The 288,358-nt window shown below is 42.7% G+C and overlaps 3 protein-coding genes and 1 long non-coding RNA gene across 5 annotated transcripts; 3 read left to right on the top strand and 1 right to left on the bottom strand.

Moving 5' to 3' along the window:
- Nucleotides 1-54,954: 54,954 nt before the first annotated feature.
- LOC127583498 (uncharacterized) lies at nucleotides 54,955-69,904 on the bottom strand. Its single transcript, XR_007958265.1, has 3 exons — nucleotides 69,757-69,904; nucleotides 67,017-67,078; nucleotides 54,955-55,559 (listed from the first exon to the last, which is right to left on the bottom strand). It is a non-coding gene; the product is annotated as an uncharacterized LOC127583498 (long non-coding RNA).
- Nucleotides 69,905-76,478: 6,574 nt separating this feature from the next.
- Nucleotides 76,479-108,261, top strand: LOC127583239 (netrin-4-like). The gene is made up of 2 exons (XM_052039008.1): nucleotides 76,479-77,583; nucleotides 108,029-108,261. Exons 1-2 carry the CDS (start codon nucleotides 76,539-76,541, stop codon nucleotides 108,259-108,261), a joined length of 1,278 nt encoding a protein of 425 aa, XP_051894968.1. The 5' UTR covers nucleotides 76,479-76,538.
- A 54-nt stretch (nucleotides 108,262-108,315) lies between these two features.
- Nucleotides 108,316-129,510, top strand: slc25a33 (solute carrier family 25 member 33). The gene is made up of 7 exons (XM_052039235.1): nucleotides 108,316-108,494; nucleotides 118,074-118,253; nucleotides 122,783-122,860; nucleotides 123,669-123,769; nucleotides 124,539-124,605; nucleotides 125,281-125,555; nucleotides 127,792-129,510. The coding sequence occupies exons 1-7, from the start codon at nucleotides 108,454-108,456 to the stop codon at nucleotides 127,980-127,982; spliced, it is 933 nt and encodes a 310-aa protein (XP_051895195.1). The 5' UTR covers nucleotides 108,316-108,453; the 3' UTR covers nucleotides 127,983-129,510.
- A 2,581-nt stretch (nucleotides 129,511-132,091) lies between these two features.
- On the top strand, nucleotides 132,092-276,991 carry tmem201 (transmembrane protein 201). Of its 2 annotated transcripts, XM_052039419.1 has the most exons (11): nucleotides 132,095-132,238; nucleotides 146,044-146,164; nucleotides 148,989-149,183; nucleotides 162,984-163,160; nucleotides 166,428-166,807; nucleotides 170,741-170,944; nucleotides 199,309-199,526; nucleotides 246,312-246,383; nucleotides 252,758-253,060; nucleotides 263,263-263,409; nucleotides 273,975-276,991. In XM_052039419.1, the coding sequence occupies exons 1-11, from the start codon at nucleotides 132,129-132,131 to the stop codon at nucleotides 274,070-274,072; spliced, it is 2,025 nt and encodes a 674-aa protein (XP_051895379.1). In that variant the 5' UTR covers nucleotides 132,095-132,128; the 3' UTR covers nucleotides 274,073-276,991. The 2 variants fall into 2 exon arrangements, with proteins under 2 accessions (XP_051895380.1, XP_051895379.1); XM_052039420.1 differs by lacking the exons at nucleotides 199,309-199,526; nucleotides 246,312-246,383; nucleotides 252,758-253,060; nucleotides 263,263-263,409; nucleotides 273,975-276,991 and having other exon boundaries at nucleotides 132,092-132,238; nucleotides 170,741-173,959.
- The last annotated feature ends 11,367 nt before the right edge of the window (nucleotides 276,992-288,358 follow it).

Raw genomic sequence — 288,358 nt, 5'->3', positions numbered from 1 at the left:
AGACAAGTTTTCCACTGTACCTCGGTACGTGTGGCAATAATAAACCAATCCTAATTTTCTTTATTTAATTTCCTAGTGGTTCAGAGCCAATTCTTGTTTGATAATGGTCCTCTCCCATGAAGTATCTTGGGATATATTTAGTGTGTTAAATATGGTACGTAGAAGCACCAGCAATTTACTGTTTTGCTGATTTTTAGCGTGTATAATTTAATTTAAATGTCATAGAGTCGTAGAGAAATACCTCACAGAAACAGACCCTGTTGCCCATCACGTCCATTCCAACCATCCACTACCCAATGGCACTAATCCCATTTTCCAGCACTTGGCCGGTAGCCTTCTATGCCTTGGTAATGCAACTGTTCGTCTAGATAAATGTTGTGACAGTCCCCATCTCCATCACACAGCAAAGCAGCAGGTTCCAGAGTCCAACCACCCTCGAGGTGAAAAAATTCTTCCTCAGGATCCTTCTAAACCTCTTGCTCTTCCCTCTAAACCTGTGACCTCTAGTTTTTGACACCTTTGTTATGGGGAAGAGTTTTCTTCTGTCTCCTCTGTCTATATTCCTCATAATTTTGTACACCTCTATCAGGTCAACCCCAGTCTCCTTGGCTCCAAGGAAAACAAGTGCAGCTGAGCCAGTCTCTCCTCAGAGCTGAAATGCTCCATCCCAGGCAGCAACCTTCTCTGCACTGCAATCACATCCTCCCTATAGCCCGGTGACCAGAAATGCACACAGTTCTTCAGTCTACCATTTACTCTTGAAGTTTGACTTGGTTGGTTACATGTCACTATTTCAACTGATTTTGTTCAGTAGAATCTATTCCCCTGAGGCTGAGGACAATGGAGAGCTGGGGAACCAAGAGACTGTAGATGCTGGGATCTGAAGCAATAAATAATCTGCTGGAGGAACTCAGCGGGTCAAGCAGCATCTGTGAGGGGAAAGGAATTGTCGACGTTTCAGGTCAAAACTCTGACGATGGACTGCCTGAGTGCCCAAATCCAGCTCTTACACTGAATCACCTGTGGGCACAGGGATAACTGTAACCACCTTCCAACACTGCCCTTATAAAAACTATTTCTTTATCTGTGAAACATTCCCAGCCAGCATTTCAGTGCAAATTTATTATCAGGACACATAGCGTGAATGGTTGGGAAGAGACTGGAGTCACAGGTTGAACAGGAAGTGACATCGTGCAGAAAAGGTACGTCAGGTGTTCAAGGGCAGGTAACGGAGCCCCTATGAATGGAAAATACCAGCAAATGTGCATCAATCAAATTCAAAGGACGTGTCCGTTCCGCCTTGGCAGGTGAAGCTGTGAAATTGCCTAACTTGTCCAAGTGCACAGTCTCAGAGGGGTGTTTCACAATAAGGTACAATCTACCCTAACTGGTTACTTCAAGATCATTCCTCACTAACCCAATAACTCAGGGTGGTTGTAGTCATTAGCAGAGGGCTTTGGCGATCTAGAAGCTTTGTAGCGCAGATTGGAAGCACAGTTGAAGGATATTTGTTCAGATTTCCTGACTCAGCTTTCCCAATCGATTAAAACCAGGCAGCACAGTGACATGGTTCATAGACCTGCTGCCTCACAGCTCTAGTGACCCATATTTGATCCTGACCACTTGTGCTGTCTGTGTGGAGTTTGCACGTTCTCCCCGTGACCATGTGGGTTTCCTCTGGGTGCTCTGGTTTCCTCCCACTTCCTAAAGACTTGGGAGGTTAATTGGCCACTGTAAATTTCCCTTAGCGTGTTAGTAAGGGGAAGAATCTGGGGGCAATTGATGGGACTGTGGAGAGAATGAGTCATGGTCATGGGGTTATACAGCACGGAAACAGGCCCTTCAGCCCAACTCATCCATGCCGACCAAGGTGTCTTCCTGAGCTCGTCCCATTTCCCTGCATTTGGCCCATATCCTTCTAAATCTCTCCTATCCATGTACCTGTCTAAATGTCTTTTACACATTGTAATTTTACCTGCCTCTACCACTTCCTCTGGCAGCTCATTCAACATACCCACCACCCTCTATGTAAAATATTTGCCCCTCAAGTCCCCTTTAAATCTTTCCCTTTTCACCTTAAACCTGTGCACACCCTTACCCTGGGCAAAAAGACGGTGACCATCCACCGTATGATTGTATAAACCTCTATAAGGTCACCCCTCAGCCTCCTTCGCTCCAAGGAAAACAGTCCCAACCTATCCAGTCTCTCCTTATAACTGAACCCCTCCAGTCCCATAAAATGGGATCAGTGTAATTGGGTGGGTTTGGTCAGCACAGACTTGGTGGGCGGAAGGGCCTGTTTCGGTACTGTACGACTCTGTGTCACAGACGAAGATACTCAAGCATTGATATTTTGTTGAGCAAAGCTCGGTCTACCTGGACTGGTAACCAAACTACTATTGTGTTTCAGTGGAGACACAGTAGAGACTGCAGATGCTGGAAATCTGGAGCAACACACAAGATGCTGGAGGAACTCAGCAGGTCAGGCAGCGTCTGTGGAGGGAAATGGACAGTCAATGTTTCGGATCAAGACACTTCTTCAGGACTGGAACAAAAGAGGGGAGATAGCCAGTATAAAATGGCGGGGGGGGGGGGAAGGGGTGGAGCAAGAGCTGGTAGGCGATAGGTGAATCCAGGTGAGGGGGAGGTTGTTAGGAGGTGGGCAAGGGGGAGACCGGGAATGAAGCTTCAGCGAGAGGTATCGGCTTGTAGACTAAACTGCTCACAGCTGAGGACACCTTGTCATGAAAGCTTGCAAAGCTTTTTCTTGCAAAGCTGTTGCAATAATTTTTATTGCAAAGCTCTTGCAAAGCAACAGGCACGGTAGTGTAGCGGTTAGCGTGACGCTATTACAGCACCAGCGACCCGGGTTCAATACCCGCTGCTGTCTGTAAGGAGTTTGTACCTTCTCCCCGTGACTGCATGGGTTTCCTCCGGGTGCTCCGGTTTCCTCCCACATTCCAAACACGTACGGGTTAGGAAGTTGCGGGGGTGCTGTGTTGGCGCCGGAAGCGTGGCGACACTTGCGGGCTGCCCCCAGAACACTCTACGCAAAAGATGCATTTCGCTGTGTGTTTCAATGTACATGTGACTAATAAAGATATCTTATCTTATTAGGACTTGAATTCATTTTTTGCTGATAAAACCATAAAATACCTTCTATAGACTTAATTAAGGATAATTTTTTTTTACTTTTTTTACCTGCTAAAACTCCACAGTGGCAGGGTATTTTATAATGTCAGCCATGTCAGCCACTTTAAGAACGTGACTTTCAAAATGCTTATCTTGTGCTTGGAACACAGATGGATGTGTATGTGGACGTGTGCCAGATTATACCAGGCAGTGGATAACTTCCAAATATGATTTTTTTGTAAATGCTAATTTATTACAGAAAATAAAAATTGATGCATCTACCTAAATACTTTTTTTTTAGTAACTGGAAACACACAGTTTTGCCAAGCAATAGTACAGTGAAACTCCATTCAGGACTTTGGTGGTGCCGGACTGGCAGGTTTTCTGGACTGCTGGTTGTTATTCCCTGTCAATGCCCTAACACACCTTTAATTCACTTTATTTAAGATGTTACACAGTAACATAATCACTTTTCCAGCAAAGCCAGTAAGTTTAAAAGGAGCACAGAAAATAAGACCCAGTAAGCTTGAAGGGAGTCACACAGTAATACAGCACAGAAACAGGCCCTTCGGCCCAACTCGTCCATGCCGACCGAGATGCCATCTAAGCTGGTCCCATTTGCCTCCATTTAGCCCGTATCCCTCTAAACCTTTCCTTTCCATCTACTTGTCCAAATGTCTTTTAAATGTTGTTATTGTACCTGCCTCAGCTGAGTGTTTTAAAGAGAGTGTGGCAACCGGGGCCCCAGTGTTTTAAAGGGAGTGTGGGAACCGGGATCGCAGTGTACTAAAGTGAGTGTGGGAACCAGGGCCCCAGTGTATTAAATGGAGTGTGGGAACAGTATCTGGTGAGACAAGTGCCAAACCATTGGACGTATGAACAATCAGATAGTGAATTATCAGAGCTTTACTGTAATAAGTAAACACCTCTAAACTAGTTAACTTACCCAACTGGAGTTCTGGGCCATTGATCCAGAACACACAGTTCAAATCCAACCATTGTAACAAAGGAAATTAAATTCAAGTAACTCTATAGATCTGAAATAAAAAATGAGCGGCTCAATCATGATGACCATGAAACTACTGGATTGTTATAAACATCTGTCTGTTTAGGGAAGGAAATCTTACCAGCCTCCAGAGCCACGAACCTTGCCACAGGGGGGACAATGATAGGGGTTCTCTCAGAGAGAGCAGGATATGAGTGGTCTGTAAATGTCCCGGGAGTTGTGACGTGGGTTCCTCTGCTGTGGCCCCTCCTTGCCCAGCTGAATGAGTCCAGACCCACAACAACATGGCTGACCCTTAAGCAATGGACAAGGCGCTGGAGGAACTCAGCGGGTCAGGCAGCATCTGTGGAGGGAAATGGGTTTTGGGTCAAGACCCTTCATCTGCACTGAAAGATAGCCTGCACAAAAAGATGAAGGGAAGGGTGGAGCAAGAGCTGGCTGGTGATACGTGGATCCAGGCCAGAGGGAGGTGATAGGCAGATTGCGGTGGGGGTTGGAAATGATGTCAGAAGCTGGGAGATAGGTGGAAGTGACAAAGGGGCTGAAGACGATGGAATCTGATAGGAGGGGAAGGTGGATCCTGGAATCAAGGGAGGGGGGGGGGTGGGGAGGGGAACCGGAGGAGGAGTGTGTGGGTGATGGCAGGTGGCGAGAGGGTGGGGGGAGGGCGAAGAGAGAGGATGATGGGAGTAATTCAGGAGGAGAGAGAAAAGCGAGAGAGGGGGACTCTTAACTTGCCTCTGAAATAATCCAGAGGGCAATTACTGACGGGTAATGATGTTGACACCAGTGCAGTGAATGAATTAAAAAAAGGGTGAGTTTCCACAAATACATTCCCTTAGAGAATCGGGGTTTAAATGTATGTTGTTTATGACTGTAATCTTATTCACAGTCAATTGAAGCAGCCCTCAAAAACAACTGTACATTAAGCCCCAATAGCTTAAGGAATATATGGTTTTTGACAGCTTCAAACCTTACTTTTCACAAGATTAATAAGGTAAAGAATAATCGTGTGTGATCAGTCCTTCCTTTGGACCACTGCTGTCCTCTCATTTTACGCTGGACTTTGTGTCACAATGTACTGGTGCCTACTGGGTCTCAGGAAATTTCAGTGCAAGTTGCCAGAAACCAATGCCAACCTTAGATTGAGGAAGTTATTTATTTTAGCATCTTTTTTTCTGTTTTGGTTGCATCAGAGTAAAGAATAGTCCCACCAGGAAATGGAACACTTTCCTATCCCAAGCACTCACTATTGGGATTGGACACTCCTGGTCAGATAGATCTGGAATAAAGCTCTACCTTCTGGCATTGTGTTTTGGCAGTGCCCTCAGAGGGTATCCCATCCTGTACCAGGCTGACAGAAGATTCCCACGCTGTACCAGGCTGACAGAAGCTCACCATCCATGCTTCGGGGTAGATCACTCATTCACAGCCAACCAACACAGAAGACAAAGACAAAAATTCTTCCCCTCACTTCCCATCCCAATTTTGATCTTGAACCCTTTGCCTTTTGTTATTTAATCTCTGCTGCCTACCATCAATCAAGACAAAGTCAAAGTTGAGTTTATTGTCACGTGCACAGGTGCAATGAAAAACTTACTTGCAGCAGCATCACAGGCACAGAGCGTCAGATGCACAATATTCACAGGAAAAGCATAAATTAAACAAATTAGACACAATTTTTACCAGAAAGAACACAACTAGAACAAAAAAGAAGTTCATTATAGTGCAAAGTGATCAAAGTGTGGTCCTAGTGTTGCTAAACTTTAGTAATTGGGGTTTTGCCATTTTGTTCAAGAACTGAACAGTTGAAGGGAAGTCACTGTTCCTGAACCTGGCAGTGCGGGACTTCAGGCTTCTGTACCTCCTGCCCGATGGGAGCTGCAAGAAGATGGCATGGACCAGATGGTGGGGATCTTTGATGACAGATATTGCCTCCTTGAGGCAACGCCTCTTGTAGATGCTTTCGATGGTGGGAAGGGATGTGCCCGTGATGTTTTAGGCTGAGTCCACCACTCAGTCATAATTATTCTTATTGCCCCTTGCCCATGTCTCTGCATCTTCACACTAGTTTTATGTAAAACCTTTCCCAGTTCTAATGAAAGGTCACCAACAAGTGCTGCTCCCTCTGGTTCCAACTCTATAGGTGCTGCCTGACCTGCTCAGGAATTCATAGAAAATAGAGCACAGAACATTACAGCACAGTACAGGCTCTTCGGCCCACAATGTTGTGCCGGCATTTTATCCTGCTCTAAGATCGATCTAACCCTTCCCTCCCCCATATCCCCCTATATTTCCAGCATCTTCTGTTTCAGTTTAAGCAGTTGTTCATTTTAAATATGGATCTTGTTAGCTCTGCAACTGAATAAAATTGTTGGAGGATACCTTGTACCTTTGCATGAATCCCAGCAAAACGTTTCATCAGGAGCCAACTAAAAACGAGATGAAAATATCTAAGTAAATGTTCCAGGGTTTCGATCCAAGTGAAAGTGCATGGAAGTAGAATGATAAAATCAGCAGAGAATGTTGTGCCATTTTGTCTCAACTTGTATTTTCCCCATTGTTGCAATTTTGAGTCATAGAATCATAGAGAGATACAGCGCGGAAACAGGCCCTTCAGCCCTTCGAGTCCGTGCTGACCGTCAATCACCCATTTACACTAAACCTACATTGTTCCATTTCTTATTCCCCCCACATTCCCACCATCTCCCCCCAGATTCTACCACTCACCAACACACCCGGGGCAATTTACAGTAGCCAATTACCCTACCCACCTGCACATTATTGGGATGCGGAAACAAGCTGAAAATGCAGGTGTGACATCAACCAGGTTCAGGAACAGCTACTTCCCTTCAACCATTCGGTTCTTAAACCAACCTGCACAACCCTAATCACTAGAGTTTAGCAAATCTATGACCATTTTGATCACTTTGCACTGAAATGGGCTTTGTGTCTTTGTGTTCTAATTGTGTTCTTTCTTGTAAACGTTGTGTTTAATTTATGATTCTCTTGTGAATGCTGCTTATCTGATGCTATGTGCCTGTGATGCTGCTGCAAGTAAGTTTTTCACAGTGCGTATGACAATAAACTCCACTTTGACTTTGACCATTCAATACCAAATCAGAAAATCCACAAACTTTCAAGTAGATTCTGAAATTTTTAGTTTTTAATTTTGATTCTGTTTTTACTAAATTTGCTCACAGTCTGTGGATGTCATTGGCGATGCCAGCATTAATTGTCCATCCCTAATTACACCTGGATTGCAGAGGCATTTAGGGGTCAACTACTGTGGTGGGCCTGGAGTCACATATAGGCCATGCTGGGTGGAGTTGGCAGATTTCCTTCCCTGAAGGATGTGAACCAGAATCAGATTTATTATCACTGACACAGTGTAGTGGTTAGCGTAACGCTGTTACAACGCCAGCGACCCGGGTTCAATTCTGGCCGCTGTCTGTGAGGAGTTTGTACCTTCTCCCCGTGTCTGCGTGGGTTTCCTCTGGGTGCTCCGGTTTCCTCCCACATTCCAAAGACGTACGGGTTAGGAAGTTGTGGGCGTGCTATGTTGGTGCCAGAAGCATGGCGACACTTGCGGGCTGCCCCCAAAACACTCTATGCAAAAGAAGTATTTCACTGTGTGTTTCGATGTACATGTGACTAATAAAGATATCTTATCTTATCCTTGCTGAAGTGCATCCAGAAGGATGAACAAGTGGTGCGAAGTTACCAATGGTGATTTCCACTGGTGCTCCTGACGTTGTGGTGTCTGCAGGTGGGACCTTCAGGAATCAATCTCCATTCTCTCTCCTCTATTCTCCCTCTGTTTACACATTCTGCAGGCAAATTAGAGGTCATTAATCAGCTGCCCCCACCCTCTCTCAGTCAACACCAGGCTGTGTCACCTAGTTTCTCTTGATCTCCACCTTATCTCTCCCCTCCTATCCCCCCTTCCTATCTGGATGCATCACGGCTTGGTATGGTAAATGCTCTGCCTGGGACCGCAAGAAACTGCAGAGAGTTGTGGACACAGCTCAGCACATCATGGAAACCAGCCTCCCCTTCATGGACTCTGTCTATACCTCTCCCTGCCTCGGTAAAGCAGTCAGCATAATCAAACACCTCTCCCACCCCAGACATTCTCTCTTCTTCCCCATCCTATCGGACAGAAGATACAAAAGCTTGAAAGCACATACACCACGCTCAAGGACAGCTTCTATCCCATTGTTATAGGACTTTTGAATGCATCTCTTGTATGATAAAGATGAACTCTTGACCTCACAATTTACTTCATAATGGCTTATTGTCTACCTGCACTGCACGTTCTCTGTAGCTGTAACACAAGATTCTGCATTCTGCTATTGCTTTTCCCTTGTACTACCTCGATGTACTTATGTTTTGAAATGATCTGTATGGATGGCATGTAAAATGAAGTTTTTCACTGTATCTCGGTTCATGTGACAATAATAAACCAATTACCAATCACAAGCCTCTTTTCCAAATTCCCTAGTTCTGACATAAGTTTATTGACCTGAAGCATTAATTCTGCTTCTCTCTCCACAGATGCTGCCTGACCTGCTGAGTATTTCCAGCATTTTCCATTTTTATTCCATTTTCCTTCAAACGTTGGCTTCAGAAGCAGACGTTGTTCAACCAGAGTTATTAACCTGGGACTGTGAGCACAGATAGAGAGGCTTTCAGCTCAAGACTTAACAAATCTTGTCAAGTTGAAGAATAGAATGAAGCTTTGCCCCAAGTCAGTGATACACGAGACAGCTTCCAACAAAAGCAGAGACACAAGAGACTGTAGATTCTGGAATCTGGAGCAAGACAAAAGGTGCTGGAGAAATTCAGCAGGTCAGTCAGCATCCATGGAGGGAAATGGAAGGTCGACATTTCGGGTCCAGATGGAGGGTCTCAACCCAAAACGTCGACTGTCCATTTCCTTCCAAAGATGCTGCCTGACCCACTGAGTTCCTCCAATGCCTTTTGTGTTGTTTCAACAAAAGCACCTAGCATTGTGTCAGTTGAATATTGATAGGGCCGGAAGGCATTTCGTTGAAAAAATGATTCTCGTATATAGGGGATTAGTGTCAGAGTACGGCCTCACTTCAAAAGCTTACTTCTGTCGGCATACCCCCACATCCCAGAACCCAAAGTGCATTCCCCACGCAAATGTTAAAGGATTGTGAAGTATATTGCACTGCAGTCTGTCACACAGCTCTGTTCACCTAAATGTGTTCCCTTGTACAGCGAGAACCTTACAAATTCCAAATGCAGCTTTACGAAAATCAAATGAAAATCAAAAACACTGCAGATGCTGGAAATTTGAAGTAAAAACAGAAGTTGCTGAAAATACTCAGCAGATCAGGCAGCACCTGTGGAGAGAGAAACGTTTCAGATCTGACATCCTTCGTCAGAACTGGGAAAGAGCAATCCAACAGAAGCAAGAGCAAAACAATGTTGAGTCCTGTGAGGAATACATCATTCTTTATCCACTTTGTCAAAAGAGTTAAGCCCATGAATATTAGTTATATTCATAATTATATCATTAAGGGGACATTAATATTGAAAGGCCAAATATTGAAAGGCCTGGGTAGAGTGGACGTGGAGACGATGCTTCCAGTAGTGGGAGAGTCAAGGAGCAGAGGGCACAGCCTTAGAATAAAAGGACATTCCTTTACAACTGAGATGAGGATGAATTTCTTCAGCCAGAGGGTCGTGAATCTGTGGAATTCATTGCCACAGACGGCTGTGGAGGCCAAGTCATTGGGTATATTTGAAGCAGAGGTTGGTAGGTTCTTGATCAGTAAGGGCGTTAAAGTTTACGGGGAGAAGGCAGGAGAATGGGGTTGAGAGGGAAAAATAAATCAGCCAGGATTGAATGGCGGAGCAGACTTGATGGGCTGAATGGCCTAATTCTGCTCCTATGTCTTATGGTCTTATGGTCGAATAAACTGGTTTAGTTTCTGTGGGATCGTGGCCCAATAATCCAGCTACCAAAGTAATTGGTAGATAAATCAGAGGGGAAATGATGTGAAATTATTTCACCCTGATGGTGGGAGGGGTTTGGAAGTCAGGGCTTGAAAGGGTGACGGGAGTTGAATCCAACACTGCACTTCCAAAGGTACTTGGAGGAGGTCTTCCTGTATTGTCACCTAACAGGCTACAGACCGAGACTGGGATTAAAGTTGCAGAGTCATAGAGAAGTACAGCATAGAAAAAGGCCCTTCGGCCCACGGATCCATGTTGACCATCGACCACCCATTTACACTAATCCTACACTAATCCCTGTCTGGTTAGATGATGTTTTGCAGCCAGCACATCTACAATGCATGAGGGCTGAATGGCCTTTTGCTCTGCTATAGGTTTCTATGAGTTGATGGCTTGGGTGGCCCTGTTGTGCTCTGGGGAGATGGTCATTTAAATTTATTTGGGCTCTTTAATAAGCCTTGTGTGTGGGCTTCCTGTTTCCTCTGCCATTTCCAAAAATGTTGATTTCTGGGTTTTTCAGTACAGGACTGTACGTCCTAAAACCCCCAGTGAGTTAGTTCCTCTAGCTGTTGGCTGGAATCCGCGCTCAGTGAGGAAGATGTTGGGTTCATTACCGGTTACCGTGAGATCACAGCACAACCATTCTCGGCTCCAGGGGAAGCCTAGTTGCACTCTGACCTTTACTCTCATGGGTCAGTGCAAAACCTACAGTCCAGCCTGGCTGGAACTCCAAATTCACAAGTATAGTTGACACTTAACTGTCCACTGAAATAACCAGCAAGACTTTTGGTTCAAGATCAACTGGAGACGTTTATTCAATGCCGACTCTTCCAGCAACATCCTGTGAATGAATAATTATACAAGAAACTCCTCTTTGTAATTCACAGTTACAGGGAGACAATTTTGAACTATCTGGAAATGAGTGAGACAGTAAGAGGATGTTTGTATCAGAGACTCTGTCTAGCTACAGTGTTGTAACGAGGCCATTAAATATTCCAAATAAAACATCAGCCAATAGAAGTACTGTTCCAAATATCTGGCTGTAAATTTGATAACTGTCACATAAGCATCCAGTAGAATTTATTGCCATAAATTGAGTAGAATTTATTCTTTTATTTGGATATTGAAGTAGGCCTCCTACCGGCAAGACACAATATTTTAACCTCTGCTTGATAAGTGATGCCTTTTACATGGGCACTTGTGCCTGGGTTGTGGCTCAAGTATTGGTACTTCACCCTCTGTATACAAAGAAACACAAGAGACTGCAGATGCTGGAATCTGGAGCATAAAGCAAGATGCTGGAGGCACTCAGCAGGTCAGGCAGCATCTGTGGAGGGAAATGGACTCTATCTCCACCTGCCAATCACTCTGCTTCACCTGGATCCACCTATCACCTGCCAGCTCTTGTTCCACCCCTTCCCTCCGGCTTTTTATACCGGCTACCTCCTCTATCTTTCAGTCCAGACGAAGGGTCTCGACCCAACACATCGACTGTCCATTTCCCTCCACAGATGCTGCCTGACCCGCTGAGGTTCACCAGCATCTTGTTTTTTTTTGCTCTGTATACAAAGGTCCTACCCCAGAGGTCTGAGCACAACAAAAGCTGACACTCCAGTTCCGTCCCGTCAGAAGTGTTGGCTTTTGGGTGAGATGTTGAAACCAAGGCCCCTGTCAGCTCTCTCTGGTGGATGTGGAAGATCCTGGAACACTCCTTCAAAGATCAGGAGAACTTCCCCGCCCCACATCCATCTCTCAATCACCCAAAGAGATTGTTTGGTTAGTTATTCCACTTCTGCTCATGGGAGCTTGCTCTGTACAAAATATCTGCTCTGTTTCCTATATTGCAAGAGCAACAACACTTCTAAACTTCCTGGTAAAACGGAAACCTCTCTGAATAAAAAGACTGAAATAAGAAAGGGCAGGTTTCACACATAAACAATTGCAATCTAAGCCATAAATATTCTAATTGCTTGCCTCCCAAATAAGCTAGTTATACTGCCATTTTTTGGGGGGAGTGCCATTTTCTAATGTTTATTGGTAACTAGGCCCATTTAACTTGGTGTTTGGTTCTGATCCATGACTCAGACTCAAGAAGTTGTCCTTCTACCTCTCCGTTCCTGCCACCCGCAGGGCAACACACACTCATGCATCTCCTAGGCATGTTGTACACTTAATTTACAAGGGCTTAAATATGGAATGAAAATTGTCACTCCCAATTAAACATGATCCACCCTGGGAAAGTGCACAAGCTCCTTTGTTAGTGAGTGACAGGAATGTGCAATCAGCAGAATAACTCTGGCCTTGCATTCCACAATAATCAATCCGTGACCTGGAGTTACTGATGTGTTGGCCTCACTGGTGGATGTGAGTACTGTATTAAATTGGTTTATTAGTGAATCTCTATTCTTAGAAGCCACAAACCAATGGGCTGGATCATGCTAACACTAGCCAATGGGAAATCCCAGGTCATTGTAGTGTACGTAGCAATGTGTCCCAGCACAAATGTTGGGAACACACCAGAGATCAGCTGCGAGAACAACTCACCCTCACTCCTCCTCTGGGTACAATGCTGGGCCAAGAACCTTCTATAAGTTGCTAAGCTAAGAGATATCCTTCACATCGACCCTTAGATCTTTACAGCCTGTCTTTCTTATTAAGCTCAGACCCATTCATTTGAGCAGGATCACCAAACCTCATCAGAAATTGCTTTATTTGTTCTTTTTCTAATTTCAATGTTTACATTTTTAATTAATTATATTTTTATGTGTTTTACATAATTTTATCATTTATTTTACAATTTTTCTAATAGTTTAATTTTTTAAAGAGATTTCACTTTGTTTCAACTACTTCCAAATGTCTTTGATCATCGGGGACATTTGGAAAAGGTGAAAAAATCTTCAGAGCTGTGAGGAGGCCAACGCGCGGTCAATGGATCTTCCTCTCCACCAAATGAGGTCTAGTCACTGCTCATGGTACTCTCTGCCCCAAGCAATGACCAAGGCAGCAATACCAGAGGAGGCTCAATGGATGCAAACATTTAGTGTGACCGGGGGCAGTTGTGAGGGGCAGTCTGTGATTGGCTCAAGGTTGCTTCTCAAGTCAAGTTGAGTTTATTGTCATGTGTACAAGTACAGTGAAGTGCAGGTAAAATGAAAAATCTGCTTGCAGCAGCATCACAGGCACGTAACACACAGAACATAAATTATACAAGACAGTGCAGAAAAAGGCTGTGCTATAATGTAGCCCACAGTAATTATTTGATTTCATTTCATAAAAGAGTAAAATGACTTAGTCCACGTGGAATATAAATGGATGATATATCCTTGCAGTAAAAATAATATTCAATCACATTTATTGCATTTGCTAAAAGTTGAGTCTAAAAATACCCAGTATGTGCAAGTTCAAGGCAACTATCGGCTTTGGAGAATCTTTCAGACAGATATTTCAGGATGAGCAGTACAGGTGATTCTTTGTACTTTCACTTCCCTTGCCAATGAATGCAACAGTAGCTTCCCGAGTCCTCCGAGCAAGAAGCAACTTCAAAGCACATCATGTAAAGATGAACTCCTTCCTTTGGACTAGACTTGATCATTTCTTCTCCAGCCTAGCACAGATGTGAGTGAACCCCAGCTGTCTGGTATTTTGGGAAAGTGAGATCTAAAACTATCAATTCAGCCAAACATTGGCATGGATTCAAGAGGTTTTAGCATGTATGATTCCAAATGTTGCTGCTTTTCTTTGATGGTCTGACCGGCAGAATAGTACAGCTCCAGTCACCCAGGTTCAATCCTGACCTCCGGTGCTGTCTGTGTAGAGTTTGCACATTCTCCCTGTGGGTTTCCTGAGGCTGATTCAGTTCAAGTCCAGTCGAGTTTATTGCCATGTGCACAGGTGCGGTGAGGTACGGGTGCAATGGATAAACTTGCAGCAGTATCACAGGCACGTAGGTATAGACCATTTGGCAGGGGGATGGGAATCTGAGTGATAGGCTAGAGGTTGGTGCATTTAGTGTACAAGTAGATGCAGCGTGTAGAACATCACCAATAGCTTGTCCTGGTCCAACCACGTAGACACTGCAGCCAAGGAAGTTCACCAGCGCCTCTACTTCCTCAGGAGGCTAAAGAAATTTGGCATGTCCCCTTTGACACTCACCAATTTTTATTGATGCACCAATAGAAAACATCCTAACCAGATGCATCACGGCTTGGTATGGCAATTGCTCTGCCCGTGACCGAAAGAAACTGCAGAAAGTTGTGGACATAGCCCAGCACATCACGGAAACCAGCCTCCCCTCCGTGAACTCTGTCTACACTTCCCGCTGCCTCGGTAAAGCAGCCAGCAAAATCAAAGACCCTACCCACCCCGGACATTCTCTTCTCTATCCCCTCCCATTGGGCAGAAGATACAAAAGCCTGAAAGCAGATACCACCAGGTTCAAGGACAGCTTTTATCCCACTGTTATAAGACTATTGAACGGTCTCCTAGTACAATAAGATGGATTCTTGACCTCACAATCTACCTTGTTACGGCTTTGCACCTTATTGTCTGCTTGAACTGCAGTTTCTCTGTAACTGTAACACTTTATTCTATATTCTGTTATTGTTTTTCCCTTGTACTACCTCAATGTACCGATGTGATGAAATGATCTGTATGGATGGCATGCAGAACAAAGTTTTCCACTGTACTTTGTGACAACAATAAACCAATTTACCACTGCATCTGCATGTCAGCTTTCAATGGCTTGTGTACAAGGAAACGTCCCATTGAATATCAACACTTTCCAGTCTCTCACTACTTAAAAGAAAATCATTCCTTATTCCAACAGACAACACAGACCATAGACAGTCCACCAAAAATCAGTTTGTGGTTTTCTCAGTCAGCACTTTGGTTAAAGAAAACCGATTTACACATAAAATATTTGATTTTAGGGAGTTTGAGTATTTTCAGTGCTGATCTGCTGAAAAAGAAAGGAAGCAGATTCTTGCCGAACATCTGGAGCAGGGATGTGAAGCCCAACAATTATCTCCCTTGTCATCATACTGTAAGGCAGGCAACAACAGCAATGGCCACAACGACAACTTTCATTGATAAAGTGCCTTTAAGCCAGCAGAAACATCCTTAGGGACCTCAGAGGAAGGATTCGAGAGTAAGAATTTTGTCACTGAGCTACATATTAAGGCAGGTGAGCAGAATATTTGTCAGAGAAGTAGGTTTTAAGGAGCATCTTAAAGCAGGAAATGGATGTGGAGGTGTTTAGGGAGAGCATTCCAGGACTTAGGGCATTGGCAGCTGAACGCTCGGCTGCTAACTGTGGAGAAAATAAATTCAGTGTTGCGTAAGAGGCAGGAGAACATATATCAAGGGAGGATTATAGTGCTGGAGGAAATTGCAGGGATATGAAGCAGTGGGAACATTGAGAGGTTGGAAAGCAAATGTAAGATTTATTTTAAAATTAAGATAAGGCCTTGCTCTGTCCAGCAGCATTGTCAAGTTGACCAATATCATGACCAATATTTGGACATCATCAGAACAAATTATATGGTCTGTGCCATATTGATGATTGTGGGAGCTTGCTGTGCACAAATTCAGAATCAGACTTATTATCTCTGACTTATATGATGTGAAATTTGTTGTTTTGTGGCGGTAGTACAGTACAAAACCATAAAAATACTATAACTTACAAAAATAAATAAATAGTGCAAGAAAAAAGGAATAGCAAGGTAGGGTACATGGGTTCATGGACCGTTCAGAAATCTGATGGCGGAGGGGAAGAAACTGTTCCTGAATCGTTGAGTGTGGGTCTTCAGGCTCCCGTACCTCCTCCCCGATGGTAGTAACAAGAAGAGGGATGCCTTGGATGGTGAGGGTCCTTAATGATGGATGCCTTCTTGAGGCAGCGCCTCTTGAAGATATCCTCAATGGTGGGGAGGGTTGTGCCCGAGATGGAGCTGGCTGAGTCTACAACCCTCTGCAGCCTCTTGTGATCCTGCACATTGCAGCCTCCATACCAGGCTGTTTATTAGACCAGGTTTCCAGAATTACTTCATTCGCGGTGAAGCCCTTGGGATGCCTTCAACGGGATATATAACATGCCAAGAGTTTAATCTTCTTGAGAATTTCTGATCAGTCTCATTAATTCTGAACATGGGCTCACAACCAAGTTCAAATTCAAGTTCAAGTTTATTGCCAAGTTTGCTTTTGCAGCAGCCGCACAGTGCATTACAAACAAGACAAATATAACTCACATAAATCAACATAAATTATATATAAACAAAAGTAAACATGAGTGCAAGTTGAGAGAAATATAACTCAAGGTAGAATTGGGGTTTCACAGATTGGTTCAAGAACCTGACGGCAGTGAGGGAGAAGCTGTTGTTGAGCTTTGAGGTGTGGGTCTTCAGGCTCCTGTACCTCCTGCCTGATGGCAACACCAAGAAGAAGGCACAGCCCGGATGGTGGGGGTCCCTGATGATGGGTGTCGCCCTCCTGAGACATCGCCTCTTGTCGATGTCCTCGATGGTGGGGAGAGCTGTACCCGTGATGGAACCGGCTAAGTCCCACCACTCTCTGTAGCCTCTTGCGTTCCTGTGCACTGGTGTTTCCACACCAGGCTGTGATGCAACCAGTCAGAGACCAGCGAAGAAGTTTGTCAGATATTGCTTCTGAGGCTAATCAAACTTAATCTGTTACAGAGATGGTTTCACCTCACAAAACAGACAGAAACTCTGCAGGGATAACTTGCATTTCACCACCTTACACTACTTTTGTATGTTTAGAAATATTATGTAAAAAGCTCGCGACAGTCCACAATCACACTTCTGTCTTTAATAATCCCAAACACTGTCTCCTTTATCTTAAATATAATTGTGAATTTGGCACATTTTGTTTTGCATAAAACATTTCAGTGTTGGACTGCATTAAAACATGCATCTTGACACAAAGTTTGAAAATAAAATCTCAGAAGTTCTCCACACAGCGGAGATCCCACAAAGGGGCTTTCCACATCCAGCTCTTTCTTTCATATGTTCTGTGCCATTTCTGGTGGGTAGCCTTAGACCACAGTTCTGATGCTTACTTGCTAGCCAGGGTCACTGCCCTTAAACTGTAGATTCAGGAAGGCATGGCCAGTGAGGACATTGATAGCTGTCAATCAGCTGTGGGGCAGTGCATAGGACTTACAGTGGAGTTTTTGGGTTCAAGTCACACTCCCGTGATTTAAGATTGTTTTGTTCATCCCCTTTGAACTGACTTTTCAGTGCATTACCCAGTGAGTTCAGTGCTGTTGAGTACATGGTCTTCCAAGTAACAAAGTGCCTTCCCTCCCTGCAGGACAGAAAAGATCTCAAGCATGAATCTTGAAGAAGAATTCCTCAAACAATAACCTCAGAAACAGATCATTTAATATTTAACACATTACATTTGGTGACAGATTACTCTCTCTGAATTGTCTGACACATGTAACAACCCTTCATTGGTTTCAGTTTGCTTTGGGACTGTATAGGAAATGCTGGGAAATTAATAAAACATCAACCAAACTCCTGTGGGGTGTTTTGAAATGGCATTCCAAGAAATGGACAATGGAATTAGAAGAAAGAATAGATGACTGTGGTTAGATCACATATAATAAACTCCCTAGTCTGTTATAGAAAGCCTTTGTGTTATGAAAAATCTACATCAGCTCAACTCAAGTGATCTCTCTCAAAGCAGCAGTCAAGCCTTTATTGTCATGTGCACAAGTGAGATACAGGTACAATGAAAAACTTGCTTGCAGCAGCAACACAGGCACATGGCTTCAGACAGCAACTCACAACAACAGCGCGATTCCCAACATTTTAGCCTGTCCAGTCTATGCAATTCCCCATAGCTGGATGCCATTTGAAACTGGGAGAGTAGTTCATGCTGTCCTTGGGGAATTAACTGCGGTTTCTCAAGACCGCTGCCTGCCTTTGCAGAGTTTATCACATTTTCTTTGATGATCGAAATCACAGATAGCAAGCAGCAATGTGGAGCACAAACCCTTTCTCTTAAGTGTGGGCTGGGAGCTCAGGAACTGCCGGAATGTGAGACAAAGGGTGGATGGCGGATTTTAAAAGTCTATCAGCGGAGACATTTTTCAACGTTGACTCCCTTTGTTCTACATGAAGATCCAAAGTCAATAAAAAGTGACCTCGGCCTGCATTCATGTGAAGCTTGGCTCACAGCTCAGAAATTAGTTGTCACAGGAATTTGGTTGTAAACCCACTAGTGCACGTACCATAGCAACGTGTTGGTAATGTGTTGTGGCTCCAATATCCCGGCGGATTTGGAAGGTGAATCTCCAGGGAAGTGGGTGGTAGTGGGGGATGTGGATGGGTTGGTGAAGGAATCTGGTCCAGGAGGTGAAAGCTGTACGAAAGAGAGTGACGAGGGATGTCCCAGGTGAGGCACAGCCAGTGTAGGTCGCACACTGTAGTGGGGCAAAACTCCTTGGCAGCTGACACTTTCACAGATGTACAAGTACACCACATACACAAAACAATGAGAATAATCACTACAGCTGTGACTTTGCACGGTTGGCACTTGTAAATAACACAGTTCAGACCGAGAGCAGTGTCACAGGTAAGTGTGTGGAGTGGGTGCCAGGTGCACAGTCGATCCCAGCCAGACCCATTGGCTATGCATCCATCTTCCATCATCAGACCCCTGCCATGAACTTCTATCCTCTTCCTCCAAATCCCTTAGCCCCACTTACTCCAATCTCCCGATGCCTTCCCTCTGAGCTCTTGCCCCCATCCCCTCAATCCATTTATCCCCCCTTCCAATCCCTTTGTCTTCTCTGGCCCCTCCCCACTCTCCACTTACGTCTCCTGTCCCCTCCCCCAGACCTCCCCTCTTCACCTCCACACGCCTAACATCACGTCTATCACCAAAGATCCCCACTATCCAGACCATGCCGTCTTCTCACAGCTCCCATCGGGCAGGAGGTACAGAAGCCTGAAGTCCCGCACCACCGGGTTCAGGAACAGCTACTTCCCTTTAACCATTCAATCTTGAACTAACCTGCACAACCCCAATCACTACCTCAGCGGAGCAACACTATGACCACTTTGCACTACAATGGATTTTGGTTTTTTGTTCAAATCATTTTCTTGCTTGTAAAAATTATGTGTAATTTATGTTAAATTTACTTTTTTCTTTTGAACGTTGTGTATCTGATGCTATGTTCCTGTGATGCTGCTGTAAGCAAGTTTTTCATTGTACCTGTGCACGCATGCACTTGTGCATATGACAATAAACTTAGCTTTGACTTTGAAATATTCTCCCAAGTCTGATTCTCCCTCCTCTCCCCTTCTAATCCCATGGTCTTTTTCCCCTGCAACCCTCCTCTCCTCTTCCCTGCCGATGCCCTGACCTCTCACCCTCTCCGATCCTGTCCCACCTCCCACCCCCTCTCCTCTCAGAAGTGACAAAAGCAAAGAGCGTCACACCTTCAGTGCGTCCACTGACTTTTGCATATTACCTCTCCGAGTGAAAATATTAACTTTTCCACAGCTTTACCTTCCCTGTCCACCAATCACGTTGCAGCCGGAAATCGCGGAGGATGATCAGTCAAAGGTGGGGGCTGGTGGGGTGGAAGAGAAGGACGAGGGGAGCTCTGTCCTCGCTCTGCCCAGGAGGACGGGCAGGGAAGAGTGGGGGGGGGGGGGGCGGAGAGCAGAGGTGCGGGAAATGGATGAGATGCTCCGTCCACTACAGAAGTGGGGCAAAGTTCAAAGTCAAAGTCGAGTTTATTGTCACATACACAAGTCCATGTGTGCACAGGTGCAATGAAAAACTTACTTGCAGCAGCATCACAGGCACAGAGCATCAGATAAGCAGCATTCACAAGAAAAACCTAAATTAAACATAAATGATACACAATTTTTTCAAGAAGGGTAGCAATTAGAACAAATAAAAACAAAGTCCATTTTAGTGTAAAGTGATCAAAGTGGTCGTAGTGTTGCTAAACCATAGTGATTAGGGTTGTGCCGGTTGGTTCAAGAACCGAATGGTTGAAGGGAAGTAGCTGTTCCTGAGCCTGGTGGTGTGGGACTTCAGGCTTCTGTACCTCCTGCCCGATGGTAGCTGTGAGAAGATGGCACGGCCCGGATGGTGGGAATCTTTGATGATGGATGTTGCCTCCTTGAGGCAGCACCTCCTGTGGATACTCCCGATGGTGGGGAGGGATGTGCCTGTGATGTATTGGGCTGAGATATTTCAGGAGGAAGCAAGGCATTTCAGACGAACTTGTGTGGAACGTCTCATCATTAGATAAATGCAACAGGAAGTGGGGAGTTGGGACTCTTTTTATATAGATTTGTTTTATTGCTGTGATTATTTATTCATTGTTTTCCTTGCTCTTTGTTGTAAATTGCAACCTTCTCACCTCAAAAGCTCACACTCCACCCCTGACTGCTGATAGATTACAAAGATAAATCATTTTAGATTCCCTTTCATTTTATTTATTTGGCAAAGAGCCCAGAGTTTAGCGGGGAACAGATCTGCCAGTATGGCCATTGACAGGCTTCACAAAACTTTGTTAAATCTGTCTAATTTCATTAAACCAGCCGTGGGACTGATGAATGCCACAATGGGTCACAGGAGCCATTTCTTAGCTTCCAATAAAGCTGTGGTCAACAAAGTCCAAACAGAGCCCTAAATTGCCAAAAACACATCTGAAAGTTGCAATTACTTCAAGGGAAATTGTCATAAACTAAGAGTTAGCGTAGCCATTGATAATTCAAAATATCGGCCTCCAGCTTACAAATGAATCCACCTCCTGAATTTTAATCATGCCATTTTACACCAGCAGTTTACATATCGATGTAAAGAGGAATCTTTCAATAAGAGAATTTATCCTTTAACGATAGCCACAACACTGCAAGAATAACCAAATCATATTATGGCTGGTGTTAGGGTTGAGGTTAATAGACAAGTGAATAGAAAGTCAAATGGGAAATGATTGTATTAAAATCTTCCGTTCCTGCTATTTGGATCAGAGACCAGACATATAGTTGGCCAGATGACTGCACAGATAATCCCAGGAAAATGCGTGATTAATATCCTTGTGCTGAGAGGTAATGGAGCATTATTTTCACATCAGGAAACAGCAGAGAATTCACAGATGTTGTTATAAGAAAACAAGAATGAAAATAGACAGGTTGCAAGAATTGTTGACAGCTCTCGTGGCTGCAAACCTGGAGGCTCGATCAAGTGACATTTGGTCATGTGAAGAGTGTCCCAGAGAGAGTCAGTGCCAGGGGAATGTATCCCAGAGAGAGTCAGTGTCAGGGGAATGTATCCCAGAAAGAGTCAGTGTCAGGGGAATGTATCCCAGAGAGAGTCGTGCCAGGGGAATGTATCCCAGAGAGAGTCAGTCAGTCTTTTTCCCCAGGTTAGGGGAGTCTAAAACTAGAGAGAGTTTTAAGGTGAGAGTGGAAAGATTTAATGGGGACATGAGGGAAAATTTTTCACACAGAGGGTGGTGGGTATATGGAACGAGCTGGCAAAGGAAGTGGTAGAGGCAGGTACAATGACAACATTTAAAAGACGTTTGGATAGGTTCATGGAGAGGAAACATTCAGAGGGCTATGCATCAAACACAGGTAAATAGGACTAGGAATAGGACAGCTAAGTAGGACACAGGAAGGCACCTTGACTGGTATGAATGAGTTGGGCCAAAGGGCCTGTTTTCATGCTGTCTATGATTCTATGAGTGAGATTTGAACTCAGAACATTCAGACGAAGAGCCATGGCTGATTCTGAATAGAGAAAATAAAGCCATCAGCACCCAAAACCCTGGCAGCAATAATCACAGTGCCCTGATAACAGGAGATCTGCATTGACCCTGGATGATGGTGACATCCAGCTCCAAATTAAATTAGACTATCTCACTCAGAGAAACAAACTCAGGTGTTGCAATACACTGCCAGTCAGCCGTGCGGTGAATGAGGGTGGGGGATATGTCGGATCCGGTTATCTTTGAATCCACAGGTTCTTTCAGGAGTCCAGGAATGAGTTGAAAACAACCTGGTGCTTCACAAAGTTTTACTGGAAAAGATTAAAACAAAGAAACAGTCACAGAGCGCGTGGCACTAGCTTTACTACTGGGAGATGAGCCGAGACAAAAAGAACTAAAGATGAGCTAGGGCTGGGGGAGGGGTGGGTGGGAGGGGTGGGGGGGGGGGGGGAGAGAGCACGAGAGAGATTAACAAAAACCAACACTTTTCATACCTGAGATAAGAGGTACTCCCTTAGCTAACAATAGTCCAATCAGGAAACCTATTAGATACCTGTGGCCAAACCAACCAATGGAAAAACATATATTCACCTGATGGACGAACCAATAAGCTAGGAAGCGGCCATCCCTTGTGCAGCCACTTGAGGTGTATTAAACACTATACATGCTAAAAAACTAATTAAAACAGTCGAATCCAACAGATACCAATGAAGGCGATGTCCGTAGTGGGCTTTGGTACATCTCAGGAGAGGGGTTAATTGTCTGGGCTTCTCAGTGTGACATCCATTCAAGGGATGAGTCCTGACTTCCAACATGGCTCAGGTAGTCCGTAGCAACCTGTCCCAGTGAACAGAATGTAAAATAAATGGAGCAACAAAACGGTCTGCTGGAGGAACTCAGCGGGTCGGGCAGCATCTGTGGGGGGGAGAGGAATCGTGGACGTTTCGGGTCGAAACCCTGCATCAGGACTGAGAGTGGAGAGAGGAGGTGGCCGGTATAAAGAGGAGAGGGGGAGAGGTGAGACAGGAGCTCAAGGTGATCGGACTGATGAGGGGGGTGAGATGACAGGCGGGTTGCGCCAGGTAGGGGAGGGGAGGGGTGGAGTTGGGGGACGGTGGCAGGTGGATGATAGAACAAAGGGGAAAAATGGAGCGGCACTTGGAGCGAGGTGAGGGGAGGGAGGCTGAAGGTTGGAGACAGCTGCTGAAGGAAAACAAAGGGCTCCCAGTGCTGGCCCTGACCCCAGACCCTTGAAGGCACATCTAATGGGAACAGACAGCCTGAAGGTCCAGATATCCGGGTTCAATCCTGACCTCTGCTTCTGCCTGCTTGGAGTTTGCACATTCTCCCTGTGACCGCTTGGGTTTCCTCCAGGTGTGGATCGGGAGGTTAACTGGCCGTTTGAAGTTGCCCCTCATGTGTAGGTGAGGGGTAGAATCTGGGGGGTGTTGGTGTGAATGTGGGGAGAACAAAAAATGGAATTAGTGTAGGATTAGAGTAAATGGGAGGGGGGTCGATGGTCGGCACGGACTTGTAGGGCCGAAGGGTCGTGCTGTATCTCTCTACAATATTATAACCAATGTTCTGGGTCAGTGGGTTGGACTACCAGCTGTCAATCAAGAGGTTCATGGTGCAAGTCCCACCCCACACTCTGGAGCATGGTGCTCACATTGCCAACTGCTGCACCGGAGGTTTGGACCTCTGTGCAGGGTGCTATGTAAATGAAATTCTACTTTGTCCAATCCCAGCCCAAATCTCTGCCTTCCCGTAGACCTATTGATCTTTCTGGTGTAGCAGGGTCTTCGAATGGCCAAGCATAGTGTCACCCAGGGTGCTCCTGAATATACACTTGGGTACTTTAGGGCATTCTATAGGACTTGGGGGTTCTTGATCACTGCCTGTGACCCTTCCCAATATGGTGGACACACGATGGTCTGATTGTCCCAGGTGCTAACACTGGAATCAAAGGGTCTGACCTGTGACAGACTGGAGAATATAGCTCACAAAGGAATTCTTGATATTTGTGGACCACAGGGGAGATGTTGATATTGAGTGTTTAGCTGCCCCATTTCTTTGTAGATGCCCTCCCTCCTCACAACCTCAGCAGGGCCTCTGAGGCATGGACTCCACCCAATCACTGTCATCCTGATGAAGGGTCTCAACCCGAAATGTCGACTGTCCATTTCTCTCCACAGATGCTGCCTGACCTGCTGAGTTCCTCCAGCATTTTGTGTGTGTGTGTTGCTTGAGTTTCCAGCATCTGCAGAATCTCTTGGGTCATGGTCATCCTGAATCCTCCTTCTCCACTTTGAGTGGTCGGATTCTAAGGAATTAGTGAGGATGTTGCATGTGTTTCTGAGCAGATGCTGAATCTTTTCTTCTGTCCACCTGGTAACCTTTCCTCTGATCTGAAACCTTAACTCTTGTCCTCACTCCACAGATGCTGCCTGACCTGCCGAGTGTTTCTAGTGTTTTCTGTTTTTATTTAAAAAGATCTTTGTTATGTAAGAGCCTCGCAGTCATTAGTCTGACCTCAGAGCAGCTGAGAACACTCACCTTCCCCTGCCTTGACGACCTGCCCATCGTGTAGCAGTTAACGTAACGTTATTACAGAGCCAGCGAACTGGGTTCAATTCCCACCGCTGTCTGTAAGGAGTTTGTACGTTCTCCCCGCGTCTGCGTGGGTTTCCTCTGGGTGCTCCGGTTTCCTCCCACATTCCAAAGACGTACGGATTAGAAAGTTGTGGGCGTGCTATGTTGGCGCCGGAAGCGTGGCGACACTTGCGGGCTGCCCCCAGAACATTCTACGCAAAAGATGCATTTCACTGTGTGTTTCAATATACATGTGACTAATAAAGAAATCTTATCTTATCTTATCCCCTCTCCTCCCTTCCTCCATCCCTTATGCTGTGGTCCACCGTCCTCTCCTACCTGATTCCTTCTCTTTCAGCCTTCAGCCTCTTCTACCTATCACCTCTCAGCTTATTACATCTTCTCCCCCTCCCCCACCCACCACCTTCCCCCTCTCACCTGGACTCACCTGTCACCTGAAATCACCTCTCCCCTGCCTGCGTGTGCTCTTGCCCCTGCCCCCACCTTCTTATTCTGGCTTCTGCCCTCTTCCTTTCCAGTCCTGATGAAGGGTCTTGGCCCGAAACGTCGACTGTTTATTTCCCTCCATGGACGCTGCCTGACCTGCTGAGTTCCCTTTCGTGTGAAGCTCCAGATTCCAGCATCTGCAGAATTTTTTGTGACCCTGAGAGCACCGGGAGTAAGTTTGGTTTCGAGTGCAGGAACAGGATGAACGAACTGCATTCACCAGGTTAACATACACCCCTGACTATCAGTCCCCTGGACCTGAAATGGAATGAAGTTGGAGCTTTATTTAAAAAAAAACTTAGTCTGAATAATATAGCCCTGGAACAAATGGATATTGAAAAAACCTGTCTGGTTCACCAATGTCCTTCAGGAAAGCCAATCTGCCGTCCTCACCCAGTCTGACCCACGCGTGACTCCAGACCCTCGAGCCCGGTTGACTCTTAACTGTCCCTTCATTCTGGGGCATTTGGAGATGGGCAATAATTTAGTCGTAGAGTCATACAGCACAGAAACAGGCCCTTCGGCCCACAATGTCCATGCTGACCATCTCTATTAATCCCATTCACTGGCACTTGGTCCTACCACAGCTTGGCACTTCAGGTGCTTGTGCAGATACTTCTTCACGGAGTAAATTGGTGGCAACATCCAACCCCTGTTTAAGACGATTGAGTCCATTCAAGCTCATCCTGCCCCAGAGGAAGGCACTGCAGGTTACCCAGAAGGGAAGATTGAAATATGGGATGCTAAAAATATCTCAAACAAAACCAGGTGGACGAAAATCTGAAGAGTGACTTCCCTCAACTGGCTGCAAGTTTTCTGTTGGTCACCTTAGAATCTGCTCGATCAGGGGTCCAACCTGTGGAGGAAAGGTCAGTGACCTGAAACGTTGAAGTGCCACGCACTTCTCCCCTGATGGTTCCCATTCTCACGTCCTTTACTTGTCCAGAACTTGGTAGCCCTTTGTGTTCCTGCTTATCTCCCTCCAGCAGCCATCTCCAACCTTCGCCCTCCCCTTCCCCAACCTCGCTCCATGTTTCTTTTCCCCTTTTCCCTCTCTCTCTCTGTCTGCCTGCCTCTATCATTCACCTGCCGCTGTCTCCCAGCTCCACCCCCGCTCACCTCCCCTACCTGGCACAACCTGCCTGTCATCTTACGACCCTCCTCAGTCCACCAATCTCCTCGGACTCCTTTCTCGCCAGTCCCCCTCTCCTCTTTATACTGGCCACCTCCTCTCTCCACACTCAGTCCTGACGCAGGGTTTCGACCCGAGGCGTCAACAATTCCTTTCCCCCCCACGGATGCTGCTTGACCTGCTGAGTTCCTCCAGCAGGTTGCTTGTTGCGACCTGAAACATTAGCTGTGTTCCTGCCTCCACAGACGCTGCCCGACCAGAGAACACCAGAAACACCCAACAGGTCAGGCAGCGTCTGTGGAACGAGAAACAAGAGTCACTGCTTCAGCTTGAAGACCCTTCACATTACGGACTTCCAGCATCCGCAGTCTTTTTGTTTTCAAACGGGAACCATAACAAAACTATGGCAGTACAAATCCACAGCTGTTGTACCGACCAAGAATAAAGCCCACAGCACTTTGTTGTCCTGTGTGATTCACTGATTCTGAATGAACTCACTCAGTCATTCGGGATTCTGCCCCTTCTCCGTAAGAAGTAAAATATTTAACGGTCAATTTACAGCAAAAAGGAAACCCACCCAGTGTAAACCCCTTCTGTATAAGTGTTGCCAGAATGCCACACCGAATCACAGGGTAATGTATACTCTGTGCAAGGGGTACAAGTAGCAGCAAGATAGATATGGTAAAAGGCCCTATTGAATCAACAGGATGTGGCTTGGAGCAATAAAAGCAAATGTGGAAGGGTAATACCAGATCACAGGAATACAGTCACAAGGTCATGTGGCAGATTAATCAGCAAATGACTCATGGTGGGACTACCATTGACCTCACAGGTGCCTTTTAGATTCAAACACCCGATACTTCGAGCCATAGTCACAGATCACAGATACAGGTTCTTCAGCTCACTGAGCCCAAGCCGACCCTCTACATTCATCCTACATTAATCCCACTTTTTCTTATTCTTCCCACATTCCCATCGACTCACCCCGGATTCGACCACATGTGGTAATCTTGGGAAAATTAGAGGGACGACACCTCGTATTCCACCTGGGCAGTCTCCAACATGGACGTCGGATTCTCAAACCTCCGGTAACCGCTCCCCCTCTGTCCCTTTTCTCCTTTTTTTTCTCTCTCCTCCTGATCCACCAACTCCCATCGCCCTCTCCCTTCCCCGTCCCCCACCCTTGCCACCTGCCATCACCCACACACTCCTCCCTCCGGTTCCCCTCCCCACCTCCCTCCCTTGATTCCAGGCTCTCCTAACAGATCCCATCATATTCAGCCCTTTGTCACTTTCACCTATCCTCCCAGCTTCTGACACCATTCCCGCCATCATCTGCCCATCACCCCTCCTCACCTGGATCCGCCTATCACCTCACAGCTCTTGCTCCACCCCTCCCCTCCACCCTTTTACACCGGCTACCTCCCCTCTTTCTTTCCAGTCCAGATGAAGGGTCCCGACCCGAAACGTCGACTGTCCATTTCCCTCCACAGTTGCTGCCTGACCCGCTGAGATCCCCCTGCGCTTTTTGAGGTGCCAGGGTGCAATTTACAGCGGCCAATTAACCTACCAACCTGCCTTTGGGATGTGGGAAGAAACTGGAGCACCCGGAGGAAACCCAAAGAAAGTCACAGAGCAGACATGCAAGCTTCACACAGACAGCACCCAAAGTCAGGATTGAACTCGGGTCTCTGGCGCTGTGAGGCAGCAGCTCTGCCAGCTGCGCCAGTGTGCTGCCCCTTGCCCTCATTGTCTGTGTACTGAGCACTCTAGCAAGGCAAATTACTGGAAAGTCATCAAAGCAGCACAGATTATCCAGGAATGGGGGTCGATAATTTTCGAAGACAGACTTGAGAAGTTTTACCCTGCCGTGGGATGGTGCAGCCAGAGTTCTTGTAGACTGTAAAGGATTATTAGGAAGACATTATTGTCACAACAAATTAAAAACCATCACAGCAAGATTGAAAGGCAGGGCAGAGGGATCTCTTCATGCAGAAGGAGTGATTAATCCTCTGCCATAAACCATTACCAACAAGTTATTTTAAGTGGGAATTAGACACTTGCTTAAACAATCATATTAGCAAAGCACCATACCAAGTGACCAATGTGTGAGATAGTTTAGATGCTGCCTGATGTGTTGAGCATTGTTATCAATTTTTGCTTTTATTTCAAACTTCCCAGTGATAATTGGCTAATGTCGTAGAGTCATAGAGTAATACAGCATGGAATCAGGTCCTTCGGCCCAACTCGTCCATGCCGACCAAGATGCCCATCTAAGCTACTCCCATTTGCCTGCATTTGGCCCACTTCCCTCTAAACCTTTCCTATCCGTGTACCTGTCCAACTGTCAAACGTTGTTATTGTACCTGCCTTAACCACTTCCTCTGGCAGCTCATTCCATATACGCACCACCCTCTGTGTGAAGAAGTTGCCCCTCAGGTCCCTTTTAATTCTTCCCCCTCTCACCTTAAACCGATGCCCTCTAGTTTTTGATTCCCTTTCTCTGGGAAAAAAGACTGTGTGTGCATTCACCCTGTCTGTGCCCCTCATGACTTTACACACCTCTGTAAGGTCACTCCTCAATCTCCTACGTTCCAAGGAATAAAGTCCAACCCTGCCCAATCTCTCCCCATAACTCGGGCAACATTCTCATAAATCTTCTTTGCACTCCTTTCAGCTTGATGACATCTTTGCTATCACAGGGTGAACAAAATTGTACACAATACTCCAGGTGTGGTCACATCAACGTCCTGTACAACTGCAACAGAACGTCCTAACTCCTGTACTCAGTGCCCTGACTGATGAAGGCCAGCATGCCGAACACCTTCTTCACCACCTTGTCTATCTGTGACTCTGCTTTCAGTGTCTGGGGGAAGGAAGATCTCAATGCAGCAGCGGTCTCTGATTCCCACAGTACAAGGGTGCATGAAGTTACAGTCGTAGAGTCATAGAAACATACAGCACAGAAACAGCCCCTTCGGCCCACTGAGTCCGTGCTGACCATCAACAACCCATCTGCACTAATCTTGTATTAACCCCATTAATCCGAAGGGCAGGCACAGTAGTGTAGCGATTACGATAAGATATCTTTATTAGTCGCATGTTCATCAAAACACGCAGTGAAATGCATCTTTTGTGTAGAATGTTCTGGGGGCAGCCGGCAACTGTTGCCACGCTTCCGGCGCCAACATTGCATGCCCACAACTTCCTAACCCGTACGTCTTTTTGGAATGTGGGAAGAAACTGGAGCACCCGAAGGAAACCCACGCAGACACGGGGAGCGGATCGCTTTACAGCGCCAGCGACCTGGGTTCAATTCCGGCTGCTGTCTGTAAGGAGTTTCTCCCCGTGTCTGCATGGGTTTCCTCCGGGTGCTCCGGTTTCCTCCCACATTCCAAAAAGATGTATGGGTTAGGAAGTTGTGGGCACGCTATGTTGGCGCCGGAAGTGTGGCGACACTTGGGGGCTGCCCCCCAGAACACTCTATGCAAAAGATGTATTTCACCATGTGTTTCGATGTACATGTGACTAATAAAGATATCTTATCATCTTTTTATACTCCCCACATTCCCGTCAACTCCTCCCAGATCCTACCCCTCACCCACACACTAGGGACAATTTACAGCGGCCAATTAGCCTGCCAACTAGCTCGACTCTGGGACGTGGGAGAAAACTGGAGCACCCGGTGGTTACAGAGAGAACCTGCAGACTCCACACTGGAGCTGTGAGGCAGTGGCTCCACTTCAATGTTATTCCACCTTCAAGGGAAGATGGAAAATGATGCCCACCCAGACTGCTTTACATGTAAAACAATACCCTGGGTCACTAAACAAAGTGGATCACTGGATGGATTATTGATCCCAAGGGTTCAATGAGTGAATACACCACAGGCACAGTGACATCACAGAAGTCACATCTCAAAGGTGCAAGCCTGCTTGTTGTCACAGTCTGATCTCAGCTGCAGCAGTGTTAGAGATCACACTGCCACCTTTCTGCTCCTGGTCACCTCTTCTGTTCGTATGTGGGCATCACAGGCATTTACTGTTCACCTTTAATTGCCCCTTTAACTGAGTGATTTGCTAAACCATTGAAGAATTAACTACATTGTTGTTGGAACAAATGCTGGAAGAACTCAGCCAGTCAGGCAGCATCTGTGGAAGGAGAAACCAGTCAACATTTTGAACAGGGATTCTCCTTCAGAATAAACAAAAGGTCTTCAACCTCAAACATTAACTCTGTTTCCCTTCCCACAGATGCTGTCTGACCTCCTGAGTATTTCCAGCGTTTTCTGGTTTCATTTTAGATTTCCAGCATTTGCAGTTTTTTTTCTCTCTGTATGTTGTTGTTCTAGAGTCCCCTAAAACTGCAGTCACTCGCCCAGGCCACTCTGACATCACCTCCCAAACCCACAACCTCTACCACCAGGAAGGACTGGGTAGCGGGTGTGTAGGAACGACACCACCTACAGGTTCCCATCCAAGTCACATACCATCCTGACATGGAACTATATCGCTGGCTATTCATTGTCACTTGATCCAGATCCTGGATCTCTCTCCCAGCAGAAGTGTGGGTGTATCTTCACCAGAACGTGGCTCACCACCACCTTCTCAAGGGCAGTTAAGGATGACAATAAATCCTGGCCTTGCCAGTGAAGTGTGAAGTGATACACTTCGGGAGATCAAATTTGAAGGTAGAATACAAGGTTAATGGCAGGACTCTTAGCAGTGTGGAGGAACAGAGGGATCTTGGGGTCCACGTCCATAGATCCCTCAAGGTTGCCACGCAGGTCGATAGGGTTGTTAAGAAGGTGTATGGAGTGTTGGCCTTCATCAGCCGGGGTATTGAGTTCAAGAGCCACCAGGTGATGTTGCAGCTCGATGGAACTCTGATTAGACCACATTGGAGAATTGTGTTCAGATCTGGTCACCTCATTATAGGAAGGATGTGGAAGCTTTAGAGTGGTCGCAGAGGAGATTTACCAGGATATTGCCTGGATTGGAGAGCATGTCTTATGAGGATAGGTTGAGTGAGCTGGGGCTTTTCTCTTTGGAGAGAAGAAGGATGAGAGGTGACTTGATAGAGGTGTACAAGATGATAAGAGGCATAGATCGAGTGGAGAGTCAGAGACTTTTTCCCAGGGTGACAATGGCTAACACAAGGGGACATAATTTTAAGGTGATTTGAGGAAGGTATAAGGGGGATGTCAGGGGTAAGTTTTTGACACAGAGAGCGGTGGGTGCGTGGAACGCACTGCCTGCAGAGGTTGTGGGGGCAGATACATTAGGGACGTTTAAGAGACTCTTAGATAGACACATGAATGATAGAGAAATGGGGGGCTATGTGGGAGGGAAGGGTTAGATAGATCTTAGAGCAGGATACAATGTCGGCACAACATTGTGGGCCGAAGGGCCTGTACAGTGCTGCAATGTTCTATGTTCTATATTCACATGCACTGCAAATAAATTTACATTTGAATGATAAGCAAGGCCAGGATAATTCCTTTCCTAAAAGCAATTAGTGAATCAGGTGGGTTTTACAACAATAATTACCATTTTATTGTACGTGGTAGTGCAGCAGTTAGCGTAACGCTATTACAGCGCCAGCGACTTGGTTCAATTCTGGCTGCTGTCTGTAAGGAGTTTATTCGTCCTCCCCATGTCTGCGTGGGTTTCCTCCAGGTGCTCCAGTTTCCTCCCACATTCCAAAAGGACGTACAGGTTAGGAAGTTGTGGGCGTTCTATGTTGGCGCCAGAAGCGTGGCGACACTTGTGGACTGCCCCCAGAACACTACGCAAGAAGATGCATTTCACTGTGTGTTTCAATGTACATGTGACTAATAAAGAAATCTTATCTTATTCCAGAATTTTGTTTTACTTACTGTGTTTAATCTGGCTATGGTGAGATTTGAACTCATGACCTTTAGTGCAAGGTTCTGTGTTACTGGCCCGACCAAATGAATCTGTCTCAGTTTACTGTGTCGTTTTCCTCTACCTTCCATGGCAACCGATCTATCAGAGTTACCTCATGAAGAAGAATGTCCATTGCCTCAGGTATCAAGATCTCCCAACACTTTGGGGACTGTACCAAAGCCCAGGTCACCATCTTTGGAAGAGATCAGGAGACCAGCCACAGCAGAAGTGGTAAACATGCACACACACATGTTAAATATGGTTACTATGGAGATCATCTAACAGCAGTAAACCATCCAAAGTTTCTGATGTCATCTGTATCCCTCAATTGATTTTACTGCCTTGTAACACCCTGCAAGACAATTATTATTCTTCCTGTTCGCTCTGCTTCTTGCCAGAACATGTGTTGGTGCCCACAGTATTCCAAAAGGCCATGCAAATGTCCAACTTGGCAGCTGAAGGCTCGGCCTCAATCAGTCACATCTCAGCGTCTGCAAAGCCTATCATCTAAGGGAAAACTGCAGCGCAGCAAGCAAATTAACTTCATCTGCCTCCAACTCTAGAAGAGCAGGCTGAAGAAAAATGCTGTAATTGGAGGTGCATTGGGAATTATTCTTGGAAACAGCTGGAGTCAAATCCAAGGAATGCGCAAAAAAGGTAAAAATCCTCAATTGTCTGGAACAAAGCAGGGTTTCCAAGGAAACAGTTGCCACAGGAGTAAAAGCAAACAGCGTCAGCTTCCAAAACAGAGACCTTCCTGATTTCTGTCCATTGGCAGTGTGTGTACATTTGCTGGATTTCCTCATGTTGTGTAGGTCTTGGCAAAGATATCTGGATTAACATTATAAGGAATGGCATGGCAGAGTTTCTGTGCATGATTACTTGGAGTTTGAATTCTTCCCAGGGATACCATGGTGTGTGAAAGAAAACACATTCTTAACTCCCAGACATCAGGCTCAGAGACAAAACAGCTCCTCTCTCTTACTGGGAGTGGCCCTTGCATTCGGTTGTAGACCGTTGAAGACTGCATTCAGACAGAAATCATCAAGGTGCTGTTGAAGGGTTGCATGGTGCCTGAGGTTTGAGAGTTCTGCAGGCACCTTTTCTTTTACTTGATCACGTTATGGCCACAGAGTGTTGCAAAAGTCTCACTGAGGTGCAGGGGGTCTCGATATGCCAGAATCACACCACTCCAATGCTTTCCATGGTAATTGTATTGTTGAGTGCACACAATCACTTTAAGCATTATGGCAACAAATACAATGGACTCATTCACAACCTACTAACTGCCCTAGATCTATTTTCTAATGGTTTTGAGTTGTTTGCATATCCTCTAAGTTCAAGAAAGTAAAAAACAGTAAAGTGAAAATGACTGGGGCACATCTGCTGGGGCACGCCTAATAGGCCACACCTGTTAGGTTACACCTGCTGGCTCACACCTGGTGGGACACACCTGTTAGGTCACACCTGCTGGGTCACACCTGGTGGGACACACCTGTTAGGTCACAACTGCTGGGTCACACCTGGTGGGACACACCTGTTAGGTCACACCTGCTGGGTCACACCTGGTGGGACACACCTGTTAGGTCACACCTGCTGGGTCACACCTGGTGGGACACACCTGTTAGGTCACAACTGCTGGGTCACACCTGGTGGGACACACCTGTTAGGTCACACCTGCTGGGTCACACCTGGTGGGACACACCTGTTAGGTCACACCTGCTGGCTCACACCTGGTGGGACACACCTGTTAGGTCACACCTGCTGGGTCACACCTGGTGGGACACACCTGTTAGGTCACACCTGCTGGGTCACACCTGGTGGGACACACCTGTTAGGTCACACCTGTTAGGTCACACCTGCTGGGTCACACCTGGTGGGACACACCTGTTAGGTCACACCTGCTAGGTCACACCTGCTGGGACACACCTGTTAAGTTACACCTGCTGGCGCACATCTGCTGGGGCACTCCTGTTAAATTACGCCTGCTGGGACACACCTGTTAGGTTACACCTGCTGGGTCACACCTGCTGGCACACACTTGTTAGGTTACATCTGCTGGGTCACGCCTGCTGGGACGCACCTGTTAGCTTACACCTGCTGGCTCACACCTGCTGGGACACACCTGTTAGGTTACGCTTGCTAGGGACACCTGCTGTCTCAGAGCTGCTGGGTCACACTTGGTGGGTCACTCTTGTTGGGCCACACTTGCAGCTTTACTCCCACTGTCTCACACCTGTGGGCCACACCGGAGAGGAGTAAGCAGCCCCGCTGAGCCCTTCACTTCCCGATGAGTGATATTCTGGCCCATGTCAGACAACAACAGGACGGCAAACCCCAGCACCCTGCCTAGAATTCACACTTCAATCAACTTTGATGACCTACCGGCTATGAAAGTGGACTGGTTCATTTGACAGATTAGAAAGCAGATTCCTGGATCCTTGATCCAGACACTGAAGTTCACATAACTTTCCCAGCTGTGGTGGGCTTATTCCATGGGGAAAGGTTTAGCAAGCGGGGACTCTTTGGAGCTCGGAAGAATGGAAAGCATGGAGTCTGCATGTTCTCCTGTGATGTCGTGGGGGTCTGCCGGGTGCTCCGGTTCCCCCTACATCCCAATGAAGCACAGGTTGTCCGCTGCAAATTGCCCCTAGTGTGTAGGTGAGTGGGGGGAATGGATGGGAATGTAGCGAGAATAATGAAATGGATTTAACGTGGGATTAGTGCAAATGGGTGGTTGATGGTCAGCACAGACTCGATGAGCTGAATGGCCTGTTTCCGTGCTTTATGACTCTACATACATTATCATACTCTTAATTTCCCACCCACAACCCAAAACCACTGCCAAAATTGCTTTGTAATCTCTTATACTCAGTATGACATGTCTCCCACCTCCAAACAAGCCCTGCACAGCTCCCCCTTAAAGAAATAAAGAGTTAACTTTTATTCCTTTTATGTTGTAAACAAAAAGCTAATGGTTTGCGAAGCTCTTTGGCAACCACTCAGCCTCCAATGAGTGGACACATAAATGATGTACAAATACCAAACGTAACTTGAACTTTACAGAAAAGGCTGCGTTTACACAAAACTCTGTGACTTACAAAGACTATTTACTCCTGACTTTGGATTTGAAATACAAAAAGCATCCAGAAGAATGAGCCAAAGAAACAAATAACTGTGAGAACAGCATGTTCCAGAAGTTTCTAAAGCACTTGGACATGAGGTTACTCCTTTCCCCTCTGAATGGGCATTCTTCCATTCTGCTTCTCACACTGAACTCTGCCAATGAATGTACTTCTCTGGGAAATAAGTAAGGAACAAGAGAATATAACGTTTAACTTGATGTTGGAGCTCTGAATGAGTGAGGAAAGGGGAAAGATTGTGCTTGGCTTCGTCAGAGCTGTAAACAGCAGAACCTCATCTGGAAAATAAATCTATTCAAATGGGAAAGGGGTTTTGGAAAGCACATTTTCAGCAGCGCTTCGCTCCTTAAGCTTATTGAAGAGGGCCATATTTAAATATTTAAATAGGTTTAAATATTGAATAGTTCGTGAAATCCATGTGAGCTACTTTGTGTTGTTACCGAAGGTTAGCATCTTATCACATTCGTAGGGATATCCCGATACATTGATAGGGTGATAGGGGCATAGACAGGGTGAATGTATACCGTCTTTTTCCCAGGGAATCAAGAACTAGAGGGCAGAGGTTTTTGGGTGAGAGGGGAGAGATTTAATAGGAATCTGAAGGGCAACTTTTTCACACGGGGGTGTTACATATAGTATATGGAATGAGCTACCTGAGGAAGTGGTTGAGGCAGCTATAATAGAACATAGAACATTGCAGCACAGTACAGGCCCTTTGTCCCACAATTTATTCTACCCTAATATCTATCTAACCCTTCCTTCCCACATAGCCCTCTATTTCTCTATCATTCATGTGGCTATCTAAGAGTCTCTTAAATGTCCCTAATGCATTGGTTGTGCATTCCACGAACCCACCACTCTCTGTGTAAAAAGACATTTAGACAGGCATATGATTAGAGAGGCAAGAGACTGGAAATCTGGAGCAGCACACAAATATTCTGAAGGACCTCAGCGGGTCAGACAGCATCTATTGAGGGAAATGGACAGTTAACATTTTGGGGTTGAGACCCCTCATTCGGACTGGGATCAGGCCCCAGGTTAGGTACACAGATACGAGCAGTTTTGGTACACAAACATTCAGACCCATCTTGAAGCTACCATTTAAAATATCATTATAGTGAGGTTTTCCTGCATCCTCGATGCGCGTTTGTGGTGATGGAGTTATGCAGAGTGCCATAGTTTTGCAACATTGGAACAGAAGGGATAAAACATAGGGGGATAAAAACACAAACTGCTGGAGGAACTCAGCGGGTCAGGCAGCGTCAGTGGAGGGAAATGGACAGTCAGCATTTCAGGTCAAGACTCTTTATCTGGACTGAAAGATAGAGGGGAGTTTGTAGTTTGCTCCAGATTCCAGTATCTGCAGCCTCTTGTGTCTCCATTAAATATAAGGTGTATCTGTACGCCTCTGGATGAGCGTGTCTATATTCTAGGTACAGTTTTAATGGAGGTATTATGAGTTGCACGGTGGCTCAGCTAGAAAAGCCGCTGCCTCATAGCTCCAGTGCCCTGGGTTCAATCCCAGCCTCTGGTGCTGTCTGTGTGGAGTTTGCACATTCTCCCTGTGCCCACGTAAGGTCCCAAAGACGCGCAGGTTGGAAGGTTAATTATCCACTATAAATTGCCCCTGGTGGTAGAATCAGCAGGGAGTTGATGGGAATGTGGGGAAAATAAAGGCCCAAGAGACTGCAGATGCTGGAATCTGGAGCAACACACAATCTGCTGGAAGAATTCAAGAGGTCAGACTGCATCTGCGGGGGTGGGGGGGAAGGAACTGTTGATGTTTCGTCAGGACTGGGGAGAATAAATTGGGATTGGTGTAAATGTGTGCTCGATGGTCAGCGTAATTTCAGTGGACAGGTCAAATACAATCTGGCTTAAGTTCCTCAAACATGAATATTACTCAAGTAGAGGTAACCAGCAGTCAATCTATTTCCCTGAGTAGACTCGACAATTTTCAAAGGGTCACCATTGGCCGAGTGAGGTGAAATCTACTCCTTGGATTTCTGGTGCAATTTCAAGGAAAGGGCCAAGGGTATCCCTGTGGCCCAGTGGCAAACAGCTGGAGCACTGTTTACTCTTGTGTAAAACAGCTTCGACAATCCATGACTCGACCTGCAAACTCCCTCCCCTTCACAGAGAAATCAAACAGGAAAAGAGGCAAAAGAACAAAACTGGGTAGAACTTTTACCAAATAAAACCGCACCCCCGTGGCTCAGTTTATTGATTCACTGGCAATTCCCTCATTTATTTTCCAACCCTAATTGCCCTTGAATTGAAGCAGCAGTGTTGCTCTTCGAGCTGCAGTCACAGCAGCAGATTTCCTTTGAAGGGTGTTGGTGAACCAGACTTTTTTTTTAACAAACAATGGTTAGTGTTATTAACTTTCTTCTTAAGATTCCAGATTTTACTTGAAGTGAAATTTCCCAGCTGGTTGGCTGGGATTCGAACCCTGGATACCAGTCCGATAACTTAACCGCTCCACTTCAGAATCAGAATCAGGTTTATTATCACTGACAGATGTCATGAAATGTGTTGTTTTGCGGCAGCAGTACAGTGCAAGACATAAAATTACTATTGGTATTGATATTGGTATTAGTATATTATTGTCACTTGTACTGAGGTACAGTGAAAAACTTGTCTTGCATACCAATCGTACAGGTCAATTCATTACACAGTGCAGTTACATTAGGTTAGTACTGAGTGCATTGATGTAGTACAGGTAAAAACAATAACAGTACAGAGTAAAGTGTCACAGCTGCAGAGAGAGTGCAGTGCAATAAGACGCAAGGTCACAGCAAGATAGATCGTGAGGTCATAGTCTATCTCATTGTATAAGGGAACCGTTCAATAGTCTTATCACAGTGGGGTAGAAGCTGTCCCTAAGTCTGGTGGTATGTGCTCTCAGGCTCCTGTATCTTCTACCCGTTGGAAGAGGAGAGAAGAGAGAATGTCCTGGGTGGGTGGGGTCTTTGATTATGCTATAAGGTCTGTGTCATTCTCATGTAACTCATGTATCACGTAGCTGGCCATTATCACATAAGTGCCGGTGGCAGTTGGTTGTGTGACTGATACTATAAGTTACATTAATAAATACATCATGCAAAAGAGGAATAATGAGGTTGTGTTCATGGGTTCATGGACCGTTCAGAAATCTGATGGTGGAGGGGAAGAAGCTGTTCCTAAAGCATCGAGTGTGGGTCTTCAGGCTCCTGTATCTCCTCCCCAATGATAGTAACAAAAAGAGGGCAAGGCCCAGGTGGTGATGGTCCTTAGTGATGGATGAAGCATTCTTGAGGCACCGCCTCTTCAAGATGTCCTCGATGGTGGGGAGGGTTGTGTCTGTGATGGAGCTGGCTGAGTCTACAACCCTCTGCAGCCTCTTGCGACCTTGTGCATTGGAGCCTCCACACCAGGCGGTGATGCAACCAGTCAGAATGCTCTCCACCGTAGGTGGGCCCAGGATAGATCCTCTGAGACTTTGATGCCCAGGAACTTGAAGCTGCTCATCCTTTCCACTGCTGACCCCTTAGTGAGGACTTCTGCACTGTGCAGTGGAGACTGATGCATGACATCTGTTGAAGTTCCATAGCCATACTGAGAGGGTGCTACATGGTCAGAAGTCCTGCTTTTCAGATGTGATGTTAAACTGAGACCCTGCCTGCTCTTTCAAGTGGAAGTAAAAGATCCCTTGGAACTACCTTAAAGAGGAATGTGGCAGCTCTCCCCAGTGCTCTGCCCAGTATTTATGGCTCTGTTGTTGAATTGTGGTGTGGTGACGGAAACTGTGTCAATGTCAAAGTCAAAGTCAAAGTCGAGTTTATTGTCACATGCACAAGTCCATGTGTGCACAGGTGCAATGAAAAACTTACTTACAGCAGCATCACAGGCATATAACATCAGATAAGCAGCATTCACAAGAAAAACATAAATTAAATATAAATAGTTTTTACAAGAAAGACCACAATTACAAGAGCACAATTAGAACACATTGGAACAACTAGTGCATTTTAGTGCAAAGTGATCAAAGTGGTCATGGTGTTGCTAAACATAGTAATCAGGGTTGTGCCGGTTGGTTCAGGAACCAAATGGTTGAAGGGAAGTCACTGTTCTTGAACCTGGTGGTGTGGGACTTCAGGCTTCTGTACCTCCTGCCCGATGGTAGCTTCTAGAAGATGGCATGGCCCAGATGATGGGGATCTTTGATGATGGATGTTGCCTTTTCGAGGCAGCACCTCCTGTAGATACTCCCAATGGTGGGGAGAAATATGCCCGTGATGTATTGGGTTGACCATTATTTAAATAGGGAGAAAATTCAAAATTCAGAGATGCAAAGGGACTTGGGAGCAGAATGGCGGAGCAGACTTGATGGGCCAAATGGCCGACTTCTGGTCCCTTGTCTTATTGTCTTATGGAATCCACTACTCTCTGTATCTTTGTGCGTTCCTGCGCATTCGAATTACCATACCAGAAGGTATGGCAGTTGCTAAGGATCTTATCCTTGCCCAACCTCTACACCGACATGTTCCACCACAGAGTCCTGGGTAGGAATCGTGGCTGATGGAGTCATAGACTCATACAGCAGAGTGATAGGCCCTTCAGCCCATCATGTCCATATTGACCACCAAGTACCTCTCTAGATTAATCCCATTTCCAGCACTTGGTCCATAACCTTCCATGCCTTGCTGATGTCATAGATACTTGCCTCGATACTTCTTAAATGTGAGAGTATCTGTGTCCACCATCTCCTCAGGTAGTTGTTCCAGATTCTAACCACACGCTGGGTGAAACAATTCATCCTCAGATCCTCTCTAAACCCATTACCCCTGATATTTCTTTGCTTCTCTTGCCACAGGGGCTGAATTAATACCTAAATTCCTTTCCCCTCCTGAAAGAACAGAGGTATGCTCTCTGGGTAAGTCACTCAGAGGCAGTTGAACCTGTCTCCCTTTATGCCAGGAAGTCCATTATTGTGTTTTACAATTGGTGCGATTTATGGTCAAAGCTTCTTTCATCCTGAGGAGGATTGAATAGTTAGATAAGACAAGACAAGACAAGATAAGATATCTTTATCAGTTGCATGTACATCGAAACACACAGTGAAATGCGTCTTTTGCGTAGAGTGTTCTGGGGGCAGCCCGCAAGTGTTGCCACACTTCCGGCGCCAACGTAGCACGCCCACAACTTCCTAACCCATATGTCTTTTGGAATGTGGGAGGAAACTGGAGCACCCAGAGGAAACCCACGCAGACACACGGGGAGAACCCTGTGTTATACTCACGAACTGAAGCAGCTTGAAGAACAGAAGGCTTGCCACTGTTCTCTTCCCACTGATCCTGTTGACCGGGTCTTCAGACAACAAAAGAGATATCAAAGTTCGTAAACAGAGGATGACTGCCGTTTATTCAGACCACCTCAAGTCATCCCAAAGCACTTCAGTGAAGGGCTTGTGAAGTATAGGAAAGAGAGCAGCCAATTTGCAAGTCCCAAACAGCACTGTGGTAATGACTAGAGTGTCTATTTTAGTGAGGTTGAATTAGAGATAGCTGTTGGCCAATTGACCAGGGAAAATCCACCTGCTCTTGTTATATTTACACAACTACCTGAGAGTGCATGGGGACTCATTTTAAAGAAGGCATCTTTGGCAGTGCAGAACTCCCTCGGTGCCATCCCTGGATCAGTGTGCTCAAGTCGCCACCACCTGCTAACTCGGAGGCCAGTGCTACCCACTGAGCCACAGCTGACACCAAGCACTAAACGTAGAGGCACCGGAAAGAACATAATTATTTTCTCAAAGACCAAAATAGAAACCTACTGGAAACACTCAGCAGGTCAGGCAGCATCTGTAGAGAGGGAAGCAGTTGAGATTTTTGGTCCGGGATGCTTCATCAGAACTGGGAAAGAGAGAAAACAAGTTTAGTCTAGGTAGCAGGGAATGTGAGGGAGGGGGTTTTGGGTGACCAAAGGGAATTTTTCAAGACAGGATGCCCTAATGAGGCATATATGGGGCATTTTGGATCAGATGAAGCTTCTTTGCCTGTCTAATGTGTTGCCAATGGTAAGTCTATGGGACATCACGCAAAGTGCAGGAGGAACTCAGGGAATCGGGCAGCATCTATGGAGAGAAATGGACAGTTGACGTTTTGGGTCGAGACCCTTCATCTGGACTGAAAGAAAGAGGGGAGTATAAAGAGGTGGAGGGAAGGGGTGGAGCTAGAGCTGGCAGGTGATAGGTGGATCCAGGAGACAGGGGCGTGACAGGCAGATGAAGGCGGAAATAGCGTCAGAGGCTGGGCAGTGACAAAGGGCTGAAGATGGACTCTGATAGGAGAGGAAGGTGGAACATAATATAAAGGGAGGGAGGTGGGGAGGGGAACCAGTGGGAGGGGCGTGTGGGTGACGGGCAGGTGCAGAGGGTGGGGGAGGGGGAAGAGATTGGGTGTTGGGGGTCAGGTGGATCGGGAGGAGTAAGCTTTCATCTTTCTTTCGGTCCTGAAGAAGGGTCTCGACCCGAAGAGTCGATTGTCCGTTTCCCTCCATAGATGCTACCTGACCTGCTGAGTTCATCCAGCGCTTTGTGTGTTGCTCCAGATTCCAGCGTCTGCAATCTCTTGTGTCTCGAGTCTGTGGGATGTGCCCAGCAGGTGCAGACTATTGAACAAAAAAGGAAAAACTGGGCCAAAATGATGTTAGGCAAAAATGGCCGTTTCTCATTCAAACATAATTATTTTCCTTTCACGTTTCCTTACGACATTGAAGGAGACCATTCAGCCCATTGGGTCTATCCAGGCTCACAGATCAGCACCATTCCCCACTGGTTTTCCCTGTAACCTATTCCCATCAGCTCCCCCCAGATTCTACCTCCCCCCTACACCAGCTGCGATTTACAGCGGCCAATTAACCAACCAAGCTGCACGTCTTTGGGATTTGGGAGGAAACCCATGCTTTCACCGGGAGAACGTGCAAACTCCACGCAGACAGCACCGGAGGTCAGGATCGAACCTGGGCCACTAGAGCTATGAGGCAGCGGTTCTATTATCTGTGCCACTGTGACACACCTTTCTCCAAATTTAGATGATTATACACACTAGATTTTGGAAATAGAAAGCATCCTATCTGGATGCCTGACGGCTTGGTACGGCAACTGTGCTGCCCAGGACGGCAAGAAACTGCAGAGAGTTGTGGACACAGCCCAGTGCGTCACGGAAACCAGCCTCCCCTCCTTGGACTCTGTTTTCATCTCTCGCTGCCTTGGTGAAGCTGCCAGCATAATCAAAGACCCCACCCACCCGGGTCATTCTCTCTTCTCTCCTCTTCCATCGGGTAGAAGATACAGGAGCCTAAGGGCACGTACCACCAGACTTAAGGACAGCTTCTATCCCACGGTGATAAGACTATTGAATGGTTCCCTTATACAATGAGATGGATTCTAACCTCATGATCTACATTGTTATGACCTTGCACCTTATTGCACTGCACTTTCTCTGTAGCTGTGACATTTTACTCTACTGTTATTGTTTTACCTCAAGGCACTCTGTACTACCTCAGTGTAACTGCACTGAGTAATGAATTAACCTGTACAATCGGTATGCAAGACAAGTTTTTCACTGTACCTTGGTACAAGTGACAATAATAAACCAATACCAATACGAAAAAAAAGTAGGAACTGATCTTATTGAGATAAAGATTCCGAGGAGAATTGTTTGGGGAAATGTTGAGGGTCAGTTTCCTCCTGTTGCAGTCTAATCAGTGGAGGGTTTAGTTCCAGGCTTAAAGGTCCCCTTTAGGATTAGAGAACTTTCTTCACTCAGGCTTTGCAATTGTCTACGCAGAGAGCTGCAGATGATCAGACACTGTATATATAGTCCATGTGTAGTCAGTGTACTGAATGCAGATTCAAAACTAAGATCAAAAATTGTTGAATGCCAAGGGATGTGGGGATTGAACAGGAGAGTGAAAATCTGCATCAATTTTAATCTCACTTTAAGTAAATTCAGGAACCAACCTGGGGCAGCACGGTGCAGAGCTTCACGGTTCCGGAGATCCGGGTTCAGATAAAATAAGATATCTTTATTAGTCACATATACATCGAAACACACAGTGAAATACACCTTTTGGGTAGAGTGTTCTGGGGGCAGCCCGCAAGTGTCGCCACGCTTCCGGCGCCAACGTAGCACGCCCACAACTTCCTAACCCATACGTCTTTGGAATGTGGGAGGAAACCGGAGCACCCGGAGGAAACCCACGCAGACACACGGGGAGAACGTACAAACTCCGTACAGACAGCGGCCAGAATTGAACCTGAGTCGCTGGCGCTGTAATAGCGTTACGCTAACCGCTACACTACCATGCCTGCCCATAATTCTGCCTGTGGGTGCTGTCTATGTGGAATTTGCACATTCTCCATGTGGGTTTCCTCCGGGTGCTCTGGTTTCCTCCCACATTCCAGAGACATGCAGGTCTGTAGATTAATTGGCTGCTGTAAATTGTCCCTTTGTGCAAGTGAATGGTGGAATCTAGAGAGAAGAATAAAATGGGATTAGCGTAGGATTAGTGTGAATGGGTGCTCGATGGTCAGCATGGTGTTGTTGGGCTGAAGGGCCTGTTTCTGTGATGTATAACTCTACGACTCTGTGACTCTAGCTTGCCTTTCCAATTGTCACCTGTGCAACCCATCTACGGGTTAAAACGGGTGCCCATGTTTTTCTCAAACAAGCCCAGGACAATAAAATCCAACTCCACACTATTAATCATTCATTTCTTGATGATATTAAAACTAAAGGTCTTATTCCTCTACGTCATATAAAAACAGCCATTTGAATGGTGGTAACAGGCTAGAGAGACCGTGTGACCAACTCGTGCTTCTGTTCCTTATGTTCTCCTTAAGTAAGTGTCGGTTTAAGTACTCACAGCTTACCAAATGCTGCAAAAATGGGCTCTCTGTTAAATAGCCTCGTGAGTTTTACCCAAACACAAACTGTTTGCTGGTTGCTGGGTAAGTGTTTACCCATAACAACCATCAACAGAGAATCACAAGAGAAAAGGAAAGAGGGGGTTATAAATCAAGAAGAAATAATGGACAAAAACACAAAAGATGGGGTGTCAAATTTACAAGGTGACATAATGTAGCAATAATCGAAACCATGTGTGGTGGGAGTGAACACTCAGCTTTTCAGAGCTATATAAAGCCACCTGCTATGAAGGAAGTGCTTAACCAGACTGGGATTTTTCAGAAGTTGTTAAATTACTTGAATTTCAGTTCTCTTTAATCCAAAAGTGCTGGAGAAAAGCTTAAAGGAATCCTTTTTTAATTCATCTTTTCCATTTAAAAAATTGAAATAATTCTAGAAAATATATCAGATCACAGAAGTTAACGATGGTGACTTTAAAGGGCAAATTCTGGTACGGGATTCTGCATTAAGATAGAAGGCCAAGGAAAGTAGAACGTAGAACAAAGAACATAGAACAGTACAGGCCCTTCGGCCCACAATGTTGTGCCAAACTAATTAAGCTAATGACACCTAACCCCTTCTGCCTGCACAAGGTCCGTATCCCTCCATTCTCTGCACATTCATGTGCCTTTCTATGAGCCTCTTAAACACCTCTGTCGTATCTGTCTCTAACGCCACCCCCGGCAGCGCATTCCAGGCACCCACAACTCTCTGTGTAAAAAACCTGCCCTGCACATCTCCTTTGAACTTACACCCTCTCAACTTAAATGCATGCCCTCTAGTATCAGACATTTCAACCTTGGGAAGAAGATACTGGCTGTCTACTCTATCTATGCCCTTCATAATTTTATAAACATCTATTAGGTCTCCCCCCAGCCTCTGTCGCTCCAGAGAAAACAACCCATGTTTATCCAACCTTTTCTTATAACCTCCAATCCAGGCAGCATCCTGGTAAACCTCTTCTGCACCCTCTCTATAGCCTCCACATCCTTGATATAGTGGGATGACCAGAATTACTTCAATAGTTTAGGATTTTGATGAGAAGAGATTCAACGAGATGAAGGTGACTCTCAACATCCAGGTTTAGTTCAAAGACGCTGACATTACAGTAAGTGAGATGCTGGGGCTGCTGCTTCCGCATGGACTGCAAACAATTGGCAGTTTATTAGCATTTGCTAATTGCATAATAACTCAGCTCACAGAACAGGAAAGATCTTTGACTATGTTCTGATATTGAGCACAGGATATTGCACAGGTACTTTAAGAACAACATTGATTATTTAGAAGTTATCAAATAAAGGCTACGTTGCCTTTTCTCAAGAAGTATTAGAAGACATCTCACTTTAAAAAGGCAAAACTTGCATTCCTATAGCACCCTTTCAGCGTTTTCTGGCTTTATCCAACACTGTGAGTGGTTCCAGATGCATCAGCAGAGCCTTTGAGGCCAGAATTTATAAATTCATTGCTAAATTCTTCTCTCTCTTCATTTACAAAGCATCTACAGATAGGATAATTACAGCAGAGGTCAGAAGGTATTACATAGCAATTATAGCATATCAACAAGCCATTATTCCCCAAAACAGTCAGGGCCAATGTTATTATGTTGCATCAAGGCACAGAAATAGGCCAGTGAGTCCAACCAGTTCTTGCTCCCGTTTATGCTTTGTGGTAATTGGAAATTCATAATTAGTCTGTAATTGTTACATGTACCGAGGGACAGTGAAAATCTTTGTTTTGCATGCCGTCCACGCAGATCATTTCATCACATCAGTGTATCGAGGTAGTACAAGGGAAAGGCAACAACAGAATGCAGAATATTGTGTTACAGTTACAGAGAAAGTGCAGTGCAGGTGCAAGGGCCATGTCGAGGTAGATTGTGCCTCATCTAAGTTTGTCAGTGAAATCCTCCCACTCCCTTTTCCCTCACATGCTTGTCCAGCCCCCACCTAAATCTATCCGTAGTGTTTACCATCGCCTGTGGGACTGACTCCCACATTCTCACCACAATCTGGGCAAAGAATTTTCTTCTGAATTCCTATTGATTTCTTGGAGACATCTGATAAAGACAGCCTCTTCCTTACAAATGGAAACCTTCCCTCTGCATCCACTGCATCATTTTAAAACCTGGATTAAATCAACCCTGAGCCTTCTGTCCTCAAGAGAAAAGAGCTCCAGTCTCCGCATCTTTCCTTAGCGTTAATGTAGAGAAGTCCTAATGTCACATGTCTTCCCTTCTTTTCCCTTATCAGGCACGGTAGTGTAGCGGTTAGCGTAACGCTATTACAGCGCCAGCGACCCAGGTTCAATTCCGGCCGCTGTCTGTAAGGAATTTGTACGTTCTCCCCGGGTTTCCTCCTGATGCTCCGGTTTCCTCCCACATTCCAAAGACGTACGGGTTGGGAAGTTGTGGGCATGCTATGTTGGCACCGGAAGCGTGGCGACACTTGTGGGATGCCCCCCGAAACGCTCTACGCAAAAGATGCATTTTACTGTGTGTTTTGATGTACATGTGACTAATAAAGATCTTGTCTTGTCTTATCCACCTGAGTAATTCTTAAATGCAGTCACACACAGTTGTTTACCTTTAACTTGCTGAGTTTGGTAAATTGTTGGATCAGAAAGGATTTTGTATGCGGAACTGGAACTCTCAATTGAATCACAGGGGATTAAACCCTGATCAGTTATTGGCTGGGTCAGTATTGTTTCATGGAGGTAATCTCCCTATTGATTCAAGCAAACTGAACTAATCTCAAGACCTTCAAAGCGAGGGGTTTTGAACTAATGTGTTAATCATGAGACACAACAGTTTGCAACATAAAAACAATGTATATACATTGTGCTCCTGATACGCTGGTATTTTCCACATCTAACCTGCAATAGGAAGCAGACTGCAAGGTTACTGCTGTCAGTTTATCTCGAAGAACACAAGCGTAATGCTTTGCAGCGCCAGCGACCCAGGTTCAATTCCGGCCACCGTCTGTAAGGAGTTTGTACATTCTCCCCGTGTCTGCGTGGGTTTCCTCCGGGCACTCCGGTTTCCTCCCACATTCCAAAGACGTACGAGTTAGGAAGTTGTGGGCGTGCTATGTTGGCGCCGGAAGCGTGGCAACGCTTGCGGGCTGCCCCCAGAATGCTCTACGCAAAAGATGCATTTCACTGTGTTTCAATGTATATGTGACTAATAAGGAAATCTCATCTTATCTTAGAACATGTGGGCATCGCCGGCGAAGTCAGAGTTTATTTTCGAGCGCTAATGCCACTGGAACTGTGCAGTCATTCCAGAGGCAACCACGTTGTCTTGGGCAACACAGGAGGTACTGGAGGAACTCAACACGTCAGGCAGCATCTATGGAGGGAAACGGACAGTCGATGTTTTGGGTCGAGACCCTTATCTGCATTCTCTTGTGTCTCCACATTGTCTTGGGTGTGGACTCACATTTGGGGCAGGTTGGACAAGGACACTGAATTTCTTCTCTGATGGATGTTCATGAACCAGATGGAGGTTTTGAAAACAATACCCCAATTGCCATCACTGACACGGCACTTATTTAAATGTATTAATATTTCCAGGGACTCTAGATCAACAACCCAGGCTTCAGAATCCTAGAACTACTATAAACCATACCCACAACACTGGACTCAGAGTCCCACTGATGATAATAGAATCGACATCTATGGGACTCTCAGCAGGACATCACTCAGCATCATTGTCTCCCAATAACTTTCATGGAAGAAAAATAACCTCCCAAGTCCTTGTTTTGTCTGAAGATGGCCCAGAATTTGTTCCCTGCAATAATTAAATTTGTGTGTTGCTTCAACTGCACTTAACCTTGCAAGGGAGCAGAAGAAAGGCCATTATGTAACATGACTTTGTTTGGATGGCATTTCTATCCTGTACACTAAACCCCAGAGAAAGAGCCAGCCTGGGTCAAGCTGCCAGAGAATAAAGCAGTTCAACCTCCCTTGCTGAGTACATCAATGCACCAAACAAACCCAATATCCTTTTACTGACTTTTCCATACATTTCCAATGCCAGATTACAGCACAGGATGATCACAGCTGTGACTGGAAAGAATCACACCACAATGGTTGATTGCACCAGTAGTGTTTATCTCCTTGGTCCAGCCTGAAGCCCAGTCCTTGCAAATCTCACTTCAGTGTTAAAAAGCAGTTCCAAAATAGTGAGGCTTCTTCAATTCTTTGGCCTTCGTACTAATAAACTTCTTGATCCAACATTCTAACTAAACATGTCAGGCAACGCCAAGTATCTGAGCCATTCTTTTGGAATGCAGCTTGCACAGTTAATACAGCCATCGCTGTGAACAAATGCTCCCAGTGGGGGCTGCAAAACCATTCTCTCTCTAACCTTTCAGTCAAACATCATTATCCTATTCACAAATCTCTTTGTTGTCACGTTTTGTGAGGCGCTCCGTCGTATAGATAGAGAAAGGAATAAAGCTCTTTGTGCTTCAGAGCACGAAGATTCAAAAACAAAATCAAGCAGTCTCTGCTTCCAAAAAAAATGTTCAGTCAGTGACTACATTCCTGGTCAGACTCTGAGCCAGCTCTTCAGATGCTCAGCTGTGAATCCTGTGCGCTTTACAATTGCGACCATGTGCTTTGCATTAGGGCTGCTCACCAGCGAGAGGCTTTTTATCAAGGAAGGAAATGTTTTGTCGGCAGTTCCTGGACTGAGTTCCATGTTTTCCAAAGACATAAAACAGAATTGGTGCCTCATGATCCATTGCTGTCTTGATATTGGACTCTGCTGCACATTAATGATCACCCAAAACCTGAAACTTTAACATTAAGACACCCCAATAATGGAGAAAGAACAGAGTTTCTTCCACTTATGCCCAGGGTATTTTCATGGGGATTCTATAGACCACAGTTGTAGTGGGCATGGTTTTACATGATGTATGCATCAGATTTCATTCCATAAACTGTGAGTATTGAAGACATCCAGTGCAATCTCTGCAAGAATATAAAACTCACCATAGAAAACAGGGAGTCATCTACGGACTGGTAATCATTAACTTGTGGGGTGCCACAGGGATTAGTGCTGGGCCTTCAACTGCTTATGATCTACTTTAATGACTAGGATGAAGGGACTGGGTGTACTGCAACCAAATATGCTGATGACACAAAGACAAGCAGGTTGTGGGGAGGACCCCAAGAGCCTACAAAGGGATGTAGGTAGGTCATTGTAGGGGGCACACAGGAGAAGATGATGAAACATAATGTGGTAAAATATGAAGTTTTTTTGCACCTCCCACCCCCTCCACATGCCCCTCCTCATTCAGGCTGGCTTCTACTGTAACAAGGCAACCCTATTCAAATAACACCACTGGCAAAGGATAATCAGAATCAGATTTATTATCACTGATTTAGATAGCGTGAAATTTGTCATTTTATGCCAGCAGTACAGTACAAAGTTATAAAATTATTGAAAACTACAAAAATAAATAGTTTAAAAAAAGGAATAATGAAGTAGTGTTCATGGACTGTTCAGAAATCTGATGGCGGAGGGGAAGAAGTTGTTTTGAATCACTGAGTGTGGGTCTTCAGGCTCCTGTACCTCCTCCCTAATGGTAGGAATGAGAAGAGGGCATGTCCCGGATGGTGAGGGTTCTTAATGATGGATGCTGCCTTCTTGAGGCAACGCCTCTTGAAGATGTCCTCAGTGGTGGGGAGGGTTGTGCCCATGATTTTTATTTTTTTATTTTTATTTTTTTTATTTACAGCGTGGTAACAGGCCCTTCCGGCCCAACGAGTCCGCGCCGCCCATTTTAAACCCCAAATTAACCTACCTGTACGTCTTTAGAATGTGGGAGGAAACCGGAGCACCCGGCGGAAACCAACGCAGACACGGGAGAATATACAAACTCCTTACAGACAGCGACGGGAATCGAACCCCGATCGCTGGCGCTGTAATAGCATCGCACTAACTGCTACGCTACGATGGAGCTGGCTGAGTCTACAACCCTCTGCAGCCTCTTGCGATCCTGTGCATTGGAGCCTCCATACCAGGCGGTGATGCAAGCAGTCAGAACGCTCTCCACCATACATCTTAGAAATCTCAGAGGCACACACTCTCTGGGTAAGGTCAAAGAATGTTCCCAAATTAACACTGATTGGTGTCAAAATGAATAGGATTAACATTGGCTGATATAAATCACAGGGATACAGTCAACATAGCACTCCATGGAGTTCTGGCCGCACTATGTGTTCTCTTTTCATTTCCTCTCTGCATCATCTGGCATGGTAGATCATAGGATTCTCCATTGTACCTGGTCCAGATGGTGTCCTGGGCTGCATGCTCAGATCTTGTGCTGATCAGCTGGCAGAAGTATTTGCGGACATATTCAACCTCTCCTTGCTTCAATCTCAGGTTCCCTCCTGTTTTAAGAAGACCACTATCATCCTGGTACCAAAGAAAAGCAAGGTAACATGCCTCAGTGACTACCGGCCAGTGGCTCTGACATCCACCATCATGAAGTGCTTCGAGAGGTTGGTCATGGCTCGCATCAACTCCAGCCTCCCAGACAACCTGGACCCATTGCAATTCACCTATCAGTGAAACAGGTCTGCAGCGGATGCCATCTCCCTGGCCCTACACTCAGCTCTGCAGCATCTGGACAGTAAAGACACATACGTTAGACTATTGTTTATTGACTGCAGCTCTGCCTTCAATACAATAATTCCAAGCAAGCTCGTCACTAAACTCCGAGACCGAGGACTCAACACCTCCCTCTGTAACTGGATTCTTGACTTTCTAACAAACAGACCGCAATCAGTGAGGATAGGCAGCAATACCTCTGGCACGATTATTCTCAACACTGGTGCCCCACAAGGCTGCGTCCTCAGCCCTCTACTCTACTCCCTATACACTCATGACTGTGTGGCCAGATTCTGCTCTAACTCCATCTACAAGTTTGCAGATGGTACCACCGTTGTAGGCCGTATCTCAAACAGCAATGAGTCGGAGTACAGGAAGGAGATAGAGAGCTTAGTGGAATGGTGTCATGACAACAACCTTTCCCTCAATGTCAACAAAACAAAACAGCTGGTCATTGACTTCAGGAAAGGAGGCAGTGTACATGCACCTGTCTACATCAATGGTGCTGAGATCGAGAGGGTTGAGAGCTTCAAGTTCCTGGGAATGAACATCACCAACAGCCTGTCCTGGTCAAATCATGTAGATGCCACAGACAAGAAAGCTCACCAGCGCCTCTACTTCCCCAGGAGGCTAAAGAAATTTGGTTTGTCCCCTTTGACTCTCACCAACTTTTACCGATGCACCACAGAAAGCATCCTATCTGGATGTATCACGGCTTGGTACGGCAACTGCTCTGCCCTGGACCACAAGAAACTGCAGAGAGTTGTGGACACAGCCCAGCGCATCACGGACACCAGCCTCCCCTCCTGGGACTCTTTACCTCTCGTTGCCTTGGTGAAGCAGCCGGCATAATCAAAGACCCCACCCACCCGGGACATTCTCTCTTCTCTCCTCTTCCATCGGGTGGAAGATACAGGAGCCTGAGGGCACGTACCACCAGACTTAAGGACAGCTTCTACCCCACTGTGATAAGACTATTGAACGGTTCCTTTATACAATGAGATGGACTCTGACCTCACGATCTACCTTGTTGTGACCTTGCACCTTATTGCACTGCACTTTCTCTGTAGCTGTGACACTTTACTCTGTACTGTTATTGTTTTTACCTGTACTACTTCAATGCACTCTGTACTAACTCAATGTAACTGCACTGTGTAATGAATTGACCTGTACAATCGGTTTGTAAGACAAGCTTTTCACTGTACCTCGGTACAAGTGACAATAATAAACCAATACCAATACCATTACCATTGGCTCTCGTTCCCAATATTGCGCTCGTAAGGGTCCTTTCTTCACCGTCTTATCGCACTTATCCTGCGATTGCTTTTCCTCCAATTTACGGTGCTCCCTCATGATAACCTTCATTGTTCCTTCCAATTGTTGACCTACTCTCAGCAGTATTATCCCTTAACTAGGGAGCAGCTCTATTAGCCTCCAGGAAGAGAGCTTTAATTGAGGTCCCATCTGCTTTGTTGGATTTTAAAGACCGCACGACACCACAGGAAGGAAGATTAGAGGAGTTGTCCCCTGGTTCCTCACTAATATATATTCCTCAAGCATCCGCAGCAGAAGAGTTTAGTCATTATCTCAGTGCATGCGGGATGGAAATTGGCTACAGGTCAGTCTCATTACAACAGTGACAAAGAAGGTAAATAATATGCTGGCTGTCATAGCAAGAGGGTTCAAGTACAGGAGCAGGGATGTCTTGCTGCAATTGTACAGGGCCTTGGTGGGACTGCATGTTGTACAGTTTTGGTCTCCTTATCTGAGGAAAGATGTTTTTACCTTGGAGTGAAGGTTCACCAGATTGATTCGTGAGATGGCAGGAGTGACATATGAAGTGAGATTGAGTCAATTAGGCTTATATTCACTGGAGTTTAGAAAAACGAGAGGGGATCTCGTAGAAACATACAAAATTCTTGACAGATCAGATGCAGGATGGATGGACAGATTAGATAGTGGGAGGGTGCTCCTGATGGCCAGGACTAGGGCCACAGTCTAAGAACAGAGGGGAAGCCATTTAAAACTGAGAGAAAGAGAAATTTCTTCTTGAGAATGGTGAATCTTTGAAACTCTCCACCAAAGAAAGCAGTTGAAGTCAAATCATTAAATATATTGAAGAAAGAGCTGGATGTTTTTCTTAGAACTAGAGGGATCGAGGGATGTGGGAGGAAAGCTGGAGCCCAACTGGTCCATGCTGACCAAGATTCCTGTCTAAGCAGGTCCCATTTGCCCACATTTGGCGCAGTAGTGCAGTGGTTAGCGTAACGCTCTACAGCGCCAGCGACCCAGGTTCAATTCTGGCCACTGTCTTTAAGGAGTTTGTACATTCTCCCATGTTTGCGTGGGTTTCTTCCGGGTGCTCCGGTTTCCTCCCACATTCCAAAAGACATACAGGTTAGGAAGTTGTGGGCACGCTATGTTGGCGCCGGAAGCGTGGCGACACATATGGGCTGCCCCCAGAACACTCGACGCAAAAGATGCATTTCACTGTGTGTTTCAATGTACATGTGACTAATAAAGAAATCTTATCTTCTAAACCTTTCCCATCCATGTCCCTGTCCAACTGCCTTTTAAATGTTGTTAATGTACCTGCCTCAACCACTTCCTCTGGCAGCTCATTCTGTATACTGAACACCCTCTGGGTGAAAAAGTTGCCCCTCAGGTTCCTGTTAAATCTCTTCCCTCTCACTTCAAACCTGTGCCTTCTAGTTTTGATTCCCCAACCCTAAGGAAAACCTGGTCAAAATTTCTTGTTCAAAATATTTAATTAGTTAGATAAAAGTTATATAATTTGCTTTCTGGTTTGTTGCTGGTGAGAATTTTTGATTGGTTTCTCAGCTAGCTTAAAGATGTGACTATTGATGGATACCAGATCCATACTATCGATGGACATTCCCCTGGAGCCAGCACCCAACATCAACATTGGCATTGGAGGGGGAGGTGTCAACAGTTACTGTTGGTACTGGGAGGGGCCTTGCTTCCATTGAATGCAAAACCCAAGGCAAGCTGTTGGTTCTCCAACCCTGTGGCAAACCAGCCACCCATTTAGCCACGGGGCTTGCAAACTACAAGAAATAAGGTCTCACATCTCTGATGTCGATGACTGATGATGAATTGTATTCAATGGAAAAGTAATAAAAAGTTTGGGGTTAAATTTTTACTGCGTGATGCATTTAATGAACATCTGGTCAATGCACTTGCTACATAACGATAGTGACTGCACTTCCAAAATAATTCATTATCTGTGAAGTACTTGAGGATTTGGTATTGGTATTGGTATTGGTATTGGTTTACTATTATCACTCGTACCAAAGTACAGTGAAAAACTTGTCTTGCATACTGTTCATACAGATCAATTCATTACACAGCGCATTGAGGTAGTACAAGGTAAAAACTATAACAGAATACAGAGTAAAGTGTCACAGCTAGAGAAGAAGTGCAGTGCAGGTAGACAATTAGATGCAAGGTAACAACAAGATAGATTGTGAGGTCAAGAGTCCATCTCATTGTAAAAGGGAACCATTCAATAGTCTTATCACAGTGAGGTAGAAACTGTCCTTGAGCCTGGTGGTATGTGCCCTCAGGCTCCTGTTTCTCTGCCTGATGGGAGAGGAGAGAGAATGACCCGGGTGGGTGGGGTCTTTGATTATGCTGGCTACTTCACCAAGGCAGTGAGAGGTAAAGACAGAGTCCACGGAGGGGAGGCTGGTTTCCGTGATGTGCTGGGCTGTGTCCACAACTCTCTGCAGTTTCTTGCAGTCCCGGGCAGAGCAGTTGCCATACCAAGCCGTGATGCATCGAGATAGGATGCTTTCTATGGTGCATCGGTAAAAGTTGGTGAGTGTCAAAGGGGACATGCCAAATTTCTTTAGCCTCCTGAGGAAGTAGAGGCAGTGGTGAGCTTTCTTGACTGTGGCATCTACATGGTTGGACCAGGACAGACTGTTGGTGATGTTCCCTCCTAGGAATTTAGAGCTCTCAACCCTCTCAACCTCAGCACTATTGAATATACATCAATAAGTATATTATTTAGACATCTGTGTGAAGTATCTCTAGTTGATGTTTAACGCAGCCACTTTAAAACTAGTTCACAGCTTCTTCAAAATGCAGAAATGTCAGGAAGCTTAACTGAATAAACCAGCAGAATTTCAAAACACTTTATTTGTGGAAAAAAAACACAGGACAATGAGGATTTCTGTTGAATCAGGGTTTTACTCATCAGGTGAACAACACACTGAATGTTTTCCTTTTGTTCTTCCAGCACTTAATCTCTAACTATTGTGTCTTTGTCACGAAGTGGGAATAGGAGAGCTCCCACCAGTTAAATCAAAACAAATTATTTATTGTAAAAGTAATGCTAATTGACTGTGATAAAAAGGTCAGGATGTGGATTTGTCTCCACTTTATAATTACCGGATAATCCAGGCCCATTGAATGCTCTCAAGCATGTAATTTGCATGTGCACATTACAACAAAAATTTCCATTTATATAGCGTCCTCAACAGAACAAAAAAATCCCAAAGGTGCTTCAATGGCAAATTACCAAATTAAAATAAAAGTGGCAGCACATAGTGAGATATCGGGACAGATGCCCAAAGGTGAATCAAAGGAGTAGGTTTTTAAGGAGAGTTTTAAAGGAAGACCCAAGGGGTGGGAAGTTTTAGGAGGGAAATACAGCAGTTGGGACCCTCGCAGCTGAAGGCAAGGCTGCCAGTTGTGGAGTGACTGAAGAAAAACAGGAGAAACAAAGGACCGCAGATGCTGGAGCCGAGATGAAAAACACGATGATGCTGGAGGAACTCAGCAGGCCAGGCGACATCTGTGGAGAAAAGCAGGCGTATTGGTATTGGTTTATTATTGTCACTTGTACCGAGGTACAGTGAAAAACTTGTCTTGCATACCGATCGTACAGGTCAATTCATTACACAGTGCAGTTACATTGAGTTAGTACAGAGTGCATTGATGTAGTACAGGTAAAAACAATAACAGTACAAAGTAAAGTGTCACAGCTACAGAGAAAGTACTGTGCAGGTAGACAATAAGATGCAAGGTTACAAGGTAGATCGTGAGGTCAGAGTCCATCTCATCATATAAGGGAACTGTTCAATAGTCTTATCACAGTGGGGTAGAAGCTGTCCTTGAGCCTGGTGGTACGTGCCCTCAGGCTCCTGTATCTTCTGCCTGATGGAAGAGGAGAGAAGAGAGAATGACCCGGGTGGGTGGGGTCTTTGATTATGCTGGCTGCTTCACTAAGGCAGCGAGAGATAAAGACAGAGTCCATGGAGGGGAGGCTGGTTTCCGTGATGCGCTGGGCTGTGTCCACAACTCTCTGCAGTTTCTTGCCGTCCTGGGCAGGGCAGTTGCTGTACCAAGCCGTCATGCATCCAGATAGGCGGTCAACATTTCAGGTCAGGACCCTTCTTCAGGTCCTGTTTGAAGGCCGCCTGCTTTTCTGCACGGACGCTGTCTGGCCTGCTGATTTCCTCCAGCAGCATTGTGTTTTTCATCGTGGAGTGACTGAACTTTGGGATATTCTCATCTGGAGGGAATGGCGGAGGTAGGCTCTCTCACAGCATTTAACAAGTACGTGGATGATTACTTTGAGACACAAAGTCAGAGATTTCTACAGGATGGAAACAGGCCCTTCAGCCCAACTCTAAATGCATAGAAGGGACAGGGCCGATTGCTGGAAAATGGAATCAATATGGATAGGTACAGACTCAGTGGGCCCAAGGGCCTGTTCCTCTGCTGTATGACTCCAAGTCTCAATGACTCTGAAAGAAGGGCTTCCAATACCTTGGAAGGTTGCAGAGCAACAAACAATCTGCTGGAAGAACTCAGTGGGTTGAGCAGCACCTGCGGAGAGGAAAGGAATTGTCGGCGTTTTGGGTCAAAACCCCGCATCAGGACTCAGGATGGTTATGGGCCTGGAGTGTGAGAGAGGAGCATCACTTTCCATTCACAAAGACAAATTCACACGATTTTTTTCTCCTCTCCGTGTGTTTCTCTTTCAAGCACCTTGTGTTTCGATCAGTCTTCCCGCAGTTAAATAAACATCACTGACCGGTCACAGATTTGACTCAGGTTTAGCGGAGAAGTCCGAGAAGTAAGATCAGAATTTCCTCACACGTGGGCAAGTCTCATGGATGGGGTTAGCTGCTCACGGTCTGTGCACCCCAGAGAGTTGAATGGGGGAATGCAGAGGTATGGGTCTCCCCATCATCTGCTGTGGGGAATCCACTCACACAGCAGGTGGCTGGTAACCTGGAGATGCAACTACTTCCCCATTCATTTCAATGCAGAAGAACTTCTACCAGAAATTAAGGAGAACATTAGTTAATTTCTATTTTCCAAATTATTTGAATTTATTTAAATCTCTGAAATGTATTTGTAGCTTTATTTTAATCTTTAATGAATTCTGATGTGTTAATAGCTTGAATGGTTTTAAATAGCTTTTGAATGTCAGAAATATTTAGAGCTTTTGATTGTGTCGACAGTCAGCTGAACCTGGGGCTGATCTTAGCCACCTGTCAAAATTTATTCAGTTGTTTTTTGGGTGTAGTTTTTCCATTCCCTCCAACATTCATGAATGGCGGCACACTGCCTCACAGCTCCAGAGACACAGGTTCGATCCTGACCTCTGGTGCTGTCAGTGTAGAGTTTGCACGTGTCTCCCTGTGACTGTGTGAGCTTCCTCCAGGTGCTCTGGTTTCCTCCTACACCCCAAAAATGTGCAAGTTTGTAGGTTAATTGACCACTGTACGTTGTCAAGTGTTAGAATCTAAGGCGACAGTTGACAGGAGAATAAAATTGGATAGGGTAATCTCGGTGTAAGAATGGGCACTTGATGTTCAACGAAGACTCAATAGGCTGAATGGCCTGTTTCTTGGTGCATGACTCTGACTATAATTATTAAAACTGTTTAAACATTTAATTATCAAAGATAAGAAAAAAAAAGAAAATAGAAACTAAAACATACAAACACTCAGGCAATTTTAATTCCTGGCAACATTTCAATGTCATATGCTTTAACAGTGACGTTCCTGTCAAATGTTGACTGGCCTGATCTGACCCTGAATAAACCTGTTCAATTAGTCACACCAAGATGTGATCTGATAAAACAGGTAACTGATGCCCCGTCAATGTCACCGATGGAGTTGGTTTTTTCCCTGAGAGTTTCTGCCGGGGATCCGCTTGAGGTATGTTTCAACCTTTCTCATTGGTCAACGATAAGCTCAGGTAGTTCTCTGCTGACTGCACTTCACAGCCAATAGTAACATCTTCAGCTGCAGCTCACCCTTCCCTTGTATTTTGACAACCATATTGGTATAAGCTGCTTCTCTCTCTCTCTCTCTCTCTCTCTCTCTCTCTCGCTCTCTCTGTGTCTCTGTCTCTGTGTCTTTCTCTCTTCCCCACACTCTCTCTCTCCCATGCTCTCTCTCTCTCTCCCACTCTCTCTCTCACTCTCTCTTTCTCTCTCTCTCTGTCTCCTCTCTCTTTGTCTCACTCTCACACTCACTCTTTCCTTGTTTATAGTTCTCCTTGAAACTTGCCTCTTTGACCAAGCTTTTGGACATCTGTCCCAATCTTTCCACAGCTATGAGATGAAAGATGAGATTTCTTTCCAAGTCACATGTACGTCGAAACACACAGTGAAATGCATCTTTTTGCGTAGAGTGTTCTGGGGGCAGCCCGCAAGTGTCGCCACGCTTCCGGCGCCAACATATCATGCCCACAACTATGTCACATCAGTTTGGGTAATACTTCCTGGGGCATTTTGCTACATTAACAGTGCCAAATGAATGCAACTGTCACAGTTATCCCTCTTCGATACTCACCAGCAGCCACAAAGAAGGGAAGTTGGTTGACGGCATCATATGTTGCGCTTACCCTGAGCACTCCTTCTCCCGGTGTGGGCCTGACATTTTGAGTATGCATTGCTGAGAGGTGTCTGAGTAACGTGCATCGGGACTGGCAAGGCCCTGGGCTTACACACAGTTTGAAGTGCAGTGTGCCCGCACCTCTGCCTGTTTTGATGTGCAGATGTGCATAGGAAGAGTTTCAGTCTGGAGACATGGAATGATTCACCAACTTCATTGTCTGGAGGAAATTGTCTGGACTCTGCCCTGTGACCTTCCACCAGGCTGAGAACTGACTCAGTAGGAAATGGCAGGCCTCAGCTGTGTTGTGTTGTAGGTTCACACCCAAATTAGTCTGGGTCAGGAGTTCCGAAATTCACTTTCCCTGAGATATTTACCTCTCAGGCCTTGGTTTGAACCCAACCGAATGATCTCCTGTCTCTGAACACTAAAACTCTCAGATTAAGTTCTGGTGAAGTTGCTTAAACAAACAGGAATATTTCTCCACAAAGTTTCATTTCTTTAATCAGTTGCTGCTTTGTATTATCAATAGACAGTTGTGTGGCTGTTTTATCTTCATTCAGGAAAAGAGAGAATAGTTTGTTTCTCGAGAAATGTTGAATTTTCAGTATCTCTGTACGTTAAGCCCTTGTTATCCACTGGCTTAGTATTACTGCCTTCGTAAGGTCAGCGGTGTGTTACTGGGAGTGGTGGTACTGAGTGCATTGGTGGAGCAGGCATTGGGGTCAGGTTCATGGTCAGCAGGGGTCAGAAACATAAGTAGGTTTGTGGCTGGAGCTGAGGTCTGGACTGTGGGCCAGATGTGCGACCGGAGCCGGGAACACTGGGGGTCTGGAGTGTTGACTGGGTAGGAAGCTGGAGCTGGGATCTGCAGTGTGCAGGCAGAGCACCTACTTGTGTTGCCACTGTCGAAGAGCTTGCACCCTGAGATCCCTCAGTACAACAACGCTCCTGAGGGTCCTGCCATTCACTGTATAATTTCCTCTTGCACTTGACTTTCCAAAGCATGTTATCTCACAACAGATCCCATCTGCCGTTTCTCTGCCCAAATTTCCTCCCACACCCCAAAGACATGCAGGTTGGCAGGTGAATTGGCCACAGAAAGACTCCCCGTACAAGGTGTACAAGATGATAAGAGGCAAAGATCGAGTGGACAGTCAGAGACTTCTTCCCAGGGCGACAATGGCTAACATGAAGGGACACAATTTTAAGGTGATTGGAGGAAGGTATAAGGGGTATGTCAGCGGTAAGTTTTTTACACAGAGAGTGGTGGGTGCAGGGAACGCACTGCCAGCAGAGGTTGTGGGGGCAGATACATTAGCGACATTTAGATAGACACATGAATGATAGTGAAATGGGGGGCTAAGTGGGAGGGAAGGGTTAGATAGATCTTAGAGCAGGATACAATGTCGGCACAACATTGTGGGCCGAAGGGCCTGTACTGTGCTGTAGTGTTCTATGTTCTATGTTCTTAGTGTGTAGGTGAGTGGTAGATTGGGAGGGAGGTGAGTTGATGGGAATCTGGGGAGAATTTTAAAAAACGATTAATGTAGGATTGGTATAAATGTTCAGTGTATGATTGGCGTACACTGGGGCCTGTTTCCGAGCTCCGTGTCTCCAAGACTCTATAATTACGGCCAAGTAAACCACTTGGGTATATGGATTGATGGTTAAGCATTGACCAAGACACCAGGAAGAACTCCCCTTGCTTATCTTTAAAAATCAGCCGTGGACCTTCTCATGTTCAGCTGTTCCTCACTGTAAGGCCTCAGCCAAAGACAGTACCTCCGACAGTGCAGCACCAGCTCTGTATCAAGGTGGAATGTCCGAGGTTTCAGCTCCGATCTCTGGAGTAGGATTTAAACCCACAACCCTCTGGAGAACGAAACAAGAATATCACCCTCTGCACTAATTACGTAGCTTCTGGGATGCTATTGTGTGCGAGATTCCAGATTTAACTGGTCACATTGTCCAGCGAACTTTGATTTAACTACAATTCACCAATGTGGAACTTTGGCAAAAATTGTTGCCGGAGCAACAGAATCTTCTGGCCTTGCAGCACAGCTGTGCTTGCACTAGGGAACAGTCACGTGCAGTTTATGATAGAAAGTAATGAGACAGTCTGTAATCCCATTTAAACAAAGGGAAGAGGACCTTCAAGGTGCTCACCACCACGTCAAGGCAGACCTTATGAAGCAAGGTGATTGAGACTCACTTTGACTAATGGGAACTGAGAAGTTCTGCTGCGTGGGTCCTGTCAGGAATTAGTTTGGACGGATTCAACCTTGTCCTAGTGGGCAGCAGTCTGTAATTCTGCAATAGGCTATAATTCAGAACTAACTAGCACTAAATTGGCAGCCTCAATCAGAGAACAAAAGACAGGAAGGTGAAAATTATAAAACTGGTGCCCAGGAAATGAGTCTGTCCTCAGCTTCCGTCCCAGTCAGAACCTGCAAGGGTCTTTCAGCCTGGTTTCTGACGTAACCAGTAGCTGGTTTCAAAACCCCAGCTCGTCTTCCACAAACCATTGCAACAAACATGTCACTGAGTCACCAACAACAGAAACACTCTCGACAGTTGATTAACGCTGAGAGTGCATCAGATTGGGCACTTGTTTCATTTGTTCCAAGCTTGGTTGCAACTCACAATCCCCTCGATCTCTGTTTCCATCTAATTTTGTCTTTGATCTTCTGGACAACACTTGGAACTGTTAACCCTTCAATGGTACTGTTAACGTCAATAGATTTCTGCTCCTTTGTTTTCAATGTCAGATGATGAAGAGGCAGTAAAATGGTGGCAGCAAGTGATGGTCAGAAGGACATGTCAATGGGAGGCGTCTTACAACAACCAGCATTATTCATTCACAGAATGTGGGAACGGCTTGAAAGGCCTTTGTTTGTTGTCCATCCCTGAGTGCCCTTGATCTGACTGGTCATTCCAGAGTGCAGTTAAAAGCACGTTGGAGTCACTGGGAGGCCACTCTTGAAATTTTTCTTTTCCAAAAGGCATTAGCAATCTAGACAAGTTTATCCAACAACTTGCAACTTAGACAAACATTTCCCAGTCACAGTTACTAACTTTTTATTCCAGGTTTATCTAATTACCAGAATGTGAACTCTTCAGCTGACCAGGTGGGATGTGAACTCCTGTCCCTAGGTTATAGCCAGTGTAACACTATTACAGCGCCAGCGACCCGGGTTCAATTCTGGCCGCCAAGGATTTGTACATTCTCCCCGTGTCTGCGTGGGTTTCCTCCGGGTGCTCCGGTTTCCTCCCACATTCCAAAGACGTACGGGTTAGGAAGTTGTGGGCATGCTATGTTGGCGTCGGAAGCGCGGTAACACTTGCGGGCTGCCCCCAGAACACTCTATGCAAAAAGATGCATTTCACTGTGTGTTTCAACGTACATGTGACTAATAAAGAAATCTTATCTTAACTTATCTTATCTTTAGACTCCCCTACCCTGGGAAAAAGGCAGCAACTATCTATCCTCATAATTTTATAAATCGCTATAAAGTCACCCCTCAGCCTCCTTCGCTTCAGGGAAAACAGTCCCAGCCTGTCTAATCTAGTGCAAAACACACGAACTGCTGGGGGAACTCAGTGGGTCAGGCAGCATCTATGGAATAAGATAGTCAATGGCTTGGGTCCTGATGCAGAGTCTCCACCTGTAGTATCATCTATCGCTTCACCTCCACAAGTGCTGCCTAACCCACTGAGTTCCTTCAGCAGTTTGTTTTTTTGCTTTAGAACCCAGCATCTTGTATCTCCAATCTAGTCCCAACCTACCAAATCTACACAGTGAGAGACTGAAAGGTGCTGGTGTTCAGAGAGACCTGGGAGTACTTGTTCACAAATCACTGAAGGTTAACCTGCAAGTTTGTCAAGCAATTAGGAAGGCAAATGTTATCTTGGTCTTCAATGAGATGAGACAAGATATCTTTATTAGTCACATGTACATCGAAACACACAGTGAAATGCATCTTTTTGCATAGAGTGTTCTGGGGCAGCCCGCAAGTGTCTCCACGCTTCCGGTGCCAAAATAGCATGCTCACAACTTCCTAACCCATACACCTTTGGAATGTGGGAGGAAACCGGAGCACACAGAGGAAACCCACACAGACACAGAACGTACAAACTCCCTACAGACAGCGGCTGGAATTGAACCCGGGTCGCTGGTGCTGTAATAGCGTTACACTAACCGCTACACTACCACGCCTGCCCATCTAAAACTAGACGGCACAGGTTAAAGGTGAGAGAGAAAAGATTTAAAGGGGACCCGAGGGGCAAGTTTTTCACACGGAGGGTGAAATTGTCCAGGGATACAGGAACTATCTACCCTATCTATGCCACTCAAGGCCTTAATTTATTGCTAATCCTTTCACCAGGTAATTTAAATCTACCCCCCTATGCCCAGGGAAATCGGCCCTTCCTGTTCCTCTGTGTTCACAGAATAAGCAGGTCATTTTTGGATCAGGAGGCCATGATTAGTGGCGAGACAGTGAGTGTAATATATCTACATCTGCTGATGATACAAAGGTGGGCAGGCTGTGTGAGTTGTGTGGAGAATGCAGAGAGGCCTCACCGGGGTAGAGGCAAGCTAAGCAAATGCACATTGACACTCAGATGAAATATAAAGTGGAAAAATGAGAGATTATTCACTTCAGCAGAAAAATAGAATAACAGTGCATCTTTTACATTATTGGAGATTGGAAGGTGTTGGTGTTCGGAGAGGCCTGTATATCCTTGCATACAAATCACTGAAAGTTAATATGCAGATACAGCAAGGACTAGGAAGGCACGAAGCATGATTGCAAGAGGATTTGAATACGCAAGATGGCGCGGGAGCATGGCGACTCGCTGCAAGCTGCTCTCTGCAGATGAAAAACACATTGATGCTGGAGGAACTCAGCAACCATGGCAGCATCCGTGGAGAAAAGCAGGCAGTCAACGTTTCGGGTCAGGACCCTTCTTCAGGACTGAAGATAGGAAAAGGGGAAGCCTGATATATAGGAGGGAAAAGCAGAGCAGGGATGGGTGGATAAAAGAGGGGAGGCGGGGTGGGCACAGGGTGGTGATGGGTAGATGCAGGTAAGAGGTAATGATAGGCAGGTGTGGGGGAGGAGGGGAGAGCAGATCCACCAGGGCAGGGTGAAAGGCAAGAAGAGAGAGAAAAAAAAGAGAGAGAAAAGGATCTGCTCTCTGCCGATCTACTCATTACTTTTACTATAATCATTCACCAGCGCCTCTACTTCCTCAGGAGGCTAAAGAAATTTGGCATGTCCCCTTTGACGCTCGCCAACTTTTATCGATGCACCACAGAAAGCATTCTAACTGGATGCATCACAGCTTGGTACGGCAACTACTCTGCCTGAGACTGCAAGAAACTGCAGAGAGCTGTGGACACAGTTCAACACATCAAGGACACCAGCCTCCCCTCCATGGACTCTGACTATACTGTAACTCTCGCTGCCTTGGTGAAGCAGCCAGCATAATCAAAGACCCCACCCACTGGAGTCATTCTTCTTACGTCCCCCATCAGGCAGAAGATACAGGAGTCTGAGGGCACATACCACCAGGCTCAAGGACAGCTTCTATCCCACGGTGATAAGATGATTGAATGCTTCCCTTATACAATGAGGTGGACTCTTGACCTCACAATCTACCTTGTTATGACCTTGCACCTTATTGTCTACCTGCAATGCACTTCCCTGTAGCTGTGACACTTTACTCTGTATTCTGTTATTGTTTTAACCCTGTACTACCTGAATGCACTGTGTAATGAATTGACCTGTACGGTCAGTATGCATGACAAGTTTTTCACTGTACCTCGGTACAAGTGACAATAATAAATCAATACCAATACCAATACATTTTACTGAAATCACATGAGATTTTAGATCGGGGAGGAGGTACAGGAGCCTGAAGACCCACACTCGATGATTCAGGAACAGCTTCTTCCCCTCCGCCATCAGATTTCTGAACGGTCCATGAACCCATGAACACAACCTCACGATTCCTTTATTTGCACTATTTATTTATTTTGTAATTTATAGTCATTTTATGTCTTTGCACTGTACTGCTGCCGCAAAACAACAAAATTCATGACATACAAGTCAATGATAATAAACCTGATTCTGATTCTGAGATCACATCTGGAATATTGTGTGCAACTCTGGTCTCCCTGCCTAGGGGAGGATAAAGTTGCAATGGAAGGAGCATGACGCAGGTTCTCCTGATTGATTCCTGGGAGGGTTTTGTCTTATGAGGAGAGATTCAGTAGGCTGGGCTAGACTCTCTAGAGTTTAGAGGAATGAGAGGTGATCTCATGGAAAGACACAGAGTTAAAAAGATAGATGTAGAAATGATGTTTCTCCTGGCTGAGGTGTTTAGGACCAGAAATCACCATCAAAATAAGGGGCTAACCAATCAGGAATGAGATGACAAGATATTTCTACACCCAGACGGTAGTGAATCTTTGGAATCCTCTACACAACAGGGCTGTTTCTCAGTATATTTAAGATCAATAGATTCTTAGATATTAAAGAAATCAAGGGATATAAGGTTAGATCAGGAAAGTGATGCTGAGGTAAAGGATCAACCAGTAGGAGAGGAGACATGAGGGGCCGAATGGTCTACCCCTGCATTTATTTCATATGTTTCTAGGCATCACATAATATCACGACTTTAATTAAATCTCCCCTCAATCTCTGTTCCCAGAGCTCAATCTACATCATTCTGTGAGGGTGGTATTGGTATTGGTTTATTATTGTCACGTACCGAGGTACAGTGAAAAACTTGTTTTGCATACCGATCGTACAGGTCAATTCATTACACAGTGCATTCAGGTAGTACAGGGTAAAAACAATAACAGAATACAGAGTAAAATGTCACAGCTACAAGGAAGTGCATTGCAGGTAGACAATAAGGTGCAAGGTCACAACAAGATAGATTGTGAGGTCAAGAGTCCATCTTATCGTATAAGGGAACTGTTCAATAGTTTTATCACCGTGGGATAGAAGCTGTCCTTGAGCCTGGTGGTACGTGCCCTCAGGCTCCTGTATCTTCTGCCTGATGGGAGAGGAGAGAAGAGAGAATGACCTGGGTGGGTGGGGTCTTTGATTATGCTGGCTGCTTCACCAAGGCAGCGAGAGATACAGTATAGACAGAGTCCATGGAGGGGAGGCTGGTGTCCGTGATGCGCTGGGCTGTGTCCACATCTCTCTGCAGTTTCTTGCAGTCTTAGGCAGAGCAGTTGCCATACCAAGCTGTGATGCATCCAGATAGGATGCTTTCTGTGGTGCATCGATAAAAGTTGGTGAGTGTCAAAGGGGACATACCAAATTTCTTTAGCCTCCTGAGGATGTCAAGGTGCTGGGGAGCTTTCTTGGCCCTGGCATCTACATGGTTTGACCAGGACAGGCTATTGGTGATGTTGAGCACCATGGACTGGCAGCCCATCACCTCATTACAGGGTCAGTATGGGTTTAGTGTTCTGAATGTCTCTGAAGCTGGCTCAGCAAAATCTGTTGTTCAACAGAGATTAAAATACAGGTCAAACTCTGTGTGCAAACTCAGCATTCCAGTGAACTGTTCACAAACATTGAAGGGGGTGCACTCAAAGAATTTCCCTGTCCTTTCTTTTCAGGTATTGAAGATTCCTATATGAGTCTGAAGCCTTTTCTAATATTATTTCAAATGTTTAAGTGTTCATTTCTGTTTAAGCAGCACCCTCTGCTGTTCTGAACTGATATATCTTCTGATGGGAACACGCTATCATTGAACAAACTAGAAATACGAGAAGATAATTCTAACAGACCGATCTCTTGGCGAAAGGCAGATTCATCCCAATGGCTCAGAGTTAAATCACGCCATTTTTCACTTGGGAGTCCTTATGTGAATTTTCAACGTTTCTCCTTGCTTCCTCTCACCTCTTGAATGCCTCACAAAGGATAAAAACAGTCTGGTACCTCATGTTCAAGGTGAGGGCAAGGAAAAGGGGGAGAGGCAGAGAGCAGAAGCGAACATCTGTGTAGTTCACAGCCATTGAGGGAGAAGTAAGTGCCAGAGAGAAGGAAAGGGAGGGTGATCGAAGAGATTCAGAATTTCCTCTCACAGAGCGTGGTGAACCTCTGGAATTCTCTGCCCTGGAAGGTTGTGGAGATTAGATCACTGGAGGTCCTTAAAGAGATGGTAGATAACTTTTTGAAAGATTGGAGATTGAGGGCAATGGGGAACAGGCTCGGAGGAGGAATTGAGGAATGGGGCAAGTCAGCCATGATCATATTGAATGGTGGGGCAGGCTCGAGGGGCTGAGTGGCCTCCTCCTGCTCCTATTTTCTGGTGTCTTGTGACAGAACTAACAAATGGACACAACTTAAATGTAGAATACTCACTTGTTAGTCGTGAGTGGCATATGATCCAGTCCTGAATGATAATGCAATGGTTGGGTTTTTACCTGGTGAGCACAAAGAGGTGAAATTGGTAAATTGGTTTATTATTATCACATGTACTGAGGTACAGTAAAAAAACTTTGTTTAGCACACTATCCATACAGATCATTTCACCACATCAGTACATCAAGGTAGTACAAAGGAAAAACAATAACAGAATACAGAATAAAGTGTTACAGTTACAGAGAAAGTGCAGTGCAGGTAGACAATGAGGTGCAAGGCCATGATATGGTAGATTGTGAAGTCAAGAGTCTATCTTATTGTAGAAGAGGTCTGTTCAATAGTCTTATAACTGCAGGATAGAAGCTGTCCTTGAGCCTGGTGGTACGTGCTTTCAGGCTTTAGTATCTTCTGCCTCACCAATTTTTATCAATGCATCATAAAAAGCATCCTATCTGGATGCATCACGGCTTGGTATGGCAACTGCTCTGCCTGTGACCGCAAGAACTGCTGAGAGTTGTGGACACAGCCCAGCACATCACAGAAACCAGCCTCCCCTCCATGGACTCTGTCTGCATTTCTCGCTGCCAAAAACCCTTCCCACCCCGGACATTCTCTCTTCTGTCCCTTCCCATCGAGCAGAAGACACAAAAGCCTCAAACCACGTACCACCAGGCTCAAGGACAGCTTCTATCCCACTGTTAGAAGACTATTGAACAGTTCCCTAGAACAATAAGATGGACTCTTGACCTCACAATCTACCTCGTTATGTCTGCAACCGTGATCTGCATCTTCCCGTTGCCAGTTACTTAAACTCCCCCTCCCACTCCATCACAGATTTGCCAGTCCTCGGCCTCCTCCACTGCCAGGAGAAGTCCAAGCTCAAACTGGAGGAACAGCACCTCAATTTCTGTCTTGGAGCCTTGCAGCCTAACGGCACGAACATTGAATTCTACCACTTTAAGTAATCCCCACAACCCCCCACCCCCCAACCATGCCTTTTCTTCCCTTTCCTAGCCTCTCTCTTCCCCCCCCCTTTTTCCCTCCTTACCTTTGACCCATCCCCAGTGGATCTGCTCTCCCCTCCTCCCCCGCACCTGCCCATCAATATCTATTCCCTGCATCTACTAATCACTACCCTGTGCCCACCCCGCCTCCCCTTTTCTGTCCCCCTATCACTGCTCTGCTTTTCCCTCCTGTATATCGGGTTTCCCCTTTTCCTATTTTCAGTCCTGAAGAAGGGTCCTGACCCAAAACGTTGACAGCCTGCTTTTCTCCACGGATGCTGCCTGGCCTGCTGAGTTCCTCCAGCATCATTGTGTTTTTTATCTTGTTATGACCTTTCACTTTATTGTCTGCCTGCACTGCACTTTTTCTGTAACTGTAACACTTTATTCTGCATTCTGTTCTTGTTTTACCTTGTACACCTCAAGGCATTCTGTAATAAATTGATCTGTATGAATAAATGCAATCAGAATCAGAATCAGGATTATTATCAATGACATATGTTACGGACTAGGTGTATGTTCCTTTAAGATAGAGCATAGTGATGTGTGTGTGTGTGTGTGTGTGTGTGTGTGTGTGTGTGTGTGTGTGTGTGTGTGTGTGTGTGTGTGTGTGTGTGTGTGTGTGGTGTGCTTACATCAACAGAAGATAAAGGACGTAATGACATTGTTGAAGAAGTCAGTCAGAAGAGAGAGAGAGAGAAAAGAGAGAGAGACACCAGCCTGCTAGTTTTCTCTATTGATGGTTGAGAAACAATAACTGTGTCTGTCACTACAACCCAAGTACAGAAATTGGGAGTAATCTGGTGGAGTTCACTTTGTTGCTGACCTGTAGAAGGAAACAGGTATTTGTGTGGACGGCCACGATTCGGATACTTTTCGGGGTGAGGAAGTCACTACCGAGTAAACACTGAGGTGTCGATTGGGTTCCATCGTAGAACATTTGGATTTCGTAATTACTCTCTATGTTCTCTCTACATCTACGTCTTATCTTCAGACAACGGTGGTTGTTGAAGAAGCCTTTGCTCATGTTTCACCTTATGGCTTGCGGAAATGTACTTTAAGAATATTCCTGGACTTGGAGTTTGGGACTTTGCCACACACACACACGACGAGTTTAGTTTTGGGGTTAATGTTCAAGGTTTAACATTTTTACTTCTAACATTCTAACATTTTTACTTTTATTTTTCTTATTATCATAAGTAGTTATTAATAAAGTAGTTTTTAACACTGAATTATGACTCAGTGTGTTTCTTTAGTTGCTGGTTCGTAACACATATGTTGTGAAATTTGTTGTTTTGTGGCAGCAGTACAGTGCATGACATAAACACAAAAAGATTACTATAAGTTACAAAAATAAATAAATAGTGCAAAAAAAAGGAATAACAAGATAGTGTTCATGGGTTCAAGGACCATTCAGAAATCTGATGGCGGAGGTGAAGAAGCTGTTCCTGAAATGCTCCTGTACCTCCTCCCCGATGGTAGTAACGAGAAGAGGGCATGTCCCGGATGGTGAGGGTCCTTAATGATGGATTCCGCCTTCCTGAGGCACCACCTCTTGAAGATATCCTCCATGACGGGGAAGGATGTGCCCATGATGGAGCTGGCTGAGTCTACAACCCTCTGCAGCCTCTTTCGATCCAGCACATTGGAGCCTCCATACTGGGCAGTGATGCGACCAGTCAGAATGCTCCCCACCGTACATCTGTAGAAATTTGCAAGAGTCTCTGGTGACATACCAAAAGCTCCTGATGAGTCGAGCCTCTGGCGTGCCTTCTTCATGATTGCATCAGTGTGTTGGGCCCAAGACAGATCCTCTGAGATGTTGACACCCAGGAACTTGAAGCTGCTCACCCTTTCCACTGCTGACCCCTCAGTGAGGACTGGTGTGTGTTCTGCTGACCTCCCCTTCCTGAAGTCCACAATCAATTCCTTGGTCTTGCTGACGTTGAGTGCAAGGTGGTTGCGACACCACTCAACCAGCCGATCTGGCTCACTCCTGTACGCATCCTCATTGCCATCTGAGATTCTGCCAACTACAGTGGAGTCATCGGTGAATTTATAGATGGCAGTTGAGCTGTGCCTAGACACACAGTCATGAGTGCAGAGAGAATAGAGCAGTGGGTTAAGCACGTATCCTTGAGGTGTGCCTGTGTTGACAGCGAGGAGGAGGTGTGACTACCAATCCGCACTGACTGTGGTCTCCAGATGAGGAAGTCGAGGATCCAGTTGCAGAGGGAGGTACAGAGGCCCAGGTTTTGAAGCTTGTTGATTAGTACTGAGGGGATGTTGGTGTTGAACACCGAGCTGTAATCTTTTTTTATTATTCCAAAATAAACTTTATTCATTATAAAAAACAAACTATATACAACAATAAAACAGTACAAACCTTTACATTCGTGTACGGATCAATCATTAGGGTTACCTTTTTATATATAAAAAAACCACAGCACCGATGCCACTCGTGTGGCTCCCTGGGGTGCTATCCCAATCCCATACTTACAATATTTAAGGGGCTTCCTCGCCTGACCCCGCCCCTCCCCCTCCTATGGCAGAAGAACCTTAAACTGTAGTCCTTCCCCAACAAGCCCTTGCGTTGGCTGCACCCAGCTTCAGTGTGTCCCTCAGCACGTACTCCTGCAGCCTGGAATGTGCCCGTCGGCAGCTTTCCCTTACAGACATCCGCAGTGCTGGGAGACCAACAAGTTTCGAGCAGACGAAAGGGCACCTTTCACTGAGGTGATGACCTCCCAGCAGCAATTGATGTCCGTGTCCGTGTGTGTCCCGGGAACAACCTGTAGGTCAGAGAATCCTCTGTTACACAGCTGCTGGGGATGAAACATTACAAGGACCCTTGCATCTTTCGCCACACCCTCCTCGCAAACCCACAGCCCGCAAAGTGGTGGGCGACCGTCTCGCCCCCAGCGCAGTCCTCCCGGGGGCAGCGCGCGCTGGGACTGAGGTTCCGACCATACAGGAAGGATCTGACTGGGAGATCCCCTCTCACTGCCAGCCAAGTGAGGTCTTGGTGCTTGTGGGTGAGTTCTGGCAAGGAGGCATTCTGCCAGATGGTCTGGACAGTCTGCTCAGGGAACCGTCCCACAGTATCCGTCGAGTTCTTCCCCTCCAGTGTCTGCAGGATGTTCCGTGCTGACCACTGCCTGATGGATTTGTGGTCAAAGGTGTTGGTCTGGAAGAACTTTCCCATGAAGGACAGGTAGTGTGGCAACATCCAGCTGACTGGGACTAAACAGCAGCCTGACGTATGTATTGCTGTTGTCTAGGTGCTCCAAAGCCAAGTAGGGAGCCAGTGACGTTGCATCCACCGTAGAACTGTTGTGGCAGTAGGTAAGCTGCATCAGGTCCAGGTCCTTGCTCAGGCAGGAGTTAATTCTAGCCATGACCAACCTCTCAAAGCCCTTCATCACAGTAGATGTGAGTGCTACTAGGCGATAATCATTAAGGCAGCTCACCCTGCTCTTCTTGGACACCGGTATGAATAATGCCCTTTTGAAGCAGGTGGGAACCTCTGACGGCAGCAGTGAGAGGTTGAAGATGTCCTTGAACATTCCAGTCAGTTGGTTGGCATGGATTTTCAGTACCCTGCCAGGTACACCGTCAGAACCTGACACCTTGCGAGGGTTCACCCTCTTGAAGGATGATCCCTTGAAGGAAGCAAGACAAGTTTTTCCCTGTACCTTGCTACATGTGACAGTAATAAACCGACTCCAATTCCAATGGGAGGGGGGAGGAGAGAGAAAGACAGGGGCAGCAGTGGGGAGCAGGAGGACACGTCATTGCCAGCTCTGCTTGGCTGCGTGCTGCATCTCAGGCACTGTGGATAAAGCGGAAACTCCTGGGGTAGCAGCAATGAGTAGGGGATGTGCAGCCAGGTGTCACAGAAGCAAAGTTCACTACTGCACAGTGAGTGGAAGAGTCCACTAGACCCCAGAGCTATGCAATGGTGCTTTCAAGAACGGCCAGCTGTCGGGACCATCTAATGTCGCAATGGCAGCAGCTCACCAGTGGACGGTAGACAATGAACGGCACCTTGGACAGGGTGACTGGCAGCCTTTTCCTGGCCATTCAGCATCACACTGGACATTAATTCACCCTCCATCTCATTGTCCGTAAGGAAGGGTGGTTGGTACATGCTGGGGGTGAAGGCGAAAGAGGATTTGGTAATGGGAACACCACTCCAAGCTCTCTTCTGTGGCCCGCCACCAGCTCCCCCCCCCATCCTGGATGGGCGAGCTTGACATGTACCACTCCTTGGTGGGGAGTCTCACACATCTCAGCTTCACTAGTTAGAGCAGCAACTGAAGCAGCCTGTCACCCCCTCTGCTGAACCAAAGGTTGCAGCTCGTGGGAGGAGCAGGAAGGGTAATGATTCAAGTCAGAACAAGTGTTACACATGGTTAGAAAGTTAAGCTAAGCTGTGTAAATATTACTCATTTGCACCACTTTTAACTGACTCCTGCTTCTTGACACACAGCCATTTCAGTTGTGTGGCGCTGACTGGAATGAGGAGAAAGTGGAAGGTAATGCAAACCAAGTGCTGTCAGGGGTACACACTGTGCACACACTAGGCCCTCATCACTGCAAGGTTCACTGTTGCCACTCATCCAACAAACCCATGCAAAAGCTTCAGGAGCTTCTGCTACTGCTGTGGATATCTCAGCCTCATGCTAGATCCAAGTGACATGGAGTTAAGGGCACTCATGTTGATTTGATAGGTTAGATCTTCGAGGACCTCCAAAGCTCTGAAACATCTATACCGCAGCTTTGCAAAATTTTGATTAGGCCACACTTGGAGTATTGTGTGCAATTCTGATCACCCCATTACAGGAAGGACATGGAAGATTTGGAAAGGGCACAGAAGAGGTTTACCGGGATGCTGAATGAAAAACATCATGATGCTAGAGGAACTCAGCAGGCCAGGCAGCATCCGTGGAGAAGAGCAGGCGGTCAACGCTTTGGGTCAGGACCCTTCTTCAGGACTTTTCCTATCTTCAGTCCTGAAGAAGGGTCCTGACCCAAAGCGTTGACCACCTGCTTTTCTCCACGGATGCTGCCTGTCCTGCTGAGTTCCTCCAGCATCATCGTGTTTTTTATCTAGATTCCAGCATCTGCAGTCCTTTGTTTTTCTAGCTTAACCCAGGATGCTGCCTGGATTAGAGGGTATGAGCTTTAGGGTTGGACAGACTTGGGTTGTTTTCTCTGGAGCATCAGAGGCTGAGGGAAGACCTGATAGAAGTTTATAAAATTATGAGAGGCATAGAGTAGACAGAGTCTTTCTCGCAGGGTAGAACTGTCAAGTACTAGAGGACATGGATTTAAGGTGAGGGGGGGAAGGTTTAAAGGAGATATGTGGAGCATGTTTTTTACACAGAGAGCGGTGGGTGCCTGGAATGTGCTGCCAGGGGTGGTGGTGGAGGCAGATACAATAGTGGCTTTCAAGAGGCTTTTAGACAGACAAAGGAACATGCAGGAAATGGAGGAATATGGATCATGTGCAGACAGAAGAGATTTAGTTGAATTTGGCATCAGCACAGACACTGTGAGCCAAAGGCCCTATTCCTGAGCTGTCCCGTTCTATGCCCCGTGTAGAGACAACATCGGACAAGTATGCAAGTGAAACCTCAGCATGCTTAGTGAATGAACATACAGGCAAGTTGGGAAGCAGCTGGACATGCTCCATGTCTATTGGGACATTAGTCATGGCCCAGCCCCTTCAGTTGTTGATGTTTTTCTGCCTTGCATCCTTTAGTGAGTTCAAGGACCTCCTGGACCCAGTGTTAAACACAAAGAGCACATCAACGTCATCACAACTTAACATCTCTGATCCAACAAGCCATCTTTGCCAAGGGGATTGCTCCATCACAGTCTAACTTTCTGAACTGGAGCTAGTCTCCCCAAGAGCTCACATTTGTCCAGGATTTCAGTCCCTTCCCCCCCGCCCCCCCCCCCCCCCCCCAATCCTGCAGCCAAACACAGATGGTCACCCACATTAAAGCTGCCCCCACCTTCACTACGCCCATCCCAGGCATGAACACTTCTCTTGTTTTCTGTTACCAGACCAGATGCAGTACACAAGGTGCAGAATGATGTCGTTCATTCTCTGTCACTCATGGATTATATATTTTACCACTTTGACTATAACTTCCTAGTTCTTCCTACTTTCCTTTGTATTGTATTGTATTGGTTTATTATTGCCACGTGACAATAATAAGCCAATAAACTTGTCTTGCATACCGATCGTACAGGTCAATTCATTACACAGTGCAGTTACATTGAGTTAGTTGTTATGGACTCAGTGAAAGTCCCTTTAAGATAGAGAGTGTGTGTGTATGTGTGTGTGGGGCGTGCTTACGTCAATAGAAGATAAAGGACGTAATGACGTTGTTGGAGAAGAAGAAGAAGAAGAAAGAGAGAGAGAGAAGGGAGAGAGACACCAGCCTGCTTGTTTTCTCTATCGATGGATGAGAAACAATAACTGTGTTTGCCACTGAAATCCATGTATGGAAGTTGGAAGTAATCCGGTGGAGTTCACTTTGTTGCTGACCTGTAGAAGGAAACAGGTATTTGTGTGTGGACGACCACGGTTCGGATGCTTTTCGGGGTGAGGAAGTCACTACCGAGTAAACACTGAAGTGTCGTTTGGGTTCCATCGTGGAACATTTGGATTTCGTATGTACTCTCTCTATGTTTTTCTACATCTACATCTTATCTTCAGACAACGGTGGTTGTTGAAGAAGCCCTTGCTCATGTTTCACCTTATGGCTTGCGGAACTGAACTTTAAGAACCATTCAGGAACTGGGAGTTTTGGACTTTGTCACACACACACACGAAGAGTTTAGTTTTGGGGTTAACGTTCGAGGTTTAACATTCTTGAATTCTAACATACTAACATTTTTTTTTACTTTTATTTTACGTATTATCATAAGTAGTGATTAATAAAATAGTTTTTAACACTGAATCATGCTCAGTGTGTTTCTTTTGTTGCTGGTTTGTGACAAAATTGGGGGCTCGTCCGGGATAGTTCCCAAGGTTAACGAGTGTCGTCCGGGATAGTTCCCAAGGTTAACGAGATTCGTATGGGATCCAATCCAAAGATTAACGAGTGTCATCTGGGATCGTTCCCCAGATTGCCGAGATTTGTTCGGGATTCAATCCAAAGATTTTTGAGGGAGGTCTGATAAATTCTTTTTAATTGGCTTGTGTGTGTGGAAACCAGCAGCAATGGATATTAAGGCATTTTTGGAGTCACCAACCCAAAAGGGATTGGAGGTGGCGAAAAAGGATGATCTGATAAAGATTGCTACAAGGCTAAACCTTACAGAAGTAAAGCAGTCTATGAGAAAGGCAGATATTCAGAGACTGATAGCTGGCCATTATGTGGAAAAGAAGGTGTTTGAGAAGGAAGTGTTAAAACAGTTTCCTGGCAGTGAAATAGCAATTTCTGAGGCACAGGTGCAGCTGGCAAAGATAGAGGCTGAACGAGAGCAAACTCAGTTAAAGATAGAGGCCGAAAGAGAGAAATTAGAGGCCGAACAAAAGATAACTCAGATGAAGATAGAGGCTGATCTAGCAATGAAGAGGATGGAGCTGGATAACGAGGAGAAAAAGAGGCAGCATGAGTTACAAATGAAGCGTAGGAGTTCGGAATCTGATTCTGATGATGGTTTTTCAGCCAGCAGGGAGGTTCGATTAGTCCCTCCTTTTGAAGAAGATCAGGTTGATCAGTATTTCCAACATTTTGAAAAGGTTGCTGTGAGTTCAAACTGGCCAAGGAAAGGATGGGCTCTTATGGTACAGAGTGTGATTAAAGGTAAAGCTCAAAAAGCTTATTCTGCTTTGTCTGCTGAGGATGCAGCTGATTATACCAAGGTAAAACAAGCTATTTTGAAGGCCTATGAATTGGTTCCTGAGGCTTATAGACAAAAATTCAGAGACTTGAGGAAATCTGCAGATCAGACTTATATGGAATTTGCCAATGGAAAGAGAATATGTTTTGAACGATGGTGCCTGGCTAAAAATGTAGATGGGGATTATGATAAATTGACAGAATTGATACTGGTGGAAGACTTTAAAAGATGTGTTCCAGCTGAATTAACAACATATTTAAATGAAAAGGCAGTGGAAACTTTACAAGAAACTGCTAGGTTGGCAGATGATTATGCTTTAACCCATAAATCCAAATGGGGACAACCTAAAACCTTTCAAAAGAGTTACAAAGACAATCCAGGTAAACCGGAGATTAAATTGGGAGGTAATCAGAAAGGAAAAGATGAAAAGAAGCCAGGGCTGGAGAAACCTGTTGAGCGTACTTGTTATTACTGTAGGAAACCTGGCCACGTGATATCAAATTGTGCCCTTTTGAAGAAAAAGAAGGAAGCTGGGCCCAATGCTTGCTTTCAGGCAATTAAAAATCAAAAAGGTTTAGGAGATGCTGAACAGAGGCTGAGCCGCCGACTGTCCGTGACTGCGGCGGGGCACGGGCCTCCGCTGGGACCCAGGATGGGCCGGCTATGGCTGGCCGTCTCCGTGCTCCTGTCCCTGGGCTGCGAGCCCGTGGCTGCCGGACCGTCAGACTTGCCCGGGGTGAGGCGGCACTGTCAGTCTGGAGCCTGCAACCCCCGCCTGGGCAACCTGGTGATAGCCAGGCAGCTGAAGACCACCTCCACCTGCAGCAACCACTCCGCCGAGCTCTTCTGCTCCTACGCCGGCCCGGGCTGCGAGGCCGCCACCGAATGCGGCAAGTGTAGCGCCGGCCGGAGCCGCCGCCACTCCCACCGGCCCGCCGCCATGACCGACTCCTCGTTCCGCTTTCCCAGCACCTGGTGGCAGTCAGCTCAGGGGAGTCACAGGGAAACCATCCAGTTGGACCTGGAGACCCAATTCTACTTCACGCACCTCATCATGATCTTCAAGTCCCCCCGGCCTGCTGCGATGGTCCTGGAGAGATCTCAAGACTTTGGTTTGACCTGGAAACCATATAAGTATTTTGCCCGGAACTGCAGTGACACCTTTGGGCTGCCGGATGACCTCCACTGGCTTGGGGCAGTTTGTACGTCCAGATATTCTGATCCATTCCCTTGTACCCGAGGAGAGGTTATATTCCGTGCCCTCTCTCCGCCGCACTCTGTGCAGGACCCATACAGCCTTCAAGCTCAAGAAATGTTGAAAGTCACCAACATCCGTATACGAATGCTCAAGCGCCAGCCGTGTCCCTGCATGACACGTGCGACCGGCCTCAAACCACAGACGTTTGCGCATTATGCAGTCCATGACTTTATCGCGATGGGCAGCTGCTTCTGCAATGGCCACGCTGAGCAATGTGAGCCAGCCGAGGGCTTCACACCAGAGCAGGACAACACGCAGACCATGATCCATGGCAGGTGTATCTGTGAGCACAACACGATGGGTGAGCACTGCGGGAGCTGTGCGCCCCTGTATAACGATCGGCCTTGGAGACCTGCAGACGGGAAGAAGGGAGTGGCGAACCAGTGCCAAAAATGCAATTGCAATGGCCATGCACAAAGCTGTCATTTTGTGCAGCTTTGTGCACAAAGCACAACATGCTTATGGCTTGTGGCTTTCACCTTATGGCTTGCGGAACTGAACTTTAAGAGTGCATTGATGTAGTAAAAACAATACAGTACAGAGTAAAGTGTCACAGCTACAGGGAAAGTGCAGTGCAATAAGGTGCAAGGTCACAACAAGGTAGATTGTGAGGTCAGAGTAGTGGTTAGCGTAACGTTATTACAGAACCAGCGACTCAGGTTCAATTCCTGCCGCTGTCTGTAAGGAGTTTGTACGTTCTCCCCGTGTCTGTGTAGGTTTCCTCCGGGCGCTCCAGTTTCCTCCCACATTCCAAAAACGTACGGGTTAGGAAGTTGTGGGCGTGCTATGTTGGCGCCGGAAGCGTGGCGACACTTGCGGACTGCCCCCAGAAAACTCTATGCAAAAGATGTATTTCACTGTATGTTTCGATGTACATGTGACTAATAAAGATATCTTATCTTATCTCATAACTCATTGGTCCTGCTGACTGTTACTCTGCATCTTTAGACATGTTTACTGTCAAGATTATGAACATTTCTGAGTCACTTTCATCTTCAAGACTAGCTATTAGAATAGCTGTATCATGTGCTTTGGTGGATATAACTACTGATGCACAAGCTTCTCTCTTCTTACCAGGAGTGTACCAGTAGCAGAGCCTGAGTGAACTACACTCCATTGTAGTATCACCTCTCACCCATTTGGCAGCAGCAGGTGTTTATCACACACCTGTTACAGAATGCACCTGCCTGACACCAGAGTTCAATCACTTATTAAGGTTGTAAAAATCCATCAATAACTAACTGTTGCACACTGTCAGCTAGAAGAGCTTCAAATCAGCTTATCACTGACATTCCTGGAGATTCAAGCATTATGAACTAATGTCCTGTGGATTAAACTTTCCTTTAATCGATTACACTTACATTTGCAAACTGAATTGTGGAAATGGGTCGAATTCTTGCTGCAATCTGCCATGTCGAGGGTGGTACTGGTTTAATTGGTAGATGCATTTCCTTCTTCTTTACGAGATGTGGCATATATCGATAAGACTCTCGGATACAGCTAACAGTATTAGAATGGTTGTGTATCCATGGAGCCAAATAATAAGATAAGATATTTATTTATTAGTCACATGTACATCGAAACACACAGTGAAATATGTCTTTTTGCGTTGCTAAGAATGTGCTGGGGGCAGCCCGCAAGTGTCGCCACGCTTCCAGTGCCAACATAGCATGCCCACAACTTCCTAACCCGTACATCTTTGGAATGTGGGAGGAAACCGGAGCACCCGGTTGAAACCCACGCAGACACAGGGTTTAAAATATGCTGCAGTACAATTATTTAGTGTAACAGCCACAAAACTGAACAGGATAAACTGAAAAAGCATTTCATGACAATGACAAACCATTGATTTTGTTAACTCATACAGTAGTACACACTTGTTACATTGAAGCCACCCAGGCTGCAATGAAATTGTTCTGGGACTTGAGTTACCTTTCATTTAGCTGTCATTCACTTCTGCCTCCGAGTCAGTTCAAGACCTGTACCAGAGAGTTCCTCATTAAATCCAGGCTGGCATTTCAGTGCAGTACTAAGGGTTGCAGCAGTGTTGCAGGTACAGCCTTTCAGATGAGATGTTATACCAAGTCTCTCTTTGTTTGTTGAACAAGGAGAAAGTGATCTGTTACCTATGGTGTTTGTAGTTGGGTATATATTGACCAGGATGGTAGTGTAGAGGCTAGCATAATGCTTTACAATGCCAGCGACTCGGGTTCAATTCCGGCCACTGTCTGTAAGGAGTTTGTACGTTCTCCCCGTGTCTGCGTGGGCTTCCTCCGGGTGCTCTGGTTTCTTCCCACATTCCAAAGACGTACAGGTTAGGAAGTTGTGGACATATTATGTTGGCACCAGGAGTGTGGCGACACTTGCGAGCTGCCCCCAGAACACTCTATGCAAAAGATGTATTTCACTGTGTGTTTCGATGTACATGTGACTAATAAAGATATCTTATTATCTTAAGAGTTTCTCCTTGTTTTTGTCGCCACCGTACCACGCGATCTTTGAGTTCCATTCAAGAGCTGATGGAGACTTGGTTTAACTAGAGAAACAAAGGACTGCAGATGCCGGAATCTAGATGAGAAACGCAATGATGCTGGAGGAACTCAGCAGGCCAGGCAGCATCTGTGGAGAAAAGCAGGCTGTCAACGTTTCAGGTCAGGACCCTTCTTCAGGACTGAAGATGAGAAAAAGGGAAGCCCGATATATAGGAGGGAAAAGCAGAGCAGTGATAGGTGGACAAAAAAGGGGAGGTGGGGTGGGCACAGGGTGGCGATAGGTAGATGCAGGTAAGAGATAGTGATAGGCAGGGCGGGGGAGGAGGGGAGAGCAGATCCACCGGGTCCGCTGGGTCAAAGGTAAGAAGAGAGAGAGAAAAAAAAGTCCTGTACCAGAGAGTTCCTCACTAAATCCAGGCTGGCATTTCAGTGCAGTACTGAGGGGGTGCAGCATTGTTGCAGGTACAGCCTTTCAGATGAGATGTTAAACCAACATCATGAACATTGATTCTAGTTTGAATAGGTCGGGCAGCATCTGTGGGGGGAGGAGGAATTGTCAATGTTTCAGGTCGAAACCCTGCATCAGGATTGATCACAGATGCTGCTTGACCTGTTGAGTTCCTCCAGCAGATTGTCCAGACTCCAGCACCTTCAGGCTCTTGTGTCTCTGCTGCCTCTGTTGCTTATGAAGCTCTGCCATGTGCAAGGTGGCTGTTCTGTTTCCTGCATTATAACAGGAGCTATATTTTGTTAACCTGGAAGCACTGGGTACCTTCCGGCAGTCGTCCTCTGGACATCTATGTAAGTGTAATGGTATATTAGTGATGTTAGTATTTGAAACAAAAACAGAAAAATGCCAGATATTTGGTTTGGTTCAGGCAGCATCTATTTATCACATCGATGTTAGAGACATTTAAAAACTATTAAAATCAATTACAACCATTAGAGCCCTGACACCAAGCTTTGCTGGCCGTCAAAGGCTGTTAATGGCGTTTGCGGGGCGCAGCATTCTCACTAGACCCCTCCTCCCACAGCCTCCCCATTTACAACATTATGCAGACAAAGGAAGCTAATGTGCCGGTAACTCCCTCAATTAAACTATTTGGACTCCACCTGTCAGAGGCGTCTCCTTTGTTCTACACATCTCTCCCCCACCTTCTCTCCTACTGAAAAATAACTTGTATTTCTCCCTTTCCCAGTTCTGACAATGGATCCCAGACACAAAACGTTTAACCATTTCTCTTTTCACTGAGAGTTTCTATCTGTAGTGAGAAAACACATGGCTGTCACGTGACAGTAACGACACTGACTGCCGCTGGTCAGAGGATGGCATTGTTCCTCGGATCGGAAGTGATACCACTGTCAATCAAAGTGCGGCTCCACCCACCCCTCAGGTGTGAGAATACCTTTTGTCTCTGAACTTGCCTGACCATTGGCTGTGGCAGGCAGCTTTGTCCTTGAACCCCAAACCATTGGCCCATTTAAATCACTCAGTGAGCCTCCACCCAGCTTCCTAGCACTGTAAAAAGGGTTGCAATCCCCTAGCCCTTCCTCTTTTTGACTGCCCCAGGAGTAGTGAAACAACGCTGCAGAGACCACTGGTAAGAGTGTGCACTACCATGTGGTTTGGGAGTGTCTTAGTCAGATTCCAGGCAGTGTTAGAGCCAATGCTTGTTTGGGCCAGGGTATTCAGGCATTGAAGTGTTCATCCCCTGAGAAGCTGTATCTGGTTTATTGTGTGTTTGTGTGTGTATCTCATCCTCATTGTGATCCCCCCCCACGTTCGCGGTCTCCTGCGTGTGTGAGTGTGCATCTGTTCCCATTCATTCTGTTCCAGAGTTTGCCTTTGTGATTAAACTACTTTTAAAATCCAAAGATTGTGTCCAGAGCCATCCACCTTTAAGCCTGAAAGAACCATTTCACACAACACCATCATTTTCTGGTTTTGGTTCAGGTTCTCTGCTGGGAATTCACCAAACGTGTGGACAACTGAAGGAGGAACTTCACATCATTTTCCCATCACTAATATAATGGTTTGGAAAACTGAACACCTTCATTTCCATGTTCCCAATGAAGGTCTCTACTGGAAACCCCAAATCAAAATAATTTCCCCCTCCTAGCCTTCATGAGGCAAAGAGATGTAAGTGCATGAATGTTCTCAAGGAGCTTTGAAGTGTTTATCATCTGGGATGGTTTTCTGTGTGGTATAGTAGAGGTAAAAAAAACAGGATGTTGTGAGAAACATGCATGTATGACTTAAGTAATAATGAGTGTGTACCCCTTTAAGAATTGTATCACATGACCAACTACTCTCTATTTATTGCTCCGCAGTTAACGTTCAATAGGCGAGAATCAGCTTGTCTGTCTGGGAGAAGGCATTAGAAAAGAAATGCTTTCTCACTCTCTCTCTCTTTCTGCAAGTCTCATTGTTTAATGAAGGACTTTGGAGACATGAGAGACTGGAGATGCTGTAACACTCAACAAGCTAGAGGAATGTTTCGGCACAGACTAGAAGCGCCGAAGGGCCTGTTTTCTGTGCTGTAGTTTTCTATGGTTCTATGGTTCTATGCAGCAGATCAGGCAATATCCATAGATACTGCCCGACCTGCTGAGTTCCTCCAGCTTGTTGGTAATTGGTTTATTATTGTCACATGTAACAAGGTACAGTGAAAAACTTTGTTTTGCATGCCATCCATACAGATCATTTTAAAACATCAGTGCATTGAGGTATAACAGAATAACAGAATGCAGCACATAGTGTTACAGTTACAGAGAAAGTGCAGTGCAGGCAGACAATAAGGTGCAAGGCCATGATGAGGTAGATTATGAGGTCAAGAATCCGTCTTATTGCACAAGAGGTCTGTTCAATAGTCATAACTGCGGGATAGAAGCTGTCCTTGAGCCTGGTGGCACGTGCTTTCAAGATTTTGTATCTTCTGCCCAATGGGAGGCGGGAGAAGAGAGAATGTCCAGCATGGGTGGGGTCTTTGATTATGCTGGCTGCTTTACCGAGGCAGTGAGGTATAGACAGAGTCCATGGAGGGGAGGCTGGTATTCGCGATGTGCTGAGCTGTGCCCACAACTCTCTGCAGTTTCTGTTAATAAAGTTTAACTTACTGGATATTCTCCAGTACTTTTGTTACTGATACAAAGAGAATCTATAGCTTTCTACATTTGATGAAATCAGGCCCTGCCCCCCAACATTCACATCCACCTCATCCTGTTTGGTGATGGCTCTCTGTGGTTTTCATTGTGTATTTAAGAGTGTACGTCACTATTAGCCTGTTGTCATATGCCAGACTGGATTCATGCCCTGAAATTCTTACTCTGCTAATTTTGTAACATATTCCAATGTTGACAAGTCAGATAGATCAGAATTCTGATGGGCATGAGTGGAAAAATCCATGACACGGTATAGATTTTCCAAAACAACCCAAGTAATTGCCACATAAGAACATAAGAAATAGGAGCAGGAGGAGGCCATCTGGCCCATCGAGCCTGCTCCACCATTCAATAAGATCGTGGCTGATCTGACCGTGGACTCAGCTCCACCTACCTGCCCTTTCCCCATAACCCTTAATTCCCCTACTGTGCAAAAATCTATCTAACTGTGTCTTAAATATACTTAATGGGGTAGCCTCCACTGCTTCCCTGGGTGGAGAATTCCACAGATTCACTACTCTCTGGAAAAAGCAGTTTCTCCTCATCTCTGTCCTAAATCTACTCCCCCAAATCTTGGGGCCATGTCCCTTAGTTCTATTCTCACCTACCAGTGGAACCAACCTTCCTGCCTCTATCTTATCTATCCCTTTCATAATTTTATGTTTTTATAAGATCCCCTCTCATTCTTCTGAATTCCAGCAAGTATAGTCCCAGGTGACTCAATCTCTCCTCATAGGCTAACACCCTGATCTCCGGAATCAACCTGGTGAACCTCCTCTGCACTGCCTCCAAAGCCAGTATATCTTTCCTCAAGTAAGGAGACCAGAACTGCACACAGTACTCCAGGTGCGGCCTCACCAGCACCCTGTACAGTTGCAGCATAACCTTCCTGCTCTTAAATTGAATCCCTCCAGCAATGAAGGCCAACGTTCCATTTGCCTCCTTGATAACCTGTTGTACCTGCAAACCAACCTTTTGCGATTCATACACCAGCACGCCCTCTTCTTCCCTCCTATCAGGCAGAAGATACAGGAGCCTGAGGGCACATACCACCAGGCTTAAGGACAGCTTCTACCCCACTGTGATAAGACTATTGAACAGTTCCCTTATACGATGAGATGGACTCTTGACCTCACAATCTACCTTGTTATGACTTTGCACCTTATTGTCTACCTGCAATGCACTTCCCTGTAGCTGTGACACTTTACTCTGTATTCTGTTATTGTTTTTACCCTGTACTACCGCAATGCACCGTGTAATGAATTGATCTGTACGATCGGTATGCAAGACAAGTTTTTCACTGTACCTCGGTACAAGTGAAAATAATAAACAATACCACTCCCAAGTCCCTCTGCACAACAGCAAGCTGCAATCTTTCACCATTTAAATAATAATCTAATCTTCTATTTTTTCTTCCAAAGTGGATGACATTTTCCAAGAAAATATGTTTAAAGTTATGCGTCAAAAGTTGTCAATCACCCACAACTAGGTGGTTTTGACAAGTTGTGTTGACTCTTTGGCTGGGTGCCAGGTCCGATCATGTCTCAACCTGTTGACGCAGGCATGGACAGTACTGAACACAAACTGCAAACAATGAGAGAATGAAGTAATTTGAAAATACACAAGGCTATAAACTTCTTTCGGTGTAAGGTTAAGGAACCCACAGCTGCCAGTGCAATTAGCTTGCTTGCACTTTGCAGTGTGTGTGTGTGTGTGTGTGTGTGTGTGTGTGTGTGTGTGTGTGTGTGTGTGTGTGTGTGTGTGTGTGTGTGTGTGTGTGTGTGTGAGTGAGTGTTACCTGCATAGCTGTTTGTGCATGCATGACATCACTGCTCTAGCACCCAGAGAGCACCCAGCCACTAAATGGCCGTGCTGCTGGTGTGTTGTGGTGTCCCACAGGCAAATGAGTGCGTGTGACAATCTGCTCAGTAGGAAACGGGCCCCGTGATTTACGGGTCAGCTGCTCAATGTCCCCGTGGAGCAGACGCTGAGGTGACGGGTGGGCTCTGTGCCAGTGCTGTCCGGAGTGGAGATGAAGCAGAACTGGCAGCAGCGAACCATGTGCCGGGAGGGATTCTCCCAGGACCTGAGGGAAAAATTCCATGATCTCAGCCATTGTGTCCAGCTTCTGGCCTTTCTAACTCAAGCTGACAATGGCAGCCTTGTATACACTGCAGCAACAGACACACAGCACACGTATGCACCGACACACACATATGTACATGGGTGTGTACACTTATACACACGTGTGCACACAACATCTCCACTGCAGCACACATAGACAAGTGCACATACACGAACAATATTGGTATTGGTATTGGTTTATTGTCACTTGTACTGAGGTACAGTGAAAAACTTGTCTTGCATACCGATCGTACAGGTCAATTCATTACACAGTGCAGTTACATTGAGGTAGTACAGAGTGCATTGATGTAGAAACAATAACAGTACAGAGTAAAGTGTCACAGCTACAGAGAAAGTGCAGTGCAATAAGGTGCAAGGTCACAACAAGGTAAGTTGTGAGGTCAGAGTCCATCTCATTGTATAAGGGAACCATTCAATAGTCTTATCACAGTGGGATAGAAGCTGTCCTTGAGCCTGGTGGTATGTGCCCTCAAGCTCCTGTATCGTCTACCCGATGGAAGAGGAGAGGAGAGAGAATGACCCGCGTGGGTGGGGTTTTTGAATATGCTGGATGCTTCACCAAGATAACGAGAGGTAAAGACAGAGTCCAAGGAGGGGAGGCTGGTGTCCGTGATGCGCTGGGCTGTGTCCACAACTCTCTGCAGTTTCTTGTGGTCCTGGGCAGAGCAGTTGCCGTACCAAGCCGTGATACATCCAGATAGGATGCTTTCTATCGTGCATCGATAGAAGTTGGTGAGAGTCAAAGGGGACAAACTGAATTTCTTTAGCCTCCTGAGGAAGTCAAGGCGCTGGTGAACTTTCTTGGCTATGGCATCTACGTGGTTTGACCAACATGTACACATGCACACACCCAAATATGCACACACACACACACACACACACACACACACACACACACACACACACACACACACACACACACACACACACACACACACACACACAGAGTCCCAACTCACTGCTATCAATTTTCCCCCTTGCCTTGCATGATAAGGTTGCAAGAAACCACTGTTGCTGGCAGCAGAAGAAAGGACCCACTAGGCTCGAGGGGTTGGCTCCCTTACACATGGGGCTGGCATTTCCTAGTTCCTGACCTCTTGGCATTGTGGGTGACAAAACAAGGATGTAAAGGATTTTTTACAATGCCTGTAGTATATGTATCCTTGGTTGTGGAGAACGAGTTTTATTTTAAGACTGCCAGTTCTTTAAGGATCATATCATTTCATCAACTATTCTCTGGGTTGCAACGTTTTGTAAAAAGTTTAAGAGAGGAAGTTTGTGAAATGCCCTTGAATGGACACACACACATTGTTTGAGTTGTACAGGTTTCTTCAGCGATGTGTACACTGGCCTCCTCCCGTCCTACCACTGAATGGTCTGCCTTTATGTGCTTATTTCCTGGGCACTCCTCTCAATAGCACTAGACCCTCAGCATTGCCAGCATCTTCCTTTCTGCCTCCATCCTTTCAAAGTTTTTGGATGTACCATTGGCCCGTACCGTAGCCATGAGGGGAGAAGGGCTCACACAAGCCATGACAAAAAGCAGGAGAAGGTCAATCAGCCCCTCGAATCTGTTCCACCATTCAACTGGCTGATCCAATCGTGGCCTCCACACCACTTTTCCACTCTCCTCCCAAGTAGTTCAGTGACTACAAAACGTTGTGGTCAGAATCAGAATCAGGTTTTCTATCACTGACATATGTCATGAAATTTGTTGTTTTGCGGCAGCAGTACAGTGCAAGACACAAAGACATAAAAGTTACTCTAAGTTACAAGCAAAAATAGTGCAAAAAAAAAAGGAATAACAAGGTAGTGTTCATGGGTTCATGGACCGTTCAGAAATCTGATGGCAGAGGGGAAGAAGCTGTTCCTGACACGTTGAGTGTGGGTCTTCAAGCTCCTGTACCTCCTCCCTGATGGTAATAACATAAAGAGGGCATGTCCTGGGTGGTGAGGGTTCTTAATGATAGATGCCACCTCCTTGAGGCACTGCCTCTTGAAGATGTCCTTGATGGTGGGGAGGGTTGTGCCCGTGATGGAGCTGGCTGAGTCTACAACCCTCTGCAGCCTCTTTTGATCCTGCACATTGGAGCCCCCATCCCAGGCGGTGATGCAACCAGTCAGAATTCTCTCCACCGTACATCTGTACAAATTTGCAAGAGTCTTTGGTGACATACCAGATCTCCTCAAACTCCGAATGAAGTAGAGCTGCTGATATGCCTTCTTCATGATTGCATCAATGTGTTGGGCCCAAGATAGATCCTCTGAGACGTTGACGCCCAGGAACTTGAAGCTGCTCACCCTTTCCACCGCTGACCCCTCGATGAAGACTGGTGTGTTCTCCCGACCTCCCCTTCCTGAAGTCCACAATCAGTTCCTTGGTCTTGCTGACGTTGAATGCGAGGTTGTTGTTGTGACACCAGTTAACCAGCCGATCTATCTCACTCCTGTGCACCTCCTCATCACCATCTGAGATTCTGCCAACAACAGTGGTGTCATCAGTGAATTTATAGATGGCAGTTGAGCTGTGCCTAGACACACAGTCATAAGCGTAGAGAGAGTAGAGCAGTGGGCTAAGCACGCATCCTTGAGATGCACCTGTGTTGATTGTCAGCGAGGAGGAGATGTTACTACCGATCCGCACTGACTGATCTCCTGATAAGTGAGTCAAGGATCCAGTTGCAGATGGAGGTACAGAGTCCCAGGTTTTGAAGCCTGGTGAGTAGTATTGAGGGGATGATGCTGTTGAACACTGAGGTATAATCGATAAACATCAGCCTGACGTATGTTTTGCTGTTGTCTAGGTGCTCCAAAGCAGAGTGCAGAGCTAGTGAGATTGTGTCCGCTGTAGACCTGTTGTGGTGGCAGGCAAATTGCATCAGGACCAGGTCCTTGCTCAGACAGGAGTTAATTCTAACCATGACCCTCAAAGCCCTTCATCACAGTAAACATGAGTGCTACCAGTCGATAGCCGTTGAGGCAGCTCACCCTGCTCTTCTTGGGCACCGGTATGATTGCTGCTCTTTTGAAGCAGGTGGGAACCTCCGACTGCAGCAGTGAGAGGTTGAAGATGTCCTTGAACATTCCAGTCAGTTGGTTGGCATGGATTTTCAGTACCCTGCCAGGTACACTGTCGGGGCCTGACACCTTGTGGGGGTTCACCCTTTTGAAAGGTGTTTTGATGTCAGCCCCTGAGACAGAGATCACCTTTCAAAGCGTGCATAAAAGGCACTGAGCTCATCGGGGAGTGAAGCATTACTGCCATTGATGCTGCTAGGTTTCGCCTTACAGGAATTAATGGCATGCAAAAAATGGTAGAGAGGGATCTGTGGGTCCTACGGCATGGAATGCCAAACATTAGCATGTTCTTACAGTAAGTAATTAGGGAGGCAAATGGAATGTTGTCCTTTATTGTCACGGTGTAGCCAAACGCAACGCGTTCCGGAAAGGAAAACTCGGAGACATTGTGGCTGAATCGGAGCACACTTTACTGTGTGAAGCAAAACGCGCGCGCACAAAGATACCCGAGAGCCTCTCCAGTAACGTGACATCAGGATCCCGCCGGAAGGCCCGCCCCACGGTTAGTTTGTGATGCGCTGCTGCGCGTCCGCCCGCAGCCGCCAATGGCGGTTCGAGTCCCGTAAGTACGGGCCACTACAACAGGTACATAAAAGTTTAATGTAAATCACAGGTGCAGGTGAGACCACACCTGGAGTGCAGCATGCAGGTTTGATCTCCATACTTTTGGTAAGATATATTTGTATTGGAAGGCAGTGCAGCAAAGGTTGACTCGAATACGTTCACCGACTCTGCATCCACAGCACTTCCAGGTGATGAATTCCAAAAATTCACAGTCTCCTGAGAGAAGAAATTCCTTTTCATCTCCACTTTACATGGGCAAAGTGTCATTCTGAAAGTTCTGGATATCCTTACTTACCTCTGCATGGAATGATCTGTCTGGATGCCACGCAGACAAAAAGCTCTTCACTGTATCTTGATACACGTGACAATAATGAAGAAATTACCCATTCCAGTTCCATTAGGGGAACTATGCTCTCAGCATCCATCCAGTTCTGAAGAAGGGTCTTTGATCCGAAACCTTAACTCTGCTTCTCTTCCCACTGATTCAGCCTGACCTGCTGAGTATTTCCAGCATGTGCTGTTTTTATTTTAGATTCCCCCAGAATCTTACATACTTGAAGAAGATCTCTCAGTCTTCAAAGAAGACCTCTCAGTCTTCAGTACTCCGATGAGTACAGACCCAACCTGCTTAACCTCTTCAGACATTAACACCTTCAGCCCAAGAGTCGACCTTTGCTGCACTGTTTTCCAACGCAAATATATCTTTCCATGAATATGTAGATCAAACCTGCATGCTGCACTCCAAGTGTGGTCTCACCTGCACCTGTGATTTACATTAAGCTTTTATGTACCTGTTACAGTAAAGGACAACATTCCATCCACCTCCCTAATTACTTGCTGTATCCTTGTGCTAACCTTTGGTGTTCCATGCAGTAGGACCCACAGATCACTCTGTACCACAAGGTTTTGTAGTCACTACACTACTGTCTGGCACCATCAAACATAGCTCCAACATTGGCATCTCAAGAGTTGAACAACATAGACTACTGATGCATGTTTCACATGGGTGGGAGGTGCCCGAGAGCAGTGGACCCCATTAAGGCCAGTTCCCTAAAGACAGGACATATACCAGTACTGCTCCCAAGGATCTTGAGCTCCTGCCTGTTAATCATGGGGCCCACTTGCTACCCATTTGTCCAAAGGCACCACAAATACTCCAGCAACAGTTTATCAGTGTCATTTAAGTCTCTCAGTGGTGCGTGTTGGTAGACACATAGCATTGGACTATGGACAAACATTTACCGCAAAGTACCAAGCTAAAATTTGTGATCAACAGTGTTCGGCATTTCAAGAGCATTAGTTTGCATTAACATCAACACAGGACAAACTGGGAGCGGATGTTTGGAGCTGCTGGCCAAGGACATTTGCAGCCTGCACGAGAGGCAACCATAGCAAATCAGAGACGTAAGAGATTCTGCAGATGTTGGAATCTGGAACAACACACACAAAATGCTGGAGGAACTCAACAGGTCAGGCAGCATCTAAGGAGGGAAATAAACAGCCGACGTTTCGGGCCGAGACCCTTCATCAGGACTGGAAAGGAAGAGGGCAGAATCTAGAATAAGAAGGTCGGGGGGGGGGGGGGTGGAGCACAGGCTGGTAGGTGATAGGTGAGTCCAGGAGAGAAGGGGAAGGTAGATGGGTGGGGGACGGGGGATGAAATGGAGTGATGTAAATGGACGACTGAGGGGTGGTAGGTAGAAGAGGCAAAGGGCTGAAGAAGGAGGAATCCAGTAGTAGAGGACAGTAGACCATGGAATAAAGGGAAGGAGGTGGGGAATAGATGGGCAGGTCTTGAGGGCGGGGAGGAGAAAGGGAAGGGGTGAGGGGGCCACAGGAATGAGGGAAAACAAAGGGGAGGAAGAGAAAAAAATTGGGGGGGGAGAGGGGAGGGGTTACCAGAAGTCAGCAGATCATTAGCTGGTCTATAGTCAGACTTGAGTGCATTTTCAGGAGTGCCCTTTCAGAACGTTTAACGGCTTGGTTAGGATTTGGTGGCAACTGATATCTTCTGTTCAGCCTTGATGAGGTGGGGGAAAATCTCCTCTGATATTGCTGCAATGGAGTCATTCTTATGCAGTGTAATCCCGCTCTGTAGAACGTGCTCTCCCACGGCTGTACCAATGGTGATCCAAATTACCGGTTCAATCCTCACAATTATTCGTGGGTCGTCGAAAAGTGAGGCTACTTTCTGGCAAATGCAGCCCCTGGAAGTCCAGCAGCTAACTATCTGCAACCAATGTAACCTAAACACACAAACTATTGCCCCATTTATTTGATGGGACGGCGAAGCTATTTGCCAGCATTATGGTGAAGACACATCCTTTAGGGTCTTCCCTGTAACTATTCCAAGGGTCCTGTTCAGTAAACACTGTGAAATCGCTGCGTACCACAGCTGAGTGTTGCGATGTTTCAATGGAATGGACGGGTTGATTGATAGGGACTATCTTGACTATCGCCACCTTGTAATGCTTCTTCCGATGTCATATCCTCTAGGCTGCTCTATAACAGTATTGGAGAAATGAACAGGACAGAAGGCCAATAAGCCCCCGGGACTTGACCTGCATCCAAAGGCTTTGAAGAATGGCTACAGAGACAATGGACAGACTGCTCGTCATCTTCCAAGGTTCCATAGATCCTAGAAGGTTTCCAATAGATTGGGAAGTTGCAGGTGTAACCACCACAATTTAAGAAAAGAGGGAGAGAGAAAATCAGGAACAATAGATCAGTTAGTTTGCCTTCAGTAGGAGGGAAAATGGTAGAATCTATTATTATTTTGATACCGCAAAACAACAAATTTCATGACATATACGTCAGTGACAATAAACCTGATTCTGGTTAAGGAAGTGGTAGCGGGCATTTAGAAAAAAAATTAATCGGATCGGTCATGGATTTATGAAAGGGAAATTGCATTTGTCATTGATCAGCTGGAATGATTTGGTGGCTGGGAAGTTCAGGCTGAATGCAAGTTCCACCATGGCAGATGGAACAGTGGGGATGTGGTTGGAGATAGATGGAGGTAGGTGGCTGGAGATCCATCATCAGAACATTACTGGTCTCTGTCAGCAGGATGTATTATTCTCGGAGAGCAGGAGTCCAGAGTCCTACAGTACTACACTGAGCTGAACACCTGTCCTGGAACTCCAGCTCATACACCTCAGCCACGGGGACCACTGTAAAAGCACCCAGGACAAGGAGGTAGCAACTGGAGAAATGATAGGATGGCACAGTGTCTGACAGCTCCAGCAACCCGCTTCAATCGCAACCCCCAGTGCTGTCTGTGTGGAATCTGCTTATGATCCCTGTGACTGCATGGGTTTCCCCCGGGTGCTCCCTTTTCCTCCCACAAGATAAGACAAGTTAAGATCTCTTTATTAGTCACATGTACATCAAAACACACAGTGAAATGCATCTTTTGCATTGAGTGTTCTGGGGGCAGCCCGCAAGTGTCACCACGTTTCTGGTGCCAACACAGCATGCCCACAACTTCCTAACCTGTACATCTTTGGAATGTGGGAGGAAACCGAAACACCTGGAGGAAACCCACGCAGACACGGGGAGAATCCAGACGTGCAGGTTGACAGGTTAATTGGCCACTGTAAACTTCCCCTAGTGTGTAGGGGAGAGATAGAATCTAGCACCACGTCCAATGTGTCTGAGTCAGTTTATGGTCACCGCATTGTTGTGGGCTGCCTCCAGAGTACAGTGCAGAAGTTAATGGAAAGTGTCTGACTAACCCTGTATATAACACAGTGGCAGGGAATGAGGTGCTGTGAAATTCCCTCCGGCTTAAAAGGACTCCAAAGCATGAAAACATGGCTCATCTTCATTGAAATCCCTCTTTGCAAACATTGCATGCTAATAATACCGCCCACGTGAAACCTCAGTGCCAAATATTATTAGTGCACGAGTGCGTACCACTCACAGAAGTACTGGGTGGTAATTAGCAGATAGGTTTCAGTGAGTGAGTCTATGGAGGCTTGGAGTTCAGCTCCTGAGTGTGCATATACACAGGCATTCTCTACTTACGGTTGTTTCTTGATTCTGGAGTCAAAGTGATCAGGTCAAAGTCGAAAGTCAAATTCCAGTTTATTGTCATATGCACAAGTATATGTACGCACAGGTACAACGAAAAACTTACAACAGCATCACAGGCACATAGCATCATATAAGCAGCATTCACAAGAAAATCATAAATTATACACAATTTTTACAAGAAAGAACACAATTAGAACCAAAAAACATTGTCAGTTTTAGTGCAGAGTGATCAAAGTGGTCATAGTGTTGCTAAACTGTAGTGATTAGGGGTTGTGCCGGTTTGTTCAACAACCAAATAGTTGAAAGGAAGTAACTGTTCCTGAACCTGGTGGTGTTAGACTTCAGGCTTCTGTACCTCCTGCCCGATGGGAGCTGCGAGAAGATGGCATGGCCCGGATGGTGGGGATCTTTGATGATGGATGTTGCCTTCTTGAGGCAGCGCCTCAAACAGGCTCCAATTAATTGGCTCCATTGAGAAGATGGTGAGAGGTCAGGTGCAATAATGCAGCGGAGAGGTTTGAGAAGAGGATTGGAGCAATGAATCAGCCTTGCACTGGGATTGGGTCTGTGGCAAATCCCATAGGTTAGAACCTCAGTTTATTTGTCATCACGTAGCAGATGCAGAATGGAGATGAGTTTCTGAGGGTTTGAGAAACGTTCTCCTCTCAGTTACTGAAGTCGGAAACCAATGTGTCATGTGTCATGTTGATGTTGTTCCCTGCACTTTTCTTGGAGTCCTTGCATGGGGAGGTGACGTACATTAATGCCTCCAAATGGACCAAGTCTGCACAATGATTTGGGGAACGGTCTTCCGACCACGAGGAGGAGGTGGTTGAGGAGGACCCATGTGATGAAGTTCTCCCAACAGTCAGCAATCAGATTTGTTTCTGTTCTTGAAGTTGGTCATAAATATGCCATTTTAAGGCCCCCTGGCAGACTCTCCACTTTAAGCTGAAGGAGTTATGGCTATGAATTTGTGCCAGAATTTCTTCTCCATCGAGGTTTAGAACCTCAGCAGTATAATCCCAATCTAAAAGTTGAAACAGGAGTCATAGCTGTTTTTATACAAATATATAAGAAGATACAGTGAATTAAAAATGTATGAAGGAAGAGCAGGTGAATAAGGCTAAATGTGTCAGTGTGCGGCTCTGTCAACACTGAGAGAGAGGGTCTTGGGATCTAATCTTTCTTTGAATAATTAAATGGACTAAATAGTTGACGTCTACATTTGAGATTTTCCTTAATGTGGCTCAATTTATTTAGTTGCTATCTTAGTGATGCTGGATGGAGACTTGTATTTAGAATGCTGGAAATTTTATATTTTCTACCACGCGGGGTTAATTCACTGAAAATCCTGCACAGAATATCCACAGTTAATTTATCATCCATTATCTGGAAAACATTTGCAAGGGACCATTGATTGTGATGTTAAACAAGATTAAAGTTTAACTTTTCTTACAGGAGCATGTTGACTGAAATTTTTGCCCCGTTAGCATAAAGTGTTTATCTTAAATTGTTTCCATCAGTTTTTGAGGCAATCATCTGTTTGCTGTCTTCTGGTTGTGTTTTTTTCACTTTTCACCACTGTCAAATATTTCTATTGAAACAGTCAACATTACTTTTAGAAATACGATTGGCATGCTGTCAGGATAACAACTGTCCGGCAAATCTACAGACACACAATCCTGTCTCTTAAACCCAAATTAAGATGAATTTCCCCCATTAATCCAATGAACTTTCTGGGATCAGTGGTCAGATCCCAAAGTGTCCCCAGTAATACATCTGGAGCATTGGGGTAGGAGTGCCGGGGGGGTTATTGACTGCGACTCAACCAGAAGAGATTCAAGTGCCAATGCACCAGAGCTTTAAAGGCCAATGCCAACAATTAGGGGTCCACGTCTTGATTTTGATGAGGATGCTGATATGATCTCCTTATTCCTGGTAAATGGACGTAGAGCTTGGTTTGAATAGTGAATTCCTGCTGACTGTCTGCCTTCTGATGCCCAGGAACTTCCAGTGCTTCCTTGCCCAGAGCCGTGAACTCAAAAAAAGTGTGATTTCTGCAGCTGACCTAGTTTGCCTGGAGTTCTGAAGAGTTTGCTGTGAACCTGTGTTGAGACAGTTGATTTTGCAGAAGCGGGGTGTGAGGTGGGAGCGATGCTCCACAAGTTTCAGAACAGCAAGTGAATCAAGGTTTCCTCCTTCTGATCACTATCCAAAGTCCCCACGAGGAGGAAGATGAGAACAGAAATGTACTTGGAGCTCGATATCTCCTGGACACAAACACTAAACATTGAGACTCAGAATTACTATTAGCATGATTCCAATAACCTGTAGTTTCAGTAGGAGGGCAGCAAATGCCTGGGATGCCTGCTTCCCTTTGAGTCGCCAATCTAAGGGAATTCTGCCCTCTCTTCACCAGAGAATCTTAGCAGAATTTCCACATGATGGTCCAGACTCACACTCGTAGGATAGTTGATCAATTGTTAAAAGTATTCACTATTCTAAGTGACCTTTGTTCTATTCTACCACTTACCACCTCACATTCCTCCAATAATATGCAGCCAGCTTTAACGGTCTCATTTAACTTTGATGTGGTCAAGCCAGGATCCCTGATTTGTATTCGAGGGATACTTGAAGTAAGTTTTCAAAGTCCTGTAATCTTTTGTGTAAATAAGAGAAAGACTATTAGATCACATGATGGTAACTGTGAACTTACTGGAGCTTAAAGTACAAAGGACAAATTCCTTATTTCCTTTCCTCATGACTTTACCCTGAACTGATTAACTTCCTTCACAATGTGCAGTAGACTGAATCTTGATCTGCTTCGTGACTTTTAATGGGACAGTTACGGGTTCTCATGAAAGGCTATTGACCTGAAACATTACACTGTATTCCTCTTTGCAGATGCTGTCTGACTTGCTGGGGATATCCAGCATGGTCTGGTTTTGATCCACATTTCCAGATTCCACCACATTTCACTTATGTTAAGTACCTCCTGGAAACTCTCCAGATTTGTTCCCTTGGCTCCCGTGATTTACAAGGGTCACCACAGTTTTGACAACTTGCGATGCCCAACTGGTCACTCAATCCAAACTAATATTTACAGAGTCACAGAAACTTTACAGTGGAGGAGGAATCATTTGGCCCATTAAGTCCCTGATGACTCTGTGTAAGAGGAATTCATCTGGGCCTACTTCACCACTTCCCCAGAGTCCTGCAAATCTTATCATTTCAAATACTCAACTAGTTGCCTTTTGAAGACCGCAGATGGGTTTTCCTGCACTATTCCCATTGCCAGTACATTGCAAACTCAAACCTCTCGCTGCATGAAAAGTTTTTGCTTTATGTTAGTTTTGGCTCTTTCGCTAGAGCAATCCAGAAACACATTCATCGGTGAACTATGTATCTTTGGGGTTACTCTGAGGTCTCCCTGGTAAATGGACGTATGTAATGGAAAGGACTGATGACAAAGGCAAACATGCTGACTCATTGCAAGCTGCTCTCTACAGATCTACTCATTACCCTTACTGTAATTGTTCCCAATGTAACTGCACTGTGTAATGAATTGACCTGTACGATCGGTGTGCAAGACAAGTTTTTCACTGTACCTCAGTACAAGTGACAATAATAAACCAATACCAATACCAAAAGGCAACCTTGCCATTGGTTTTGTTTCTTTTATGCAAAATAAGTTTTGTTCTTATGTTTATATTGTCCTAACCATAGGAACTTAACAGTAGGAGGAGCCTGTTCAATCATTTAGTGAGAGCGTGACTGATCTGTGATCTAGATACGAGTGCCCATCTTCTGTGGAAGGAAATTTCACATTTCAGCCACCCTCAGCATGCTGAAACGTTTCCCAACTTCACTCCTGAAAGTCTGGCTCTAATCTTTAGACTCTGTCCCCTAGTCAGACTCCCCAGCCAGCAGCTCCACTCAGTATCTGGAAGGTCAGTGAGTCACCCGTACCTAAGAGTGGAATATGTCAGAAGGAAGAATGAGATGGGTTCTGATGAAGGGTTCCAGGCCTGAAACATTAACTGTTTCTCTTTCCACACATACTGTCTGACCTGCTGAACTTTTCCAGCGTTCTCTGTTTTATTTCAAATTTCCAGCATGTGCAGCTTTTTTTGATTTCCATTTACTGTGGATTTATTCTTCATCTTTCACACTTCTTTCAGGATATCCTCTTTACAATATTTTTATTAATTCCACAAAGAAAATACAGAGTACATGCATCAGAAAGAGGATAAAAATACTACTGAATACATTGTGTTAAATCATACTTGAGATCACAATACTCTAAATTCATAATCACAAGTGATAGTTAGTTAATAAAGAAAAAATTGGAATAATTTTATTATTAAAAAAATCTACACCCACTACCAAAAACCGGAGCTGTTTGGTAAAAAAAAACAAGGAAAGACCCTTGAGACATAACGATATCAGTCAATATCTGTACTTTAGTCACCAAGTCAAAGGTTTTGAAAATAATTCAAAAAAGGTCCCCACAGGGTTTGAAAGTCTAAGTTAGATTCAAGAATTGAACAACAGATCTTCTCTAGATTCAGGTATGACATAACATCCCGTAACCATTGAGCATGAGTAGGCAGAGTAACTTCCTTCCATTTAAGCAACACAGCCCTCCTGGCTATAAGAGAAATAAAAGCCATAATATGCAGATCAGAAGCCTCCAAAGTTATATGTTTTTATCCGACAATCCCAAATAATGCAGTCAAAGGATTAAGTTTAAAATTTATTTTAAGAAGCACAGAAAAAGTTTGAAACATCTCTGTCCAATATTTTTTAAGACTCTGACACGTCCAAAACATGTGAATTAAAGAAGCCTCTCCGTTATTGCATTTGTCACAGTAAGGAGATATATCTAAATAAAAACTGAATAGTTTGTCTTTAGACAAGTGAGCTCTATGGACCACTTTAAACTGAGGGAGAGTGTGACAGGCGCATAATGACCAATTTAAACATTTCATTCCAAGTTTTCTCAGAAGTTGAAATCCGCAAGTCTTGTTCCCAGGCATTTTTAATATAATATAGAATATCCTAAAGCATTTTGAAAACCAATTAATAATTTTGAAATATAGTAAGCTGGCATTAAATCTGCCCACAGTGAGCTCTCACAAACAGCACTGACCAGAAAGTCAGTATTTTTGGAAGTTTTGATTTATGGATAAATATTGTCCAGGATACCAAAAGTACCATGAAATCTTTCACTCAAGGGAGCCAACAGGGCCTCTGTTTTAACACTTCATCTCATAGGGCTGCAGGCTTCTAGTACTGCACTGGCGTATCAAGCTTGGTCTTTGTGCTTAAGTTGCTGGACTGTAAATTGGAATGTGGAACTTTCTGCTGCAGAGCCAAGTGCTGTCAACCAAACCACAGCTGATGTTACATCGTCTGTAGAACTCAACATTTGACTTTAATGAAATTCCTTCCTGCCACAGCTATGAGACTGAATTACGTCACCGGTATCTATTCATAGTTGAAGTCCACTGGACCCAGCAACCTGGGAAAAATCTAATAATGTCACCATCTCTTTGCTGAGTAGCTTGCTGTTCCTTTCCATATGTTGGAACATATGCTGATGAACGGACCTAAATATGCCATGTGTCATGAGTCCAGTGTGTTGACTGCTTCCTGGAAGAATACAGATGTAGTGTGAACTTCTCCCACATGCCTGAAAAGGTCCAGTGTAACACTTTAGCAAGGAGGAGTCCTATATGTATTTCTGAAATGGCAGCTAATATCTGGTAGAGCACTTCTGTGCTGGACATGCCCAATAATCATTAAAGACATTAAGGAAGTGTATGTATACATATATTGTATAACACATTTGTACTTAACGCACTCTCCAAAAGTGGTCAAATTTAAATTCCAAACCTAGTCCCTATTTCTGATTGGATTACAAAAAAGCAAGTCACTCTTTCTGTCCAAGGTCAAAGGAACTACTGAAGCAGCCAATTAACTCCCTTTGCAGTACTCGCAATCTTTGACAAAGTTCTTGTGAAGACATTTTGATGCAGCCTTATGGAGTGCATTTATGAGTTGGTGCCAGACAAATGTTAATCCTTGGACTTGTTAACCAAGAGTACATTTCTGTTTTATTGGCACGTATTATTAGAAGCTTTTAGCCCTTAGGTCTTTGTGCCAAATTTTTTTCACCAACACGCCTGTAAAGCTTTTTGGGATACTTTATTACATTAAAACCACTGAAAGTCATTAAAAGACATTCTTTGTACAGGTTTCTGAAATGTCATTCAGATAATCACTGATTGACAGCAATAATGGTGCTTTTGGTTTTGATATGATTCATTTCTGTCATATATAATGAGTGTGTGTATAGCTTTAAGAAGCACATGTAACACCATATTCTGCATTCTGTTATTGCTTTTCCCTTGGACTACCTCAATGTACTGATATGGTGAAAGGATCTGTACGGATGGCATGCAAAACAAAGCTTTTCACTGTACCTCGGTACATGTGACAATAATAAACCAATTACCAATGACCAACTACCATGTGGTATGATCTTGATACAATGTTGTATCAACCAACACAGTTGTTTGAGTGTTGCTTGCCTTCAGTAAAGGGTGTTTAGTTGGAAGCTCCAACCTCATTTTCTGCATTATCAAATAACAATATAGAAGAAACTATGTATGCTGTATTGGAACAGGTTTGGCGTAATGCTCCTGAGGAAGTAGCAAGGCAGTAGACGAGTGCAAGGGGGCAGAGTGCATGGATCTTTAGATAGACTGACAGTGATGGCACGGGTACACAAGGCAGATATATAGCGCAAAAGATAAACTGCAGGAAGAACTCAGCAGGTTAAGCAGCATCTGTGGAGGTAAAAGGACGGTCACCATTTTGAGTGAAGACCCTGATGCATCCTCGAGACTGAAACATCAACCATCCCTTTGCCTCCACAGATGCTGCTTGACCTGCTGAGTTCTGCCTGCAGTTTAACTTTTGTTCCAGATTCCAACATCTGCAGGTTCTTGTGTCTCCGAGGCAGGAAAATTTGCGAACAGGAAAATTAGAAGAAATTGCAGGTGTACACAGAATGGGTGGAGATGTTCCTGAGAGTTTGCAGGAAACTGAGCAATGTGGTCAAGAGTAAAAACAAAAATGTGGAACTATTACCAGGAATAGGGCCAAAGATGAAGGAAATATAAACAAACATTAGTGCCACAAATGACAGATGACATCTCTTACAAACTGATGGTAAAACTTTTCAAGAAGCATTTTAATCCATCACCTTTAGTGATTATCGTCTGTTGTACATTTGGTGAGTACATAGGCAAGCCAGGAGAGATAATTAATGATGATGTAGTCAGGCTGAAGAGGTGTAACTTCATGCTCTTTTTAGATTAGATGTAGTGGATCTATGGTGTATGAGAGAACTCAAGAGAAGCTGTTTAACACAGACAGTTTAACTCCCAGGGGGGTATGTAGGATGATGGAAGTGAGGCCCAAAAATGAGAGGCAGTTTCATGTGATTCTAGAGGGAAAGAGTAAGGTAAAGGTGTCAAATCAGGTGTTCCCAGAAAATGGCATCAGTAGGTCCATTATGGTGGAAAGAAACACGGAGGGGCATTCCGTAGGTTAGAGAACTGCAGACTTGAAAATTAGTGCTATCGTTGCAACAGGAGCTACAGGCTGCTCACACAGCAACAATTTTAAGATCACAACATGATGTAAGTCTGACTCCATTGCTAACCTGCAGCACTATTTTGGGTGTGTATTCCAGGGGGGTCCTGCATACTTGGGTATTTCATCATGCATTACTCAGTAATAAACGTGGTGAGGACATTATGGATGATTGTGGCCAGTTACACAAGATGGTTGATATTGGTAGGGAAGAACCAGCTGGAGGCAAAGCAGATAGGCTGACTGGAGACCTACATTGTTGTCATGGCTCCAAAGGGTTTGCATAATTTTTTGAAGGAGCACAAACAATTGTTACAGACTTAAGGCGTGGCATTGTAGGTTGCAGGCATCCATTCATATTCATCTGGAATCAAGCCTATTGGGCAAGTCTGGTTTCCCAATGCACTTAAGCCATAGATGGAGAACATAGAACATGACAACACAGTACAGGCCCTTCAGCCCACAATGTTGTGCCGACATTTTATCCTGCTCTAAGATCTATCTAACCCTTCCCTCCCACATAGCCCCCCCCCACCATTTCTCTATCATTCATGTGGCTATCTAAGAGTCTCTTAAATGTCCCTAATGTATCTGCCCCCACAACCTCTGCCGGCAGTGCGTTCCACGCACCCACCACCCTTTGTGTAAAAATCTTACCCCTGACATCCCCCTTATACCTTCCGCCAATCACCTTAAAATTATGTTCCCTTGTGTTAGCCATTGTCTGGGAGAACTGGGAGCAACAAACCATCTGCTGGAGGAACTCAGAAGGTGAAGCAGCACGTGTGGGTGGAAAGGAACTGCTGAGGTCTTGGGCCGAAACCCTGCATCAGAAACATCAACAATTCCTTCCCCATCCCACTCCCCACCCCACAGACGCAGCTCGACCCACTGAGATCCCCCAGCACATTGTTTGTTGCTCCAGATCCCAGCATCTGCTGTTTCTGGTGTCTCCAGAGAAGAATGGGGTGTTGGTGGAAGCCCTACATACCAATTGGTCCCCAGAGCAGACAAGATGGCACAATTATGTAGGTACCACAAGATCGCTCTGAACATCAATATTGACGGTGAACGGTATCTGCTGATTACCTTGTGAGGTCTGTTTGAGGAGCTGGCAGGTTCTTGATATTGCAGCAAACTGGCCCTATGCCATGCATACGTGAGGCTAAATGTGGATTCTGGAAGTCAAAGCTACCTGATCATTAATATGTCTGACAGGTTGTAAATTATAGGATAAGATTTCTTTATTAGTCACGTGTACATTGAAACACACAATGAAATGCATCTTTTGCATAGAGTGTGCTGGGGGCAGCCCGCAAGTGTTGCCACGCTTCCGGCGCCAACATAGCATGCCCACAACTCCCTAACCTGTACATCTTTGGAACGTGGGAGGAAAACGGAGCACCTGGAGGAAACCCACGCAGACAACGTACAAACTCCTTACAGACAGGAGCCAGAATTGAACCTGGGTCGCTGTCGCTGTAATAGCGTTACGCTAATCGTTACACTACCATGCCTGCCCACATGGAGCTAAGTTGGTCTTGAAGATCTTTCGGTCTGTAATGGATAAGATGCTTCAGGGGATTCCAAGGTGCTTGTGCAAACAAGGTGACAACTTCATTGCCAAAGATCAAACAGGAGCAATTGAAGGTTTTAATTTCTTCTTACGATATAGAAGGAAGCCGTTTGACCCATCGAGTCTATGCTGGGTCTCAAAGCAATCCCATTCTCTGTAATCTATTATCTTTCACATGCCCATTAACATCCTCCAGAACTCAGTTTTGCTCAAAGGGGTACCTGAGTCACAACAGGTTATGTAGACTATAGTACAACTTCTTTCCTGGTTCATTACGAATTACGTAAATCGCCACAGTTGCCTCCTACATGGGATCAATGCTGTCATCACCTACGTCAGAGAATTAGGCCAGGACCTGTCAACTGCATTTGCTTCCAGCACTTCCAGGTAAAAAAAAATTGTGTACAAATTGAAAAGAAGGCTTTTGGAATCACCTGTTTCCAAAATTTTCTGGCTAGCACCCTGATCATGGGCCATAAACTGGTGGTGGCTGCCTCTGGACAGCTGCTCAACTACACTGTCGGCCTAATTTGATGACACAATTGCCAGGGCCACTTGTACTGTTGCTCCTCTGCGGCTGATGCTTGAGTAGACCACGTCAGGGTGCAATGGAGCGGATCTGGGAGTGAGTGACGAGATCAGATCCTTCTGGAGAAGAAGGCATGAGCTACTGTTACATTGGGGCTGCCTGAAGTGTAGCCACCGTGTAGTGGTTCTGAAGATACTGAAGGGCACCTATGGTCAACATATGGGCAGTGTGCCCAAGAAGACGACAGTGAGAGGTTGTGCTTAATGGCCTGGAAATGATCAGGATATTGAGGACTTGGCAAAGCCTATTTGGTGTTTCAGGACTGCAGGCAGCAGCTGCCTACTGTCATAGAGTCATACCACACAGAAACAGGCCCTTTAGCCCATCATGTCCATGTTGGCCATTATACTTATCATTACTAGTCCCATCTACCCACGTTAGGTCCATAGTCTTCTATGTCTTGGTTTCTTACATGTTGTGAGAGCACCTGCCCCCACCAGCTCCTGAGGCAGCGCATTCCAGATTCCAACCACTCTTTGTGTGAAAAAAGTCCCCCCCTCAGGTCCCCTCTGAACCTCCAGTCCAAATGTAGAAGTGGATGGCTTGTACCTTACAACGTATTGATTTCTTTCAGATGAATTGGATTATTTTACCTGGTTGACAGTTGCTCAAATTCGTTAGAAAGAAATGCCATGTGGACGATATTCATCGTCAGACCGTGGATTTCTCGGGTAAGCCTCTACAACACATGTCCTCCTGACGGGACTGGTTTCTGATAACAGTCCACAGCTTAGGCCAATACAGTTTGTCACACTCCTCCACTCTGAAGGAATTTCAGATATCTTAACACTCTCACATCATCCAGTGGAAAATGATCTGTCTACATAATGAAGAGACAGAGACACATGAGCCCATTGGCTGGCTTTGTTTCTGATTATTTCTCATGGGATATTAACCAGCCAAGATGCTGACACTACTGAGTTTGGTGGAAACCAACCTGGAAGGATGAGCAGAGGAGCCAGGAAGGGAGGCATGTCACAAGGTTAGAAGAGATGTTTTCAGGTGAAGGACATCATGAAGATACACTGAATGCCAAGCCACGAAGGATCATCAAGATGAAGCCTTGGGCAAATTGTAGATGCACTGTGAGGCATGAACTATAGGCTAAAATGGATGACAGAGGCTGTTAGGGCAGGCATGGTAGTGTAGCAGTTAGCGTAACACTACTACAGCGCCAGCGACCCGTGTTCAATTCCGCCCGCTGTCTGTAAGGAGTTTGTATGTTCTCCCCGTGTCTGTGTGAGTTTCCTCCAGGTGCTCCGGTTTCCTCCCACATTCCAAAAGATGTACGGGTTAGGGAGCTGTGGGCATGCTATGTTGGCGCCAGAAGAGTGGCGACACTTGCGGGCTGCTCCCAGAACACTTTGCACAAAAGATGCATTTCACTGTGTGTTTCAATGTACATGTGACTAATAAAGATATCTAGTTGCATGTCGATCAGTTGGTTCATATGTAAGATTTTCAGGAGGATGTGATTGGGAGTATTATACACAGAATGAGACTGACATTGAGTTACAGGATCGGTTCTCTGGTACAATCATTACTGTTAGGAGGCACTAGGGACACAAAATCAGGAAGATGAGATACAATCTACAGGAGAAGATAATTCTTTAGAATCTAGAATGTCTAGGATGGATATCTCAAAAGTAACAAAAACACCCATGCAGTTCAGAAGATCAAAGGTTAAGAGAACTGTTGATCGATTAAACTTATAGCTATCACCTGAGTGATTTATAAAGGTCGTTCCTGGGTTACGAACACCCAACTTATGGACACCCCCTACATGCGAACGAGCTCCTGTAATATTGTGATATTCAAAAGTCTGATGTACGTACACGTTTGTTCCCACGAGGGGCAGAACTAGTTTCCGCTCTCCTCTACTTAAACTAATTGTTTTTTACTTTTCAGTCTTATGTACTGTTGACGCTACTCATTACAAGACTATGGCAGTATGGTTACCATAATGAGTGACTTTGTGCATTTTCTGACTTGAGGACAAAATCAACTTATGGATGTCTGTTAAAATGGAACCTGTTCATAATGCGGGGATGGTCTGCATATGCATATGTGACTGATATATATTCATGTGTATGTGAATGGTTAATTAATGATATAACAATATGCATGTGGAAGGTTATATTGTTAACATGAATTTATTACTTTCTTAGTAGAAAGCAGGGTAGTATATAATGCTTGTGTATATATTTTTAAGAATCATGTGATATTACATTGGACACATTTCTGTAACAACCAGTCATTGAGTCATACACCATGGAAACAGGCCCTTCAGCCCAACTGGTCCATGCCAACCAAGATGCCCATCCAAACTAGTCCCACTTGCCCATGTTTGGCCCATAACTTTCTAAACCTTCCCATCCATGCGCCTGTCCAAGTACCTTTTAAATGTTTTATTAAAGGCTGATCTGTTCCACAAATCATTTGTCTACCTCATCTTCTTTCTCCTTGATACACTTACCAGTTAAAGTCCAATGATCTTAAAAGGGGTGGGGAGAGGGGAGAGATTGTACCTATAAAGCACCTTCCATTGTCCCAACAGCTCTGCAGTTTACCCAATTAAATTTTTAAAGTGGAGTCACTACTGTAATGTAGGAAATTGTTGTGCAGCAAGATCCCACAAGCAGTGATGAGATCATGACAAGATAATCTGCTCTAATGACATGAGCAGAAGACAGAGAAACATCAGTTTATGTGAGATCACAGATTGAGTCAGAGCCAAGCAACACAGGAGGAGTGAAAGGGGTCAAGAAAAGCTACATAGGAGCTTCTCAACACCCACCTTTAAAACCCAGGCCACTGCATGGTTTTAAAAGCACCCCTGGTATATTAAAAAAAATACAATCAGAGATGTATCTGGTCATTGAAAAAACAGGAAGCTGTAGATGCTAGAAATCTGAAATGAAAACAGAAAATGCTAGAAATACTCAGCAGGTCCGTCAGTGTCTGGGGAAAGAGGAATAGAGTTAACGTTTCAGGCCGATGACCTCGCATCACAACTGGGGGAAGTTAGAAATCAAACTTGTTTTTCGAGAAGGGAGAAGGGTGGAGACCGAGGGGGAATGTCTGTGATAGAGAGACTCACGCAGTTAGTTGAGTGTTGTTTGCTTACAAAAAAGGATGTTTGCTTAAAATGCTCCAGCTATCTTGCTTCCTTACTGAACAGTCATATAGAAGAGCCTATGAATACTACACAACTTTGATGACTTACCATGAGAGGGAAACACTGTCACATGATATTGACATCTGCAAAGCTTATACTAAAGCAGCTTTATTTTTATAAAGCTACGTGATAGCAGCAACGTCTGTTCTCCTGACAGACCTCCATAAAGATCACCAGCAGCTTCTTACATATCTGTGAATAGTGCTCGTGAACACATGGTGTAGTGCTCTAACATGTCACGGGATGCCAACAGATAACAGAACAGACAAATTGTAAACTACGGGCTAGAAGCCTGGCAGATAATTCAAAAAGACTAAGGAAGGCTGAGAAAGCAAGTAATGCAAAACAGATAAATTAATTTGTCTTCACCTCATACGTAGGAGCATAAATTATTTCAGAGCAGGTCAGGTTCTTTTGATGAGGATCTGGTATCCCAAATGGTTTAATTGTGGAGTTTCTTCCCTGTGGCTGCTGATGGTGACCTCCATCTGTTAACCTGGTCTTGGCTTCTTATGGAAAGCACTGTCTTTACTTCAGTAAAACCATTGTCTAATTGAGAACAAAATCCAAAATCAATGAAAGGTCATCAACCTGAAATATTAATTCTGTTTTCCTCTCTTCAGATGCTGTCTGACCTGCCAAACATATCCAGCATTCGCATTGAGAATATTGCTTCCTGTGTTTATAACACTGATTAGAAACATTAACTTCATTCTCCAATTTCAATATTAGTTATTCAAATTCAACTTTAGCCAGGGAACTACTTCCCTTACTGTTTTCCACCCAATGACTGCATTAGTCAGGAATGACGAGAAGCTTATTCTACTTATAAAATGAAAAGGTGTGCGTACCTTCATGTTCACAATTCCTCTTAATCAAATTCTAAGGTAAATTCAATTTCAGAACAAATGTACAGGACATGATTAGGTTTCTAGCTCTACTTTTAATAAAGTTATTGTGAAAATTTAACAGTACGATACTTGAAATGTTACTGTTCTCTATTATTATCTAACTAATAACCGGGCTTCTGGAAGGGAGTGTTTCCATATCACAAATCATGGTACTAAATCAATTTGTGTTGGTACATGGTGAAATTTTAAATCATAACTAATTTTTAAACCTACACTTTCAGTTCTTTCTTAAATCCAAACAAAGAGCATTTATTTAATAACTGTGTTAGCTCTTCACTTGTTTATTTCTGATTCAGTGCTTCCATCACCTTGAATGGGTTGCTTCACTTGCCACTACCTATGTAATCATTGCTGGCTCTCACCAAACGTACGTTGGAATTGGACCAAAGTCCACAGCGTTCTGGATTCCAATCAACTGAACCAATAGAATTAAGAAATTGATGAACCTAGGTGTTTTTATCGTGACTTTGGAAAAGCCAGACGATAAAAACACCAAGGTTCATCCAGTGCCTACTGACTTCTGACACAGTAATAACCTTTAATCAATTTAACTAAACTTGAAGAATTTCTCCTTTGCTCTCGGACTAGATTTCCATCTGTCTCTTTTGCCTTGTATACCCTCGGTGATTTATTCCTTTGTCTAATCCATTTCTCACCCTCACCTTGTCTGCAACTTAAAACTAACTTGTTTTTCTCTCCCAGTTTTGACGAAAAGTCTTTGACCTGAAGCATTAACCCTGTTTCTCTTTCCACAGTTTCTACCTGACCTGCAGAGTGTTTCCAGCATTTCGTTTTTGTTTCAGATTTCCTGAATCTGCAGTTTTTTTATTTTGACCAGCCTTTATCAGTTAGAGGGGAGGTAACACAGGTTCATCCCATGTTTTGCTTTGAAAATCATCAGTCCTTTATCCTTCGATTTCATCACTCAAATTACTTGTGTATCAATGTTACATTCTGAAATGTCTGCTTTATGTATGTACGTATGTTAGAAAGATAAAGCAAATAAAGCTGTGGCTAAACTTTATTTTCAATGCCTTCCTTTGACCTTCTCAATGATTACCAATCTCCCTGGATGAGTTTCCACCTAGAATGGATGAATTTACATCATGTCCAGGCGAATCTGTACTCTGTCACTGATCGCTGTTTCTCTGGGTACTTGCAACCCCTTTGAATGAGTGCACCCTCTCTGGGTGACTGCAAATGACTTTTCCAGCGCGTGGAGTCTATCTAAATTCATTGCATTCCCTCTAAGTGTGTGCATCTTCTCTGGATGATTGCAGCCCGCGTGTGTGCATCTTCTCTGGATGACTGCAACCCCTATAAGTGTGCGCGTTGCCTCTGGGTGATTGCAGCCCGTGTGTGCGCAACTTCTCTGGGTGACTGCAATCTCGCTGGGTGGCTGCAGCCTGAGTGCATGCAACCTGTGTGTGTGTGTGTGTGTGTAACCTTTGGAAATTATTGCAACCCGTTTGAATGCATGCAGCCAGTCTGTTTGATTGCAGCCCGAGTGCATGCAACTTCTCCAGTGCCTGCGCCCCCTCTGCGTGTGTGCAGCCTCTCAGGGTGATTGCCGCTTCAGTGCACGCCGCTCCTCTGGATAACTGCCCACGGCAGTCAGTCTCCAACCGGTCGCGACCTGCGGATCACGCTTTCCCTTCCAACGTCAAGCCGCGGGCCCCGCCCCCTCCTGCGTCCGCCAATGACTCGACCGCATGACGTGACGTCAGGGCCACCGCCCCCGGGGCGCCCCCGCTCCGCCCTCCTGACGTCACAGGCCGGGCCGAGTGCGTGTGTGCGCGTGCGCGAACTCCTGTTCCCGACGCTGAGGCTGTTCTGCGGCGGCGGCGGCGCCGGGTCCGGGTCCGTTGGGGAGAGCGTGGTGCCCGCCAGGTCATGTCAGAGTGAACGATGTCTCAGCGGGACACCTTACTGCACCTCTTCGCTGGAGGGTGAGTGAGTGAGCCGGCCCCTCTCCGCCGCCATCCTGCTCCCGGTTGCCGGGGTGATGAAGACGGCAGGGATGGGGGAGGGGAGGGGTTGGTTGGTTGGTTGGTTGGTGGGGGGGGGGCAGAGACATAATTCTCCCCCTGACTGAATGGGAATGTTCCAGAAGCCGTAGGTGTCGAGGAATTAAGGGTTCGGGGCACAGAAGCGGAGCTGAGGGTAGCATGGATCAGCCAGGATCACACTGAGTGGCGGGGCAGGCGTGAGGGGGCCCGGTGACCCACTCCCGCTCCTATCCCCACCCTCTTCTCCCCCCCCCCCCCCCCATCCCTTGCTCTGCGGGTCACAAGGCTGTCATTTGCTCCAGAGTCTGCAGCCACAGGCAACGATTTGGAAAGCAAGCGGTTTCTTGGTCTTTATTACGAGAGGATTTGACCACAGGGTGCAGTTATGTAAGGCCTTGGTGAGACTGCACCCGGGCTATTGTATACAGTTCCAGTCTCTTCACTTAAAAGCAAAAATGATGCGCCTGCCATAGAGAGAGGGCAGTGAAAAGTCGCCAGTCTGGTTCCCGGTGTCACTCGATGGGGAAAAGGGTATTCTTTAAAGTTTAGAAGAATGAGAGACTTGTACAATTCTTACATAGTTCGAGAGGCTGGATGCAGGGAGGATGTTTTCCCAGGCAGAAAGGTCGAGAACAAGGGTCACAATCTCAGGATAAGGAGTAGGTCATTTTCAACTGAGAGAAAGAGAAATTTTTTCATGCAGAGTATGGTGAATCTTTGCAATTCTCTATCCCAGACAGCTGTGGGAGTCATTGGGTTATTTAAAACAGATTGATAGATTTTTGGATATTAAGGGAATTGAGGGATATTGGGATAGTGCAAGAAAGTGGATCTGATGTGGAAAATCAACCAAGGTCTTGATGAATGGCAGAGTAGGCTTATGTTTTTTAACCTTCTCCCTCCCCCAACTCCACCTCATTGTGACTCCATGACATTAAATGCCTACAAAATTATTTGTATGAGAAATTGAACAGAATACAATGTACCCCCAGATAGTAAGATATTTCAGTATTAATCTCTTTTCAAATCTGGTCTGCAATAAGAATGTTAATGGTATTTTTTTTTCTTTTGTTGTGCATATTTGCTGGCCTGGCTGGTTCAGAAATGAGGCTGATGGTTAGATTACATAGTCTCATCTGTTTGGTAGTGTGGGCAGGTTCCCCAGAATAGCAAACAGCTTTTGAACTTGTGCCAGCTATCTGGTCCAGTAATGTAAATGAGATGTGATTGCAAGGCCAAGACCTCATACTGTATTAGTCAGCTAATTGCCACACACTTGATTTTGCTTTTAAAATGCATGACTTCATCGCATAACTCTTATCCAGTGATATCTAATTATCAGCTTTAATAATAAGTAGATTGATTTTATTTTTATTGTAACCAAAACCTGTTGTGTATGTGTTCTGTGGTGTATGACTGTAATGAAATTTATTGGAAATACATAGTAATTTAACTGGATTATCCGGACACTAGTATTTGTGTGCTGTAGAATTAATTTCCACTGAGTTGTTTTTCTTTCTCATGGTTAAGTTTCTCAAGGATGTTGCTATTTTCAGTCTACCTTCTGGCTATGATTATGATAATGCCTGTACTGCAGTGGGATAAGAGTACAAAAGAAGGGGAGTCCTACAACTCCTAGCAGGGTCTTTGGTGAGGCTGCACTTCAAGTGCAGCACGCTGCTTGGTTTCAGGAAGAAAATTCTGGATACCTTTGGGAGCAGGGGATAAGGAAGGGCAGTTAAGAGAAAGTTTACAAGATTGATTTCTGAAATGAGAAAGCTGTCTGTTGATGGAACTTTCTGCGGAATGGGTTTACGTGCATTGAATTTTACCAGAAGAGGAGGGGATTTCATTGAAACATAGAACAATTACAGCACAATTCAGGCCCTTCGGCCACAAAGCTGTGCCGAACATGTCCCTACCCTAGAAATTACTAGGCTTACCCATAGCCCTCTATTTTACTCAGCTCCATATACCTATCTAACAGTCTCTTGAAAAACCCTATCGTATCAGTCTCCACCACCGTTTCCGGCAGCCCATTCCACGCACAATATGTAATACTCTCGAGGCTTCTGAGGTTGTTTCCCTTTGGAGAGGCTAGGACTAGGGGGATTTGTCTCAGGATAAGAGGTTGGGTATTTTCTACTGAGTTGGAAGAACTTCTTCCTTCAGAGGGTTGTGAATCACTGGCAGTGTCTATTTAGAGGGTTAGGAATGCTCAGTTGTAGAGTATGTGGGAGTCTGAGAATGATGTATTTTTCATATCCAGTGGAAGTAAGGGATAAAGGGATTACATGGCAAAGTAAAGATGAGTCGGTCATGATCTTAAGTGGTGGAACGAGCTGGAAGGGCTGTGTGTCCTTTTTATTCTTAATAGCATCTATTTATTCAGTGACTTAAATGCAGCAAGGCTTCTAAGATACTTCTCAGCAGCAATATCAGACAAAGTGACAGTGTCACACAAGTTATTACTGATGTTCCTGCTCATGTAAGGTGTGTCTTAAAGATGTAGAGGCCATTTGAGAAGTAGAAAGGTCTAAGAAGGGGGAATTCCAGAACTTGGGAACATCATGGTTGAAGACACAGCTACCAGTGGTGTCATGATTAAATTCAGGCATGATGAAGAGGTCATAATTCATAGAGCACAGATATCTTCTAAGGTTATAAGACTAGAGAAGATTACAATAGAACATGGACAAATCTGAAAACAAGAAAATTTTTAAATTTGAATCACTGATTGAGCTGGGGTAGGTGTAAGTCACTAAGCACAAGTATGATGGTGTGAGTAAAGATGTGGGCAGTTTTGGATGATATATTCATGGACGTTAGAACAAATATGGCTGGCCAAAACTAGGTTGAAACTGTAATATCTTGAGGTAATGAAGCTATGATGTTTTCAGCAATAGATGGCTGAGACTTGGTGATGTTATGGAGGTAGAAATAGGTGGAGTTGCCTGCAGCTCATCCTGATTTGGTTATAACACAGAGTTTGCAAACAGTTTGGTTAATTTATTTTGGGGTATTTGCCAAGGAGAGGACAAAGAAGAGAGTTTATAATGAGGAATCGAAGACGATGGTTTTCATTTTCCCAAAATTTTGTTGGAGGAATTCTCTGCTAGTCCAGAACTATGTATTGGACAAGTAGTCTGGTAATTTACAGACAGTGGCAATGTCAAAACAGGTGGTGACTGGGTAGAGGTGGATGTTATCAGTGTAAATGTCAGAAACAATGCCATATTTTTGGAAGATGTACCAAGGGGCAGGATGTAGATAAGAGAACTGGGCTGAGGTAGATCCTTTGGGTACATTAACGGTAACAATGTGGATGCTAGCTGTAAAGCCTTGCTGGTGATTCTCTGGATATGATTAGGTTGATTATGCATGATATCAGGTGTGTTCAGCTCCACCTAACTGCATTGGTGGAGAGGCATTGGAAGAAGATTAAGTTGTCAACAATGCTAAAATCTGCAGATGGGTCAAGAATCTGTTGGGTCAATGCGCCTCAGTTTCCTATTTCCACATCTGTAGATGCTGATCCATCCCTGGGATATGTTTTAAATCTTGTGTGCCATCAGTTGCTTTGTTCAGTTGGAGATTATTATGCCGTGAGTTTGGAGCATGAATGTGGATACTCTATTTGACCATTATCCCTGTTACGACTCAGCGGTTGGTTCACTTGGCTCTGAATTAAAAGTAGCAGATTCAATTCCTATTTCAAACTTGAGCACAAAATCTAACCTTCATTGTGGGAGAGCTGCAGTGGTGGAGGTGCTCCATTTCAGTTCAGACATTTAACCAATGCCCTGATTACCTCCTTGAGTGTATGTAAAAGAGCCCACGGCTTTACTTTGAAGAAGAAAATTGTAATTATCCTGAGTTTCATTATGTATCTATGAGAGCTTGTTGTGCACAAATTGACTGACATGTTTCCTATCACAGTGATACTTCAAGAGTACTTAAGTGCTTTGGAATGTTCTTGGGTTATGAAATAAATAAGACTACTTATGGTAGTCCCAATCCATTATGTTATTTGCAAAGTTTAGGAGCAGAAGCTCATTAACTTCCTTTGCATTGCTGGGGATCTTACCTGAAACGCCCAAGGTGAGATTACTGCAAAAACAAAAGCAAAGCTGAAATCTTGCATAATCATGCTGTATTAATCAGTTGAAACATGCAACCATTGATATTTAATTTTTCATAGTATTTCTTTGTTTGCTATTATAAATGACAAACTCCACTGAATAAACAGTCAGAAAACTTTACAACTTTGCTCACCCTATCTTCTTTTGGTAATTAATTTTATGTAATGTACCAAGGGATAATCATTGAATCTTCCATATTTGTGATATACAACTAATTTCCTGGAACGTAATGCCATTTGTGACAACATTGAGGCTCAGCTCTTCTGGCAGTGAGATAGTAAGTATGACGTAGGCAGTGTTTTATTCCATTTGTATGGTCCTGGTGATGCATGTGTTGAACATCTATGAAGGGAAGTACAGAGTGCAGTGTTCTGTAGAATGTTATAAATGTGATAGAGAACATGGCCATTAAAACGGCTTTGCTCATGAGCCATTAACACAACTTGCAATACAGCAAGTGTTGAATAACCTCAAATGTGTAAAAACAGGTACCATTAGTACATGGAATTTAAAATAAAATGTTACTTTGTGCAGTTTATTTAATAAGATAATGGTTCAGACTGTAAGATATTAATTACTCAATGTTGGTCTAAAATTTGTTATTAAAGTTTTTGCACATTTTACCACAAAAGAACCTAGGAGGGTATGATTCAGAGCTAGCATAACAATATTTTAATACTGGCTAGAAGAAGAAAAAAAATCATGTGTCGCATATTCTGTTGTCAAGTATGTAGCAATCTCATTAAGGATATTTAGCAGTAACCAAAATCATTTGCGGTCTCTACTACATTAAAAGTTGCATTTACTATATATACCCTTAATGTAGCAAAACGTACATACAGTTGAGCCACTTATTAGAGCACATAATCAAATACTTGGTGACTGACAGAGGTGGGTTTTAAGGAGCATCAAATGGAGAAAGAAAGGAGAGGTTCAGGAAGGGAATTCTAGAGCTTTGATCCTTGGCAGTTGAAGGCATGGCTGCCTGTGGTGGAACTTGTTTCTCTTTTATTATTATTTTTCTCATATTTTCTCACAGTTCAGCTGATCAAGTCTATGCCAGTGCTCAGAATATTCCCATGAGTCCCATTTCCCCATGTATTTCCTTGAAGTTTATTCTCTCATGTGCCCTTCAGCTCCCCTGATTCTTTTTCTTCCCAGTGACACCAGGGGTAATTTAGAGTAGCCAGTTAACTGACCAGCCGCCTTTGAGATGCAGGAGAAAACTGGAGCACCCAGGGAGAAATGATGCGGTTACAGGGAGAACATGTAAACTCCATAGTCTCAGTGTCTTGAGCTCAGAATCAAACTGAGGCAGCAGCTTTAACTGCCATGTCACTGTGTCGGGTGGCAACAAATGAACACACTCTTAACCACACCCTCTTGCTCAGCTGGGCAAGAGGGTGAAAAGACCTCCCCTCAGCTGAGAAACAAGGCAGTCTCTGTATTAAACCTGATTTCTGCTGAAGTATTGAAACATGGAGGAGAAATACCTATGACACAAATTTATGACTTGATCTGGGAAGAAGAAAGCATGCCAGGGGATCTCAGATGCTACAATCATGACCATCTTTGAAAAAATAGACAAGTCTGACTGTGATAATTACAGCCCTGCTATCTGCCACAAGTAAAGTCATTGTGAGCATTCCTACTTGATAGTCTTTCACAATGCTGTAGAGCTCTCCCTGAGCTGAAATGCAGATTTCACCTATCAAGAGGCATGATGGACGTGATCTTCACTGAGCAACAAATCTAAGAACATTGCAGGGGGCAGCATCATCCACTGTCTATGGCCTCCTTTGATCTCTTAAAAGCCTTATTTCCATATATCCTGACAACATAGAAAGAAGTTGTTTTGGCCCATGGAATCTATACCAGTTCATAACGCAATCCCATTTCCCACTTACTTTCCCTGTAACCTTTTCTCTACACATTACCATCAACTTCTCAGAATCTGCCATTCATCTGTACACTGGGGACAATCTACTAACCCCCTATTTGAGCTATTACATTGGACGTGATTGGAAGGTGAAACATTGGAGGGATTAGTAGTAGAACAAGAATGAGAATTTTGAAGTCAAAATTTTGCTTGAGCAAGTGCTAATGTCTTTCAAGAAGCATAGGGACTTGGTACGTCAAGACAGAGCAGAATTTTGAATGACCTCGCGCTTAGAGGAAAGGTAATCTAGGAATGTACTTAAATAGTTAATGGAAGTAACAAAGGCATAGATGAGAGTTACAGCAGTGGATGAGCTGAGGCAGTCATTGTGGGGTGTCATAATGCAATGTTGAGAAACCCCTATTGAGCTTTATTTGTGAATAATTTAAATTTGTAATCATGAGGCATGATAGGAAGTGTAGCAAGTAGATTGAGGGTTAAAAAGTATAATGTACCTAATATGTAAACCTTAGCTATGGTATTTATTGTTTTTGTTCCCTGTGATAGGGATCTTGGGTTTTGTAGTTGTTGGAGGAGATGTTGCAAACCATGTTTGTTACTTAGAAAGATTGTGAGCAAAGAGAAACTAAATTAGAACTGTGTGTTCATTAAGGGGGAATAAGAAATTATTCCAAAATCTTGAGGTCTGTAGGAAGAATTAGATTGGAACTGGGTGTGAATGTGGCATTGAAAGAACAGAAGCAGTTGAATAGAAGATGAGGATTAGTGTACCGAGCAATGCTGTCGAGGGAATTGCAGATATCAGATTGGTAACTGAAGAGTTTTTAACTGAGTGGAATTAGGATGCATTTAGGAAACAACAAGAACGGACAGAAGCACTGCCCCAGAGGAATTCAGAAGCACAGATAGCAATACTTAGCTCTGTTGATAAATGCTGTTGTTAAATATTTTGTTTGTATACACTGGACGAACTTTATAATATAATTTCATAGATATTAGTGTCAGAGAGTTGTACAGCACAGAAACACACCCTTCAGCCTAACCAGTCCGTGCCGACCTATGTGAAGTGTGAGCCTATAAGATAAGGTTTGCTAGTATTATTTCTGTTCTTAACTAGTGCATTTTTTTAAAGATATCTTTATTAGTCATATGTACAGTGAAACACACAGTGAAATACATCGTTTTTGCATAATGTTCTGGGGGCAGCCCACAAGTGTTGCCACGCTTCCAGCGCCAACATAGCATGCCCACAACTTCCTAACCCGTACGTCCTTCGGAATGTGGGAGGAAACCGGAGCACCCGGAGGAAACCCACGCAGACACAGGCGGAATGTACAAACTCCTTACAGACAGTGGCGGGAATTGAACCTGGGTTGCTGGCGCTGTAATAGCGTTACGCTAACCGCTACACTACCATGCCTGCCTGTCTACACTACCGTGCCTGCCCATTTGAGATGTACATAGTAATTACTCTGGGGTAGACAGTCAGAATCTTTTTTTCCCAGAGTAGAAATGTCAAATACTAGAGGGCATAGCCTTAAGGTGAGAGGGGGAAAATTTAAAGGAGATGTGCAGGGTAAGTTTACAGAGTGGTAGATACCGGGAACACACTGCCAAGGCTGGTTGTGAAAGCAGATACGATAGTGGCGTTTAAGAGGCTTTTGAATATGCAGGAAATGGAGGGATATGGATCCCCTGTAGGCAGAAGAAATTATTGCATCATGTTCGGCACAGACATTGAGCTGAAGGGCCTATTCCTGTGCTGTATGTTCAAGGTTCTATGTAAATGTTGTGAGAATTTCTGCCTCCATCACCCACTCGGGTAGCGTGCTCCAGATTCCAGCCATCCTCTGGCTGAAAAAGTTGCAACATACCCCTTCTAAATCTCTTATCCCTTACCCTAACCTTATACCCTCTAGTTTTAGATACTTCTTTTGGTAAAGTTTCCTACCATTTACCCACCTAAGCCCTTCATAATTTTGTGTATCTTTGTCAGGTACCCTCTCAACTTCCTGGCTTTTAAACTTGAGCAAGTAAATGACTCTGGGTGAATACAAATGTAAAGCCTACACCCTTAATCCCAGGACCCATGGGCTTTTCCCTATGCAAAAACTGATGGAAATAATCTTATTTTGACAGCCATCCCCAACAATATGTGATTGGGGTGTGCCAGGGTGTTGGTCAGACTTAATGGAGGCTTTACAGGTATTTTGCATGATACCTGATTTGCATGTGATGCATCTAAAGATGGAGAGATGTGTTTCTGAACCCAGCAGGCTGAAGTTGGGAGTGGGGAATAGAAAGGTAAAGAGTTAATAGACATTAAGAGTGAAGCATAAGTATTGGTGAAACGATGGAGCAAATTCCAGAGTTGGATTTGCAACAAGGCTACAGAGAAAATTTGTAGACGTGGTATTTTGGTATTACTAGTGATGGTGAGCTAATGGAGGACAGCAAGAATAAGTTGATAGATGATTGTGACACAGGCAAGGTTTCAGATACTAGAATATTGGAAGAGTTTGAGATTTTTACTGCAGAGTTAAAATAATGGCAGAAGAATAGTTGTGCTGCATTATAATTTAAAGGTTTGGCGCATTGATGTGTAAGTTTATGCAAGACTGTCCATTTCAGTCTCTCTGCTAATGTCTAAGATGGCTAATTTCTGTGAAAGACTTTTTTCTCTTGTTGTAGTTACTGTATGGTGCCTGTATCATTAGGAAATGATTTGCTCTTGTCAATATTGTTTTGTAAAATTCTTTATCTCATTGTTTCCACTGTCATTATAACAACTAAGATGCATAAAGTTAGGTTAAATATTAAAACAATGTAAATGTAGATATTTGCATTTATAAAGTGGGTGTGACCTGAAAATGTTTTGAGAACCAAGAATTAACATGCATTTGACATTAGCGGTTGGCAAAAATGATCATATCCATATTGCAAAGGATAACTTTGCATGAATAACAGACAATCTACTGGAGGAACTCAGCAGGTCAGGCAGCAATGTGTGGAGGGGGTGGGAGTGGGAAGGAATTGTCAATGTTTCAGGTCAAAACCCTGCATGAGGCCTGAAATGTCAACAGTTCATTTTTCCCTCCCCCTCCCCCCCCACAGATGCTGCCTGACCCACCAAGCTCCTCCAGCAGATTGTTGCTCCAGATTCCTGCATCTGCAGTCTCTTGTGTCCCCATAGCTTTGCATGATCCTGCCTGATACTGTAATTCGCTTCTGTTCTAATCTCCAGTTTTGACAGAAGTTTGCACTTCTTTTAAAATACAAATGGGACCTGCTTTTCACATTCACAAGCTTCCTTTGCTTTTAAGTAATTTTTAACTGAGAAATAATATCACCCTTTCTGCACAAGTTCCTATTCCCATGTTCCCAAAATAAAGCTCACACAATGATCACCCCGATTTGATGCCATAGCAGCTAAATGAAATAAATTAATTTATTTTCTATTCTTTGCACTATCCACAGGTGTGGAGGAACAGTGGGGGCAATTGTCACTTGCCCATTGGAAGTGATTAAGACTAGGCTCCAGTCTTCGGGCTTAACACTTCGATCAGTCTACATTCCACAGGTCAACCTGAATACAATCAATGGACCGGGTGTTGTTCGGCCAGCACGTGTAGCACCAGGACTTTTCCAAGTTCTAAAGTAAGTGGATTATTTCTATATTTGTCTTGTTTGTTTGTTTTCTGCATTTCTTTTTAAAAGTTATAAGTTGTCTTCTAGGTTGTGGGTTATGTATTAATGCATGTTGTTCCAAGCAGTATCTTGGATGTTTCAGTGATTGCCTAATCAATGCATCTCAAGTTAGATATTAATTGGTAAAGTAAGAATATTAGATATTGAAGTAGTAGGCTGTACAGCTCCTCGAGGTCACTCTGCCATTCAATATGTTCATGGCTGATACCATATTTCATGTATTTTTCCACCTGATCGTCACTTGATTTGTTTTTTACAGTCCAAAATTCTCTTTATTCACTTTGCTTAGATCTTTGATAATTTCAAATAATTCCTTCCGTTTACCTCTCAGCATTAAATGCTATTAGAAGAACAATCCAGTTTCTCAAGTCTACTGCCTTTGTTTAATAAAAGTCCTTCACTTGGGGGCAATTCTATTAAATCTTATCTGCACCCTCGCAGTCATCACATCATTCCAGTAGTTTTGGTGATGGGGATTGGATGCAGTACTCTTGTTTCAGCCAAGCCTAGTGCTTCAGAGAAGTTTGACTTAAACAGTGATACAGAACAAGAGTTAAGAATCCTAGAACGCTGAATGCTTTTTTAATATTTGTTTCTCAGGCTGTCCTGGATTTATGCATATGTATAACCAGTTTGACTTCTTCCTGCCCCATTTTCAAAAGTATGCCCTTTTATGCTATATTGCTTTTCACTTATCTACCAAAATGAAGCACTTCACACTTCCCTGCTTTATATTGGTCTTGTTTTACTTTTACCAGCTTGTCAATATCTTCTTGAAGGCTGTAGCTACCTCCATTCTTTACCATGTTTAACATATTTATTCATTAGTAGATTTAGAAATGGTATTCTATGTCCATGGCAAAGTCACTTCTGTACATTGAGAAAAGCATGGTCCTGGTACCAACCCAGAAGAAACACCGTTCTACACCTGCCTCCAACCCAAAGCCAATTTTGCGTCCATGTTGTCACTGAGTTTAGTTGGGCCTTTTTCTGGTTGGCAAGCTGTAATAAATGGCCTCAGTGCTAGGGCCTCCAGTTTTTTACAATTCATTTAAGTGACGTGAATAAAGGGACTGAAGATATTTGCTGATGACACAATGACAGGTAAGAAAGTAGGTTGTGAGGAGCACATAAAGAAGGTACAAAGGGATAAAGAGATTAAATGAGGTGGGCAAAGAGCTGGCAGATATGAATTTGTCCATTTTGGCAAGAAAAATGAAAAAAAGAGAAGCATATTGTTCAAGTGGTGGGAGATTGCAGAACTCTGAGATGCAGGGGGATCTGGGTGTCCATGCACAAGATTCACAAAAAGCTTATAAGTGGGTACAGTAAGTAACTGGGAAAGCTAGCAGAATGTTGTTGTTTATTGCAAGGGGTGTTGAATATCAAACTAGGGAGCTTGTGCTTCAGTAAGAAAGGGCACTGATAAGATCACATTTTAGAATATTGTGTCCAGCTTTAGTCTTTTAGTTAAGGAAAGCAGTTCAAGGAAGGTTTATAAAACTTGTACCTGGAATGGGTGGAAAGAATGGACAGACTAGGGTTGTATCCACTGGAGTTTAGAAGAATGCGAAGGGATTTGACTGAAATATACAAGATCCTGAATGGTTTTGACAAGCTGAAGTGCAGAGGGAGTTTCCTCTTGTGGGAGAATCTAGAACTAGTTGTTAATGTTTATTAATAAGGGGTTGCCCATGTAAGATGGAGATGAGGTGAAATGTTTTCCTCTCAGTATTTTCATTCTTTGGAATTCTCTTTTTCAATGAGCAGTAGAAGCAGATCTTTGAATATTCAAACTGGTTAGTGCTGCAGAGGAATGGGTATATTTTTATCACTTTTGTAAATAACTGTCTTTCCAGCTTTAAAAGGAAAAATATAATCAAGTGTTTTGTTCAGAGTAGGAGCATAGTTACATCAGATGCACGTGTACAAAAAAAATTTGTATGCACACACTCTATTTAATATTGTTAATGTTTCTAAAGTGATTAAGACTTCAGTGTTTCTGTTGCTGTCAATATAAGGTACAAGCTAGCAAATGCCAGTTTGCAGAACCTATTCTAACCTTGCTGCAGTAGAAATCCCCTTTCTTCTCAACCTCTCTCTCCCCCTCTCCTTCTCTCCCCTTTGTGGTCAAGTATGTCTCGCTTCCGATGCAGTTACATCGGCTCTGAGTTGACTAACAAGTCCAATGCAGAATGTGTAGGCACTCTCATAGATGCTTGAGGGGGCAGACGGTGAGCTTTTGGACTCTTGTATGCTGCTTCTGCCGTTTAGCCTCCACGTGATCTAGTCAGCGGGGCTCAAGGTGCTCAGTGCCTTCTCAAATGCCTCCCAGCCAGTTTGAATGATTTTGGGGGATATATATCAGTCATTAACGGTGCTACATTTTTTCAAGGAGGTCTTGAGGGCATCCTCAGAGTTTTCCATGGAAGTTATTTGCTGTGATGGATGTTGGAGTTACTTGCTTGATCTGGGAGACTGATGTCAGGCATGCAGATGATGTTATCTGACCTGTGGAGCTATTTGAATCTAAGTAGAGCCATCGATGCTGCAAAGTTATCCTGGAAGAGGGTGCTGATGTTGGTTTGTCTATCCTGCTAGTGGATTTGGAGGATTACATAATAGCAGTACTCCTCTAGTGCTTTGAGGTGGTTACTGCAAGTTGTCCATCCCTCCAAAGGCCTTGGTCTTTGAGCACACATTTTCTCATGCAGCCAAAGGTTGTGCTGGCATAGGGGATTCTGTCATCTGTGTTTATCCTCATGGAGAGGTGACTTCCAAGCTATGGGAAGTGATGCACATTGACAAGGGTCCTGTCATGGCTCTTGATAGGATGTTGTAGTGTTGTATGATTGGGGCAGGTTGGTGAAGGTTCTTTCCCTTCAAGATCTTTAGTGTAAGGTCATTTTCACATGTGCTTCATTGAAGAAATCAACAATGGTTTGGAGCTAGTCCTTGGGACATGCACACAAATATCATTTGCTTAGTGTAGCTCAATGCTTGATGTCAAGATTAATTTGGTCCACTCACCCCAATCCAACGTTCCTGCTTCAGGTCCACCTCCCTCTGCCCTCACTCCCTTTTAACTCTTTCCTCTGCCTTCATTCACCCCCTTCCCACCTTTCCTCTCCTTCTCAATTCCCCTCATTCCTTCCCCACCAAAATCCTTTCCCAACACCTCAGCTGCTGGCCAATCATTCTTTCCCAGAGTGGATTCAGATACCAATGCCACCATTTGTTGTCTACAGGGCCCTGGACACCTATCCACCACAGTCAAACTACCCGAAATCTGTGGCCAGTCCAGAATCCCCAAACCTCTTCCAGAAAATCTCAGGGCAGTCTTAAACTGACCACCAACTGCTGTCCCATGTTACCAGGTTCCAGCTTCCCGGTTCCCTATTAATGGGCTGGAGGGTCCCTATGTGCAATTTCCCAGCCAATGGAGAGAAATTCATCTGTGAGTAGGAGCATCTCACTTGCCTGTCATTATCTTTCATCATGTACAATGACTGTAACAGATTAGTGCTTCTTATACTGTCCCTAAACCCACTGGGCCTCTGTCTCGTACACCTATTCTATATTCTACAAATTGCTGATTGCATTTGCCTACAGTATAATAATGACTTTGATTCAAATATGCATAATTACTTGTAAAGTACTTTGGGACGATCTGAGATTATGAAAGGCTTCATTGTTCAGATTTATGTACCATTGTACTTAATTAGCAAAATATTCATATTAAATTTAATCTGAACCAGCAAAACACATACACAATCCTGTCCCAATATCGAGGATGGAAACTGAAAGGAACAGCAAAGGTCCATTGAGCAACTTTGAATAGTTTTAGATTATATGATGATGAATTTATAGCCAGCTCTGCCCTTCTGCTTTTGAAATATTACTTGATTTTCTATTTTTTTTAATAAATGTATGTAAAGCAAGACAGTAATTTTAAACTGGAGACTAAATTGATGTTTGTGCTGCCTGATACAATTATCTGACAACAATTCATTCAGCACCTTCCACACAGAAAACAAAAGTTCATTTACTTCTCAGAGCAATGTTTTTTTCAGACCTCTAACACAAAGCGAAAGCTGTTAGGAAAACAAATAGCAAAAAATGCAGATAGCCACCTGAAAAAAACAGGAAATGTTGCAAATACTCAGCAGGCCAGGCAGCTCCAATGAAGAGAGAAATGGGGTTAAGGTTGCAGGTTGTTATCATTTTATCAATTCGTAGGACAGGTGTGAATAGCTTGGTCACCAAGGTAGATTTTTAAGAACTGGAAGTTCCGAGAGGGACTGAGAAGGGGATTTCAGAGCGTATACTCAGCTAGCCAAAGATATGACAATGAGGAAGGATTCAGTAGTTTTATTCAGTGCTCTGACATCAATAAGTGCTTCAAGATTTATCACACATTGTCACTATACTACAGTGTCCTTTCATAAATTTCTAAATGTTTGTGGTACCTTTTACAGATCTATTCTAGAAAAAGAGGGACCGAGGTCACTTTTCAGAGGACTGGGACCTAACTTGATTGGTGTTATTCCATCCAGGTAAATTTTTTGCATTCATTTTTGAAGGGGAAGATATTCTTTGGACTCTGGTTACTAGGCTCCTATTACCATTGAATGCACGTTCTTAATACCTCGTAATATCTGTTGGCTTGTGATAAATGAATTGTGCTCTACTTTAGCAGTAATCAAAACCTGAAATTCAACAATAATACATGAAAATGATCTCTTTTTACTTTATATTCACACCAGCCACAAAAGAATTCATATTTAATTTGCAGAACAACCATCTTCCTTTGTGCAAGGTATCACTCCAACCATTGGATTGTTTTCCCCTTGATGGCCATTGACTATCAAGCTCCTTACTGCTAGTTTTGTTCAATTGCTGCCCTGACGTCATAGCCAATCACTGTAACCTTGCCTATGGAATTCAGCTCTTTTGTCCACATTTGGACCAAGGCTGTGAGGAGGACTGGAGCCAAATTGTCCTGGTGGAATCCAAACTAGGCATTGGTGAACAAGTGATTGGTTTCCCTGGTAGCACCATTGAACACACTTTCCATTACATTGCTAATGATTGAGTAGATTGTTTGAGCAGTGATTGGCTGGATTGGAGTTGTGCTGTTTTGTTTGAGCACACAATCTGAATCTTAAATTTGTATTTTGAATTATATTTTTGAAAAATGTATGCGTAAGACTCAAGTATTGTTGGGTGAAATTAACTGGCATGTTTAGCAACTGAGGTAGTATCCACTTCTCTATCCAAAGTATTCTTGAATCATTAAGTTCCCTGAAGGCTTGATTATATGCAACCAATATTTAATAAATTGTCACTCTTGTGTACGTACAGAGCGATCTACTTTGCTGCTTACTCCAAAGCCAAGGAGAAGTGTAATGGAATGTTTGTACTGCACTCTAACCTTGTCAACATGTGTTCCGCTGGCTTTGCAAGTAAGCATTTTTGATTACTTATATACAAAATTTTCTTCTAAGAATGAATATACATGAAAATGAGTTTTATTATCTCTTCCCAGGACTTAGACACTATCATTTGCTTAGATGTGTGTACTTTTTTAAAAATAAAATTATCCATATTTTATCTTTACCTTTTATCAACAAATATATTATGGACTCTGAGGTTTTAACTTGCAGCAAACTATCTGATATTAATGGACTCCTGCTCCACCAAAGTCCTATTTATCTGGAATGATGAGCACAGTTCGGCATTAGCTGGATGATCATAGCAATGCCTTGCACTATGCTGGAGCCATCCTAAGTAGTGGACAGACCAAAAGATGCTGCGTGATCTGTCTCTCGCTGCATTTGCAGGTCCCTGGTCTGATAGCCACCCCATTTCAACACATTGGTGTTTGTTCGGCCATCTCTGCAGGTGATTAAGAGCCTTCAAAATAGTTTGGAGCCTTACAGAAGGTTCACTCATCTCCTACATCCTCACCATGTCTGTTTCTGCCAGGAGGTGATCCCTGTACCAAGCTGGTTTACTTGATTGGGGTGTGTTTTCAGGATTAGCAGCCAGAAAGATCTTTGGGGCTGCAGAGTGCTTTTCTTTTGACCCCATTAATGCATTAAAATATTGAACCTTGAAGCTGGTGGCATATTTGCAAAGTTACTGCTTTACTGAATTGTTGCATCTATAAATTATAATTCACGATTTCAGGAAATGTCAAAGAGAAATAAATGTAACTTTTTAATGCACTAGGCTTTATCACAAATACATTGATGAATCCTATTTGGTTGGTCAAAACAAGGATGCAGCTGGAAAGCAGGTAGGCTGTAATTGTGCACTTGTTTTGTTCAGCATAATTGTAACAACAATTAAAAATGCTTCCATGCTTCATTGAATGCTCTGAATGCACTGCCCTCCACTCTCTCCTCACTAATCCTAATCTTACCATCAAACCCACAGACAAGGGTGGTGCTGTTGTAGTCTGGCGGACTGACCTTTACCTTGCTGAGGCCAGATGTCAACTCTGGGACGCCTCCTCTTACTCACCCCTCAACCAGGACCCCACCAAGGAGCATCTGGCTATTGTCTCCGGCACCATCACCAACCTCATAACCTCCCCTCTACAGCCTCCAACCTCATAGTTCCCCTAACCCGCACTACCCATTTCTACCTCCTACCCAAGGTCCACAAACCTAACTGCCCCAGTAGGCCCATTGTTTCTGCCTGCTCCTGCCCCACTGAACTCGTGCCTTCATATAAAGGCAGCTTGTGCTCCTCCCCCCTCCCCTGACCTTTTTATTCCGGCTTCTGCCCCCTTCCTTTCCAGTCCTGATAAAGGGTCTCGACCTGAAACATCGACTGTTTATTTCCCTCCATAGATACTGCCCAACCTGCTGAGTTCCTCCAGCATTTTGTGTATGTTGCTCCAGATTCCAGCATTTGCAGAATCCCTTGTGTCTCCCTGCTTATTTGGTTCCTTATTATCTGTTTGCAGGAAGCGAGGTGAAAAAGCAACAAATGCTTTCCAATGTGCAAGGCATGTCTATCAAACTGAAGGATTCAAAGGTTTTTACAGAGGTTTAACTGCTTCGTATGCTGGGATCTCCGAGACTGTGATTCATTTTGTTATTTATGAAGCCTTGAAGAAACATTTGGAGGAATGGAGGCTCACTGTGAGGGAGAATGATAAGAATGTTTCAGACTTCCTAGGATTGATGATAGCTGCTGGAATTTCAAAGACTTGTGCATCTTGTACTGCTTACCCTCACGGTAAGTCTTCTTGCTCCTTGGTCGGCACAAGGCGTGGACAGAAGGAATCTTTGACGATGATCATGGGGGAGCAGGAGGGGGTAAAAGTGAGGCAATGATGAATGGGGTGAAGAGGAGTAATCATCTGAGATGGTGGAGGATTGGGAGGGAAAAGGTAGGGTAATTGTCTGGGGAGATGGGCTCAAACTGAGATAACAAAGCAGCTCATTGTTTTTAAAAACAATTTATTTCCCAATAGCTCTTGGGTTTAACATGTTACGTATATTAATACATTGATGTTTATTGCACATGTAGACGCAATCAATTGGCAGCCCTGTTAAAATTCAAAGCCAGAAATTAATAATTCTGAATGCTGTTCAAGAAAATTACAAATACTTCCAGGTCTGATTTACCATTATGTGAAAGAGATCTTGAAGACTTTACACATTAGGATTCAACAGAATTCATTTTCTAGCTTTTGAGAATAGAATTGATGTTGAATTTTGAATAAGTTTAATACTGGGTTATAACTATTACTGTTTTACTATGTAATGCTCAACTGAGTAACTGCTTTGCGTGTGACTTTGCAAGTTTGGGTTTGCAGTGTTTATCTAAGATGTACGAAAGTGAGGTGGAAATGCCTCACTTTTTTCAATAGTAAACCTAACAGAGAGTGTGTTTTGTGACCCAATGCCTGATTTTTTTTTCCCAAGAGCATAAGTTTATCTCTTATCAATCATGTTAAGAAGGTCATTCGACCAGCTGTCTGTGTCAGCTCTTCAAGCTTCACTTCTCTGCTCTTCCCTTTTGATCTTCAAGTATTATCATTTGAAAGGTGCAGTTGATTCTGCAACCTCCTGTTTATCAGGCAACCCATTTCAGTTCAAAATTACTTGGTGTGTTCAAATAAAACCTCTTTTCCCTCCTTTTCTTTGCCATACTATTTTTATTTTCATTTCATTCTCTTTTGTTGTGCATTGTGACAAAATTATATTTACTTCAGTATATTACTTGAAGAGCTGCAATAAATTTGCTCTCAAATAACAATAATATTATAATAGACTCCTTTTTTTTCCTGAATAACTTAAGTGGAAGAAAGCATTTCTGACAAGGGAAATGCTAGACATACTGAATGAATAAATCATTGGAATTGCTATTGATGGTGTTCCCAAAAAACAGGGGCGGATTGTGGGTGGGCCCACATCAAGTCCTATTGTAGGTCCCAGAGCAGCACAAGCTCAGGGCTATGCTATCTCCTTTAACCATGAGCACTCTGAGAGGATGATAAGTAAAAAAGGAAAAAACATAAAACATGCAATATATGCATAAATATATCAAGGCTACATTTTTTTCAATGTTAACTGTTCACACTTTAGCCTCAAAGATAAAGATTTCTCACTTCCTGAAAAGGTTGGACAGATTTCCTCCTTGTCCACCTTGAAAATCCACTGTCCTTCGCAGCATCAGTTTAATGTGGAAATCGCTCAGGGTCTCATGTATCTACCTGGTTCTAATGAGAGTAAAATCCATTCCTGAGAATCACATAGCTCATTGTGTCTGCAATAACTCCTTTTAAAATTGAAGGTAGTTATATTGAAATGCCTGCCCAAACCCAAGCTGGTCTCTGGTGGTCAGGACCAGCACTAGGTGGGTCCCAAACCTTACATTCCCTGGTTGGCCAGACAGTGGGAGGAGTTGAGGTCTTGCCTCAAGTATTCAGCCACAGCCTCCACAATGCTTCTTTGAGCCGCAGACACCGTATGGTTACAGGGTAAGCTGGCTGATGACTTCAATCTTTCCTCCTATTAAGGGGTCATTGCTGTCCTGGGAATTCCCTGTCTTGTCCCGTGTGATTTGTGGGGGAAAATGGAACTCGTATTAATGTCAAACAGGAAATACCATCTTCCTTTATGTGGAAATCTCTGTAAAAATATGGCATGTTGATAACCCTAACAATTGTCCTCAGCTTTAATCTGGAGAGAGGGGTTTCTATCTATCTATATATATCTGTGTGTGTGTGTGTATGTATGTATCATTCAGTGATTCTGATTAATAAATGTATGTGCGAGGATGTATTGTTTTTGCCTTTAGTTAAAGTCTTGCTTTACGGACTATTATCAGACCATTTGGTACTTGTTTAAGGAACAGATTGCTCCTGCTTCTGGGTCAATACAATTGTGGTGAGAGGAGCATTGAAGTGAAAATGGAAAAGAAGCAAAACAAAAAGATTTTCTATTTACTTGCATTTATTTTTCAGAAGTAATAAGGACAAGGTTACGGGAGGAAGGCACGAAGTACAAGGCATTTTTGCAGACTGCACGTCTAGTGGCAATAGAGGAAGGTTATAGTGCCTTCTACAGAGGACTGCAAGCTCAACTGATTCGCCAGATTCCAAACACTGCCATAATGATGACCACATACGAACTGATTGTGCATGTTTTGGGATAGCGTTGAAAATAAACGGACGCTCAGCAAATGAAGGATTCTGTTTTGTTGCAGTGCAATGTCATTATAATGACCCAGAAACTAGGGAAAAATGTAGGAAGTCACTGACCAGATTAGATACTGTTCATGCAAAGCACAAAGATGAGATTTTCTTCCTCGATCCCAGCCAGGGTGTGGTTCAGGTGCCATCTCTGGCATTAACATCCCTGGTTAACTACATACAATGTGACCAGGGCAGCTGCTGTGTAATGACATCTACACAAAATGTACTTGTCTTTATAGGTGCTGGCATATCTCCAAACTCTGTCTTCTGTGATCTGTTAGCATTCAGTTTGTGTTTGGATGTTAAGATTAGCCATTTGGGCAAGCTACCAGATGGTTACAATTGACTGATATTAACACAGCAAGATTCATCACTGACAGAAAATGAGCGGGAAACATTGGCAGGACAAAGGTATTATTTTCTCTGAAAATAATCTGAGCAGTGATAGCTTAAGCATTGGCCTCTAGACATCACTATTTATTTTAAAGATTAACTAAAATAAACTTGCAAATTTAATTTGTGTTACCTTTTCCCACTTGGAAAGCATAGGATATTTTTTGACCTGGAAACTTCGGGAAACTCTTTGAAAGGAATGTATGTATATTTGTAATGTATGTGGTTTCTGTAGATATGTTCAGGTAGTAGAATGTATTTATACTGAGTGCAGTATGAAATGCATGCTACATGCAGTAATGAAAGAAAATGACAGCAAAATGTTAATTTATTCAGTTGTTTAATGTGTCTCAACAAAATGTGGAACCTGCAAAATAGTGTTTTATGTTATTTTGAAGGGAAATGTACACTTTATCGGTTACCAAGCAAATAGAGATAATATTAACTTGCTATTTGATCCCTTTTAATTATCTTTGTTTACAACTGAGTCTCCGAAAAAAGCAATTTAGTAGTTATTGTCCAGAATTCAGTCTTAACCGAACACCAAAATTTGATGCTTTTGTTTATATTTAAAATTACTAGCTTCTGTAGTACTTTGTTGTTAATTTATTGAAACTTTGATTTCACTATTGTATCAACAGAAGATTAGAACCTGCAGTGGTGATAGTTTGAAAATTATTCTACTATTAATTTCATATGTGTGCCTTATAGATTTCACCAATGATCAAACTAACAATGGAGTGGAATGAAAATATCTTTGGTCAAGAGTGTTGCAGGTCTTTATTTGTAGTTGTTACAGACTCATACCTACCACCAATGCTTAAAACACTTCATTTAGTATCTAGAATAAAGGAAAGAGGAGAGGAAGAGAAGCATTCTATTGCAATGCTTAAAAAAAAATAGTTTCAATGGATATCAGTGTATAGCGAAAGCCAGGGTATCAAACATTTGGTATGACTTTATTAGGTAATAACCTTTTAAAGGACATAAATAATCAGTGTAAGCGCGTGTTCAGCATGTGTTGCTGTTAGTTTCTTTTCAAAATGTTCTGAATTGGTTGAAAATTCCCATCTGAATAAATATTTTCACCAGTAATTTTCTACCAAGTATTCTATTTATTTTGATCTTTAACCATAATTGGGAGCAACCAAACTTAAAGAAAATAATACCTCTTGGTTCTTCTGACCACTCTGTCAATAATGCTTTGTGTGTTTAACTGTACATGCAGCTACTCATCAAGTTGTTGTTTCATGGTAATGTTATCAGTAAAAACACAAATCCAGATCAGTGAAAACTGGATTGACAATATGACATGGAGCTGTGCACTGGATTCTAACACATCAAAGGCATGCCTTGACCAGTTGACATTTCAAAAGGTTCCTACTCTTGTCCTCATTATAAATTAGTAGATTTGTCTTTTAGACTAGACAACATCAGCCTGATCTAGTCACACTAAAGACTCTTCTGTTACCAGCTGTGGATATGTGTTTTCACACTGTTAGGATAGACTCAGATGCTGCCACTGGAAGTGCCTTTGCCTGTAGGTGGGAACAGACCAAGGGGTGCCTGACATTGACACTGTACCTCATGAAGTCTGATGGCAGTTGGTCAAAGACTAGTAAGTAAGCCTGTATTCTCTGAGCTGGCGAATCTGTACTCATTCAAATAGAACACTCCCTGAAACAAACACTGAAGGCAGCACGCAGTCTACTCCAGCTGACGGACTTCATTGCTCATCACCAAGAATGGCTCGTAATCACACGGCTGGTTGAGACCTGGAATAAAACCAACATGAGGGAGAATTTTAATTTACCTTATCCTGCCAATCAACCTGTTGCAACCTGTCTTTAACTATTGTGGTAGAAGTAACTTTTTGATGGCAAAATCCCTTATTCAAACCAAGGGCATTCTCTGTTGTGTTTTATGGCACTACTGCTGTGCTTAATGACATAGATTAAGACCACATCAGCAGATAAATAGCAGCAGAACTGTAATCTTCCTTAATTTGTAATATTATGGCCCTGCAAATCTCCCTATATCTTTGTCATCAAACTATGAGACCAACCTTGGTTTACAGAAGGAGATAAAAGAGGATGTCATGAATAGTAATAAAGCACACTTAAAAATGTGCCAACTGGGTGAAGCTAAATCTGTGCCTAGCAAACACCAGGAGGACCAACATCCAAGGCAAATTTAATCCTACTTTATGTCACAACCCATAGTTTGGGAAGCCTTCCTAGTAGACAGTTTTTCTAGTAATCTACTTATTTCAGGATTGGCATTGATAGAAATATTTTTAACACTAATTTTTTTTTAAAAGTGCATTTAAATGAACAGATGGGATCTGATCTTGTGTTTTGTCAATCTAGTTCTCTGAATTACTAACCTGGTAACAACCATGATACCACAGGATTACTGAAGCACATGCACTTCCAGAAAATCAGGCCAGTTGTGCATGATATAAGATTACAAGGAGTTAGACAATTCTTTGTTTCTAAGCTTGTGGAATTGTTTTTGCCTTGTGTATGTTGAATGTAAGGGCCATCCTCCTGTTAACACAAAGGACCTCTACCAACTTGCTATACCATGCTGCCCTCTGATAATAAAGATTCACAACAAGACACTGCTAAATGTGTATCATTTCTCATATTTTAGGAGCCACTACTGGACAAATTCACCACCACCTTCAATGCACCAACACAGCCCTTGGTCAACTGAGGAACAGCACTTCTGAAGAATAAGATTTAATTCCTGACAGACATGCCTCCCCTAATGGTTCCTGTTCTCACCGCCTTATCAGAAACCGCACTAGCGGGCTTTGTGTTCCTACTTATCATTCTTTCCAGCAGCTGTCTCCAATCTTCACACTCTCCTCCTCCTACTTCACTCCTCTGTTTTCCCATTTCCTCTTTCCTCCCTTTGTTTGCCATCATCTTGCCACTGTCTCCCAACTCCACCCCTGCTCACCTTCCCTACCTTTTCATTGCACCTGTGCATATGACAATAAACTGTACTTTTGCTGCAGGGCCCACTGAGTTCCTCCAGCAGATTGGTGCTCCAGATTCCAGCATTTACATTCTCTTGTGTCTCCTGATCTACTGTGATGCGAAATGAAAAGAGAAAATGCTGGAGATATTCAGCTGAGTTCCTCCAGCAGATTGTTTGGTGCTCCAGATTCCAGCATCTGCATTCGCTTGTGTCTCCTGATCTACAGTATTGGTAATGGCACTTGTACCGAGGTACAGTGAAGAACTTGTCTTGCATACCGATCATACAGATCAATTCATTACACACTGCAGTTACATTGAGTTAGTACGGAGTGCATTGACATAGCACAGGTAAAAATAACAGTACATGGTAAAGTAATGTGAAGTAAAAAGAGAAAACGCTGGGGATATTCAGCTGAGTTCCTCCAGCAGATTGTTTGGTGCTCCAAATTCCAGCATCTGCATTCCCTTGCGTCTCCTGATCTACAGTAACGTGAAATGAAAAGAGAAAATGCTTGGAGATATTCAGTGGGTCGGACAGCATCCGTGGAAAAAGCGTGAACACCCATGCACAATGCGCTCGCCCCGCGTCAGCCCTCCACACTGGCCGAGGCGGCAGTGATTGACAGCGCCCCCGGGCACGGCGGGCGGAATGACGTGAGTGCGCATGCGGGAAATGCGGCGACGCACGAGCGTGGAGCGCGTGGGTTCCATTATTCGCGGGCGATGGAGGCGCTGGCGGGACTGGCCGGGCTGTTCGCTGCCGTCCCTCCCGCCGCCGTTGGCGGCCTCGGTCTCTGTGCTACCGGGGCCTTGCTCTACAGAGCGGTCACCAGGTAAGCGGGGGCCCGGGACACAGTGATGGGGGAGTGCAGCTGCAGGCAGCGGGGGTGGGGATGTCTGCTGTCCTATTCAACCTCTCCCGCACAACGCCCTTGTCCTCGCCATCCCAGTCTTAAACCCTCCCTCACAACCCCCTCCCTCTCCCACTCCACCCCCTCCCTCACAACCCCCTCCCTCTCCCACTCCACCCCCTCCCTCTCCCACTCCACCCCCTCCCTCACAACCCCCTCCCTCTCCCACTCCACCTCCTCCCTCACAACCCCCTCCCTCTCCCACTCCACCCCCTCCCTCACAACCCCCTCCCTCTCCCACTCCACCTCCTCCCTCACAACCCCCTCCCTCTCCCACTCCACCCCCTCCCTCACAACCCCCTCCCACTCCACCCCCTCCCTCACAACCTCCTCCCTCTCCCACTCCACCCCCTCCCTCACAGCCCCCTCCCACTCCACCCCCTCCCTCACAACCCCTCCCCCTCCCTCACAATCCACTCCCACTCCACCCCATCCCTCACAATCCACTCCCACTCCACCCCATCCCTCACAATCCACTCCCACTCCACCCCATCCCTCACAATCCACTCCCACTCCACCCCATCCCTCACAATCCACTCCCACTCCACCCCATCCCTCACAATCCACTCCCACTCCACCCCATCCCTCACAATCCACTCCCACTCCACCCCATCCCTCACAATCCACTCCCACTCCACCCCATCCCTCACAATCCACTCCCACTCCACCCCATCCCTCACAATCCACTCCCACTCCACCCCATCCCTCACAACCCACTCCACCCCCTCCCTGACAACCCACTCCACCCCCTCCCTCACAACCCCCTCCCACTCCACCCCCTCCCTGACAACCCACTCCCACTCCACCCCCTCCCTCACAACCCACTCCCACTCCACCCCCTCCCTCACAACCCCCTCCCTCACAACCCCCTCCCTCACAACCCCCTCCCTCACAACCCCCTCCCTCACAACCCCCTCCCTCAACCCCCTCCCTCTCCCACCCCCTCCCTCTCCACAGTCCATTATCCCTTCTCCATCACCCTGTCCCCCACCCTCTTCCCACTCCCCACCCTCTTCCCACTCCCCTCTTGCTCCAGTCCAGCTCTTCCCCTTTCCCCCTTCTTCCCCACTTGCTCCTCATTGTGAATTCAAAATCAGGTTTATTATCCCTGATGTATGTCGTGAAGTTTGTTGTTTTGCAGCAGCAGTACAGTGCAAGATGTAAAAATTACTATAAATTACCCAAAAAAATTTGCAAAAAAGAAATAATGAGGTAGTGTTCATGGGTTTATGGACTGTTCAGAAATCTGATGGTGGAGGGGAAGAAGCTGTTCCTTTGTTGTTGAGTGTTGGCCTTCTGGAAGGGAATGAATGGAGGTGACTTCTAATTGTAGGATTTCATTGCCAAAATAGTAATGTGTTCTTTCTGACCTTCCCTTCCTGGTTTTTCAGGCATGATGGTTTTCCCATTCAAGCAGGAACTGTGCTGCCTCTTTAATCTTTGTGCATCTAATCCATTGACTGCTTTGCTCGTTAATTGTCTATTTGTCTGATTCTGGGACTTCGGCACAACTATTGAGGTGATGCTCCAGGGTACTGTTGTCCCAAGACAGTGTTGCACTGTTGGTGTTGAGATGATAAACCAGACCCTATTTTGATTATTTACAAGTGGATGTTAAAATATCCCATATTTAGTCCCATTGTCATGAGGAAAATTGTTGTCATGTTGCTACTTATGGAAGCTTGGTGAGAGTGACTTGGCTGCTGGATTTCCTACATTGTTACTGCACATTATAAGTACTTGGGTTGCAAGATGCCCCAAATTGGTGTAGGTGCTAGAAGAACCTTAAAAGTTATATTTTGGGAGGAGTAACCTCCATTGGAGTTTGGTGGCATGCAGACATTTATACTTTTAATTTGGGAAGCCAGGAATTGGATTGCTTCACACTCATTGAGTCAAATATGTTGAATGGGGTGTATTTCCTAGGTTGAAAGATGTTTATTCCAATTTTATGAATCAATTAGCTGACAGTAGGCAAAATCTGACCATCTAAGGTCAGATGTAGAGACACTGGGCTTGGGAATTAAGGCTTCTGGCGTTCAGCAGCATTGTTACTATCTTTATCCGTTTAAAGTTACCTCTTTCCATAGGACAAAAGTGATAACGGCAGTGACAGACTGTAACAGATGGAGACCATGTCCAAAAATAGCTGCACTGATCTAAGGGAAAGATGCCAAAGTACTAAGCAATGTAAGAACCAGACAACCAAATGGATGAGAGTGTCAAGTGTTACTTCCATTTCGCAGCACCCTTCATTTTCTGAATGATGTTTTCAATTATACTTCTAGAAAACATTGGTAATATTTATGTTTTCTATAGTTCAAATGAATAAGGTAGGGGAGTGAATTCTTTTGGCCCCATCTCCTGTGAGCATTTTGACGTCTTGGGATTCTGTTCTGCAAGTGTCCCCAGTACTTATAGACAAGTGTAAGTCTTCATGTTTTTAGTCTAGATGGTGTGTTAGCAGCCTACTGAGTTTGGGAATGCCATGTTGCTAGAATTAATGGGCATGTAAGGGAATGATGGGAAGAGGAAGAGAATGAAAAGTGAAGATGGGGGGGTGGGGGGGAGAAACGTGTAGCAGCTGTTGTTAATGTTCCAGTTGAAACTGAACACCTGGGCAATGGGAGTGGAAAGTTAAGTGTGAAATTTTAGTTGCTTTGTCCAGCTGAATTGAGTTTGCTCCAGACTTTGATAAAATGATTAAAAATGCTACCTGTAAGTCGGAACTATGACATATTTGTCTGCTTCCCCACCTCCCCAACCCCCTTCTCAACCAAAAATCAAAAATGTCATCTTTTGTGTTTTACAATAGTTTAGACCAAATGGGCTTTGCTAGAAATGGCTGACTTTAGTGGAAGATGTAAAACTGACTTAGCAACAGTGTGAAACCTTTTGTCAGCTGTGGCTTGGGTTGTAACTTCAAGTTCTGAAAACAAGCTTGGAAAAGTAGACTGATGCTCCTGTACGATATACCTGTGTTGCGTGGTTTGAATGAACTGTTAAACCAAGGGCCTATCTATCTATTCAGGTGGATCAATTGTATAATACAGAGTGTAATATTTATGGTGATTGGTTTGGGTGTGGAAAAATTAGGTAGGTTAACTGTAGTTCAGTTTTGTTTTTATATCTGACAAGAGCTTTGAGTAGATGGAATTTTGCAATTCATCCTCTGCCTGAAGGTGTGGATGATGTAGATTCAATTGTGGTTTCCAAAACAAAATTGGAAAGATATTTAAAGATTAAACATTTTGAAGACCAATGGAGAAAGAGGTAGGATAGGACTGGTTGGATTGCACTGCCAAGGGCTGGCTGGCAAACCATAAGAAAACCATCTGTGCTGTAATCATTCTCTACATAAACACCCATCCCACTCTGCCTCATCTAATTTTTGACCTTTACGGTCCAATTCCCATGTTTCTTGATTTTTGTAGCGATCAAAATTCAAACTCTTGAGTAGCTAAACTCTTGAACATCCACAGTCTCTGGTGTTGAGAATCCTAAAGGTTCACAACCAGTGAGTGAGGAAATATCTCCTTGTCACTATTGTAAACAACCATCCCCTTATCCTGAGAAGTTGCAGCTGCTGGGTAACGGTGATTAGATTTAGGAAAGGAGAAGGTGACCTTCCTGAAATTCACGTGGACTAGAATCACTGAACCAGATCGGAATATGTTTTGATGGACATTAGGAAAGGTTAGCTGTTTATGGTTTTCTTACTGGATCCACAAATCACAGGATTGTTAAATGAGTTTCATTTGCCTTCATAGGTTTGGAATCTGCACTCTGCATTGCTGTTTCAATTACTGTACCATAATAGTTTGATTTAATTCATTCTTGGAATATGGTTGTTGCTGGCAAACCTCTGTTTGTCCTTGTACTGGTGAAGAGCTGCCACTGTGATTCACAGCAGTCTGTGTGTTGGTATTCTTGCAGTATTCAGCAGCGAAGTTACAATTATACCCATGTCATTTAGACCTTAGGTTTTGGGATTTGCTGTTTTGATACGGTATTATGGCTGATGCTATATATTGATTTGTTTTCCTTTGGGGAAAAGAGCTTTCTTTCAACAGCAGAACAAAGGGTGATTCAGCATCTATTTACTTAGGCTTTATGAAGTGAAGTTGCATATCCATTGTTGAATACTTTTTAATTCAAATTGCATTTATGTAGCACACCAAGATGGGGAAAAATATTTTACTGACTGGGAGGTGGTTTGGAAATGTTGATACAGTTGTCAGGTAAAGCAGTAAGCTCTCACAAATGATAACCAGATAATCTGTTTCAGTGATTTTGTTTGAGAGGCAAAGTCATGGTCAGGTCACAGGATAACTTATGATCTAAATCAAAATAGTGCTTTGTGATCTTGGATGTCCATCTTATTTTCATGGATACTTTTCCAGTGTGGAGTAAAAACCAGTTTCTTATAATGTCATAGATTGGCAATTGGAGATTTTGTATTAAATCTACTTGTACATTTATTAACAGGGAGAGGGAGAAATGTAAAACCCTAAAATAGTTGGAACTAGACTTTGAAAATTGAATTCGTCAGCCACTTTTCTAAAACTGGTCTATTTTGGGAAGGTGCGACTGATTGTTGAGAGGTCATTTCTGTAAATAGAGTGTTTAATCCTAATACCACAAGGGAATCCTCCATTTTAAAACTGCCTGCTTACACATGCGCCATGCCTAATGTATGTGGTTTGGTAAATGAGCCATTTTACCCATTATTGTTCAGGCTAGAGTGCCATATTTCCTGATGACATAAGAACATTATTTTGGATCTCTGCTTGCTCTCAGAGCAATCCCATTCCCCAATAATTTTCTGTGTAATATTCCCATCAACTCTGCCTGGGATCTCCCACTCAATTATACACTAGGGACAATTTATAGTGGCCAATTAATTTGCCAACTGGCACTCTGTGATATTGGAGGAAACCAGAGTACGTGGAGAGGGATGCGGGGAGATAGAAATTCACATTGTCATGAGGAGAACACGCAAACTTTACAGACAGCACCAGAGGTTGGAATTGATCCCAGGTTGATGGAATTCTGAGGCAGCAGCTGTACTAGCTGTGCTGTCCACTGGTGCTAGTGATCTTTCTTTGTTCTACATTCAGCCTATTCAAGAAGCTAGCCAGCCATCTGTTGTGGAAACCCATCTGGTGTTGGGTTGGGCAAGTCTGAATTTGTTGTTAGGTTCTTGTTGCATCATTAAAGTTATCAAAGGGTTGTTTAATAATTTTCATGGTCCTGCACAGTTACTCTTAATCCTGTATTGCCACAACATTATAAAAAGAACTTCTTTGGCAGTGAAGTACTTTGAGGAAGGTTCCGGAGTTGTGAAAAACACTTCATAAAACTCTTCAAATTACAGTAAAGTAGTTTTCACTTTATAATGGTGATTTTGCTATCATCCTAACCAGCATTGATGTCTAGATTGACCTAGTCAGTGAGGGTTGGTAAGGGTGTAGAAGAAACGTGATGTGGTCTTTCCTGCAAGTGAATTTGATCCCATTTGCAGTTTTAGCTGGTTCGTGTTTACGTACATTTTTAAATAAAAGCACGGTCTGGCTCAAGGTGATGTTGCACAGTGGAACAAATTCTTATATAAAAAAACAGAATCATTGTTTGCTTGCTGCTAAATGGAATGTTACAGTAATCATGAGGGCATTTACACCATCTTGTGCATTCTAATGCATTTAAAGTATTGAGCATATGAGGTTTGGGAATTTGATTCTTGAATGTTATGTTTAACGTCCCCTTTTACTTGGAAGGGGTAGGTTAGAGACTGCTGTTCCTCAGCATGGGGAATCCAATGTCTGGTGACTGCCTATAATTTCGGTGGATCAATGGGAAAGATGAGAAGAATAAAGCTTCTCTGTCTGCCTGCTTCAATAGATGGGGAATTGTTGCAGAACAAAGGCAGGAAAACTCATCTCGTCCTCTGCATTTAGTACAAATTTAATTCAATGTATTTGCTATCTTAACCCCCTTTTTTAGACTTGATTGTCTTGTCACCTAAATATATATATAGCATTAGGCTCATGCCTCAAGTTATCGAGCTGAAGGTTAGTTCCTAGTGTGTCCCTGAGGAGTCAGTGAGCTTAATCATGTTAAGGGTAATGAATTCTGTAATGGGGAAGCCTCAGAATGGTGTTTTTAGGTAATGACAGACTTATAACCAATATTTCTATCCTATAACTGGATTGATACTGTAGTTGCAGGGTTCACTGAACCATTTACACGAGTACCAGAGGCAGGTGCAAATTGAAATCACTGACTTAAGTGTTGCTTGAGTGAGATTGTACATTCCCCTCTTTTATGGAGGATGGAACTTCTGCACAAAAGTTAGTGTTGTAGCCCAAATTGTCAGCAAAATGTAGATCAGTGCCATTTTAAACGATCATTTAAAATCAAGTCAGACCACATCTGTGGTGAGAGAAACTTAATAGTTTAGATATGACCTTTCTTCAGAATGCCACCTTCCTTCCCTTGCCATATATCTCTTGATCCCCCAGTGTTCAATAACTCATTGATCGAGGTCTTAACATTCTGAGCAACTGAGCATGCACAGCCTTTACCACAAATTTTCCCAACCCTCTAAGTGATCAGTTTTCATACCTTGGTCTCAAAGGTTTGCCCCTATCCTGAGACTGTACCTCTCAGTTTTAGACCCTCCCAGCACTGGAATCAAGGTTAATCCGCCGCATCTCATCAAGATTTCCAAAATATTCATTTTGTTTCTACCTGAATAATTAGATGTTGGACGTATCTTCCAATAGAGTGAAAACTAAGTGGAAGAGAAAAATCTTGGGTTATTCTACATGTGGCTTGGGATAATTAGCATACAACCCTACTGCCTGTGTCTCAGCTTCCCTGCTTTGATTAATTAGATTGATTGTTTTTGTAAAATGTTTGACAATTTGGCCAGTTTCCTCTTTAAAAATGTTAAGTTATTCCTTCTTTCATTGCTGTGGGTTTTCACCTCCTTGCTGACCTTTGAGATCTTCCAACTCTTAAATCTAGTACCTTAAAAGCAGGAGCTTGTCTGATGTTCCTAATCAAGCTCAACTTTGTCATCATGGCTCACAGATTCTGGTTATTAAATAAAGTAACTACATCCTTTTTTTGTTTGTAGTCTTGGGATTTTTGCCACCAACTTCCCTTTCCTTAGAAGCCCTCATAAAACTTTTTACCATGCTTTTGCCTATTTGCCCTATTTCCCATGTTTTGTACACTAGCCATTCTGTGAAGTATTTGGAGCGTCTTATTAACCTAAAGTCTTCGTATAAAAACAAAATTATTTTTCTCTTATACTCTCCATCATATCCAGACCTGCTTTACTGCTTCTGGATTGCACATCTCTGGCAAGAGAGGTGGGGTGAGGTGGGAATTGTGATTTCCCTTAAATCCCACTCAGTCCAATTGAGCATGACACCAGCTCAAGGTGACTTTTTTGGTATTTCCTCTTTTATGTAAACACTGTATTGAGGCTTTATCTATGATAAAACACACTGGTCCAACAAACTCCTCCATTGCCTTCTGTACCTCTGCTTTGTTATCCTTTAGTTTAGATAGTGACAAAATGGGATCCATGGGCTGTAGTAGTGCAGAGAAGGCATCCAGTCAATGAGAATCCATGAGGTAGAAATTTATCTTTGGTTGCTGGTCTTTCCTTTTTTGACTTTTGTTTTGATTGACAGCAGCATAACATTGATGTTCAGGTGGACATTAGGATGGACAACTAATACAAAGTCTGTTTAGCATTGGCAACTAAAGACACCTTTCTACCTCTGTCTTCAGTTTCTGTTTAATTTTTAAGTTTAAAAAAAAATTGATGATTATTAATGAGACAATTCTGGGACTGCAGTTCAGGAACAAAGCTGCAGCAGTTTATAACCTTCAGTTGAACTTGAGATGGCAGCCTTCATTTGTTCTTTCATAAAAAGGCTCCAGTGTTTGATTTCCACATTGGCCCTCAGCTGTTTAGGAACTTCAGTGTAAACTTGGTTTACGTATATTTGTGCGTGCTGTCCCTATGAAATATTGAGATGATAATGGTTTGTACGGATGCCACATTGTGCTCATTGGGCTTTTTTTAAGCACATTGTGAGATTAAATATGTAAAGCAATGTGGAGTTGAGATGGTAGTGGTGGGAGACCTGAATTTTATGTTGATCAACTTGCAATATTAACCTGAAGTTTAAATCTGGGTGGCGAGTATTCTATTGGCAGTATCCCACTAATTGCAGAGTTGGTGTCTAGTTTTTTTAAAACTCGTTTATGGGATGACATCATCACTAGCAAGTCCAGTATCCTTAACTGCACCTGAACTAGGTAGCTTGTAGGACAAATCAGAAGGCAATTGAGTGTCAGCCATACTGCTTGGCCACAGACATGCTAGACCAGTTAAGTAGAGCAGATATCCTTATCAGAAACACATTAACTTTTTTCTTTATATGCCAATCTGGAAGTCTCATGCTTGCCCTTATTTAAACTAGGATTTTATTCCAGATTAATTTGAAAATTACACTTGGTGTAATTGAAGTCTTGTCTACAAATAATTAGTCCAGGGTCTTGAAGCCATATAACCATCATAGTTCCTACAAAAAGTGCGAAGACATTGAGAGTGAAGCCTGGGTCTGATCAGATGATAGTGAGGAACATTGGGACTAAATGACAGTTGCAGAATTTGCAATCAATGGTAGAGAGATGATGCTTAAGTTTTTCAGCAGGGTTGGGGGCAGGGCACCAGCAAAAAAATCTTGTGTGAGGATCAAATCTTCTACATTGGCATGCATTGTGCTATCTACATGTACTTGTTTGCATGAATACATCATCTCAGCAGTGATGCCCATGACTAATGCTTAGCTCCACTCTTCCCTTGACCATTCACACCCATGACCCTCTCCACAGTTCCACGCCCTTCCTCTTTGGACAGGTTAGCTCACGTTACTGGCCAAATTGTGATCTCCAGATCCTGACCCTAGCTGTGCTGTAAAGACAATGGACCTATGTTGCACTGGTTCATTTTTCACAAGTTAGTGAGTTGTATTCATGTTGGAAACAAATGCAGTCAGTTCCATTCCTGAGCGAATGATGGCATAATTATTGGAATTTTACCGAAGGTATAGTTTCCTCCTCTCTCCTCTGCTTTGTCATCTCAGCCAGAATGATGGTGAAGATTGTGGGGGAGGGAACTGACTTGAAACTGTTGAAGTAGGTGATGGAGCCCAGGCACTGGATGAGTGAAATCATCATTTTCCTCTACTTAGAGTTTTTCTCTGACCAATAAACTCGAATAATGGATAAATAGCTACAAATACCATTCTATTGGGCAGACTACATGGGTTCTATCTGATGTGTCAGGATGCATTTACTATATACTCTGGAGGTTCCTGTAGTTGGGTTGTCAATCAACCTGGTCTTGGCAAGCATGTTTTGGTGATACTTCAGATCAGGTTGTGTCAAGCCATGGCTGAATCAACTTTTTCTTTTTTTTAAACTGCTCTTACCTGCTGCACTTCTCCCAAACCACATAGCCTGTATCCTCTGAATTAAATTGGTTGTGTAACAGTTGTGGTGTTGTCTTTTCACAGCCCACTTCTGAAGCAGTGATGAGTTTACAATTGCAGCTGTCAGTGCAGAGAGTGGCTTGTTGTCATTTCCCATACCAGAGGCTGTGGAAAGATTGTGTGCATCACTTGTTGTGTGGATTAATGGATGATCAACTGCTTGAAATCTCCTCTGTGTAGTGTTAGCATTTGACAGCTGTGATAGTAGAAATGGTTTGTGTGAAAGTACATTTGTTTGTAGCTTTCATGTGAATAAAAAAGGACTTTTATTGCATGGTTACATTATACTGCTTTCTTTGATCTGTGTACTGCTTTCTTAAAGGAACAACCTCCCATGTATTCATAATTGCAAAAGGTCTGGTGATTTCTTATAGTGGATATCCAGAAAGGCAGAATTGGGGAAACGAGTTTATGATAAATTTGTGTAACGATGTAGTCAGACTTATTAATAGTACTGTGCACAGTTTTGCTTGCCATATTATAGAAAGGGCATTGGGACATGAGAAGATCTGAAAAAGATTCACAGGGACACCAGAACTGAGAGATTTTAATTATAAGGAAAGTCTAAGAACAAAGTTGAAGGTGGCTGAAGGATTGTGAACTAATATTGGGTGAATAAGATATTTTCACCACAAGGAGAATCTAAAAATAGGAGACAAATATAAGATAGCAACAAATCCTATAATTCAGGAGAAATGTCATTATTCAGAGAGCAGTAGAATGTAGCATTTGCTGCCAGAAGTAGTAGTTTAAATGTGGGCATATTTCAGGGGAAGGGAGAAAGGAGTAGAAAATTATGGTGTAGGGTATCAACACTGCAACAGACAGGTTGGCTGATTGGCATGTTTATGTACTGTGCCTTCATTTGAGGAAGGGAACATTAATGTATTTGTGCCCCCAAGTGCTAGTATTAATACTTCTGAACAGACAGGGTAGTAAAACTGTATATTCTGATTTGACAGATGAGCTTCATATACTTTTTGATTTTCATCTGGGTGGTTTATCACTGGGTGAGAATGGAGCGCTCTGGGGAGTTTTGTACCCATGGACTCGTGTTGATTGTAAACTAGGTTGATGTACACAGAGCAAATAATAAACTACTGGAAGAACTCAGTGGTTCAAGCATCAGTCCCAATGCAGGATCTTGATCTGAAACATCGACCATCCCTTTGCCTCTACAGATGCTGCTCGACATGCTGAGTTCTTCCAGCAACTTAATTTTTGCTCCAGATTTCTGCATCTGCAGTCTCTTGTGTTTCCTGATATACCCATTCTTATTCCATGTCGCTCTCTTGCGGTCAACAGAAAAAGGGATTATTTCTTCTTCTTAGATGCAAATTTATCCCAAAGCTAATTGTTTGCATTGCACAGTGAACTGCACCTCTTTGCCGTAACTTCCTTTCTATCCCAATGTATATTTTTGGTGCCTGGCACAAATGATGGCTCCTTTCGTCATGTGTCTGTTTTCTACAAACCAATATATTTCTCAGTATTGGGCAAACAATGAGCCATTGAACAATTGGGATATATGTCAAGATGATGCGCTGGTGGGTTGATTGGCGGCTGTCACTTGCCCCCTGGGTGTGGGTGGGTGGTAGAATCTGTTCTGATGGGAATGTAGGAAGGTTACAACGGCATCAGTGTGGGATTGATGCAAATGGGTGCCTGATGGTTGGCATGATCTTGTTGGGCTGAAGGGCCTGTTTCCGTGCTGTATCTCTCTTTGACTCTTTGATAATGCCTTGAATATTGTAAGAAGCCTCAGTATTTCACAGGAGTGACCAATGTTTGGCATGGAAATAATTAGCCTGGGTGATCAAAAGCTTGATAAATTTTAAGCAGACTCTTGAAGAAGGCCACGAGATTTAGGGAAGGAATTCCAGAACTCCATTAAAGACTCTAGAAAATGGAGGTGGATTGATGAAAGTCAGCTAACAGGAGAGTAAAACTGGAGGATCACAGAGATCTTGGAAGGCTGCAGAAATTAAAGACGGGGAGGACTTCTGAATTAATGGAACTTACCAAGATACTCCACTGTGTTCAGTTTAAAAACTTCAATCTAGTTGATTTGAATGGAAACCAAAATTATGTAGAGATGGAATTATTCTTGAGTTGCTAATTATGACACATTTAAAACTGTTCTTGATGGCTCTGTTTTTGAAGAATACTGTGGTACCCTTGTGCTTTGCAACATTGCTTATAACAATGCAAAGCCTGAAAAGAATTGCCATGCTTTTGGACTTTGAGGTTTTAACAGAATTGTATTTAAAATTGGATTACCCCTTGCATCAATGAAGGGTTAGGGAGTTACTTATGCAGAAAATTAATCTGCATTCTTCTGTGAAATAATGTGTGAAAATGAGCTAAACAGCATTTGTTTGAAAATATTTTACATATTTATGATTTATTGATAATGGTTATTTGATCACATGATTTGGGAAAAGCTCAACATTTCGTAAATGTCAGGGTTTTGAGTTTTAATTGTGCAATGTTGCCTCAGTTCATGATGGAAACCTTGAGCTTTGTTAACAAAGCCCCATTTCATCTTTTGGAACCATATAGTGTGGAATGAGATGTCTTCTTATAGTCCTGCAGCAGTATTTAATTTAATCATTGAGTTTTGACACTACTATGGAAGCTAGTTAGTTGGATGCAGACTGGCACTCATGGCAGGATTTATACCAAATACTCTACGAAGAAAGTCCCCTAGTATGGCAGCAAAGAGGATTGAAGCTATGTCAGTCTCCTGACAAAAGCAGGACTATTTCTGCAATAAAGTATTATTGGATGCACTTGGATCCTAAGGTTGTTTTCTCTGGAGCGGCAGAGACTGAGAGGGAACCTGATAGAAGTTTATAAAATTATGAGAGGCATAGATAGACAGGCCATATCTTTCAGGGTCGAAATGTCTAATACTAGAGGGCATGCATTTAAGGTGAGGGTGAAAGTCCAAAGGAGATGTACAGGGCAAGTTTTTTTTCCATTGTGGTGGTTGCCTGGAATGTGCTGCCAGGGATGATGCTGCAGACAGATACGATGGAGGTTTTCAAGGGGCTTGTAGGTAGGCGCACAAACATGCAGAGAATGGAGGGATATAGGCCATATGCAGGCAGAAGGGATTAGTTTAATTGGGCATCATTAACTTAATTAGTTTGTCATGACATTGTGTGCTGAAGGGCTGTTACTGTGCTGTACTGTTCTATAGTGAATAGTTACATGTGCCAAATTGTTGGGTGCCTAAAATCAATCCCAAATATTTGCAGCAGTGCAGTCTCCAAGTGTGTTTTACCTTCTCGATTTGGGTTGGGACTTGAATCACCATAACTAGTCATAAATACTTAGCACCTTCTGTGTACAGATGTAGTGGAGACTACCTGAACTTTTCCCTGTAGCAAAACATTCCATGCCCCGGAAACTCCCAATAATATTATGATTCATTAGATCAGAAAAAATATGCATTACCGCTGGCTGTGCTGGAGAACACCAGTTCCCATGAAGTAATAAAATAAATATGTTCTTCATGAGAAACAGCAAAGACTTGAAAAGCATTTAAAGAGTCCAGGAAAGAAAAGTTGGCAAAAAAATACAAACTACAGTCACAGAGCTACTGCAATAGTATGTGGAACTAGCTTCACAGGCATTGTAGGTGTTCAAGTGGTCACCTCATCACCACCACCACCACCTCGGCACGATTAAGGATTGATATTAAAGACTGATGTTGGCATGAATGAGCTCTGGTCCCATGTTCAGCCCTGATCATTAAAACAATTATCTTGAAATGAATCAGAAAATGCTTCATTGGGTGAATTTTAGAATCAATCTGAATGAATTCAGGTGTTCTTTCTCATCTGTACTGGTTTAAATAAATCAATTTTGTGCCCTTGAGTTATCAAAACTAGTGTTCAGATTTATGGAGCTAATTAATCAAAGCAAGTATGACATTTGTCTCCAGTAATGAAAATTATGCTCCAAGTAGGTGGATAAAAGGACTTGGAGGGAAATTTCAGCTAATGCCTTATAGGGTCTGGCTATACTACTGTTTTTATTACCGTCACAGCACTGCTGGAAGAACAATTTCATCACTCTTGGCTGTAGATTTTTAATCAATTATTTGCCACACAACTATCAGTTTGTATGTTGTTTCTGCAGGAAGAAGCCAACCCATGTGAAGGTGAACTGCTGGTTCTGCAGCCAGGATACAACTGTACCCTATGGGAACAGGAACTGCTGGGATTGTCCAAACTGCGAGCAGTACAATGGCTTCCAAGAGGTTAGATTCCTGGCAGATTTTCGCTCACTGTTGCACATCATACAACTTGGAAACATGTTTTCTAGCTTGCAGCAAAAATTGCATACTCAGTTTTTCTTGTTGTGGGTGACATTGCCTATCTCATTGCTTCACGCATTGGTTAGAGGATCAGAAATCTTTCCACTCAATTTAGCATGGGGTAGCACCTTTTCCATAAATATCTATGGTTCTTTTATTGTCTGAGGTACAGTTTGTCTCTTCCAACGTAAAAATTCCCTAAAGCAATAGGGTGCAAGTCAGGGGCTTGACCAGAATGCACTTAAAGTGCAAAATCCAGTTCTGTCAAGGACAGATGGATTGGAAAAAGAGTCAGAAGACTAATTTCTAGCTATTCCAGAAATTATTAGAATCTACAAATGTTTATAAATTACTGGGTGCATAAAGACTGATAGATTCACTAGTGAATGGAGAGATGCAGCTGGAAGAGTCAGGAAATGACCACCTCCACAAAGAGAGGGTATAACTACCACCCCATGACAATCAATATCATTCCCATCACTAAATCCCACCTCAACAGCAACCTGGGTGGTGTTGTGCACTGATAAATTGACCACTAAAGTAAGCCAGAGATTGGGTGTTCTTTGGTGAATGACATGCTCCTAATTCTCTCTAACCTTTATACCATTAACAAGGCACAAACAGTAGAATACTTTTAGCTGTTTTGTTGGAGCTGCACTGAACCAGGTAAGACATTCACATTCATCTAGGACAAAGCAGCAGCTTTATTGCGACCTCATCCTTGGCCTTAAACTAATGCTCACTCTACCATTGATTTCAGTGTGCACTGTCTACACAATAAACATCAATAACTTGCCACAGCTTCTTTGGCAGTACTTCCACACCAGTAACCTCTGCCAGCTAAAAGGGAAAAAACCAGCCAGTGCAAGCCCTCCTCCAAACACATCATCTGAACTTGGAATTATATTGCAATTCCTTCAAAATCGCTGGTCTTAAATCCTAGAAGTTCTCCTGCCATAGTATTAGGAAAGTACTTTCACCATAGGCATTGCAGGAGTTCAGAGGTGATTAGTGATGGATAGTAAGTGCTGGCCTTGGAGTGAATGAATGTAATAAACAGTTATCTTGTAATCCTCAAAGAGATGTATGACATGGGTGAATTGTAGGATCTTTCTGGGTGAAGTAAGGTATCTTTTATCTTGTTGAATAATTAGTTCTCTGCCTTCGAAGTTAGTTGTGCAAAAGGTAAGACATACATAGGCCTAGAAGCAGCCAGCTTGTCTTCAATGAAGCCGAAATTTGTTAAAGCAATGAAGTACATTTTGAAGCATTGTCACGATTGTAATGCAGAAGATGCAGCAGCTAGTTTATGCACAGGTTTGGGCAAACAGCATGTGATTGCTAGATCTGTTTGTGATTTTTGGAGGATAAAGAATGACTGGAATACTGGGAATAACACCCTTGCTCCTCGGCAGATTTCATATATCCATCTGGAAAAATGCATTCTCTGTGTAATGTCTTATCAGAAAGGAATTTGTATTGGAAGACTATCATTATCAGAATTAATTTTATATATGGTATTAGGTTGGAAAACAAATAATGTGGATGCTGGAATCAGAAACAAAAACAAAAATGCTGGAAGAACTCAGCCAGTCAACTAGCATCTGTGAAAAGAGAAACCCGTCAACATTTCAGATCAGTGACCCTTCTTCAGAACTGTGAAGAGTAGAGGGTTTACAGTTTTCAAAGCAGAGCTAGGGAAAGGAGTGAGGTGTATGGAGGTATATGGAGATTGGTTAAGACATCAGCTGATAAGGAGCATAAGTACTGAAGCACTTGTATTCACGAGTGTACTCATACTTGTGAGCACACAAATGAGTATTAGTTTGCTCTGCTGTTCTAACCATCAAATAGTGATCTCCTTCAGACAAAGTAGGATACACAAAGCAGTTGTCATGTCCATCAGGTATGAACTTAGGAGTTCAGTTAAATTGTTCAAAAGCTTATTTGTGTTTTGATCATAACTACTGCCAAATTTTTGACCTCTTGTAGAACCATAGTATAGCAAAGGAGACAGCTGTTTGCCCATCGGGTATGAACTAACTCTTCTGAAAGCCAGTTCCACTTATCTGCTCTCAACCACCCCCCCCCCCCCCCCCACATATTTTTCGCCAACTACATAGAACCTAGAACAGTACAGCACAGGTAGAGGCCCTTTGGTCTACGATACCAAATTGAACTAACCTATCTGCCTGCACATGATCCATGACCCTCTATTCCCTGCATGTCTATGTGCCTGTCTAAATGCCTTTGTATGGTTAGCATTTGGTCTGCTCTGCCTGACAAGGTGGTGGATGCAAATTCAATGGGAGCCTTTGAAGCTCTGGATTTTGATCCTTGAGCCAGTGAAAACTGTTTCTCTTTATTTACAGTATCTAAACTGGAATGATTTTAAACAATCTGTGAAATTTCGGTTACTTCTAAGGAAGACAGTATAGGCACTAATTTAACATTAAAGTTCAATTTTGAGGCTGTAGATCTACCTGGAAGGAGCGGAGGCACAGAAAATGCTCTCGAATTTTAGGAGACATACTGCAGCATAATTAAACGCAATAAAGTTGTCAAGTGCCTGATGTGGGATCTTAAAAACTACCTACTTATGTTTTGTATGTAGTGCTCCCCTCAGCCAAGTAATTGGTGCCTCTTTATCTAACTTGCATTGCGCAGCATTTGATAGATGATCTGACCAAATTCATGGGCATTTAATGTTGATTTACTAAAATCTGTTCAGTGTTTTAGTGTAAAACAATGCTGTGTTTTCTTTCAGAATGGTGATTACAATAAGCCAATCCCTGCTCAGTATATGGAACATTTGAACCACATGGTGACCAGTTGGGCAACTCCTTCGCAAGCCTCCAAAATTCAGCAATGGCCAAATGGACAAATTCTCTTCTGTAAGAAATGCAACAGCAACCAGCCTCTGAAGATCAAGCAATTGGCTTCCTTTGTGCCCAGAGATGAGGTAAGAATTTAGTGTCCAGTACCTAAATCTGACGTTTAACTTAACCATTGTAAATTTGATTTGATTATTCAAGTGAAGAGTAGATCAGTCTCATTCATGATTTTAAGATCTAGTTATATCCTGCTGACTCTCAATTAAATCAATTTGATCTTAAGTAATACTTGTAAGGCAGCAAAATAACCTTTCCTGATTCACCAACATTCCTGTGCTTTCAAAGTCATACCGGTCGTTTATCAGATGATCAAAAGCTTGATCAAACATGGAGGATTTTAAATAATAAAGGAGAAAAGAGGGGTTGAGAACTTTGGGGAAAGAATTCTAGAGTGTAGCATGGCTGAAGGCAAAGACTAAGAAGCCATTATTGGAGCTGGGAGAGGTTAGATATGGGGAAGGTAATTTGAAATGGTGAAAATCTTACAATCAAGGTGTTGCTTATTGAAAGTAAATGCAGCTCAGTGAGCACCAAAGATGAGACTTGGCATGAGTGGGGGCATGGGACAGCACAGGAACAGGCCCTTCTCAACAACCATGATGCCAATCTAAATTAATCCCATCTGCCTGCTCATGGTCCATATCCCTTCATGTCTTGATGGCTCTTAAATGTTGCCATTGTATCTGTTTCTACCACCTCCCCTGGCAGCACTTTCCAGATACCTACCACTTGTGTGTTTTTAAAAAAAACTTGCCTCGCAGGTCTCTTTTCAACTTACCCCCTTTCAACTTAAACCTATTCCTTCTATCATTTGATAGTTTCACCCTGACTATCTACCCTATCTGTGCCTCTCATAATTTTATATACTATTATCAGGTCACCCCTCAGCCTTTGATGCTCGAGAGTAAACAATCCAAGTTTGTCCAACCACTCCTTTATAGCTAATACACTCCAATCAAGGTAACCTCCTGGTGAACCTCTTCTGCACCCTCTCCAAAGCCTTCATATTCTTCCTATAGTGTGGCAACCAGAACTAGACACAATACTCAAATGTGGCCTAACCAAAGTTTTATAAAGCCTCAGCATGACTTCTATACTCAGTGCCCCGGCTGATGCATGCCATTTGCCTCCTTTACCACCTTAACCATTTGTGTTGCCACACTTAGGGAGCTATGGATGTACCCCAAGATCCTTCTGTATATCAATGCTCGTAAGGGTTACTGTATACTTTCCTCTTGCATTTGACCTCTCAAAATTCATCACCTCGTACTTGTCCAAATTAAACTCCATCTGCTATTTCTCTGCTGTAATTTCCAACAGAACTATATCCTGCTGTGTCCTTTAACAACCTTCATTGCTATCTACAACTCCCAGTTTTGTGTCATCTACAAAATCAGACCTACATTTTCATCCAATTCATTAATGTATATTACAAGCAACAGAGGTCCCAGCATTGATTCTCGCGGTCACAGACCTCCAGTCAGAAAAACAGCCCCCTACCAATACCCTCTGTCTTCTCTAGCCAAGCCAACTTGGATCCAGTTTACCAACTCACCATGGATCTCATCTCATTTTAATCTTCTGGGTTCACCTACCATGAGGGACCTTGTCAGATGCTTTACTAAAGTCCATGTAGACAACATCCACTGCCCTATCCTCATCACTCATCTTCTGGGTGACAACATATTTTGAGAAGGCAGTACAACAGTTGTTTTCCAGGACGGCTTTGAAATAGACCAGACTAGATGTGGATGGGCTAAGGCTGTGTTTGAGTTGGGCATCTTATGGAGATTGGAATAGGCTTTCTTAGTGATTGTGTAATTATGTGGTTTGAAGCTCAACCGAGACAAATAATAGTACCCCAGTTGCAAATGATCTGATTCATTTTAATAGCAAGTCTTTTATTTGAAGGAAATTCCTGCTCGTGCATTGCTGGATGTCAAGCAAGCAATATCATAATTTGGATGTAGTGAAGATGCATTATAAAGACAATCTTGTTTAATGTTATTAGGGATTCCACAAAATTGTGGCTTTCATTTGGATTAATCTACAAATGTATATGGGCTTTGTCCTTGTGTAAAAGAATTATTTATAATCTCTAGATTCTTAGTTAATTCTTGGCAGCAAAATGTTTGGATTATAATTTAAGTGTGATTTGGCAGCATTGTTCTTTTACCAGGCATTAGGATGAGAGTTGGACTTTGGCATATCCTGCAAACACCCTTTAACATATACAGACAAAGGAAGATTTTATTTCTCCAGTTAATGTACAAAAGCTTATGTCTGTACTTTAATGTGTATTTTCTTCAGAGTGCTGACAAGTGCTATATTTTTGGAGGCTGTTAGGGTAAATGCTATTGCTGGGAACAATATACGAATTGCATACATACTCAGTATTTTGTTTTGAATGATGTCTTTATTTTTGACCTGTTATAAAAAGGAAATAAAATCCATCTATCTATGGCCAGCAGTGACATTTACATTACAGTAGAGGGTGCTGTAGTGTAGGCAAGTGATGATATTTGACTGAAATGTGCAGTCAGTTTCTTTGCCAATGTAGTGAAGATCTGCCTACTGCTTTTTAATTGTTTGAAACCTACTCTGGCGTATTGATTATTGGGATAGCAGACTAGATTACAGACTTACCACTAGACTTGTTGGAGATGAGGGTTGTCATGCTTTCCGCAGATCTTGCTTTTTGATTCTGAGTATTACCGATGTTTTGATAAAAAGGTCCTTTTTTTAAAAAAAAACTTCAGAAAGTTTTATTGGAAAATACCTAATTGTTTTGTTACTTTGTTTATCAAAAATGCTCTGATAAAAGTACCTTTTTTACAAAAAACTTACATGCCAGTCTATTGGAATGTGTATATTTTTAGTTAAATATGGATGTTCACAAAACCAGCTATAATGTGGTAAAAGTCCCAATGTATTGCTTAGGATCTTTATCAACAGATTTGAGACCAATCTGTTTAAGGAGAGACTGGGGCAGTTGCCCAAAGACTTGGTGAAAGTGGTAGATTTTAAGGAGCATCTTAGGGAAGGAAAGAAAGGTGGGGAAGTTTCAGAAATTAGTGCCCTGGGGGTATGTAAAATGCCATAGTTTCCATAATTAGAGGAGCATGAATGCCTTGGTACGTTAGGACTTTGAAGGAGATCACGTTGAGGCTGCAGTTTGGCAGAGGTGTGGGGAGATTGAGGTGTTGCTTAACTGCTTGCCTTTGTAGGTCTGCAAGCACAGAAGATGTGGGAGTCATAGGAGGGAGTGATAAAAAGGACTTGGTGAGCATGAGGATGCAATTTACAGAGTTCAGATGGACTGTGAAGTTGAGCTATTTTTCTTGGTAGAAGTAGTCATCTGTGACATCTTGGCTTGGTTTTTATTTGTGATATGACACTGCAAGTGTTTTCAGTGAGGACTTCTGCACCAAAACGTTGGTAGTATTCAGAATTAAAATGTAAAAGGCTGACTTGCTGTTCTTTAGCACCATTACTTTTCTGAGCCATCCCAAAATGTTTTTCAGTCACTTATGTACTATTAAGGTATAGCCACTGTTGTAATGTAGAACTGTGGTAGCAAAAGTGCACACAAACAGCCACATCATATGGAGCAAGTTTTTGTTGGCTGGGATTCTGGCATATCGCTCCTGCTGTTCTTTGAAATATTGGTCTTGGGTTAATGTCTTGTCTGAAAGCCAAGTTATCTGAGACCAATGTGAAATTGAGTCCAGGAATGAAATTGTTTGCAAGTTCATGTAAATCTCATTTAAAAGCATTTTTAGTGAAAGAGAATGATTTGTTCTTTAGTTGCTTTCACCTGCCCGCAGGATGTAATCAAACCTGTCTGGAGCCATTGAAAAGTAGCAGGAAAACTTGAAACATTTCTTTTTCTCATTTGCATGATAGAATTTTCTCACTGATCTTGCCTTTGATTAAGTTATGCACCTTCATCAGCTGCTATGGTATTCAACATGGCAGATATTGCAAGAACTTGCTTATGCTTCCTATTGTATATAATGACAATTATATTGCATTGTCACTTTACAACTTAACCACATTGAGCAACAGCCAGTAATAGCCATTGTTCTTAGTGTGCTGTAGAACTTCAGGTTCATTTTTAATTAACACAGTTAATCTTTTTGTTGGAGACTTTGGACACCGCATCAACAACAAAATACTTGAGTTGTGCGACCTGTTTTTGGAGAAGCATAGTGAAGATTAATGTACTTATTCACCTTGGATCATGGAATATGAAAGAGAGCAAACCATTTCTGAAATAATTGTATACAAGAAAGAAACATTCATAAATTTAAGACAATGAGAATGGTCTAGACTATAATCTTTGCTAACCAAAGGACTTGCTGAACTACATCAGTGTAATGGAGATGGAATTATTGCTTACCAGGGATAGTCATCCACAGCATAGAATAAAACATTGGGGATGTGATCTCAAATCCCATTAACCAATTTTAAAAGATGTATCCTGTAAGTAAAATATGTTTGTTACTAGTTATTGGTACCAATTTCTGTTTGGTCCACCACATAGCCCTACGCTTCTAGATGTGTGCAACTTTAATATACCATCCAACTCCTATTTTGTCCTATTCTAACATAGCTCGACTCAATTTAGTCACTTTTTTTTACACATGAGTGAAGACAAGGATTTTTTTTTGAAACCTCTCATTCTGTGAGAACTTGTCAGATTCTTGTCAGAACCCAGCAGTTCTGACAATGCTTTTAAAAATAGTCTTTTTCATTTTTTTTAACCTCCTGTGCAGCTACTTTATGACTGAGAATTTGGGTAATCTGCCAATCAGCTCTGAAGCTCATAGTTAGGCAATGCACAAAAGTGATTGTAATCCTTCCAAGGGAAGTGAGAGTTCTTGGTACTGTGTCCCTAAATGCAACAGGGCAGAATGGATCAGTAAGGAAATAAGAAAATGCTAGAAATATTCAGCAAATCGGGTGACATCTGTGGTGAGAGAAACAGTAAATAATTATTATTTAGAGTGAAAAGTTATTGATCTGAAATATTAACTGGTTTTCTCACCATGGATGCTACCTGACTGCTGACCATTTCTCACTTTTTTATTTCTGATTCTAGCTTGTGCAGTATTTGGCTTTGGAGTGGATCAGAAGTGTTGCCTATTTTTGAGGAAAACAATCTTGTTGCAACTAATCATTTTTAAATTCATCACACTGAAGCTGATCAGGTTGTGGCTCTGCGGCAAATCACTTACAGTGGCTCACTACTCAGGGAAGTAAACATTTGGAAATTCTCTTGTGTAAACTAATTTTAAATTGGCTATTGTGCCTCTCAAAGGTATTAGTTAAGGATTGCTTAGTTTTTGAATAATCCCTTTTATAGTAATCAAAACTAAAGATGCTGGAAATCAAATAAAAATAGAATATACTGTGTCATTCTCATGATTTCTGCTTGTAATCCATTCTGTAGTATTGGAGCTAGATGCAGCTTTGCAATACCCGTCAATTAGTAACTCTGTTACATTCTGTGTGTGACTTAATGTTACTGTTAGCATTGATTGCAAAGAAAGATCTTCACTCAAATCTATTGCCTCATTGGTCAATTCAAGTGCTGTATTAATAGAACATAGAATATTATAGCACAGTACAGGCCCTTTGGCCCACAATGTTGTGCTGACATTTTATCCTGCTCTAAGATCTATCTAACCCTTCCCTCCCACATAGCCCTCCATTTCTCTATCATTCATATGGCTATCCAAGAGTCTCTTAAATGTCCCTAATGTATCTGCCCCCCACAACCTCTGCCAGTAGTGCGTTCCATGCACCCACCACTCTGTTTAAAAAAAATTACTTACCCCTGACATCCCCCTTGTATCTTCCTCCAATTACATTAAAATTATGCCCCCTCATGTTAGCCATTGTCGCCCTGGAAAAGTTTCTGACTGTCCACTCGATCTATGTCTCTTATCATCTTGTACAACCTCTATCAAGTCACCTTTCATCCTCCTCCTCTCCAAGAGAAAAGCCCTAGCTCACTCAACCTATCCTCAATTAAGATTGTATTCCAAAATACTTGAGCTGTTTTTTTTAGAACAGTGATCTGGAAATACTCTGCAAGACTCAACATTTATGGGGGGGAGAGAGAGAGGCAGTCAGTGCGTCAGGTACTTTTGATGAAAGGTCATCCATGTGAAAAGTTGATCCTGTTTCAATATTTCATTTTCCAGCATGTGTAATATTTTTGTTTTGGATTATTGTTTAAGCTGCTTGTTTCTTTGTCATTTTGCTGTAATGTATATGTTCAGTGAACTCAGACCAAGGTGGATAATGTTAAACGTACCAAGCTGGAATACTTTTTATCCTTTGCAGTTGATTTAATTCAAGAGACTTGTATGAGCATCTGAGTACCCATATTCATACAAACTAGTCTCTGTGAATGTGCCAAACTGATGGAACAAGTCAGAGTCATGTAGGCAAAGTAATGGACGTCTGGCAGCATTTCTGGAACAGATCTACATAAAGAAGATATCACTGAGTAGAGAAAAACAATAACATGGAGGGAAAAGTCCGCTATTGGAGGATTGATCGAAATGTGGTCCGGATGTTATAGACCAGATAGCTCGAGGGTGTTCTCTGGAATATTTCATTTACGTGACACCGTCAAATGGGAGTTTGCTATTTTGTTGGAATTCAGCATTTGGCTGTAATGTTTGTGCTCCTGGAATGGACTGGTTGGCAGTCGGCCAGGCATTTTGCTACTTGTTATTATATAAAAGTCAGATAATATCAGACAACTCTATAGCTATCTTTTCAGATTCCTGGGTGATGAAGATTTTGAAGAATGGCATGTGGGGCCACTGTTAATTTTTCTATCTTTAAGTGAATGTTGTCCCATTCTGAATTACTTAAATTCCATAAATTAGTTGTTGAAACAGAAATTGCAGAAGTAGGATGAATTAAAATATTTTCATAATATCTCTACTCCTTTTCCTCTCAGTTAACATCTGTGCATTGCCTGAAAGGAAGGTGGTTGAATATTTAAAAACTTTCCTTTTGAAATTGAATAAATATTTGAAGGGGGATTTATGTTGACAAGTTCAAGAGATTGTTAGATAAGCATATGGAGGAATTTAAGTTAGAGGGATATGTGGGAGGAAGGGGTCAGGTAGTCTTAGGTGTGGTTTGAAGGGCGGCACAACATGGTGAGCCGAAGGGCCTGTATTGTGCCTTATTGTTCTATGGTTCAGGGAAGGAGTGAATGAGTGGGGCTATTGAATAAGAGGTGGCACAGGCATGATGGGCTATTTAGCCATCTGTGATGTACCGTGATTGGTTACTTGTAACCTTCTGAAGGGGAATCATTTTCCTGCTTTATTGATGTGTTCTGTCCATTTCCAGCAGTAAATCAACTGTTATATTGGTGCTATTGTGGGCACCCATGTATGTATCCACCACTCCCTTGGGCATTTCAGTGACTATAAAATAATTGAGAATTTAGGGCAGTAACCTTGAGCTGGTTTTGATTAAAGCAGTCAGCAAAATACAGGAGCACAGCAGATACGATAGAGGCATTTAAAGGGCTCTTAGTTAGGCACATTAATATGCAGGGAATAGAGGGGTATGGACCCATCTGTAGGCAGAAGGGATTAGGCATCGTTAGTTTAATTAGTTTGACACAACATTGTGGGCCGAAAGGCCTGTTCCTGTGATGTATTGTTCTGAGTCGTGGGACCAATCATGGCCATGCTTGACAATTTCCCCACCAGTTCTACAGATTTTTCTCAAATATGTGGCCAGTTTTTTAAAAGCTCCAAGAAAATCTGATTCCACCAGCCTAACCTCTGGAATTTATATAGTACCTTTTCATTGTCCCCAGGATCTCCTGAAGTCTCCATATGCAATGACATTCTCTTGTCAGAGTTATAATGTAGGAAGCATGATATCTATTATGCACAAAGCAGGCCCCAGTAATGTGATACTCACTAGTGTTTTAGTGATATTGGTGAGGGATAGATATTGGTGAAGAACTTCCACGGAAACCTTGGTACACCTGCAATTGAGAAAGTGAGGCCTTGGTTTAAACATCTTACTGGCAATGGGTAATAGATATGGTCTTTATCTATGTGTACTGTAGTGTGATATGTGTGTAATGTTTCCCTGATCTCTGAAGTAGTGCTTGCACCCATGACATTCTGACTCCCTTATCTTTACTCGTGCATACCTTCCCACACTGCATCATTGGACAAAGCAGGCTGGAGAATCGTGCATCAGTGGTTGGCTCTTTCCACAGCTAAGATGGTTCTCCAGCCTGCCTTCTGTTGGGTGACACTGTGAGTAATGATGAGGCGTGTGATTTGATCAGGCTCTGATGTCTTTGCCTGGTTCAGAGTCTGTTGTTATTCTTTAACTAGGCTATGTAAGACTGATCAGTTGGTTTAGGCCTTGGAAAAACCCTACACCAGTCCCTTCAGCAAAATAGTATGATGGAAATTGTCTCTAGCCCAAGCCAAATTCTTGACTGTTGAAAGTGTTTGTGAAATGCTTAAACTATCTTTACATTAAACAAGTTGCTTTACTTACACTCCTGATGTGTATGATTTGTTTGTTAATATTGGAGGTTGAACTTGTGTTGTGAATATTTTAAAAGTAAGCAATGGATCACGCATCTAGAATGTTTTTAAGAAGTGGTCCAAAAAGCCTTGGGGAGCTAAGCATGACTGACTGCTGAAAGATTTCTTTTGGTGGCATTGCTTCAGAAAGCTCCTGGAACCATGTGGTGTTTAACAGTATTTTGACAGCAGTAGTTAAGATGAAGTCATTTCAGAGGCAGTAAATAAAATGTTTGGCTTCTGAAGCCCAGATGGATAATTTTGAGTCTTCAAAATTGAGACAAACTATGGTTATGCAAAGACTTCCAAGTACCGGGTTAAGTGGCTATAAGCCAAATATTTTTTGGCCTTTGTCACTGAGATGGATTTTTTTTTGAAGAGACTATGTGTCTCCACAGGTATGGTGTAATAAGATCTTACCAAGGATACAATGCAAGATAAAAGCTCATAACTTTCTGTCAAATAACAATGTGGTTTTAGACGTTGCCGGCTCTTGCTTTATATTTCCAAAGTGGCTCATCGTGTTTCTCAACGCTGCTGTGGGGAGAGATTTTGGTGGTGGATGGGAGAATAAGGAAGTATTGTGCAATTATTTACTTGTGTGCAATTTCTTTTCTTCAATCTTTTTATTAGTTTTCAAATTAATACAGATTGATATATAACATCAATATTTATACATGTAATACAAAGAGATTAGGATAACAATCATAGCATATACAATCATAAAGAACAATAAAATATAAAAAAAATCTGTAGGTTCAACGATCTCTTAGTAAATGAATATAATATAAAAGAAAGGAAAAAAAAAGATTTATTATATAAATTTAAAGAAAACCCCAAATCAATAAAAAAAATTATAAACAATATAAACTAAACAAAAAAAAACTTTTCAAAAGAAAAACAACAAAAAGAAAGGGGGAAAAAAAACTGGGCTAAAATTTCTCAGTAGAAACAGAGCAATATTATGTCGTCAAGTCCGTTCCTCCAAGTTGGAAAGTTATTGAAAGGGGATCTACATCATGTGAAAATATTGAATAAATGGACTCCAAATATCTTCAAATTTAAGCAAAGGATCAACAGTACCACTCCTAATTTTTTCCAAGTTTAAACATGATATAGTTTGAGAAAACCATTGAAAAGTAGTAGGGGGTATTGGATCCTTCCATTTAAGCAAAATGGATCATTTGGCCATTAATGTAACAAAAGCAATCATACAGTTAGCAGAAGGAGATAAATGGCCAGACTCTATCCTTGGTAATCCAAAAATTGCAGTGATAGGGTGAGGTTGTAAATCAATCTTCAATACGTTTGAAATAATGTTAAAAATGTCTTTCCAATATTTTTCCAGAAGAGGACAGGACCAAAACATATGTGTCAAAGAAGCCACATTCGATTCAAATCTATCACATATAGGATTTATATGGTTATAAAAATGAGCTAACTTATCTTTGGACATATGGGTCCTGTGGACTACCTTAAATTGTATCAACGAGTGTCTGGCACACATTGAAGATGTATTGACTAAATGAAGAATTTTCTTCCAAGTCTCTATAGGTATAGATGTCTGGAGTTCACTTTCCCATTCATTCTTAATTTTGTCTGATGATTCTAGACGTATTTTCATAATTAAATCATAAATTATCGTTATCAAGCCCTTCTGATAAGGATTAAGACCTAAAATTTTTTCCGTAGTTTCAATTTGTAAGGTGTCAGAAAAGAGGGTATAATAGTTTTTAAAAAATTTCTAATCTGCAAATATCGAAAAAAGTGTGATCTAGGCAAATTATATTTATTAGACAATTGTTCAAAAGATGAAAAACAGTTATCAATGAATAGATCCCGAAAACATACTATTCCCTTCCTTTTCCATATGGAAAAAGCTGAGTCAACTCTAGATGGATGAAAGAAAAAATTAGATTGAATGAGACTTGACAAATTTATTCAATCCAAAAAAATTTACGAAATTGAAACCATATTCGTATTGTATGTTTAACAATTGGGTTAGTCATATGTTTACTTAACTTGGTAAGTGCAAAAGGAAGTGAAGCACCTAAAATAGAAACTAATGAAAAGTCAAGAACTGATTGGTGCTCAAGGCATACCCATTTGGGGCATTGAATTACATCAGAATCTTGTATCCAAAAAATTAAATATCTAATATTAATTGCCCAATAGTATAATCTAAAGTTAGGTAAGGCCAAACCACCATCCTCCTTTAATTTTTCTAAATATTTCTTACTTAACCTTGGGTTTTTATTCTGCCAAATATATGAAAGAATTTTAGAATCAATAGTGTCAAAAAAAGATTTCGGGACAAAAGTTGGAATCGCTTGAAATAAATATAAAAATTTTGGTAAAATATTCATCTTAATCGCATTAACTCAGCCTACCAATGATAAAGACAGTGGAGACCACTTAGTAAATAATTGTTTAACATGGTCAATTAAAGCCAATAGATTAGCTTTAAATAAGTCCTTATGTTTCTTGGTAATGTTAACACCTAAATACATAAAATAGTCAGTTACCAATCTAAAAGGTAATTGGCTATAAATTGGGGTTTGCATATTCAATGGAAAAAGTTCTCTCTTATTAAGATTTAATCTATAGCCAGAAAAAACACTAAACTGATCTAGTAGTGATAGTACTGCGGGGATAGATTCATCCGGATTAGAAATATAAAGTAACAGGTCATCGGCGTAGAGAGATATCTTATGAATCATCTGTCTGCGAGTAATGTCACATACATTTGAAGAATCCTGAAGTGCAATAGCCAAGGGTTCTAAAGCAATATCAGATAATAAAGGACTTAACGGGCAACCTTGTCTAGTACCTCGAAAAAGCCTACTTGTGTCCAAACTGCTCTTCATAATTTAGAGTTCTTGGAAATCCAAATGGAAAAATCCAGGACCTGGTTATGAGGGCAGCAGAGGAATGATGGAGCCTGGCATCCAGATTCTATGATGATCAGTCTGTGTTCCCAAAGAAACAGAATGTGCAGCTTGTTAGTTTATGACTTTGTCAAATACTACGCAATTATGCCCCTATAAAGTCTGATTAGTTTTATTACACTAGTGGTGCTTAAATACAAATTGATGATTTGAAGAACTTTATTCACTTTTAGGGAGATGGGCATTGTGACATCACTAAATGCTCTTGAGGTAGTGATGAGCTGGTGCTTTGAACCACTGCAGTCCTTCTGGTGCAGGTACTCCCAGAGTGTTGTTGGATAGGAAGTTGCAAGATTTAGACTCAGCGATGATGAATGCACGCTGATGTGTATTGACAAGTCAGGATGGTGTGCTACATGGAGGGGTGCATGCAGTGGATATTCCTACGTATCCAAAGCCCTTGTCTGTTTTGGTGGGAGTGGACATGGGTTTTGGATGTGCTGTTGGAGTAACTCAAGTCAATAACTTCATTACACATTGTAAATGTTACGGACTGTGTGGGTGGTGGAATGAATGAGCACATTGGGTAGCAGATGAAGTACCAGTCAACCTGCCTGGAGGATTGGAGCTTCTCTCATCCAGGCAAGTGGAGGACATACTCAGCCTCGAACTTGTTTTGTAGCCAGTGTTAATATGGCTGGTCCAGTTGCATTTCTGGTCACTGGTGGCCCTCAGGAGGTTATGGAACTTATTCAATGGTATTACCATTACCATAAAGGGGAGGGATGGAGACACGAGTCTGCAGATGATGGAATCTGGAGCATAAAATGACTGCTGGTGGACTTGAGATTGCAGATGATTGAAACTGGTGTTTAGATTCTATTTTGATGAAGATGGTCATTGCCTTGCACTCCTGTGGTGCGAACGCGACATCCCACTTATTGACCTGTGCCTGAATATTGTCTAGGGATGGCTGCAGGCACGCACTGCTTGTTTTATGAGGAGTTACAATTGGAATTGAACATTGTACAATCATCAGTGAACATTCCCACTTCTGACCTAATGATGGAAGAAAGGTCATTGAAGCAGCTGAAGAAGGTTGGGCTTAGGACAGTGCCTCGAGGAACTCCTGCAGTAATATCCTGGGGTTGGGATGATTGATCTCCAACCACAACAGCTTCCTTTATGTAAAGTATTATTTCAAGTGGTGTATTTTCCACGATGCACACTTCCTTCAGCTTCACCAGGGCTCCTTGATGCCACACAGTTAATTGTTACCGTGATATCAAAGGCAGTCACTTGCTTCCTCCCTGTGGAATTCAGCTGTTTCTGGTCCGTAGTGACTCCAAAGATACTGATGAGATCTTGGTGATGGTAATACCATTAAAATCAAGGGTAGCTTTTTAGACTATTTCTTGAGATGGTGCTTGCAAATGATTAAGTAGTAACAACACTTTTAACATCATTGTTAGTAAATTAGCCATGAGGCCTTGAAAGACACAATGGAAACAAATAATTTCCATTTACCTGAGAGAAAAGTTTAGTAAATTAGCCATGAGGCCTTGAAAGACGCAATGGAAACAAATAATTTCCATTTACCTGAGAGAAAAGTAGTAACTGGTTATCCAGCTTTATTTTAAATCTGATCCCTGAACAAATCTAATCAATGAATTCCATACTGTGATGTTCCTACCCAACTTTTAGTATCTTGCAATTATACTAAAAATTTTTTTTGCCTTTCTTCCCTTCACATGACATGCTTATTGTATTTGCAACTTACCATTTAGGTGTTCATTCTTTAGGACTGAATCTTGTGCGAGTTGTCATTAGTTTACTAAATCAAGAAAAGCCAGCATCAGACCTTTTCCTCACCATTCACCTCTAAAATGCAGCGGTGACTGACATGCATGGCTTTTTCCTTTCAATGCTCTTCCAGTTGGGGGACCAGTACAGCTGTAATTTAGGCAATAAAGTTTTGGATTTTTCAGATCTTGTGCTGAAAGATCTGGCTTGGGTATAAGGTGCTCATTTCAGAATTTCTCTGCAACTGAATGAAAACAAGACTTGAATAGCCTGAAATCCCAATCATTTAGGTGATCACTTTGTAACAAGAGACCCAGATTAGAGGGGCAGTGTTACTGAATTTCTAAGGATTACTTGAAAGTAGAGTTAATGTTGCTGTAAGTACAGAGATCAATAAATTCTATGAACATGGCATTGTACTGAACTAGTCTCTCAGAAAATAAGTTGCTTATACCATATAATCTAATCTTCAGTCAAATACTTTAAATATAATGAATAAGTTTATATTGAGGGAGAAGAACTTGCACGTACAGAGGTAAAACAGATGAGCCCAGAGAAAATGTAATCTTTTTTGTGTCCTTAGGATAAATATGAAGAAGAAATAGAGGTGTATAAACACCATCTTGAACAGACTTACAAGCTGTGCCGTCCCTGTCAGGCAGCGGTGGAATATTATATTAAACACCAAGACCGGCAGATTCGGGCAATTCTCTTTGACCATCAGCTTCGTCGTCGAGAGACGGACAAAACCTTTGTGCAGGTAAGGGCTGGATGTGAAGTTACGGTTAGAATTTATTCATCTTTTTAAAATTTTCCTGAAGTGGAGCTCTTTGCATCAAAGTAGAAAACGTGGTTTTGTGTGGGGGGTGGGAGGAGGGAGGAGTGAATTCAACTCATTTTTTTGTGTAATCTATTGCTGTTTCTTTCTATAGTACAACAAAAACAGTGTAAAGACTTGCATTTATGTAGTGCTTTCACATTCCTTTCAGTATATCTCAATGCTTGGAGTGTAGCAGTGTAGGGAAACATGGAAACCACTTTCAGCACAGTAAACTCTCACAGAATGACATGAAAATACCCATGTAATCTGTTATTTGGGAATTCTGATTAAGGGATGAATATTAGGGCACTGGAACTTATTGGCTCTTTCAGAATTTTTGCGCCATCTGAGAGAACAAACAGGGTTCGCATTTAATACCATTTCAGTACTGTACATGAAGTATCAGTCTAGACTTTTGGGCTAAAGTCCATGTTTTGGGACTTAAATCCACCTCCTTTTGACTTGGATGATAGTGCTGTCGAGCCTGATTCACTTAAGTTTGATTTTTGGAAATTTATCTTTTTTTGCTATTTTGACCAGAATGGAACGTGGAACTTTAACAATTCCCCTTGTCCCCTGCTGTTAATTTTCGGGCACCACTTTTTTATGTGCTCTTTCGATTCATTCAATATTAATGATGACTGATTTGGCTTTTTTTTAGTGCTTGCTTGAGGTACAGTTTTGATAGTATAGTAGTGGGACCTTGTTATCCCATTTAGACATAGATTCTGATGTGTTTTTGCCTCTGATCCTGGAAAGGGTGTGATTGAAACTTTTTTTCAATAGATCCAGCTAATGTGGTTAACTGGCACATTAAGGCAAGTTCCAAATTTGAACCAGAAGATTTCTTTACTGCAGTGTTGTTTTTGCAGCTGATGTAACTGAAATAATTGGGAACATTTTCCTTCCAAGGCTACTTATTTAACAGTCTGCAGTAATTATGTAGTGTAATTTTGCTGCAGGAGTGTTTTTCACAACTAAATCTGATCCTTTGTTAGAAGGTGTTTAAGCCAGTTAGTGTGCTGCAAGTCTTATGAACAACGTTGAGGTTATGACAAGATGGTCTATCTGTTGATTGAGGGCTAAATATTAGCTAGAACACCAGGAAGGATTCCCTTTGCTTCATTATAGCGTCATGGAAGCTTGTGCACTTTCTCTCATCTAACTGGAAACAGTAGGTGGGGCCTCAGTTTAATGTCTCAGCTAAGTGATAACACCTCTGACAAGACAACACCTTGTAGGTAATACATAAAGTGTCAGTATATCAGCAATGATTTTTATACCTATGTCTTTGGAGTGGAACTCACAACCTTTAGACTTAAAGGTGGCAGCAACCTAGCCGTAGCTGACTAGCCAGGAAACAATTATTCCATTGAATAAGTTATGTTATGAGAATTACTGTTAAGTTTGCAATAGGTGTATACTACATCCTGTAAGTAAAAGATTTTAGATTCCTTTTGTACAGTTTTTCTCGTTGTTTCGGTTCTGATTGTAGGGGAATTGGATCTGCCTAAGCTCGTCCATTGGAATTCCTATTAAACCAGGTCCATATCAGCAAATCCAACAATGTTGTATGTCCATTTGTGGAAATCTCTAGAATCCAGCCTACATTGAGGAGAATTTTGCATTTGGACTTTGAATCATTTGAAGCTTACTGTAATGAAAAAAGATTTAGAAAAAGCATTAACTGCTTTGCACGATGAACAGAATTAAATATAAATTCTTATTGAAATGGCTGTTCTGTAAATTAGATGGTTTCTTGGGTAATGTAAATGATCAAAAGGCACTATTTTGATGAGAGTAGGTTAGTTATGCCTAGATCAATGTGCATTCGCACTGCAGCTGTAGCATCATCTTTCTTCAAATTGATGCTACCATGAAAGTCAATTTTGCCCGAAACCAAGTTGGGGCCTGAATTAAATTGGATTTTGTGTATTTGTCACCTAAATGTCAAGTATAAGTACTAAGCACTGATTCAACTTGTGGTAATGTATTACAAATTCTAGTTATTCTGTGAAATAGTTCCAAGCTTCATTATTTTCTAATAGCAATGCTCCAATTAACGCTCTTGCATGAATTCACCAACCAGGAGAAAAAGTAACTTAGTTATACCCACATGTCTGTAGTTTTGAAAACATCTGATTAGATGTCCTTTTGACCCACTTTACTTCATTAAGTGTGGTCCTGGTGATTTAAATATCTCATAACCATATTCTCTTACCTTTCCTGACTTATCTTTCCTGTTGTTCTAGTCAACTTGTGTTGTACCTCCTTGATCCTAGTTATGTTTGTGTTCATGCTGGGTGAGGCATTGCTGGTAAATTGGCCTGGAATTTGTATCCCATTCAGCCAGAAGCTTGCAAAAGTTTGTTGCAATGCTTTCATAAAAATTGCCTTTCATAACCACAGTCACACACGGGCCAGATTGGGTAAGGATAGCAGAATCCTTCTCTGAAAGGTATAAGTGAATCAGATAGTTTTTGTAATAATCCAGTGATTTCATGGTCACCTGCATTGAGATTAGTGTTTTGTTTAATACAGTTGTAGTGTATTTCAAATTGCCACGTAGAGGAAAGCACAGCATCCAGAAACCCCATAAATAGTGAGAGAAACAACTGGATAATCTATTTAATTTTTGGGGAATGTGAACGTCACTATGAGCAATGCTGGTATTGTCCATCCCAAAGTTCACTGAACTGAGGAGGCAGTTAAAAGTCAACCATATTGATAAGGTCAAGAGTCACATTTAGGCAGGATGTCAAATTTCGAAGGTGTCAGTAACCAAGTCTTGGGAGTGGTGTTTGAGCCAGTGACCTGTTGACTTGAAGACAAAATTATTATCACTGAGCCATGGCTGATGCTGTGTAAATTTAAAATCAGTGGAGGTTCCAATTACTTTTATAAAATGTAAAACATTCTTAATAGTGGGAATTTTAAACACAGACCTTTGCAGATGTGGCAAGGATCTGTGCTAATCTTGTCGAGGGCCAAATGTGAAAGCATGGTGGAAACAAATTCTGTTTCAGAAGAGAACATGTAAATACCAGAGCCGTGGGGAAGGACAGGTAGCAGATAGACTTTTTCTTCTTCCCCAAGGAGCTGGCATAACGTAATGGGCAAATGGTGTCTTTTCTGCCATTTAAATGTGAATGTAGAGAATCTGGCTAAAATTATACGTTCAATGCATTTACTCTTTTTATTTTGCAGAGTTCCCATTATTCCAGCCTTTCTACTCCATTCAGAGTATTATTCCTTCGATTTGTGGCCTTTGTCTGTTGCGCTGTATTGGTTGCCATGGCAGTTTATGGATCAGGTGGTCCACATGGAATCCAAAAGACCACCACTGAAATGCCTGCGCCTGATCTGCTACTGCGTCCGTCCAACGATATCAACGAAACCATTCCTCCATCAGAGCACATTGCTGTCCTGAATGCCACTGCCTGGCAAGAGCTGCTGGAGATGGTGCCAGAGGAAATGGTGATCAACCTGCAAGCTGTCTGGGTCTATGGGAAGAACCACCAAATGGCTGTTGTTGCCACTGGCGTCCTCACTTGCTTATTGGCTGTACTTCTGGCCGGACGTATAAGGCGAGTCACATTCCTTTGTCACTCATTTGATGAGTATCTCAGTCAAGGCGGACACTTATAGTCTTGAACTGAGTGGCTTGCTAAACTATTGCAGAGTCAACTGTAAAATCGGGTGATTTTCTAGGAATATCTGAATTGTGGGTGTAGTTCATAGATATATGGGCAGGTTTTCCCAAACTGAGTTGTAACATCAGCTGGGACCACATTCAGCCCACTACATTGCCTTGGAGAAAAGATCCTGAACTGGCCTGCCTGATGTCAGGCATGGTCCAGGACAGCAGGAGGGCTGACCTTCATGTTGTAATCCTGGGCACCTACTGCTGTTGCTCAAACATTGAGGGAGCTCCTGTGAAAGTGTGTGTGGTTTTGTGGGTAGGGGGAGAGACAAAGGAAGAAGGAACAATGGGTGGGAGTAATTGGGCTCTGACCTCTCCCACGGACCCTTCCACCGTCACCATTAAGTTGAACCATAGTTTAATGTTCTCAAATCCAACTGACTCTTGGGGTCTTTAATTAGTCATAATTTCTCATTTTATTGGCCTGAATGCCAAGTTTCACTTGCTAGCGAATGTTGTCACAATATTGGATGATGGAAAATATCACTTTGTGAACCTCAGTCTTAATATCACCCAGATTTTTTAAGCAGTGGTTGTTGTGCAGCTTTGAGCTGGTAACTTGAGCTGTTTCTTTCTAAATGGGGAAAGTGGTATCCAACTCAGATGAGAAAAGTTAACAAAGTCCAAGAATGTTTTGCATATTCCCAGATTCCTGTGCCCCATGGTAGTATTAACTTGCACAATGAAAGATGTGTAGACAAGGTACCAGGAGCTGTTGTTGCCCATACAATTGTACCATGGCAAGAGTCACAGAGGGACCAATTTGTTGTCTTTGTTCAATCCAAATATTTCTGGATGCACAGTGGTATTTATGGCTGCCACTTGTGCACACATTTAATCCTGAGGATCAGAGATAAATTTCTCCCTAGGGGTTTGATAACACCTTCCTGGTTAAAATTACTTGGCATTGGTGCAATGTAGAAAACAAATTGTAGCACCATATGCATTCAGAAAGGAAAAATATTCTAACATTGCTGTACATAGCGGTTCTTTCTGCTGATTTACAAAAATGCTGCTTTAGAACTGGCAGGAGTTGACCTGCATTACTTTTTACGCAGTTCACTTGTGTTCTTTTGTGTGACATTAAGTACCATCTTCTAAATCTTACAAGTATTTAGTGTTATTGCTGAATGTGAAGATTCACTCTAACCCATCTGGGCATTTGTAGCTTTTAATTAAATACTGCATTGTTTGCACACTGTATTCACAATGGCATTTAGTCCAAGACATTAGTTTGTGATGTTAGTTTGCTCTGAAGCAGTAGTATCCAGATTGGTTCATTCAGTTTGATTTACGCTTCTTATTTAAGATCATATTTAATAGGAGTTAATTTGTTGTAATGAAACAATGCAGGAATAGGTACAAGTGTTGCCAGCAGTTAGCCCACTTCATTACTGCCTTTACCTTTGGTTCAGCATCCTAGGGAGCTTTTTAAATATTTGTGACCTTTTGGGTCTCCTCGCATTCAGTTCAGTTATCAGATGAAGAAGTAAGTCTAATTTGAAATTGTGACATCCTTTAGAAGCTGTAGAACGAAGCTAAAAATTACAACCAAGGGATTCAGACCTGGAATGATGCAAAGCAACAATATTATTTCCTGGCTTCATGATTGAAATTACCCTGCACTGTTGTTGAATAAATTGCAAATTAAAACACAATCATAATGCGTTTCTGGATTCAACTCCGTCATAGTCTTTTAATCCAATAGGCATTCTTTTGGCATTGATCAAAAATGAATTGCTCAGAATTGTGCACTCTTTTTCCCCCAAGGGAGATGGAGTTTAAAAAATGTCCATGCAGATAAAGCATCATTATCTGCCTTGAGTCTTTGAAACAGCCATTCAATTAATCCCATTCCTCTTTCTGCATGGTTCTGGAAATTTCCCAAATACGTATCTAATTCCCTTTGGGGACAATTACGATTGAATATGCTTTCATTATTACCTTTTCAGTAGTGTGTTTTGGATCTTTGTAACTCAATGAGTTTTTAAACAAAAATGGTAAGTTATTAGAACCTATTTCACATCAGCGCCATTCTTTTACAACTGATTTTTATATTAACCCTCTAACATTGTGAGGTGAGAAGATGTGTGTTTGCAAAATCTGTATCATGATTTTGCTAAAGCCTGTTAGAGTTGAGGATACCAGCCAACAAGGTAACTATATCCTAAACTCCCTTGGGCTACAACAAACTGCCCATTTGATCAACCTGCAGGTGTTTTGAGCTGTGCCCCACTTGACGAGGCAAATCCGGTTTAGACAAAGAATGGATAAGAACACATGGTTACCTGAGGAGCACATTTACACAGAGATTATTTGGAAAAACTATAAATCATGAAATGGGGGTTGGAGAGTGGTGATGAGTGCCGTGGGGGAGGGAGGAGGCAGTATGTTAAATAGTTTGTACCTTATGATGTGGTATTGAACACCTGAACAAGTTTGTGTACAATGAATTTTATTCTGTCCCCTGCCATGAGCAGCAGGATTCCTACAGATGTTTTACTCACACTTGAGATCTTGTCATTTCTGAAAAGATTTAGATTCTGCTCATCACTATTTTTCTTTTTTGAGGTGGTGGTGACCTTTAACTACTACACTCAATATGACATAGATTAGAATTCTAGTCCCACTCAGACTAAAATAGTAGCTTGCTGGTAACTGGAGAATATCTACGTAGCAGCAAGGTATTGAAATCCAGTGCACTATTGTTTATAGATGCTACCTTTTGCTGCCATGTTTCACATCACAGCTGTTAGCCAAAGAGCAATGGCAGTTCAGCTCCCATCTGAGGAAAAATCAGTAACCGAGTGAAGTCTTGCAAATCTTGGTTCCTAAATTGACACTCAGTTGGCAGAAGTCGAGTGTGGGAAATAGAGCACTTACCTGTCCAGCACACTTGATTTGACTGCAGAGAATCTAGTCTCTTAGACCATACATTCATAATTCTGCTGTAATGCACTTGCAGCATTAAATAGTGCAAAGCATCATTATCTGCCTTGAGTCTTTGAAACAGCCATTCGATTAATCCCATTCCTCTTTCTGCATGGTTCTGGAAATTTCTCAAATACGTATCTAATTCCCTTTGGGGACAATTACAATTGAATATGCTTTCATTATTACCTTTTCAGTAGTGTTTTGGATCTTTGTAACTCAATGAGTTTTTAAACAAAAAGCCTTTTCCCCTTTGCATTTTGTATCAGTTATCAAATTCCAGGCTCCACTGGAGAGTGAACAGAAATAGTAAGGCAGAAACTTGAATCTGATATTGTTCTCCTTTAGAGCAGAGAAGTTAATAGGGAGATTTAGCTGACAAATTTGTATCCAATCAAATGAAGAGATGTTTTCCACTAAAGTGAGTTTATATCCAGAAGCCACAGATTTGAGATAATTTGCACAAGAATCTTATGAGAGATGGGACTTGCTTTTATGCAGTGATTTATGATCTGGAATCACTGCTAGAAGAGATGGTGGGGGCAGATAGTAACCTTTAAAGTCACTTTTTATATAAAACTGGAAGGTCTATGCAAAAAAAAACAGATGACTGAGATAGTTGGAAGGCTCTTAGATCCATGAATTCAGGTGCCATCTCCCAAGCTGTGTGATTCTTATTGTACCAAAGTGGAGAATACAGAGTGGAGCTAGTTAGCTTCCTCGTTACCTAGGTACTTCATTATGCCAGTTTGATGAATTGTGGCTTTCAGATGCTACAAACTGGTTCATGAAATTTTGAAAACAAATAGTTTCCCTTACCTCTCTTTAGTTTGGAACTTTGTTTTAATGTATTTGATTTTCTTTCTCCCTCATCAAATTCCCTTAGGTTGCGGAGAATTGATGCAGTGGCTTCCCTTCTTTGGCTGGTGGTGATGAGTTTGTATTTGGTGGAGAGTTACCTGCAGACCGATGTTCCTGGCTGGCTTGACACTCTGAAATTCAGCACCACCTCCTTGTGTTGCTTAGTGGGATTCACTGCAGCCATCGCTACTCGGAAGTCAACTGGCCATCGGCAATACAGGGCGCGAAGGTCAGAATCTGAACAATGAACAGTGACAGCATATGAACTCTTGTGTGAATGATTCTGTCCTTATACAGTGGAATGCTGTTTCTTATCTTGCTTTCCCAGCATTTGGTTGTCTCCTGAGGAATTTAAAGTTGCAGCATCATTATTCTTTGACCTTTGTGAATGAGCTGGACGTGACAATCCTATAAAATCAAACCTACACAGCTTTGTACTCTTTTCCATGTAATTTAGGCTAAATTTAATGAACACCAATTCATTAGGCACTCATTCAAATTGCATAACATTTCTTGGAAGATCTTGGAATATTATAGGCCAGATGATGGACTTCGATTTATTTAAGCATGCACAATTAACATGCACACGTTGATGTAATATTTGTTTAGTGTGTTAATTGTGCATGTTAATAGCAAAAAGACTTTATTTAGAAACACTCTGTCAACATTCTCCTGGTTGTGTTGGGCAGTCCTTTCATTGGCAGTGAACTTTGTTCCATTAAAGGACCTCCTGCAGTCCAGACCAGGTGTTTGAAACACAGGCTTCCTTGTGGTCCTGAAGTCCACCATGTTAATAGGCCGGATTAATCAAAATGAATTAGGCTGGTGCTTATATAAAAAGCATGAAATGAAAAATAATTACATTAAAATGTTTAAAATAAATTAATAAAATTAAATTTATGAAAGAATGACATACCTAAACAGTTCAACAGCTCAAACCAGAATTTGTTGGTGTATTTTGTTTTCGCTGGTTAGTGTTCCCAGCCCTTCCTCTGAGTCGAACATTACTGCAGGGACAATTGGTGTCCAAAGCACTGTTAATTGGCAGTTGGCCCTAATTTGAGAGCTGCTCGCATATACTGTATTGTGGCTGTTGGGGTAAGCAATTAAACTGAGCCCTGTGGTAATATTAATTTTGGGAATGTACACATTCCCTGGTGGTTGCTGTTGGAGCAAAGAAAATCGTCTAGAAGTTGTTGGCGAATGTAACATAGCCACTTAATAATGCGCCACACAATCACCAACGATGAGGTGAAGGAAGCTGGGATGTGGAAGAGGCCAGAATTGGAAAACTACAGAGCTGTGCGAGTTGTAGTCCAGGAGGAGGATACAGAGATGAGGGTGGCAAACCCACTGTGGGCATCGGATCACAATGAAAAATTTAAACTAGACATCATAAAGCTAAATGTCTTCTGTTGGACCATTCAAAAATGAATTGTTTTTAGCAAAGCAATTAAGACTGCAGTTAACTGGCAAATAATTTTTAATTGACTAGTGATAATTTATTATCACTTCGCAGCCTTAATTTTAAAGTATGAATTGATCAACCATGGAGCATTGACATCTCCTTGTGGTTGTAATCTGCAAATGCATTGTCTTCAAATTGGTTTACTTACTACATTTCTGTCAAATATTAACATAAAAAGCATGACCAAAAATAACAAGATATCATTCTTAATGTGGCTTGGATTTTTTTAAATGATTGCAACCATTCCAGCTCTTCAAATTTATACCTCAGTCACAAATAATGCTGATTTAGTATTATCTGCATTTGTTTTTTTCAAATGAAAATCTAAGAAAATTGTGCTTGTTTTTTTTTAAAAAAAGAAAGCTCTTGTGTTCTCTCCTGTTTAGAAACTCGCAATGATGATGGACCTCCTTTTAGAAAGGCTAGGAACACTAAAGTTCTCACTGAACATGTGCCACGTTGCATTATATTCCACAAAATGCAGCTATTCACTAGGTTGAAACTCTTACAATGCTTTTGTGCTTGACTCTTTAGTTTTGTGATATTGCCTCAAATCCTATCTGTCCTTTACCTGCCACATCAGTAACACTAAAACCTTCCTGGTGAATATGATTTGACAGCACTGATTTTCTTCAGAATCATGGCACCTCCCCTACCCAATCTCAGACAAAAATAAAGAAAATGTGTTGAAAGTTAATGACACATTGAGGTTAGTGAATATTAGGAACATGGAAAAAAGTGGGTGTGTTTGATTTTCTTAAAGGTGCCATCAGCCCATTTTAGGTCCAGAAAAAAAATGATTACTGTTTCTTTAAAAGAAAAACTTTGCATTCTTGGCTTCGGACTAGTGAATGGGTGATTTGATGGCTTTGTTTTAAATCTATTGTGTTGTAAAAGAAGCTGACTTTAAGCTGATTGTCTTCCTCGTTATTTGCAATACAATAAAATTAATCCTAAAAATCAGTTTTCTTGCATGCATTGGGAAGGCTTTAATATTTATAAAAGTGTTGATATCACACTGGCATCGTCATACCACCCATCACTAGTTCCAGTTTCTTTTTCTCTTGCAGATGCTACTTTCATAGACTGATTTCCTTGCCTTTTTTGAATGCTGAATAGCTGGTATTTAAATAGCCAGTAAAATTGGTGCTGTACCTTCATGTTATAACATTTGATGCACCCCAGTAGATATAATGTGGGTTGCACTTAAATTTAGTAGTATCACTGGCCTTTTTTTTTCTTAAACTTTGTCAGATAATGTGTAATTCAATATTTAGACAAAGATGTATTAAAAATAATGTGCACAATTTTTGTTATGTTTTTGTGCAGTACACAATGGTACTTATCACATATATTAAATTTCTATGAAGTTTCTGTTAATGCACTAAAATATTCTGATTCATTGTAAAGGTTTTCTAATTTTGAATTGTATTTATTTTCTAATTCTGAATCATTATTTGTATTTTATTTAAACCGTCTCAGCATTCAAAAGGGTGTGCACCTGTTTTACTTCATCCCTGTCTATTATCACCTTCTGTGCATTTTAATCATTTAAAAATGTTCTGAAGTTTGCTTAAATTGGAAGCCCTGCGGCCTTTTTGTTTGCTTCAAACCTTATCCTGTCTCTTTTGAACCTTTCGGCATTTAAAAGCAAATATTTTGTACTGGTTTAATTGGTCCAAGTTTAGCTTGTTGGCTAGTAGATTTTATGTAATGTTTCGTAGAAGCGAAGCTTTTAGGTATATATGTAGTCTGCTTTTAATAAATTGTCTATTCAATCAATGGATATACTCCTTGCTTATGTACTGTTACCATTCATTTCCAAATTAGATTTCACAATCATTCACAGCATTACAGTAACACTGTTCATTTAGGGATATGCCAAAGGCTTGTTAGCTGAAGACATATTTCTTTATAGTCTTTCCAATTTAAAAGTTCTTTGAGAGTGACTCGTATTCAGTTTAGACCTACCAGACTTGAGAGGTTTACGTTGAAGTTATTGAATTGGAGCAGCTGATGAGACCCATCTTTCAGAAGTAATTAACCAGAATGAATTGCTGACCTGATCTGAAACTGTCAATGTAATATCATCTCTTCAGAAAGCAGACAGCATTGTTGGAACAAAAGCTATAAATTAGAATCTTAATTACAGAGTAAGTGTCATATGCCTTTTAAGAAAAGAGTTGCAAGAGTTTGATTCAAACAGATTTACATCTACCTTCTTATTGTCTCTGATTTAGTTGCAGCCTTAACTATTCCCCTTGTATTTTGTTGTAGATTTAAAAACGTATTATTTAATCTGCTGTTTATCATTTAACTAGATTTAACATTACTGGAAAATTTGTGTTAGTGCTGTTTGCTTGTAATTTAAAATATTGTGTAAACATTGCAGTGTAAAGTTGCAGTCTAATGTAATTACATATTTTTCTGCACTGTTTGGGTACAGTCGACAGTAATATATAAATGCTAATGCAGAACATAGCTGCAGACTAACACCAGATGGAAATATTGCTGCAGTACTGTATGTAGTTACAGTCTAATGAAATGCTAAATATTATTGTACTAAAAGGCAATGTAGAAATATTACTGCAATATTAAGCTTCATGTTAATGTAAAGTAGAAATGTTAGTGCTCTGCAATTAATCTAATATGATCAGTGTTATTATTGTGTTTAGTGAATCTTAAAATTCTAGGTTGATCCAGATTACTGTAATATTTTGCACCTCCAGAATCAACATGCACTGCGCTTTTATCATACAAACATTGATACGAACAGCTCTCCTCACCTATTGCAGTCCATTTACTGAGACCATTATTGCACATTGTCAAGATAAGATATATGGGACAGCAATCTGAGTTGCTGATAAATGCAGAATGCAGATTCAACTGAGTTTATTAGTTATGCACTGTGGCTGCTTCGCGTGTGTGGGGGGGCTATTTAGAATAAGCTACAGTGACCCAGATGAATCATTGGTTCAGCGCAAGTGAGTTGTGACAGCTTAATGGCATATTTCTTGGTAGCACAGAACTAACCTTGTTAATCAGGAGGGCGGCGATGACCTCTCAGAGAACATGGATTTTTTTTCAGATAGACGTTGAACAAATTTAACACATCGTCTTTTTTCATGTTTGATCTTGGAAAATAAAAAAATAATTATACCATGTATTGCTAATTGGAATATATTTGCAGAGATGGTTCTGATTTCTTGTGCTCAAGATCACTAAGGCTGCGAGTAGTGTAGGTCTTTTAAAATCTGTTACTTGGAGCAAATAGTGTAGTGTTGATTGAGGCTTTGGTCCTTGGAATCTTCTACAGAGAAGATAAGTATCTAATTGATATATTCTTGATTTTTTAAAAATTCTTTTCAAATCCTTTGGATCTAGATCTGTCTTTACCATTGTGCCAGCGATTTTCCTTTTTGTTGTCTCATTGAGTGCTTATTCTACAGGTGGAATTGTATTTCTTTGAACATTGTGGTTCTGCAATTGCTAACATCTGCTAACCTGGTTCTCCTTTAGCCTCAGGGATCATTCAAAAATTAGCAGGTAGCTGTCAGTTTATGGAAGGTGGAAGTTGATTGGGATCAGTAGAGCACAAGAATGGTTGAGTCTCGAGGTAATAAAAGCATGGATGAGCAACTCAACAGAGGTTGGGCAGGAAGATGGGTGATACGGAGGTGGTAGATGGCCGTTTTTGCCAGTGAAGTAAATGGATTGGAAGCTCTGTTCAGGATCATATAGGGTAGTCAGCTTGGCAGCTGTATAGTTCAACCTGAGGAGGTGGGCAGGGAGGAGTATGGAATCTGTGGAGTATGTATTTTTGGATTTCCCAGAATTTTAATTTGAAGCAATTTTGTCTCATATGGATCCTGATGTCTGAGAACACGAGCAGTGGTGGTGCAGTGGTGTGTCGTCAGCATGCACTTCACACGTTCCATATTGATGCACAAGTACTTTTTCCTGAAAAGTGTAACTGTGACAATCATGATCAAACTATGGACCACAAACTTCCTGCCCTTTTGACAGTGACATAGATATATCCTCTTTCCTTTAACAGTGACCTTGCTACTCCATGTCAGCCATACAAAAATAGATTTAGTATCTGACTTGTCGTTGAATGCAGGTTTATAAATGGGAAAGGGACGAAATTTGATCCTCAAGAACTTGAGGCATCTGTGACCGCATTGGGTGTTTGTAGTTCAACAAAGTCATTCATATAAAGCCATTTTCTCATGGGAGTCAGTCGTCAGGGGTGGTATAAATTGAACTTTCAATCTATGGCTAAATTCATAGAACATTAATATTCAATAGGTAGAAAATATGTTCTATAAATCAACAGAACTGTATTACTTGTTCTGATTTTTATTTTAAGTTTACAAATTGTAAATTCGTCTTTGCCTGACCTTTCCCCATTCTGGTCCATTTGTTCCAAATTGCAATTTTGATTGTGATTGGTTTTTACTCCTAGGAAACTCAGATGTATTCATGGGAAGTTTTGATCTACACACTGACTTAAGAAGTTTTGTTCTTGTGAGATGAGGTGTGTTTCATATTAGTGTTCCCTTTATCCCAGTCCAGCATCTTCTATCATGAGTTTGAAGTACACCCCTTCCTTACGTACTACTGTTGCACTTCAAATGTCAAAGCTTTAAGTCTGCACGCTCTGATTTGGTTGGAAGTAGATAGCAAATGTAATTACTTTTAAAATAGTAAGCAAGTTAATATTACCTATGGCAGTCCTAAACAGTGGTGGTCCGCTGGCTTCAGGATTTTAACTGTAATTTGTTCCTGGTGTTTGTGTAACTGAAAGATTCTGAAGCAAAAAAAAATTGTCAAGGTTATAATGTTAACCTTGTTGGATAATTGAGATGTGTTCAAATCCCAACAGCATTTAGGGAATATAAATGTTAAAACTATTAAATTTGTTGTGAAAAGCTGATATCAGTGAAACTATTAGATTGTTGTTGACTAATGGTTCATTAATATTTTTGAGGAAGGGTCAGTTTTACATTCATACTGATTTAACTTGTGGAAGATCCATTCAGCCACTTGGTTCAAAGGACAATTGGGAATGGACATTAAAAGTGGGAAATTTTTTTTTAAAAAAAGGGAAGAACCCTGGAAAAACACAGCTGGTCAGGTAGCCTCCATAGAGAGAAACAATATTAACATTTCAGGCTAATGACCTTTCATTGGAAATGAAGTTTTAAGGTGCAGGGAATGTGAGATGGGAAGGAGAGTTGGTCTTCAAGGTGAGTGAGTGTCAGAAGCTGCACTGGTGTCCATGATTTTTTTTGGCCTGAAGTTGCAGCTAAATTAATAAAGAGGTAATAACATAATTGAAAGACTGAGGTTATTGGATGGTTTCAATTGGGTTTGGGTATTGAGAGATGTGGAGTTAAGCAGATAAATGGTGTTAAGCAACTGATCAGCCATAATTGAAGACTGAACAAGGTTTAGGAACAAAATGGCTTGCATGTCTTTTTCTGATTGGATTGTGGGCTTGCATTCTTTATACTGGGTGATACTTTGATCAAAGACAGTCTTACAAAAGCACTTTTTTGTCGGTGGAGCAGAAGAGTAATAGTTGAATTTTTTTTTCAATGACGTGCCGTCAAGTGGGTCTGGGGCCTGAACTTGTCAGTGGCAGCTGACATAATAAACCTTAAACTTGAAAACTGCAGGGCCCCAAGGTAAACTTGCTGAATACCAAGCTCTGGATCCCAAATGGTGAACCTTGCACCAGGGAATGTGGATGGGCCAGACCATGGAACACCCAAAAGCTGCAGGCATTCACAAGCATTTGAAATCTAATTTAATAAAAGTAAGCTAATCAACTTGTTAATTAAGCTACTTAAGCATTGACAGTAAAAACATTAAAGCAAGTAATTAGGGTGGAGAAATTAAATTGTGGCTCTCCAGTTTTTCTCTAGCATCAATACCAGGAAATTAGGGAACCACGTGCTCTGCTATTCCATTGTGCAAGTGGAGCTGGGAACTTGCTGGTAGAGTCTGGCCAGCAAGCTCAAGACTTCAGCATTCAGGTCTGAGTTTTGCTGATGCTTATCAGATTAAGTGCCATCTATTCACCACAGAATTGCTGGCATTTCCCAGCACATTCTGGCCCATTTCCAGTAGCTCCCTAAAAGAATTTGCATACAACAATGGCCTCAAAGTTGGAGAAGTGGTGGTGCTTAATTTGTTTAATCATAAAGCACCCTGTCTGGTGATACAAGGACTTGGAGCTCTGATCGTGGTTGCCTTCAGCAGAGCATTGCAGAACCAAAAATAACTGTACAGCATCTTAAGTTCATGCTCAAACCAAGCATTGTATTTTGCTGCTGTGCAAATGTTGGTTAACTATCAAACACCGGCATTGTTACAAAGAAGCAAGAGAATTATCTGACTACAAAATGCCATATGTTTTTAAACAAAATACAGTAATATTTTTAACTTGCAATTCCTCAGTTGTGCTGCCAATGCCATTATCTTGAAAGACAAACTTTGCATCTAACTTGTGATTCCTAGTTACGCTGGAAGGATTACATGTTCAGAAATGGTACCTTGGTGAAGATCTTTACTCAGCAGGTTGCGCTAATCTATTAAGGAATAAATCTTAACTACTGATATAGAATACTTGCTTTTGGCAAGTTGGGTTTAAGTTTTGAAGGAGCATAATTTCCTTAATATAAAAATAAAATGACAGGTTTGGGAAAAGCATGTTAATCTTGGGTTCTTTTCAAAATCTGCATTGAATAGTGTGATATCTTTAAAAAGCTTCCCTTAAGGGATTTGTGAAAGATTCAGTCAAGTCTCCATCATAAACCTGTGAATTGACAGACATAGACTGTTCTACTTGCAGCAGCAGCTTCTGACTTGAATGAGTGACAAATGAAAGGTTGTTTTCTCGACAAGTATCATCAGGCTGAAATCTGGAAGCCAAGGGAATAAAATGCAGTTTTGACAAAAGTGGTGAGGCTTCAAATGCACACATGGAGGAAACTTTTCCTGCTTCCCTCCCCCCCACCCTACACTTTGTTCCTCTGGGAGGTAAGTAGGCAGAGACGCAACCCTAGGTAACAGAAGTGACAGCTGTAATCTTTGCCACCAGCCTCAATTGTTTGAGGGTCTTGCTCTGGTTAGATTGTTAACTATGTGATTCTACACTTAGATCTCTAAAAAGTTATAATGTATAGCTTTGTTCATTTGCCTTTAAAAACAGGATAGTGATTTGTGCCCATGTTTCACATCTTGGTATTGGTGACGTGGTTGAAAAATGGGAATGCATGATGTTTCAGTGATCAGAAGTCTTGGGTTGTTTATCCCAATCCTTGTATCCAAATGGAAAATTTGTACACTTATATGGTTAAACCAAACAGACTACTGAACACCTTAATGACAAAATTTCCGATAAGTAAATTTGATGGATGCTTCAGAACATTACACTCCGTTATATTGCCTGAAAATCATCGTTGATCCTCAAATCTAGCTGGTTGGTGTGCTGAGCTCAACACATTTCATAATTTGTATCATTGCTTTAAAACTAACAATCTTATATTTGACTCTTTGCTTGCCATCAACTTGTCCACTCCACAGCCAGTCACCTCTGCAGCTACTTGCATTGATTGTTGCACCCTCAAGGTCTGCAACATGTGTCCCACAGGGAAATCTTCAGAAAATCAGAAACTTCATTCTGCATTAATATTATATTTAGCACTGCTAGTTAATTTTCCAAGAGCAGGTTGCTGTCCACTTGACCAGGCAAACTATTAAAAAATGTTAATTAACCTACTACGGAACACTCCAATTTCAGGCATATAAAAATTCTTCTTGATCTAAGCATCTGCGACACATTGGTACAGTCTGCTTCTGAGGATTCAAAGTGTGTGCTGTAACAATTTGATTTTAATTTCAATTTAGTGGCATAAGTGGTAATTTAGTATTTGGAAATACTACATTGGATAATTTGATTAGGAAATTCTTTAACCCTGCTCGACATCATGATTTTGATGCTTTTCATACCAGTGTTGCCCTTTTTATTAATGTGTGTATTAATGAACAGAGATCTAAATAATAAAATTATGTAACCTAAGCTTTTTAAGTACCCTAAGAAGGTATAAACATAGAATTCCACATTTCATCTCTTTTAAGTGGATACAATGGGTAAGTGTTTGAAAATTGTGGTAAGCTTTAAGGCCTGTTCATACAGAAGCAATTTGAATGAGGCGGCAGATCTGTGACTCCCACTCTGTCATCTGAATAACCTTGATATACTTAAGTATGTCAGGTTATGTATTACATATAATTAAACTTAAGTATTTTGGTGTATGATTGAAATCCACCCCTCCAGCACTTATGTTTTGTTTTGAACGCCCCTTAAGGTTTAGACTTGATGTAGATGAGCCTTTTTAATTTACTTCCTGTTTATTCACATTTTGTATTTAAATTTCTACAGTGAGGGACTGCGTGTGCATGTGTTTTCAGCAACTGTTTAATAGCTCCTATTAGAAAAACGCTCTAATTGAAGAACTTTGTGGGTGGGCCCCACCAAAAACCAATTGTGCGGCTGCAAGAGGTTTTGATGTATCTTTTGGCGGTATATTGCCACCAAATTGACTATTCCTTCCTGTACATACACTTCTTACCATTCTCCCTGGGTGGCCCCCTATAGCCAAGCATATTTTTGATCTTAAACTTATTACCAGAAGATTCCTTTCACCCAGATTGTTGCTGAGACTGAGTGAGTGGATGGGAAGGGAACGAGTGTTGACCTCACTGCTGTAAAGACCTTTGCTTCAGTGCACCAGGCCATTCATAGCACCCACTGACCCTAATTAGTCTTTAATTTTCCTAAATTTAATAATTATATTAACACATTTGTACATTCAAAATTTAGTTCTGTTGAAAGTACACAAGGATTGTGGTTAATTAAATGCAGTATTATCGGATGTGTACATAGTAAAGACTTTTATTGCATTGATACTTGAAGCGCTGACTAATAATCTGACTCTTTGCGTTGATAGGAAAAGATGGGAGAAAACATCTTATTGATGCTAACAGCAGTTTCATTAGTTTTTCTTCTCATTCTGTGTTTGTAACTTTCTCCCTGAAACAAGTATCTCCCTGAAACAAATATCTACAATATCAGTTCTTTACAACAGTGATCGGAATTGGTTTATTATTGTCCAATGTACTGAGGTACAGTAAAAAGCTTGTCTTGCATACCGTTCATATAGATCAATTCATTACACAGTGCATCGAGGTAGTACGAGGTAAAACATATTATTCTGCATTCTGTTATTGTAACAGCTACAGAGGAAGTGCAGTGCGGGTAGACATTAAGGTGCAAGGTCATAATGATGTAAATTGTGATGTCAAGAGTCCATCTTATCACACTAGGGAACCGTTCAACAGTGTTATAATACCAGGATAGAAGCTTTCCTCGAGCCTGGTGGTACATGGTTTCAGGCTGTTGTATCTTCTGCGCGATGGGAGAGAAGAGAGAATGTCCGGGGTGGGTGGTGTCTTCGATTTTGCTGGCTGCTTTACTGAGACAGCAAGAAGTATAGACAGTCCATGGAGGGGAGGCTGGTTTCGTGATGTGCTCAGCTGTGTCCACAACTCTCTGCAGTTCTTGTGGTCATGGGCAGAGCAGTTGCCATACCAAGCCATGATGCATCCAGATAGGGTGCTTTCTGTGGTACATCGATAAAAGTTGGTAAAGGTCAACAGGGACATGCCAAATTTCTTTAGCCTACTGAGGAAGTAGTGGTGCTGGTGAGCTTTCTTGACTATGGCGTCTACGTGGTTGGAGCAGGACAGGCTATTGGTGATGTTCACTCTGAGGAACTTGAAAGTCTTAACCCTCTCGACCTCAGCACCATCGACGTAGACAGGAGCATGTGCACCGCCCCCCTTCCTGAAGTTAATGACCAGCTCTTTTGCTGACATTGAGGGAGAGGTTGTTGCCATGACACCATGTTACTAAGCTTTATATCTCCTTGTACTCCAACTCCTCATTATTTGAGATATGGCCCACTATGGTGGTATCATCTGCAAACTTGTAGATGGTTAAAGCAGAATCTGGCCACACAGTCATGAGTGTATAGGGAGTCGAGTAGGGGGCTGAGGACGCAGCCTTGTGGGGCACCAGTGTTGAGATTAATTGTGGTGGTGGTATGCTGTCTATCCTTACTGATTGCGGTCTCTTGGTCTCGAAGTCAAGGATCCAGTTTCAGAGGGAGGTGTTGAGTCCCACTTCTTGGAGCTTGGTGATGAGTTTGCTTCGAATTATGGTATTGAAGACAGAGCTGTAGTCAATAAACAATAGTCTAACGTGGCTAGAACATAGCTGACTGCACTTAAACAAAATCCTTGCTAGCTGTAGAGCACTTGGGGACATGCTGAGATCATGAAAGGTGCTGTAGAAATGGTACTCTGAAATCTGATTTTTTTTTCAGATAGTGGCTTTGCATCCATTGATAGGGTAGGTAATGCAACTCTGAAGTTTAAGGCATTAAACCCATCCATGTCTATAATTGTAAACTTAATTTGCAATCCTCCTTTTATTGTTTTGGGTATCTTTCAATTGTCATACTGAGAGCATTCATTCAAGTAAACTGGCTAAATTTAAATACATTTATAGTTTGTTGCTATGGGTCAAAGTTATGACCTAACAAAGGTTCTTTGCAGCACAAAGTAGTGTTGAGGTGGTTGAAGTCTTGTGGATTATGTACCGACTTCTTGTGGCACTCTATGCATATATTTAAGTTGGGCTATTATTTGTATGAAAATTGAAAGTAAAAAAACTGCAGATCCTCAAAATCCGAAACAAAAGCAAAACTGTCAAACACTCATCAAGTCAGCAGCATTTGCAGCATCATTGACTTGAAAGGTTGACACTTTTCCTCCACAGATGTTGCCTTACCTGCTGAAAGTCTCTGATTCTGTAGTATTTGCATGAAAAGACCTGAATTAGAGGTGGGTAAGGGTGGTAGCATGTCCAAAATGCAGTCCAGGAAACAGGAATTAAGTGGGAAACAGAGGAGGTGCAATGTGCAAATGTGTAATTCAGATTAGTTGAGGTAATGGGATTGAAGCACAGCAGGAGAAAATTTGTCCCTGAAACTGAGGCAGTGGGCTTTGCAAACTATTTCTGTCTACAAGGGTGACCTTGTGTTTCCAGTAGCCCATCCCTGCAGTTCTCCATCCTACTCAGACAGTTCTAGTGCACGATATATTAAATTCAACAGATTACTAGCCTTTCCTGTCCAGTTCTGATGCAGGATCATCAGCTGTGTAACATTATCCTAGATATTCTCTCTGCACAGCTACCACCAAGCATTGCCATTTCTTTCTGGTTCCCAGCAGCTGCTGTGTTCTGCATCTTATGAATTCATCAATGTTTGTTCCTCTCTCCTGCTCTCATTCATCCTGCTCTATTTGCACTCTGGACAGATCAGCTATGATTAACAAGCATTCACCATCCTCCCTTAGATGGCATCAACACCGTGTGTCACCTGCATCATCTTGGGCTCCATCCTATTGCAAGCATTCCCTTTGTTCTCTCCTCCACAACTTAAAACTGGCTTGTTTTTTTTCTGGACATCAGCCCAAAATGTTAACTCTGTTTCTCTCTCCACAGATGCTGCTTGTCTGAGTATCTCCACCATTTTCTGTTGTTGTTCAGAATTCCAACATCTGCAGTTTTTTTTACTTTTAACTTTAAATCCGCCCGTGGGTCCTTCCCCTGTACTAATGAGAATAGTTCTTATTTACCCCATAAACTTATAATGGTTTTGTACATTTCTTTCAAATCTCCTCTCAGCCCTATCTGCTCCATGGAACACAGCACCAGCTTTTCTAATCTGTCCTTGTAATTTTAAATTCTTGTCTGTGGGACCATTCTAGTAAACCTCTTCTACATCCTAAGACCTTCACATTTTATATAAAGTGTAGTGACCAGAACTGCATGCAGTACTCCAGCTGTGACTTAGCCAGTGCTTTATACAAGTTCAACATAACCGTTGCTATTTTATTTTTGGCCTTCATATATGAAGCTCAGGGTTCAGTATTCTTTGTCTAAGTACTCTATAGTCTTCGGAGATTTATGCAAATGTACATCAAGGTTTCTGTTCTACATATCCTAGCGAGGTGCAGCATTTAGTCTATGTTGACATTTTTTTCGTCAAAACACATCACTTTGCACTTCACTGTATTAAATTTCATTTGCCAACCTGCCACTGCAGCTATGCATGTCCCCATGAAGTCTACTGACATCCTTCATGTGAAACACATTTCAAGCTTTGTCATCTATACATTTTAAAATTTTACCCTGCGCACCCATGCTTATGTCATTACTGTATCTGAGCACTAAACTCCAGGAAACACCATTGTCTACCTCCCTCCAGCCTGAAAAATAACTATTTACCATAATTCCCTCTGTCCCTAAGTCAATTTATTATTAATGCTGCTAGTGACCCTTTTTATTTAATTAGTTTCAATTGTGCTAACCAGTTATTTATGTGGTACCTGATCAAGTGCCTTAAGAAAAAAACTATATATTCAGTATTACTGTGTTATGCTCCTCAGCCATCATTTGAAACTACTCTTTACCTTTTACAAATCCCTGCTTGCTCTTAAGGAATTGACTTTATTATCCTGATTAATCTTTTTTAAAAATATCCCACCATTGGAGTTTAAATGTATTGGTCTGTAATTGTCAGATTTGGCTTTGCATTCAAATTTGAACAAGGATGTACCTTTTACCATGCTGCAGGACTCCATTTCACTTTACTGGTATCTGAGGTTTGGAAGATTATGGGCAATTCTGAAATTTCAACCCCCACTTGTCAGTTTAGGATGCATTCTTTCAAGATTAGGATGCATCTATTTCAAGCATTAACTTGTTTGCACCTCCTCATCAATTTTCACCCTATGCATTTTCCTTTTTGTCTTACTTCTTAGTGAGACTTTGGAAGCATACTCTTCCTTGATAAAGAAAAAGTGATCCAGTTTTGCTTGCTTAAGGCATTCCAAAGATTTGATAGCAAACCGTGGTGGTGGGATTTCCAAAGGGTACATTAACACTTGGGCAGTTCCACTGCAGTAATTGTAAAGTACAGCATGACTGAGCCGAGTATAAGTTTACCCGCCCGAATCGAACAGAGAGTTAGCTGGCTGACTTATTGATCTAATTCTTGATTTTTCTTGCCACAAACTGGTGTGTAAAGCTGAAGTTAGCATTGAACCTACTTCAGCAAACCCTTCCCTTTTGCACTTTGCTAGTTTCTCTGTGCTGCCTTCGTAGTCATTTTTGTCCATACCCAATACTTGCTATTTGACTCTTCATTCTGAACATGGGTATGCATCAGTTACCAGAAATCGGAAGCTGCTGTTTTGATGTTTTTAAATTTAAATTTCTGTTACAGACTGGCATCTGTTCATGGCTATTTACTTGGTAATTAATCATTAATTTTCTTAAAAGACATTGAAATGCTTTTGTGACAGCTGTTCTGCACACTGGTGAAATGTGTAATTTTGTGCCAAAATTAACAGCTTTGAAGACCTTAATTTTTGGAGTCACCTTTATTTGTTTGGAAATTGGATTTAATCCTAGTTTGATGCAACATCATGACCTTAATTACTGTAAGCAAATTGAAATGTTAATTGTGGCGGTAATTAATTGTGGCAATTAAATACTTTCCAGCATTTATGCAGAAAATAGAGGGATATAAACCATGTACAGGTGGAAGGGATTCGTTTATTTAGGTGACATAAGCTTAATTAGTTCGGCACAACGTCATGGGCCGAAGGGTCTGTTCCTGTGCTGTATTGTTCTATGTTCTAACTTGCATGTTGAGTTTAATGTAATTAGGCAAAAAATTAACGTATTAGTAGGTGGCTAATAAGTTAGTGGAAAGGTTTTAAGCAGCTTCTCAAAGGTGAGGGAAACTGAAGTTTTAAGGAGTGAATTCTAGAGCTGAGACAGTGGAAGAGATGGTAGCATCACTGTTGAAAGTTGGTTGAGCAAGTGGCCAGGAGCGAGGAAGTCCCTGCAGATTGCAAGGCTGCAGGATATCACAGATGAGGGGAAAAGCCAACAGAGTTGAAACCAAGGTTGAGAGATTTGAAGTTGATAATGCTGGACTGGGGGCCGCAAGGGTCATAGGCATGTGACATGGTTAAATTGGATGCCACGGAATAGGATGCAGGAAGCAGAGTTTCTGAAAGTACAACTGCAGTATTTGTCATTGAACATTACCTGTAAGAACTTATGCTCGACTCCTAATAAAATTTTGTTTTGGTAGCTATTGAAACTCTTTGTACGTATGGACAGTGAGGTTATTATTCTGCTGAAGTAGGCATTATTTACTGAATGCCAGACTATTCACTTAATTGGATGATAGAATTAATTGAAATACGCAACCTATTGTTTTTAATGCATATGCTGAGACATTTGTAGTGTCTTTAATGCATTCAGTGCAATTATTGTTGTCCATGGTGGCTAAGTCCCCAGGTCCCCATATCGTTGTCCCTTAAGGTGGATAAGTCCTCAGGGCCTGATGGCATATATCCCAGAATATTGAAAGAAGCAAGTGAGGAGATTGCTGGCGCTTTGACAAGGATCTTTGTGCCCTCTCTAGTAACAGGTGAGGTCCCAGAGGACTGGAGAGTAGCAAATGTTGTGCCTTTGTTCAAGAAGTGAAATAGGGATAATCCAGGTAACTCTTGGCAAGTGAGACTCACGTCAGTGGTAGGGAAGCTACTGGAGAGGATACTGAGGGATAGGATTTATGCACATTTGGGAAGGTACGGCCTGCCTAGGGACAGTCAGCGTAGCTTTGTGCGGAGCAGGTCACGTCTTACAAACTTGGTTGAAAGTTTTTGAGGAAGTGACAAAGGTGCTTGATGAGGGCATGGTAGTGGATGTTATCTACATGGACTTCAGTAAGGAATTTGACAAGGTCCTTCACGGTAGGTTGATTCAGAAGATAAAGGTGCATGGGATCAAGGGTAAATTGCAAGTTTGGATTCAGAACTGGCTTGCCCATAGAAAGAGTAGGGGTGGAAGGCTGTTATTGTGGCTGGAGGTCTGTGACCAGCGGTATTCCGCAAGGATCAGTGCTGAGACCTCTTTGTGATGTATATCAATGATTTGGATGAGCTTGTAGATGGGTGGATTAGCAAGTTTGCCGATGACGCCAAGGTCAGTAGAGCTCTGGACAATGTAAAAGACTATCAAAGAATACAGCGGGATATAGATCAGTTACAGATGTGGCAGAGAAGTGGCAGATGGAGTTTAATCCGGGCAAGTGTGAGGTGTACTTTGGGAGGTCAAATGAAAGGAGAAAGTATACAGTTAATGATAGGCCTCTTAATAACATTGAGTTAGAGGGATCTTGGGGTCCAGGTCCATAGTTCATTGAAAGTGGCTACGCAAGTGGATAGGTGATAAAGAAGGCATATGGAATGCTTGCCTTCATTGGCAGGGACGTTGAGCACAAGATTAAGAAAGTAATGCTGCAGCTGTATAAAACTTTAGTCGGACCACATTTGGAGTATTTCATACAGTTCTGGTCACCCCATTATAGGAAGGATGTGGAGATTGTGGAAAAGGTGCAGAAGAGGTTTACCAGGATACTGCCTGGATTAGAGGATATGAACTATGAGGGCAGGTTAGACAAACTTGGGTTGTTCTCCTTGGAGCATCGGAGGCTTGATGGAGGTTTTTAAAATTGAGAGGCATAGATAGGGTAGACAGTCAGAGCCTGTTCCCCAGGGTAGAAATGTCAAAGACCAGAGGACATGCTTTTAAGGTTGGCGGGGGGGGGGGGGGGGGGGGGGGGAGGGAAGGGAAGGGAAGGGGAGGGAAGCTTTTTTACGCAGAGGGTGATAGGTGGCTGGAATGGGTTACCAGGGGAGGTGGTAGAATCAGGCAGTTTGGTGGGGTTTGAGGTTTTTAGATAGACACATGAATATGAAAGGAATTGAGGAATATGGATACACAGGAGGAGGACATTTAATGTAAATGGGCATGATTTGGCATCAGGAGTGTGCATCAAGTAGACGTACCCATTGATCAAAGACGGTTTACACATTTTGTCTGGGCTTGTGTAGTATATTGAGTAGTTAAAGGCTAATTTCCTTGATGTTTTTAATTAGTGCACTGCTGTTATTTATTCAAGCTTGACTTTTGAATAATAAATTGGAGCTGTTAGCATTATAAAACCTCGTGCCAGCCTCCCTTGTGCTCTTGTCCAAGTAGAATACTGCGACATTGACATGATTTGCTTAAATTTAATTTTATTATGTCATTGAATAGAAGGTTTCACTTAACACCATGCGAAGTGTCTGTTTTTTTTACTAATGTGCGTTGTGGTTTTCCTGCCTTTGCTTGAATTTGTCAGAGGCACAGATCTGTCACTGAGTGGATGTGCTGCTGAGGTTTGCTTATTCTTCTCATCCTTTTGTGCCCCCACCTTTCTAATTCTATAATTCTATAATCTCCTCTGAACTTAGAAACTTCTGAGATCTCTGCACTGCTATAAATCCCTCGTAGCAGCCATTGAACACCTTGTTTTCTGGAATTCTCCCTCACCCACCAGTCTCTTCCCCTCTCGTATGTCTCTTTGAAGCTATGTATTTTGGCCATCCCACCTGATCACCATTGTGATTTTTGTTGTCCACTTTTGGCTGTACTACATCTGTGAAGCTCCTGGGAGATGTTCTGCTATGTTAGGGTGCCACATACTGGAAGTTACTATATTAATTCTGTTCTTGGAATCTTGTAGACAAATTGACCTCTACAGCTGTGACTCCTTCAGAAGCACCTTGGATGTAAAATGCTTTAGGGCAATCTAAGGTTGAGCAAGGTCCAACATGAATGCAAAACTTTAACATTAATGATTATTTCAGGAGGATGTAATGAGTTGCAAGTGGTACTCTGAAAATATCTCAGTGTTGATATCTGGTTGCCACAGTGAGTCATAAGTATCCTTTCACTGTGTGAATCAAATACAGATTGTTTCTGAACTACTACCTGTCCGAGTACATTTAAATGAAACAGGAATCGCCACAAGATAGACAGAAAATGATTAAAAAAAATGCAGTTGGGCACCATTTATGGAATTAAATTAATCTTTCAGGTAAATGACGTTTCCTACGAATATTTAATGCTTAGCATTACGGAATTCTGTGCCTACTTTAAATTTATTTTGAAGACTTATTCAGTGTTAGAGGTTTGAGCAGGCTTCCCTCCAAGTCACCCACCATCCTGACTTGGAAATCCTTCATTCTTGCTGGCTCAAAATCTTGGAACTTCCCACCTAATGGGCCTGGATTGTTTTCTCTGTCAGAGGCTGAAGGGTAACCTGGTAGAAGTATATAAAATAACATAAGTAGAGACATAGATAGGATAGATGGTCAGAGTCTGTTTCCCAGGGCGGAAATATCAAATACTGGAAGGCATAGGTTTAAGGAGAGAGGGGGATGTTTAAAGGAGATTTATGACGCATGTTTTTTAAAAAAAAACAGTGGTAGGTGCTTGGAATGTGCTGCTAGGGGAGGTGGACACGATAGCAATGTTTAAGAGGCATTTATTCAGGCACATGAACACCCGGGAATGAAGGGATATGGACCGTGTGCAGGCAGATGGGATTAGTTTAGGTTGGCATCATGGTCGGCACAGACAGACATTGTGGGCCAAAGGGCCTATTTCTTGTGCTATGCTGTTTTGTGCAGGATAGCCCTGTAGGAGCACCTTTACCAAGACTGCAGAAGTTCAGGAAAGTGATTTGCCACGACCATCTCCAAGACAGTTTGGGGTTTGCCTCAAGACATCCACATCCCATAAATTACGAAAATATCTGCAAGGCTCAGTTGCCAATAACACAGACGGAAAATAAATAACTGATTTTAAAGTTCAAGGCAGTACTTAACTGTCCATTTCAAACCATTCTGGACATTGCCGGAAAATGGCACATTATGGGGAATACATAAAGTGGGAAAAGATTAATATCCAGTTCGTGTTCAAGAAGATCCTACTGGAGATCCCACATCAGAATCCCATTTTGAGAAGGGGCTGGATCAAACCCATTCTATGCCTGACCCAGAATAAACTGATGCCAGAACTGCCAAACATTGTATTCTTTATTCCTGGTTACCTAGTAAGCTCATCCATTCCTACTTTGAATTCAGAATTTATAATTATTTGCCTTGTTTATCAAGATTTCAGAAAAACATGAATTGGATTGAGTTGTGCATGTGATTTCTGTAATAACATTAGGTTTGTTGTGCAAATGTCTGGTTCTCTCTGTTTAGATGGAGCTTTTAAAGTTTTTTTTTAACCCTTCATTGGACAAGGAATGGAGTGTAAAAGTAGGGAAATCTTGCTATGATTGCACAGGGCATTGATGAGACCACATGGGTGCTGTATGCACTTTGGTTTCCTTATTTAAGGAGGGATATATTTGCATTGGAGGCAGTTAAGGGTTACTGGATTGATTCCTGGGATGAGAGTTGTCTTATGAGGAAAAGTTGAACCAAGACTCATTGGAGTTCAGAAGAATGAGAGGAGCTCCTACTGAAATCTTAATATTAAGGTTAGACTAGGTAGATACTGAAGGATGTTTTCTACCGAAGAGGATTATAAAATTAAGAGGCATTGTTTCAGAATAAGGGGTTGTTTATCTAATCTGGAGATAAAGGGTTGTAGGGCTTTGGAATTCTTCATCCCAGTGTTTTCTAAACTAAGTCATTGAATATAATCTAGGCTGAAATAGACTTCTGGCAGTTAGGGGAGTTGAGCCTATGAGGAGCAAGCCAGAAAGTGGAGCTGAGGCCGAGATGAGATCTGCCATGATCTTATAGAATGGCAGAGGGTTCAAGGAGCCACAGAGTTTACCATTGCACCTGTTTCCTGTGTCCTTATAAATTTGCTTCAAAATTATATTATAAATGGTTTGCTTGATTTAAGAAATTCTAATTTGAAAATAGCTATATGATTCATTTAATGTTGTCACTTGGCTAATATATTCTGATTTGCTATAGCAGAATCATAGAAACTGTTGGCACAGTAGGAGGCAATTCAGCCATGTCCCACAGCAGCTCAAAAGGTGGTATCCATCCGAAACCCGACTATCCAGCTCCTCACCTGGTTAATTCACGCCATGTTGTCTAACCAAGTAGTTTTAAATGAAATTTTTGCTTCTGCCTCTGCTCTTTCAGCTAGTAAATTCAAGACTTGGTATAGCTCCAGATTACTTGTTATTAAATATTGGTTTTAGGTCCATCATTTGAAGTCTAGCCTGAGTAATAACGTTAGATCGATAAGAAATTTAAGTTGTATGTGAGAAGAAACTCAATTGATCCATTAAACCACCTGTAAAATTCCCAGCCTTATAGTATTAGCTGTATAAACTCAGTGAATTGTGCAGCTATTCAACGAAGACCTTTGTTACCATGGAGATTATTCCTAATCTCCATCGCTGTTTCATTTAAATCCTGTAACTAAACATTTTTGTTAAGATGTTTTAAGAAATTGCATCTTCCAGCTAATGAAAAGATCAAAAAAATTTTGCACACCAGTTTTTGTTCCTCGGGTCCTCCCATCAATCCTTCTTGCTCCCAGGTTACTAGCAAGAGGCCAAGTTGAAGTGCAATTATCTCACGAAGCGTGGGGTTCAATGAGGACCACAGAACATCTTGCACCACCTAACACCATGAGTATGGGGCTTGGTCGTCAATACTCCCATCGATCACACAGGCAAGAGCCGCATGAATTATCTCCTTCCTCACCAAACAAGTGAGACAATTTGAACTGGCAAAGTTTAATTTATTGTCCAAAAAAGTGCAATTTTAAGCACATGCTGCATTGGAGTAAAGTTTAGATCTTGTGCTGAATTATGATTAAACCCACAGGATCCCCAGAAAGAGTTAACGTTTCAGGTCAAAGATCTTGTGTCGGATCTGTTTGGGAGGTATATATGTGGTGGGGTAAAGGAAAGAACCTTTTAGGAAGATGCTCATCCTTCCATCCCCAGATGATGCAGGAGGACTGGGCAGCTTTGGTAGAGGAGAGTGAAGCTCACAGTTTTGAGATGGTCCAATCATATTCATGGGTGATTTGCACCAGATGTGCTTAAATCTGCACCCCTTGACCTTGAGGGATAATGGGGTCTGTATCATAAGAATCAGAGGACAGGGCAAAGAAATGACAGACAAAAGATGTGGCAAAATAAATGCATTTTAATTCCAGAGATGTATTTGTGTGAATGGAGTTCCTGGATAATGGAAAGTCCATGTAATCTTTTTGCATTTAGGTTATTTGAGCTGGTCACAGTATACTTTCTCACTCATAGCTGAAGGAAGAGGGCATATTCTGAGTGGTTGCATACAAACGCTAATGGGTCTGGTGTAAATTATACTACTATAGCTAAGAGAAGAGTAAATTGAAGGACTCTGAACATCTTTAAAGTAAGTAGCAATAGGTTGGAATGAAAAGATCAGATTGGACAATATGGCTTCTCATAAAACCATACATTTAGTTTCTGGAACTTTTACGATCACATATTGCTGATTATACTACATCTGTTAGGAGTAATTTTGCCTCATACTTGAGCATAAGCCTGGTACTTACTTTTTAAAAAAATAGCAGGTATTAAATTCTTACAGCCAAATCTTTCCAGCCTGCCAGTCATGACGAATAAGACCTGTCCTATTCATGGGATTCAAAGGAATTCATTTTGAGGGTTGGCTCTTGCCTGTGTGATCGATTTGGAGTATTGACGACCAAGCCCCATACTCATGGTGTTAGGTGGTGGAAGACGTTCTGTGGTCCTCATTGAACCCCACACTTCGTGGTAATGGTAGAGTGAGGAATATGGCCACGAGGTTACAGATTACGTACATCTCTGCTGCTGAAGATCCCGAGCGCCTGATTGATATCCAGTTTTGAAGTGCTAGATCTGTACTGAGACTATCCCACTTAGTAAATTAGTAACATCACCCGATGGTTGAGGACAAAACTTTGTCTGCATGAAGACTGCAGTGGTCACTTCTGTTGACGCTGTCGTGGGCAGATGCATCTACCACGGATAGATTAGCGAGGGTGAGGTCCCTTATGTTGATTCTCTCACTACCGACTGCCACCCCAATCATTCTGTTGCGATGCTATTCTATCAGTAACATCACAACAATGAACTGGTTGAATCTCCTTTGGGATTGAACCAGTTCATGCTGTTGTCATGCTATCAAACTATTCTTACTGATGGACATTGAAGTCCCCCATCCTGAATACATTTGGTGCCCTTGCTACTTTGTGCTTCTTGCAAGTGTTGCTCACCATGGAGGAGCATCGATTCATCAGATGGGACGGTAGGTGGTAATCACGTTTCCTTGCCCACGTTTGACCTAATGGCAGCGATAAGTGGGAAAACATGCATTTACTGAAGCATGGATGTGCTCCAGTAGTTGTCAATACCTTAAAGCAGATTGCTAAGTGTACTATTATTAGCAGGATATCTATCAAGGTCTTGCTGTTATGAGGTCATGGGTGAATGTGCTTGTTTGGTTTTGGCCACCAATCAATTTGTTTTGCATGTGAGCAACTGTGGTAGACTTTAGCTACAAGTTTGGAACTGATACATGCCACATTATTTATTAGCAATAGTTCTTAAAGGTTTTCCCAATCATGTGTTTATGAGGAGATCACTTGGAAATATGCTATTAAGTTTTTGAACCATGAGGCTACTAAAAAGGCAGAATGTTTTCTAGAATGGATTCTGTTCCCCACAAAAGGTTGTGCGGAGGGAGAAATAGTCACCCAGGAGCTGTGTAAGTAAGTGGAGAAACGTGTTCGGCTGGGAGGGGATTAATACTGCAGAGCTATCAAGGGCTTTTATGGTGCCACATGTAAGTACAAGTTATAGTTGTTTGCCTTTTTTTTGAAAAGAACCTTCCATTTACATAGCACCTTTACATGTCCCTTTGAGTCAATAAACCACTTTCTGATGTGACCACTATAAAATGCAGCAGCCAATTTCCACATTGATCAGTGATGTCACCAAAGAGATGCATTTTGGTCAGAGTAAGGCACAGAAAGGGGGCAGGGTGAAGAAAATCAATGGGAACGTCTGTGATAATGTAGAGACTGAAGGACTGGAATGTGTAGACGTGGAATGCATCGCTATTTGAGTCTCTCTCAGGCACCACCCAGTCACGGGAATGGTTTCCTCTACCCCTCTCTTATTGCCACTTAAAACATGGTTGTTTTTATTTAAACTTTCATCAGAAGGCATCAACTTGAAACATTAAGTTTTTTTTCTCCACAGATGCTTCCTAACCTCCTGAATTTTAGGATTTTCAGTTTTTGTTTCAAATTTCCAGTATCTGCAGCATTTTGCTTCTCAGCTGTACCAAACTGACTTTACCAAGGACCCCATTTAAAAAGATTCAGCCAGTCAACAGACTGGTCTATAATCCAAAACCCATCATTATATTGGTATCCTCTTATTTGCGACAATCATGTTTGTCCAAAATAGGTATTGCTGGAACCCTCAGTACCTGAAATGTGCAGGAGCTAAACGAACAATGGCCCATTGCTGTCAAAATTGTACTATGCACCTGTCATAGCAACTTGAGTCAGGGAAAATGTGCAGTGAACTTCCGAAATGGAGTAATTTCAGTTGGTTCCACAGGAAGGCTTTCTGGCTTTTAACCTTCCTATTGGCATGTAGTGACTAATATGAACTTCTGGACTTAACAGTGGATACAGGCTAATTGCAGAAACCCGTCATTGTACCCTGTACAAGATTTGATGTGTTGATTGCTACCAGCCAACCTCGCCATTGCTGAAATTAATGAACACGGAGCCTCATTCCTTCAGATTTCAATTGCTGGAGGCTTTTTAAGAATGATCTAAAATAAAAAGAAAACCCTTCTCTTCCTATCTTTCACCTCTTTATTTCCTTTATTTCTGAGTATGATTGTGCTTGTTTCTCCTGTGCATCAGATCCCAGATGTGCTATGGAGATTTCCGCACTGTTTCCATCTGCAGCAACTTCTCGGGTAAGATTTCACCAGCCTTGCTCACTCTGGATGCTGTTTTTGACCGGTTATTAAAGTTTCTGAGACTTCAAAGTATCAACATCCTGGCCCAATCCTTTCCCAAACAGGCAGCAAGAAACAGATCCATCCTGGATGTGTCATTGAGCAAAGTCATTTGCAAAAGACCCAAGTTCGAACCTTCCTATGTGCTTGGGCAGTCAAGCTTGGCCAAGATGGTATGGAAGGGCTGCATTCTTCAGTAGTCTTTGGAATTAGGCTTCTTTGTCCTCTCTGCTCTCCAATAAATGTGTCACGGCTGTCCCCAAGGTTAAGTATACCCTACTTATGGACACCTCTGCATATGCATGCACTCCCATAATATTAGTAAATTCAGCAGTCTGATTTTCATACGTTTGTTCCTTTGAACAGCAGAACTAGTGCGTTCCCCCTCCCCCTTTGTGTATTTTCTGACTTGTGGATAAAATCGACAAAGGACGTCTGTTTAAAAATGGAACCCATTTGTTACCTGGAGAGGACCTGCACGTGTTGAGATCAGTTTCCAAGTTTTAGGTTTGGGTGTGAAAGCCCACAGATGAAAAGTCTGACGCATTTTGTCGAGGTTTAAAATATTTGGAATTATCATTTTATTTTGGTGACTAATTTGTTGCCTTAATACTGTACCCAAAGCGAGAGTTGATACAGTGAGCAGTTCCTGCTTGTTTTCAGGTAATTCAGCAAAATATGGTAAATGAAGCATCATCATTAGAACCTCTAATATTGTGCCTGTGTATTGACAAAAATATTATCTGCAAAGTCTGCGACTGCATTCAGTCAGAACGATTCAGGTTTTTAGCAACGCAAACAGGATGAAATAAATACACCACAGATTGCAATTTACTGTTTGCTGTGGAGTTGTATTTAGTTCATTCTGTGTTGCTAAAAACCTGAATGCAGTCTCAGACTCAGGCTCAAACCTAACTGAATGCAGTCTCAGACTTTGCAGATAATATTTTCATCAATGTATACCAAATATTTTTAAGCTGTTCATTTCTCAGGGTCTGTGTATTGCTGGGCAGGCTAGCATTTACTGTCCTTCCCAAATTACCCTCCAGTAGGTGGTGATGAGCTGCTCCCTTGAACTGCTATAGTTCTCCTGGTGTGGGTGCTCCCTCACTGCTGTTGGGTGGGGGTTTCAGGTTTTTGAAAAAAAACACAGAAATGCTGAGTTTTTAAATGGTGAGAGATTAGGAAATATTGATGTTCAAAGGGACCTGGATATCCTTGTACTGAAGTCGCTAAAAGCTACTATGCTGTGCCACAGATAATTAGGAAAGCAAATGCTATGATGGTCTTTATTGGTATAAGATTTGAGTGCAAGAGTAATGATGTGTTGCTACAGTTATATAGGGCCTCAGTGAGACCACACCTTGGGTATTGTGTACTACTTTTGTCTGCTCACTGAAAATGTATACTGGCTATAGAGGGAGTGCAGTGAAGATTTATCAAACTTTTTCCTAGGAAGGTGGATCTGTCACGTAAGAGATGGAAAAGGCAGGCCTTTGTTCTCTGGAGCTGTAATCTTCACTTTTTTTCAAGCAGGGACCACTTTAACAAAAAAAAACTTTCCATTTGAGAGCCACATTAGATATCAAATTAACACATTGCTTACCACTCAACGATGTAATTCTACAGAAGAACTTGTGTAACTAAAAGAATGTCTGCTTGTATAAACAATATATTTAAACAAAAAAGGAAAATATATAGAATTAAAAGGGGACCTATTCAAGTTAACTTTGAAGTTAATAGGTTATTGTTATTATACATTTTCATGTCGTTATTGGCATGGAGTTCATATGAGTGTGGGCTTGAGTGCTCTTGCCCAGTGCCCCTCTCACTTCCTATCCCCATTACACACCCTACCCTTGTCAGTTTTGATCCCCAGGATGTTGGTGAGGGGACTCAGTGATGGAAGTGCCACTGAATGTCCAAGTAGATGGTTGGACTCCTGTTGGAGATGAGTGTTGCCTGACACTTGTGTGGTTGCCAATTATTACTCCATTCCCGAATGTTGCTGCATTATAGTGCACTGCTTTGTTTCCAAGGAACTGAACAATGTGCAATAATCAGAAAACATCCCTGACCACATTTTTCCTATTTCCTGAAGACAGGAGGTGGCTATTCAGTCCATCGAGTTTATGCTGGCTCTCAGCAGTCCCATTCCCTCATTTATTTTGCTGCAACGATTCACTAACCAATGCCAATTAGTGTCCACTAATTCTCCAACTGCTCACACTAGGGAAAATTTATAGTAAAAAGAAAGTAAACTGCTGGAGAAGCTCTGGTCGGGCAGCATCTGTGGAGACAAAGAGATTGTTAACATTTTGGGTCGAGACCCTGCATCGGGACTGAGACAGGGTCTCGACCCGAAACATTGACTATCCCTTCGTCTCCACAGATGCTGCCCGACCTGCTGAGTTCTTCCAGCAGTTTGTTTGTTACTCCAGATTCCAGAATCTAGTCTCTCTCGGGTCTATAATTTACAGTGGGTAATTAAATTTTATCCAGCCTGTCTTCGGGATGTGGAATGAAACTGGAGGAACCCATGCAGTCGTGGACAAAGTACAAACTCCAAGCAGACATTTCCGGAGGTCAAAATGGAACCTGGTAACTGGAGCTGGGAGGCAGCTATACTGCCAGTAGCTTCACTATGGTGCAAGCAGCTGAAGATGGCTGGCTGAGGAAAACTGCAGTGATGTCCTGGGAGAAGATATGACTTAGTGCAAGATATGACTTCGACCATTGGAGTGTCTTTCCTTTTGATGACCACTGACTTTAGTTCTACAAGGGCAAATGCTGCCTTGATGCAAAGGGCCAAGTCTCATTCCATAAGCTGCACAAACAAAGTCTCCAGCCAATTATTCTCTCGTCATTGTGTAATCACTGTCAACTTACTGACATCGATTAGGCTGGTATAGTAATTTGGACATGCAACATAATTGTCTGTTGAAAGTTGATTGTTTTCCAAGTAAAAGAAATAAGAAAGCCTGGCATTTATTTCAAAGATCTCAAGGCATTGTACTCTTGATAAAATAAGTTTGAAGTGTAGTCGTTGGTTTAATGTAGGAAAATGCAGCAGTCAATTTTTGAATTAGATTTTTGGCTGCTGTAGAGCAATTGTACTTTTTGGTTTCTTTGCCATTCTTTCTAACACATGAAACCCTATGGCCTTCATGGCCCTTCCCTCATTGTATGAAATCTGTGACCTTACTCCATTTCCCTTTCTCTTCCTCATACTGTAACACATTTGGTTAACAAAAATCTATTGATCTCAGATATAAGATGTATATTTGCCTGAATACTAATTTATGTTTAATTTTGAGAGTTCCAAGTTTAGGAACAGAAGCCCTTTAAGCCTCCTCTGCCATTGAATAATAATGTGGTTGATCTGTTCATGCCCTCAACTCTACCTCCTGCTTGGTCCCCATAACCCTCACCTCCTTTGTAGTCTAAATATTTATCAATCTATTGCATGTGTTCAATGACTAACCCACCACAGCTCTTTGGGAATGAAATTGCTCACCCTCTGATACAAAAAATTCTGTCCGGAACGGGTGACCCCTCATTTTGAAGCTGTACCACCAGTTTAATTTCCCCACAAAAGGAAGCACATTCTCAATGTGTACCCTGTCAAGTTTCCTCTTATTTCTTAACCCACCCTCTCTGCAGAAATGTTTTCTAAACTCATGCCTGGCTCTAATATTAATTAACTCCTAGATTCCCCAGCTCTAATTTATGTAACCTCTCCTTGGGTTTTTTTAAACTCTTGAAGACAAGTCTAGTTTGTTACGAGTTGTTCCACTCACACCTTTCGTTGTCTGAGAATGGTATTCAGTGCATTATTAAGTTAGTTGTTGGCAGATTGAAGTCTGTACAGCCAATGTTTAAAATTCCACAGAACCTCAGGTTCCATATTGTTAGGTTTCACTTCTGGATAACTGACTATTGTCACATTGCTGGTTATTGAAAGTACCTGGCTGGAGTCTGGTAATTCCCTTCAAAGATCTGTTTGTGTTTTGCAGGTACATGTCTGGTGAATCGATCAATTCCTTCTGTGGTGACGGTGCACTCTCATCACGTGGTTCAACGCCGGTCTCGTTCATCCCTGTACCTCCCAGTATTCCTCAACTGGCAAGACAGCAACTCTATAAAACTGCCAGACGTAATTCCCCTGGCTCGCTTCCTGGTCGCCTGAACAGAGCTCTGTCCCTGGGCACCATCCCACCTCTCACTCGGACAGGTACAGTTTGCCTTCGGAAACTGAAGTTGGCAGAATTTGGGTTGACGTAATAGGGTTTCTCTCTTGATCAGTTCTGCTTGTGTCAAGCATCCCACAAGCTGCTGTATTGGAATATGTTGTTGTAAAGAGACACAGCACAGAAACAAGCCCTTTGGCCCATCAAATCCATGCCGATCACCCGTTTACACCAATCCTGCATTAATCCTACTTTTTATTCTCCCCACATTCTCAGCAACTTCCCACACAGTGTCAACCTTTCACCTACACACTGGGAGAATTTACCCAATTAACCTACTAACCCACAGGTCCTTGTGGGAGGAAACCGGAGCAGCCAGAGGAAACCCAAGTGGACACGGAGAATGTGCAAACTCCACACAGCACCTGAGGTTGGCATTGAACCTGGGTCTCTGGTGCTATGAGGCAGTGACTCTGTTAGCTGTTCCACAGTACTGCTCTAACCATTCCCTGGTCTCCCCTTTAATTCTGGAAACCTAACGTGAGGATTAGAACATAGACCAGTACAGCACAGGACCAGGCCCTTCAGCCCACTATGTTGTGCTGAGCTAATTAAGTTGGCAATCAAATCCCTTCTGCCTACACAATGCCCACATCCCTCCATTTCCTGCACATTTATGTGCCTATCTAAGAACCTCTATCATATTTGCCTGCACCATCACCCCTGGCAGCACATTCCAGGCACCCACTGCTCTCTCTGTAATAAATAAATAAATAGATAAATTGCCCCACACATCTCCTTTGAACTTACCCCCTCTCACCTCAAATGCATGTCCTCTTGTATTTGACATTTTGACCCTGGGAAAAAGATACTGGCTGTCTATTCTCTCTCTGCCTCTCTATCAGGTCTCCCCTCAGCCTCCACCGCTCCAGAGAAAACAACCCAAGTTTGTCCAGCCTCTCATTATAGCACATGCCCTCTAATCCAGGCAGCATCCTGGTAAACCTCTTCTGTATCCTCTCCAAAGCCTCCACATCCTTCCTGTAATAGGGCGATCAGAATTGAATGCAATATTCCAGATGGAGCCTAACTGGACTTTTATAAAGCTGCAACATAACCTCCTGACTCTTGAACTCAATTCCTCGACTAATAAAGGCAAGCATGCCATACACCACCTTTACCACCCTATCAACCTGTGTAGCCACTTTCAGGGAGGTATGGACTTGGACCCTTTCTAAGCATTTCATCCACATTAGTTTGTGTTATCAAGCACTCATTTGGATATACTTTGGCTGTTGATTCTTGGTCACGTAAGGATATATAAGTATTTGGATAGGCAGGGTCTGATTAGGGATGGTCAACATGGCTTTGTGCGTGGTAGGTCATGTCTAACCAATCTTCGAGTTCTTTGAGGATGTTACCAAGAAGGTCGATGAGGGAAAGGCAATGGACGTTGTCTACATGGACTTTAGTAAGACCTTTGACAAAGTCCTGCGTGGGAGGCTGCTTCAGAAGGTTAAGTCACTTGGCATTCAGGATGAGGTAGCCAATTGGATTCAACATTGGCTTAGCGGGAGAAGCCAGGGAGTAGTAGTAGATCATTGTCTCTCTGATTGGAGGCCTGTGACTGGTGGTGTGCCGCAGGGATCGGTGCTGGGTCCGTTGTTGTCTATCATCTATATTAATGATTTAGGTGATGATGTGGTAAACCGGATCAGCAAATTTGCAGATGACGCCAAGGTTGGGGGTGTAGTGGATAGTGAGGAAGGCTATCAAAGCTTGCAGAGTGATTTTGACCAGCTAGGAAAATGAGCTGAAAAATGGCAGATGGAATTTAATGCAGACAAGTGTGAGGTGATGCACTTTGGGAGGACAAACCAGGGTAAGACTTGCACAGTGAATGGTAGGGCTCTGAGTTGTGCAGTAGAACAAAGGGACCTGGGAATACAGGTCCATAATTCCTTGAAAGTGGTGTCACAGGTAGATAGGGTCATAAAGAGAACTTTTGGCACTTTGGCCTTCGTAAATCAGGGCATTGAGTACAGGAGTTGGGAATTTATGTTGAAGTTGTACAAGACGTTGGTGAGGCTGAATTTGGAGTATTGTATGCAGTGCTCATCACCTACCTACTGGAAAGATAGCAATAAGCTTGAAGGAGTGCACAGAAAAATGACAAAGTCGTTGCTGGAACTTGAGGACCTGAGTTATAGGGAAAGGTAGCTGCTTCTAAGCTGGTTTCTTTTCTTTGGGTGTTGGGAGGGGGGTGGGGGGTTTTCTTGGGAAGTTGTTTTGGGCTGTCAGCCAAATCTATTGCCTAGTTACTTTATTTGTAATTCTACTGTTGTACTTTTTACCGGTTTTTTTCAATGGTTTGCTCATCATTCTTTTTTTTTACCTACATTCAAATAATATAATGGATCAAGTTATTAATTTACTTAGTTTTAATGTGAAAGGCTTAAATTATCCTTTAAAGTGAAAAAAGATTTTTGCTTATATTAAAAAAAACTTAAAGCCTCTATTATCTTTTTACAAGAAACTCGTATTCGCAATTGTGACATTTCACATTTTTTTTAATCAATGGAATGGGCTCCAATTTCATTCTTTTTTTCAAGCTAAATCTAGAGGGGTCTCAATTTTTATAGATAGGACAGTTTCATTTGACCAATATAAGGTCATGACTGATACTAATGGTCGTTTCGTTATAATATCAGGGAAAATAAATAATAGACCAATGGTATTGGCTAATATTTATGCTCCAAATACAGATGACCCAGGATTTTTTGAACGATTTTTGTCATTTCTACCAGACTCGAACTTTTATTCTTTGGTCTTGGGAGGAGATTTTAATCTCTGGTTAGATCCCAAATTAGGTCATCTACTAAGTCAGCAGTTCCTAATAAATCAGCTTTATTTCTTCAATCGTTTTTAATGAAAACTGGGGTTATTGACGCCTGGTGTTTTTTGCATCCAGAGGATAAGGAATATTCCTTTTTCTCTCATGTTCACCATACATATTCCAGGATTGATTACTTTTTTATTGATAACCAAATGATTTCATCAGTTCGATCCTGTGACTATAAAGAGATTGCTCCTTCAGATCATGCTACTGTGTTTCTTTCCTTTAATTTCCCTGGGCTTCCTCAGACAAATAGATTTTGGAGTTTTAACCTAACTTTGTTATCTGATAATTTTTTTTTTCCAATTTATGGAGAAACAAATTACTCTTTTTTTAAAAGAGAATTCATCGGAAGAGATTTCTAATCTTATTGTTTGGGTTACTTTCAAAGCCTTTATTAGAAGTCAAATTATTTCTTATACAGCAAGCATTCGGAAAAAAGCTGACAGAAAGAGCTGATCTAGTTGATCAATTGAAACTATTAGATCAAAAATATGCTTTGGATCCAGATCTGGCTTTATATAAAAGGCGAGTTGAAATTAAAACTAAATATGATCTTCTTTTAACTTATCCAATTGAAAGTCAACTTTTAAAAGATAAAAGTCAATTGTAACATCTAAGAGAGGTTTGGATAGACACATGGATGGGAGGGGTTTGGAGGGATATGGTCTGGGTGCAGATAGATGGGACTAGGCAGAAGATCAGGTCGTTATGGACTAGATGGGCCGAAGGGCCTGTTTCTATGCTGTAGTGGCATCGCTTCATTCTAACTTGCCCACTCTGGTTCTATGCTTCAAAAACATGAGCACGAGGCTCTCCAGCTTGAGCAATGAAAATTTGGTGTTTCAAGGGTGATCCTCAGGGAAAGTGCAGCGTGCATGATGGATAAGTCCCTTCCCAAGTCTCAGTATTGTGGAAATTGCACATGATATAAAACCAGATCTGCAACACTCTCTCTGACTTCCCTCTCAGATGCTGCCAGGGTCTATCATCTGCCCACCCAGTCCCGGGCCCTAGTTTCACCTGTTTCTGCAGCAGACCCTGTGAATCAAAACAGCCAGATCCCAGCTTTGGAGCACTTAACTGCACCAAGACACCTGCATTAATTTATGGGGAAAAAAAATGATTGTTTTCCCATAGTAACTATCTACAGGGAGAATTTAATTGCATAATTTAAATGTCTTTAAAAGTTTAGGTCAACGCTTATTATTAGTTTTGGTTTATTATTGTCATTATGCATATTATTGTCATGTACCAAGATTTAGTGACATTGAGACCCATCGTGGCATACGTAATTACGTGAAGGTAGTAAAACAAAAACAGAATGCAGAATATAGTGTTGCATTTACAGGGCAGGTAGAAAACAGGACACTGGATACCCTGAGGTTGGAAAAAGGCACTGTGTAAATGCAAGTCCTTGTAAAGCCTGAGCTATTTAAGCACAAGCAGCAGCTTTGTTTCGTGTATATTTATAGTAAAATCATGTGGTTTCTCTGTTTGTGTAATAGAAAGTAATGAATGACAATGCAAGTGGTTGTGCGTTTATACAGATTCTCCAATACCGGTTGTCTCTGTGGATTTTGACAGGTTGTAAGTACTGCAAGTAGTAGTTGTCTTGCATATTTTCTATGCACACACATCCCCACACTTATTATAATGAAACATAAACTTTGAAGGAGTATCATACAGTTCCTATACATTGGATAGAAATTAAATATCTGTAATTATATAATGTGTGTACATTGACACTAAACGTTAGAGTGCTCTAAAATACCTCTCCAAATTGTGTATAAATATTTAAAATATGTGGTAGGTCAGTAAACAGAAGTAAATTATACCATGATATCATTGCAGTGTTAAGCTTCTTTACAAATCAGTTTGTAAACACAATGTTCTCTGTACCAACTTTCCCTGCACAATCTTCTGCAGATGATAAAAATTCTAATAATTTTAATATAATTGTTTTTAAATCTGAAATGAGAAATAACATGTCTATAGGTCTAAATGCTGCCCCTTTCAGAGAGCTGGAACAGACAGTGGTCCGAAAATCCGCTTAATGTGCTGTTTGACCCAATTATTTTTAAGGGTCACTGCAGTTTGAACCAAGATTGCTTAATCCGCAAAAAGGGTCACATATTTGTTCTGTGCCCATCCTGCATGTGCCAGGCAGACTTTGTGAAGGACAGGCATGGCCCCTGATGCCAGCTAACTAGTTTTTTGGCTTTCCCTGTTGAACTAGACTAAATTGGATTTGTAGATCTCCATGGTGGTAGTCATAGAGTTACACAGCATGGATACAGGCTCTCCAGCCCAACTTGTCTATGTCGACCCAGTTGCCTATTTCAGCTAGCCCCATTTGCCAGCATTTGGCCCATATTCTCCTAAGCATTTCCTATCCACATGTCCAACCATCTTTCAAAAGTTGTTATTGTACCTGCCTCAACCACTTCCTCTGGCGGCTGGTTCTGGATACGTACCACCCTCTCTGTGTTGCCCCTCAAGTTGCTATTATATCTTTCCCCTCTCACTTTAAACCTATGCTATCTAGTTCTTGATTCACCAACCCTGAGAAAAAAGACTGGGAAAACCCTGGGAAAAATTCTGGCATCTTTAAAGGTTGTACATTGGAGATGATTTGAAATGCAGAGGGACAACAGAGATTTGAAGATAAGAATGAGAATTATAAAATTGAGGCTTTGCCCATCTGATCACAAAGTCTATCTGACACGTGTAGGAAGAGCAGAGGATGCTATAAATACAATGCTTTCATCTGTGGACTCTTCTATCTCTTTTCATGCTGCAGTGATCCTTAACATATCTGGATCAAATAGAATGAGGTGGCCATTTAGCCTACTGTCTGTGCTAACTTTGAGTCACCAGTTACATCTGTACCCATGTTATTTCCCCCAAAGCCCTGCAATTGTTTCCCATTTTGGGTTTAAAGTTAAGACAACACAATTATATTAAGATTATTAGAGACCTTAACACATGCCCAGGAGTGCAATGTGGGGTAAACTGGAATAAGGAATGCTTTGTTTACCGAATGATTTGTAAATAAACTTAATGCAGTCATGGTATAATTTATCACTGTACACCAACCTACCACATTGATATGTAATTTAGTCAGTGGGAAGCAAGGAGTGTTCCAATACGTGTATATACCGTGCTTGCAATCTGTTAAAATCCACAGAGACAACAGCAAACAGACAAAGTCAAGTTTATTGTCATATGCACAAGTACATGTATGCACAGGTGCAATAAAAAACTTACAGCAGTTGGAGGATCAGTATAAATGCATGATAATTTGCATTGCTATTGATCACTTTTTATTAGATGGACAGAGAAACTGCAAGATTTTATTATAATCTTGAGTTTTACAAAGACTTACATATACACCATGTTTTCCTCAGGCTCCCAACATATCGCAACAGCTAAGATGATTTTTTTTCTGAAATGCTGATTGAAACATTGTTTATCCAAGACCTATTCTAGATCAGTAAGCATTGGGAAGTAGGATCCTGCAAATTTGGACAGCAACAGAGTTTCAAATGACCAAGTGTACAGAGGATAGAAAGAGGGAGGTCAGTCAGGATACTCAAGATACACAGATGGAGATTTCAGCTGCAGACAGCTGGAGCTGGGACGGAGTTGGACATTGTTATAGAGGCAGAAACAACCAGTCTTGTGGAAATGTGGTCAGAGGCTCATCCTGCACTTCAGTTGCAAGCAGAACAATGGAGTTGGCAGTTTGGAGATGGAATTTGTGATGGGAACTGTGGACAATGCCTTCAATCTTACCAATGGAACCTTTTTTAAAAGAAATATAATTATTGGATCAGACACCTAGTGTGTGCACATTTTGCTGTGAATATCCAGTTTTTGAAATGTTTTTACTTTTACTTTTCTATTTTTCATAGTTCAGAGGGGAATTGAATTGAAAATTTGTCACGAGATATACATTATAACCAATGCAGCCATAGCCAATAATTCCTCATGTAACCTGCTGTTCTTGAGTCTGCTTTTACATATTTTTAATTGCTATTTAGGAAAACAACACAAAATGCGACAATTGTACACACTAATTATCTTAAATTAAAGAACTGGCTCTGAAGAGAAGGCAATATAACATTAAGCAAGCACTTAAGGACTATGATCTAACATTTAAGAGATGAATTTACTGTATTTATTGGCTGGTATTAAATTAATCGCACTCACTCTGCAGGCATAATGTTTTGATTTTTTTCTAAACTATTTAACACTTTAACACTAAATTGCCCCTAGTGTGCAGTGAGTGGTGGAATCTGGGAGGAGTTGATGAGAATGTGGGGTGAATAAAAAATGGGAATAACATGTAAGTTGTACTTACAGATGCAACATAATGACTTGCCCCCAACCCTTGTCTGTTACCACATTTTGCCCCATCCCCAGCTCTCTGGTAAGCCATCTCCTCTCACTGGTGTCTTCTCCTCTTTCTGCCCTTCACCCCCCTTTTATGAATGGGAATGGGGAGCCATGAATGGGGTGTGGAGTTGAAGTTACGGTTGGATCAGCCATGAACTTACTGAATGGCTCGGGGCTAGGTGGACCAGTCCTCTTAGATGAACACGTTCTTTTGGTGCCCCTCTTAACCCCATCTACCTCCCCCCGCCCCACCCCCACAGCCTCTTTTCTGAGAGCAGGTTGACCATGTCTTTCATCATGTTGCTTGCATCCAAGATTTGACTGGGTGTGAATTGGATTTGTGCTGCTTTTTGTGGACGGGACATACTGGGCAGTGTTGTAACTCTCCTGGAATGGATTGTCTAGAGGTGCAGCCTGTTCTGTGGCACAAGGTCTTCAGAGCTGCAGTGTGGCTGGGGTGGCCCACGGCATTTGACGTCTCCTGTGCTTTTCTTTGACCCATGGGGTGAATCAAATTGGGTGGAGATTGATTTTTGAGTGGTTGGGATCATAAGAGGAAGCCGTTATTTCATGTTTATTTAGCTTCTTCCTTTGAAGGTGTTTTCAATGTTGAGTCCAACATTTTAGTGCCATTGTTGAGGTCTGCAATGTTTTTGGAGCCATCTCCTTTCATTGGCCATTTATTGATCCACTATTCATGGCTGGGGAGCAGAGTTTTCTGATCCAGTATTTATGGGATCACTTAAGCTCTGTTTGCCACACTATTGGTCTAACACACGTCATCTGATCCACAACTGACACAAATAATGTGCAAGGAAGCAGAAAGGAAAGAGACTTGGATTGTGAGAAATGACCAACAAATTTAACTGTCTCTTAGAATTGGCAAAGAAGTCCTGGATCTTGGATTAGCTTTTATACCAAAATAACTACGGTTGTTTACATTGAAGGTTGTGGTTTGGCCCTTAATGTAGCTTAAAGGTAAATGCAGGGAGTAGCAAAACCTCCTGTGATTGGCCTTTCTCAGCCTCACTAAAGCCTTCGACTTCATCGAACAGGTGGAATACCACCTTCAGCTTCGGCTGGACACGGAAGCCTGTCTTCAATGTAAGTTTGCTTCATAATGACACGCAAACCATGATCCAGTGAAGACCATTGCTGACCAAGGCTATGTCATTAACCCAACACCTTTTTCAGTTTCTTGCTGCGATACTGCATTTCATCTCAAACAAGCTTCCTGTGGGAGTGGTACTAATGGGAAGCTGAGCCAGTGGCGTCAATACTCCTGAACCAAGGTCACCCCCCAGCCTTGGTCATCGAGCTGCAGTCTGCACACTTGCAATGCGTGTGAACAGAAACCAAGCTCCGAGACGTCATTGACTCGTGCGCTGGAGCATATTAGGGGATTGGGTTTGCACTCAACATCCGCAAGACAAAGACTGTTTACCAACCTGCTTTCACAATGCTGTACAATGTAGGTTCACAGTAGGTTCCTGGAAAACCTGGACCATATCTCAGGACCAACTCTTGACTATGGTATTTGTTGAGGCTGAAATTCACCACTTCCTTCAGTGACAGTGCAGGTTTTGGCTGATTGAGCAAAAGGGTGTTTGAAGATCAAGACCTCAAACCACAACAAAACTCACCTGGACTACCTGCAGTGGGCACTCAAAGCACTGAGGAGATGGCTTTGGTGACAATGTCAACATCATCTTCCAGGCCAACATCCCTCATATTGAAGCCCTAATTACACCCATTTGGCTCCCTTGGCAGGCCGTGTATTCCAAACTGTCAAGGGAGGAGATTACTAGGTGGACAGAGGGAAAAAAATACAAGTATCTTTTCAAAGCTGCCTTGAATAAAGGCAGCACTCCCACTGACTCCTGACAATCCCTGGCGTGTAACTGGTCATACAAGAGAAGGAGCAATGATGTTGGCTCTGAGAACCTGGGAGTGCACACAAGTCACGCATAACAAATGAGAGATGTACCAACTCAGAAACTACTCACTTGTCCTACCCACCTACCACCTCTCTGGAAGGGTCTGCAGTTCCCACATTGACCTCATCGCCCACCTCAGGACCCACAGGGCCGGAGTGAAAGCAAATCAGCTCTGATTCTAAACTATTTCTTGAACCTCCTCCATAACGGCGCTTACTTTTTGGGGGAGGTTCTTTTGGGCATGCAGTTGCTCCCTTTCTCTGATTTTAGTAAACGAAACTCTTGTCGATACATGACCATAAAATTAGTCCACATTTGTGCTTTGCCCCAGCTGTGCCTGTCAGAATGCAAAGTGAATCTTTCAAAGAAGACATGCTTTAACAAGCAACAAAGTCAGACACAGTTCTGGTTGGGCTCCTTCAACACCTTTTGAACATGAAATGATCTTGATGCAATTTTTTTTAAAAAAGCAATCACATGCTGAATGAGACCAGAACCATTATGACAGATTTCATATTCACCAATTTCTAAGTACATTTTTGAGACTTCAAAGCTGTTGTTCATAAATTAATGATTTGACCACACGTGGTTTGCCAGGAGTTGCTGTAATTATATTTTAATTTTAACATTTAGGCTGTGCAACTGCATTTATTAGTCAGAGGTTTGGAGGTTTCAATTAACGATCCTTATTTATTTTATATTTACTAGGATCTGATAGTCTTATGCAAAAATTTATAGTATTTAAAGTTGTCCACTTGCACCAATTAATTTGGATAGAACAGCTTTAGGTCCTGATAGCTGTTCTTTGACAGAACATCAGTGGATCTCAGCATTGAGACGCCTAAGTGGAGTACATTTGACCAAAGAGGTTTCCTTGATTTGAGCCTGTATCAGTTTGGTGAGCAAATATCTCAATTTGGTTGATGTCTAAGATTCCAAATTTCTTCTTACCGTGAAGATTGTCTTGGTGTAGCAGCCAGCATAATCAAAGACCCCACCCACCCGGGACATTCTCTCTTCTCTCCTCTTCCATCGGGTAGAAGATACAGGAGCCTGAGGGCATGTACCACCAGACTTAAGGACAGCTTCTACCTCACTGTGATAAGACTATTGAACAGTTCCCTTATACAATGAGATGGACTATGACCTATGACCTCACGATCTACCTTGTTGTGACCTTGCACCTTATTGCACTGCACTTTCTCTGTAGCTGTGACACTTTACTCTGTACTGTTATTGTTTTTACCTGTACTACATCAATGCACTCTGTACTAACCCAATGTAACTGCACTGTGTAATGAATTAACCTGTAAGATCGGTTTGTAAGACAAGTTTTTCACTGTACCTCAGTACAAGTGACAATAATAAACCAATAGCAATACAGGAAACAGAAGGTGTCTTGGGTGCATTGTCTAGAATGAGTCATCACTGCAATGCTAAGGGAGTGCAGTGTTGTTGGAGGGAACTTGTCTGTGTGGAAGTAAAAGATATTTTGCATGATAAAAGAACAATGGTTCACGTTTTCTTGCCAAATTGCAGCCTCAATAAACACAAAAACAGATTCTAGGAGCTTTCATGTTTCTTTGTTGTTCCCTTGTTGGGCGTTTACACTTTGGCACAGGTACAAGAAGAAGCCAGCCCAGTGTGTGCACGATGAAAAATATTTATTGTCACTTTTTTAAAAAAAAGTTGCTAATGACAACAATGTTCAACATGATTTCAAGTTGTCCTTAATTGGTCAGGAATGAGAATTTATACCTTGTTATAGTCACAACCACAGGTATTTTATTTGTACTTGTTTGTAAGTTCTGGGCTTCCTGAAGTTGTGAAGACACTGTCAGAGTCTTTAATTGTAGCATCTAAACCATCCCATTATTGTTGTAAATTTTGATTCTTGGTGAATTGTCACCTTCCTGTGAGTTGGAAACATTGGTCCAGTATTTTCCAGTCCAGAAATTTCAGAACAAAAATTCCAGTTTGGGATTGTCTGTGATGCATTTTGCAAATCTGCAGTGTTCAGTGCATTGTTGGTTGTTGCACCTTTCTACCAGCGAGGGGCAGAGTTGAGGTTCAGCCAGGGTGGTTGTGATCAGCTCCTGGCTTCTGTCTCTAAGTTACAGCATCTATTAAACTCTAACTGTAATATTTGTTAAATACCTGCTATCGTCTGCAACGACTTTCACAACTATTCATACTCTGGAAATCAGTATTTGATCCGTGGGTTTAATACAGAAAATAATCCACAAGAGACTTTGTGGTATAATCTGCAAACGTAGAACAGGACAGCCCACGATTTTGTGCCGAACTAATTAAACTAATAATTAAACGCCTAACTAAACTAATGCCTTCTGCCTACACAATGTCCATATTCCTCCATTCTCTGCACATTCACGTGCCTATCTAAGAGCCTCTTAAATGCCTCCATTGTATCTGCCTCCACCACCACCCCTGACAGCGCATTCCAGGCACCCACCACTCTCTCTGTTTTAAAAAAAAACTTGGCCCACTCATCTCCTTTGAACTTACCTCCTCTCACCTTAAATGCACGCTCTCTAGTCTTAGACAATTCTTTCTCTGGGAAAGAATTACCAGCTGTCTATCTATGCCTCTCATAATCTTATAAACTTCTATCAGGTCTCCCCTCAGGCTCGGCCGCTCCAGAGAAAACAACTCAAGCGTGTCCAGCCTGTCCTTATAGCTCTCTAATCTGGGTAGCATCCTGGTAAATCTCCTCTGCACCCTCTCCAAAGCCTCCACATCCTTCCTATAATGGGGCGACCAGAACTGAATGCAATACTCCAAATGTGGCCTAACCAGAGTTTTATAAAACTGCAACATAACTTCCTGACTCTTGAACTCAGCGCCTCGACTAATAAAGGCAAGCGTGCCGTATGCGGCCTTTACCACCCTGTCAGTGGTAAAGAAGGCATATGACTTAGTTTGTCACTTTATTCATTTTTACCCTAAGCTTAAATCATAAGATTATTTGGACACATTCTCATGCTTAATGTGGTGAGCCAGATTTGGACAGAACTGCTGTAGGTATGCAGATGTTCACACAAAGCATTGTTTCAGGATCAGTGGTCACCTATTGATAAGAGATGAGAAGGAATTTCTTCTGAGATGATGAATCTTTGGAATTCTGTGCTCCAGGGACCTGTGGAGATAGACCTTTGGACTCTAGGTGAACCGTGGGTTATGGGGCACAGTCAGGAAAGTAAGGTTGAGACTTAAATCTGAACAGCGATGATTTTATTGAATGGTGGGGCAGTTTGAAGAGGCCAAGTAGCTGACCTTTGCAAATTGTGGATGCTGAAAATCTGAAATAAAAAAATGCTCTGGATTGTCTCTGATCCTCTCTGCGCAGATGCTGCCAGACCGACTGAGAATTTCCAGCATTTTACGCTTCCTGCCTTCTCTGGGGTTCTGATGCTGAATATAAGTGAGGTGCAACTGCTCACTGAGTTGGGTGGCGAGGGTCGATGGTGGAGGGGGTAGTGGGCAGGCATGGAGAGTAAATGCGCTGTAAAAGAGCACCCTTCTTTAATATCGGCTGAAACTCTCTAGTCCAGCACCTTTGGGACCTTACTGGTGCCAGACCATAGAAAATCCAGACCACAAAATTTGCCCCTGATCATCTTCCTCTGAGCATGAGAACTGCTTTTTAATAGAGACACTCCCCAGATTCCAAGAACTGTCCATAACGCAAAGTTTCTGTAAATCGGAAATACTATTCGGAAAAGTAGCACTTTTAATTAGCTATAGATTAGTACAGATTGTAGATAATTTTGGATCTTGGTTAGAATTAGTTAATTACTATTGATCTGCGCTGCAGGCTCAAAACATGCCGGAGTAGAGAATTTCAACCTGTCCATAGGTTCAGTGTGAACATGACAAGATGCAGTACTTGAGGGTAGAAGTGTGGGGGAGAGTGTGTCTGCACAGAAGCCAAGCTGGTTTGTTCTTAATACTGGCAAATGTACGTGCTGAAGTAGAAGCAATATTTCATTTTTGTGAAAAGGTCGTCATTTTGGTTGAGTTTGCTGTTTGCGACTTCAACTTTCTGGCAGTTTTTTTTACCACTTTTATTTTCAAGATCTCGTCCTCCCTGGGATCCAAGCCAAGCTGACAGATCGAGATTGATAGATGATGGAATTGGTGCATGCTGGGGCAGACACTTGATGTGGGTCGGGTTTTCAGTCATTGTCACAACTCGTTGGCAATGAATAATGCAGTGTGAGGTCAGCTCTCGTTAAATGAAGAATTTCACTGTGGTACAAGGTGCACTCAAGCAGATCTGAAAAATATTATGTCACTTTTTCCTTTGCTGAGGTTAATTGAACCAAAACATTTATTTTGAAGGCAGGTTTTCTGTGATACTGATCCACATTCCCAAGCAAAATTGAAAGCCGAATTCTTGCAGAAGGTGACTAAAGATTTGTGGTAAATTGATAGCTCACCTCAGTGATTCATCTGCTGAAGCACCGCATCAGCTGTACTTTCCAGTCTTGGCAAACTGCTAAGTTTGATCCCCAGAGTGTACGAGGTTGGCAGTAGGTGGTTTCCAGTGGTTTTACACCAGGGAATCAAGGGGGTGCTGTACACCATTATTTCTACTACTCTTAGTTGCCAGTAACACTTTGGTTTCCATTTAGGGTGTGCACAGGATTAACTCTGCTGTGATGTCACCCGTCTATCTCATCTGATTTTTTTTCTTCTCCCTTTAATGCCAGTGTTCTCCGAGAACATGGAAGAGGAGGCCATTTGGCCCCTCGAGCCTACCCCACCTTCAGGAAGAATATGGCTGCTTTCTTCCACCTCGACGACTCTTTGCCAACTTATTTCACATCCCTCAAAACTCTTGGTGTAGAGAAACAATCCCAGCCTTGAATGCTTTTAGCTCTCCGCGATAGAAAATTATAAACTTTGCTGGTACTGATAAAATATTAACACGGGTGCGATCAACTGCAAAAAAAAATTCCCTTTGAGAGGTATAAATTTAATAGGGGAGTCAAAAGGGTGATGAATCAAAAGATTAGTGTAGAAGAGCATTGCAAAAACCTGCCAAAGGATGAGTTTCTTGCAAGTGTCAGCAAAAAGTACTCCTGGAATTAAACACAAGATTGAGAAAGATTGCTTTGAGAAGCCTGCTTGATGTTCACTAAACAGATGAAGTTTCTCACGTGGCAGAAAACAAGGAGGTTCAACTTAAAGCTGGAACTGAGTCAGCAGGGCAAAATAAGAGGCCAGGGCATAAACCCGTGGAAATCCCTTGGAATGACAGTAAAAACCTCCAAACTAAGCTGAAAAAATCCCATGGATGCGAGTGTGGGAGGAACAATGAGCTCTACAGGAGGGCATTGTGTCCTGCTTTTGATTAAAAATGGGTAGCATGCAGAAAGAGCAAGAATTTTGTAAAGAAATATCATGGAATAGAATCATCTGCATGTAAACAGCCAGAACATTGACCTCAGTTTCTGTTGTCTGAGGTCAGTGTTTTTGCTTTGAACGGTGAGGAGGTTTTTATATTTAAATTAATCGATCATCTACTTGAGATTTCAAACAGATGTGGGTCCCAATATAATGACCTATTTTATTTATACAGGAAGGTGGCCAAATATCTTAAACTGCCTGTGTGGGACCCCTAAATCTGGAGGTTGCCTTCCCATTAGAAGATGGTAAAACCATCAGTTCAGTCATACGCGTTGGACTATGAGCTTGTGGAGAGCAGAACGATAAGATCTCAGCTGAGCAGAAAGGTTTGAGCATCGATGTTATCAAATGTAACAGTGGTGCAACCAATAAAAGTCCATTGGAGTCATACATGCGTTAAATGACTCTAAGCCCGTTACCAAGGAGTATTTAATGCAGAAATGTCCTCTGGTGTTTAATGATGGAATCGGACAACTTGAGGGAGAGTACGCAATCAAGCATGATGCAATGTGTCAGATGCCAAAGACTTTAAGGAATAAGTTAAAAGAAGCACTAAATGGTCTGATCAGACAGGGTATTACAGTTACAACACTGACAGCTTAAACCAGTTCATTGGCAGTAATATTAAAGAAGATGGGTTGCTGCAAATATGTTTAGATCCTAAAAATTTGAGTAAAGCTATTAAAAGAAAGCATTGTCCATTGATAGAAGATGTAGCCACATCCTGAAAATTTACAATTCTAGATGCATGAAATGGATTTGAACACCTGTGTTTAGATGTGCTAATGTTTCACTACCTTCCATTTACCTTTTGGGCAGTACAGATGGAAGCGTATGCTATTTGGGATCACTTCTGTGCCAGAACCTTTCCTGGGGAAAGTACACAAGTTGGTGGAAGATTTTGAGGGAGAAGTCATTGCTTGAATTTGTGGCTGTAGGTTTTAGAGACAAGATGGAAGAATCAATTCAAGTTCATCATAAACTTGTAGATGCCCTTCTTCATGGTGAGTGTGGAGTAATAATTGGTAGTTGTTTATTACTGTCACGTGTACCAGCATACAGTGAAAAGTTTTGTTTGCCATCCAGAGAGATCATTCCATACACAAGTACAACAGAATACACAATGCAGTGCTGCAGAGAAAATGCAGTGCAGGTAGACAGTTAAAGTGCAAGGACCATGAGGAGGTAGACTGAGAGATCAAGAGTTCACCTTCGTCGTTCAAGAGTCTTACAACAGCGAGACAGAAGCTGCCCTTGAGCCTGGTGGTATGTGTTCTCAAGCTTTTGTATTTTCTGCCTGATGGAAGGGGGGGGCGAGGTGGGGAGAAGAGAGAATGACTGGATGGGGTGCTGTTTTTTAAAATTTTTAAATTTTATTTACAGGTTGGTAACAGGCCCTTCCGGCCCAACGAGTCCATGCCGCCCATTTTAAACCCAAATTAACCTACCCGTACGTCTTTGCAATGTGGGAGGAAACCCACGCAGACACGGGAGAACGTACAAACTCCTTACAGACAGCGACGGGAATCGAACCCCAATCGCTGGCGCTGTAATAGCGTCGCACTAACCGCTATGCTACTGTACCGTCCCTTTTATTGTATTGGCTGCTTTCCTGATACAGCAGGAAGTGTTGCCAGAGTCAATGGAGGGGAGGCTGGTTTTCATAGAACCATAGAACAATACAGGCCCTTCATGGTAGACTGGGCTGTGTTCACAAGTCTCTGCAATTTCTTGGGGTCTTGGGCAGAGCAGTTGCCATACCAAGCTGTGATGCATCCAGATAGGATGCTTTCTATGGTGCATCTGTAAAAATTGATTATAATAAGGATGAAGTGAAAACTTGGGCAAAGTGTTCTTTCCCTGAGCATATTGCTGCCAGCCAAAGACTTCAATCTAATCAAAAGTTAAATCAGTTTTGGATGTACCAACACTAACACGTGGCAAGGATCCAACATTTGTTGAGACTTGCTCAGTATCTGAGTAAGTTTCTCTCGCACCTATCAGACAAGGTGAAGGCGTCACAAATTTAAGAAGGAAATGTTCAGAGTGGCTCGGAACAATCCCAAGAAGTGCACTGCAGGAACTTTTAAGTAGCCTGCCACGACACATCAGTTCGTGAGATGGTTAAGATGGTGGTAACTATGCAAACAGTCTAGATGCAAAGCATCAATGATGCAGAATGGATAACTAGTCATCTTACATTGGTTAAACCAGAGGTGAGATGTACACTAATCAAGAAGGATTTCTTGGAAATTGTTTTCTTTTGACAAGTTTGAAACACTGTCATTGGATGGAACAGATCATCGGTTGAAGCAACTGTTCTTAAACATTGACCGATGTATCTGCAAGACTTCAAAAAATGTTGCTGAGAATGCAGGAGTTTTCCTTGACAGTCATGCACAGCAAATGTGTAAGGATGGTATTGGCAGGCGCATTGAGCAGAGTGTACCTGCCCGAGGTTAGTACCTGTAATTTTATCCATGAACTTTGTGTGTGTCCCAACTCTCCATCTCTTTCTTAATCTTTTTATCTCCTTCCAGTTCTTCACTTTTGATCTTTAGTTTTCCATTAATTAGTTTGTACCTCTTTTCAAGCTCTGGTTCCCTTTTTGAGACTGGAGCAGCCTGCACTTCCAGATATTAAAATTATTGTTTTATTTTTAATCTTCAACTCTGCCCCTAAGCTGTACACTCAAAACAATATAAAAAATGGAAAATGCTGGAAATACTCAGCAGGTCAGGAGACATCGATGGGAAGGAGAACAGAGTTGACCTTTCAGGTCAAGGATCCTCTGTCAGAATGGGAGGGGGAGAGTAAAGCAGCTCATGAAAGGTTGAGGAGGGGGATGTCTCTGTCAGGGTAAAACAGGAGCGACCATGGGGATGAGCTGTAAACAAGGTTATCTGGTCAGTGAGTGAATGGGAGCATAGACATCAGAATGTAAAAGTCGTGAAATGAAGAGCGGGAAGACAGGTCAGGCTGGGCATGTTCTCAGCTCTCAGAGGGGGAATAAAATGGATTGGGGGGGAGACAAGCTGAGTTAATATCACAGGTTGCCAACTTTCCTCTCGAAGTGCAGGATGTGCCCAACCTGACCTGCCGGGCATACCTGCCTGCTCTGCATTTCACAGCTCCTATATTCCTTTGTCTATGTTCTCGTGCTCTAATTGCCCTCATTCACTCACTGACCAGATAACCTTGTTTTCAGTTTATCCTCACGATCACCCACTGTTTTACCCTATTGGAGACGTAACCCCTTCCCCAAGTCTCCCTGCAGCCATACAAATTTTCTCTCCATCCTAATTCTGAAGGTGCTTTGACCTGAAAGTTAACTCTGTTTCTCTTCCCATAGATGCCAGCCTGACCTGCTGAGTATTTCCAATATTTTGGATTTCCAGCATTTGCACTTTTTCTCTTTTGATTTTCGCTCAAAACAATACCTAGAATTTGTAGACATGTCAATTTATTTCTCTCACCTTCTTCAGAAAAATAAGATTTATTTATTAGTCACATGTACATCGAAACCACAGTGAAATGCATCTTCTGCATAGAGTGTTCTGGAGGCAACCTGCAAGTGTACGCCACACTTCCGGCACCAACACAGTATGCCCGCAACTTCCTAACCCGTACATCTTTGGAATGTGGGAGGAAACCCACGCAGACACGGAGAATGTACAAACTCTTTACAGACAGCAGCGGGAATTGAACCCAGGTTGCTGGCGCTGTAATATTGTTATGCTAACTGCTATACTACTGTGGTAACTTCTTGGTTTTATTATAAATTTTCAGGCTTATTTTTCTTGTTATTCCTGGTTTGGAGAGAGGATGAGAACTGGAAATGACCTTGTAATCCTGAAAAGGGGAGAAAGAAATCCTCAAAGAAAAATTCCACGTTTCGAACCTTGTCATTTCTGAATCACTTGCACCTTAGCTGGGACTGCTGTTGGCTCCAGTACCCTTTAGTAAGCAGGACAGTGAGCCAGGTTTTTCAAAGTCTATGAGCTAATCGTGAAACAACCACAGGACAATGAAGGCCTTTGTGGATCAGCCCTTTGTAACTAAGTTGCATATAACAGTTATTGTCCAATATCTCCTTCCACTTTACCCCCTGCTTCTCTTAACATCTTAGGATGTTAAAGCTCTAAAATAAATGCAAAAGGTTGTTCTTGATCACTTCTCTGTATTTGTTACTTATCCCTTCTGTGGCCCGAGACTCCCTCCTGAGCACCCCATTATCTTGCCTTCTGACGATCACTCTTCATCGTGTTTTAGCCCCCTCTCCCTCGGCCCTTGCTTCTTGTCTAACTTTTTGTCTGCAGCCTTTGAGCTCCTGCTCTGGAAGCAACAAGTTTCATTGGAAAAATACATTTCCATCTGCACATCCAACATCTACAAAATGCTCTTTGTTTCTAGTTGTTTCCAATCAATTAAATATGTTTTCAAGTTTTGTTTTTATGAAATGAAAATTTACTCCTTTGTAGAATATCTGCAAAATAAAAACCTACAGATGCTGGAAATCTGAATAAAAAGCAGAAAATGCTGGAAATCTCCGGCATGTCAGACAGCAACTGCACAGAAGCAAACAAAATTAAACTTGCAGATGGCTTTTCATCAGAACTTGGGAAAGTTCTGATCTGTCTCTCTCATACATGAAAGAATTGTGTCATAGGCGAGGTGCCAAATGGATGTGCACAGTGTATATGCAGAGCCACAGTGACCTGTTTAAGTTGTTAATAGAACTTTGGATGACCAATTCCATTAAGGCAGCACAGTTGAGACAACCCGTGTACGTACTTGCACTAAACATGGTTTAAGGTAATGGGTAGAAATATTAGTGTCATGGAGATGCAGTGTGGAATGAAGTCCTTTGCCCACAGAGTCCACGCCAACCATCAACCACCCATCTACATTAATCCTATGTTGATCCCATATTTTTATTCTCCCCCATACTCTCATCAATTCCCCATCCATTCCCACCTTCCCTTCCCCCCCCCCCCCCCCCCCACCGATTCTACCACTCACCTACACACCAGGGGCAATTTACAATGGCCAATTACCAGCCAACCTGCATACCTTTGGGATGTGGGAGGAAACCAGGAACACCCACATGGTCACGGCAAACTCTACAAAGATAGTACCTGAGGTCAGGATTGAACCCGGGTCTCTGGCACTGTGAGGCAGCAGCTCCACTTGATGCACCAATCACTGAAGAATATTTTTCATCCCAGGGATTTGGTGATGTGCTCTGGAACCCAGTGCCTGAAAGAATGGTGGAAGCAGAAAGACTCCAAACATTTATAAAGTAGCTGGGGATGAGCTCTTTTGCCATGACTCAAGGCAATGGAAGTACAATCAGTCCCCATGGCTTCTTGGTTGACATGAACATAATAAGTTGAATGACCTCGTGCCGTAAACTTCTCTACTATTAGTATAAATAATCTTAATATGTGGCTTCAAAAAAATCTCAGTCATGGAGAGCTTTCTGTATGTGATAGACATGCTAGATTTAAGTAAATAATGTCCCGAAGATATGGGACCAATTACTCATTTTTAAAAAAAACCGTTTGATAACAAGATTATATTAAATTTTTGGCTTTAATATTGTATTTTGTTTTGCATAATCAACATCCATGTAAAACTGGCACATAAGTGTATGAATATAGTTTAATTATACATTATGAAGCACACACCCTATCTGTCAGCTGTTCAGCAGTGTTTTTCTTAAATGTTTACACATTTTAAAACTTCCTTTTTACGCCTTTGGCTGTTGGTTTCTAAGCTGACATGTCTTTATCGTCTGTTATATGCAGGAGTAAATCTTAATTGTCATTTTATGAAAACAAAGCATTAAAAAGTACATTTAATGACTTGGAAACACAAGGAAACTGGAATCAAAGTGTATTTGCAGTTGTTGGATGTCCAGATGGGAATGTGCTTTTCAGTGGAACTTGTTGCTTCCAACGAGTTTGTTGGGCTCTGAGGTGAACTATCAGGGCTAAAGAAGCTAATAGAAGCACTCAAGCTGATGAACAATGGCTTCCATTTGTAAAGCATCCAAAGGCACTTCACAGAAGTGGTGTTAATTTTTTTTTCTGCATTACTAGAGGGAATATTGGGGCTATATTGACCAATATCATTATCAGAAAGGCAAGTTTAAAGAAAGCCCGAAAGGAAGAGGCAGAGGAAGGGAGTTTACGTATGGACGGCACAGTGGGGCAGCTAATAGTGTTGTTGCTGCACAGTTCCAGCAACTTGGGTTCGATTCTGACCTTGGGTGCTGTCTTTGCGGAGTCTGCACATTCTCCCTATGATCGCATGAGTTTTTCTCGGGTGCTGCAATTTCCTCCCATGCCCCAAAGACGTGCTGGATTGGCTATTGTAAATTGCCGCAGTCTTGGTGGATGGTAGGAAAATTGGGGGTTGGGGAGGGGGGATGGTGAGATACCAGGCGTGAGAGGGAATAGGTTGGAAGAAATAAGTGGGTGCATGGGACTGAAAGCTGGCATTGACTCGATGGGATGAATGGCCTCTTTCTCAGTTGTGAGGAAAAAATGAGAATACCAGAGCTCAGAGTTTTGGTAGCTTGAGTCACTCAACCCAAATGATCTAATGACTAAATCTGAGGCTGGAATTAGAAAACTCTGGATATATCAAAGGGTTTTAGGAATTGCAGAGATTAGAGGAGTGAGACTGGAGAATTTTGTAACTGGGTGATTTTTTTAAAAAAAAGTCCTTTAACGTGAGTAGCAGGGAAGAAAAATGAACAGTCAGAAATGAGGTATAGGCCACTTCTGGAGATTTCTACAATGTGTATAAACTGTGTTCAGGTAGCGTAGCATGAGGATCTGAAAGTCAATAACCAAATGAAACTCTTAAACTGGAAAGCAAAATCTGAAATCTCCAGCCAAACAAAACTGAACCTCATCTCCCATCAACAGAGTAATTGAGAATTTGAGTCGATATATTTTAATGGAACAGGAGAGAAGTCAGGGATCAGAACACTCTTTCCACCCCATGCCATGCATTCCCTGAAGGTTTTAATTCAAGGGCACTGAAAAAGTCACATTCAATTTTGTTGCATGGTTTTATACCAGTGTTTGGCAGATCACATTTCACCCATTTACAATTAGGCCAACTAGTTCATGGTGAATGAATGTCAAATTCTGCTTTATTAGTATTTTCCAGAAATTTTTTCCAATGTTTGGGGCATCGAACCCATGATTCTGGACTTCTTCCAATTATCAGCTGGTTGCACAAAGCTTGCATTGTGTGAACCAGGTACAGAGCAGAGAGATCAATTCAGACACATTCTCATGTTCTAAGTGCAATGCCCGTCAAAGCCAGGGCTTTAGGGTGAAGACTTGGTCCTGGACTGGCTGATCCCCTCAGACTCTGCACCTATATTTGGGAAAGGAACTGATGTCACATTTTCATCCCCTTGTGACTACTTCCCAACGTGACCACCTCCACTCTACTCTCCACCAGTGCAATTGTGTTTCTTGTGGCTATGGGGTTAACCAACTGCAGATCTATGTCTCAGCATCCATCTTAATCACGCAAACTTTCAGACTAGTAATCCGCACGTGGTGTTGTAATAACAACCAGATTTTCAGTCATTTTTAAATTTAAATTAAATTTTATTTACAGCGTGGTAACAGGCCCTTCCGGCCCAACGAGTCCACGCCGCCCATTTTAAACCCAAATTAACCTACCCGTACGTCTTTGCAATGTGGGAGGAAACCGGAGCACCCGGCGGAAAACCCACGCAGACACGGGAAGAACATACAAACTCCTTACAGCGACAGGAATCGAACCCCGATCGTTGGCGCTGTAATAGCGTCGCGCTAACCGCTACACTACCGTGCCGCATGGTTGAAGGATAAACTGTTGCCATCACTTCCCTTCTCTTGAATATTTGCCATAGGATCTATCACATCCATCTGAGTTGCCTTGGTTTATATCAAAAAGTTTAAGATGAGAGCGAGGAGATTTAAATGGTTTCTGAGAGAGGTTTTTTTTTACAGAGTGATTGAGATCCGGAATGTGTTGTCAGAGGAGGTATTGGGATCGGGTACTATTACTACATTTAAGAGGCATTTATACAGACACTTCAATAGCAAGGCATAGAAGGATATGTCCTCCACTGGCCTGTAAGCCTAGAAGAAACTCTACAAATTCTAAAATCCTTCAAATCTAAATAGTCATTGCCTGGAATTTTGTGCTCATGTTTCTGGATTGGGACATAAACCCACAACCTGCTGGCTCAGAGGCGAGAAGGCTGCCCACTCTTTCACAGGTGACACCTGCCACAGACCAACATTTGCCACCAGAACTTGAATCAAGACCTTAAAAGAAGGATCATGGCTGGTGATGGACTGTCATCACTGCTCTGCTTCCTTCTAATAAGCCACAAGAAGTCTAACACAACCATAATTAGCAAGTGGCAGCTGAAGTTTTTTATCATCAAGGCACTAATGGTCTATTATTTAGAAATGTCTTGGGATTAAGCATGAAGCAGATGAAGGCTTTGTTTTTTCTACCCCTGCGCCAATTTCTTTTCTCTTTCTGTTACAGCTGAGCTTTATCATCGGGAATTAGCTGTTAATGTAATACCCTGGAATCTGTAGAAACATCTGCTTTGAGATCTGAGACCTAGGCTTCAGATTCTGAGAATTTTAGAATTGGTATGATTCACTTTTGAGGAAAAGAATCTGTACGTTTTGTGTTTGTAGTATCTGCCAAAGTGGTCATGTTTTGGTAGTGTTGAAATAACTTAATGAAGTAGGCAGAGTGTAGGATATATGTCAATTTTGAAAGCTCAAAATTCACATGAAGGATCTAATTTATGAAAGCACTTTCATCCTGTACTGGTAAAAATACTTTGATCTCTTAGCATTATAATTTAACATTGTTATCATTTAAATAGTCTTGTTATTGGTAAGTGTGAAACTGCAAGCAGGGAAGAAAACCACTGGATTGTCATAAATACACCCCTCTGGTTCACTCATGCCCTTCAGGGAAGGGAGTCAACCGTCCCATTGTGTGAATCTAAAACCACCAATGAGGTTCACTGTTAACTGCAATTGGGGGTGAGCAATAATGCTGGCATCGCCAGTGGCATCCACATCCCATGAATGAAACACATTAAATATTTACTTAATAATAATAAATTGACATGTTAAATGGTAAAATCATAAGATAGCTCCAGTTTTAATAATTATGAATTATTTTCTACTCCGCACTGACTAATGGAAATCAATCAGATAAATCCTAGTGCAGTAAGATATCCCCTCAGGATCTGTAATAAGGATCCCTCCCCTTTTCCCTGTTTGTTTGTACATTCTGGCCTGCTCAGCGGACCCCCAGTTGGCCAGACTATACAACATCATCCAGACTTCACAATATTAGCCACACACTGCACTGACAAGAGTTGAACTAGCCATTCAGTGGCAGTCCATAATTTCACCTTATAACTGATGTTCCCTTTGTTCCTTTTATAGCCCACCACCCCCATCTTCTCTGTTACTTAGACTAACTTACATCCTCAGTTCTGAAAAAGGGTCTTCGACTCAAAACACCAGTTGGTTTCTCATTCCACAGATGCTGCTTAGCTGGCCGAGTTCTTCCAACATTTCTGTTTTTGTTTCTGATTCCAGCATCCACATGTTTTTGTTTTCCAACCTAATACTATATATAACAGCAATCCTGCTAGAGGTAGTCTTGCAATATAAATGCCTTTTGGATAAGATATTACATGGAAAGATGATGCATTTTTCCAGATACACCTCAGCAGATTTCATGGATCCAAGGGTGTTATCCCCAGTATTCTGGCCATTCTTTATGCTCCAAAAATCACAAACCGATCTAGCAGTCACATGCTGTTTGCCCAAACCTGTGCACAAGTTAGCTACCATGTTTTCTACATTACAAAAGTGATAATGCTTCAAAAGTACTTCATTGGCTTTAGCACATTTCAGCTCAAAACATTAACTGGTTTCTCATTCCACAGATACTGCTCAACTGGCTGTGTTCTCCCAGCATTTCTGTTTTAGTTTCTGTAATGAGGGTGCTTTTTGGATGCAAGGTTGAGTAAAGTGCTGGACCTTGTAAACTTTGCTGTGTGTTGTGTGATCTGCTGGCTGTGTACCTCCATGCACTGAGAACGGGCATCACAGAGTGAACACTGGTCCTAGTACAGAGATGTTCCCACTTGGTGTTTACCCTACAAGTGAGTGCATCTTACTGCAAAGGCAAAATGTTTTAGCCACTGGAGGTCTGGTCCTTCAATGGAGGCAAATATTTTCTGCTTTTAAATTTTATGCAAAAGTCATTGATTTGGATCAGTGTTGTCAGCACTTTTGTCAGCAAACTGTCACCTGATCTCCAATGTCCTTTCAAGAAATGCCCTATTGAAGTCAAATGTTTCCCTTTCTCCTTCCTCACAGCTCCAACTCCAGCAAACGGAGAAAATTAGTGATCCCATCTCTCAGCTTCCTGCCTACCGTTTGTTTCTGTTTAATATTTAAGTCAGTGATGAGAATCAGCATCAAGCACAAAGCCTGCTGATGCTTGCTGCCACATGAGAATTAGCTATCTGCACTCCCCACTAAGTCAGAAGGTTGTCTGCTTAGTTCAACTTGGATACCTTAGCACAGACATTGTGGACTGACGTTTCAGTGCAGTGTTGAAGAAAAGCTACACAGTGGGAGGTTCCGCTTTCTGATGTTAAATTGAGGCTTGGTCGGCAATCTTGGGTTTTAAAAAAAATCCACAGGACTTAGAGTCACAGAGCAATGCAGCATGGATACAGGCCCTTCAGCCCAACCAGTCCACGCCGACCATGGTGCCAACCCAGCTAGTCCTAATTTCCTGCATTCAGCCCATATCCCTCTAAGCCCTGCCCCTCCATGTACCTATCCAAGTGCTTCTTAAATGATACCATTGTACCCACCCCACCCACTTCCTCTGGCAGCTCATTCCATATACTCACCACCCTCTGCATGGAAAAAGTTGCCTCTTGGGTCCCTCTCACCCTAAACCTATGTCCCCAAGTTTTGGACTCCCCTATGCTGGGAAAAAGACTTATTGTCCACCTTATCTATGCCTCTCATAACTTTAAACACTTCTATAAGGTTGCCGCTCATTCTCCTACGTTCCAAGGAATAAAGACCTAAGCCTGGCCAACCTCTCCCTATAACTCAGGCCTTCCAGTCTTGGCAACATCCTCGTAAACTTTTTCCAGTTTAACTATGCCTTTTCTATCGTAGGACGACCAAAACTGGACATAGTACTCCAAATGCAGACTCACCAATGACTTATAAAAGTTGTCCAATAATCTGTTTAAATAAGAGCAGAAGAGTTATCTATTTGAATCGTATCCCAGTTTGAATCAACAGCAATGGGAAAGGAACACAGGTCCTGCCCAGCTTACAAAAGCACCAACTTATGCAGAGCCCATACATAAGAACAAGAGTTTGGGAGACCGGTGGGATGGATTTGCTGGCTGATGCGGGGATACAGGCATCTTCTGCCGGGTGGGAACTCAGTTCGCAGCCGCATTTCTGACCTGTGAACTGTTTGCGTTACGAACAGTTCACAGGAATGAAACCCTGCCGTAACCTGGGGAGGACCTGTAAAGGTTAATTCCTGAAGGGTTCGAAAGGGCAAAAGAATCATAAAAGGTGAATGGGGAAGTTAAGTTTCGGAATATGGAGAGTTATCTTTCTTAGTGTGAACTATTGTTCATTAACCAAAGGCTTTGCCTGTCTTACAACGTTCTGCCAGTATAGCAACATAAATTCTCAAATACTCTCAACTGCGCATGTGTTTAATGTAATCAAAATTGTAATTATCAAACCCACAACACACAATTGTAATTATCAAACCCACAACACAAGAAAAAAATCATTAATTATGATATTTCTTATCTGTAGACAGATATCCTATTTATTTGCAGTCAATAGTATTTATTATTCCAGTGCCAAGCTTGGCTTGGAAGGTTGCACTCTCTGCTTGGAGTTGAAAGGTTGTGCGTTTGACAACTGCTCCTGAGACTTGAGCACAGAAGTTGAGCCTGTCAGTCCATAAAGTGCTGATGGTGAGCCAGCTTTTGGGTGAAATGCTAAACAGAAGGCCCCTTCTCCTTTTCCAGGTGGAAATTGTTTCTAAGAAAAACAGAGGAGTACCACCGCACCTCAGTGCCCTGACCAGTACATATCCCTCAGATAGCATCACTAAAACAGGCAGTTCACAGCTGGTTGCAGGAACTTGCTGTGTGCAAATAGGCTGCCATGTGTCCTACATTACAGTACTTCAAAAATACTTCATCGGTTATTAAGTGCTTTGAGATATCCTGTGGTTACAAAAGGTGCTATAGACATGCTCGTCTCATTATTCATCTCAACACAACACAAGCTTTGCAGCATCAACGTTCAAAGAAAGTAAACTAATGGTGCTCGGACTGCAGATTTAGAATACATCATATAAACTTTGGACTGTGTTCAAGTAAAATCTATTTCAATTAAATAAGTTTAAACTTGAATGAATTGACCATTCTGATAAATTGCATTGGATTCTCCTTTGGCTGTGTGTTGTACTCTGATCACTTGTAATTCAGTGAAGTGTGAATCTGACTTCCTGCTCTTGTGCTGCACAGTGGAGTCACATCTCTGTAGCTCCCCCTCAATCTCCTTCAGTCTCAAGTCGTTCACTCCTGGGGCTACCAAACACCATACAGGCTTGCACATAACGTCACCCCTAATGCAGAAAATTGTCCTATGGCAGAGGAAAAGAGATTGGAACTCTGCGCCTCAGAGAGGTGATAACAGAAAAAGGCGGCCAAAGGTTTTGGCAAAGACTAGAGGGCTTCTGGCGTGTCTGGAAGGAAGGCAGAGAATTGTGAGCAGTGGTGGGACAAGGCACGGGGTGATGTGTGAAGGGGTGGGTAGTGGGAGGGAGAAGAACAAGATTCTTCAGAGCTGAGAATCTGGTTGTAATTTGGGACTGTAGTGCTGGAGGGTGGTACAGGAAGAGGTGGGGAGCAGCCTCACCAGAATGATGGCAGCTTTGAATGGTGGAACTGGGGTCAACCAGGATGTGGACATGGAGGTCCCAGTGCAAGCTATGATGTGGGTGGTGGAGGTAGTTTCTCAGGAGCATAACCAAGCTGCTAGGGTTTACTGCGGATAGCTCAATGATGAGGCAAAGTGAAACTTTCCACGTCTTTTGTAGACTCTCTGCATTCAGAAAATGGTAAATCCACCGGCACCAAATTTCTGCACTGGAACTCATATTCCTTACGCTAGTGGTGTTTCTCTTTGTTTTTTAACAATCCCAAGAGGGGGCTGCTATTTGGAGCCTTAATCCTGGAGGTAAATTAGAGAAACCACTTCACAGTAAAGCATCCTGGTTTAATCTGTCATCACCGCAGATTGACTGTAAGTGGGTGGAGAGGGGCCTGAAACAGATTCGGGCTTGCTGGGGATTACATTTCTGCCATTCCAGACTTGTCCCACAGGTGCAGACAATCGACACCTACTGTTTCCCTTGTTGTTATGGTATCTGTGAATTAGAGCAGCTCACAGACAGTTTTAAGAAAACCAAGACAGAACACTGTCAAAACCAAAGAGTAAAACTAAAATGTTGGCTCTGCCCTATGATACAATTTATAATTCTGTTTTGAAGTATTGCCTTTTAATTAATGATGCATAGAGGTAAATCTTTGCATTGATCTAGCAAATTATAAGAGAATTTGAGACTTTGTTCTGCAGTATCAGGGCATTAGGTTTTGGAAGTTCACTGGGCAGTTCCCTGGACGACCTCTTGTGATAGGAGGATCAAATGTCATTCACTTTTCACACTGTCAGCACACATCAGATGCCTTCCCTTAGCATGGAGGCAGACATAGTATTGTTCCTCATGATTGTTCTTTCTTTCTATACATCATTCATCCTCTAATGCTTCCCTTCCCGTACCCGATCGCTTTTCCCTCTCTCTCGGGAGGGTTAAATTGGCACAAAATTGTTGCCCTGGACCAGTTCTGCCCATGCCCCTCTTTCTGCCCGGCATTTTCCTCACTCCTGACCCCATCCCCCTAACCCCAGGATGGAGTATTTAATTGAGCAGCTCGACCATGAACTTGGAAAATTCACTGCAGATCATAACTTGCGTTCAAATGTCACCTAAAGCTTGGATTCAGAGCAGGGTCCCAGCATGAGAACTCAGCACACTCCAGGCTACCAGCCAACTATTTAATCAACGCAGTCCCCATTTCACAGTAGAAATTTTATGCTCAGCCCTAGAAGCTACTATAGTCTTTCAGGTTACGTGGGGCTAGCTTAAGTAGACTTGCATGCTGGTAGCTAATGTTGAATAGAGGATTCTTAGAGTATGGAGCTGTACTTTTGAATAAGTAGTTTCGTTTTATGTCTTGATATTAAAATCTAGTTACGTTGTAATGACACGCATTCTCTACACATTAGCAGAGAATCACTGTCACATTTAAGCTTTCGACTCTAATCAGTGCAATTTATATGTTCACCCTCACAATTCCTCCTTAGTGACTTCCAATAAGGTATGGATCATGTTAAAAGTTCTTCACTTTACAAAGTCAAAAGTTACCCTCTAAGGTGGTATACAGCAGGGTGTGATGCATCTCCAGGCACTTTCTCACTGTCCTTAGATCACTTCTCAGACGCAAAGTCTTTGGGTTCAAGCAATATTCTAAAAATCTGAATAACTAATCCAGCCTTCGCACAGGTAGAGATTTCTCAGCTTTAATTGGATTGTTATATCAGTGTTTTGGGAGTGGGGACAATAAGTTCCAGGGATAAACAGAGAACAAATTCAAGAGGCCTAATATATGAGTGATGAATCTCCAAAATCCGGCCACTTTACGCCATCCAAAACACTGACCTCAGAGCCTAAGAACAGATGGAGGGCATTCAACCCCTTGAGACTGTTTTGCCAATTTGAGATTGACTGAACTCTGACCTAACTCAACATACCCACCTTTTCCTTGCAAACATCAATATCTTTGGTTAACCATAAATCTATAAGTCATGCTTAAAAAGATAATTTTCCTTGCTTGCCATTTTCTGGGATTGAGGCATTGCTGGCAAAGCCAACGTTCATTGCTCGTTACTAATTTCCCTTAAGAACATGGCGCTGAGGCACCTTCTTAACTACTGCAGTCAACCTGGTGAAGGTGCTCCCACAGTGCTGTTGTGGATAGAATTCCAAGATCTAGATCCTTGAAAGAAGAAAGGCAAAATATTCCCAAGTCAGAATCAAGTGCGACTTCGAAGGGAACGTGAAGGTGGTGGTGTTCCCATCCACCTGAAGCCTTTGCAGGTTTGGGAGTTGCTATTGGAGTGACCTAGATAAGTAACTGTCAAGCGTTTTGTAGATGGTATATCGCTTGGTGGTGGAGTGAATGAATGTTTAGTGTGATGGATGGGGTGCCAACCAAGCAGGCTGTTTTGCCTGGATGTTGATGAGCTTCTTGGGTGTTGTTGCAGCTGTACTCATCCAAGCAAGTGATGATTATTCTGTTACATTCCTGACTTGTCTTGTAGATGGTGGAGGTGCTTTGGGGTGTCAGAAGTGAGTCACTTGCAGCCAAATACCTGGCCTCTGAACCTGACCTTGTGGCTGCAGCATTTATATGGCAGGTCTAGATGAGTTTCTGATCAGTGGTGACTCCTGGGATGTTGAACAGAAGTGTTTCCTAACCACTCTTTGAAACAGAAACGGTAAGTACTTGGCAGGTCAATCAGCATCAGTGGAGGGAGAAGCAGTGTAACATTTCTGTTCAATGCAATCCCATCATCAACCTGAAACATTAACTCTTCTTACTCCTCCACTGATGCTGCCTCACCCAAGTACACACAGCATCTTCTCTTAAACTTTCAGCACCTGCAGTTTTTTGCTTTTTGTTGATTCTTGAAAGGGCTGGTTATGATTTTGAGACTATATCTCCTAGTGCTAGACCCCTGAGGAACAGAAATAGCTTCTCTTTATCAGTTTCCCTTAATAAACTGAAAACTTAAATCACCTGATAAAGTACCTTGCACTGTTGCAGTTTTTGTATTCTGAAAATCTTACACGGGTTCTAACTTTTAACTGGAACCGAAAATCCCATGTAATTAGCTTGAACTCCGACTCTGGACGAAATTCACCCCAATCGTTAAACAAAGGAGGTGGTCCCAACCATACAGGTTGATCAGAAGCTGTCCATAGTTTCTTTGCAAGTTACCCAGTTTTGCTTCTGCACTCCTTTTTTTTAATAATAGAAAAAATGAAGCCTGAATAGTTGATTGACACAAACCCCTCTGTTGTGATTGTACCTTCCGTGTCCAGTTTATTCCATTCAAGTCCATGCATCGTAATGCAATTAACATTTAATCTTAATGCAATCCATGTCATCAATGTTCTTTGAGTTGTTATGACGGGGAAGAGTTCTGAGCTTATCAGCACCTGGAGTACTTGTTTATTACTCTGCGGAAATTCCGCAGACAGTCAGAAAACAGGTGATAGACATCGTGTCTTTGGATGCCTCTTGTTTGTGAAAGAAAATGTTTCTTGCAGATTGTTTACACGTTATGTTTATAAGAAAAAGTTGCCTCTATAAAGTTCCGTTGTCTCCTGCAGCATGCTGTGATAAAGGTTTGATTCAGTCTGGAGTTTGATGCACTTCTCCCAGAACATACCTGTCTCTACCACGTATCCACATCCACGTGAGATCCTTTAAGCTGATGGATGTGATTACTGGGCAATGGAAATGTTTAAAATACATTTTGCATCTAATTTGTTCAGGATGGGACTGACACACCACACCAACATTTGTGCCAATCCCACTTATGTTTATGTATGGCACCTCTTATAACCTCAGGACATTCCAAAGTACTTTACAGTATCTTTGGCATGGGGCACACACAGCTGCCAATTTGTGCGCACAAAGCTCCCACTGACAGCAATGAGCTGATAGCCACATCTGTGTCAGTGATGTGGGTTCAGGGATCAGTGTTGGCCAGGGCACTGGGGAGATCTCCCTGGTTCCTCTTAGAAATTGTACCCAGTGTACAGGACAAAATGGGGCCTCATCAAAGGACAGCTTTTATTGAAGCATATAATTGGAAAGGAAGAACAAGCTGCATTTTTTGTATCACCTTTATCTTATCTTTTTAGGATGTCCTGGAGTTTTATGTCATGTCATTACCTTAATTACTACAATCAAATTGAAATTTTAAGTATTGCAGTAATTATTGCAGTAATTAAGTACTCTTTCCAGCATTGGTTGAAGAACTTTAGGCAGAGAATGAAGGGATATGGACATGTACAGGCAGAAAGGATTAGTTTAATTAGACATCATTAGCTTAATCAATTCAGCAATAATAAGCCAATACCGATATAACATCATGGGCCAAAGGGCCTGTTCCTGTGCTGTATCATTCTATGTTCTACTCTGCAATCTGTGGGTTCCTTGGGAAGTTTGATCACTTATGACAAATAGAGCACAGATCTTCAGACAAATGACTAGATAAATTCCAGCTGTTGATCCTCGAAGGTTTGGCAGCCAATCTCCTGAACTCCTCTGCTTTATTTTTACTGCCAATCGTAAAGAACTAAATTAAATGTCCCAAGACGGGCAATCTTCTCATGTGACACTATATTTATATTTAAATATTACTTTTATTGCCAGCTTAACTCTTTAAAAAAAAGATTAACATCTCTGGCTGTTGTTTGTTGATTGTTCATCTGTTCTCTAAATTTCTAATGATACAGCTTGAACAAAAACAAGATCATACAGGTTGAAACTACTTCTGAAAGCTTATGATTCCCAATCCCTCTGCCAATGGCCAAACACCACTAAAAACTGACTACAAGGAGTCTCAAGATGCTGGAGGATCTTTGTTGCTTCAGATTCCAGCATATGCAGTCTCTTGTGCCTCCAAGGAATCTTATGGTTTCTAATCTATGCCTTTATTTTCTCATGGAACTTGTTCTCCACACTTGCACAACATTGATTTGACAAACTAATTTAAATTGAGAAAACTTGATCTGTCTGAAGGCTGGATTATAATTTTTCTGGATTAACTGGTCTGGCCTGCAGATGAGGCAGAGGCAGAACACAAATGGTCATCTTACTCCAGGAATTTGAGTCATAGAGCTATACAGCACAGAAAACAGGCCCATCGGCCCAAATCATCCATACTGACCAAGTTGCCCAACTGAGCTAGTCCCATTTGGCCCTCATGTACCTTCCATGTACCTGTCCAAATGTCTTTTAAATGTCATTATTGTACCTGCCTCCACTGCTTGCTCTGCCATTCAATATACGCACCACCCTCCCCTCGGGGTCCTTGTAAAGCTTTCCCCTCTCACTTGAAGCCTATGCCCTCTAGTTTTGGACGACCCTATCCTGGGAAAAAGACGGTGGCTATTCACCTTATCTATCTTATATGGCTTAAAGATCTTGGTTGAAACTTTCATTCAGTTCCAACAGAGTGCCTCACTGTATGAGGTGTAATCTTCCCAATGAAAACCTGAAACTCTGTCTGTACTCTCCGACTGGGGAGCGGGAGAAAGAGGCAATTGATCCCACTCCTGTTCCCTGGTTATTAATCTTACTTTGATCAAAATCACTAAATACAGGTCATTAAGTGTTTGTTGCATTGCCATGTTGTGAGTACTTGATGTGGGTTAAGTACATAGAACGGAACATAGAAAATTACAGCACAGTCCGGCCCTTCCTCCACGATGTTGTGCTGACATTTTGTCCTGCTCTAAGATCTATCTAACCCTTCCCTCCCATGTAGCCCCCCCCATTTCTATATCGTTCATGTGTCTATCTAAGAGTCTCTTAAATGTCCCTAATGAATCTGCCCCCACAACCTCTGCCAGCAGTGGTGGCCACTGTCTGTGTAAAAACAAAACTCGCCTCTGACATCCCCCCCACCCCCCCAAACCTTTCTCCAGTCACCTTAAAATTATGTCCCCTCGTGTTAGCCATTTTCGCCCTGGGAAAAAGTCTCTGACTGTCCACTTGATCTATGCCTCTTATCATCTTGTACACCTCTATCAAGTCACCTCTCATCCTCCTTAGCTCCAAAGAGAAAACCCCTAGCTTGCTCAGCCTATCCTCATAAGACATGCTCTCCAATCCAGGCAGCATCCTGGCAAATCTCCTCTGCACCCTCTCTAAATCTTCCACATCCTTCATATAATGAGGCAACCAGAACTGAACACAGTACTCCGAGTGTGGTCTAACCAGAGTTTTATAGAGCTGCAACATTACCTCGCGGCTCTTGAACTCAATACCCTGACTAATGAAGGCCAACACTCAATACACCTTCTTAACAACACTATCAACGTGCGCGACAACCTTCAGGGATCTATGGACTACACACTTTTCCAGGTTGAACTCTATCTGCTACTTCTCAGCCCAGCTCTGCATCCTATCAATATCCTATCCACAACACCACCAACCTTCGTGTCATCTGCAAACTTACTAACCCACCCTTCCACATCCTCACCCAAGTCATTTATAAAGATCACAAAGAGCAGGGGTCCCAGTACAGATCCCTGTGGAGCACCACTGGTTGCCGATCTCCAGGCAGAATACGCTCCATCAACAACCACCCTCTGTCTTCTATGGGCGAGCCAATTCTGAATCCACACAGCCAAGTTTCCCTGTATCCCATGCCTTCTGACTCTCTGAAAGAGCTTTCTATGAGGAACATTATCAAGCGCCTTACTAAAATCCATGTACACTACATCCACTGCTCTACCTTCATCAATGTGCTTTGTCACATCTTCAAAGAATTCAGTCAAGCTCGCAAGGCACGATCTGCCCCTCACAAAGCCATGCTGACTGTCCCGAATCAGCTTGTGCTTCTCCAAATGCCCATAAATCCTGTCTCTAAGAATCTTCTCCAGTAATTTGCCCACCACTGAAGAAAGACTCACTGGTCTGTAATTCCCAGGGTTATCCCTGCTCCCTTTCTTGAACAAAGGAACAACGGTTGTCACCCTCCAATCATCTGGCACTACTCCTGTGACCAGTGAGGATGCAAAGATTGTCACCAAAGGTGCAGCAATCTCTTCCCTTGCTTCCCGTAATAACTTTGGATTTATCCCGTTCGGCCCTGGTGACTTATCTATCCCGATGTTTTTCAAAAGTTCCAGCACATCCTCTTTCCTCATGTCGACATGCCCTAGCGTATCAGCTTGTCGTACACCATCCTCACAAACATCAAGGTATCTCTCACTGGTGAATACTGAAGCAAAGTATTCATTAAGGACCTCCCCTACCTCTTCAGACTCCAGGCAAGTGTTTCCTCTTTTATCCCTGATCGGTCCTAACCTCTCTCTAGTTGTCCTCCTATTCTTCACATACGCGTAGAATGCCTTGGGTTTTCCTTAATCCTACTCACCAATTTGTGCTCCCAAGTTCCTGCCTAATAGCATCATCATTCCCCCTCCACCAATTAAATACTTTCCCATATCATCTGCTCCTATCCCTCTCCAAAGCTATGGTAAAGGTCAAGAAGTTATGTCTCCAACATGCTCTCCCACCGAGAGATCTGAAACCTGATCAGGCTCATTGCTGAGTACCAGGTCCAGTATGGCCTCTCCTCTAGTCAGCCTGTCCACATACTGTGTCAGGAATCCTTCCTTGACACACCAAACAAACTATGTCCCATCTATCCCCTTTACGCTAAGGAGGTACCAATCAATATTAGGGAAGTTGAAATCACCCATGAGAACAACCCTGTTATATTTGCATCTCTCCAAAATCTGCCTCCCGATCTGCTCCTCAGCGTCTCTGCTACTGTTGGGGGGGGGGGGGGGGGGGGGATCTGTAGAATACTCCTAATAAAGTGATCGCTCCCTTCCTGTTTCTGACTTCCACCCACACTGACTCAGTAGACGATCCCTCCAGGACATGCTCCCTTTCTATAGCTGTCAATCTGTCCCTGATCAGCAAAGCCACTCCCCCACCTCTTTTACCTCCGTCCCTGTGCCTTTTGAAACATCTAACCCCAGAATATCCAGCAGCCATTCCTGCCCTTGTGACAGCCAAGTCTCTGTAATGGCCACCACATCGTAGTTCCACGTACTTACCCATGATCTAAATTCATCACCTTTGTTCCTGATAGTTCTTGCATTAAAGTAGATACACTTTAGACCATCCAACTGTCTACAAATTTGCCCTTTCAACTGCTTATCCTTCCTCACAGTCTTTCTACATGCTGCATCTACTTGTACACTAAATGCACCAACCTCTGACCTATCACTCCAGTTCCCACCCTCCTGCCAAACTAGTTTAAACCCTCCCCAACAGTTCTAGCAAACCTGCCTGCAAGAATATTGGTCCCCCTCCAGTTCAGGTGTAACCCGTCCCTTTTGTACAGGTCATACCTTCCCCAGAAGAGATCCCAATGATCCACAAATCTGAAAACCTGCCCCCTGCACCAACTCCTCAGCCACGCATTCATCTGCCAAATCAACCTATTCTTACCCTCAGTGGCGTGTGGCAGAGGCAGCAATCCAGAGATTACTACCCTTGAGGCCCTGCTTTTCAGCTTCCTACCAAGCTCCCTATATTCCCTCTTCAGGAGCTCATCTCTTTTCCTACCTATGTCATTGGTACCAATATGTACCACAACTTCTGGCTGTTTGCCCGCCACCCCCCCCCCCCCCCCCCCACAATGCTGTGGACCTGATCTGAGGTGTCCCTGACCCTGGCACCAGGGAGGCAACATACCATCTGGGAGTCTCTTTCACGTCCACAGAATCTTCTGTCTGCCCCCCTTACTATGGAATCCCCAATCACTACCGCTCTCCTCTTCTTCCCCCTTCCCTTCTGTGCCTCACAACCAAGTTCAGTGCCAGAGACCTGATCACTGTGGCTTTCCTCTGGTAGGTGGCCCCCCCCCCCCCCAAAAAGTATCCAAAGCAGTATACCTGTTATACTTTTCCTACACTACAGTGGAGACCACTCTACACAAAGCACTTCAATGTATGTTTGGCAAAGATTCTGTAGATGCTGGAATCTGGAGCAACACACACAAAATGCTGAGGAACTCAGCAGGTCAGGCAGCATCAATGGAGGGAAATAAACAGTCGACGTTTTGGGTCGAGACCCTTCATCAGGACTGGAAAGGAAGAGGGCAGACGCCAGAATAAGAAGGTGAGGGGAGAGGGAGGAGCACCGGCTGGCAGGTGATAGGCGAGTCCAGGTGAGAGGGGGAAGGTAGGTGGGTGGGGGAGGGGAGATGAAAGGGAGTGATGTAAGGAGGTGAGAGGTAGAAGAGGTAAAGGGCTGAAGAAGAATCCAGTAGGTGAGGACAGTAGACCATGGAATAAAGGGAAGGAGGTGGGGAATAGATGGGCAGGGTGGGGAGGGGAAAGGGGTGAGGGGGCCACTGGAATGCAAAGGGGGGGGGTCACTGGAAGTTAGAGAAATCGATGTTGAGGCCATCAGGTTGGAGACTAGCAAAGCGGAATATGAGATGTTGTTCCTCCAACCTGCGTCTGGCCTCAACGTGGCAGTAGAGGAGGCCGTGGACAGACATGTCAGTATGGGAGTAGGTTGTTTGTTTGTAATGTATGTTTGGGACACCTCACTCTAGAATGTGCTGTGTAAGCCCAAGTTCATCTTACCTCCCTCTTTGTATCCTGTGGCTTGTCTCCAGAAAGACCACACACATGGACTCAATGTTAATAGCCTACTGGTCTACACTTGAGCAACGTGAATTGGGTTAGGTTCCTGGCACTTACAAAAAAAAACAACAGCAATGAGTTGTACGCAGCAGAAATGGGTGTGAGGGGAGTTATAGTGGAAGTGAATGGTAAAAGATTTGATGAAGACAAGAAAGAATACTTATATTATGGAGAAAAAATGATTGAAGTGGATTGTGTACTAGCAACATCTGCTCCCTTGGTATCAGCCTGGTGCTGGTCATGTATGTCATCAAATTGTTAGATATTTACTCCAACACCAAACTGTGATTATGCATTTGTGTTGGTTCTTGTAGAGTTGTCACATCTAGTACTGTTTGTCTTGATACTTAGCACTTTTGTTAGCCTTTTAATTAATATTTGTTGGTCTATAGTTCAGTGATTACTGTGAATTGTGCTGCATTTTAGTTGGGGATTGTAATTATCATTAGAAAATTACAGAATTACTCTCCCAAGTATGTTGTTTTGAACATTCAGGCAATGTTATTTAAATAACAATGTGAATAAAATAGACATGTACCAATGTGAATAAAATGGCTGCAGGAGTCCTTAATGTCTAGATTTTGAATATTTTTGTGAAGAAAAACTTCAAGTTACAAACCACTTTTCCTCGAGTGTTATTTTCACAAGATCACCTAGCAGCAGGCTGAAAGGGAAGAAGCCCTGAATTTGTGTAGCACTTTTGTAGGTTTGGCGATTATTTAGTGACATTTGTGGTATAGATGTTGAATTAATAGGCTGGGGTGCTTGTGCAAGATCTCCTTGGCGGTAAGGTTATGTAAAATCAGCACACTTGGTCATTTATTCGTGGCAGCAAATTGTAAACTTGAATATTTGCTGCATTGTGGAAGAGAAAATTTCAGACATTTCTACGAAGCATTAGTCCTGTTTCCAACTAACAGTGCATCAACGGGAGCTTCCATCTCTATAGTGACTTTAATGTAGCAAAACACTCCAAAGTGCCCTACAGGAGCATCGCTTAAGGACGTATTAGGACAGGCAATCGGAAGTTTGGATAGAAAGCTAAGTTTTAAAGAGAATCTTAAAGTTGGGAGGTTTAGGAAAAGTATTCCAGAGTTTTGGACAGAGGCAGACGAGAGACAACTGCCAGTCACCAACTTGGAATAAAAGTTGACATAAAGGCATCAGGAAATTTTGGGAAACATCTTCTGTTGCCCAAGTCTCATTAGCTGCTTGTCCATGAGCCACACTGTTTCTCCCAGACGCAGCAATATCTTGCACAGGGAGCACTGGACTTGAATGTGGCAGAAGCTGTCACAGTGCAGGCAGCTTGGCTGCTCTCACAGAATGGCTTTGACAGCCGGTAGGGCCTCTCACCAGGCTCAGTGGTTGAAGCTCTCATTGAGAGTTTGTTTACAGTTAACATTACTTAGGACTTGTCTAAAGCTAAAACTAATGATTTGAAAAGAAATAAAACCTTTGAAACACTGTGTAAAAATGCATGTACACACACACACACACTCCTTATTCTCACACCAGCTGATTTCTCCCAGTTATTTGAACGGGACTGCCGTACTTGTGACAAGTCTCATCTGGCACAGGTTCAGCCAGCCGATGTCCCAATCTAGGAGCTGGGAAGTGTGCAGAAACTTGGGCTGCCCATTGTACTCCCACAATCTAATCGCAGCCTCGTGTATCGCCTCCTCCCTTCCATCTCCCCACCTAATCACAACCTCTCATCATCCAAACGCATCACCACCTTGAAGGGTCTCGACCTGAAACGTCGACTGTTTACTTCCCTCCATAGATGCTGCCTGACCTGCTGAGTTCCTCAAGTATTTTGAGTGTGCTGCTCCAGATTCCAGTATCTGCAGAATGCAGAATTGTGTGGACCACCTTGATCCTTCCCACCCCTCCATGTGCATTAAATCCAACTCCTTTGTTTACCAGAACAGAGAGATGGGCCATGAACATTATCCAAATGAAACAGCATATTGTTTACCTCTTCTAAACTGAGCTCCAAATTAACACTGAAACTGACGTAGGAAAAAGGGGCTTTTACAACGAAAGACTTTTTTTTAAGAAAAAGCTTTGAAATACTAGACAAATATTGTAGTAATGACCTGTTGTTAAAATTGCTTAAATTTTGAGTTTCTCTTCGTCGTCTGTGGGAATTAACTTGTGCAATCCACAGGTGTGGTTGTTGAAGGTGCTCTGGTTTCCACACCTTAGTTCTGCAGAAGCCAATTCCATGGGTTCGGGTAGCAAAGAAACCATTTCTGCTTGATAAATGTTGACATGAGGGTGACTGTTGAAAATGTGCAGGTGACCCTGGAAAGATTTATAAATTGGGACTGACATCCGGCCTTGCATGAGTTAAAGTTTGGTTGGCAGGCTGCCATCAGTCGAAGCCCCTATTTTCTTGAAGTCTTGTCAGGACAGATAGTGATAGATGGGGGAGAGCGCTGGAGAACAAAAGCTGTTGACGGGGCTCTGATCAGTACAAGACACGGGCAGGTGGATCGTGCATCGGTTCCTCAGAGGGGTCAGCAAAAGTAGCTCATCTTCCCTCATCGCTCAACTGAAAGGGACACAATGGCCTTGTAAAAAGGAATTGCCAAATAACTTTTTCCTTTTGTATCCTGTTCACCATGCAGCTGGAGTTGTATGGTGGTGTTGAACTGGGTGCCTTTAGGAAGCAGGAGCCAGATCTTCTGTTGATTTTGACAAGGAAGGTGTTTAATCACACTCCAGTGTCTCATATGTGGTCCTGCTTTTATTATGCTCTGTCATCAGGAATCTGAGGTTACTCGAATGAATTGGCTGCAGTGCAAATTATTCTCATCATCCTCAACAGCACATACACCTGGTGCTGCTTCAGGAGGATAATGTCAAACGTCGTTTGTTTAGATAAATCTTCCCTCCTTTTGCACTCTTCCCCTATCTGGGTTTAAACTTAGTCAATCAACCTTTTTTTTCGACAATCCCTTTTAACAAACTTAGTCATTCACCTCAGAGTCAGAATGTTATGGGTTAATTCCAAAGAGTTCAACACAGGCATCCAAGGTGACACTTCAGTGCAGTACTGAGCAAGTGCCATCTTGCAGATGTGACATAAGCTGTTTCCCATCAGCCTTCACATGTGGATGTAAAAAATCCCTTGGTGCTGTTTTGAAGGAAGAAAGATTATGACCAATGTCCCAGCTAATGTGTGTTAATAATGCATTGATAAAATGCATTAATTATGTACAGGCAATGTTATGTGTTTCTTTTTGTGGGAGCTTGCTCTGCATATCTTAACTGCCACAATCCCCACATTATAGCAATGACTATGATTCAAAAGCATTTCATTGTCTGTAAAACTCCTTGGGATGTCCAGAAAAAGACTTGAAATTTGCTCAAGAATTTGTTTTTCCGCCTGGAGTGTGGCGGGGACCTGGAAGTCGCTGCCTGAAAGAGCAGCAAGAGGCAGAAGCCTTCACCTTTACTCAGTGCCTGGGTGTGTTGTTGAAGACCCATGACCTACGGGGTTGAGGATCCGCTGCTGAAAGGTGGGATTTGGTTGAGTTAGGGTCTTTCTTGATTGGCGTAAGCAAAATGGTTTGAATGGGTCATCAGTTTACAATGATTCTATGAGCAGATTCCCCCATTGTTGCTGCCTTTCCTTTGCTTAATTTGTCTTTGTTATCACCAATGTCACTTTGATCAACATCTTTCTCACTCCACTTGGCACAGTAGTGCAAGTCTATCAAACCCGCAGCGAGCAGAAGTGTTGGCTCTTTGGGATTCCAGTAATAGCCACGTGTTGACTACCAGGGCAATGAATCATTTTCCAAGCAAAAGGAGTGTGAACCGTCTTTGGCAAAATATTTATTTTTGTGAATGAAAGTTTGTTTTTTTGTTACAGATCTGTGGTGAGGTTAGTTACCCTCAAATACAATCATGTGGAAATATTTAGTTATTAAGGATAGCAATACATGGTGGTTTTGCCTGCAGCACCCAGATCCCCTGGATGAATTAAAGAAATTCTGATTTTTTTAAAACTTTAAAGCCATGGGAGGCCTGAATTGTTTAATTTATCTTTATATATGTAATATTTTATGTAAATTATCTCTTTCCATCTGAAGAATCAAGTATTGAGTCCATTATCATGATGATTTTTTGTTCTAGTTTAGTCCTGTATTTGAAAATCAGTTAAAATATAATGTTAAATAGCTAACAACTTTAAAGATCTTTTAATCTTTATCGTCCCAAAAAGTTTAAAATTTCCATCATTAGCAGTTGTATTTGCTGCCTTGAGAAATGTGTTCCTCTGTGTTTGGAACAACAGGGTTCAGTGACTGTGTGAGAGAAGGGATCAGTCTGTTTGTAGAGTTTTGGGAAAAGAAAGGCCAAAGGTCCTGATGATGCATTCAACAGAGAGCCTTGGCTCCCACCTGCATGTGAAGGAACAGCTAGGGAATTGCAGCAGTTTGACACATCCAGCTCTCTTGTTAGTTCTGACATTCAACGCTGGATGCTTTTGAGATTGACTCCTTGGCCCTTGACCTACAGGTGTTGGGGATGATTGTTTCCCTCGTTTGGTGACAGCACGAAGATTCCTGCAGATTACTAGCTGTATTCAACTTTCCACCAGCACCTCCCGACATCTGAAAGCAACCTGAGCAAAGTGATCGGGCAAAGCATGTCAGAAATGCTTTGCTTTAATTCCAGGGGAAATGTGGTGTTGTTTCAGAACAATGTGAAAGGTTCTATTGTATCAAATGTTTGATGTAGTCTTTTTGGAAATTCTCTTGAGTCTAATCCTACAGTTACTTGTCCATATTGTCACAGAGCAAGAAAGGAACGCTAGCTTTTATCACTTTGCTGGATTTCTTCACCTCCTTTGAAGGGATTGGCAAGATACAATGCAAATCAAAGGGACGCAGAATAGATTTTATTACGATAGCAGTCGGTACGTTGTTCTGGTTCTCTCGTAATGTTGAAAAATTTCAGACCAGTCAGTTGGACGGTGCTTCTTGTTTTTGTTCCGTTTGTTCTCGTCTAAAATTCACTGATAATTCAGTTAATTTTTTGCCATTACAAAAATAAAATTTAGCTCAATAATTTTAATTACTCATTTGACAGGGAATGAAGCAACGTTGAACTAAAATAGAGTTTTGTATTTCTGTAGCACCCGTTTATGATCCTACGATATCCTGAAGTGCTTTACAGATGGTGACGTCACTGTTGTAATGTTGGAAAAAGGCTCATCAATAATATTTTTGTGATTTCACCAACCGCAGAATCCATTGCAACAAACAATGTGTTGGAAGAACTCAGCAGGTTGAGCAGCATCTATTGGGGTGGGGAAAGGAATTCTCAACATTTCGGGTCAAAACGTTGACAGTTCCAACCCCCACCCACATACTGTATGGTGCTCAACCTGCTTGAGTTCGTCCAGCAGATTGTTTGTTGCTCCAGATTCCAGCGTCTGCAGTCTCTTCTATCTGCAGAATCCATTCCTCTTTCAAGACAGAAATGGAATCTGAATGGTGCAAAGTGCAACTTCCTGGTCAATATCTGAAGGAGAGGAGATGGTTAATGTTCCACTTTTATCAAAGTGGCTCTATTCTTACGTGTCGATCTGCCCCACTGTTTTTAGTATTGATAGAATACCATGTGTTGGCGATTCTGCATTCATGTGTATCCAAGTTAGGAATTATTGAACAACTGGTAAACAAATGAGCAAACTCAACACTTGCTTCAGTTGTGACAGTGCCACTACTGATGCTGTGCAAAGATTTGAGCCTTCTCTGCTTGCAAGTAGTGAGGGGGGGAAAAGCCTTACAACTACATGGTTCCTTGAAAGTGTCGTCACAGGTAGGTGGTGGTGAAAAAGGCGTTTGGCACACTGGCCTTCAGTGAGGGCATTGAGTATGAGATGTTATGTTGCAGTTGTGCAAGGCGTTGGTGAGGCCGCATTTGGAACATTGTGTTCAGTTTTGTTCACCCTGCTATAGAAAAGATGCCATTTAGCTGGAAAGAGTGCAGAGGAGATTTACAGGATGTTGCCAGGACTCGAGGGACTAAGTTATGGAGAGGGGTTGAGCAGGTTGGGACCCTTTTCATTGGAGCGTAGGAGAATGAAGGGTGGTATTATAGAGGTGTATAAAATTATGAGGGGCATAGATAGGGTGAACGCACACAATCTTTTTGTCAGGGTTGGGGAATCAAGAACCAGAGAGCATAGGTTTAAGGTGAAAGGGGAGCGATTTAATAGGAGCCTGAGGGGCAACTTTTTCCACCCATAAAGTGGTTGAGGCAGGTACATTAACAAGATTTAAAAGGTACTTGGGCAGGTACATGGACAGGAAAGGTTTAGAGGGGTATGGGCGAAATGAGGGCAAATGGGACTGGTTTAGATGGGAATCTTGGTCGGCATGGACCAGTTGGGCCGAAGGGCCTGTTTCCGTGCTGTATCATTCTCTGACTCTATAACACTATGAACAGAATCTTCTGTATATTTTGACGGTGGTGAAACAGTGCATTTTGTAAAACAGATGGTGATATCACTAATGTACCACTTTTGGCTTTCTTCACCTCTTGCACTTTGGGAGATCCCAGCAATGACCTTTCAAAAAAGAAATACTTCCTGAAGTCTGCTCTAAGTATCAGGTGTGTCTGTTAGGAGCATTCTTAGGATAACAATGAGGATCCAGCCGTATAATGGTGAAGTTACTGAATTTAATCCCAAGGCCCAGATTAACAAGGCAGATGCTGAAAATCTGAAATAAAAAGTACAGAAGATTCTGCAAATACTTAGTATGTCAAGCAACATCTGGTGAGGGACGAGGAGGGGGTGGAGAAGAGGTAATGTTTTGGGTCAATGATCTAATCCTGGACTAATGATCCGGAGATGTGAGTTTGAATACCATCTGGGCAGCTGGTGAATTAAATTCAAATACTTAAATTTGGAATAAAATGCAATTATCAGTAATGGAAGACCAGGAAACCACTGGGTTGCTGTAATATGCTGTCTAATTCACAAATATTTTTCAAGAGGAAATTTTCTGTCCCTTCTGGTCTGGCTGTGTGTGTCTTGAGACCAATCAGAATGTGAGCTGACTTTTAGTGCATTATGAAATGGTGGAGCAAACCATTCAGTTCATTAGGGTGTAAGTTGTAGCAGCACAAGTAGGCCAGTCAGCCCCATGTGCTTGCTCACCCCTTCATTATGATCAAAGGTGCCGAGGTAATTGATTTATTATTGTCACATGTACCGAGACACAGTGAAAAGATTTGTTTGCATACCATCCATACAGATCATTCTGTACAGCAGTACATTGAGGTAGTATAAAGGAAAAACAATAACAGAATGCAGAATATAGTGTTGCAGTTACAGAGAAAGTGCAGTGCAGGTAGACAATAAGGATGCAAGGGCCACGACAAGGTAGATTGTGAGGTCAAGACAATAACCATTGGCCGTATCCTATGAACAAATAAAGTAAAAGTCAGGCTCTTGAAGACTTGAAATTTAATCCAGTTTAACACTCAGAAGAGCAAATAGCACAAACTGAAAATATAAACTAAAACTGGTGAAAGCAGGAAACACCAAGCAGGTTGAGCAGCATCTGTGGAGAAACTTGACTTAAAAGGCTATCTCTGTTTCTCTCTCTGCAGATGCATAATATCTGCATCGTAAATTGTGTCAGCTAATTGTAACATTGCATATGCTAAATTCTCATGAGTAAGTGGTTTCATTTCTCAGCAGCAGTGCTTACACGTGGAAAACTGTTGTGTTGCTCAGGTTACAGCACCTTATTAGTTGTTGGGTCAATTGTCATTTTCATCACTTTTATCAAGCACCCATGACCCAGCATGCTAACTTAGCAACACTTGTTGGTAAGTGTGCGTCTTGTCGGAACACTTAATCTTTCTGTAAACTCTACATGTCTGCACTGGACTTTCTCTGTAGCTGTGACACTTTCCTCTGTACTGTTATTGTTTTTACCTGTACTACCTCAATGCACTCTGTACTAACTCAATGTAACTGCACTGTGTAATGAATTGACCTGTACGATCGGTATGCAAGACAAGTTTTTCACTGGACCTTGGTACAAATGACAATAATATACCAATACCAATTGGTCCAGATGGCTGTGACAATCTCAAATAAAAAATATTAATTTTAATATCTCTCCTGAATTATTTCCAAGCATTTTTTAGGATCAGCAATATTTAAACATTTTTTTTTACACAGTCAAAAGTAATGATTATTTCAAGTGAATCCCATTGGGCCCCTGAGTACAGGAGAGATTTACTGGCATTGGTCGGTGATGTGGGACTTGAGGTGAAGAGTCTGAGGTGGTTCTCCTTTGAGCAGAGAAGGCAGAGAGGTAATTTGATAAAAATATTCAAAATCAAGGTTTTGACAGAGATGTGTTTATTATTGTCACATGTACTGAGGTACAGTGAAAAACTTTCCATGCTATCTAGACAGATCCTAAGTACATCAAGGTAGTAAAAAGGAAACAAAATGCAGAATGTAGTGTCACAGCTACAGAGAAAGTGCAGAGCAGCTAAACAATAAAGTGCAAGGGCCATGATGAGGTAGATTGGGAGATCAAGAGTTCACTTATGATCAAGAGCATTAGAGAGGTCCATTCAAGAGTCTGATAACAGCGGGATAGAAGCTGTCCTTGAGCCTGGTGGTCTAAAAGAAGGGTTGGGAACCAGAGGTTCCCGATTTAAGGAAAGATGAGGGAAATATTTTTTTTAACTTTATTTACACAGCACGGTAACCAGCCACCCCCCCCCCCCCCCCCCCCCCCAGCCCGACAAACCTGCGCCACCCAATTACACCCACGTTAACCTACTAACCCGTACGTTTTTGGAATGTGGGAGTGAGAGATTACGATCTGAAATTCACAACCTGAAGGGGTTTTGGAAGCAGACTTTATTGCTTCTGTGAACAGAACTTCTTTATAATGAGATGTGAACTTGAGGAATGGACCTTAACTTTTATCGGGCTGCCTTGGAATGACAAATCCACATTAAGGTTATTAGTCTTGAGCAGAGGAACTGCCTGTCCATACCATCACTGTCAGGCAGATGGTGCTCCACAATTGGATCAGAGTTGTCACAATCCCAATCTGCAGAACTCCTTTTATATTGATTGCACATCAAGTGACTTCAACAACTGCACACATTTGGATCTGATTTAGAACCTTCCATATCTTAAGCAGCAGGTCAACATCAGGAGGTCTTGCCATTGGCTTGGAGATTAGACATTTATTCCAGATGTTGATTTTGCTCCATGCCGTCCTCCAAATCACTGCCCAATGAGGGCTTGGGCACATGTCCCACAGGAGAACGAACCGGGGATAATTGGACTACTTCTTTTAATGGCTGTCACCTTTGCATTAACCATTCTGTGATTGGAAACTAAAATTCATTTTCATGTTCATCGACAGATTCGGGCTACTTGTTCAGCGGAAGTCGGCCAACGTCACAGGTGACTCTGTTCAAGGATTCGCCTCCTTCAGGTAGGTTTATTTGGAACACAAGGTTAGTCTTGAAATCAGTGTAAGCGTAGCTGCATCTGGGTGAGTGTAACGTTAGCTGTGTTTGGATTGGAGTATCAAGACAGGGAAATTGAAGTATGGTTATATCAGGGCAGACTGCAAGCTGCTCGTGGTAGGCTGGTCCAGAAGATTAAGTCACGTGGGCTGCATGGTGAGTTAGTAAATTGGATCCAAAATTGGCTTGGTCATTGAAGACAGAAGGTAGTGGTAGAGGGTTGATTTTCCCCTGGATTGGACTCTGTTCGCTATAAGGAGAGGTTGGATAGACTTGGGTTGTTTTCTCTGGAGTGTCAGAGTCTGAGGGGGCGACCTGACAGAAGTTTATAAAATTATGAGAGGCATAGATAGCATTGATTGAGTCTTTTTCCCAGTGTGGAAATGTCAAATACTCGAGGGCATGGGTTTAGGGTGAGAGGGGGAAGGTTAGAAGGAGATTTGCGAGCAGTGGGTGCTTGGAACACACTGCCAAGGGAGACGGTAGAGGCAGATATGATAGCAGTGTTGAAGAGACGTTTAGACAGACACATGCACAGGCAGGGAATGGAGGGATATGGACCATGTGGAGACAGATGGGATTAGTTTAGATCGGCATCGTGGTCAGCACAGACATGGTGGGCTGAAGGGTCTGTTCCTGTGCTGTTTTCTATGTTCTGTCCTAACTACATTAACTGATTGCTTCATCTCCTCAATCTAGAGTGTATCAGAATAAGAAATTCTGTGATCCTAGATGTTTAAAACTCTTTGCACTTATTTGCCTGTAGCATCACTAGAAAAGCAACGTGCTGTCATAATATCGATCAGTAATGTTATTTATTTAATCACAAGATGTGGGCATTGCTGGTAAGGTTAGTGTTAATTGACCGTCACTAATTGCCCTTGAACTGAGTGGCTTGCTGGGCCATCTCAGAGGACAGTTAAGTATCTAGTCAATTGGACTGTTTCTGGACCCACTGAGACTGGACTGGGAACTAAGAGGTGACAGAGTGTTTTTGTGCATTTCCCTTATTCCAGCTGATAGTTTATGAGCTTGGCAAATGTCATTGAGAAACCTCTGATATGCTGCAGTGCATCTTATAGCTGGTACATACTGGAGCCATCGATGAGTGGCATTATAGAGAGTAAATATTTAAGATGATAGAGAATCAGGTGCCAATCAAGTAGTGTTCTATTTACTACTGAGGTGCTTTGAGCTGAGCATTGCAGGCAAGTGGAGAGTATTCACCACACTCCTGACTCGTACCTTGAGGAGCCATTGACGGGCCAAGGGTTGAGCACTTGCTGCGTTATAACTTGGCCTCTGATCTGCTGTTGTATCTACACTATTTACATGGCCGATCCAGTTAAATTTCTGGTTGGTGGCTGAGGTTTGGAGATTTGACGAAGGCAATGCTTTTTTATCTCAATGGGAGGTGCTTGGGTTCTCCCTGGTCGGAGCTGTTCATTTTCTGAGGCTTGTGTAGCACGAGTGGAATTATAACATCAGTTGTGACTTTGCTGCATGCAGGTCTAGATGGCTTGGTTATCTGTGAAATTGCAAATGGAAGTGAACACTGTTCAATCATCAGCAAACACATCCATTTCTCATTTTACAATGGAAGGGAAATGTTGGTGAAGTAGCTGAAGGTGGATGGACCTCGGACACTACCCTGAGGAATGCTGCAGTGGGTTAAGTTAATTGTCTTTCACTGTCAGCAGTTCCTTCATCCAGGGTATAACTCCAGCCAGTGGAGTGCTTTCCTCTTGATCCCCATTGATTTCAGTTTTGCCAATGCTCCTTGCTACTACACCTGAAGTCAAGGGTAGTTACCATTGCCTTATCACAGGGATTTAGCTCTTCATGTTTGGATCGAGACTGGAATGAGGTTTGGAGCATAATTGTGCTGGTGGAAATCAAGCTTAACCATTGGTGAGCAGATTGTTGGTAAGTGCAGTGTGATTGTTGACACGTTGGTGATTGAGTGTATGTTGATGGAACTGTAATTGACCTGATTGGATTTATCCTGCGTTTTGTAAACAGGACATACCCAGGCAATTTCCCATATTCAGGTGGATGTCATTACTGTAACTACACAAACAGTGCAATTCTTCAGTCCTACAGCTGGGATTTTGTCTGATCGGGACCTTTGTCAGATTGTGCTCTCAGCCATTTCTTGAAATCACACAGAGTGAGTCATATTGGCCAAACTATGGTTTAGCAATGGAAGGGACCTCAGAAGGAAGCCAAGATTTATCATACATTTGACATTTCTCCCTTGAGTTTGACATTTGCATGGTGGTCCCCACTATTGATGGGGGTGTCCTTGGAGCTGCCCCATTTTTTTAACCATTTAATTGTCCATCAACATTCTGGATTAGATGTGGCAGAGCGTTTGATTCAATCTGTAGTCCAATTTCACCAAACTGGTACTGCATTTATAGATATGTCTAGTACTACCGGTGTGCTCTTGACTGTGGCCTGATAGTTAAGATGGAGTTGGGGATATTTTGGGCCATGAATTTTCAGGCTGTGCTGGGATACAATTCTGGGGCTGGTGTCCCACAGCACTTTGTTGTTGGCCGGTGCTGAACTGCCAGATGTGTTCTGTTTACATAATAGTAAAGCAGCACAACATAATGGAGGACGTATACAGCGTGCGGATGAAGTTTGTCTCTGCAAAGGTTGTGCTGTGGTCATTCTGTGGACTGATGCCTCTGCAACAGGTAAATTAGTGTGGGTGAGATGAAGTGGGTTTTCCCCATGTTGATTTTCTGGTCATCTGCTGCAGGCTCAGTCAGATAACCATACCTTTCAGACTGGTTATGACTGTGGCCCTTGAAACTCCAAGAGTACATTACTTTGCCTTTGTTGATTACTTTGTCTCAAGCTTAGGGAAGACTGTGGCTGGTAGTCAGCAGGAGGTTTCCTTTGCCTATGTTCGACAAGCTGCTGCGAGACCTCATGGAGTCCAGAGTCAAGGATTGCCAGGGCACCGTACTCCATTCTGGGTTGCCACCTCCTGCTGGTGGGACAGGAGGTACCCAGAAACTGGTGTCAGTAGACTCTGGGACGTGCATGCATTTGTGAGAATGACTGTCATGTTCCACTCCAGAGACTTGAGCATAAAGCTCTAGCTGACCACTCCAGTGCACAACTGAGGAAGTGCAACATGGTCAGTGGAGCCTTCTTCCAGACAAGATGTAAAACTGAGGCACCCTTTCAGATGGGCATTGAAGACCACCAACACTATTTCAAAGGGGAAAAAATAATCCCCGCTATACCATCAGTGTTTAATTCTCAGTCAGCATCAATAAAAATATTGTCTGGTCAGTATCACATCAGTATCGCAGGAGCTTGCTGTGCATAATTTGGCTATCTTTGTTTCCCACATTACCTGGCAGTGACCACATTTCAAAAGTATTTCATTAATTTCAAAGCACTCTGAGATATTCTAAGTTCATTTAAGGGGATTTGTAAATGCAAGTCATTTTGCTCTTTGGTACATTAGCAGCTTTTGGGTTAAGCAGTGTTATGTGCAAGTGCACGGTCTTATGTCAGCTTTGTAGACAGGACAAATACATTTGGGAAAACCCTATTAGATTGTGATTGTTCTCTGTAAGAACAGATTCATAAGGCTCCTGTATATTTTTTATTGTTATTTCAAATTATAATTGGAATGCTAATAGTAGTAATTAGCTTAAGTGTTTGCAACTCATGCCCAGGAAAGTGCAGGTGTGGAGAAACACAGGCTTTAATATTCTTTAATTAGCCCACACCTGGAGAGGCAGTCAGTAAAATGGTTGCATCCGGTCTTGTTAGAACTGAGGAATATGGTTCAAAATGTTCAGTTATCCTGAAAGTGCTAGCTTTTAAAATAAGAAGTCTTTCTTATCTTCTAATTATTGCATCATAAAAACAGTTATCATGTGTGAGATACAAAAGAGATTTATCAAAGCGATTCCTGCTCTTTCCCCTAATACTGTGTACGTAGCAAGCAGTGTCACAGCAAACAAGCCTCCACAGCACCATTTGATCCACAGAGAAGAAGAGATACTACAAGACATTTGTTTTTGAGGAATATGGTGCATTCAAGAAAGTAGTTGGTAATGTAAAAAGTAATTGATTGGCCCACCACATAGATACAAGTAAGGAAGCCTGTACAATTCATTCTAACTCATTGAATCAATGGATATCCATAGTACTCTAGGTCACCACCCAGTTGGAGCAGCACTAGTGCTGTGAATGCTTGATCTAGTCTGTATTGAAAATGGTTAGGAGTATTGCAGCTGTTCCCACATGACCTATTGCTGGCCTGGGTATATGTGTCTCTGCCCAGAAGCAGTTTGATTGGTGAATAAAGAGGGATTATACATCCTGTGACTCTGTAAAGGTCAGGAGAGCAGCTGTAACATTCCTAACCAACTAACAGGGGGTTGTCATGCCATCTTGGAGTACATCACCAGAGAAGTGGATTTGGTCCTGCCGTTCCTCACACAGCGGATGATTGACCTCACCTATTTGGTTAGGTTCATGCTTGGCATTTCCCTGAGGGAGGATGAAATGCAAGGTTCACGTTGTTGTACCATCACGTGGTCAGTTTTGACAGAAAGTCAGCAACCTGAAACATTAACTTTTTCTCTTTGCACGGATACGACACACTTCAGATTTCCAGCAATGGCAGTGTTCTACGCCCCCACAGTCCCAGCATTTGTTCTCTCCTCTGATATCAGCTATTTCCTGGTGTACATCTGCTCCAAACAGATCAACCACAATGGACAAATCTTCACCACCCTCTCTTGGCTGTTGCCAGCTCGATTTGTCATTCACTCCCTCTTGGTCTCCACACTATCGCAGACATTTCTTTGGTTCTCTCCAACCTCCCTCATCTCTGCAACCTAAAACGTGATTGATTTCTAACTTTTTCTTAATTCTGATAAAGTTCATTGACTTGAAATATTAACCGTGATTCTCTGTCCACAGGTGCTGTCTGTGCTGCTAAATATTTCTAGCAATTTTTGTTTTTATTTCCATTTACAGTTTCTTTAACTCAGTTTTTCATTGGCTGTAAAAGCTGCTAAAGAAATGCAAATCCTTTTTCATTTTAAAGATTAATAATTATTTTGATTGACGCTCATTATCTGCAGTTGGTGACATTTAAAAGGTTTCTGTTCACCTTTAAATAAAACTTGTTCTGGAGATTAAACAGTCCAGTTGTCACTGACCAAGTTGACTTACTGGCTGTCGGGTGTCCCCCATCACTTTGCCCATGGGGTCTCACATCACTTTCCAGTCAGGTCACTTAATGGTGCACCACATAAGAATAAGGTGTTTTATCTCTGCAAGTAGCTGATGTGGCACTGCCTACTATTCCTGAGGGTGTTGTCAGCAATTCAAATGATGCCACCAGCCACCCACAGAAAGGCTTGGTCTTCATTCTCTAATATTAAATGTTACGTACCAGCAACAATAGAAACACAAAGAGCCATGTATAAATGTTAGAATCTATTTATTCATAACTACTTGTAATAATAAGAGAAATAAAAATGTTAGATATTAAACATTGACCCCAAAAATAAACTCAAAGTGTGTGTGTGTGGCAAATTCCCAAACCTCAAGTCTAGGAATAGTTCTCAAAAGTTCAGTTCAGCAAGTCATAAGGTAGAACGATGAGCAAAGGCTTTTGCGGGAGCGGGGCGCGGCGCAGGCGCACTGGCTCCGACCCCGCCCCGGTGTCTCGGGCGGTTCAGGGAGTGTGGGAGAAAAAAAAAGAAAAAAAAAGGCTTTTGCGAAACCACAGTAGATTGTAGAGAGAATGTCGAGAGAATTTACGAAATCCACATGTTCCACGATGGAACCCATACGACACCTCAATCACTGATGATCTCCATTGCTTTGTTCCGAAGTATCTGCCACACCGAGGGCATTTGATATGTGGCCGCCCACAGATATACCTGCTTTCCAGTACAGGTTAACAACAAAGTGCACTCCACAGATTGCTCCAAAAATCCATACGTGGATTGTATAGTGACAGTCACAGCTATTGTTCTTCATCCATAGATACAGAGACCAGCAGTCAGTCGCTCTCTCGCCCTCACTCTGCAACAGCCAGTACGCTCCAGTTATAGACTTGCCCTCTTGCAGATAACACCACACACACACTGCTACACTACTGTCCAGGTGCCTTAAAGGGATATTCACCAAGTAGCAACCTGGCTCGTAACATAAAACATTAAATCATCTCAGAAATTAAACATAGAAACAAGAGAATTAAGAAATGTTTGTCAGACTTGTGTAGGGTCGTGGGCCATTGAGGCAAGAGGCTGATTCACTGCTTTCTTTTATTTTGTGTTTTCTGTAGATTACTTCTCTTTAAAGTCTGGAAGCCGACCTTCATCTCCCTCAATGTCACCAGCTCCATCCGTGGCGGGGTCAGTGACGTCTAGTTCTGGCTCCTTGCATCTCAGACGCCCCCTCATCAGCCCAGCTCGGCTCAACCTCACGGGACAAAGACTCAAGTTGTTCACAGAGCACAACGCAGTCCAGCAAAGCTCAATAAAGTTGGCTTGTAAAGCCCGTCCCACACCAAACCTGTCGGAGGAAGCCAACGTATGCAGCAATAATCTGGTGCAGGATACAACACGGCTGTCTTCTCACAGTCACGGTATGCACTTGTAGAAACAGATTTGCAATGGTTCAACTTAAAATTGAACATGAGTGCAGTAAGATTCCTCATTGGTTAATTTGCCAAAGTGGTAAAATGAACCCAATTTGGGTGAAGAAGCTTTCTACAAGCTGCTGGGATTCTGCTCTCTGCTTCAATTGGTTCGTGTGCAAAACATCCATCATTTTAAATTAGTAAATTGGTTTATTATTGTCACATATGCTGAGGTACAGTGAAAAACTTTGTTTCCTTGCCATCCATACAGATCATTTCATCACATCAATGCATCGAGGTTGTACAAGGGATAACAATAAGAGAATGCAGAATAACCTGTAACAGTTACAGAGAAAGTGTAGGCAGACAGTAAGGTGCAAGGCCGTAACAAGGTAGATTGCGAGGTCAAGAGTCCATCTTATCATACAAGAGGACTGTTGAATAGTCTTTTAACAGCTGGATAGAAGCTGTCCTTGAGCCTGGTGGTACGTGCTTTCAGGCTTTTGTATCTTCTGCCTGATGGGAGCAGGGAGAAGAGAGAATGTTTGGTGTGCGTGGGGTCTTTGATTATGTTGGCTGCTTTACCGAGGCAGTGAGAAGTATAGACAGAGTCCATGGAGAGGAGGCTGGTTTCTATGATGTGCTGAGCTGAGCTGTGTCCACAACTCTCTGCAGTTTCTTGCAGTCCCGGGCAGAGCAGTTGCCGTACCAAACCGTTGTGCATCCGGATAGGATGCTTTCTGTGGTGCATCTATAAAAATTGGTGAGGGTGAAAGGGGACATGCCAAATTTCTTAAGCCTCCTACCCACACACTAACCAGCCATGAGCGGATTACTCAATTAATCTTCATTTGAGGCATATTCAGAATATTCTCCTGTCCATATAAGAAATACTTTGAAGTTTGCAATCCAAAACTGATGGTTGGATGCAGTAGAATTTTCTTAAGGGGAGCATATATACTGTAAATGTAATAAACTTGGTTTCTAATTGTATTTAATTTGTTATAACTTGCAAAATTATGCAGGAATTTGATAAAGCATCTGGCAATTGCCTTCAGTGGAATGCTGAATCTTTCAGCTTTTTAGAGTTTTTGGGCAGTTTTGAATGCTTTTTGCCCCACATACCCTGGTTGCCAAACTGAAGGGCTCTGCTGTAACGTTGAGACTTCCACATGGATGACCATTCCTGAGAGAGAGGTGATTTACAGTTGCTCCTTCGAAGTAAAACTTCCCAGTCAGCAGAAAGTAAGCCTGCACACTATCAAATGCACTAACTGTGGTGAAGTTAATGGCAGAATTCAGGTGCCATTCCAGAGGTACAAAATCTAGGCTGACTCTCCCATGTGGTGCCTAAAGTCTGCTGCACTGGTTGTCAAGGAGCACCCTCTTTTCAATGAAGTGTTAAAACCGGGCCCCCATTTACTTTAAGGCAGATGTAAAAAAACTGCCGAGGTGCTCTTTTGAAGTATGGTGTTTTTCCTTGGTGTCCTAGCCAATAGTAATCCGTCAATCCACCTCACTAATTCAGCTCATTATTACAGTGTTTTTATGAGGGATGGCTGGAGGCTGTTGTATTTTCATCAATACATTGATGTCACCACCTGTAAGATACTAGCTAGAAAATGCTTTGAGGCATCTTGAGATCTTGAATAGTGTTATGTAAAAAGAAAATGCAAATCTACCTTTTTCCAATCAACTCTGGTTGCATGCTCAAATACATACTAGATCCAGTCAAAATTACCAAATGATGCGGGTCACTTTTTTTAAAATCATAAAAGTGCTGCTGGACACATCACAGATCTCAGAGTCTGCCATTTGTGCCGTGTACTTTTAAAAGATGTGACCAGTTCTACAGCAAATGTGCTTATTACTCTGGGATATTATTTGCGGGCAATAACTGTCGCATAGAGTAGGGAGCAATCTCTGATTGGTGGCTATCTACTTCTGTTTCCCTTCTCACCTGGTTCATGCCCTGCCTTGCACTGCTTACCGCTAATTCACTTCTCTTATGTAAATGCTAACCTAATCACAGCTTCTACTTAAAGGAAGAGTGATCTAGTTCAAATCTTTCCTGTTACATCCTAATGGGAGTAAATGGAAATATAGCATATGTTCTTGAAACAGCGAAACATTTAAGGATATCAATGTTAATTATTATTTGTGTATTTGTCCCCTGTTCCTCAATTTTTACCTTCTTCGAATGTGCTTAAGTGTTAGAAGGTAACATGCAACGTAATTAGCTTTTTAATAATTAGAAAGTTGAATTTCTGGCTGATTTACTTTGTCTCCCAAAATATCGATATTACACACTGGGTAATTTTCATTTCTTCAAAAGCAAGGTGAAGTCTTCCATAAATTAACTCTCACTGGTCCAGAAAAATTCATTAGAATTTAGTTAACAGTGTCACAGTTTGGCACAAGCACTGGTTAATGATCCCATTTCTGTCTCATTATATTTTTCTAAGTGCTTAATATGAAGGTTCGTATTTGGAATTTTACAAAAGAAAATCATGCAGAACACAGAAAAACATACAGAATTCTCCCAGGGCTTGACGCGAGGACATTGCGTCCCCTGGCTGGTGTGGGGGTGTCTGAAAGCAAGTCACAGTCTCAAGATGAGGGATCAGCCATGCAGGACTGAGTGACTGATGGTGGTGAATTTTTGGAACTCTCTACTCAGTGGGCAGTGGAGGCTCAGTCTCTGAGTATGTTCACAACAGGGATGGGTAGATCTTTGTAAATGAGGGAATGCAGGGGTATGAGATTTGTACAGGAAAACTGAGCTGAGGTAAAAGATCAGCCATGATCTCATTCGATGGTGGAGTAGGCAAAAGGAACCGAATGGCCGCCTCCAGCTGTTATATATTGCGTTCTTATATTTATCTGCATCGTGGATCCTGTGAAAGAGCGATCCATTTTGCTCCCACTCTTTCTCCATAGCTCTGCAAGGTTCTTCCCTTCAAATGTATAAGCAATTCCCCTTAAAGTTATTATTGAATCTGCTTCCAACATAATTTCAGGCAGCACACTCCAGATCATCAGAGCTCAACACACAGACATTTTTCTTTTCAACTCCTCTGTAAGAGGAGCAGTTAACTCTGTGTGGTTTGGTGTCTGATCCATTTCCCTGTGAAAAGAAAAAATAGTTGCCTTTTTTCCTGTGTCAGAATTCTTAATGGTTTTGAACACCACCATTAAATCTCCCCAAAGGTACAATTTGGACTAAAATTCTTTGTAAAATCATTTACAAGACCAGCATTCATCACCCATTTACAATTGCTCTTGAGAAGGTAGTGATGAACCACTTTCTTGAACTGCTGCAGTCCTTCTGGTGAAATGTTGCCACTGTGCTACGAGGGAGTGAGTTCCATCAATGACGAAGGAAAAACGATGATTTGCAATCCAAGTGAAAATTAACACAGAAGCTGGAAATCTGAAACCGCTGCAAATACCCAAAATGTCAGGTAGCATCTGTGGAGGAGAAACTGTTAATATTTCATCCAGTCATTGACTTGAAGCGATAATTCTGTTCTTCCAGTTTTTCCTGTTTTTATTTAAGGATGTTCAGCACATTGGAGAGATACTTGGAGGTGGTGCAGTTCTCATGGAGTAGGCTGCTCTGGTCTTCCTAGGGTATGATAGTCGTGGGTTTGAAAGTTACTGCACATTAGTGTGCCAGTGGTGGGTTTATGGTTGTAGGAGGAAGGGTAGGTGGCCTGGGTGATGAGATCTTCCAGTCTTCCAAATGAGCCTTTACTGCAGTAAACTTAAAAACAATTCTCTGTGACCTAAAATATTCTGATACTTTTTTTTTGCTGCTTCAAAATAATCCCAAAAAATAACAGGATTAAACCAAAAAACTGGTTGTCAGATTTATGATTTGTTTTGTCGTTTTCCTCAGTAATTCCTTTCCTTTTAATAAATACCTTCTCTTCGGTTCTGCAAGCAGTCCTTTAATTCCACCGACTTATAGGAGGGAAGTTAGAGGCTCTCTGTGTCTTAGCAACAGCGGAGGAACAAGAAAGATCTTTTTGTTGTTAATTAGGTGTTTTATTTTTTTTTACTAATTCCGTGGAGAGGCTGAAGATCGCCTTGTCAAAATAGATTTGCAATGAGTTCCTACATTACTGCTGTTGATTTTGACAAATTTTGGATTTTAAAAATCTTGTGGAAGAATATTGTAGAAGAATCCATTGGGTTGTTTTGTGACACTTCCTTAATAAGATGGTTGCAGGCTTTACTAGGCTATGCACCATTACTTGCCCTCTTGTTATTTTCCTGGAATTTACACAGAGAGGCTGGTCGATCAGGGGCAACTTGTGCTGTGGATCATGCCCCACACCTCTGCAGGGAATGTCTCACATTGGCTTTGTGGGATCTTCACCTACTTATAATTCCCTGAATGGTGCCTACTATTACAACTGTAGCTCCCAGTGTAGAAAGACAAGGAACCATTTTTTGCATTGCTGGGTTGTGGCTGGACCTCGGGCACATTACGTCCCCTCCAACTCTGCTCTGCTTGCATGTAATCTGAGTAATTTTTCATCTGTTTGCACACTTCAATTGGATCATTTTTCATCCCAATCTAAATTGGATACAACTTGCTGTGAACAGACTTTCTGAAGCTGTATTTGTAAGATGTAAAAGCATAAAATATAGTTGCTGTAAAGCACTCCCAACTTGAGTTCTGCATGGTCCTGGGGTTGGATTTTAGTGCTCCTGTAGTTGAGGAATGTTTCTCAAGGGAACAGGATTGGTTTAATTCATCTCAGCCTTACAGAAAAAAGTCTTGCATTTCTGTCATCCTTCAGAGATTGTACTTTAAGTGAACTCACCATTGTAATTTAGGAAACACAGCAAGCTCCCAGCAACAACAATGTAATATTGACCAAATAATTTGTGATAGTAATGGTTCTTCTCCTCAGAGCACAGTGGTGAAACAGTGTTTAAATTACTCGACTAGTAATCCAGAGACCCAGACTAACAATCCAGAGACCCAAATTCAAATCCCACCATGGCAGCTGTGGAATTTAAATTATTATTAATCTGGAATTAGAAAAATTGTAACAACTAATCTTGGTGATAATAATGACTACAACAACTATTGGATTGTTGTAAGAACCCAACTGGATCACTAATGTCCTTCAGGGGAGAAAATCTGCCAGTATTACCCTCCCTGTGCCTCCAGATCCAACCCATGTGCTTGTCTGAAAATACCCTCTGGAATGGCCTGGCAAGTCATTCAGGTCAAGGGCAGTGGGGGGTGTGTAGTAAATGTGATACCAGACCTCAGACAAACAATAAAAAGAAGGATAGGTGATAAATATTAGCCAGGCCACGCACCAAGAATAAGAACAACGCTGCTCTTAAAAATAGTGCCATGGGGATACTTCATACTTCTCACATATAGGAAAAGGCCATTGAGTCTGTGCTGACTCTCAGAGCAATTCTATCAATCCGAGTTAGTTCCTGGTACCCTGTTCTCTCTCACATGGCCATCAGCTTAAGTGCATGCTCTCTAGTATTGGACATTTCGACCCTGGGGAAAAACATACTGGCTGTCTACTCTATCTGTGCCTCCTTTAATCTTATAAACTTCTATCAGATCTCCCCTCAGCCTCTGCCGCTCCAGAGAAAACAATCCAAGTTTGTCCCTCTAATCCAGGCAGCATCCTGACAGACCTCTTCTGCACCCTCTCCAAAGCCTCCACATCCTTCCTTTAATGGGGTGACCAGAAATGAATGCAATACTTCAGATGTGGCCTAAACAGAGTTTTATAAAGCTGCAGTGTAACTTCCTGACTCTTGAACTCAATTCCTTGACTAATAAAGAAGGAAAACATGCCATACGGCACTTCTACCCACCCTATCAATCTGTGCAGCGACTTTCAGGGAGCTATGGACTTGGACTTCAAGCTCCCTCTATACATCAACACTGTTAAGAGTCTTGCCATTAACAGTGTACTGTCCCTTTACATTTGATCTCCCGAAGTGCAGCACCTCACAACTGGCCGGATTAGACTCCGTCTGCCATTTCTCTGCTCAGATCTGCAACTGATCTATATCTCGCTGTATCCTTTGGCAATGTTCTATACTATCCACAAAGCCACCAATCTTTGTATCGTCTGTGAACTTATTAACCCACCCATCCACATTTTCATCCAAGTCATTTTTATTTTTTTATATATATATATCACAAAGATAGAGATCCTAGTATAGATCCCTGCAGAACACCACTAGTCACGGACCTCCAGCCAGAATAAGTCCCACTGACCATTACCCTCTGCCTGCTATGGGCAAGCCAATTCTAAATTCAAACAGCCAAGTCGCGTGAATCCCATGCATCTTGGATGAGTGCACCATGTGGGTCCTTGTCAAAGTCCTTATGCCCCATCTTGGGGCAATGCTCTTTGTTGCCCCATGCAGCACCCAGCAGCTGCCCTTGGGATCTCACTGAATTGAATTCCTATTTGGTCCAGGTTCCATTGAATGTTTATTGAAGACCCATTGCACTGGGAGCAATTAGAGCCCCATCAGAAGTATTCCTCATCCTATCCATTTTAGCTAGTTCCAAATAAAATATCCCTTTTAGCTAGCACATAAAAGACAGAACCAAGCCACCTGATCCACTTGAACATCTGTTTCTGGCACAAGAGGCTCTATTTGTAGCTTCTGTTGGATTTTAAATCGTAAAAGTACCCAAGACTTAATTGCAACAATTTACATTTATGAAGCACCTTTTAGTCATCTATCTTAATCTCTCTTTATAAGCTCATGAATAGGAGCTTGGTCAAAGAGAGGTTTTAAGGATCATCTCAGAGAACGTAGTGAGTTGGAACAAGAATTCCAATGCTCACGGCCATGTCAGCGGAAGGCATGGTTGTCAATACAGAACTGTTAAATTCGGAAATTGGTAAATGGTTTATTATTGTCACAGGTACTGAGAGAAAGTGAATGGGTTTTGTTTGCATGCCATCCAGGGAGATCATTTCATACATAAGTACATCGAGGAAGTACAAAAGAAAAAAAAATCAATGCAGAATGTAGTGTTACAGAAAGTGCAGTGCAGGTAGACAATCAGGTGCAAGGTCCATGACAAGGTAGATTGTGAGGTCAAGAGTTCATCTTTAGTGTATAAGAGGTCCATTCAAGAGTCTGATAACAGTGAGATAGAAGCTGTCCTTGAGCCTGGTGGTACATGTTCTCAAGCCTTTGCATCTTCTGCCCAGTGGGAGGGGGGAGAAGAGAGAATGACCAGGCTGGGAGGGGTCCTTGATTATGTTGGCTAGAAAAGCACAAACACCTCAGGGTTACAAAGCTGGGAGGGATTACAGATATAATGGCTGATGACATATCAGGTTTAAAAACAAGCACAAGGATTTTAAAAGCAAGCTGTTGCTTAACTAGGAGCCAGTGTAGGCCAGGAAGCAAGGGGGAGGCAATGGCTGAATGCAGTTTGGTGTGAGTAGGGACACGGGTAGCAGAGGTTTGGATGACTTCAAGGTTACAGAGAGTAGAGGGGGCTCAAGGCCACTGTCAGGTCTAGAGATTATAAAGGTAAGAGTGAAGGTTTCAGCAGCAGGTATGCAGAAAGGTAGGTGGAGCCTTGGCGGTATCACAGAGGTGGAAATGGGTGATCCTTATAATGGTAACTTGTTACCACTTGGAGGTCCAGTGTATCCGTGGAATTAATCACAAATAATGCATGTTTAGTTTCTGCTGATCCCCTTTGTCAAGTTAACACAGGGTTTTATCTTAAAAATTGATTGACATTAATTTTATGGGAAGGAAGTTAAGGGGAGTTACGAGAAGACATGTCTCCAAGATATTCCATCATAAGTTTGCAGAAATGGGTTGAAGGAAGATCGGATTTCCTTGTCCTTATCCTCAGATAACAAGGGATCCTGCGATGATATGCAACACCTGGTGCTGTCAGCGATACCCTAACAGGAAAGGAGGAAATGAACGCGATAGGAAGTGAAGTAAGGATTTCAGACCATCTCCAGGGATTAATTGAACAAAAGGTTTACCCCTACAGATTTAAATGCTTGCCGATCAGTTCAGTCTCACAGATGACAGTGCAGATTAATCTACTTGTTGAAATGATGTGCTATTAACCCCAGACATGGTGACCTTCTCATTTTTTTTTAAGTATGCGAGAAATCTTAGAGTAAAAGTCATGAAGTCACTGAAAACCTCAATATTTCATTTAAATTCAAATGACGATGACTGGAGTTTTCAAGTACAGAACACAAAGTCAGCACCCCAGTCTGTGAGGATGTGCAAACTGGGGAATGATTTTATTGGAAGCCAAAGAAATTTCCAAAGATTAATAGTTCTAAACCATGGAGTTTGGATACCCAGTCAAATGCGCAGCACTGGTTATGCCTTCCTCTTAAAAACCCAATGGTTTATTCCCTGTAATTCTGATTCTCTTATAACCAGCTCTCCTTTCTTCCCTCACTCTGCAAAAACACGGTTGATTAAAGTTAGTTTTCATGTTTGTCAAAGTTGTACAGCATAGAAACAGGCCCTTTGGCCCATTGAGTCTATGCTGACCATCATACCCATCTATGGTAATCCCACTTACCTGCATTAATTCCATATCCCTTTGTCTCCTCATTGAAGTATCTGTCCAGATGCATCTTAAATGCTGTTACTAAACCTGCCTCCGCCACCACCTCTGGCAGTTCATTCCAGATATCAACTACTGTGTGAAAAATTTAACCCTCAAATCCCCTGTAAACCTCCTCGTTCTCACCTTAAATTTATGCCTTCTAGTTTTTTAGAAACCCCTACCATGGGAAACAGACACAGGCTATCTACCTTAGGCCATTCATAATGTTTAGGTACCTCTCTCATGTCATGTCTCACCTTTCCATTGTTAATGAATTTACTGACATAAGGTCATTCCTAACTGATGATGGAATGAGTTCCTTCACTGGCACCAAATTGTTATTTAGGTTTGGTCAGGGATCTTAATTCACCTTTGCACTATCTTTACATAGCCCTTCACCGAGATGGAAGGTAAATACTCAAACAACTAAAGCAACTAAAATAAAGACAATGTTGATTCAAATGTAATTTTAATACATTTCAATTTGGTAGTGACATCAAAAGTCACAAGAATTAAGACTGCCTGGCGTCTGCCCATGGGAGGAACTGCCCAGTGTCTGCCCTGCCGAGGTGTTCTGTGGAGGCAGCTTCAGTTCATTGGCTTCCACTGAATAAGGTTTGCAGGCAAAAAAGTTATATCCAAGTGAACGGAACTAACACAGGTTGAAACCAACCCAAGTAGAGACACGAGACTGCAGATGTTGGAATCTAAAGCAACACACAAAGAGCTGGAGGAACTCAGCAGGTCAGGCAACATCTATGGAAGGAAGTGGGCAGTCAATGTCTCAGGTCAAGACCCTTCATCATCAGTCCAGAGGAAGGGTCTTGACCTGAAACGTCAACTGTCCATTTCCCTCCACAGATGCTGCCTGACCTGCTGAGTTCCTCCAGCGCTTTGTGTGTTGAAACCAACCCAAACCTGATGTGTGTTACTGTGAATTTCTCAGTGATTGCTGTCAGTGCTTCTGTTTAACAGCGAGTAGATCTATATCTGTTTTTCAATATGTCCTAAAGGTAAAATTAGTGGTCTTAATTGTGCACTTCATATTAGGAAAATATGAAGGTTTCTCACATTCTGTTTACTAACATTCTTTCTCTCACTTGTCTTGCTAACTGTGAGTTTTAATGATTTAAGCAAATTATTGGTTAATGTGGACAGACATGTTATTATTCACACTAAACATTAATCTTTTCCTCTCCTAATTGATATGATAACTAATATTCTGGTCTTAGTTTTATAGGATTAGGTTCCCAACTTTTATTTCGTCTCTTAAGTCAAAATTAACCTCCTCTTGTCTGGGTCAGTAAAGAAAATCATAAGGACATTGTCTGCCTGCACTGCACTTTCTCTGTCTGTAACTGCAGCACTCTATTCTACATTCAGTTATTGTTTGCCCTTGTACTGCCTCAGTGCACTGTTGTAATGAAATGATCTGTATGGATGGCATGCAAAACAAAGTTTTTCACTGTACCTCGGTACATGTGACAATAATAAACCAATTTACAATGTAATTTACAAATATTTTGCATTAGATGCCTCCTTGTCAAAAACACCTTAACAATTCTTGGGCATGTTCTCTTGTTCTCTTTAGACGCCAAGTCTGTTGAAGGTGGGAGCATGTACAGTGAGCCTACTGGCCATAGGAAGGACAGCTCTTCGAGGTCCTCTGCATGTATGGTAGATACCACCACCAATGTGGTCAACCACCAGGCAATGGACAGTAGCAGAGGCTGGAAAGGTATGATGTTTTAAGCAAACTTACTCGCCTTCCATTGAACAACTGAACAATCTTGTGTCTGAAGAATAGGAATTTTGAAAGATGTGCCATCATGTCGTTAATTGGTTATTTCATGAACACGTGCATTTTAAATGTGAGCAATATTAGAATTTTTCTGATCATATGCTGTGTTGGGTTGAGTGTTTGTAATGGTAGTCTATTTGTGAAATCCTGATTTATGTTGTACAGTCTTCTCATGTTTCTTGAAGGCAGATTTTACATCGTTTTATAAGGGGGGGGAGTGGGGGGTGGTGTTGGATCACCTTGAGCACAGATGCAACCAGAGTGCCAATGAGGTCTAATCAGACCCTTTCCTGTATATCTGCCTCTAATTATTCTCTGCTAACCATCAACGGAAACCTCGGCATTTCTGTTGCTTTGTTGGATTGCAGATGTGTGCAGAAGACAGCCTAATGTCACAGTGCTTCTTTTGGATAAGAGAGCAAGACAAGTTGTGCTTGCTATTTTCTTTACCAAAATGCAGTTAAGTAATATGCACTGATATGTCAGAGAGAATGGTTTGTGATTACACAAGATGCTGTAGATCTGGAGCAAGAAACAAAGAAGTAAGGGCAGCACGGTAGCCTAGCGGTTAGCGCGACGCTATTACAGCGCCAGCGATCGGGGTTCAATTCCTGTCACTGTCTGTAAGGAGTTTGTACGTTCTCCCATGTCTGTGTGGGTTTCCTCTGGGTGCTCCGGTTTCCTCCCACATTGCAAAGACGTACGGGTAGGTTAATTTGGGTTTAAAATGGGTGGCCTGTTACCACGCTGTAAATAAAATTTTAAAAAAACTGCTAGAGGAACTCAGCAGGTCAGGCAGCATCTGTGGAGGGAAAGGAATAGAGTTGAGATTAAATCAATTATTACAAGAAGGGATGGGTAAAATATACGACTTCAAAACTAGATGGAGATCAGGGCTACAAGACTGGTTCTTGGAGGCTACATCACGGGACCTTTCCCTCACCATTGCTCTCCTCTCTCTATTTACCCCACACTGTTAGACAGCTTCCCCCTCTGCACCTGAAGTGCTTAACAATACATAACTTTCCTTTTCCCTAATGACCCAGTGATTTTTCCGGTGGCTACTTTATTCCAATAAAGTGCCACTTCATTTTGTCCTGGTTGGATTGCCCCCCATTAACCTCTCCACACGTGTGAGCAGTGGGAAAATCTAAAAACACTTGTATTGAGGTTAGGAAAACATCTCATTACACCTCCCCAGATATAATCACTGGATTAATTGCATTAAAGTAGACTTATTCAGCGTGTGTGGGAATTTTGTGGAGAGATGCAGAGTTAGATACTCCGGGAACTAGTCCCACTGAAAATCTTGGCATTGGTTCCTGGCTAGTAACCAATAAAATGCCAGATATCATATCTTGACAAGAGATTTTTATACTCAAAAGGATGTGAATCTTTATAATCCTCAAGCCCAAGATCACTTATTGAGTGTGTTCAACACTGAGGTGCAGATCCCAGGATTTTTGGACTGTAAGGGAATTGAGGGATATTGGGATCAGGCAGGGAAGTGGGTAGAGGATCGCCTGTGATCTTAATAAACGGCAGAGCAGGTCAGTGGCTTGCTTTTATTCTGTATGGAAACCCTGGCTTATGCAGAGTTAATTTCTGCCATTCCAGGATATATGGTAACAGCCGCTATCATTGCAGGAGGGAATTAGTTGTGGAAATGAGTGTGAAGATGGAAGACCCTTCAGGAGTATCAAACAAGAGTGGGTGGCTCACCTGGGAATCAACTGGAGCCTTAGTTGGGCAGACAGCCCTCCTCATACATCCCCAACCACCACTAAGGCAGGTCAGGGGGTATGCGTGCATACCCTCCCCCAGCCTCGGTCTGGGGACCTAAGTTTGTGGCCAAGTTCCTGGAGGTTAAAACTTTATACAGCACAGTAACAGGCCCTTCCAGCCCAACGAGCCCACGCTGCCCAATTAAACCCACGTTAACCTACTAACCTGTACGTCTTTGGAATATGGGAGGAAACCAGAGCACCCGGAGGAAACCCACGCAGACGCACAGGGAGAACGTACAAACTCCTTACAGACAGCGGAGGGAATTAAACCCTGATCACTGGCGCTGTAATAGCGTTATGCTAACCTCTACACTACCGTGCTGCACATGTCTGAAACTTGCCTAAGTTATCAGAGACTCCGGGTCAAACCCAAGGAGTCTGGAAGGGTAAGGTGCAAAAGACCTGCCAGCACACTTGGAAGAATAATGGAGACATAAGAGACCAGCAGACACTGGAATCTGGGGAAAAAACAAACTGCTGGAGGAACTCAGCGGGTCAGGCAGCATCTGTGGAGGGAAACGGACAGTCGACGTTTCAGGTTGAGATCCTTCACCTGAACTGACCAGTTTGTGGACACGTCTGACCAGCTGAAGGGTCTCGACCTGAATCTCGACTGTCCATCTCCCTCCACAGATGCTTCCTGACCCTCTGAGTCCCTCCAGCAGTTTATTTTTTATTAGAAACAAAGAAACATAGAAAAACTACAGCACAATTCAGGCCCTTCGGCCCACAAAGCTGTGCCAAACATGTCCCTATCCTAGAAATTACTAGTCTTACCCATAGCCCTCTATTTTACTCAGCTCCATGTACCTACCTAACAGTCTCTTGAAAGACCCTATCGTATCCGCCTCCACCACCGTTGCTGGCAGCCCATCCACGCACTCACCACTCTCTGAGTAAAAAACTTACCCGACATCTCCTCTTTATCTACTCCCCAGCACCTTAAACCTATGTCCTCTTGTGGCCACCATTTCAGCCCTGGGGAAAAGCCTCTGACTATCTACCCGATCAATACCTCTCATCATCTTATACACCTCTATCATGTCCCCCCTCATCCTCTGTCTCTCCAAGGAGAAAAGGCCGAGTTCCCTCAGCCTGCTTTCATAAGGCATGCTCCGCATTCCAGGCAGCATCCTTGTAAATCTCCTCTGCACCCTCTCTATGGCTTCCACATCTTTCCTGTAGTGAGGCGACCAGAACTGAGCACAATACTCCAAGTGGGGTCTGACCAGGGACCTATATAGCTGCAACAATACCTCTCAGCTCCTAAATTCGATTCCCCAATTTATGAAGGACAATACACCATATGCCTCCTTAACCACAGAGTCAACCTGCGCAGCCGCTTTGAGCGTCCTATGGACTCGGACCCCAAGATCCCTCTGATCCTCCACACTTTCAAGAGTCCTACCATTAATACTATATTCCGCCAACATATTTGACCTACCAAAATGAACCACTTCACACTTATCTGGGTTGAACTGCATCTGCCACTTCTCAGCCCAACTCTGCATCCTATCTATGTCCCTCTGTAACCTCTGACAGCCCTCCAAACTATCCACAACACCCCCAACCTTCGTGTCATCCACAAACTTACTAACCCACCCCTCCACTTCTTCATCCAGGTCGTTTATAAAAATCACAAAGAGTAAGGGTCCCAGTACAGATCCCTGAGGAACACCACTGGTCACCGATCTCCACTCAGAATACAACCCTTCAACAGCCATTCTTTGCCTTCTGTGGGCCAGTCAGTTCTGGATCCACACTGCAATGTCCCCTTGGATCCCATGTCTCCTCACCTTTTCCATAAGCCTTGCACGGGGTATCTTATCAAATGCCTTGCTGAAATCCATATACACTACATCTACTGCTCTCCCTTCATCGATGTGCTTAGTCACATACTCAAAAAAATTCAATCAGGCTCGTAAGACAGGACCTGCCCTTGACAAAGACATGCTGACTATTCCTAATCATACTATACCTCTCCAAACGTTCATAAATCCTGCCTCTCAGGATCTTCTCCATCAGCTTACCAACCACTGAGGTAAGACTCACCGGTCTATAATACCCTGGACTATCCCTACTCCCCTTCCTGAATAAGGGAACAACATCCGCAAACCTCCAATCTTCCAGAACCTCTCCCGTCTCCATCAACGACGCAAAGATCATCGTCAGAGGCTCCGCAATCTCCTCCCTCGCCTCCCACAGCAACCTGGGGTACATCTCATCCGGTTCCATGAATAATTAATTTTCACAAACTCAGGAAACATTTCACCATGTCTGTTTGTTGCTCTTGCAGCCTTCATTCAAGAAGCGTACACATTGAAACCTGCAAAACAAAAATGCACCCAATACTAAAAAGGGTTAAGTGTAATTATGGTCTGTTTCCTGTGTCGTTAGACTGTAAAACTCGGATAATACAGATTTTAAGTAGAATAAGCATCTAAGGAAGAAAACCTGTCTCCTGTTTGGCCTAGACTGTCAGCCAGAACGCTCAGGGCAAAATTGTTCAGTGTGCGGATGTGATCGGTTTAGTTTGAAACCTATCTTTTCTTTAATTCCGCGGCATTTCATTATCACAGTGAGATGCAATTTAGCGCCATGGCCATATAATTGTTTCTACAGTTGTTTGCTCCCCCCGGTTCATTCCGGGCCGTTTCTGCCATTGTAGTTTCTGCGCCACGCTAACAGGCAGTGACTTTCACCAGACACCTCATGTTTAACAAGCTGCAGAAAAGCCGGGATCTTCCCTGAGGCCAGACAAGCTCAGCAAGGGTGACTTTTTGACCTCAACCCTGCACCTTGCTGGATTAGGCTGCACCTGTTTGAAGAGAAATACTTTGTTTAGTAACAGCTTGGGGGTCAAGACGTCAGGGACCTTTTTCAGCTGTAAGAGGGACAGGCGATGGTTATGTGGCGGTCGAGTATTGAAGTAGCAAAACATTTTTTACAGAAGCAATGATCGTTCTTCCACAATGTTTAATAAAATACTCAATAAAGTAATCCCTGTAATTGGCCTTAAGATATTGTGCAATATAATAGAAAATCTGTTGATAAAGAGTCTTTAAATATAAATTTAATGCATATCTTGCTGGATTAGCATTGGTGCAGGAGTTTTAACATGTTTCTTTACCCATGGGTTCACTCAAGCTGCTGTTACTGAGCTGAGCCGTTTTTATTAAGTCTCTGCATTTGGGTAGAGACAAGAACCAGCATAACTGAGGTTTTAAATGTATTGGGAGTAGCCAGTTGCATAGAAGCTCTGCCATTTCATGTTGAATCTTCTGAAGCATTTTTTTTGTAATGTCTTCTAACTCTCCGTCTGCGAATTACTGTAATATTTTGTGTAAGGGAGGTCTGTTAGCCCTACTAAACTGAAGAAGATGCTTGTTTTTCTGCACCAGAGAAGCAACAAAGCCTGCAGGCCCTAAGAGTTCATATAACGAAGAAAAGGAGGTTGCATTTATTTATTGCATTCACTGCTGTTGGACATGCAAATGCAGCAGTCATGTGGCACAGTGAAGACCCCAGCAAATGGGTGTAAAGATAATCTGTTAATGTTGGTAGAGGGATAAATGTCACCCAGACTGGTGGGCAGCTTAATGGTGCAATGGGTTCCTGTTCATCTACTTGAGAATGGAAGCTCGGGCTTCAGTTTAACATCTCATCCACGGTCCACCTACTTTGTACTGGACTGAACTCGATTAATCCTGAAAAGGCTCAAAGGCATGATTCGGATCTTAGAATATTACCATTTGAGGCAAGCTCATTTTCAATTGATGCATCTAATCTTACAGAAAACTAATAAAATAGCCAGCAAAGATAAACACAACAATAGGAGTGGCCACAATGCCATGTCCTTCCTGGAGCACATTACAGCCTTGCACATTAAGGAGCTTTCCAGCAGAAAACAGTATTTTCCATAGCTTGGAAAGAGAAAGGTCCCATAGGGAAGACGTAGTTCAAGTAAACTAATAGTTGGGTAGTATTAAACTAATTCTCTTGTACAATGATTTACTGATGTGCAATCCTCAAGAATGTGGTTTCATTTGGTATTGTGGATTGATTTCACCGAATGTGATTGTAACATTAAAAGTTCCACGACTGTGTGTTAATTGATGATTTGCAGCTTTCCCGTTGAAAGGGAAGGTGGTGATGTGAAGAGTTCTTTAAATTGGGTGATTAAAAGCTAATGAACATTCTGGTTTTCCTCAAATAGCAGAACTGAGACCTCCATGTTATGCATCAGTTTTTCAACAAAACCATGTGCAATTTCCCACACAGATGGTACCAAACTGATTGCTCGATGGATTGACATAAACATTAAATTCAAGGTCAGATGAAGGTGATTAGATCGGGTCAGATTCTGAAGAATCAGTGACTCTGATGCTTCAATACAGCCCTGAGACAGAGGTAAAAATCATAAACATGACAGAGTTAGGGGAGAAGACCAAAAAAAAAACTTGAATGAAATGCTGAATTTTGAATAAAATTTTATAGGTGGTAATAGAGTTCAAGGCAAAGATCCAGATGTCTAAATATTCTTCTGCATTTGGTGGGAGGAAGAGAGATGTGGGGTAATTGAAGGGAGCTGGGAGTTGTAAGCAAAGTACAGAATCGCAGGAACCTAGGGGGACCTGATGGTAGCTGAGGTGTTGTCAGACTGGAGCTGTTAGAGGTTAGGTTAGAACAAAGCACTGAAAATAAACTGCAGAACGAATTTGCCAAATTCTTGACTGAAGGAGAGATACAGGAAAAGTATAAACTCAGCCCACCAGGAAAAATACATCCTGTCTGCAAAACTGAGGCAGAAAGGCTCAAAGTGTTGACGCCTTATCCACCTTGCCAAAGGGTTAAATCTGATCCTGAAAACCACTGTCCAACTGGCTTGAAAACTGGCTCACCACCATGTAACTTTAGAGTTATTTGGATAATGGAGTTTTCATTCCCAAGGAGCAATTACTTTTAATTTTATACTTTGATATTTAATACTTAGAACATTTTAAATGAGACTTGGCTCCTTGCAAAAGAACTGTGGAAAAGTGAATTTTTCCTTTAAAGGTTTCCTGCCGGTAGCATCGAGAATAGGAATCCGATATTAGAAAATAATGCAAACTGGTTGGTGTCAAGTTTTAAAGATCAGGTGATTTCCACTTTAAAAGCACATGAGAAAATAACTACCTCATCAGTGTTGCACTCACATTAACTTTGCATTTTATGCCTAGCTTATCTTTATATAGTAAAAGCAATCCTAAGTTTACCAGAGAGTTTTTTTTATTGGATTATACGACTTCAATAAGTGTTACCGTTCATTGTAAGGTTTGCTTTGAAGAATTACACTGCCACAATGGTACTTCCACCACTGACCAAGGTACTAATCTAATAGCTTGTTTTGGCAGGCAGTGTTACTTTAAAATAAGGACTGAATCAAGGAAGGAGAACAAAGGGTTAACTGCACAGTTGAGCAGCTTAAACCATTGACCTTTTCAGGGAAGGTGCCATATTAGACGACGTTGTATCTGTGTAATCACCCTGAGTGTATCAAACAAATGCAGGTGAGACATCCAGGTGTTTAGTTTCTGACAGTTTGATGGGACTGTAAACGATCTGTGTTACACTCTGCCTTTACCCGTGGGGTAACATGGGCCACTTTCATTTGAAAGCAGTTATAGTTGGGAGTCAGCAAAGGTTAACTTGTTGGAACAGCGGCAGTTAGACTGCAGGGCTGCGCACTTGTAACTGTAGCTGACGTTTTGAAAATGTGGTTAGCTATGGTCACTTTTCCTGCTGTGTCAAATATTCTGCAGACCCAGGATTGGCTTTGTGTTATCTGCAGGCAGATTGGTATTGGTTTATTATTGTCACTTGTACCGAGGTACAGTGAAAAACTTGTCTTGCATACCGATCATACAGGTCAATTCATTACACGGTGCAGTTACATTGAGTTAGTACAAAGTGCATTGACGTAGTACAGGTAAAAACAATAACAGTACAGAGTAAAGTGTCACAGCTACAGAGAAAGTGCAGTGCAATAAGGTGCAAGGTCACAACAAGGTAGATCGTGAGGTCAGAGTCCATCTCATCGTATAAGGGAACAATTCAATAGTCTTATCACAGTGGGATAGAAGCTGTCCTTAAGCCTGGTGGTACGTGCCCTCAGGCTCCTGTATCTTCTACCTGATGGAAGAGGAGAGAAGAGAGAATGACCCGGTGGGTGGGGTCTTTGATAATCAGAATGTAATTGAAACTGTATTTTATTAATAGTTCAGAATTAAAAGAAATTGGTGTCACAGAATGCCCCTTGTTATCTGAACCAAAATAAAGACTGTGCAATCTTCTAATGGATGGAACTGTCATTATTATATTCCCACAGGATGACAATTCCTAAAAGCAGAATGGGAACAGAGGGGGCTTGATGAGATTATTGAGTAGGCAATGCAGAGAAAAGCGGATAGATGGGACCTTTTCTTTTGACAAGGAGGTCAATAACCTGGCGTAGGTTTAGAGTATTTGTGACAAGGATTAGAGGACAGTTGAGAAATATTTTTTCACCAGAGGGTGTCAGGGATCGGGAACACTCTGCCTGAAAGGACACTCGAGACAGGATACCACGTGACATTTAAGATGTACCTGGATGAGCACTTGAAAAGTTGTAAACTAGACGGCTGTGCGCCGGGAGTTGAGAAGCAGAATTAGTATAAGTCGATATACGGAAGTTTGAATGGCCTTGTTCTCAGAGTCATTCTCAGGGGAACGTTTGATGTCTCTGAGCCTGTACTCAATGGAGCTTAAAAGGATCTCATTGAAATCTACCGAATACTGAAAGGCCTGGATAGAGTGGACATGGCGAGGATGTTTCCGTAAGTAGGAGGGTCTAGGACCTGAGGGCACAGTCTCAGGATAGAAGGACGCTCATTTAGAACAGAAATGAGGAAGAATTTCTTCAGCCAGAGGGTGTTGAATCTGTGGAATTCATTGCCACAGACAGCTGTGGAGGCCAAGTCATTGGGTGTATTTAAAGCGGAGGTTGACAGGTTCTTGATTAGTAAGGGTGTCAAAGGTTACAGGGAAGGAAGCAGCAGAATAGGGTGGAGAGCGAAAAATAAATCAGCCATGATTGAATGGTAGAGCAGACTCTGGGCTGAACGGCCTAATTCTGTTCCTATATCTTATGGTCTTATGTCCCTTTAAAACTGAGATGAGGAGGAATCTCTCCAGCCAGAGGGTGGTGAATCTGTGGAATTTGTTGTCACAGAGGGCTGTGGAGGCCAAGTCATTGTGTGTATTTAAGGCAGAGATTGATAGGTTCTGGATTGGTGAGGGGGTTAAGGGTTACAGGGAGAAGGTGGGAGGGGGAAAATAATCAGCCATGATTGAATGGCAGAGCAGACTTGATGGGCTGAATGGCCTGATTCTGCTCCTGTATCTCATGGTCTTATACAGAGACTCAGCACAGAAACAGGGCTTTTGGCCCAAGTCCACACCAACCATCAACCACTCATTTACACTAATCCTACATTAATTGCATATTTTATTCCCAAATTCTCACCAACTCCCCCCAGATTCTACCAATCGTCTATGGGCAATTTACAGAGGCCAATTAACTTACCAACCTGTTTGTCTTTGCGATGTAAATTTCTATAATTCAATCATTTAAATACCCTAAAAACTGCAGGATCCTTAAATCAAAAGAGTTATTTCAGATGAAGCCATACATTTTAAATAACATGAAGAAAGAAACGTATGAATAGGAACAGCACACAGGAGCTGGAGGAACTCCAGGTCAGGCAGCATCTCTGAAGGGAAATGAAGAGACAATGGGTGATGAGACCAGAGCTTGGCAGGTGATGGGTGGATCCAGGTGAGGGATCCTATAAATGGGCACGTGTTACATCCTGATTATTAATCAGGTCGAACTCCACTCTTGCATCAACTCGGGTAGCAGATATAAATAATCAATTTAAGGGCAGCATTGGTGCATCCAGCAGTGAGTTCGAGACCAGCATAGGACTAACAATGTCAATTTACTTAAAAGTCTGTTGAAAGTGTAGAGGAAGCACACATTTTACAGTAAACTCTCCCAATAAAAGTAGGTGATTTCTCTAGAAAATGCAGTGAATGGAGGATAGTTATCATTCAACTATTTATCTAAATTTAATCTCAGTTGTCAGATCAGATCTTTATTAGTTACATGTACATCGAAACACACAGTGAAATGCATCTTTTGCGTAGAGTGTTCTGGGGGCAGCCCACAAGTGTCGCCACACTTCCGGCGCCGACATAGCATGCCCACAACTTCCTAACCCGTATGTCTTTGGAATGTGGGACAAAACCGGAGCTCCCGGAGGAAACCCGTGCAGACACACAGGGAGAACGTACAAACTCCTTGCAGACAGCGACGGGAATTGAACCCGGGTCGCTGGCGCTGTAATAGCGTTACGCTAACCACTACACTGCCGTGCCTGTCTAGTAGTAGTACAGTCAGCAGCTTGACTGACAAGGAAATAGCCCAGTCATCTCTACTCTGGCTGGGAATAGCATTATTATTGTGTAAATAAAGGTAGATTAATTGGCTGACAAGTATATTTTTTATAGTGTTGAATCATCTTTTTTAGTTAGTAATTTTCCTTATCCATAAACTCTATTTGTGAATCTTGTTCTTTGCTCTTTAGTTTATTTATATGTATATTCTTTCTTGTTGCCTGATCCCTAACCAAGGACTTTGCGGAAATATCCTGTGGAAGAGTCTTCTGGGATTAAGCCTGACTGCAAACGTGGTCTTCGCATCAGTCTACATCTATCAAGGCCTATACTGATCAGAAAACAACTCAAGCACACATTCTGAAGAGAGTTAATCCAATCAGCTGCTCCTTGACAGAACTCCGCACTGCAGATGACCTTAAGGACTTTACGTCGTGAGTCAAGCATCTCATCGCCCTTATTGAAGATTAATGGGTGTAGGCAGGTTAGGAGGAGGAGGTGGGGTGGATGTCAGGCTGTTAGCCTCTCCATGGTGATTGGAATCTGCCATCAGTTCCTGCACCCCTTTAATTTCTGCAAAATGTTGACTGATGCTCATTGTGCGGACAACAGAAGGTATTAATGTGGCGTACAACTGCATCGGGTCAAGATAAAGAAATTGCAACTGCCTATTTGTGACATGATTAAGTTGATCTTTTTATTATGTATGTATTTTAAGGCTGCTGCAGCCAGGTTTTGCTTAAAGGTTCATACCTGAGGACATTTTTTCAATCAGTGTACCTATATTTTGTTGCTTTGTTGTTCATACCTTGGTAAGCAAAATGGACTCAACATCAAAGCATTGTTCAATATTTACTAATCAGGGAAGAGATGATGTGTGGTGGTAGCATTGGGTAGAATTTAGGGTAATCTAACATGTCTAGATTGTGTCTATTAATGGACTTTCCCAGCTATTTATATGGATTTGAATCAGTTTAACACTTTGTGGGCTATTGGGCAAAGGGCCTCAATGGAAAAAATGTTGTGTAAAAATGTTGATGGAAAGTTTGGAAAAGCTCTTTTCAACTTTGACTACTTGCTTTCTTCATCAGAAGGGGAAAGTTCAGCACATCACTCAAGTTTACAGCCTTCGACTTACTCTTCAAGTGGTAAAGGCTTGAATAATTCCACCAATGGGTAATTTGGTAGGAATTCGGAAAAAGCAGCAGAAGTTTCTAAAGAGACACATTTTGCTTATTAGAAGATTTCTTCTTCAGTTTACTCTTGGCAAGTGTTGATCAATCCACTTTATTGGTTATTAACTCTTCAAAAGTGGAAGCTTCAAGTAGAGTAATGAACTTCATTTGGAGAAAAATTTGGAACTGCACCGGCAAGGATTAAAGTTGTATTCCATTATGCACATACTTTCATGAAACAAAACGACCTCCTACAGCTCAACTTAACTGCCAAGTCAAATCAACCACAGCAAATGACGTTCTCTGCAACCAAACTAATGGGTTCCAAGGGATCCTTCTTCATTTCTCTTCAATCAATTGGCTTTATATAGTGGAACATTTGAAATTGAAGGCAAATGTAAAACAATTTCTGAAGGGGAAAGGACTGGAGGCTGAGTGTGTAGCTATCATCTGAAACATTGCTTTGGCTTCCAGATCTCACACTTTGCCTTTGTTGTCTGCTGTAGGTAAGGGAATGCTTCTGAAGGATATTGAAATGTAGGCTGGTTGATTGGTACAATTGTTTTTAAAAAAAATGTTCATAGGCTGTAAAGTTATCAGTTAATAGAAATGAATCTTCTATCTCAAAGCAGATATAAAGTCAGTATTGGTGAGTAAGGCTAATTAGTCCAGTTTGCTGCTGGTCTTTGAAGGAGTTTGAATCTAGAAAGCAACTTTACAATATTCATTGGTATCCCTTCAGCTGGAGTAGACATACCTTGTTTTTGTTGAGGAGACTGTTCAAGGCCAATGATCAGAGAAATGAACTGTCTACATGGTCCAGAATGGATACACAGTTTGCAAACTATTGATTTGTGTGAGTAAGTGATGGATAGCATACAGCTGTGAGGTTATCTATATGTTCTCTTCAGGCTTGAGGATGATCTGTGTCCACTATTATGAGGTGTGGAAGATGCATGTGTGTGAATCCTTTAACGTGGGGTGGTCGTTGTAAGCCAGCTACCTCATGGTCCTGACTGCTGAGGTCTTGGTTCAATGGCAAGGATGTCCAAGATGATTGGAGACCATGTTCTCCTGCACTGACCTTATCAAGTCGAGGAGCGCACACAATCACTGACTAATACTCTAACCACATCCAGGTGCAGGAGATCAAATGGCGAAGGAGGAGGGGTAGGGATTAGTGGGAGAGAGGTGTGTCTGGTTGGACGGTGAGGAGAAGGGAAGGTGGAGGTATTGGGAAAAGGGTGAAGGGGAGTGAGCAAGGGTTTGGAGAGGAAAAGGGGGGTGAGAGAAGATGGGACATAGAGGAAGGTTGGTTGGGGAGGTGGGGGGCGGTTTAAAGAAGAGAGCATGTGTTTGTGTCCACCCATGTGTGTGGTTAGATAGTGAGTAAGCAGTTGAGTCTGCGTTTCTGGATAAAACTTTAGTTATAAACATACAGAAAGGTGACAATTCCAAGGGGGAAAATCTTTAGAAAAAAGAATATTTTCTGACACAGATTTTCTGACCTTATCCGCTTGTGTTGGCCGCCAACAGTTGTGTTGGTATACCAGCAACTTATAGATCAACAACACTATTCTAGTTCCCTAATCTGATTCACTGGTTAATTCTGCCTCTGCAAGTCCTCATTTATTTGCCTTCAGTTTACTTGTCCCACAAGGCAACAGGTTAGTGGAGGACCAGTGTCCACAAGAAGTATTGAAACTTGCCACCAAAGTCCAATATCTGTTCAAAGCAACAGGCCTAACTTAAAGGCTGCTTCCTATCAACACTTTGGCTCCAACCTATGCCATCAAGCATTGTACGCATGGACAATCTGTGCACCATTACTCCCATCTATGACAGGTGCTATTTTTGGAGAAGGTGCTGGAACACAGTCCACAAAAACACTTGGGGTTTTTATTGGTAAATGAAGCACTGCCCTCAGTATGGCTGAGCACTGAATTCTGAAATTGAATCAGTATTATGTACTTGTATTAATGGACCAAATTGCTGTACAGATTATATTTGTAATTTGAGTGATAGAGCCTAGTTTTGAGGTTGAAATGAAAATGAATCTATTATTTTCCAATTGGATAAGACTTCAAGTCATTGAAACAATACTCCCTATCTCAAACAACTGCCAGAAGCAGCAGCAAGGAACGGTGCAGTCCACACCCTGGTGTCTCCTGTGAGGTTTGCGTTGTGAATGAAATTCGGATCACTTCAGGCTGTGTCCTGGTGTAAACAACTCTCTCCTGTCCTGTCATATTCACGCTGCCACTCTTCCGTTAACTTGCCCACTGGTTCCTTACAGGTGATGCTTCACAAATGCAAATGTCATGTCTCAGATAGTGTCCTGGCTTCACCCACTTGGCTGCTTGTAACATTAATTTATCTTTGCTAACCTTTTCTCAAGTCATAGTTTCCTATCACAACTCCCACACAAAACACGGGGCGTGTTTTGTTGCTGTTCATTGTTAGTAACATATGGGGTAAGACTGAGCACCAGAAGACTCGCAGGTCAAAACTGGATTTGGGAAACCCTGATGAGAGTAATGAACGACATACCAGTCACTCCAAAGCAAGACGGTCACACGTGAAGAACCAGTTGGTCAAATGCAGTATTTCTACAGTGTTATTTTCACCATAAGTGGATCTGACTCACTGGTAACCACACGGAAGGAGAAGGTTCAGCATCACCAGGACCGTCTGCAATGGGTGTACACTTCACAAAAAGAAGTGGATTCTCGTTGGGTTGACTGTGGGCTATTTGCATTGTGAACCTTCCATCACTATCAGGATACATTACCTACCTGAACCCAAAAACCACAATTGAAACTTGGAAACAACCGCACGTGGGTCAGACCAGACAAGCACAGGGTGATCACCTCAGTGTGGTTATCACCATCTGCCATACAAGTTCACGGGGATATATTTTACAGTACCAGCAATTATTTTCACTGGGAATGTTTGCAAAATGACAAGAACAACTTGAGAAATGGGAACAGAGATACTGCCACAAACCAAACATTGAGAGCAACTCGGTCTGCAGTTGCCACTTGGTTCTGTTAGAACTGAGTCATTGGATCTGTGCAGACTATCCCGTGGCTGTACTTGAGCCAACCACCCCTTTCCTCTGTCTTTTCTCTAATTTTATATTTTCCTTTGGAAAGAAGTGGATAAATGTTTGATTATAGATTCTGGTTTTACCTCTTTTTCTCAGAGCAGTCTTTATTCATACAAACCTAATGTGCACCGACAAGCAATGATTTCTCAAGGTCTTCCCTGAGGCGGCTTTGGAAGTTGTGCCCTGTTGGTAAGAATATGCTTAACTGTGAAATAGACTTTCTTAATTTATGTTATGAAAAGCTCTGATTTTGAACAACACTATTGATATCATCTCCACCTTTGCTCTAGTGAAAGGAGCCTCCACTTTCAATGGTCTCTCGATATAGTTAAGGCTCCATATGGCCACTTCCATTGACATCCAACCTAATGAGAACTGCACAGGTAACCTTAATGTGAAGCTGCAGGTTAAGAGCAAGGTGCTCAGTGGAAGGCCAGCCAATAAACCAGAAAATCATCAGTGGTTGAAAACTATCTAATGGAGGGAAACCCACGGGGTGAAAGTTCTGATGGAAGGGTTACAGAAGCTGGGACGGAAAGGTATCGGAAGCTTCAGATCAGAATCTGGTTGGCTTGAAGCAACCTTTGAGCTTGATGTTGGGTAAAGAGCAAGGTGGAGCCATCAATGTCTCGACAGTGACAGGTGCACAAGGTTTACTCGGGGGTGACTGGGGGCATCACTTCGAGCAATTGGAGCCTGCTGCATGGTAAAGTACTTCTTTGGCTATAAAGTGCTTTGGGATGTCATTAAAAGGACTTTATAAATACAAGGTTGTCTGTCTGCTCTTCCTTCCTGAGGATGGTTTTTACTGCTGAAGGCAGTCAGATGTGTTTGGGTCTGAAACCACTCAGGGATTACACAGTGGACCTGGATTTTGCCTTGATCTACCTTTGAACTATTCACAATCCGCATCACAAAAATAGTCTTGGAAACCACAAAAGATTGCTTTCTTTTAGGATTCAGTTGTTAGCACCCAACTGCAAGCATGGTGGTGTTGCTGAAGTTATAGATTCAAGTCCCTGTCCCAGTTGACACCACAGACTGCAGAGGCTGGAATCTAAAACAACAGACAATCTGCTGGAAGAACTCAGTTGAGCAGCATCTGTGGTAGGGGGTGGGGGGAAAGAAGTTGTCAACACTTTGGGTCAAAGCCCTGCATCGGGGCTAAGAGTGAAGAGGGGCGATGGCCAGTATAAAGAGGAGAGCGGGAGTGGTGAGATGGGGGCCAGAGGTGATTGGTGGACTGAGGAGGGGTGAAGGATGACAGGCAGATCGAGCCACATAGGGGAGGAGGGGTGAAGTTGTGAGACAGGCAGGTGGATGACTAAAAACAGGGTTAGATTGAGCCAGGCCGGGTGAGGGTGGCAGCAGGATTTAAGCTGCTACCAGTGCTGTAATGAGGGAGTGCTACATTGCTAGAGCTCCCTATTTTGGGTGCTCCTGGCTGAGTTCTCAAGTGAACACGAAAGGTCCCACGGCAATATTCTGAAGAGCAGGGGAGTTATCTTGATGTCTTGGTTAACCTTTCAAAATGATCGGGCTCAATTTTTGCCTTGCTGTGGAGCTTTGTTTTAATGCAGAAGGTGATAGATCAGATAAAAGGGAGAAGTGGTATCACATCACAGAAAAACAATGTCAAGAATGGAAAAATTATCAGCGCTGGAGCTTGGGTCAGTCTTTAATTTTATACCTGAGCAATTTTCGATGAGGTCATTGTTCTGACACATTAACTTCATTTCTTTCTCACCAGACACTGCCTGGCCTGCTGAGTATCTCCAGTATTTTCTATTTTACTTCCGATTTCCAGCATCTGCTTCATTTTACCTTTGCGGTGGGTCTAACTGATTTTATATCCTTGTATCACAAATGTCCGACTTGCAGCCTGTTATCAAAGTGCACCCATTAATGTCATTATGGGAGTGTTCAAAGACACAGATGATGCTTTGCCTTGCCCATGGGCGGAGTACAAAACGTGACTTGTGAGCGTAGCCACGGAAGTGCAGAAACTGCCTCTGGTTTGACCCATTAATTGTTTGGGAGCAGCCCTTTGAGTCAGTTCAATTGGATTATGGCTGATCTATACATCCTGGTCTCTAAACTTGACTCTGTGTCCCTTATACATGGGACCATATCAGAATTAAAGAAAATATACAGAATATAACAACACTGCTGTGTTACCACCTTTAATCGCCCTAACATCACATTGTTACATCCACCGATTGTATTTTGCCACCAATATGTACCAACAAGAAATTGTAAATGTTAAACACCTGTGTAAACAGGGCCCTCTGTTTAACTTCCAGCTTGGACTGCTTAGTCCAGATGAAGGGTCTCTCAAAAACGTCAACTATCCATTTCCCTCCACAGATGGTGCCTGACCCGCTGAGTTCCTCCAACTCCTATGTGTGTTGCTCCAGGTTCCAGCATCTGCTTGTGTCTCCTCTGTTTAACTTTTTGACTTTACCATTATTAACTTTTCAACTGCTGCACCTTAAATGAGTGTAAGTATCAAATGAGAATCATACAATGTGGACACAGGCTCTTCAGCCCATCAAGTTCCTGCTGACCATCAAGCACCCACTTACGCTAATCCTACACTCATTGCATTTATACTCCCTGCACATTCCTAATGACCATTCCTAGATTCAATCACTCACCTTACAGTGGCCAATTGCACGTCATTGGGACGTGGGAGGAGACCGCAGCGCCCAGGGAAAGCCCACACGGTCACAGAGAGAACATACAGACTCAGACGGCACCGGCAGTCAGGATTTGAACCCGGGTTGCTGCAGTTCTACCAGCTTGTGCCACAGTGAATCCTTGACCAGTTCAGGAATAGATAATTACAAGTGGCATTGTCAGTTATAACTTGTTTTTATATCCAGGGTGATGAAATTGAGAAGCTGCATCAATCAAGTGGCAGAGCAGACAGTGCTGCTGTCTCACAGTTCGAGTGACCCAGCTTCGATTCTGACCTGGGGAACTGAGTGTGCCGAATTTACTCACTCTCTCCGTGACTGAGTGGGTTTCCCCCGGGTGCTCCAGTTTCCTCCCGCATCGCAAAGATGTGCTGACTGGTAGTTAATGGGCTGCTGTAAGTTGACCCTAGTGTAGTCCTAGTGTTGTATGAAAACTAAAAATGAAAAGCCATCTGTTGGCCAGAGCTTGCTACTACAGAGTGACAGGTGACACAGTAGGATTGAATGCTCAATATAAGTGAAAGAAGTCAGCTGCTCCGTATACTAACAAGAATGACATCTCTGTCCCCAAACTAAATTCAGATTAAAGAATTAAAGTGGTCCATGGATTCTAGCCCAGAGATGGTCAGTAATTGCCCCCACATTTGATTATTTAAACAAATCATTGTCTCTTTAATGCAGTAGTTTGATATTTCTCCTCTCCTTATGAAAATGTAGTCTGCTGTAGTGACCGTGTGGTTAACTTATTACTAAGTCAAGTATCCCTGTTTGCCACTAGCAAGTGGGATCAAAGTAAAGCTCCAGCCTGGATCTCTGGGATGAGCTAAGGCACAAGAGTCGGGAGTTCACACTCCAAGGTCACATGCATAATTAAGGCATTCAACCAATCTCCATCCACGGGAGAGAAAGGAACCTGTAACGTGACGGAAGAGAACAGACAATCCATGTTTGATTATTGTATTATTGCTATCACTTTGCCCTTTGAACATAAAGGCAATGGAGCGAGGTTCCGTGGCTGTTGTCACAACCTGAGTTGTTCCACTTTCCTTAAATATCACTTGCCGGGACGGAGCAAAGCCAGTGAGAGTGAAAATGACAGGGTGTCGAGTCAAAGGCTGCCCTTGAAAGTCACAGTCTCTCCTGAATTGCTGGGTTGTAGTAAGTGCCCCGAATCATGGCAAAATGTGAAGCATTTTTCAGTTTTCAGTTTGAATCAGATTTATTACCACCAGCTTATATGACGTGAAATTTGTTGCTTTACGGCAGCAGTACAGCGCAAAGACATAAAAGTTATAAATTACAATAATTAATAGTGCCAAAAAAGGATAACGAGGTAGTGTTCATGGGTTCATTGACTGTTCAAAAATCTGATGGTGGAGGGGAAGAAGTTGTTTCTGAATCTTTGAGTGTGGGTCTCCAGGCTCCTGTACCTCCTCCCTGATGGTGGTAATGAGAAGAGGGCATGTCCTGGATCGTGAGGGTCGTTAGTGATGGATGCCGCCTACTTGAGGCACCGCCTCTTGATGTCCTCTGGTGGGGAGGGTTGTGCCCGTGATGGAGATGGCAGAGTCTACAACCCTCTGCAGCCTCTTGTGATCCTGCACATTGGAGCCTCCGTACCAGGCGGTGATGCAACCAGTCAGAATGCTCTCCACCGTACATCTGTAAAAATTTGTAAGAGTCTTTGGTGACATGCCGAATTTCCTCAAACTCATAATGAAGTAGAGCTGCTGACTTGTCACCTTCGTGATTGAATCAATGTGTTGGGCCCCAGATAGATCCTCTGAGATGTTGACGCCCAGGGGATGAAAGTGCTCACCCTTTCCCCCGCTGACCCCTCAATGAGGACTGGTGTGTGTTCTCCCGACTCCCCCTTCCTGAAGTCCACAGTCAATTCTTTGGTCTTGCTGACGTTGAGTGCAAGGTTGTTGTTGATTATTTGACTTGTATGAATTTTGGAAGAACGCTTGGAAGGGTGGTAGAGGAACAAGCCCTTAATGTATTTAAAAAAAAATAGTTGGACGTGTACTCGAAGAGCTGGGTCCAGCGGGACTGGGGACCAAGTGGAGAAGGTGGGATTAGTTCCTTTTTGACCGGCTTAGCTAAAATGGGCTGAATGGCCTCCTGTGTTATAAATTTTCTTTCAATGAGAATTGCCTTGTAATTATAATTACCAGTGTGCCTGCAATAAACTATTGCAACTTGCTGAGCAAATTTCAAATTGAGAAAAAGCATGGATTAATTTTTGTGTGAGTCTCTCCCTCTGCCCTCTTTACCTGTCCCCTGGGTACCTTCCTTTTGAATTGCAGGCGCCAAGCTTCCAAGAAGTTCCAAGTGAATGGTTTTGACACTGAGACACATACAGTTTTACTGCTCTTAAGTGTGTGGCGGTTCCAAATCCAGATTCTGTGCTAATCAGGTCTCTGGTGTAACTATGGGTGTAACAAATATGTCAATATTTTAGCCTAACTGTAGAGAACTAAACCACTTGGTATATTATTTTTGCATTTAAAGAAACATCTTGCATTCAAAAAATGAAAGGTTTGCATTAATATAGCATCTTTCACCTCAGGATGCACCATGCAACCAAAGTACAGTAAAACCTCTGTTAACCAGCACATGCCAGTTAATGAACAAAAGTAGATTATAGAGTGAGAACAGTGAAGTATAGGGGCACATGGTAAGTCAGGACCATCACTTGTGGAACTATGAACAAGATACCTACAGTACTATGCTCTGAAAATACACCACAGGGGACTGAAATCGCATCCAGATAGCCCCAAGGAGGAATCCAGTGAAGGATGGCACACTGTTGGGACGTTTCTGAAATGTGGTAACTGGAACTTAAGCTTATAAAACGTTGAATCCTCAAGCTCTTACCATGTAGTCACTGTTGTAACCCAGGTAGCCCCTGCAAGCAATTTTTACACAGCAAGCTCCCACAAGCATCTTTGGGATAATGACCTGATAATCTGTTCTACAGAGGTTGGTTAAAGAATAACTACAGGCTCACAACACCAGGGAGAACTTTGGTATGTTGCTGAGAGGACATACTGGGCCTCGGTTTAAGACGGTGTTCCCTTGATGCTGCAAGTTCTGGGTTGGATTGTGCATTTATTACTGCAGTTTAGGTAAGTTCAGGATTCCATTCGAGAGAATTATCTGCTGTGGCTTTGTATTCTGCTGCTGTGTGACTTAGTGTTAGCGAGGTAAAGTTTACATCGCCCACGGTCTTGCATTCTCATCAAGTTGTGGCCCCGTTTGCCCGCTCATTAGCCGAACATATGGCTCAGTTTGGAGTTCCCTCTAGTCTCGTCAACACTTGTCAGTGTTTTCTGGCCACTTGCAGATGCTTATTGAGCACAAATTAGCTGTTGGGACGTCCTGAGATTGTGTGACAGTGCTAAATAAATATGTGGTCTATGATCCTGGTAAAATCTTCTGCTTTAGAGTGTATGTCCAGCAACTTTTCAGCCCTTAGAGTTGTGTAGAGTAAAGAATTGAGGTAGTTTTTTTTTCCACATTCAACGAACAGATAAATGATATTTGAGGAGCTCAAGCTGAAACTTTGGATATAAAAGAACCGAGAAAGAATCTGGTTTTAGTGGATATTCGAACAACTAGTGTTCTGCACTGGTAACAATCGTCTGATCTCCTTTGACAACTCACTGTGATTCCTGACAATCAGTCAGGATGTGGAAACTCTACCATAAAACCATTAAACAACTTTCGCCCATGGGCAAGGATTCCTTCCTCTCAGTTGATTGACAGAACATCGCTGGAGCCCAGAGCTTATCAGACACTAATTCGCTCTTGCACACTCTCCAGCTAATGCAGAGAGAAGTGAGAAACCAAGAAAGAAAAAGGAACATATAAATAAACCATAGTGGTGGAAATGGATGGGGGAAAGAAAAGCTACATGGATTTCCAAACCACTTTGAGTATTCCAGGTCAACAATTTAATGTGGTCTTAGAGCTTTGTGGAAAAAGTGCAGCTGTAGTTAGACTAATTATAGCATTTGCTTAGCCCAGGAACATGGTACCTTACATGAGTGCTTCATAACATTGAAAAGACATTTTCAAAAAAATCAGACATGTACCATGGATTTTATTCTGAAGCACAAAAGCTTTTCCTATAATGTCTCGGTGGTCCAATTATCGTCGTAACCGTATAATTTCCTGTTTGGCTTAACACATGTCATTATTTTGCTCTGTAAGGTGTGGCTCACCAGAATCCTCAATCAGAGTCTTGCCCGTGCTTGCCTTGCATTTTCTTCTTATCTGTGCCTCAGCTTCAGGGAGCATGAATGCTGTTGGAGGGTAAAGTGAGGATGAGAAGCAGCCTCACTGGGTTAGTAAGCAGTCACAGTCAGTGACAAGGCTGCCAAATGCAACGGTGTACAGGGAACACCGTAGTCATAAGAGCACCAATTTGTCAAGTCATTGTTCCTGTGCCAACTTTTGTTCTATAGTCTAGTTCCCAAAAACCACAAGAAGTTATCTTCTGAAAGCTGATAAATATGATGACCTAATGTGTAGGGATTGCAGAGCCTCTAGTAATACAGCACATTTAACATAGCAAGAACATACTAAGGCATTTCACAAGGGTGTTATTTGGCCAAGACAGCACAAGGGGATTTGATGCAATTGACCAAAATCTTCAGGCTGTCCTAAAGCATTTAGTGAATGAGCTGTGGTCACTATATTAATCCAGGAAGTACAGCATCCCATTTGTGCAAAGCAAACTTCTTCAAACAGCTCCGTGCCATTGAGCAGATAACCTCTGAGTGATGCTAACTGACGAAGTATTTGCAGGGATATTGCAGAGAGCTCCTACGCTCTTTAAAGTAATGTTGTGGGATCCTTTACAGTCATTGCTGATAGAGATGCAAGTTTTTCCTTTTACTATTGAACAGTAGGACCTCAACCCTGGCAGTGCTGTCTTTTTCTTGTGGAGATCATCTTGAGATTTCAGTCACGGAATGCAAACATCATCACTCCTGCTTCTTTCCTGCCTATCTGAGTACATTATAAAGCCACCACATTACCAAGTTGTGAAGTTTGTGAATAAACTAAAATTTGCATATTTAATATGTAAAGTATTTGAACTTTGAGTAGCCTGAGATGCAAATAATTGGTGTTGCAATGGAGAGTCTTAATGAGTTCAAGCTGTGCCTGTCTCTTTGTGTGATAGGTAAAATGTACTTTGTTTCAGCCTTACTTGGGTCCCTCCCTCATCTGCCTCTGTATCCTATCGATGACTGTATTGGTACCACTTCCAGCTCTCACCCTGAACTCAAAAATGTTGTCAACTTTCTGCCAGTTTTCACCCTCTTCCCCCCCACCCCCCTCCCCCCCCCACCACCAACCACGTAGACGCCACAGCCAAGAGAGCACACCAATGCCTCTATTTCCTTAGAAGGCTAAGGAAATTCGGCATGTCTCCATTGACCCTCAGCATTTTTGTTAGATCCACCATAGAAAACTTCCTATCCAGATGCATCACGGCTTGGTATGGCAACTGCTCAAGAAACTGCAGAGAGTTGTGGACACAGCTTAGCACCTGACAAAAACCAGCCTCCCCTCCATGGACTCTGTCTACACTTCCCACTGCTCAGGAAAGCAGCCAACATAATCAAAGACCCCACCCACCCTGGACATTCTCTATTCATCCCCCCTCCCATCAGGCAGAAGGTATAAAAACTTGAAAAGACGCACCACCAGGCTCAAGGACAGCTTCTATCCCACTGTTATGAGACAACTGAACGACCTCTTCTACGATAAAGGTGAACTCTTGACTTCATAATCTATCCCGTCATGGCCCTTCCTTGCACCTTATTGTCTGCCTGCGCTGCACTTTCTCTGTAACTGCAACACTATATTCTGCACTCTGTCACTGCTTTTCCCTTTGTACTACCTCAACGTACTTATGTCTTGAAATGATCTGTATGGATGGCAGGCAAAACAGTATTTCACTGTACCTTGGTACATGTGAGAATAACAAACAAATTACCAGTTACCTTCAGTCTTTCAGTCGCTTCACTTCTTTCACTTTGCCATCACCATTTCAGGGCAGAGGTTCAGGATTAGTGTACGCCACTAGCCCAGGGCTTCCCGTAGCCACCTCGATTTCACATCCTACCACTCAATTTCCCATCCAAACTCCATTCTAAGGTCTGCTCAGATACAAAATTAAGCCCTGCCTGGACCACAGCCAGTCTAAGGTAGACCATAAGATGCATCACAAGAAGAAGTTATGATATATCTCTATAGAACTCTGGTTAGGCCGCATTTAGAGTATTGCATGCAATTCTGGTCACCTCACTATAGGAAGGATGTCACGGCTTTAGAGAGGGTGCACAGGAGATTTACCAGGATGCTGCCTGGATTAGAGGGCATGTGCTATCGGGAGAGGCTGGACGAACTTGGGCTCTTTTCTCTGGAGCAGCGGAGGCTGAGGGGGGATCTGTTGGAAGTGTATAAAATTATGAGAGGCATAGATATGGTGGACAAGCAATATCTTTTTCCCATTATTGTGCGATCCAATACCGGAGGGGGCAGGTTCAGAAGAGATGTGAGGGGTACGTTTTTTACTGAGAGAGTGGTGGATGCCTGGAATGCGTTGCCTGATAGGGTGGTGGAGGCAAACTCATTGGGGGCTTTTAAGTGGGGCTTGGATGGGCACATGAATGAGAGGAAAATAGAGGGATATGGGCATTCTGTAGGAAGGAGGGAATAGCTGTGTTGGCACAACATTGTGGGCCAGAGGGCCTGTTCTGTGCTGTACTGTTCTATGTTCTATACTAATTTTTTCATACACAACCATAAATATAACAATCTCAAACTTCTATTGATGTGTTTAAAGAGGAAAGACCAAATATTGATCAAGGACAAGGGACACATGCAAAAATATTAAATAAATTGCCCTGACTTAGGCAAAACTGCGTAGTAAATACAGTATCTATTTTTAGATAATTGTTGTAAGGAGGCTGTGCCCCTGTTCCTTCCCCTCAACCCCTGCCCTACCTCCCCCGCCCCCCCCCCCACTTCCCCAAATCTTGCTTGCACCCCTTATTGGGGAGACCGAATGCAGATCAGATGACCACTGTGCAGTACACGTCCATTCAGTCAACAAGGGAGACACCTCAGTCCCCTGTGCTGCTCACACTCTGACCCCCTCAGTCCTCTGCCTCTTGCACTGCTCCAGTGAAGCTCACCCACAGCTTGAAGAACAGCACCTCATCTTCTCAATAGGCACATTATGGCCAATCAGCATGAGCAACATCTCCACCACACCCATTTCAGATTTCCTGCCTTCAATAAAATGCATCTGAACACAATTGACTTCAGAATATTCTAGTGCTACACTGGTGATACTACATTGCAATATTACATTGTACTTCAAGCACTTAGTCCTCATTAGGACACTGATGAGTTCAGTGAAAAAAGGAGAGGATTTGGAGAATAAGGTATATTTAATGAATAACGGCTCAGAACCAATGTCTGTTGATCAGAGGAGTGATGTGGTTTAAGTCCTTATGGTGCTGAACATGTGGTAATTAATCTCCAAATTGACTTGGGCAGTTAACTTTGAGATTAATTACCTTGGCATTAGAGGTTTTATAAAAAAGACAAGAA

This window comes from Pristis pectinata, chromosome 26, assembly GCF_009764475.1.
Source record: "Pristis pectinata isolate sPriPec2 chromosome 26, sPriPec2.1.pri, whole genome shotgun sequence".
Taxonomy (NCBI): Eukaryota; Metazoa; Chordata; class Chondrichthyes; order Rhinopristiformes; family Pristidae; genus Pristis; species Pristis pectinata.
The sequence above is the reverse complement of the archived record's forward strand: the minus strand, read 5'-3'. Positions and strand labels throughout refer to the sequence as shown.

What these genes read in the sequence shown, in the direction of transcription:
- LOC127583239 (XM_052039008.1), top strand. Translation starts at nt 76,539, where the DNA reads ATGGGCCGGCTATGGCTGGCCGTCTCCGTGCTCCTGTCCCTGGGCTGC. An exon ending in CTGTCATTTTGTGCAGCTTT is followed by an intron (nt 77,584 to 108,028) that starts GTGCACAAAGCA and finishes GAATGCATGCAG; the next exon opens with CCAGTCTGTTTGATTGCAGC.
- slc25a33 (XM_052039235.1), top strand. Translation starts at nt 108,454, where the DNA reads ATGTCTCAGCGGGACACCTTACTGCACCTCTTCGCTGGAGG. An exon ending in CTGCACCTCTTCGCTGGAGG is followed by an intron (nt 108,495 to 118,073) that starts GTGAGTGAGTGA and finishes CACTATCCACAG; the next exon opens with GTGTGGAGGAACAGTGGGGG. An exon ending in TTGTACTGCTTACCCTCACG is followed by an intron (nt 125,556 to 127,791) that starts GTAAGTCTTCTT and finishes TTTATTTTTCAG; the next exon opens with AAGTAATAAGGACAAGGTTA.
- tmem201 (XM_052039419.1), top strand. Translation starts at nt 132,129, where the DNA reads ATGGAGGCGCTGGCGGGACTGGCCGGGCTGTTCGCTGCCGTCCCTCCC. An exon ending in CTCTACAGAGCGGTCACCAG is followed by an intron (nt 132,239 to 146,043) that starts GTAAGCGGGGGC and finishes TTGTTTCTGCAG; the next exon opens with GAAGAAGCCAACCCATGTGA. An exon ending in AGTACAATGGCTTCCAAGAG is followed by an intron (nt 146,165 to 148,988) that starts GTTAGATTCCTG and finishes GTTTTCTTTCAG; the next exon opens with AATGGTGATTACAATAAGCC.